The sequence below is a fragment of the Panthera tigris genome, chromosome D1, assembly GCF_018350195.1.
Source record: "Panthera tigris isolate Pti1 chromosome D1, P.tigris_Pti1_mat1.1, whole genome shotgun sequence".
In the NCBI taxonomy this organism is placed as follows: domain Eukaryota; kingdom Metazoa; phylum Chordata; class Mammalia; order Carnivora; family Felidae; genus Panthera; species Panthera tigris.
Genome location: NC_056669.1, coordinates 25,386,697 through 25,649,942, shown reverse-complemented (window position 1 = coordinate 25,649,942; position 263,246 = coordinate 25,386,697). Strand labels below are relative to the sequence as shown.

At 47.0% G+C, this 263,246-nt stretch overlaps 2 protein-coding genes and 2 long non-coding RNA genes across 8 annotated transcripts; 3 read left to right on the top strand and 1 right to left on the bottom strand.

Moving 5' to 3' along the window:
• Positions 1 to 48,519: 48,519 nt before the first annotated feature.
• KCNJ1 (potassium inwardly rectifying channel subfamily J member 1) lies at positions 48,520 to 49,969 on the top strand. Its single transcript, XM_015537719.2, has one exon. It carries the CDS (start codon positions 48,535 to 48,537, stop codon positions 49,651 to 49,653), a length of 1,119 nt encoding a protein of 372 aa, XP_015393205.2. The 5' UTR covers positions 48,520 to 48,534; the 3' UTR covers positions 49,654 to 49,969.
• Positions 49,970 to 73,672: 23,703 nt separating this feature from the next.
• On the bottom strand, positions 73,673 to 195,715 carry FLI1 (Fli-1 proto-oncogene, ETS transcription factor). Of its 2 annotated transcripts, none has more exons than XM_042957787.1 (9): positions 195,398 to 195,715; positions 130,422 to 130,633; positions 119,634 to 119,788; positions 115,118 to 115,321; positions 105,991 to 106,056; positions 81,881 to 81,946; positions 80,151 to 80,210; positions 78,194 to 78,241; positions 73,673 to 76,932 (listed from the first exon to the last, which is right to left on the bottom strand). In XM_042957787.1, the coding sequence occupies exons 1-9, from the start codon at positions 195,413 to 195,415 to the stop codon at positions 76,403 to 76,405; spliced, it is 1,359 nt and encodes a 452-aa protein (XP_042813721.1). In that variant the 5' UTR covers positions 195,416 to 195,715; the 3' UTR covers positions 73,673 to 76,402. The 2 variants fall into 2 exon arrangements, with proteins under 2 accessions (XP_042813721.1, XP_042813720.1); XM_042957786.1 differs by lacking the exon at positions 195,398 to 195,715 and adding an exon at positions 148,597 to 149,071.
• Positions 78,202 to 105,984, top strand: LOC107179670. The gene is made up of 3 exons (XR_006208120.1): positions 78,202 to 80,146; positions 91,963 to 92,091; positions 105,891 to 105,984. It is a non-coding gene; the product is annotated as an uncharacterized LOC107179670 (long non-coding RNA).
• Positions 192,888 to 210,644, top strand: LOC102965882. Of its 4 annotated transcripts, XR_006208118.1 has the most exons (5): positions 192,888 to 194,442; positions 194,803 to 194,963; positions 196,499 to 197,036; positions 206,651 to 206,825; positions 209,308 to 210,643. It is a non-coding gene; the product is annotated as an uncharacterized LOC102965882 (long non-coding RNA). The 4 variants fall into 4 exon arrangements; XR_006208119.1 differs by having other exon boundaries at positions 192,888 to 194,963; positions 196,881 to 197,036; positions 209,308 to 210,644; XR_006208116.1 differs by having other exon boundaries at positions 192,888 to 194,963.
• The last annotated feature ends 52,602 nt before the right edge of the window (positions 210,645 to 263,246 follow it).

The following is a 263,246-nucleotide window of genomic DNA, read 5'->3' as shown; positions in this document are numbered from 1 at the left end:
GGGGAGGCGCCGGCAGGCTTCTCTGAGGACCGTCCATTCAGGGCAGCCCAGCCTATGGGGTTCGGCACCCCTGCTCCAGGCCCTGAGCGTGTCTCCTCTCTGCCGGCAGGCACACTTGATCAAGGGTGTGAGACCGGTGTCCATGAGACTGTAGGCTCTGCTGGGGCAATGACTGTGACTGACTTGTTCTCTGCTGAGTCCCCAGCACCTAGCACGAGTGCTCAATGAATATGTATCAAGTGAACACTTTCAACAACAGGAAAGCCGGTTTATTAAATCACAAGGAGACAATCGGTTGTTAGTGGGACTGGGCGGGGGGGGCGTGCACCAAGTCATTCCTCTCCTGTGAGAGCACAGCAATGTGACAGCGACATGGCACTGGGAGCCATGAGGGCAACCCCCCCGGGGGCTCCTGTTGTGGCATACAGCAGCCAACGTGCACACGTCCCACTACCCAGAGTTAGAGCACGGAGGGTCCCTGCCGGGGTTTACATGCTGGACGCCCCCCTCCTCTCTGTCTGTAGGGGGGTCATTCAGTGTGGCTGCAATTAACCCTCACTGAGTAGGAAATCTCAAAGTCCCCTTGGGGGATTTAGCCTGTCTTCCTGCTCATTCATTACACATTGATCTAATAGTTTAACACTCTGAGAAGACAGTTCTTAATTCCTTAATTTCCTAGCTCTTGGGAGAAGCCTTGACTGTTTAGCCCTGTGGACTGGATGACATCCTTTATACACATTTACCAAGCCTATGAGAGCCTGTGAGCCTATGAGCCTAACTGTTGCTTTTGGATCCAGTGTAAAAAACTATGGGATTTCTTCTGCCAAATGGGGAGAGACTGGCTGACTTTGAGGCAAAACATAGGGTGGTCTGGGAAATGTTGCTCTGTAAATATTCTCACAGCGATGGGACCTTGGGCCAGGGGACAGAAAACCTGGGTCCAGTTCTTGGTCTGGATCTGAAAAATCAGAGATATGGGGGTTCTCGTCCTGACTGGTTTTTGCACATTTAGGTGAGCCTTCACTTTTCCATATGCCCAAGTCTCCCAGAGAGCCCAGGCAACATCTGAGGATAAGAGATACAATTGAAGAATGGCTCTGGGGGCTTGGAAGATGCTGGGTGCGTCTTTCAGTGTCCAAAAATTGATGAGGCAGTACTTGAAAGCACTGAGAATTCAAGGGTGTTATCACTGTTAATTAGAGTACTGCCTCTGTCCACCTTTATCAGCTTCTCTTACCTGCCTTCACTGAGTGGGAGGTGAATCACAATTAAAGTTTTCTTTTTAGAATACGACACACAGGAAATTATCTTTTCTCCTATTTATAGAAATTCGATTTGCATTTATGAGGCTGGTAATGTCTCATAAATATTTCCGGCCACCTAAAATATTAATTAAAAGAGCTCTACTCTGAAGTCCTAGCTAAAACTCTTCTAAGACAAATATTGTAAGTATTTTCACTCATGGCAGAAGAATTCCTCACATATTAGTTGGATATGTTAATGAGTCAACCTAGCAACAACAGACATGTGTCGACTAATGAGTACTAACTTGAAATAGTTAAGAATTCAAAATGGTATGAGAATAGTATCACAGATAATTGTGAAGATGCCACCCAGTTTAAACAGCAAAACACAAGATTGCTGAGATCGTGAACCCACCCTGTATTAGCTCCTCATCCCTCAAGAGAGAATCAATAGCCTGAATTTGGTGTTTTTCTTTCTCATGATTTCTTTATGCTAAGACCACACACACACACACACACACACACACACACACACTTATTCAATCAGTGAATATTGCCCATATATCAGTATTTTTGCACTCATAAACTCTTCTGAGCACATTGATATGTGCTGTGAGAAAAGCTAATAAGTATAATGGCGGCTTTGATCTACGATGTCTCACCATTCAGTTGGGAGGGTCAGCCTCTATGCAGGAAAAGTTAGCAGACAAATTAACAACTTGGGTTCTACTTCATAGGTGCTAATTGGATGGGATGATGGTGTAGAACAGAGGGTAATGCTAACCAAGCTTGGAGAGTCGGAGCTGAGAGCTGACATCTGCCTAAGGACCGAAGGAGCATCTGATGTGAGCCCTGAAGTAAGACTAGGCTTTGAATATGGAGGGGAGTAGGGTTTGTATGAAGAAAGGCACGGGAAGGCAAGGCTTACGTGTGTGTGTGTGTGTGTGTGTGTGTGTGTGTCGGGGACCTGAGGGAGGGACTGGTGTCAGGGGATAGGGCAGGGAAAGTGTGAGGGAGGGTTGATGTCAAGTGACTGTAATGAGCTGAGTGCCTATTACCTCTGAGCTCAGCTAAGCAGTCCACATAAGCAGATGCTTTCATCTTAAGACCCCAGGGGAAGGTAGTATCATCATCATTTCTCCGATGAGGAAACTGAGGCTCAGACAAGTCAAGTGTCCTCTTATGGGCACAGTCATTAATAGTGACTTTCATAACCCAGCTTTGTGAGATTCCAAAATCATATTCTTAACGGTTATGGGTGAATGGTGTCCCCCACCCCACTCCCCAGATTCCTATGTTGGAGCCTGAACCCCGAGTATACCCCCAGGGGTGCTGTATTTAGAGACAATGTTTTCAAGAGATGATTAGGTTAAAATGACGCTGTTGGGATAGACCCTGATCCAGTCTGCCTGGCGTCTTTATAAGAAGAGGAGATTGGGGCATGCAGACACCGGCGGGGGGGTGGGGGGCACGCAGAGAAACGGCCACGTGAGGACGCAGAGAGAAGACAGCTGTCCGCAAGCCAAGGAGAGAGGCCTCAGGAGAAACCAGCCGTGCTGGCCCCGTGATCTTGGACTTCATCCTCCAGACCCGTGAGAAGTAAATCTGCTGCTCAGGCCCCTCAGTGTGTGGTGTTTTGCTAAGGCGGTTCTAGCACACCAACGCACCAGCCATACTGGCTGCAACTGTGCCTCTCGGAAGCGCCTTGTGTCCCAAGCCACGGAGCGTGGACTTGCTTCGGCAGAGGGGAGGTGACCGGTGAAGATTTCTGAGTCGGGGAGAAATAGGGGAAAGTCATTTCTCACGAAGATTTTCCCCGAGGCGTTTGGTACATAACTGATTCGTGTATTCCTTTCAGCGAATGATGACTGAGCACCGATCTTGGGACCTGTGCTGGCGCAGAGGTCGTGTTCGTGCTTTTCACCCCTACAAGCTCCACTGGTCCCACCTGCTGGTGCATAGTAGGCGACGAATCAAGTTTTGTCAAATGAGAAAACGGTTACGGGCTAGGTTCTGGGGATAGGAAAAATGGCAAGACAAACACAGAGTTTGTCTTCAAGGAGCTTACGGTCTGGTGAGGGCACCAGGCCGTATGTAACTAGTTCCGCCAGTGACCAGTCTAGGTGCAGAGAGAGTAAGCAGCGCCACCCAACGGAACTTTTGCGACGAAGGAAACATTCCGTATCTGTGCTTCTATAACACGGCACGTGTGGTCGTTGAACATGTGAAACGTGGCTACTGCGAGTAACAAAATGACTTTTAAATCTGATCTCATTTCTTTTAAATAGGCACTATGGTTGGGGGGGTGGGTGCGGGCTGCCGGATGGCACTGTCTAGGGGTCAGAGGCAGGGTGCACGCTTGGGCTTTGGTGGTCGCAAGAAAGAACCCCACGACCCGTAGGGTGTTCACAGATCAGCGGTAGGAGCCCCACTCCGGGGAGCTTGTACGAACTACTGAACTCCAGCCTCCACCTCAGTCCTGCTCAGAGACCAGCTTCACTCGAACAAAATCCCTAAGTGATGTCTACGCACGCTGGGGTCGGCGAGAGAACACGCGGTAGAAAACACAGCTGAGGCAGACTCAGCAGATCCAGTGCCTGGTAGCATCTGGGGAGCGGGGAGAAGAGAGGGTGGAACTGGATGGCTTGTCGCTGAGCTGTGCCAAGTAGGCTTCCCGGACTCCCCTGGGATCAGGAGAGCACCGTTCCCCTTCCGCTTCCCTCTGCTAAAGCCCTGATCGCGGGGTGCTGGGAGTTCCTTTATCTGTCTTCTTCCTCTACCTACAATCTGCAAGTTTCTTGGGGGTGGGGACCTTGGGGTTTCAAATCCTTCCATTCCCAGTGTCCGGCGTCACGCCTTTTATTCAGCAAATGCTTACTGGATGTATGTGTGGCTCCTGGGAAGGCGCAGGTGGCCCGGAGAAAGAGAGACACAGAGTTTGATTGTAGATGAGGTGCCTGCTAACTTAAGGCTGACAAATCTCCTAAAGAAAATTGTCTGAGAAGAGGAAGGACTGAAGGCCTGAGTTGAGGAAGGAGTCAGGGACCCAAGTGCAGATTTCCGGCTGTCATCTGCAGAGAGGACAAGAAGCCAGAGCTGGGGACTGGGCTCACATCCGGCTTGAGGGAGGAGGAGGGGGAGGATCCAGAGCAGGACAAGATGGCTGGAGGGTAGCTCTGGGGGTGGGGGGGGGGGGTGCTGCACCACGCTGAAAGGATGAGGGGCAGGAAAACATTGCGGTTCGTGTATCAGGTTCATTCATTAATAAAATATTTCTTTAGTGGTGCTTATCTTAGGAAGACTTGTGCTCAAGCACAGCAGAGGGTAAGAAATGTGTACCCACAGTTCCTGCAGACCACGGATCCAGAAGAGTCAAGGGAAACAGAACTAAGGGGGGGAAAAAAACAACATCAATCAGGCTATCGAGGTGTCATTAGTAATTGCAGAATGTATTAAATAGGCCTTTCTTCATGCCTGATTTCCATGCCTATGTCTCTGCTTCCTGAATAGATAAGTATCCCAGCTGTCACTGGAGGATCCCAACTCCAGTTTTCTTTGAATTTCTTTGATTTCTCACATTAGCACCACCTGGCTCTTAGGCTTTCCTAAAACAAGCTTCCCGTTCCTGAATTTCCTCTTATCCATGAGTCCAGGCCCCAGTGCCCGAGAGAGATATTTACCACAATTGGCTGCACAGTTGATTTTATTGAATCAGCATCTGTGCTCCTAGAAGGTGGGGCACTCAACAAGCTAGAAGGTTCTGGATTTTGTCCCCAGCGTTGCGCTTTCAATTATCACACCACCGAAGGCAAATGATTTTTTCATCCAGGTCCATGAAGAAGGATGATATTTGAAGATGAAAGAAGATAAACAATTTAATTTTTTTCCTAATTTTATTGATAAAATCTCATTCTGCTTTATGGAAAACTCCCTGGAAATGCCTGACCAGCGGGGCCCTTCCCAGGCCGGTTTCACAAGTGGCCAATAGCACCATCTAGTGGTTGGAAGAGATTTCTCTCTCTCTCTCTCTCTCTCTCTCTCTCTCTCTCTCTCTCGAACAACTAGGCATTCATTCATTTTCATCTTTAGTTTTGTTTTATTAAAGTAATATGTGCGTATGTTCGAAGCACATGTGCATATGTTCTGGATAGTTAGGAAAACAGCCAGGCCGCCCCCTCCTCCTCCCCCCTCTCCCAACCTGCAGACACTCCTACTTTCATCTCTGTTATTTTTTCCCCTTGGTTTCACCACACATCTCTAAATGACACACTTGTAGTAATACTTCTAGATGCTTCTGTTTTAGAGTCTCTCCAACTTCCCAGAAGTGTTGGATGGAACACTAAGATGGAACTTTGCTCCCATTCCTCCCCCACCTCTACCACGTATGTTCTCCCTTCTCATTTCCCATCTTCCCAGTGGAGTTTTGTCAGAATTTCCATCAGACAGTCCATGTTAATACTCATATGTCTGTAAAATTCTGGTTGGATTGTAGCTGATCTATGCAGTCAGTCAGACTACTTTTTCAATCTCGCACAAGTTTTGGGTTTCCCTGGCATCACTAACTCTTCTTGGTTGGCTCTTATCACCAACCTCGGTGAAAAAATTTCCACCTACGCTTTCAAGCTCTTCTCAAGATGTCCCAAAATAAAAACAATTTTAAAAGATTAAAAAACAAATGTCCAGATACATCAGGTGTCCTGTTGGTTTCATCCCTTGGGGAACTCTCCTCTGGAGTCTTGTGCTCCCTTTGGTCTACATGGGTGGCCCTCTCTGCTGGGGGTGTCTCTTGTCCCTTCCACTCTCTCTTACTGCACCCCATTTCCTGAGTCTCCTGTTTGCTTATTTCTTGGTTCACTCTCTCACTTTGGAGGAAAATATTCTACAGTTCTGTCCTGGGAAAGAGAGCACGTGAGGTACATTTTTTTTTGGAGACTTTGCATATCTGAAATATCTCTATTCTGTTCGATTGACAGCTTGGCCAGGTATGGCATTCTAAATCAGAAATCATTTTCCTTGAGGGGCCCCTGGGTGGTTGCTCAGTCAGTTCAGCATCTGACTCTTAGTTTCAGCTCAGGTTATGATCTCAAGGCTCACGAGTTTGAGCCCCATGTGGAGCCTGCTTAGGATTCTCTCTCTGCCTCTCTCTGTCTCTCTCTGTCTCTCTCTCTCTCTCTCTCTCTCTCTTTTTCTCTCTCTCAAAATAAATAAATAAACTTAAAAAAAAGGAAACCATTTTCCTTCAGAATGTTACAGGGATGTCTTAATTTTCCTTCCATCTTTTGATGATGTTGAGATGTCCAAAGCCAGATTCATTTTTGATCCTTTTATATGTCCTCTTTTTCCTTTCTGAAAATGAGCATGATCTTCTCCTTGCCTGTAGTGTTCTGAAGTGTCCCAATGATGTGACTTGTGGTGGGACTATTTATATCCATTGTCCTGGGCATTAGGCAGACCGGTCCATCATTGCCTTCCATTCTGGGAAATTTTCTTGCAATGCTTCTTTGATGATTTTCTTCTTCTGTTTTCCCCATTCTCTTGTTCTGAAATTTCTGTCACTTAGATATTGGACCTCAGAAACCTCATATTTCCTTATCTTTTCTCTTCCAATTTTATCTCTTTGTGTTTTTTGCTCTGTGTTCGGGAAGATTTCCTCAACTTTGTCTTTTGAACTATCCATTGAGATTTTGGGTTTTGCTATTGTATTTTAATTTCCAAAACCCCCCATTTTTATTCTCTTAAGTTCATTTCTTTTTCTTTTTAAAAAGTTTTTTTTAAACTTTATTTATTTTTGAGAGAGAGAGAGAGAGAGAGAGAGCATGAGCAGGGGAGAGGCAGAGAAAGGGAGGCGGAGAATCTGAAGCACGCTCCAGGCTCTGAGCTGACAGCACAGAGCCGGACGTGGAGCTCGAACTCACGGACAGTAAGATCATGACCTGAGCCAAACCAACTGAGCCACCCAGGTGTCCCTTAAGGTTCATTTCTTGAGGGTAGCATTCTTTCTACTTGAAGCTTTCTTCTTCCTGCCTGGTCCCCACTTCCTCCAAGAGGCTTTTACGTGTCTGTCTGTTTTAGCTCCTTGGATATCGGGTAACCTGCTAAGAGGAAGCTCTGGGGCAGAAGATGGTGTTGACAAACTCTGGCTGGGCCATTTCGTTGCAGGAACCCCTGATAGCAGTTTCTCTTTAGGACGTGATCTGAGTTTTCAGGAGCAACTCTTTCGATCTCCTGTTTGGAGTGTCTGATACTGACTGCTAGCCTCTGAAGTCAGGCTGGGGAAGAGAACTGGAGGCTATCTACTATGCATATGTTTACTTAGTTCTTCTTTTTTTCAGGGTATGATAAGCCCATCCTTAATGGTGCCGTGTGTCCCTCTGTCTAGGGGCCATTTACTTTACCATTTCCGGGAATAAATCTCCAGCCCAGTGCAAGAGAGGGCCAGGAGAAATTTTTGTTTTTGTTTTTGTTTTTGTTTTTGCCTGGGCCTATGCAGGGAGGGGATCTGGAAATCTAACTACTGTCTTTCCTGAACAGCCTCAATGAACCCTCCTTGTGTGAGCTGCTTCATTCATCTCCTACCCCAACTTCTGGAGGTAGACAGTGTTATAGATAGCTAAATCTTTTGGGATTCTAAAGGGTGAATTTGCTGGTTCCTGTTTTTTTTCCTATACAAGCATAGAACACATCTGTTTTCTGGTTTTCAAAAATGTTGTTGTTATTGTCTCTTGTCCAGTCTTCTTACCCTTGAGGGTTAATGCCTTTTCTAAAATTGTTATTTTATTGGGGTTTCAGGGGAGAACAAAAGTAGAAGCATTTCTTTAATTCACCCTCTTTATACTCAAGTCATGCATTCATTTTTAATAATCTATTCTGCAGACATTTGCTGACCCCTTGCTATGCAGAAGGCTCTGTGCCAGTTCTGGATGTGCAGTGATGAATGAGGCTATATTCTCTGCCTACAGAGGGGCCTACCCTCATGGTAACAAATAAATAATAAATAGTTATACAAGCGTATATAGAAAGAGAACACAGCTAATGGTGATGGTTGGGCGTCTCCTGTGAGGTTGAATCTCCATTGAGGAGGACAGATCTCTGCGTTTCCAGAGACCCCAAAAAGTGACAAAGCTTAGAACATCTGTCAAGGTCCTTGCAAATTCAGTCACTTGATTGCAAGCACAGCCATCTCCCAAGGGCACCCATTAAAATCTAGCTTCCTAATGTCTAGACAAAAATGCTAACTTATTAATTCACAGTGAACACCAGAAACTAGAACTCACAGACGGCATGGTCAACGAATTTCTCCCTACAGGGAGAGACCTACATGGGAAGCCATATCATGATTGGAACATTGCTAAGTGCACCTGGAATCCAGTAAAGGGCATTAGTTGTAGGTAGACTGGGTGGTTATTAGTCTTGGCTATTGAACAAGAAGGAAGGTCATAGTCAATGGACTAAGATATTGAAGTCTGCTGCCCTTCCCCTAGAAAATGCCTGATTCACAGTGCACTTGGGGTTGTTATTTTCTTCGCATACATCCATCACTCTTTGTGTGAAGACCCAAAGGTATTAGGCTTTGTCTAGAGTGCGTTCAGACTCTCTCCTCCCTGCATTCCCCCTCTCCCTGCCCACAGATGCTCAGTTCTTCCCCTGACACTCTGGCAATGTTGAGATTTTTATTGGGTCATGGGACATGGTCACTTACTAGATGGTGGGTTTTGGATGAGCTGCCCTAAATCTGTCTGATGGTGGAAACACCTGCTAGGGGATTGGAGAGTCATATGAAGTATCTGTCAAATTCTACAGGGACACAGAAGAAGATCACCCTACTTCCTTTTGTAGTAACATTAGAAAATACTTACTGGGCAGTTTTAAGCTTCCCGTTATCTCAAGAGAACCTGATGATCATTTGCCCCAGTGTCCTTTTGTAAAAGAAGAAACCAAGCCCCAAAGCTGTTAGTGAGAGTGGCTGGGTGGGCTCTTTCTCCTCTGCTGAAGGATTTGCGGGCCAAGATGGGACTACAGCAGTGGGCATTCATAGCCTCTGTCTAATGAGCCAGGGAGGATGGGTGAGGTCAGGAGGAAAAGGGGTGGGGTTGCACAAATAAAGGTGGGAACAAGAATTGCCCATGCTCAAATCATTTGTCTTCCAGGACACCAGGGCTGCTCAGGTAATGAGGACAAGATTGTTAACCTAGCCTCGGGTCATGAGGCCGGGGTCATCACATGCCCTTCTCTGCAGCTACCTTCCTTTGTTTGGATGACCACATAACATAAGGGTCATGAAAGTGTTTTTGGATGAGACAGGTAAAGGGAAGCTACTGTGATGGTTGTGTTATAAAGCAATGCTAAGTCTTTTTCAAGAGGAGAGCTCATTGCTGGGATTCTTTTACCTGAGGGTAGCAACAGCCTTATATCATACTACCTGAGCCTAGGTCAGGCCCTGTTTGTGTTCTTTAATCTCCAAAGAACATCCCAGCCACCCACCACCCCCATTTCCACAGCCCCCGGCAGTCCCTGGGGCCACTGGGGACAGTTGTCCCCATCCTCACATCCCAGCTGGGGAAAGCATAGTGTGGCCTCTGCTGTGCATCGGTGGAGGACTTAGGACTCAAACCAGGATCTCCTACTCCCTGGTTAAATTTGATCTTAGTATTACACATGATAATAATAATAATAATACTAAGTGATGTTTATGTAGCACTTAGCAAGGAACTTGTACACAATATTGTGTAAATAAGGCAATTATAATTTGTCCCTTTTTCAAATGAGGAAGCTGAGACTCAAGGATTATGTAACCACCCCAACGTCATACTGCTATGACGTGGCAAAGGCAGACCTCAAACCCAGACTTCCTGGCTCCAAGTTCAGTGTTTTTCCTACTACCCAAGTTCCCTGAGGCTGTCACCCTGAAATTTGGGGCCCTTATTCTAAAGCACGTTTCCTCCCCTTGAATGAGATCCTCATTACCTACACCCAAGGTCACGGTGGGATCCAAGAAACAGCAGGGGCCTGGCTGGAAGGCCAGTGAAACCCACTCTTTGGGGTCCAAGTTCTGAGATATTCTGGGAGGGCCTGGGGTTTATGGTCCTATAGGCACTATGGGTACTGAAGGCTGAGCGACAGTATTAGTTGTGGGTAAATCTCTGAGCCATGCATTGAGGACAGGGCTGGTCACCAGGGTGGGAAAGGACTGTTCACGTCACATCAGCTAATGTGGTGGAAAGGCAGCAACTTCAAGGTCACAGGACTGGCCCAGGATACTTGTGCTTTGTCATGGCAGAAGTTGGCAATTTCCAGAGCCCGGGTTTGCGCCGGAGTTCAGGAGCTGAGCCTCACAAATATGTGAGCCTGGGAAAAGTACCTGCCCGGTATCTGCACAAGGGGAATTTTCTACCTGCCCACCCCTCCCCCCTTCCCCAGAGCATTCAGTGAGCACAGGGGTGACCAGCTGAAAACATGCAAACTCATTTGTCTTGACTTCTGATTTTATGGGGACACCTGTGAGCAACCGAGAATCTAGAACAAAGTGTCTGAGACATTGGTGTGAGAAACACTGGAAAAGCAAAGGCCGGTGTTGCTGCAACATTGAAGCCCTTCCCTCTACAAATATTTCCGGCATGACTCTGGTCCTCTGTCCTGCCATGTCCCCAACCCAGACCTGCTCCCCAAACAGATGAGTATGAAAGGCAAGGTCATCCACCATCCCTTCCTTCTCTGGTCAGCTGTCTTGGCTTGAATTTCATGCTCTGTGGGGTTCCGGCAAGTCTGTACATGCTCGAGAGAGCGGTGAGGGTATCCTCCAAGAGTCTACTGGATACCACAGGGGCCGTAGCCCTAAGGGAAGAACGTTGGCCGGACTATGTGACAAACTAGTCACTGTTGGTCTTCAGAATAGAGGCATGGCCATGACCACTGTTGGGGGTGGGACACTCAGCGTTGTCCTTAGCTCATAGAATGGTATGGGGGGCCCTGTGTGTCATGGTGGCCCCCAGAAGGAAGGCACGGAGTGCACGGTGGCCCCTAGTAGGAAGACACGGAGTGCATGATGGCCCCTAGTAGGGAGGCATGGAGTGCTCTGTGGATATGACGTCACTGCTGGGGTGCCGAGGCAGCCGAAGAAGGAAAACTACAGATGCCACATACAGCTTGTGCCTGATCTCAAGCACACCGCCTGAAAGTCTTCCAAGAAAGTTTCTTTTGGAGGATGGTAGTGCTTGGCAGGGGAGGAGGCATCCAACGTTATACAAGGTTATACGAGGCAAAGGAAGGACACTCAGGCTTAATCATTCATTTATTCTATGGATGAGCTATCAAGCTCTATAGCTTTGGAGCTTGAGCAATTGTGGAGGATGGAATGAGGACTCCGATCAAGAACAGGTTTCCCGGGAACTTTGTGTCAGCGAGGGAGAGAGCCATGTTCATGGACGAAAGTGGCAAAAAAACAAAAAACAAAGTATTGACCAGGGACAGTAAGAGTTAGGGGAGAAAGATGTGTGCTGACTTGGGGTCTGAGATTCTTCTTGAGAAGTGCAAGGAGAGAGTCTTCTGGAGGCTGCCCTCTGTCTTCTCTCCTTGCTGGGGAGAGAGGTCTGGAAAGCAGGGATACTGAGTCTTCAGAATGCAAAGCAGGATTTCTGTGGAAGCTTCCCCGGGGGCTCTTGAGCGTCTCCTTGCCCTATTCGTATTCATCGCTTCCGTCCACCAGACATCCTCTCTGCACAAGTGCTAAGATGACCTATATCTATTTCGCCTTTCTCAAGGATGCATTTTTATATATTTATTTTTTTATATATGTTGATACATAGTGAGCTGCCCACGTTTTTGTCTTTGTTTTTATTTTGCAGGAGTTCTTGTTTTATATATATAAAAACAACCAAACCCAAATGGTTCAAAAAGAAAAGAAATTTAAGAAAAGGGAAGAGAAGGGGCGCCTGGGTGGCTCAGTCGGTTAAGCGTCCGACTTCGGCTCAGGTCATGATCTCACGGTCCGTGAGTTCGAGCCCCACGTGGGGCTCTGTGCTGACAGCTCAGAGCCTGGAGCCTGTTTCAGATTCTGTGTCTCCCTCTCTCTCTGACCCTCCCCAGTTCATGCTCTGTCTCTCTCTGTCTCAAAAATAAATAAAACATTAAAAAAATAAAGAAATAAAAATAAAAAAAGGGAAGAGGAGACTCTGTATAACCCGGATGTATACTCTCACTCTCAAGCCCAGGGCTCTGCCCCAGGCACTGAGGAGACGACTTCTTGGCTCCTTGAGGCTTACCGAGTTCCTTGCTTAGTTCCTGGAAGCTCAAAGAGCAGGGAGGATATTGGAGAAGGAGCTTTGTGATTTGTTTAATATTTATGCCTCCCCAGCACAGTGGAGTTAGGGTCTTGGATTTGAGTCCCAGTTCCTTCACATATCATCCGTGTGGTCAACTGAAAACAAGCCGTTCAAGGGCAGGCAGTGTGTGTGTGGGGGGATATATGGATTATTTAGCATCTGTAAACAAAACAAAAGTCATCTCCAGCTCAATGTGAATCACCCTATGAGTTCTAATGGGTGCTAATAAGAGCATGATGTCTACAACGAAGGAGACAATGGTCCATCTCACTTGGGTTGGCTGGAGAGCACCTCTGGAGTGCTGGGCTCCCAGGGCCATGTTTTTCAGAAGACTAAGGAGGCTGAAGTGTTTGGGTGGATGTCATTGAGGGGAGAACACGTGGGAAATGTGGGCAAGTCAGAGTCCTTTTCTTTTTCTTTTTTATTTATTTTTATTAAACATTTTTTTAACATTTATTTATTTTTGAGAGAGAGACACACAGAGTGCGAGCTACAGGAAGGGCAGAGAGAGAGAGAGAGAGGGAGACAGAATCTGAAGCAGGCTCTAGGCTCCAAGCTGTCAGCACAGAGCCCAACGTGGGGCTTGGACCCACAAACCATGAGATCATGACCCAAGCCAAAGTCCAACTGAACCACCCAGGTGCCCCACCAGATTCTCTTTCAATGCAGGGGGTTTGTGAATCTGGGAACCTCTTCTTCCATTCCAAGAAGGAAACTGCCTGACAAGATGGGGGCACAACACTTTTCAGGATGCTGGTCTGGTATCTAGCGATCAAAAATATCAGAACAGCCAAGTTCACATAGAAACTGAAGCCTGTCTCAACCCCAGGGCCAACTGCCAACACCAGGATCTTTTTGGGAAGGCCATTCAAGGCCCTATAGGAACTGGTCTTGCTAAGCCTCTGTTTCCTCACATCTAAAATGAGGATTAGAGGGGCACCTGGGTGGCACAGTTGATTTAGTGTCTGACTCTTGATCTCGGCTCAGGTCATGATCTCATAGTTTGTGAGTTCGAGCCCCGAATCAGGCTCTGTGTGGATGGCATGGAGCCTGCTTCGGATTCTCTCTCTTTCTCTCTGCCCCTCCCCTGCTTGTGCGCTCACATGCTCCCTCTCTCTCTCTCTCTCTCTCTCAAAAATAAAATACATAAATTTTAAAAATAAATAAATAAGTAACATGAGGGTTAGAAAAATACATCTCTGCCTCCTTTACAGAGACACAGACGAGAGAGAACAGCAAAACGCCTTACCCACAGGCCAGAAAGATTATTCTCTTTACCTGAGGACCTCACCAGCCTCGCGCACTCCTGTGTTGCTCATGAGTAAAACCTGTAAGAGAGAAGGTCCTCAGGAGAGGAGTGGGCAGCAGAGCAGAGACCCAGGAGCCCTGAGTCCAGCCTTTTTCTGACCAGAGCCCAAATGCTGGCCTGCAGAGGGCAGACACCTGAGGACCCACTCAGTTGAAAGTGCACAGCCTTGGGGAGGTTTCCATTCTCAGGGGCAGGACATCAAGTCCAGTCGCTGTCATTACCCAGTCTACCTAGCAGAAACGGCCTGCAGCCATGTCCTACTTATCTCAAAGGGCCAGGAGAGGGAAATATACTGGTTGCTGTTTAGTACTGATGTAGCACTTGCTTTAGGGGAACTGACTAAAATCTGTTCAGTGTCTGGAGCTTTTCTGAGCGGCAAGAAGGCCTCCAGGCACTGCTGAAGGATGTCTTTTTCTAGAAAGCCTAGCAGAAAGAGGAACCGGCCAAGGCTGCAGGCTTTTGGCACCTTGTCTTTGTTTAAGGGCACTTTCTGACTGGTGTGACTGGCAGGGCTCCATAAATAGCACATTGAGTGTCTTTGTGTGTGAGATTTGGGCTTACCGGATGTGCCCCCACAATGTCTTGGAGGAGGAAAAATTTTATATTTGCCAAAAACGCGCTAAGGGTATCAAAACAGGCAATGATATATGTAAACACAAAATTGTGAGTGAAGCATGACAAAATTCCTCAAGATAGAACATTTAAAACAAAGAAAAACGGCAAGCATCATCTTCTCCAGCGACCCATCACACTGGCATTCCAAGCATCTGTCTCCTCCCTCAAAGCCACGTTGGTCACACAGTTGGAAATGGATACGAGGTCAAAATCCCAAGCACAGCATGCTGTCCTTCCGCCATCTTGTTCCCATCTACCTTTCTCCTGCTTCATCTACCAGCACACCTTTTCTTGAACCAACATTCTTCCCCTGAGTCTTCCACACTCCCCAAGCCTACCTTTGCTCTCCAGCGTCCAAACTATTTCTCCTTCATCCACTCCCCACCTTCGACGACCCCCCCAGTTGAATTCTACCTTTCTGGTAGTACCCAGTCTAAACATCGCCATCATGGTAAAGCTTCCCTAAGTAACCTCTTCTATTTCCTCATGACACTTTTCATGCGTTTATGCCTCATTGTGTTTGTGGCTGTCTTCTCTACAAAAAGTTAAACTCTTGAGAAAAAGGGCCATGTTTTATTCATCTCTATAACTCCCCAAGTACCTGGCACTGTGCCTTTTACTTAGTAAGGTCCTCAACAAGCTTTTAGTGGATTAAATGGAATCACCAAAATCCTCCCTTCATTGAATTCTATTTCTTTTTTTAAAAAAGTCCCTTGACCTGGAATTTCTTACAGAGCAATATGCTTTCATCTTATCTTCAAGGGCAGTAAGTGTTTCAGAGGAAAAGCATTTCATCTCCTGCATATGGCCTTCTTCAAAACCTTTCTGTGGTGAAACCTGTGTAGAAATGCTCTTTTCTTTTTGTCAGCACAATGGGATTTTCTGCTTCTCCTCTGTAGGAAACACATTCAGATTTTACCATTAGACACGGATTCTCAAGAAAATCGAGGCCCAAAGACAAAAGAAGATATTTCATCAAAGGGTCCCTCTGTCCGGTCCCAGTTAGGATCTGGGCAGCCCATCTCACCACCTGTAGGAGGTGGCGGGTAGGAAGATGGTGTGTTAGGACACAGGAAATCTCCTCCCTTACCTACAGGTGGAAGACGGCTTGTGTGTTTGTGGCTCTCCAGCTCAGTCTCCCTGTATTCAACTGCAACAAGTCAATGTGCTTGTTTTTCGCAAAGAGCGTGAGATTTTGGTGACAAAGTCATGTATCAGTAAGTCTCGAGACGGACCCTGCTTGGCTCTTACTGCCTGGCTTTGGGAACACATGGGGCTGCCCAGGGTGTTGTCCCTCTGGCCAAACAAGCCCCCTTCTCTCAGAGCCAGAGTCAAGGAAATGGAAATGTTGTCCACCAGAAAAAAAAAAAAATCGCAATCCTGTGGTCCAAATATTGAGCATTAGCCTTGGAGTAGTATTTCTGAGAAAGGCCCCTGCCCTCAGGCAAACGTTTGGAGGGGTGGTGTGGGAAAGAGGATAACAAAATGTTCACATGCCCGTGACGGTGACCGTAGTAACCCAACATTCATCTTCTTTTCCTTCCACCCAAAAGGGAATATGCTGAGTGCAAATGCCCCTAGTCACTCAGTGTTTGTTATTAGGAGCTGTCTTTTTCGGCTCTTGCAGTGCTGGTAAAAGACATTCATTTAATATTTGCCTCCTTATTTCTAAATAACGAGTTCGTACTGTATCGATTTCCCTTGTTTGACTCTCGTGACTTCCTCATCTGGGAGGTGAGGAGTTAGCCCTCCATCAGCCCTATTTCTCCCTATTTCTCTTCTCTTCATTCTCTCCCTCCAATCACATCAAAAGTCTTATTAGCTCAATACCCAGTGTTGACATCATTACCATCCTCTACATGTTGTTCACAGCTGAGCCAAGTGGCATATTCTTTTTAACCTTTTTAAATGTTTGTTTATTTTATTTTATTTTATTTTGTTTTATTTTATTTTATCTTTTTACTGTTTATTTAGTTTTGAGACAGGGAGAGACAGAGCATGAACAGAGGAGGGTCAGAGAGAGAGGGGGACACAGAATCGGAAGCAGGCTCCAGGCTCTGAGCTGTCAGCACAGAGCCCCAAGCAGGGCTTGAACTCACACGCCGTGAGATCATGACCTGAGCCGAAGTCAGAAGCTCAACCGACTGAGCCACCCAGGCACCCCAAATGTTTGTTTATTTTTGAGCGAGAGAGACAGAGTGTGAGCAGGGGAGGGGCAGACAGAGAGGGAGACACAGAATCCAAAGCAGACTCCAGGCTCTGCACTGTCAGCACAGAGCCTGACACAGGGCTTGAACTCACGAGCCATGAGATCATTATCTGAGCCGAAGTCAGGCACTTAACAGACTGAGCCACCCAAGCACCCCCCAAGTAGCATATTGCAAATATACCTTCTCTTCCTTGTAAATGTTAACACTTTTCTCATTTACCTAGCTCTTCGTGTATCTATTATTCATTCCACCCGAAAATCTCCTTCAGAACCATGAAACCTCTCTTAAGATCCATCGGGTGACACTGTTTTCCCTGAGAGGCAGCCATCGCCCAGGCCTGGCTGTCCTTGCTGCTGGACAGATGTCCTCCAGGGTGGCCCCCCACCTCACCGGACAAGCCTTTCCATATCTCATCCATGCCGGGTGTCTGTGTCTGGGATTTCTCATATCCCTCTCTCAGGGTTTCTGCCCTCTGTTTTGGCAAACGCATCTTCCGGTAACTTCCTAGAGTACAGTCCATGAAAAGTAACATTTGAACCTTTTGTGTCTAAAATGGCCTTTATTCCACCTGCACATGGAGTTACAGCTTAGACTCGGTAGAGAATCGTTTCTCTCCCCTCACAAGTTCAATGGGGAATCACTCCACTGTTTGGTAGGATCCTATGTTGCTACTGGGGATTCGGGTGTCACATTGGTTCAAAATCATTCAAAATCATTTATGTGTAATATCGTTCCCTCTATCGCTGGTGTTTTGAAACGTCCTGAAATAGCCTGCATGTGGGTGTTTAAAATTCCTCAACTCTCATTTTGGTTGACTTCAGGAGGGAGCAAAAAGAAACATTTGCTTCATCTGCCATATTTTCATCTTAAAGTTCTTTTTAATGTCTTTGCCCGATTCTCAAAATGATGAGCTCAGTGCTTTGTGAAGAATATATACAGTGCCAGAAAGGGTACAGTGAGAACTGCTTTTTTATTTCTAATTTTTTTAACGTTTGTTCATTCTTTGGGAAAGAGAGAGACAGAGTGCGAGCAGGGGAGGGGCAGAGAGAGAGGGAGACACAGAATCCGAAGCAGGCTCCAGGCTCTGAGCTGTCAACATGGATCCCCATGCAGGGCTCAAACTCGAGAACCGTGAGATCAGGACCTGAGCCACAGTTGGATGTTTAACTGACTGAGTCACCCAGGTGTCCCTAGAACTTCTTTTTCTTTTTTTTAATATTGAGGTACAGTGGACATACAATGCTATATTAGTTTCAGGCGTATAACAAGATCCGCTTTTTCACTAACTAGAGCAGAGGCAGGACAATGACCCAAACTTCTCCGTTCCCTCGCAGGGGAAACTGTGTCCATCTGAGGTGTCCCTCACCTTAGGGAGGTAATGGTTGGGAGGAGCCTAGGCCTTAAAGGTAGGCCTGAATTTGCTTGTCCCCTCCCTCAACCCCCAAGCTTGGGTACATATGGAATGAGTACCCAGAGACCGGTGTCCTCACCACTCCATTGGTCGGCTGTGTAAAATAACACCTATCCCAAAGGTCGTTAGCATGATTCGGGCCGGTGTGGGCAAAGCCCTTGACACAGACCGCCAGCTTAGCCCACGTCAGGTTCCCCCTTTCCTCTGTTCGGACCAGGAAGAGCTCGCCTCACTCAGCAGTGTTCCTGCGATTTGCTCCTCTCGCCTTGAATCTCCACGCATGCCCGCTCTCGGGGCCCAGAACATGGCTCCAGCTTTCCCTGATGTCTGCTTCTTGTCTCTCAAACTTTTCGTCATGTGCCACCATTTCTGGTGCGAATGGGACGCCCTGCCTTTTCCTAAATCAGACAGGGGCCTCTAAAGACCTGTCCTTTATTCCAACCGCTCCTAGAGTATTAGTCATGAGTAGAATACTTTCTTTTCACAGTCGGTGGGCTCGAGCCCCGCGTGGGGCTCTGTGCTAATGGCTCAGTGCCTGGTGCCTGCTTCGGATTCTGCAACTCCCTGTCTCTCTCTGCCCCTCCCTTGCTTGCGTTCTGTCTCTCTTTCTTTCTCTCTGTCTCTCTCAAAAATAAATTTTAAAAAACATTTGAAAATTTTTTTCAAAAAGAAAAGAAAAAAAACCGCACTATCCACTCGGGGCCTCCAGCTCGGGTGCAGAGTTTGGGGGGAGGCTCCAGGCGGCTGGAGGGGTAAATGCCGGCGAACAGCAGCAGGGTTAGCAGAGCAGACCGGACAGAGCCAGGGGACAAGTCCAGAGTGCAGGACCCCTGAGGACTTTGTGACTGCAGGGGGAGAAGCAGCAGACTGGGAAGCAAGGGCGGCGTTTCTTCATGAAGCCTGCGGGGAGCAGGACAGGCTGAGGAAACGATTCGCTTTGCTTCTATGAAGAGGCCGCGTTCCATCAGGTCCAACATCTTCACTGGCACCTTATAAGCAAGATTCCTGGAAACGGAAGAACGCAGCAGCCCTTTCCTCTCTGTCACTTAGCAACGGCCTCTTTCTCCTTTCCAGCGGGTCCCAAGGGGTCTTTTTGAGGGGGTGGGGGTGGGGGGGACGGATGGAGGTAAGATAATTACCTGGTGTGCATAATAATAAGACATTCGGGCTTCATTGTGCAGGGAGTGCTTGCCTTGCAAATGAATAAGACACTTAAGAAACCATTTATTTTCCTGATTTGGGTTTGTGCTGTGTTGTGTTGTGTGCACGTATGTGTATCTCCAGTTGTCTGGTGGCTGCATGGGAGAGTGAAAGGCCTACCCACAACTCCCACTCAATCTCAGAACTCAGCCTCCGCCTCCGCTCTGCAAATTGGATGGGAAAAGCCCTTTCCTTAAGCGTCCTGTGCCTCTCCAGTGTCCCTGAGTGTCACAGCTCTCTGGGAGCTCCCAACCTAGCTGAATAGCAGGGCCCAGCCCAGGGCCTTGGAGGAGAGACACCAGGATGGGATTAACGGTGTAAAGATTTTATTTGGGGAAACATCCAGGTGAGGGAAAATAGGAAGGGGGCCAGGCAAGCCGTCGGATAAAATTCAAGGTTGACTCTGAGTGAAGGAGAGAGGGAGGCAAGACTGAAGCATCCTAACCAACCCTGGGGGAAGGTACCACATGGTCATACAGTTCTCCAGAGGAGAGGAGCCCTCTCTCAGAGGAGTCCCCCCACCCCCACAGTGGCCTTCCCGTGTGGTGCTTGTGCTCAGTAATTTGGACCTGGACAGTCCCTCTCCCTGTCCTTGGACATCTGCAGGGCGCTTTTTCCTGGTTCCCACACCCAGACTTGGGGGAAGTGCACTGTTCAGAGGTGGGCAAGGGGGCAAACTGGGTGCAGGAAGGTTATCCTACTGGTGGAGTTGGGATACCTGCTTCGGCAGGCAGAGGACCACACAGCTGGAGATTGAGAAAGGAGGTACTTTTGGAGAAGGGGTGAACCCAAGGACAGAGGAGCAAGGGTGGAAATTGGTGTGTTCACAAGAGACCTTCTGTGAAGGAGAAAAGTCATACTTAGCACGAGCTTTGAATCTCTCTTCTTGTCCCTTTTCCTGTGCTGTTCCACAGACTAGGTCTCTTAACGATCAAACTTCACATGGGAAATACTATTATAAGCTGTTTACTGACACCTGCTATATTCTCTTTCTTTTACTGAGATAACTGATTATTCTTACAAATGTTTGAAAAGAACATTTCCTTTTTCCATGTAATCATGCATTCATTTCCATTTTATCCTCCCTGTGAAAATCGTGATCTATTAACTCTCCTGTGTAATTGAATGGCGTCAGAATCGCTGACACGTGGCCTCGAAACTATGGTGCCACTCTCCAGTTTCTGCCATTCTTTCAATCGCTGAGACAAATAAAGTCCGAAACCTCGTAACGTCTAGCGTGGTATTGATTGAAGAAGGGTGCAGACAGTAAAGGGATGTGTGACCTGCCCATATCCTTGCCTCCACCCCCCCAACTCCTCCATGAAAACAATGACCGCTTATTAAGGAGACTGTTTTTTGATGCTCCAGGGAGTGACCCACAGTGAAATGAGTGACAGTCCATGGAGGACACACATGACAAGGAGGAACACTAAGAGAGCATCGCAAGGGGGGCAAGACAAGATCTTGTCTCCCTTAGGATGGTCTAGAGGGAGGCGGGGCCTATGGGGTGGGGGTGGGAAGGAGATAAGAAGGGTGATGCTTGGGGCATGTTGACTTCCATGAGTGTCGATGCCAAGTGCATTACATACATTATCTCACTCCCCACCATGGACTTCAGAGGATAAGAACCTAGGAATTTGCTCTCAGGTAACGTAGTTGGTAAAGCAGGGGGTTGCTCCCACCTAGCCAGTTCTGTAAAGTCCCTGCTACAAAGCTCTACATTGTGTTGGAACCAGGGAGACAGATGAATGGTCAAGGGAAGGTCAGGGCAGCTTGACCTTCTGTGGTCACTGAGTGAGCCATTGAGCAGGAAAGCTTTGGAGGGGCTCCCTGGGGACCCCAAACACCCACACCTGGGGGCACTTACCCTATGTGCACATGTGTGCAACCTCATGAATTTGACTTGGAAATCTGTCAGCATCAGAGAATTGACCTTGTGGTTCCAAGTCATGGCTCCATAAACAAATCTTTCTTAATTAGCCCTGGCAGCTCAACACCTCTGGTGTGTCTAGCCCATTTCACTGCCACGCCTACTCTTGTTGGATCCAGTTCTAAAGTAAACTATGTTCTTTGAGAGCTCTTGCATACACATGAGTTGGCAGCCGGTCTGAGCTGACCCATAGACTCGTAAAAACCAACAGGACCTCAGCACCCTCGTCTGGGATAACCAAACTCTTGGGCCAAAGGTGCAAAGTCTTGCCCACATCAAGGATCTGGCTGCTTTCTTGGGGACCAAGAGATTGGGTTTTTGTTTCTACGCTTACTCTGGCAATCCATGAGGTAAGGGGGAGAAATGCCACACCGCCTCTGTAGAAAAGAAAAGTTAATTCTGGTGGAAATTTAACCCTCTTTTCCGTACCTCAAGTCTAGACAGACCACCTACCACTCCGGGGGATTAGAAGTGTGGTTTTAACTTGCTCACTTGATGCTCTCTATCTCCTGTCACATATGGATTACAAACTGTGAGCTTCATCCTGCTGCCTCTTGGCCATTTCTCAGCCCAGAGCTGGAGCACAGCAAGAGCCTCTGGTCCCACCATGCCTGGTTCCATGGTCTTCCCCTCTTGGTAGTAGAGATATGTTCAGGGATTTGGTCCCTGATGGCATCCTTTCCATTGCTGCAAGAACTTGCATAATAGTAGGACCTCTCTTAGTGCTTCTCCATCATGAAGACGGAGGATAAAGGTGCTAATGAGGTCTATTATGGAAAAGATGCAATGCTTACCTGGGTCAGATGTGTTGGTAAGACATTTTGCTTCCCTTGTCCCAAATGCCTTTTCTTCCTTTGATGAAATGTTGCCAGATTAAGAGTGAATGCATTCGGATTTCTCAACATTTATTCAATTCCCTACATTTCTGCTGTGACAAGTGCTTTGTAGCAGTGAATGGCAAATGTTTCCCTATGCTCTGCTTTGTAGAAACCCCAGAGTGACCAGGCACGGAGCCCCCTTCTCCAAACATCTCTGTCGTATAGATTATGCATAGTTGCTCAGAAGAAGTTTGTCTTTTGCAACAGACAAGACTTTGGGGAAAAGTTTTTCTTTTTCTTTAGTTGGGCATACAAAATAGAGCAAAACATGGTGATTGTGATCAGGGGGCCATTTCAGACAAAAATGTATCCAGGTCTGCCAGTGGGTGCCCTTTAGTCATGAGCTTGGCTTGCCGTGTCTCACTCTATGCTGTTTTGTGACAATGTATTCTCACTCAGTCAGCTTCAGTTTCTTCAAAGCAGGGTGAGGTAGGGGCATCTGAGAAGGTGTGAGCCATTGGAAAAACATTATGTATATATATATATGTGTATATATATATATATATATATATATACACACACACACACACACATACACACACACATATATATAATGTATACACACATATATATGTATATATACACACACACACACATATATATCATATATACATATTTGTAACTTAAAGGCATAAAGATTGATTTTCTTCTGTGTAAGGAGGCACCCCAAGTCAGTTTAGGGGCAGGGCTAAATTTGCAAGAAGTGCGGTAAGTGGATTACTTGTGAATGGTTCTTGGAACTTGGGTGACTTTCAGTTTTCTCTGGTTTTTAAAAATTCAATATTTAAAATACTGTAATTGCCAAGAATGCTTTGCTCTACAGAGCCGAAATTCAGAATTTCTCATGCATGTCACTTTCCTGTTGTCAGCAATTCATTTTTCTATGCTAGGTTACAAATCTACCCTCGACCTGTTCACAGCTCAGTGATTTTCCAAAGATTTCGACTTCGACTCTCATGCTTTACCTTTTACCTGCCCCATGACTCCTGTGGATTTAGTGTTTCCTAATTCCTTCTCGTCAAGTTTTCACTGGGATCGCTTCTATATCTCAGCAGCTTGACCTTGAGTGTGACCCAAACTTCACCTCTCTCACTTCTACCATTTAAGATGCTAATAATGACTATTGCTTTTCTTCTCTTGAATAGTGTCCTCATTAATATTATTATTATACATATAGGTTTCTTTCCCTCATTTGCCTTTCAACAAGCTTATAATGAGCGCTCATGATGTTGTGGGAACTGTGCTTGGTCCTGGGAAGTTACTGAATAGCTCTGGTTCTCACGGCACTTACAGTTTAGGGGGTACATACACGGAAACAGGTGATTACCCTCTAGCAGGATACATACGATGATGAATAAGTCCTGCTACACGCAGTGTAGTCGTGATTTAATTGTTACATACATAGGAAGGACATCCTACTGTGCCTGAAAAAGACTTCATGGAAGCATGATCCTCAACTCCTTGGGTAAACAGGATGGAGCCTGCTGGGGGCAGGGGGAAAAGCATTCCAGAACAAGGAAATAGCACTTACAAAAATATGAAGGCATGAGAGATGGCGGCATATACAAGGAATATGAAGCTGGTGTGGCTGGGGATGGGTGGTAGGGGGAGGGTGAGGAAAGATGTCAAGTGTCAAGTCACTATGGAATGAATTTATTGGCACAGAAATCAAAGTTTGCCCAATAATCAATTGAAGATAGTTGAGAATAGTAATTAGTTTTAAAGACATCTATTTAATGCCTTCTTTTTTCTCCACACTAGCTGAGTGTTTTCAGAGGGGGAAGTGATGGTCAGCTTGATAAGACGCTTGAGGCAAAGAAAGCCCAAAGTGGCCATCTACCTTCATCTCAAGGCCAATAAAATCACTCTGATTTTACAGGTTGAGAAAAGAACCTACTGGACTGTGGAATGTGATGACTTAGTCTAAGTCAAAATGTAAGATGAAAGGACATAGACCTTCCCAGTCTGCTCTGTCTTTTGGAATCTATAAGATTCATGAATGCTATTAGCTCTGCTCTAGATAGCAAAAAAGTGGCTGGCTTGATTATGTAGTTCATAATCTTCATGAACAAGCAGGGAGTATATGGAAACTGGAAAAACAAAGCAGAATAAAACCAAACCAACAAAACTCCTTCAAAAAAGAATGAAAGAAAAAAAGAAAGAAAGAAGGAGAGCAAGAGAGGGAGAAAGAAAGAAAGAAAGAAAGAAAGAAAGAAAGAAAGAAAAAGGACGAAGGAAAAATTAGTGTGAAGACATATAAGAGGTAGACCCCTAGACAAGTCAACGATAAACAGAAAACAACCTTAAGGTCAAAGGGCTCATAGGAGTCAGTTCTTGGTTCCAGATGGAATGATCCTAAGCCCTCCTTGCTGAATTTACTATGAAGGATGTTCAGAGCAAGTGTCACTGTCTTTGCTGTTGCCTTGTCAGAATCTGTGAGCAAATAGAGAACATTGCCCTCACACGTGAAACTCCCTGGTTCTGTTTGAAAATAACAGAAAAAAAAACAAGAATAATACAGAGTCTGGGCAACTTCAAGACTACTAAGAATCCAAGTCGTTTCTCCTGGAAACTCTTATTAAGGGCTCTAGCTGTTAATAGAAAATTCAACCTAATAACATCACAGTAAAACACCAGAACATTGGAACTAACTTTAAACAATAATTCTAAAGGTTCATCAAGTCCATTTCACCCATTATGCAAAACAAGAAACTATGGTCTAGAGTAGTGCAGTGACTTTCTCAAAATCCCCCAAAAATACCAATCTGAATGTATCCAGTGTCGCTTTCGGTCAGTAACTTCCTCACTCAAAGAAGCCTGTTGTTATTTTCCCAAATTGGTTCCCCAGGATGCAACAGTCTGCCTCAGTGTGCACATATCTGTCCCACATTACATTACATTCTGTAGTTATCAAGCCTTGTAAATTCTGCATTCTAGTTAGATGTATGTAAATTCTGCATTCTAAGGTTCTTCTTGAATACTCTGTGAAACGCAAGCCAGAAATTTCCATTTATTTACAATTTCCCAATCTCCACCACCCTCCCTCACTTCCAATTGCACAAACACCAATGTTTCTTTGCCTGAGTTCAAGAATTGTATTTAGCAGGGTGGATCAATGTGGCACCATATCCCCAGGGAGCAGATTTAGATATGCAACACCATTGGTAGCAACAGGTTAATATTGTCTTTGCATTTAGAACAACCAAAGCTCTCTCAGGTGACTACCCCTAGGGGAAGACTCATGGTTCACTGCCTTTGATTAAATTCTTGGGAGCTTTCTGGCTCTATCCAGATCTGCCATTTGTCCTTGAGGAGCACGACAGTGTCTGGAAACTATGAATAACTGTTGCTACCTTCTCACAGGAAAAGACTCCCTGAAATCTGGCCCCTTGGCGATCAAGTCCGATGATGTTATGTTCAGAGAGATAAGAGTAATCCCAGTCTTGTGCTGGACGGCTCATTCGACCATTTCAAGGATCAAGGTATTCTGCTGGTTAGGGAGCTAAGCCACTGATGAATTATGCATACAGTGTGGAGAGCTTGACTTGGATTCAGAGATAAGTCACAGGAATGGCCAGAAAGTCACCTCAGAAGGAAGCTTTCTCTATTGGGCTTTTCTAAAGTGTGAAGACCCAGTCCCTACCCTGCAGAACTTTCGGTCTCACTGGAAGGACAGGTGTGAGTGACAGGCAGAAATGAGGCACATTCTAACTGGTGGGACTCTCTTACCGAGTCTGTTTCTAGGGTGGCCTGAGAGAGGTGGAGTGGTTGAGGAGACAAGGCTTGTCTCCTCTCCCAGCCACTCCATCCCCCCAGATGGGGGGAAGAAGAGGAGACCTGAGAGGCCCTAACTAAGAATGCATACCTGGACTATGTCCAAGAATCCCTTCAGGGTCTGGGGATCTTCATGTTCCCTTGCATTGTCTTCAGGCATTGTGTGTGAGACTCAAGGCTTCCTTCTTCAGCCAAGGCAAATGCTCGCCTCTGTTAAGACTCGGACGAGAGGAAGTCCACCGAAGAAAGAGGCTGGCTGAGAAATAGAGAAACATGTGCACAGGATTTGGCTTTTATTCACCTTTTCATACATGTGTTCCTTTGGCTGGGTGTTTCCAGCCTGTGGTGGTATTTGCAGTTTTGGATTTCTACAGACAAAGACGCTTAAGTGTCTAGTGGCAGTGTAGGGAGGGGTGTGGTGCAGGGGGGGATGTGGGCCCAGTCCTGGCTGGCGCCTGGAACAATGTGAGTGGACAGATCCAGGACTCAGGGCAGGAAGCAGCCCCATTCCTCCCAAGGAGTCTGCCCATCGTGGCCTGGAAGTAAAGATGGGAAATGGGTCATCTTTTGAAAAGTTTGGCCAGGGGTGGTGGGCTAACATTGCTTTCCAGTGTAGGAGGGGGCTGGTTTTCTCATGCCTACTGAAGACAAGATGACGGTGGATTCAAACCTCAGCCTCAGGATTTGAGTAGATATCAAGGAGAAGCTTGGGCTGTAGCGGTGTTGAGAGTTGGGGAGAGATCTCAGAGGGAACTAGAATCCATATGTCTGTTTGGGAAGTGGTTCAGGGGCTCCTCACCAATATGCTCTTGGAAGTCTCTTTCCATCCCCAGGTCCCAGAAAGGGGTGGAACATGAGCTCCTGACTCTTGTCTTATGTCCTTGTACCACAGAAGTGTACCCTCAATGACCCCGCTCTGTCTAGTGGCTTAGAGAAGCAGATATGTGTTTCTAATGACACACAGTTTAGGTGTGTCCCAGGGACAGCCACCTCTGGCTACCTGTCCCATTCAGGCTTTCTTCAGGCTCCCTGGGCCTCCAGGATAAATGGGCCTGTAGCTTCCTTCCTGCCTGAGGTCCCAAATACCCCAGAGGTGCCATAAACCCCGGGCAGCCAATAGATCAAGGTTTTCTTCACCTCCTCTGTGCCCTGCCTACTCTTGGCCCTGCTGCTCCAGGCTCTGGTGTCCTCACTCCTGAATGTTGGCTGTTCTGTTCTAAGTGATCCAGCCCCTCTAGAGGTGCCATTCTAACCACCCTGCCCCCACCCAGTCCCCTCCATCCCTCCTCAGTTACCAGCGAGTGCTGCCGCAGGAAGCAGACCTCTTCGGTCCCCTCAGCTGGCCACTTCACTATAGCAAAGTCTGGCGGAAGCTGGCCTGCAGTGGATGTGTCTTTGCCTGCTTAGCCATGCGGGCAAGGCGGGGCACGGGGACTCTAACAGCCAGACCACAAAGGCTAATTTCCAGATGCAGATACAGTAAAAACAGACTAGTTGTTGATTAGTGACCAGAAGCTGAGCCATTCTAGACCCTGTCCGTGGCTGGGGATGGAGAGGAGATACAACACCCAACAGAAAGAGGCTGGCTTCATCCCTGCGCTGATGACTCTCCTTGCCCTGGAGTCACTAAAAGTAATCCCATTGTTCACAGTGCAGTTTTGCTTTTCAAAGTATTCTAGGCAAGGCCAGCAATGTGGTCCCCATGTCTCAGGGAAATTACTGCACCGGGGCACAGGTTGTGAGCGACCGGTCACATGAGTTGGTCAGGGGAGAGCTGGGTCACATGGTCTCCACGGATCTCCCTTGGCATCACACCTGGGTTTCAGAGCCTCTCACTTTCTGGAGCAGCTCCAGACTGGTTTCTTCTTTCCACTCTCCTTGCATCATGCTAGCTCCTGGCCCTGCAGCGAGAACCTCCACGCTGTGGGTCTCCGGGCCCCTTGATCAAGCTGATGTGAACTACAAGGACCTACCCCTGCAGTGGCAGCGGGCTACTTTTCAATATTCCAATTGATGATACTGCCACTTTTCTTCCGATAGAATCTTCTGGAATCCCTGACATAGTAATAGCAGAAAGACTTCCTGAGTTCTTCAGTGCTTCTCTTCCTGCAAATCACATCCATATTTTAAAATGCGTTCATTTCCACACTTATTCACTCCATGCCACTACACCTATGGATTGTCAGGCACTTATCTGAGGCAGATAGTTATTGCTTCTATTTTAAATTGTCAACATAGGTAAGATTCTTCATTGGAAAACTGCTATAGCATCATATTACCCTTTCAGTCAAAAAGTCCTTCCTTATGTCTAACCGAATGAACTCCCTATTGCTACAATTCCAACTCACTTTTGTATCACCCATCTGGATTTTCCCAAACTCTACATCATTTTATCTGTATGATGCCCTTGGAGGTAGCTATTACTATTACTATTATTTGACAGATGGGAAAACTGAAGCTTGATCTGTGCCCATCCTAGGGTGGAGGCAGACCTCCTTTCAGAACTCTCCTGACATTCTAGAACTCTCCGAGCAATGCCCTGGGAAGGAGTCAGCAGGTGCTGCTGCAGGGAGTGAGGGAGGGTGACTCTGAGCTTACCCTTGGCCCCAGTGAGTACCTTCCCTCTCTCATCTTGGCGTTGCTACCCTCACCATCTTTGGTGGCCCATGCCCTCCCGATTACCAATACTTGTCAAGGTTACCTGCAGGTACTGTGACTTTCTTAACCCTCATGATGATCTATATTATTGTGTTTATTTGGTTTCTTTTTTATTTTATTATTTGTTCAGCTCTCTCCATCCCCCTGAATTTCGATCTTTTTCATACTCTATCCCAAGTGCCTAGCACAGAGCCTAGTAAGTGATAGACTCTCAATAAATATTTTTTGACGGAGAGATAACAAGGAAGAATAAGAAAAGGAAGAACAAGCAAGAAGGACAGAAAGAAGGGAAACAACTGAGAGCCTGACTTTTCCCCTCTGCCTTTCTGCCTTTCCTCCCTTACCATGGACATTGGAATTCATCCATTAAATGGGCCAAATCTTATGGGACTTGTGGTAGAAGGATCTAGAAGACTTGGGCTCTCATCCCAGCTCTGCCTCCTATGAAACCTCCCTATGCCTCAGCTCCTCTCCTGTAAAACAGAATAATTATATCTACCTCACGGGGCCATGGTGAGGATAAAATAAAATAAAATTTTGCATTTCTGCAAAACCAGTTTCTGGCACATGGTAGATAGTCAGCAAAAGTTGTTCCCTTTCCCCTACAGTAACTTCAACCTTTTGACCTCAATCCTGCAAAGTAAAATCAAACCCTGCAGCATGCCTCCAACCACATAGGAGAGGCTATCTTCCCAGCTGGTATGAGGATCTTATAGAGAATACACCGCCAGCCTTCTGTCTGTGCCAAAAAAGTCACATTGGAACGGATGCATTTTAATGAGCTGCTTCTGGTAATTAAACCCAAGGGACATATATACCAGCTGAAACTACAGTAGGCTGAATTCTAACTTTCTAGCTCTGTGAACTTGGATTAATAACTCGGCTTCTCTGATCTTTGGTTTTCCCCTCTACACACTTGGAATAATAATGATGGTGGAACTATTAAGTGTGAGCATGGAGAGGGCCTGGAATGTAGTAAGGCCATAAAGAAAATTTGTTTATTTATTTATTTATTTATTTATTTATTTATTTATTTATTTATTGTTTTTAGATAGAGAGAGAATGAGAGAGAGAGTGCACAAGCTGTAGAAGGGGAGAGAGAGAGAGAGAGAGAGAGAGAGAGAATCTCAAGTAGGCTCTACGCCCAGCGTAGAGCCCACCGTAGGACTCCATCTCACAACCCTGAGATCATGACCTGAGCCGAAATCAGGAGTCGGTTGCTTAACTGACTTAGCCACCCAGGCACCCCTAGTAAGGTCTGTAAATGTTAGTTTATGTTGATCCACGGGTTAGAAGAAAAGCTACCCTCAAGACTAAACTAGATGCAAGAAAACTTCAAGGAACATTAATTAATTGCCAGTTACTTTTATACATCTTGTCTCTTTTCATCTCTGAATAACATGAAAAGATACAGCCCCTTCCCATTCTCTTTCATTCATCAGTTCATTCATTCCACAAACACTAGCTGTAGCCAGAGAGATAACGGGTCGTTCTAATAGTGAAACATGGTGGTGTGTAGTTGACTTATTTAATGCTATTCTGGATATCTTTCCTTTCAGGGCTCAGCCCTAGATTGCACAATTCCTGAAGGAGAGGGGCTTTTCTCTGGGTGCTTCTGCTTGGCCAGTAGAGTACCTCCTGTCCTTTCTTCCAGCTGCCCTTGCCTGCTAATGGGAGCCATCATCCCAGGGCCTCACTGCAGGCTTGCACCCCGATGGCTCTTTCTATTTCAGCCACATTTTCTTCAGCTTCTCTGAGCCTTTGCACATGGTTCAGCTGCTTTTTCACTCTTAAAACCTCCAAACCCAAGACCAAGTAAATCGATGCTAAAAACGGGCAGTTTTTTTTTATCCCATAAATGAGTTCTCAAAAACGCATGCATTTCTTATACACATTTCCAAGCACAGTATTGAGTTCATAATACATGAGATATATGTGCCACTACGCATTGTAGAAAACCTAAGCTTAACTTTAAGATGAGAGAACAAAAGCCCACAAATGCATGCAATGCTTGTGAACATTCGAGATCTCCCTGCTACTTATCGGCGTAGGCGTTTATGAATTTACCACGTGTCATTTTCATGCCATCGCTGGATGTTTATTTGGTCATTAGTTGGGTGAGAAAATAAAAAATGTGTTCAGCTGTAACTTGGAGGAAAATAACTTCTCTTTCCCTCTCTCTCTCACATGCACAGCCCAGTGGGTGCCTTGGATATTAAGTGGTGAACAGGTCAGAGCAAGTCCTCACACTGTTCTTTCAGCCAGGGGAAGACACAGGCTTTCACTCACTTAAGAAATATTTCTTTTAATTTATTATTTATTTAAAAATTAAAAAAAAATATTTGTTTATTTTTGAGAGAGAGAGGGAGACAGAGCATGAGCAGGGGAGGGGCAGAGAGAGAGGGAGACACAGAATCTAAAGGAGGCTCCAGGCTCTGAGCTGTCAGTACACAGCCTGATGCAGAGCTCAAACTCACGAACCGTGAGATCATGACCTGAGCTGAAGTCAGATGCTTAACCAACTGAGCCACCCAGGTGCCCCTCAAGAAATGGTCCTTGTGTTCCCACTATGGATCTAGGTGCTGGGGATTCAGAGGAGAACGAGGCAGGCTGCTCTCTGGGAGTGAATGTTCTAGCAGAGGCGAGATAGGAGGTAAACATGTAGGAAAGAGGGAAACAAACAAGATGCCATCTGTAGTGACAAGATGGGAAGAAGTGAAAGCGGAATGGGGTGGCAATGATATGAAGGGGTGCTGGGGAGAATGGCAGAGTCTGGGTCATATAGAGCCTTGAGGTCATAAGGACGAGAGGAAGGCGAGAGAGGCTTTAGCAGGGTGGTAACTTGATCTGATTTACACCATTAACACCTCACTCTGATGGTGGGGAATGTATCATGGGGAAGAGGGAGAGATAGCACAGAGATCCTATAGCCCCCTCAAGAACTTATGTGGTTTGGACAACAGGGTTGGGATGAAGAAGACAGACAGGTTCTGAACATGGTTTGTCAAAAGAGCAGACGAGGCTGGCTGATGAATCGTGCTGGCGCAGGGATGACAGAAAGGGAAAGGATCAAGACTGAATCAAGGCTTTGCTTGAAGTAGTGGGTGGTTGTACCATTGACAGAGCTGAGGAAGTCCCCGATTAAGAAACATAAATGTAACGTAGGTTGTATTAGGTGCTAAGAAGGAAAAGAGGAGGGTGCTAGGAAAATGTTTTTGGAGAATTCTCAACCCAAGATGACTGTCCCCAGGTATGATGTCCTGGTACGTGGTTGGGGGAAGGTGCACTTTTCACCCCCAGCCCAATGGTCATGGGCAATGAACCTCTGCTAAGAGCTTCTAGAGAAAGGATTGTGCCAGGCGCATCACCAAGGCCCATGCTGCAGCTTCTGCTATATCTGGAAATCTGGTAATGCTAACCTCAGAGGGGATTCAATTGGTTTGGCACAATTACATCTCCGTGGTCTAATCCAATTTCATCAATTTATGGCCAGTTTTTTTTCTTCTGTTCCTCAGCCTTTTCTCTCCTTTGTTAATTTTCCCCTAGAAGCCAGCCAGACAGACAATGTCTCCTCCTTCTGGGTCTCAGGTATGCAAAAATACGCCGTATCAGTCCTCTTTAAAGCATCCCAGAGCCCCTGTCACCCCCTCCTAGAGGTTCTGGTGGGAGGCCCTTTTAGATGAGCCAGTGGAGACAGAGACGTGGGAGGCAGAAGAGTTACCCGAGGCCTGGCATCTCCCCCCAGGCAAGACTGCATGGCCTTCCCAGCATTTCCTGTACAGTTCATACAGACACTTCCGAGCTGGTCCTGGAGCCAGCCGCCTGCTCAGATCCAGACTGGGAATTAAAATTATCCCCCAAATGCCAACTCAACCTTTGGCTGCCTCTTCACCAGGAGTCCTCGGCCCTCCATGCAAAGGGACCCAACATTATGAAGTTTTTAATGTACTGGACCCTCTGCTGGGTGTCCTGACACTGATTCCTGCCTCAGCGTTGGGAAACTGGTATTCCTAGTTCCATTTTTTAATGGTGAACACTTGGGTTCTGAGAAGCAAATTAATTTATTCTTGCTGACAAGTGGAAGGAGTGGAGTCCAGGACAAGGCCTACACCCCCCTTATGGCCCGCCCCTTCACAACCTTCAGGATGCCTGTTGGACCCCATCTTTGCTTTGCCCACCCCACCCGCTGGACTTTTGGGATGATGTTCTCAGTCTTAGTGCTGCCCATGGCTCTGACCTCATACCCTCTGGGTGCCCGGCAGCGATCATTGCGGTCAGTGCTAAGCCCTGGAGTCAATCTCTTTGTCATTCCTAGTGGTCTTCCTCTTGTCTCCTCCATCTTGACCGGCTCAGCACAGGGGAGACTTGGCGACATGGGTCAGGGAAGGACGAAAATAATGGTGGCAATACCCATCACTGAAAATGGGGACAGCTATTGGGAGTCTGGTGGGCATATGGATGGACAAGAACCAGAAAACAGTGGCTTTGGCTGGAGGGTATACCATTCAGCAGAGTCATAAGACCGACACATCAAAAAGAGAAAAAGACACAGAGAGAGAAGGAAAACAAGCAAACATAAACAACTCACGATGAACTCTAAGATCTTTACTGTTCCTCAACTCTTCTTAGTGACTTTTCTTTCTTTTTTGTTTTCCAGGTTTAATGAATTACGTGGGGACACCGGCCATATAAAAACACAGGCAGGCACTCAGTCTTGGACCAGTCAACCACGGAGTTGGAATTCAGGTCTGACCCAGGACCACGGGTTCCAAGGCGAGAGACTCTGGGGCACCTGCACGAACTCTCCAGGTAGACTGGCCTTGTTGCTTTTCACAGGAATCAGTGCTCATAATAGGACAGGGGCTATATTTCAGTCCCCCACCCCCAACCTCATGTATTTATGATACTTGGTAAGATCAGCTTTGGTCCTGATATTGTATCATCAAACAGCTCATTATGGTCTATATTAATCCAGGTGAGGATTTTTTTTATTTTAAGGCAGGCAACTGAAAATAGAAACAGGGTGGACTGATACATTCTTTCTTGCTCTTTTTTTTTAAGTTTATGTATTTATTTTGAGAGAGAGAAAGGGGGAGGGAGGGGCAGAGAGAGAGAGAGAGAGAGAGACTGGGAAAGAGAGAATCCCAAGCAGGCTCCATGCTGTCAGCATGGGGCATGATGCAGGGCTCAAACACACATGAGATCATGACCTGAGCCAAAATCAAGAGTCAGACACTAAAGACACTTACCCAACCCAGGCGCCTCTCTTGGTCTTGACAGTGGTGCTTGTTCAAGAAGGGTACAAGGGAAACCCAGCCCTGCCTTTGAGAAAGGGGTCGACCTTTGGGAACACACAGTGGGTAGTTTTTTGTCATTCCCCTGAGAGGCTGTGAGTCCGGGCTCCACACGGCTCTGCCCTCAGCAGTCACCCACAGAAGCAGCGAGGACACCGCCCCCCCGACCCTGAGCCAGTCATGCTCCATATCCCCTTCTTCTCTCTCTTTGGTGTGTGGGGGAGTAGGGGGAAGGAATGATATGGAGGGACTTGGGGGCAAGGAGGGGCTTTAAATGGTCGCATGGGATTCTGGCTTGTCTGTGAGGTAGTACTGAGTTTCCAGAGAGGTCATTGTAAATGAGACTTGAGTTATTAATGTTGCTGGCTCCAGGAATCAAAAAAAAGGGGAGGGGGGCAAGAGGACAAGCAAGTGATGAGGAGCATGTGAGCATGGGGGTTTGCAATGAGGCCGGGTGGTGTTAGCACAGAGTGAGGTCAAGGCCACCTCTGGGCATCCCTTCAGATAGCCTGGGAGTCCATGGACCTGCCTGCTTTGGGGAACCATAGATCTGGCTCCCCATCACACGAATTTAGCCTGAACTCCAGGCCTGGGATACATGAGGAGCAAGTGGGCAGAGCTGAGATGGCCCTTCACCCCGGATCTGCCAGGTCAGGGTCATACCGTGTGCGGTTCTCAGTCCTGGGAAGCCCAGGTGAGGATGGGCGAGCCGGAGGCACCCACGCTCTGCCTCAACCACTCCACCCATCACCACCTGGCCAGGGTGGGGAAGAAAAATTTCTCCCCCAGATAAGGGGAGAAGAGACATCTCTCCATATTCTAGTAGAGATTCTATGTTAGGAGCGAGGGGAAGCAGGAAAATCTCCCTGTACTTCCAGGCTCTTGTGACCAAGAAAATCATTTTGATGGTAGGGCCTCCAAAATCACAGCGACGACCTGTTGCAGGAGGGAGGTGCCACCTCCAGCCCAAGCCCCAGAAAAGGCCCTGGGGTAGCGCTTCTGGATACAATCCACCCACTTCAAGTATGCCATGGTGGTTGGCTTAGTATGTTCACCAAGCTGTGCAACTCTCACCATGTCAATGTTAGAGCATTGTCATCCCCACAGAAAGAAAGTCCATAGTCAATGTTGGAACATCGTCATCCCCACAGAAAGTCCATACCCGTTGGCAGCCATTCCTCTCCACCTGCTACCCTGCAACTCCCAATCCGACTTTCTCTCTCCACGGATTTGCCAACTATAGACATTTGTACAAGCACAGTGCTTTCAAGATTCTTCCTTGTTGTAGCATGCATTAGTACTTCCCTCCTTTTTTATGGCCGAACAATATTTCATTGGATGGCTGTGCCCTGTTTCTCTTATTGATTCATCGGTTGAGTGACACCTGGGTTGTCTCCACTTTCTGGCTACTGTGACGAACGCTGGTATAAACATTCGTGTGCAAGTTTTCATGGATGCGGTGTATTTTCCCTTTAATCCCCATGACAACAAATGGGCATCATATTCCTGATTTAGTAGGAAAAGCCGCAGCTCAGAGGTGAAGCGACAACTTTGGAGACAGAGAAGCTTCTTTCGATTTGGTCTGATCATGACAGGAGGACAAGTAAGAGGAAATAAGGTGGGGCTCCACCTTGCCTTTCCAGGTCATTATACACACCATTGAGTAAAAAGAAATGGCAGGAATGAGAGAAAGTGCGTCAGCAGGTCCGCTGTGGGCTCCACTGGCCTTCTTTTGGGAGGCGGGTCTCGATGAGAGCCTCACGCTTGCCCTGCCCTGGCGCGGTTCTAAGGTCTGGGAAACGTCCCCCCTTTCCCAATCGCCTCCTTGTTTCGGTGGCAGACAAGAGGAGCAGTCAAGAGTGGCTCAAAACAACTGCTGGGGTAGCGCGTTAGGCTTGTGAGGACTCAGGTGGGACGTCTGTGCAGCAGTGCCCATTTTGAGAAGGTTCCTGAGGTGAGCTCTGCCCGGTCCCGGGAAGAGCCCCAAAGAGAAGAACTCAGCATGGGCCCAGGGGTGGCTCTATGGCATGGAACAAAAGGGTCACAGAGGCTGCTGGCTCTGCTTGTCTCTGCCCCCAGGGCTTTCCCAGAAAGTACTTGGACCTGGGAGTGTGGGTGACGTGCCGCCCCATTAATGTAGCTCCGATGGCTAGTTGGAACCCAAGCCAAAGCTGGTAATCATTGACCCTCAGAGGCTCCCTGGGGCACAGCACTAGAATCAACAGGAACACTGGCTCTCCAGCTAATCCCCTGCTCTGTGGTTTATCCTGGAGGCTTGCCCTTCTCATCACCTTTCTAGGACGCATGATGTTCTTGTAGCCTGGACCCTGGTGTAGAGAAGCCCAGCATTAAAGGCGTTGCAGATAATGACGCGACTGGGTCTGTCAATCTGCCGGCTGTAACTTGAAAGGAAATTAGTGTTGAGATGCTAGCACTGCGGGTGTGAACAGCTTGATCCCTTTCCATAGCCCAGTGTCGTCCAAGCCCTTTCCAGCCATTTGCAAGATTGATACGAATGGCCCCATTTCTTTGATGAGGAAATCGACACACCGAGAGGCTAGGCAGTAAGTACCCAGGGTTCGAGCTAGTAAGTGACCGACACCAGATCCAAACCCCACATACTGACTTCTTAAATCCTTCCTGGGAGTCACTTGATGCAGCTCTGATAGGGAAACAAACATAAGCTAGAATGTGAGACCAGAAGGCATCCAAAGTTCCCTCCAAACTCAAGAACCTGGTATTCTTTTTTTTTTTTTTAAGTTTTTTTTTTTCAATGTTTGTTTATTTTTGAGAGAGAGAGACAGAGCACGAGCAGGGGAACAGCAGAGAGAGAGGGGGAGACAGGATCCGAAGCAAGCTCCAGGCTTCGAGCTGTCAGCACAGAACCCGATGCAGGGTTTGAACTCACAAACCGCAAGATTGTTACCTAAGCCGAAGTCGGACACTTAACGGACTGAACCACCCAGGCGCCCCCAAGAACATGGTGTTTTGTCTCTTGTCTTTTGCATGTCTATCAGAGCTGGGTTATACCAACATGATACCCCTTACCTTGGGGACAGAGTCATGAATTCTAGTCCCCAAGTGCCATTACTCAGGTATTAGTTGAATTAGTCCCCTAATTTTAAATTGCCATTTGGAATTCTATAGGTTTTCTTAAAAATGAAGTGCACTTTCTTGCTGCAGATGCTCAGGAAAATATGTTCAGAGCCTACAGACCACACGGAATTTATTCGTTTCTGGGCTGGAAAGACAGTTGATGTAATTAAACCGCAGGGAACTAAAAGGGTCAGATTAATGAGAGAATTCCCACACTAATAACAGTGTGGGATGAAAAGATGAAATTTAAGAATTATTTCATTCTGGATGTGTCTAGTTTGCAGAAAAACAAACTCCTCCCAACACATCCCTTTACAAGATAAACATGTGAGAGGGTGATTATTTTATTTGCCAAAATCATTCTTCACTTTATAAATTATTCCGTGAAGGATTCCTTTAAATATCTAATATCCTAATGCATATGTGATACGACTTACTGTTTATAAGCGATTTCTGTTCTCGTACCATCTTCCGAGAACACCATAGAATTGGTTCCAGGATAAGACTACCTGTCAAGACATGGACAGAGACATTTGCCCTGTCATGGAGTTCTTTTGAATCGTAATGAGGCTAAAAAGGCCATGAGACTAGAAAGGTCTTTGGATTGTTGTGTGAATTCAGTTTTCTGTCACAGGTTCACTAGAAACTGGATTCAACAGGTAATGTAGCAGCACTCAAGAGGTCCGGCCTGCGTGCACAGGAGGGGTCTTAGAACCGATTCATCTGCCCATTCCTTTGTGGCGAAGTCCCATCTGTTCCAGGGAGAGACGGACCCAGGAGTCTCTAGGGATCTGTCCTCTCTCTCCAGACGATAACCATATTTGCTGTGTTTCACTAGGTGTCTTCCCTACTGTGATTCCGCCCCAATCCAGCGTGCGTCCCGATAGAGGCAGGTCGGCATATTCCACACCCAAACCCGGGCCAGCTCTGTTGGCCACGGCAGGTTTCAGTTATACGGGAAGCTTTGAAAATCGTCTCCTTGCACCTCTTCACACAGAGGCAGGTGGCATGGACTTCTCTGTGAACAAGCCAGCGAACCACCCAGGCTAGAAGAAACCAGATAAGGGTTTGGTTATGAGGAGTGTGAGGCCACAAGGCCGGATCATCTGCCCTGTCTTGGTGCTGTGGAGACGGAGTCCTGCCATTAGAGAGCGGCGTTAGGCTCTATTCCCCTCCCCACATCCCCTTCTGGAAAGTAAGCACTTTGAGCCATTCACACCTCACTGTATTGATTTATCTCCTTGGCAAATACTTACTGAGCATCTACTGTAGGCTGGCACTGAGCCAGGAGGCACTGGGGATATAGCAGGAGAGGAGATGGAGGGGGTCACTGCCTCCAAAGCAGCATAAAAGTAAACACGTAGGTTAAAATGACTATAAATACTACCCCCAAAAGTCAAGAGTGCAATCGACTATCGCAAGGGGGAGGGAACCTGATTTAAATGGGGAGGGGCTTGGCCAGGGACTCTTCCCTCTTTGAGAGACGGACATTTATGTTTCTTTCTGAAACCAGGTAGTCAGTCTGGGGTTTGGAGGAGGGAGAGCAGAGAGCCAGGTGCTCCCAGCAGGGGAAACAGCACATGAGGCCAGATCGGAAAGGTGAAGTGACTTGCCCCCATTTCTGTAGTTGGTGTGAGGCAGAGCCGGCTGCCCAATGTCTCCTTCTGTGTCTGTATCCCCGGCTGTTGCCTAGGCGTGCCCATGGCACTCAGTGAGTGTCGTTGAACTGACCGACTCCGAGGCCAGGGTGCCTGGCCCTCCTGCTCGAGCAGTGAGGACCCAAGGTTCGACTCACGATCACTGGCAGATTCTCCTCTTCCAGTGGGGAGGAAGCTCCCTAGCCTCCCTCACTAGCCATCACTCCCAACGAACCTCTGACCATGGAAGATGAAATGGCCGCACCCTGTGGAGATCCAGAAATATCTCCAGGCGGAAGATGGCATTGCCATAACTTCAGGCCACCGCCTACAATTAGCTCAAGCTAGGACAATCTAGAGATTAGGACAATCTCTAGAAGCTTCCAAAGAAAGCACGATGCTCGACAACACATCTTCAGCAGCTTCCACGGTTGTGTCCTAATCACTTTGGCATCATGACCTTTCTGAACTCCTTCTGGCGTTATGAGGTCCTTCTGGTGACATTGGGGTGCGTGGCCTTCTCCCCCAACATGCACTATCAGATCCAGTCCAGTTGAGCCTGGAGCCTCTCCATGGGGGCCCCCATGGCGTCACACATACTCTGCCTCCCTCAACTTTTCTGGTGCTTTGGCCCATGCTCTTTCTTGTCCCTGGAAACCTGTCCCCAGTCCGCCAACCCAAACCTTCAGGTTTTGTGTCTTCCAAAAAGGTTTTGTCTCTTGCTGGTTCTTACCTTCTATGTGCTTTCTGCATTAGGCAAGGAAACATGTGGAAAATCACCATGCCTGGTGCAAAGTAAGTAGGTGCCGAATAAATGCGTGCCTTCCCTCTGCCTTGTTCGGTAACTATTTTGAGTATGCCACTGGGCTTAAAAGCAAGGGCTTCTCAATCAGGCAGAGCTACGTTCTTCTAATCTTTGCTCTTTGGGCTTTTTGCTTTGTGACTTTGAGGAAGCTTGCTTAACTTCTCTGAACCTCAGTTCCCCATCTCGTAGGGTTATGATGAGAATCAAATAGTAACATGTACGTAAAAGATTTCACTCTTGTGCCGGCGCCGACATTGTAGGCTTTCTGGGCCCCACAGTTTCACGGCTCCAACGGGGCACCATCTGCATCATGCTCTAGAGGGCGCTGTTCACACAGAATGCAGGAGAGGCGGTCAACAGGATCCTAAAGCCCTCCATGATGTCTTAATAGCCATTTCCCACTCCCTCTCGGGAGACTTTTCTCAGCCCTAGTCTTTCTCTTCATTCAGTTTGAGCTGTGCAGCTTCGTTTTCACCTTGACTTCCTCTGTTAGCTGTGGCTCAGTCCCCTCATACCCGATGCCTTCTTGGTAAAGAGCTGAAATCTATGAAGTTTAGAAGAGAAGAATTCTTAGAAAAACCTCCGGCACAGAAACCAAGTAGATCCACCTGTGTGGCTGTGAGTTTCTCTTATCTTCTAGTGCTTTCTCACTCTGCTGTCGCCACTCCTCGCAGCCCCCAGGGGTGCGTTGCTCTCTCTTCAAAACTGTGAGCCAGCCAGAGATGAAGTGCCTCCTTTTGGTCCTTCTCTGCAGAGCTGAGACATGCTGACATTTCCTAAATACCTGAAGTTGCAATGACAAAGAACAACAAGGAAGCAGTATTGAAAGTACACACAGAATAAGCGTCTAGGTTCCAAAGCATAGGTTTCCGACTCCAAGGCAAATGCACGCCGTCACCAGAGACTGGTAAGACCCGCAGACGTCTTGCTTGCGTCCAGCTTCACTAGCTCCCGGGCTGACTGGATTAGTGGGAACATCACACCTCTTGACACTTGCTGCTAGGACCCAATCCAGATGCCATGAAAAAATACAAGTTTTTGCCGTGAGAGTGTAAGGATCTTAGGACGACCAATTGTCGGGGTGAATACGATAACTAGATAGAATTTAAAAGCTGCACCTGAAACTTTTAACTCCTTTTAGTGACTTTGGGTATTTCAATTTGGTTATTTCCTTGATTCTGCACATCCGGATACAAAAGCAAACAAATGTGTAAAGTGACCATATGGCTTGTAAAATGGCCTATGACTTCTTAGCTATACCTTTTCTTCTGTGTGCTTTTCTGTCCTTTGGTGGTGTCAGTGCCTTCCAGCCGAAGAGTGCCAGGAACATCCCTGTAGTTGAACAAGCTGGTTTTTTGCGACTAGTGACAACACAGACCATGAATTGTGGGAAGCCTCGTGGAGTGCTAGAAAATACTTAAATAAGGGGCACCTGCATGGCTCAGTCGATTAAGCGTCTGACTTCGGCTCAGGTCATGATCTAACAGTTTGTGAGTTCAGGCCCCACGTCGAGCTCACTGCTCTCAGTGCAGAGCCTGCTTTGGACCCTCTGTCCCCTTCTCTCTCTGCCCTCCCCCACCTCGCACATGCTCTTTCTCTCTCTCTCTCTCTCTCTCTCTCTCAAAAATAAACATTAAAAAATTAAAAAAAGAAGAAGAAGAAAATACTTAAATAAGATATAGGCTAGTTTAAGCAATTTGGGGAAGATTTAAAGAAGTAACACTTTGCTCTGGGTTAGATGCCAGGAACTCAGAGTAATGTTATGGTTGAATATGTCAGTAAATCTTATCATCTAGAAGCGGGGGGTGGGGGGGAAGACGGGTGTGCAGCCCAAGTTGTTATTGGTGAAGAAGCAGTGATCACTTTTATTAGCCAGGACTAGGGGGATTGGGGTCATTTTTGTGGTTTGGACAATGTTCAGACATGATTACGGAGTCGCCCTGTGTGATGCTGATGTTTTGAGAAACTGTTTGCGTTCACCCGAACACAGAGCCCTCACTGGGAGAGCCAGGACCCAGCTCCCAGAAGCCAGGGCTGCTCTTCTCCTTTGCAGTGGGCATATGTGCACGTATTCAGTAGTACGATCAAGTCCTAGTCAAGGTCTGTGGTGGGAGAAGGACAGCGCCACCCCCGGTACCACTCTTGGGGGTATCTGGGTAGGCTTGTTAAGAATAATTATCATTCCTTCTATTCTCTTTCCACCTCTGCAAGGTAAGGCTTCTGCCCTGGTTATAGACAAATCCTTTATTCATTCATTCATTCATTTAATTTTAGAGAGAGAAAGAGAGAGTGCAAACAAGGAAGAGGGGCAGAGAGGGAGAGAGAGAGAGAGAGAGAGAGAGAGAGAGAGAGAGAACCCCAAGCTGGCTGCACACTCAGTGCAGAGCTTGATGTGGGGCTCGAGCCCACATCATGACCCTGCAATCATGACCTGAGCCCAAATCAAGAGTCAGACGCTCAACCAAATGAGCCACCTAGGCACCTCAGACAAATCCTTTATAAAAGCATGTTCGCTATTCCCAGGTTTTCGGTTCCACGTGGGAAGATGGGCTCTGGAGCCAGTACAGTTCATAGGCATTGATGCATTGGCCGAACCTTTGTCTCTTTCCTGGAAGCCTTTGCCTTCCCCTGACTGCTGTCTCTAATATAGCCCATTTTAACTCCACACAGTGTAGACTTCACGTGGCCTGGGTCAGTGACACCTCGTTAAACTGTTACACACATTTACATTTGTAGACTAATAGTAACAGTTCTTACTATTTATTGCCTAACCGCTGCATTCTGGAAACTTTGGAACTCTATGTATGGATGACATTTAAAACGCACTGCAACCTTTGAAAGTATATTTTAGCAGCCATTTCAGAAGTGAGGAAACTGAGGCTCAGAAAGACTAAGTGGCTTTCTCAGGTCACCTGGTCATTAAGTGGCAGAGCTGGGATTCAGTCCATGTCTGTGTGTACCCAAGCTGGAGTTCCTTCCACCTGCCACGCTGCCTTTGGTTATCACCTGTGCCGGGAACATCCTGGACCAGGTTCTCCCATCCTTTCTTGGTTCCCATGCCTGGCACACCTCTGCAGTTATTCAGATAATGCTACTGGACCAGCTGGCTCCAGAAATGTCTACAGAACACGGTGTCCTTTATGAGATCACCGATACCCTCAGATCTTGTGGTCCCCTGGCTCTTGTTCCCACAATCTTTTCGTTGGAAGGAGCCAGGCACCCAGGAAGGCCTGTGCTGCATTCTCACCCTGGACACAAGCAGACTTACGGCTTCACGGTGGGCAGGGTCTGGGAGGACCTTTACCCCAAAGGAAAGGTGAGGTGTTCCTGAAGAGCACTCCTTAAAAAAAAAAAAAATATTGATTTATTTTGATAGAGACAGAGACAGAGAGACAGAGAGATCACAAGCAGGGGAGGGGCAGAGAGAGAGAGGGAGAGAGAAAGAGAGAGAGAGAGACAGAGAATCCCAAGCAGGCTCCACGCTCTCAGCACAGAGCTCGACGGGAGGCTGAATCTCAGGAACCATGAGATCATGACCTGAACTGAAATCAAAAGTGGGACGCTTAATCGACAGAGCTACCCAGGCGCCCGCTGAAGTGCATTCCTGAGTCCAGCCTGGAATGTTGAGGTTCAGGTATCCTTCTACATGCCATGAGGCCAGGAAGATTGGTTTGTACCAGCGTGCCAAGGTCTATTTGAGAAGAGCCCACGTTGACCCCAAGTGAGCTGCCTGATGGTGCTAAAGACAGACATCAGCAGTAACCCTTCCTGGAATTATGGAACGAAAGGGAAACCACCCTCTGTCTCCAATAGGTTCTGCATAGGAAAGGGGTAGTCCGGGAGCCAGATGATTCAGTCAGGGCCCTGAGTGTTTGCAGACCCAGCTGGGTGGCTATCCTACAATAGCTTGAGATCACTTTCATAGAAAACAGGAAGTTCTCTGTAGTAGCGGTTAAGTGCAACATACCTTAGCAAAGGTGTGTGGAAGAGTGTTTAGGTTTGATGTCCAACCTGTTGGGTCTCCTCTTTGGTGGCTGCTTTAAACCCCTGTCCTCAGCCCTTTCAGAGCAGCAAACATGCCACACTGCGATTATTCAATCAATCTGTGAGCAACTTGAGGGCAGGGACTGTTGTCATTAACTCTTCTGTTTCCTAGCAGAGCACCTGATACATAGCACACGTTCAATAAATGGAGCGTTTGCTTGATTATGTTAACGAAGGAGGCTGCGACTTTGTCCCATAATCCCACTCCGCACCTTGCTCTCCTAGGTCCTCAGCAATGTTTGTTGATTCAGTTGACTCTTGGCTTAAACAAAGCAGTAAATTCTCATGGACACTTGAATTTCTCCTCCACTGCCGTTGCAAAGGAACTACAGAAAATCATTTGACTTCCGCTCTCAGGACCCATAACTCATAAGTTCTACCTCTAACATAAAACCTCGCTTCTCAGAAACGTTCCTCGGTGGGATTAAGGCAGTGAGAGGTTTGATGAAAAGGCAGACTAGAGTAAATGTTTTATCATTTCTCTTTAGGAATGATGACCTTTGTGATTCAAGTAGGAGGCAGTGAAAGCAAAGTTTTGCTCTCCCCCCTCTGATATTGTGGCTGCCAAAACGCATGGGGGCGGGGGCGGGGGTGAGGGGAGACAAGGAGGTGGTGTGAAAAGTCCCCTAGGAAGCTCCAGGTCCTTACTGGCTTGTTCTCAGGTGGATCCCTCCAAAAGAACGGCTTCTGTATCCATTCTTGGAACGTCACTAAGGAGCGCACACCGTGGGTACCTTGCTTAAGGTGACCGGAGTTTTGGTTGGTGTGGGTACCGCATGCAAATGGATTGGGCACTTTTATGGACAAAAAAGAGATCCGGGAGGAAAAGATGTTTATTTCCAGGAATTTGAAGGGCTCTTAAACAGAAGAGACTTCAGACTTATTTGGTGTTATGGTGAGTTGTCACTGAAGCGGAACTAGACCAGTGGTCTTCGTAACGGTTAGCCATCCCAGGTTACAATGAAAATATCTCTTGTGGCGCTCTGCCAGTGAGTGTGTGGACCCTTGCTTGCCTTTCCCGGCAAGCATCTTTCCATCCCTCCACTCTCTCTTTCTTCTGTTGCTTCTTCCAGGGTCACACACAATTACAGTGCAGTTGGTTAGTACTACGCCCACAGGTACGTCTCCTCTAAAACATCCCAGAGGGGGACCCATATAGCCAACCCACTGGTTTTATGCGTGGGTTGATGAATTTCTTTATCACTGCTCAACAAATACTTACAGTTCCTACCACATGCAAGTCTAACACCATGCTCAGGCCTTGACCAGGAGAGCACGTCTCTGCCTCTCAGATAAAAAGCTGCCCAGAGCATTCCCACGGTTTCTCATCATGGCGTCTCCCACCCCCCCCCCCCCCCGCTTGACTGGAAGCTTCTTCACAGTGACAAAGACTGCCCGTTTGGTAAACGATTGTGTGCGTCTCTAATGTCCAGCACAGAGCCTGGCATAGCAACACAACATTGTTGAATGATGATAGATAAATACATTAATGTATGCAAAAAGGCAATGAGTCTTCTGTCAGTTGAAGGATTTTGCAGAGGCTGACTACCCATCCAATAGAGATCTTTTAGAAAAGATGTTCCTCTTGGGCACATACGCACCACCCCACCCCACATCGTAACTGCTGACTTACTGAGCTCACTTCCTCATTTGCCTGTGAGCACCTCGAGAATGGGAACAGAGTCCTATTTGTTTTTGAAACCCTACACAGTAAACATAGCCCCAACGTTTGGAAAGTGTACAAAAAGTGTATTTTCTGAGAATGGACTCTTTACAGAACAAGCATACTGGAGCCCTGAAGGGAAAAAAAATGACAATAATATAATTCACCTGCCCTACCAGGCCACTAAGAGTACCTTGGTAAATATTAGCCAATGCACAGCCCTTTGCTTGCTGTTAAGATTTACTGATTTCGACAGAAAGTAACTTAAAAACTGTACATGTTATACAACCCAGACACCAGGGCCGGTCTCTAACCACCCAATAGTATGACAAATACATATTGGCTCTGTCTGTGGTTAGGTTAAATGCCGTTGTCTAAGCAAAGTAGGCTATGTGCTGAGTATAATGGGTCTGCCATGTGAATGATGGGTTTGGTCAAGGGGTGGATTTGTCCTGTATTCTTACATTCTCCGGGTATAATTCTTCTCACTCTTTGAATAAATAAACCAAAAGCATTGGCTCACTTAGTACATGTAAAAAGTACGTTCAGTAAATGCCAGATTTTATGAAATAAGTCCAACAATAAAGGCCGCTTTTAAATCTGTTTCTTACCTGACAGGGCCTATTGTATAGAGAGATTATCATGGTGTCTTCCTGGTGTCTCTTACTTTCATCTTACAAATATGTACTGATCTAAGTCTACATATTCACGTGTATCTTTGCAAACACTTGGAAATCTCAGTATCTCAGTGTGTTTCAGAGAATAGGCTGAGAGATTGACGATAACTAATTCTTTCTGGTGGAAAGCTAATAGGCATGACCTATGAGAAACAGTAAGAGAGCTATATGGAGCGTGGCAAAGGAGAGGAGGAAAATGCTGGAACTCAATCCATGCCTGCTGCCCAGAGACCTTAGCTGGGGGTTTGTCATGTCTTAGCATGACGGTATTCAAGCCATGTGAGGTCTGAAAAAAAAAAATACATACCCAGCTTGGGGCTTAGTCTGAGAACAACCAATTGCCTTGGTTTAAACCACACAACCTCACTATCAAATTAAGCGTTTTCAAGCTAATACAAATTAGCATCAGTCCACTGACCAATGCCTGAAATAAATTAGGCTGAGTCTAAAAGAAATCAGCCTGCATACAGAGGGCAACTCTCAAGGCCACTTCCTTGCTTTCCCCAGGCATGGAAGCTCCAGTTTGGAATATGCTTAGGATGCTGGTAAGTGCAGATGGTCTGGGGGAAAGCTTTATAAGCTGACATTTTTGTTTGAGCTCTTTAAAAAGCCAGGAAGAGATTTTATTAGCCATGCAGGCATGGAAATCCAAACGGATCCAAGAGATAAATCAGAGGGCACTTGCTCCCTTTACGGAAATGTTCTTTATCAAAATGAAACGAACTTGAGACTGGAACAGAACAGTCGTGAGGAAGAAAAACTCAGAAGTTGCATTTTTGGAGCCATCTCTGGAAATGCAATGCCTGATGGAGAGAATGTGGATTCACTTGATAAATGTTGGCTTGGGAATTTAGCATTTTAGGTGCCATCCACTCTATGAAGAGCTTTTAAAACAGCGCGAGCTTCCATGAACCCAGGAAAGGGAGAAGTCCCCAGTGACTGTAAGCCAGGTTAAACTATGTGTGTGCAGAGAAAGGAGAGAGACTGGGGAAGGGGTAGACTCTTCTTCTTCAGTGTGCCTCACCTGGGACCAACCCTAAGAGTCTTTGGGGACTTGAGGTCAATGAGGGTTGGGTGGGATGTCGGCAGGGCCCTCTGAGTGTGTGCACTGCTGTTTGCTCTCCTGGTAGCATTTTCTTTTTTTATACCTTTAGAACTTGTCCTCAAAATTTCAAATCACCACAGCTGTGGTTTTCTCTTCACTACTTCTACCTGGTGTTGGCTTCTTGTGTTTTCACCTGCTTTAAGGCTGTGAGCAAAACACTGTGGGATAGGACTTTTGTTTAAAATTTATCACTAAGTTGGTTTCGCTTCCCAGTTTGTATGAATAAACACATTTTTGAAGGGGGTTTTGAAATCTATTTTAGAAACATATTTGCATTTAATTAAAAATACCACGAAGACATTGCTAACCATGGTGGGCACACCTTGGGATGGGGGAGGGCACACCTAGGGGAGAGGGAGTCTAGTGTTGATGACCATGGGTTTCATCACTGTAGGCTGTTTAGGGGAAAATCCCTTCACTTTTTTTGCTGTAAACTGAAAGTCACAATAATGTCATCAACAAGAAACCATTGATCAGATAGTATTTTGAAGAGCTTAACCCATTCACTGAATTATTCCATTTATGTTTATTGAATAACTAGTAAGTGCCCATAGACTGTGCTGGCAGCTGGAAGAGAGGAGTGAATAAAGCATGATTCTAGCTTTATGGAGTATTATTGAAATCAGAGCTCCCTTCAGCTTAGGAGCAGGGAAGGAAGTATGAGATATTGAGGTGACCGTCATACTATCCTTTTAGGAATCTTGGCATACCGTGGAGAGAGACAGGAAACAGGTTTATAGCTCTATTGAGAAAACTTCTGAGATCATATGATAGGACTTGACCAAACCATATTGAGGAGCCCTGTTCTAAATATTCTCAAGCATTAAAGGGGGAAAAAAAAAGGAAGTTGACCAATATTTGTCTTAAAATGTTTGAGGCGTATCTGGCTTTAGAATATAAAAGGTAATAACTGAGATGCAGCCTGGTAGAGTCTCCTCTGGGCTGGAAGCAGGGAACCTTACGTTTTATGTTTTCAGTTGTCACCCTGCCACCGGTTAGTACAAGGCTTTGGATAGGTCCTTAAAATTTTCTGGATCTCAGTTCCTTCATTGGACAAATGAGAAAATTTAATTGGGTCAGGATTTCTTTTGATAGTGAGTAATAATAACAGTATATAAGATGCTTTAGGTAGTATATTGGTGAGCCTTTTTTATAGTTATTTGTTATCGTATATTACCAAAAATGTAAATAGTGCTTCCAGCGCCTGCTTTCACAGATATTTTTGCTTAGCATAAGGCTAAGTTTATTAAAGGAGAAAGAGTGTTGATTTAAAGAATGATATCAAATAAATCATAGTACAGGACATAACTGGTTATCACAAACATTTTTCAGTTTGTGTGCCACTGACTAAGGGCAGGAAACATTTGAATACATGCCCTTTTAAGTTCCTTCCACTTCTATCTCTGTGTAATTATTTTTCTTCTTCATATTTAAGTACTATGGTGTCCTAGTGGAAAGTTTTTACCGAAAATAGTGTTGTGGTATCCAGAATAAACTGTTAGTTTTCCTAACTTGATCAGTAATTGAGATCCTTTTGAATGGTCTTTCATATATAGTTAGCTCTTTATGTGAGTCACCTAGTCCACTGCTGCTATAAACATAATTTTGTTTTGCTTTGTTTTGTTTTGTTTTTGATGTGTTTCAGATCAGAGTGCTGACAGAAAGAATGTTCAAACATCTTCGGAAATGGTTCGTCACTCACTTCTTTGGGCATTCTCGACAAAGAGCGAGGCTGGTCTCCAAAGATGGAAGGTGCAACATCGAGTTTGGCAACGTCGAGGCACAGTCGAGGTTCATATTCTTTGTGGACATCTGGACGACTGTGCTTGACCTCAAATGGAGATACAAAATGACCATCTTCATTACAGCCTTCTTGGGGAGTTGGTTCCTCTTTGGTCTTCTGTGGTATGCGGTAGCCTACATTCACAAAGATCTCCCTGAGTTCCATCCTTCTGTCAACCACACCCCCTGTGTGGAGAACATTAATGGCTTGACCTCAGCTTTTCTGTTTTCTCTGGAAACACAAGTGACCATTGGATATGGATTCAGGTGTGTGACAGAACAATGTGGCACTGCCATTTTTCTCCTTATCTTCCAGTCTATACTTGGAGTCATCATCAATTCTTTCATGTGTGGTGCCATTTTAGCCAAGATCTCCAGACCCAAAAAACGTGCCAAGACCATTACATTCAGCAAGAATGCGGTGATCAGTAAGCGGGGTGGGAAGCTCTGCCTCCTAATCCGAGTGGCTAATCTTAGGAAGAGCCTCCTTATTGGGAGTCACATATATGGAAAGCTTCTGAAGACCACCGTCACTCCTGAAGGAGAGACCATTATTCTGGACCAGATCAACATCAATTTTGTAGTTGACGCAGGGAACGAAAATTTATTCTTCATCTCCCCACTGACAATTTACCATGTCATTGATCCAAACAGCCCCTTCTTCCACATGGCAGCAGAAACCCTTCCCCAGCAAGACTTTGAATTAGTGGTGTTTTTAGATGGCACAGTGGAATCAACTAGTGCTACCTGCCAAGTCCGGACATCCTACGTCCCAGAAGAGGTGCTCTGGGGCTACCGCTTTGCTCCCATAGTATCCAAGACAAAGGAAGGGAAATACCGAGTGGATTTCCATAACTTTAGCAAGACAGTGGAAGTGGAGACCCCTCACTGTGCCATGTGCCTTTATAATGAGAAAGATACTAGAGCCAGGATGAAGAGAGGCTATGACAATCCCAACTTCGTCTTATCAGAAGTCAATGAAACAGATGACACCAAAATGTGACAGTGGCTTTTCAACAGGAGTAATGGAAAGTCTTGAAGATACCCGGTGACTAGAAGTATGACGAAGTGATCAAAAATTTGAGGGTATGAAATTAAGACAAGAGCCTTCAACGTCTACCAGCACCATGCCCCTGAACTCCATAGCCATGATCTTGCAAGACACATAGCTCTACAAGGCACCTGCATTAGAACATGCAATATATTTCTAGAAAACTGCAATATGGAAGCCATAGGAATTCACTTGGAATCTTGAATATGATTATTTGAAATCATGCAATGTTGATAGAAACGGACAAAATCATCGACAGTTTCATGGACAGGACAAAAAAGATCTTAAAATTCTCTTTGAAGAAGTTATGAGCTGTAGATAGGATCAGAATTCTTATTTAGATTCTACCGATAAAAAATAAGCCACCTTTAACATTGGCTTTTGTCAAAGAAAAAAAAAGTCTCCTGAGGATGGAGAGAATGAACTAATCGAAGATGGCAAGAAAAGACTGATATTCAAAGAACAACTGAGGCTCTGAGCTTCTCCAGCCCTGGTTGTTGGAGCTTTGGTCCTAGTCTGGGTCATGCTGTGTTTACTGAAGATCAAGGGGAGGCTGAGTCCACGGACTCTCCATCTCTATGTATCCAACGTGGGGAGGAGCGCTGAGCTCCATCTACTTTCTGGCCCTGCCAGACACTGCAGCCCAAGTTCGGTTTGGGCCCAAACGATCTCATGTGGTACGTTTAGACAGAGGCTAAATCACCACTCTAGAATCTCAATGAACACCTTCCTGCAAGGAAGAATGCTTGATTTGAAAATGGTGATGTTATTTCTTCCAGTTTGTGTTAGGTGGGGTAAGGGGCTATGAATTGGGGTAAAAGAGTATTTCCTGATCTTCCAAGAAGGCAGTGAAGAGTTTGAAGGAGTAGCGTCAGGGTAGAAGGGACAGTACCGCCAATGCTTCTGAGAAAAAGAAAAAAGTATCTTGTGTTCTTCTGCCTCGAGTTTGTACTGAAATGCTGTTTCTAAAGGAGACGGGTGGGATGGGCTGTGACCCCACAGTGAGGAAAACACGAGGTCTCCCTTCCTCAAAGGGACCAACTGAACATAAAGACGGATCTGTAGAGAAAGATTTTACCGTGAATGTCTCTTTCAGGGCTCCTCCTGCATTATTGTGAATATATTCTGGAAGGAATGGTACTTAAAGCTGCTTAGGAATCAAAACGTTCCCAGTGTGTTGATTGATCTATTAAATCTCCGAAACTGTGCGCGTGCTTTCCAAAAGTGTCAGTTACGGTGCATGAACTGTAACAGACCAACAGGTGACAGCCCTCTTGCTGAGGGTGGACTTTCTCCTGGGAGATGTGGGAGGGGTGGGGGAAGATGGCAAACAGGACCATATGTTGTCTCGACGCCAGCTCACCTCCGGGGGGAAGTGACCTTGGCTACAGACGTGCCTCTTCCTGTGCGGCTCCATCGAATCACTCCAATGTGTCTTGGCACATGAAGCGGCAGCTGTGGCAGTTTTCACCAAGGATGGTTCTGTTTTCCGGGCCCAGGGATGAGTTTGATCAGATTCACACACACACTTTGGTCCCTCTGACCAAGAGCAGTAAGAAGTCTGATAGGCTAAGAGCTGTGCACTTTGTCAGTGGCCGTAACACCGGAACAACTAGCCTACACGGGAGATTACTCTGTGCCTGGAGGTATGCTGGCACTGCAATTTGATCTATTGACAAAGCTAAAGGAAATGAGGGAGCTAGAATTCTCTGCTGGCCACTGTCGTGAGGTTGTATGACTCCGTAGTCCCTTTATTAACCTGGGAGGGTCAGAACACATTCCTTCCTGTCGGTTCTGCTCCGTTAGCAGCATGCTTGGGGATTGCCGGAAGTGAAATGATCTTATGCAATCTATTCCTTTAGACTGCTGAAGAGCTGAACAACTGGAATCTTTGTGACTGGTGTCTCTTTCTGGGTTATTCGGGGGAATCCGTGCTTTCAAATATTCCTTTATTAGGATTAAGGCATTCTCCTATCTGGAGTCCCTTTCCACCTTTTTTTTTTTTTAATGTTTATTTATTTTTGAGAGACAGAGAGCGGGGGAGGGGCAGAGAGAGAGGGAGGAAGAAGATCCGAAGCAGGCCCTGCACTGACAGCACAGAGCCTGATGTGGGACTCGAACCGATGAACCATGAGATCACGACCTGAGCCAAAGTTGGACGCTTAACTGACTGAGTCACCTAGGCACCCCAGAGTCTCTTTCTTCATGCAAATCCCCCATGAACCTCTAGCAATCATTAATATACTTACATCCAGGAAAGCCCTGGGGAAATGAGGGCCCACAGGTATCTTTTAATAATCTTGAGGGGTGGCTGGAACCCCAAAACAGCATAAAACCCCTGGATGTTTAAAAAGAGGGGGAGGCCAAGGGTATAGGAGCTCAGTGAGTAAAGAAAACATATGGGAAATACAAGGTTCCAGAAGGCTAATTTGCCTATGGGTTAATGCCAGTGCTAAAGGCAGGCTTTTTACTCCAGTGAAGTAACATGGTTCCCAGCAGGACCTGACCATGTTAGTATTGCTTTTGTTCTAGGTGTGCCATGTTCTATTTACCGAATTATCAATCCATTCTAAAAGCAATTCGTCGCTGTGTATTCCTTTCAAGAAAAACTGCGTCTGTGATGCTGTACCATATTCAAAGTTTTCCTGGTACTCACTTCCCTTGAAGTGCCTCATTTAGCTCTGTTGCTATGGGGGTTTTGGTTTGGAGAGTCTCAACTTGGCTTCATCTTCCAGGGCTTAGGTGGACTCAATATTGCCAATATTCAGAGTTAAGGTTTGGGAGATGGTCTAAAAATGTATTCCACAAGAGAGAAAGCGAAGAAGGAAGAGATGGGCTGTAAGCAGCCAAATCTAAGAAGTGAGAGGATTAGAGTGTCTGTTTCCACAGTTTATGGGTGGGTGACAGGACAGCAAAGAACTTTCCCGGTGCGCTGTGCAGACAGTTGAGGAGGTGCCTTCCCTGGAGATTTTTCACAAAATGGGACATGGGTCCTCAACCGGGTGGTCCGGTGAGTAGCATGGGGGATCTTTCCCCGTCCAGAACACACGTGAAAACCGCTGATGCAAAGGATGCAAATGAGCCCCTGACCCCGCCCCTGGGCCGTTGTTGTCTGCCATTACAGGAAGTGCATGTCAATCAAAGCTTGACAGGGGAGATAGAGCATTTTATTTTGGAGCCAGAAGTTTGAGAACAATGACTGGAATTTCCTCTTTCTGTCCAGCAAGGGCTGTTTGTCACTGGGGAGATAAAAGTCCAGGGGTAGGGAATAAAGGTTATCGGGAACAGCGCAACACAGAGCCGCGTGGGGGGGCGCCGCGGGAGGAGGGGTTATGGAGGAAATCTATTTCAATGCCTGTCATTGAGTTTCCATTAAAAGAACATTCAGTTAGGAATTCAAAAATAATTTAATCTCCCCAGCCAGATGCACCCAGCTGGACTCCTTGGAGCCGAGCCCTGCAGACGGGGAGATTTGTACAGGGGCTGCAGGGACTAGAGTTGCATCTCGAACCAATACATCCTTGACTGCCCTGGCTGTTGTAGAAGATGTAGGTGGCTTTCAGACTACTGAGAAACCCAAGACCTGGGCTATAGCAGAAGAAACTTGCCGTAGGGGCTACTTCCTGAGTTCCTTGTATGTTTCAGGTTCTGTTTTAAACATCTCATATACATTACCTTATTTAATTTCCCCAATGACTCTATGATTCTATTTTTGCATTTATTTTTCACTTGAGGCAGCTCAGGTAAGGAACTCGTCCAGAGTTACTAGCTGGTAAATGGCAGGGCTGGAATTCAAACCCTGAGCTGTCTTGAAAGCCCATGTGTTGAAAATCGTTCAAATCTGCATCCTAACACAGCCCACCTCTGAGGGGACTCACCAGGGCCATCAGACATTCACGTTGAACCCAAGGAGACTTGACACATATCCCTGGTCCTGTCTTACACTTTGGGAGAAACCCCTCATAGTTTAGCACAGAGTGGAGCCTCTGGCTAGTGCTTAATAAACACCTCTGGACTTACATGTTCTAGGAAGAGGTAGTGTTTAACCAGGGCCTCTGGATAATCTGCTAGGTTAGCATCTGGAAATATCCTGGGTACCCTGAAGATTTGCCTCGCCTGTTGGTGCAAACTATCTTTAGGCCTCCTGGGTATTGGATAGACTACGAGTTGGGGGAATTTAGGTAGAATCCTGGGGCCTGGGACTCCATTTCAACACAACAGCTGCTCGCGGGGGGCCTACTGTGGGCCAGGCACTGAGGATGCAAGAATGAGGAAGGAAGGGTGGTTTCTGCCACTGCTGTAACTGAGGGGCTCAAAGCAGCCTGGTGGGCGTGAGCTAAATTGGAAAACTGCTGATTGTGGAGAAAGTAATTCCCTCCACTTATGCAACATACATATAATAGTTTCCATAATGTGATATTGACATGACTGTTAACAATAAGACTACTGACTACCGTTCTAAAATGATTAAAACAGTTCTTGGGGGCACCTGGGTTGTGGCTCAATTGGTTAAGCAGCCGACTCTTGATTTCTGCTCATGGTCGTGAGATGGAGCCCCATGTCAGGCTCCCCCCTGGGCATGGAACCTGCTTGGGATTCTCTCTCTCTCTCTCTCTCTCTCTCTCTCCCTCCCTCCCTCCGTCCCCCTCCCTTGCTCGCACTCTCTCTTTCTCAAAAACAAAACAAAAAAACCCAAAACAAAACAAAACACCACAATTCTCTGTAATATGTCCTTCTAGGGATGTGGAATCAACAAATGGTTTTAAAGTTACTTGAAGTAGTTCTTTTCTCTGTGGTTACGTACCCACTTGAAATAGAGTTAGGTCCAATGGTTTCAGTTTATTTCCAATTATGAGAGCTTGTTTATTGTTTTCCTTTTTGATATAACCGTTTTCTTGGATTAATTATGCAAAAAAAATTTTATATGGTTTCAAAAAATCATAGGGCAGGGTATAGAAAACTCATTTCTATTCTCGTGTCGTCTCTGTTCCCTTCCTCTTAGAGAAAGGTAATGGTTCTTAATAGTTTTATCATGCTATTGTGTCACTTTGAAAAACATGAGCAATACATTGGGGAGATATATTGATACCCCCCCATTCTTACACAAAGGCAGCATTGTAGAAACACTGTCCCCCAGTGTTTCGTCCACTTAACAATATATCCCGCAGATGACCATGTTACGATAATTGCTGATGATACCCCACTTTCCTTCTCTGGCTTTTGCAGAAGTTGCTGGAATCTTGCTCCGGAGGCTCCTGCCCTGCTCCTGTGGGCCTGAGAGATTGTGGATGTGGCTGTTTTACATTCCTAAAAGCCTGCCTCCCTTTGCTGAAAGCCTGCAAGGCTTACCCTGCCTGTGAGCCTGGGCTCCCAGAACCAGGGTTCTTAGCAGGAGATAATCTGCCTGGGACCAGCAGCTCTTTAGGGATCAAAACTCTCTGGAATTTTGGTTGGTTGGAAAGTCAGAACAGGTGCCCTCAAGGAAAACACCCTCATTGCTGTACACGGTCTGGGATGTCTGCTAAGGGAGCGGGGGGATTCAATTCCCAGGGCATTCTGGGTAATCTCTTTTGATTAGGATCCAGGGACTCTTTGGAGGCTGGGGGTCCAGAAAGCCACCATTGTATGCAAAATTTCATGCACAAGTACTAAAATTAAAACAATTAGATGAATCAAATAAATAAAATGCTCGTTTGAAGCACGAAAAAAGTCCCGAGGGAGGTAGAGGTAGGGGTAGGCTTCTTGGGGATGGCACCTGACTGGGCTTAATGCATGGGAGAGGTTTGAAATAGGGAGAGGGGAGGGGCAGAGAGGTGGACAACCAGGTGGGAGGGTTAGTCCTAGGCTAACAGAAGAACAGGATGTACATTTGCATGGGGCTTCTGGGAGGTGATGGGTGGTTTATGTGGCCACAGCATGGGTGTGCAGAGCGGAGGGAAGTAGCACTCTATGGTCAAGAGTCCGAGGTTTGGTGTCAGCCCTGGGTTTGAATCCTGGCTCCATCAGTCAACCACAGTCTCTGAGGGGCAAAGACATGATTAAATGAGTATTTTAGAAATATAGCTCCAGTGTTGGTGTGTAGGATGGATTGGAGAATAAACTGGAGGTGGAAACTAGCTGTCAAGGGAGGGAAGGAAGGTGCCAGCATTCCCACTGTTCAGGAGGATAAACATGCTCAGAGACCATGTGACTTGCCCAGATCACCTAGCTACATACATACAGATAGGAAAGCAGGGGCTAGACCCCAGAGCTTCTATAATCTAGTTTGGTGTTCTTCCCTGGGCTGCCCACAGCCTTCATGCCCAGGGATTACTGGTCCTGAAAGAAAGCTCACAAGGAAGGTGGCAACCGAGGTCAGGGGATTGCTCACCAGGACAATAGGGCTGGGAGTCTGTGTCTGGGGAACAGAGAAGGCACCACATACTTGAACCGTTTCCTTGGGCGTACACAGAGGCCACCTGCACATACCTTTGCACCTGGCATCCAAGGAGCCCAGGAAGAAGGTGAAAGGCTTGTTTCCACCGTCACAGAAGTGACTTCATCTAACCCGATGAAGTGAAAAGTAAGCGATTCACTAATTAGTGGGCTCTTGGATCGCCAGCAAAGTTGGTTTCGGCTGAACCAAGAGTGACATTAGAGACCATAATTATCTCGATGGCTCTCTCGGTGCCCCACATCACAACTTGAATCTGTGACCACCTCTTAAGGATATACCCTGATGAAAGCACGAAAGAAAAAGAAAAAAAAAACATAGATAATAAAGAAAGAGATTTTGAAGGCAGGAAATACAATGTGAAGTTCAGTGGCTTTGAAGGCAGATCTGCCCAAGCTTCGCTCTCCCATTTACTGGCCATTCTTATCTAAAACTAGTTCTTAACCTTTCTGAACTACTTTTTTTCCCCAGTTGTAAATAACAGTAGTCAATACCTATGTTAAAGAGCTACTGGAAGGACGATCGTATGAAATACTATGTAACGAAATAATAGGTGAAGCGCCTAGCACAGTGGCTACCATAGGCTCCCACGGGATGGTAGTTTGAGTGATGCTAAGGTGATGGTTCCGTTGATGATGGGCAAAGACAAGGAAAGGCAGAGCCTGACCACAGTGGTTCGTCCCACCCTGTGCCTTCACCCTGTGCCTGAGTCTCATCATTGCCTACTCCCTAGATTCCACCCTTTGCTTTTTGTTCCCAGCCTCAAACTTAACCTGAGGCAAGGTAGCTCACCTTCCTCCCATCACTGCTTCTGCTTCCACCTGCAGATGCACAGAACCTTACACACTTAACAATGAACAGGACCTACGATCCTGTTCCTGATCCTACCCTGTTAGTCTACAGGTGGAGAAACCAAGAGCTCCAGAAGGAAATGACTTGTCCAATGTGTCTTAATGGCCCTTGGAAAGCATCAGTTGCTTCTCATATCCCACCGCTTGACTAGGAGAGTAGAAACGGGTGATATTATTGAACTAACTAGAGAGGAAGGCTAAAGGGAGGGGACGCTGAGACAGTGGTCTGTCATAAGGGAGCCTGCACTTTTCGTTAGTGCAGTGTGCCTCTGGCCAGGAGGTGGCGCCACATACCTCCAGATCACAAAGTGAATGCCGGCCCCAGAGAAAAGTTGGCCTCTGGCTGTTAAGTGGTGCAGAGGCAAGCCGTGGCATACCCCAAGGGAGCTCTTTAATAGGCACTATGTTTAGAATATTTAAGAGAAATATTCTGGGTCATCCAGTCATTGCTGGGCTGACAACATGTCCGTGAAAGATTTTGAGAAATGAAATTGCGAAGTCTAGGACTCTAGAGAGGTTAGGGTGGCGGAAGAGAAAGTTATCATTTATTACGAGTCCACTAGAGCTGAGGTCCTTTGACATTTTCTCCACAATGAGCTGAATTAATATCATTATCTCCCATCTTACAGATGAGAAGAGAGGGGCTTGCCCGAGGTCTGTATGTGGCTACTGAGGGCAGAGCTGGTATGTAGGTGTGTATTACACATTTATATTAATTTCCCCATATAACCCTCACCACAGCCGGGGAGGCAGGAACAGCCCAGCTATACAAGCGCAGGTCATGCTGTGTGCAAATTCCTGGGCCCTTCCCCAGCTCCTCTCTCCTGGAGGCCTGGGTTCCAATCCTGACTCTTCCCAGTGGCTTTTTAATGACTCTGGCAAGCGACTTAACCTCTGAGTTCTAGCTTTCTCATCTGTAAGATGAGGGCAATAAGCAGGAAAAGTTGAGGAGAAGATCAATTGGGAAACTGTAGGAGAACACACAGTCTTCATTAGAAAGCAAGATTCTAATTTACAGTTATTTTCACTGCAGATGTCTAATAGCTTAATTCACATAAAGACGTACACAAGGCTAGGTGTCACCAGATTATTTGTAGTGATGAAAAACCTAAGTGTACCACAATAGGGAAGTGGGTTAAAAGCAGTGTGGACCCAGCTAGAGTGTAATACCATGTTACTTTCAACACATATGTGGGCACTCAGCAAGGTCCTGGACATGTGCAGGAGAATAAAATGCACAAGGAGCACCATGGAGCTCATATTCTAGGGGCAGCTGATGGGAGACACAGTTGTCAAAGGGGAGATAGGGCACGAGGGGTCCTAACCTAGTCTGGGGCACCTGTGAGAGCCTGCTTGAAGAACAGACATCAAGGTGAAGCCTGAGGCATCAGGGAGAGCTAGCCCAATGTTGGGGGGCAGAAGGTATGGATCAAGAGAGGGGAGTGCTCCTGGAACACATCCAAAGTGCAGGATGTGAGAGCACAGTGCCTTACAAATCACATTTAAAATACACGTGATGATTGTAGACAATGTTGCCCCAATGCAAAGTGAAAGAAATGTGGACCGAAAATTATACACACTACAGTTTTTTAAAATTTAAATCTGGAATATTTTTAAAAACATACAATTTTGTTGCATATGTATATGTGCATATACATATTTATACATATGTGTATATACACATGAAGACTTAGAAGTAACCATAAATTCACTTCATTCATTCATTCATTCATTCATCAAATGTGTTTGGAGGGCTGGTAGTCCTGAGATTGCTAAGTACAGAAGGGATACAAGTATGAAGAAGGTGGTCAAGAGCCCACTGTCACAGGCTTACTTTCCAATGGAGGGAGATGGGAAAAAAACAAATACATGATCCGTAAGACAGGCTACAAAGAACATTAAAAAGAGTCCAGATGGAGATGACTGGGTGGGTGGGGGGAGGGGCTACTTTAGGTAAAGTCATGAGGGAAGTCCTCTCTGAGGAGATAACACTGAAAACCGACCCAGGGGATGGAGTTGGCTATGCAAAGATACAGGAGAAGAATATGCTAGGCCAGTGGTCCTCATGGACATCATCTGGGGGGCTCCAAAGAACACTGATGTTTGCCACCCCCACCTCCAGATTCCAATTTAATCCCATAGGGACACAACCTGGGCATTAGGATTCTTCAAGCTTCATGGGGATTTTTACCAGGTTTCCTGGAGACACTGATAAACCGTGAGCCTGAAAACTACCGGTCTAGATAGAAACATGTGGAGGTGATTCACAGTCACTATCTCATCATGTGTGGATGGTAACACGATGGTTATGTTTATTGTCATTTTTTTAATAGTCTCTATTTTGCAGATTTTCTTTTATAGCCATGCATTTTTTTTACAGTAATTTTAAGTAGAAGATAACTCAGAGAGAATACATTATAGGGTCGAGGGGTCTAGATAAGATAAAGGTCCAGGCCCCGCCTAGACCTAGGACATTTGAATTCTAACTGCTGCTGAATGAACAGCAGTGTGATCTTGGGCAAATTATTTTACCTCTCTGGGCCTCAGGTTTTTCTTCTCTCTACAATGAACTCTATAATTCCATGATTCTGTAAATTGGAGCTCTCAGTAAGCAAGAGCCAGCAGAGGCCTGAATAATTAGAAACATGACTCTATGTGTGGGGATGTCTCTAAATAAGGGCCATCTCTAAACTTCCAGAGTTCTAGAGGATCCGATCAGATGCTTCTTTTGTTTTCATTTTTTTTTTAATGTAGTTTTCGTGTGAACTTAATATCTGTGGTTTTCTTATGCCGCCCCTGAATGAAACACGAAAAGAGGAACCATAGCCTTCTCTTTGTCCTCTTTGTCCCAGCATGACCAACCACTCTGCTGGCCTCCCTGTCCCCATCCTGCCACAGTGTCTCTGAGGCCCTGCATAGAATCGTTCAGGGCCAGCTGGCAAAAATGCCTTCTATTTGGCCTCTGAAATTTGCCAGGACTCTGCCCACATTTCCCAGAATTGTTCCCTTGCCTCTTTCGCTTTCCCCTCAAAGAACACAAACCCCAGGAGTTGGGCACTCAGGTTATTTTCTCCAACCGGACCACATTCTTAAGGACTCCATTGCAAAGTGAAGAGGAAGGAAAGACAGACTGCAAGTGTTTGTTTCTTTTCTGCTTCCTGATTTCGTTTGGGCTGTGGTCAAAGCCATTAGTGTGAGGGGCTCACCCGTGGGCTCTGCGGTCACCATTTCTGCTTACTAAGAGGACAGGGAGGTATGGTGTGGTGCAGTGGGCAGAGTCCTTGAATCTAGCCTCCTCTCCTGCTTCTGCCCCCAAAGACCTATCACTTCATTGCTGTGTCTCTCAGGAGGGTCCCAGTTACAAGAGCCAGTTGTGAGTCTCTCTTCCCAGATCCGAGTTCAGACTCTTCCCATCGGTAGCTTGAAATTGGCTACCGTGCAAGCATTTGTACCCTGGAAATCAGCAAAGGCTGCAAATCAGGACCCTACCCCCGTCGAGAGCAAGTTGTCAAGCATTCACCAGCACACCACTGAGGGTATGTGCCAGGCCACGCTGTGTCCACAATCCTCTGAGAGCATTTGTTGTAAGTGCAGGATCCCTGGGCTCCACTGCTGACTCTGGAGATAGAATCTTTAGGCGCCTGAGGTGATTCCAAAGACCTGCACACTGGAGCTGGCTTTCTAATGAGTGGTGGAATCAACAAATTACACATCCTTAGAGATTGTTGTTGGTTCTTGAAAAAATTCTGCTTCTGGATGCCACACGATGTATTTTCAGGCTCCGAGCAGTCATCACATCATCCACCACTAAGCCGTCTTTTTCTTGCAAATCTGGGGACAGCTTTGCTCATGACTGAGCCTGCTGATGTATTTCTACCTTGATAAGGTAATTCCTGCTCCCAGGTCTTACCTCAACCTGATCCTACGATGGGAGGTCCCTGTAATTAGCTGGCCCTCACTAGCCATGGCTTCGGGTAGCCAGTGTTTCTTTTCAGAAGTGACTTCTCAGGGGAAAGCTGAAGAGCACAAGGCATAATGAGGCACCTACCGATGTCTCTCCATGCCCTGAGTTCCCTTCTGGAATGGAAAGTCACGCTAACTCCACAGGGGCTGGCCTGTGGCGTACTGCTTTATGCCACGTTGGACTTAATGGCAGCTCTTGCTATGATCTGGGGAAGGAAGGAAATTGGTGCCAAAGAGGGACAGAGGCAGGGATGTTTTAAGTGTCTTGAAATTCTACTTGACAACACTTAGTACACTGCCGGCCGAGAGACCACGGCAAAGCAGCCACCAGGAATGTCTTCTGGAAGCAAGAGAACGCTGGGTTAGGGAGGAACCTGTTACCTGCAGGGAGAAGCACCAGGTCTGTAATGCGGGGACTTCAGAGCTGTGGGATTCCTTTCCGATCCCTCTCCTGCCTCAGTTGGCCAGCCGGGCCCTAGGTTCTCCTGCTGTCTGATCTTGACAGGAATGGCTTACTGTATCTATCTCTGATTTCCTTCCCGTCTCTCTACTTTCTGACCCCAGCTTTTCTATCTGCCTTCCAGAATCCCTCTGAGTTAGGCCCTTCCTGCTTCCTAGGCTCCGGTGTCTTTTTCCGCCTCCAGCCCTCCACCCTTGACGTTGGACAACCGCCTCTGGCCGCCGGGTGCGGGTGGAAGGCTCCCCAGAGCCTCTTCAAGACGTGGTAATGGCCCCGCGCTCTCGGTCTCCCTAAACTGATGGAGAGGCCAGACCCTCCCCACTTCTCTCCGGTGAATGGCCGCTGTCTCCTGAGAAGCTGGGTTGGGGATCTGGGGAGGCAAGAGAAGATTCCTCAGACCTGGGGAAGGGGGTGGGAACGCACGCCCGCTGGGGCGCCCGAGAGGCTGTCCGCGCTCACCCAGGGCAGGAGGCAGGGACCCAGTCTGCAGATAGAACGAGAGAGAGGGGACCTCACTAGGGATCAAAGTTCAGGCTTCCTCCTGAACTGACCCCCAATCTCACCCCGAATTACTGTCGTCTTCTCCAGAAAGTGACTCTCTCGCCAGGTCACGTGGGCCCCGGCCTGGGGAGGGGAGCCTGGCAGCCCCCCCCCCCCACCGCTGCTGCGCACCACCTCTCCCTCCTCCGCTCCCGCCCCGGCTCCGCCCCGCCCGTCCCCCGCAGCGCGCCCCCCCACCCCGGTCCCCCACCCCCGGCTGCGCCCTCCCCGGGTGCGGGCGGCCGGCGTACCGCGGGGCTGAGCCCGAGCCGGCTCCGGCTGTCTGCGCGCCGCGCTCCAAGGCAGCGGGGTGAATGGACGGCATCCAGCCCGGCCGGCAACTTGAAAATAAAAATAAAACAGAGAGAAAAGAAATAAATAATAAGGAGCGCGCCAGAAAGCCAAAGAAAATACGATCGCCAGGCCCGAGCGGGCTGCGAGCCTGCAGCCGGCCCTCGGCCGCGGGCCTCTGGCACTGGAGGCGGCGGGGCCTTTGTGCTCCCCCGGCCACCCCCTGCGCGTTTCTGTCCTAATTGAAGAAACACAATCCCCGGGCTGCGCAGCGACGCGCCCAGCGGCCGCCGGAGGCCAGAAGGGGCCGCTGGCTGCTGGCGCGGCCGCCAGAACGCCCCCGCCCCGCAACAGGGACCGGCTTGTTCTTTGTGCCGGCAAATATTTATTTTGGTTCAAGTGGACGCCTTTCCACAAAGACCACCTGGTTGTAATCAATAACACCTATTTTCAGATAATCTGCCGCTCTCTAGGCAGAGCCCACGGCACTCACCCAAACAGAGACCTTTTCAAAGGACATTTTAAATGGACTGGATTCAGAGGGCTGGAGGAGGGACCCGGGCTGGGGGGGGGGGGGTGAAGGGCGGAGGGGAGGGGAGCCCGCGGACCTGGGTGGTCAGGCCGGAGCTGGGCCCCGGCGCTGCCAGGTGGCCCTCTCCCCTGGGACCCTGATGGGGGTGGGGAGAGCTTCCAGGAATGTTTCTCCAAACAAATGAAAACCTTTCTCTGGTGGGCCAAACGTTGCTGTAGACGTAGACTTCTAGAAACTCTGACAGTAGCTTCCTCTTCCATCCCGAAGAGCATCTATTTGTCAGATCAGGACTTGGGCTGGAAGCAGCACCAAGGGCACTCGGGCTGGCCAGCCTCCGAGGAGCACCTTGCTTGTAGAGTGAGCATCAAACTAAGAGCGTCTCACAGGACAACGGTTCGTGCAAGAATGTGTGCTGATCACCTCCCTGGGGCTGGCTGGCATGTGCGAGGTGTGGATGCAGCCTGGAAGGAGGTGGATAAAAGCCTGCCTTCATGGAACTTACATTCCACTGGGGAGAGACAGACGGTAAACCCGTAAGTAGGTAGCATACTCAGAGAGAGAGGTGTATTACAGGAACAAAGAGATATGTGAAGACGCTTTGAAAACTGTAGATTGCTTTGTGTTTCAGTTCAGAGGTGGAAACATCTCTCTGGGCTGCTTTGTCTCCTCCGTGGCAGGTGTCAAGGAGGTGAGTCCATACAGGTGGAAAACCCCAAAAGAGTCGGCAGGTGCTGCTGGCCCCATGACATTTCAGGTGGAAACGCAGGCCTGGGTTCAAGACCACCTACTAACCTAATTTCAGAGCCTCAGAATCCTTCATCTCGGATGGGGCTCAGTAACACCCACCTCGATGGGTTGCTGTAAGGATTAGATGAAAACTGATAGCCTGCTTCACTCCATGTTACTTCCTTCCTCCCCAAAATGCCATGTTTTAGTCAAGTGATGCAGTATCCTGGTGTAAAACGCCATTTTTAGACTTTTCATAAGATGATTTCAGATTTCTAGGTGAAGCATGGAAACCAAATAAGTCCTAGAAGCTGAAACTGGGGATTGCTTTCACGGGAGGTGCTGGGCTGGGTCCTTCTGCGCTCAGTGTCGTCTTGACTCTGGCAGTAGGATTGGCCCGGCCAGTTGGTCTGGGTGCCTGCCGAGCCCACAGCCTGACTCAGGGAAGAGCCAGGCTTGCTCTGCAACATGGGACTCTCCTGGCCACCACTGTTGGGCCCTGACCCAAGGACAGCTAAGCCATGAGCTCCAAGTAAACCTTGAGGTGCTCAGAGTGAGGTGACTAGTTAGCTTAGCAAGTAAATAACTCAGCAGGCCTCCTCTCAAATATTTCAATGGGAATATGGAGAGATCGAGGCATGACATAGTGGACGGCCACAAGGGAAGATGTGAAGCAGGTCTCTTAGTCATGGGAACTTAGGAGCACGTTCTCTTGAACTCCCTAGGCTCTAGCAGCTTTCTTGTTCCAGCTCCATGAGGCTGTCTGTCCATTTTTGCCAGATGTCCGTCTTCCTCATTGCCATGGGTGTTTTAGAGTAAATTCCCAGTACTTGAGGAAACCAGAGTGAGTGCCTGCCCCTTACAACTCAAAGGCCCACCTTTTATTAGGCCTGTCTAAATAATGTAAGGCTATTCTCTAACCATAAGCAGCCAGGGTGGGGAGAGGCATATAATGGGCACAATATAAAACCGTTCAGAAGAGTTGTCCTTTATCAGTTAGTAAGGGCCTCCCTGCTGTCAGAGGATCTGCTGTAAAATCTCAAGAAATAACTTCTCATATCCCAGCACTGTTTTCTCTGTCCTCAGAGATGGTCAGGAAGAGGGGACAAGACTGATTTACTTAGTCCTTTGTGCTGGTGGGGCCTGGCTGGGGCTGAATTTATGTCACTGCTCTTCATCAAGAATGTGGCTTTCTCCTTCTGATGAGATGTCCCTCAGCATTGATTCTTAGCTCGGAGCTTGCTGAGAGATTAAACTTGGGCTCAGACAACCCGGTGGGGGTCGATGGCCCAGGAAAGATTATGATAAGGCAGGGGTGAGGGACAGGAAGAAGGGTGGTGTGCTGGAATTTAGGATAATTGAATTTGCTGTGCAGCCAGCAGTTATGACCTGGGTCATCCGCTGGATCTTGGGTCGTAAATCCACTAAGACCAGGAAATTCCAGGGTTAGGCCAATCTTTCCATTTTTTCTCAGAGACTAAGATGGTTGAGGATTTAGAGAGGAATGGTTTTCACCTTCTAAAGAAGCTGTGACTCTGAGCAAACTAATATTTTTGCATTACGATACTTAAACGTGTATTTCGGAAATCAAGTATCAGTCCCTCTGTCTTTTTGTCAAGTTTCTCCCAGGAAAACCAGCAGGACCTCCTATTTATGGACAATTGTCTATCTGCTCTGATTACCCAAAGTGCTGGAGGTGGAGTGGGCTCCCTCCAGGGGCCTACTGCTTGTGAATTATGAGACCCTGTTTTGACTCCAATTTTCTCTCCATTGCCTTTCGGGCATTTGCTAAGGCAAAGCTGTGGGACCATTTGTAATTAACCCACAACAAACTGAACAGCTGATCTCCTGGAATCTAGATATTTCTTGCAAAGTAAGACTTGACCTAAGGCACACTGTATGCAAGTAATTTTTATGGTGTCTCCAGAATTTTCTGAAAATGCTACAAATACTCCAGGATATTCCTCTTGGAGTGAACCAAATTTCCCATAGGTGAGCTGCTTGAATCCTCTGGGCGAATGCAGGTGTCCTAAGAATGAAGGGCAGCTTAGGGGATGACTGTGTCTTTGGCCACACAGGTTATTGTGGGGATGGAAATCCTTACTTTCCTCTGCTACCCTCTCTTCACTTCCATCTGACCGAAATCTTCAAGGGTTGGCTTTGAGCACAACCACCAAGTCTAGGATTTGTTGCTGGATTGAAGCCACTTGGAAATTTGGATCAATGGGAGTTTTGTGTCTTGGATTCTGATAAGATGATCACTGAGGTTTGTTAAATATTCAGCATGGAAAGAAGACTGAGAACCATCTTTGGCAGGTTTTAGCTACAATCCAAATTCAGTTTGCTTTTCAGAATCAGTGGCAAGTTCCTATTTCTTCCCTATAGACTACGTCCCTTGGGAGAGACAGCTTGAATTCTTCACATAATGGTCTCAGGTGGATATCTTACGTGTATTGGTTTCCAAGTAGTCAAATATTCTATTATGATTTTTTTTAAGACAAAACTTTGAGTTATTCAGAAAAAAACTAGGTAAGTGGAGGTTCCTAAAAAAGACAAGGACCGAGCAAAGGAAAGGGAAGTTGTCAGGAAAAGCTGGGGTATCTGGAAAGTATTGCTAAAGTATGGGTGGTACTTGATTAAATATTTCTGAAAGCCAAAGCCTAGAGGCAGTACAAGAATCATTGGGAAAGAAATACTGCATATTCTGGGGAAACCAATCAGTACCAAACACTGGCTTGGTAAAAATTGCCAGCAAATTATAATAGTGCTCTGGTCTTATACTTTAACTGTATCTCTCACATGTTTATTTTCTCTGTGTGTCTCTGGAGTTAACCATAAAGACTGGGGACAGACACCTTACCCTGCCTCTCAGACCTGCTGGGCAGCTGGACCCAGGACATGTTCTGCCCAGCAGGTGCAGTTTGACAAACAACAGGCATGTATCAGACCCTTCCATAAAGCCACGCACTTGCTAGGTCCTAGGAATTAAAAAGAAAACATTGGACACAGCTCCTGCCTTTCATGTCCTTATAGTCTAATGGAGGACACAGGCCTTCAAATACAAATAGATCTGGATCTTAGCACCGATTGATAATCAAAAGTAATTAAAAAGTTGATGCCATTCTTAACCCCAGCCTCCCTCAAAAAACACTTGTGGCATATCCAAGAGTATTGTTTTTCCACACTGGCCGGACATATCCTTCCCCATCTCCTTCCACTCTCTCCCCTGGATACCCAGCTCAAGATTACTTGTTTCATTTGGGAGTACCTGGGTGGCTCAGTTGGTTAAGTGTCCGACTTCCGCTCAGGTCATGATCTCACAGTTTGTGGGTTCGAACCCTGTGTTGGGCTCTGTGCTGAGAGCTCAGAGCCTGGATCCTGCTACAGATTCTGGGTCTCCCTCTCTCTCTGCCCCTCCTCTGCTTGTGCTCTGTCTCTGTCTGTCTCTCAAAAATGAATAAATGTTAAAAAAAATTTTTTTAAAGATTGTTTTATTTTATGCCCATCCCCAACCAGCTCCTAGCTCCTTGGTCTCTCTGGTTAACTCCTATATCTTTCTTTCCTTTCTCTTGTTGTACTCTAGATTCTTCATCTCAAAAGGTGTAGGGGTGTGTGTGTGTGTGTGTGTGTGTGTGTGAGAGAGAGAGAGAGAGAGTACAGAGACAAGCAGAAACCACATTAGTGAGATTTGTAGTCCCTTGTCCTCACCCATGGCCCAAACATACATACGTTCAGCAAGATTTGTGCAGTTTTAAATGTATATTTCCAGATCTTCCCTTTATCTGCTTCTCTTCTTTTCACCTTTCCCTTTCCCTTCTTTCCCGTTCTTTTCTTTTCTGTCCTAAAGTATTTATTCTTGAAGCCATACAGGGAACAGAATGAGGAAAGTATCAGAGTGCAGTGTTATCAGGGCCTGCCCTGGGGGACAAGGGCTCTCGTGTGGAGTGTCCCGGAGTGCAGTGCTAGTGTCCAGGTGGAGTAAAGACAGTACCCATGGGGGACAAGGGTGCGGCCTGTCATGAGTCAGGGCTTGAGCAGATGGAGGAGGGTGTCCCTGCAGAGGGGTGGCCTGGCTTGGGGTGTCAGAGCTTGGACAGGATGAGGAGGACATCATATGGAAGCATGGCCTGGTATGGGGTAAGGAGGGAGCCCATGTAGTGAGGTGGCCAGGGTGGGAACTGAGAGCCAGAGCAGAGAAAGGAATGTCACAGGGGGGTGGGGGTGCAGCAGAGATAGGAGACTGGTTGCATGCAGGAGGACTGATAAGTAAGTGCCTAAATTATGCTAAATGGAAGCCATGTTTCTCACTGTCAAATAAGGGAATTACAATACGGAAAGGGGAAGACTAGGGTGAACCCTGTGGTGTTAGATTGGAAATGGACGCATCTGAGTAAATGTCAGGTTTTCAATATAGATGGAGAGATAAAGAAATAACTATGGACATCAATGTCTAATCATATCTGATGGTTAATTTTAAGTGTCAGCTTGACTGGGCTAAGCGTTGCCCAGATAGCTGGCAACACATTATTTCTGGGTGTGTCTGCGAGGGTGTTTCCGGGAGAGATTGGCATTTGAAACTGCAGACCAAGTAAAGATCTCCCTCACCAGTGTGGGTGGGTGTCATTCAATCTGTTAAAGGCCAATCGGTTGGGTAGAGCAAAAAGGGGGAGGAAGGGTAAATTCTCTTTCTCTGCTTGAGCCAAGGCATCCACCTTCTTCTGCCCTCAGACACTGGCACACCTGGTTCTCAGGTTTTTGGAGTCAGACTGGGATTTTCACCATTGCCCCGACCCCTCACCCCATTCTCTGACCTTTGGATTCGCTTGGATTGAATTACATCACTGGCTTTCCAGGTTCCTCGGCTTGCAGATAGCACGTTGTGGGACACTTCGTCCTGAGGATTGCATGAACTAACTCTTATAATAAATCCCTTCTTATCTCTCTCTCTCTCTATGCATCCTATTGATTCTGTTTCTCTGGAGAATCCTAACACAGCATATGTATACATGTAGATATCTCTGTGCGTGCGCGCGCGCGCGCGCGCGCGCGCGCGCGCGCGCGCGTGTGTGTGTGTGTGTGTGTGTGTGTGTGATGTATGTGTGTGTATGTACATATGCTACCTAACTCTGTCCCCTGGAAAGGCATGGGAGCAGTGACCCTGCAATAGCAGTGAGCACACCTAGTACCCAGATTTTGGGCTCTAAATATCATTTTCCATTAAAAAGAACCAGCGATCCTTGGAGAAACAACTGATTTGGGGGCTAGGCTAGGGAGCCCCAAATACATTGTTGGAAAAACAAAGAAGTGCTCAAAGATTGGTGGGAACTATCAAAGAGCACAGATGCCAACTTTAATGGCGTCCCACTGGGGCAAGATCATCATCAGATTAAACAATGATAAGAACACATATCTAGTGGATAGAATTAGAAACCATGAGTCTCTAGAGACATAAATAAATGAATACATTGAAATTTGAAGGTGAATGAGATATTTACATGATTTCAAAGTACCTACCCACAAAACACAATACTTGTTGATTACACAGGGGAAAAGTACAGTGGACAAGCTTGGAAGACACTACCTTTTTTTTTTTTTAATTTTTTTTAATGTTTATTTATTTTTGAGACAGAGAGAGACAGAGTGTGAACAAGGGAGGGGCAGAGAGAGAGGGAGACACAGAATCTGAAACAGGCTCCAGGCTCCAAGCTGTCAGCACAGAGCCTGACGCGGGGCTCAAACCCACAGACCGTGAGATCATGACCTGAGCCGAAGTCAGACGCTTAACCGACCAAGCCACCCAGGCACCCCAGGAAGACACTACCTTAATCAAATCACCAAAACGAACTTGATCAATAAAGGGATAAGTTGAAAGTGTGTGCCATCCATAAAGTGCATGGAGAAGGTAGCATCCCTCTGTGATACTGCTGTTGTAGATGCCTAGCCTAACTCTAATAATGAGGAGATACCAGACAGCTCCAAATGGAAGGCCATTCTGCAAAATAACTGGCCTGTAATATTCGACATTGTCAAAGTTCTAAAAGTCAAGGAAAGGCTCGGGAATGCTGCAGACTAAAGATGTGGGACAATAGGGCCCCTGGATGGATCAGTAGGGCCCCAGGGTTATGAGATCAAGCCCCTCATCATGCTCCTTGCTCAGTGGAGAGACTGCCTAAGATTCTCTCCTTCTGCCCCTCTCCCCTGTCTCTACTCTCTTCCCTCTCTCTTAAAAAAATTAAAAAAAAATTAAAGATATGGGACAACTAAATGCAATTGGGATTATGAACAGAATTCTTTTGCTACAAAAGGCAATAGTAGGACAATTAGCAAAGAGTGAATGGTGCCCAAATCTGTCCATATTTATTCTCCTCTTGAATACATCCCTTGTGCAGTTTCCAACGGCCAACCTTTCTGAAGGTATAAAATGTGCTTCTAGTTCTTACAGTGACTGTTCCTAAATAAAGGTGCTACTATCTGAAGGAAAAAGAAATCTATGTTAATTTTCTGATTTTCACAATCGCACTGGGTTACGTAGGAGAACGTTGTTTGTAAGAAATACACTCTGCAGCATCTGGGTGTGATGGAGCCATCAGGCTGGCAACTTATTCTCAAGTGCTTCAAAAAAAAATGTTCATTGTAAATTCAACTTTTCTGTAAGTTTGTGACTGTTTCAAGCTTTTAGAATTTTTTAAATTAAAATAGTATATTCATGATATACAAAGGAATTGGAGAGTGTGATTCGACTCTTATTTTCTGATATCTGAGAACGATAGACAGCTACTTGCCAAGACAATACCTCGCGTTTCCATAATTCTTTTCAACATGCGGAACGTTTGCTGTACGGTTATGACGATAATCTTCATTTTACAGATGGGAAAATCAGGCTCAGATGTAGTATGTCATAATTAGGATAGTGGAAACGACCGGCTTCATATCCAGGTCTCTCTGACGCCATCCCTGTTTTTTTAATCTTTTATTTTTTATTAGAGAGAAAGAGAGAGAGTACGAGAGGGGCAGAAGAAGAGGGAATGAGAGAGAGAGAGAGAGAGAGAGAGAGACAGAGAATCCCAAGCAGGCTACATGCTCAGTGCAGAGCCCAACTGAGGGCTCAATCCCATGACCCTGGGATCATGAGCTGAGCCCAAATCAAGAGCCAGATGCTCAACCGACTGAGCCGCCCGGGTGCCCCTCCCTGTCCTGTATGTATTCTCTTAGCGTATGGTCTGCAAACAATCTGGAGCCAAGCTTACTAGGCATAAAATCCTAGCTCCCAGCCTCTACCTCTTAGCCGATTTAAAAACCCAACCCAGCATTTCTGACAAAGGGCATTTTTCGCATTCTTTCATAACAGTCTCATTTTATTTGCAGCTTCCTGCAGCTGGCAGCATGCTCTACAGACTTCAGGTATAGGCAGAGCCAGCGAAGGGCAGACGCCCAAGTCGGGCACTGGCGAGGGCTGGGGATGGGGAAGACACAATGGCTCTCTGGAAAATCCAGTTTACTCCCACTTTTCATTCATTTGGAAAATGCCTTTTTGACCGCAAAACAAAATCTACCCTGCACTCAACTCTCCGAACAAAGTGCTCACCGGTTACTGAGGATTTAATAGAAGTTCTCGGAAGATGAGAACTAGATGAGCCTAGCACATACCAGCAGATAGCAGTGATTTTAGATATACTTCCTGTACAGTATTTAATAAAGGGTTTTCCACATGTGTCATCTCGTACCTCACAGGAACTCTTCACGGAGACATTACTCAGTTCCTCGGTTCAGAGGTGCAGCTGCGTCGCCTTGGAAAGGTCAGAATTTGAACCCAGGACCTCTGGCATTACATCCTTGCTCATTTATCTACCTAAATTGCCTCTCTCCTCCCACTAAGAAAATACATGAGGTAACTAACTCAGTTAAAATCCAAAAGGTTAGTTTAGCAATTGTAGGTAAGTGAGTGGTCTCACTGGAAACTTTTTCTGTTTCCCCTTAGAGCTTTTAAGCAAAGTGTAAATTGACTATGTGCTTAGGAATTTACCAGCTCAGACAGACTGAAACAATTAGGAGGCCAAGTGAGAGTGAGAGAGGGAGACAGACCCCAGGCACGTGAGCCGACATTCCTTTCAAAAGCTTCCCTCCATATCCTTTTGCAATTGGCTGAAGCCCTAGAGGTTTGACTGGCTAAACCACTTCCTCTCAGAAGTGTCCGTCAACCCCCAGGGGAGCCTGGGATTTGTAGTCCTGACGTCTGCTGACCTTTCATAATCCTTCAGCTGGACTCCCCGGCTGAAGGAGTACAGTGTCAATTTCAGTAGCTTTCTATATGATGAAGTATCCAGTGTGCTTTTTGCAAGACACAAAGCTCATCCTGGATAAGAGTTGAAGCCCCTGTTTACTTACCAGAGCCGAGTCCCCTGGTACCCCTCATTCTAGTTCTTTATTACCTCCCTTCTCTCCCCCATTCACTGCCTCCTCCTGAGGGCATGCTGGACACAAGCCCAGCATCGCAGCTGATGTAGAGGAACCTCCAGGAGGAAGATCCCCAGCTAGGTGTGGGATCAGGGCTGGATAGCAGAAGAACCATGCCAAAGGGTTGCTGCCCCAAATGGTACCTTCTCGATAGGTTTTAAGGTAATATATTTACGTGATGGTTGTTGACTCGATAGGTATTTGAGGAAGTGGACTGTGACACCAAGTCCACAGACAACCTACAGAAAACACTTCATTTTATTTTATTTTTCTTTGCTTTCTATTCCCTCCCCAAACATTGCCTTGGCTTGGCAGCACCTTGGCTTAGGATACACAGATCTTCCTTTCCACCCTGGTGTTCTGGAACCTCCGGATCTCTTTTGGTCTAACCTATACCCTATCTGAGGGCCCACATTTTAGCATTACCTATGGACTAAATAAACACAGTCAACTGCATGCAGATATTACTGGTGAAATTTTAAAAATGGTCATCTTAGGTGTTATTAAATCTTTAGTGGTCATTGACCACTAAAAATGTAGCAAAACAACAGATGTCGAATTTATATCTTCCTTTGTGTGGGAGTCAACAATACATTTCGACAGTAGAAAAAAATGACCTCCTGTTCAAAAGAGTGTTGACTGGCATGCCAAACCTTGGGAAAGAATAATTTCCATTAGAACCACTCACGGGCTTACCACGCTTCTATATGCCTGGCTTGCACTGTTTATTAGACTGAACGAACTTCATGACATAGTTACAGATAGTTGAGTGGGGAAAATACTGAACAAGCAGCCAGGATGGCAAAGAGACTATATGTCCTTTGCCACTGGTCAGGTCAGCTGGATGCTCTTGAGAAAGCTAGTAAACCCTAAATCTGGGCATTACAGGGGACTGAATGCCAGCCTTCACACCACACAGATGATTGTAAGGAGAAAACGGTTCCCTGGTCCCATCAGGGAGGCACCGACTCCCTAAATGTGGGAGCATTGTGGGGAGCAAATTCAAGAGGCAAGGTTTGGCCAAAGTTCTGAGACTTTGTAGAGGTGATGGACATAGGCCAGTGTTTGAATAGGGCATATAAAGAAAATCTCTTAAAAAGGTGAACGCCTGATGGTCTAAGCATCCCGTTTTCCCCAGAGCAGCAAGAAATGCTTGCCTCTATTTTCCCTAATGATTACTTTGCAAAACTGATGGAAAATTGCTTGGCTGAGGTGGAGATTTGCAAAAGAATCCAGCTAAACTGTTCTTTTTTTTCTTAACTTTTATTATTTATTTTTGAGAGAGAGGAGGAAAGAGAGAGAGAGAGAGAGAGGGAGACAGAGCGTGAGCGGGGAGGGGCAGAGAGTGAGGGAGACACAGAATCTGAAGCAGGCTCCAGGCTCCATGCTGTCAGCACAGAGCCCGACTCAGGGCTCGAACTCTCAAACCATGAGATCATGACCTGAGCCGAAGTTGGATGCTTAATCGACTGAGCCACCCAGGAGACCCAAGCTCGACTATTCTTAAACATACCTGGCCTTTATCATTTCTCTTTCTATGCTTGGATCACTAACACCAAGTTTTTATTTTCTCCTTTCTTAGAAGTCACTAGAAAACCCATACATACATACTCATTCCTCTAACAACTACCTTTCTTGTTGAGTGTTGACAGAAAGAGATATGCAATACAAAGAAAATAGGAAGAAAACATTAGAATTTCAGTTTTAATTTATTTTTATATTGCTCTTGAAAAATTTCCTGTTTTGTCTTTGTTTTGTAATATAAATAATAATAATGTGACGGTGTGTATGATTCATAAATCAATGTTCATATATTGAGAATATTTGCTTAACATTTTTTTTTGTACTGGTAGAGTGCAATTAAAAAAAAATTGGAAAGAAAACTTGGAGACCAACGTTCTGGGACACATCTCCTTTCATTTAGGTAGACACGTTGTCTAGAAGGTACTCAGTGTTAGCCAGGGAAGATTGCATAGATACCGATGAGTCTCATTTCCCATACCGTCAAGGATTTTCCAGGCCTCATTTGTTTTCGTTCTAAAATAGAAGAAATGAAAACTAGCTGCCTAACACTGAAGCAATTTGAAGCAAGTTTCTTCCTTGAAAAGAAAAAAGACCCTAACAATATGCTCGGGTCATAAGACCCTGTCATGGGACCGGAGGAAGCTGGGCCATCTTATTTGTTAGACTATCAGGAGGATGGCCACTTGGGTTTGAGGCGCTCAGTAGAGGCAACAGACTGAAGTTAGCTTCATTCTGGTTCTTGGACACAGATCATCCGTGGCCATGGCTTTCATCTTCTAAATCCCTTTTAGGCTGGAGAAAGATTTAAACGACATTTAAAAAATTTTCCGCAAACGTCATCAATAATGTGAAGGTTAATTTAACTATCGACTTGACTGGGGCCACTGGGTGCCCAGGTTAAACATTATTTCTGGGTTTCTATGTGCAAGTGTTTCTGGCTGAGATTAGGCTTTCTATCTGTGGACTCAGTGAAGTAGATGGCTTTGCCCAATGCTGGAGGACTTCATCCCATCCACTGAGGGTGGAATAGAGCAAAAGGCACAGGAAGGAGGAATTCACTCCTTTGTGTCCTGCCCGCCTGCCTGCCTGAGGTGGGACATTTTCCCTGCCCGTGGACTGGGATTTATGCCATTGCCTTCCCTGATTCTTAGGCCTTCAGACTCAGATTAGAGCACATGGCTGGCTTCCCTGCGTCTCCAGCTTGCACAGCAGATCATCGGACCTGTTGGCCTTCATAATTTTGTGAGCCAGGTCCTCATAGTAAATCTCCACAAATACCATATATTGTATCAGCCCTGTGCCTCTGAAGAACCTTAATACAAACAACAATAAAAAACCACATCGATTTTGTGCTTTCTGCTGCACACATGAAAAAGTCTTTCGGGTGCAAGAGGTCCACAGAAAAGTTACCCTGGGCAAACCCTTTGACCTAATGAGGGGTAAATAAGAAACCAGTGTCCTTAGTTCTGAGAGAAGAAGGCACAATTTATTTAGTCAAATTATTTTACAACATAGTCTTCATTGACAGTTGTCAGCTTAACACTTAATATAGTCTTAAAAAAGTCAATGATTACTTGCAAAATTATATATATTTTAATATCTAAAAAATATATTGCATATATAAGGCAGGAACATCCCTTGTATCCACAAGGGAAAGTTTGTTGTTTTCCAAGTTGTGATTATTGCATTATGGCTATTTACACACATCGCCAAAGCATTAAAGATTTAAATGGATTGCTTTAACCTGCTTGTGCGCACGTGTTAAAGACGGCACAGTGCTTCTCTTCCTAGTAAAGTCAGTGACTTAAACGTCCTGGTTGCTTTTTAGCAATAGTCACATTATGCTTTTTTCAAACCAGCTATAAAAACGTACAAACAGCCCAAATGTACAGATTGACAAAAGATGTACAAATTACATTTAAAAAAATAACAACGACTGATTTGATAGTAAAATTGTATTTGTGACCGAGGTCAACTCGTTTATTTATTCTTTTTACTTTTTTAATTATTTATTTTTAATACTGTGAGATATAGGAAAATAACTCTGCATAATTTATACAGTAAGTTGCCTTCTGATTGGTTGACCCTGGACTGGTGGTCTGACAAACGCACAGCGCTTGCGAATCTGTTTGTGTCTAGAAATCCCTAAGACTTTTCAAAGTTCTGGGACCCACTGTCATTACTTTAAAAAACTATTTAATTCTCTGTCTTTCAGGAATGTCTGCATTTGCATTAACATTTCTTAGATCATATCTTGAGTATTTCTAGAGAGGATGGTCGGCCTAGTGCATGTCGACCACTGGGAGAAATTTTGCAATGCCCATGGCTTCTTAAATACGACACACATGTTCTTTCTTTTAAATTCCAGTTGGGTGAAAACTTCACTGGCCTTCACAACCAATGTTCCAGTTGCCATCCACTGAATTAGGTCCTGCTAATATACGGTTATAAGCTTCCTGCCTCTAGTTTCACTTAGTCTCAAACCAGAGCGTAACTGGTTAAGTCCATGATTCTTTATCATACTGAACCCTACAAGGTCCATGATGAGACCCGTGTATTGATAAGAAACTGCTTTGGTCATAAAAATACAAAGAGAAGGTACAGTTTCTTTCCTAGAACCATGATACAACCATTCCAGTAATCTAAATATTCAACTCAGAAGATGGTAGGAGATTGAGAATCCAAACTGGTGTACTGGCCCAGAAAATGATCCATCTTTGTGTTCAAGGTAGAGGAAGCAAAAGTTACCAACATTTAAAAAAAAAAAAAAAGGATTGTCTTTTTAAAGAACAAAGGTTCTATCCAACAAGAAAGAACATCCAGTTTTGTTTTCCCTTCAAGGCCACATATGTCCTTTGGAGTCCAAAGTATCGCAGGAGGTGTGAGGAACGGGGGCTTCGGGTAGAAGGCCACCGATGATTAAGCTTCTAGTAGTAGCTGCCTAAGTGTGAGGGCACGTGGGTGTTAGGATGGCGGGGGACATTGGGGTTGGGGTAAATGCCACCCGTGGGGGAGGTCCAGTATTGGGACGCTGCTCCAAAGAAGCTGGAGGAAGTGACAGGCATGGAGGATGGGTGGGGAGGGACAAAGTTCACCTTCTGTTGATGGGCGTGGTAGGAAGGCATATAGGAGATATCAGAAGGGTACTTGTACATGGACGACTCGGTCGGATGCGGCTGCAGAGCCTGGGCGATGCCGTGGAAGTCAAATTTGTAGGCATACCTTTTGCCATGCACTTTGGTCATAATGTTTTTATCATAGTAGTATCTGAGGGCCCGGCTCAGCTTGTCATAATTCATGTTGGGCTTGCTTTTCCGCTCCCCCCAGCGCCTGGCCACCTCATCGGGGTCCGTCATTTTGAATTCCCCGTTGGTCCCCTCCCAGGTGATACAGCTGGCGTTGGCACTGTCGGAGAGTAGCTCGAGGAGGAATTGCCACAGCTGGATCTGCCCGCTTCCTGCAGGCAGTGAGGCGGACGGGAGAAAACAGAGGATCTCAGCCTGGGAAAGCCAGAAGCTCAAGTCCCTAAATGCAAGGATCCTCTCGCCCTTCATAAGAAACCCTTAATTTCCTTTTACATGCAGAATCTACTGATTCCGGCAGCCCCTGTTTTCATTGTTGACTTGCTTTTCTGTTTGTCACTGAGGCTGCCTTCATAAGCAAGATTAGACCTTAAGATAGTGTGCCCCAAGGCACACTGGGAAAACTCCCTGTGGGTAATGAGGTGCTGGCTTCCTTAGAACTAGCTGTATGATTTGGGGCAAGCCACAAAAAAATCTGGGGCAAGATTTTTGAATCTCTTCTTCTCATCTTTGTCTACTGGATGAAGTCCCCCCAAGTATTCCTGTCAGCGTGAAAGGGAGTCGGGGCCAGGAAACCACTGCCAGAGTCACAGGCAGAAGGTGAGGCCCAGGCGTCAGGCTGAAGGGACCTGGAATGTTCCTCAGCAGAGCCCTAGTGCTTGGCTCCCAGGTCCAAGTCTTACAAAGAAGAGCTGGGGCAGAGAGAAAACTAAGGCGAGAGGGAGCTGGGTGGCTCCTGCCTCCTATCCCAAAACAGGAAGGGCCAGGCACTAAAGAATGGGCCTGCAGACACTGGTGACAGGAGTGCCCCGGGATGGGAAGGTGCAGGCTTTATTACTGTAAAGTTGCCAGTTAGCTCACATACTTGGTGATCTTGGTTTGGAACTCATTTGAGAGCTATTCTTAATAACAAACTCTTAAAATACATTGTCAGAGTCATTTTATCTACAACTTTTCAGGGACACCCCTCTTTCATAAGGCTGGATAACTGTAACACTTTCTGAAGTCAAGAATAACACGTCTTTGGAACATCTATTTACTTGTGACTTCCGGGAGGACCATAACTGAGAACTCACTGGAATTGCTCGTCTTTCTTCCCCACCCTGCCTTCTTTCCCTACAAAAATTTCTACCTGTGCCATTTATTACTAATCTCAACCTCCATGCATATATGCAGTGCTAATATATTTGTTTTTCCGAAGTAGCCTCAGCTAACGGACATAACTAATGACAACCTAATAACAACACCCAACCTCTCACTTGTACCCTAGAGAAGCAGATGTTGACCATTTCAAGGGAAGGAGTGCAAGTAACTTCCTACTCAGGTGTCTGAACGTAGGACAGAGGTCTCTGTATGACCTCACAAAGCTATGGAACTTTCTGGAAAGAAAAACCTTCCAGGCCAAAGTAAACTCACCGGGGTTGGCTAGGCGACTGCTGGTCGGGCCCAGGATCTGATATGGATCTGAGGAAGCAAAAAAGGAAATTAGCTTCACTGTTATTAAAAATATAAAAACAACAGCATTAATAATAAGAATACCCCTGGGGTTTATACTTTTATTTTGGTATCATAGAAAAAACTGATTTCAGAAAACTTTACTACTTTTATATGCAGGCCTCAAAGATCTGGGGCATAGTTATAGTTTTCATCCCCATAATTACAGAAACATAGGATACCAGCAGCATCTTTTTTTTTTTTTTAATTTTCATATTTGGTGTCTAACATTTGTCATTACCGGCAGCAGAATCGTGAAACCATATGGAAAGAAGCTGGCTAATACTCAGTCCTAATGAATAAGGTAAAGGATGGCTCGTTAAATGGGTTTAAAGAAAGGTCTAATGATTCTTAGTCTTTTAAGAGCTCTCTACACACGTCTGTTTTTGTGATGTAGCATTAAAAACACGTGCCTGGAAATCATGCAGCCCAGATTCTAGCCCCAGCTATGTTGCCGACTAACTGATTCACTGGACAGTCTCCGGGTATTGGTTTTCTCATGTGCAAAATGAAAGCATTGTGCTACTTGACTCCTTAGTTCCCTTCTAGTACCAGATTTGACAAGACTGGCCAGAGTTTGTATTTGAGCTATAAAATGATTATTCTTTATATCTCAGTGTATGTAAAACTTCCGTGATTATTTCATTCTATAAAGAACCTTTGTGATTCTGGTTCTGTGAGGTTGGTCTTCCTTTTTTTCAAGGGAGAAAATAGTATAGAGCTGGATCATAACTTGGCCAAGCTGTCAAATGTTTGGTACAATTTTGCTATTTTTGCAAATTGTAACTGCAATTTTAAGAAAATCAACATGACCTTTAGGTTTCTGCTTACAATCATGAATTAACTTGAAGAGTCTTCAAAGCTACCTCGTCTACCTTCTTGCATCCACATATATGTGTCGTAGGTACACAATATGACAACGAAAATATTTTTGGCAGGTAATGTCTAATTTTGTTATTGTTGAGAATTCCTTAGATCCACTGTGTCAAATCCTGTTTGGTTTGTATTTCAGAGTCAGCAGGCTCTTTCTTAACCTTCCTGATGAAATGTAGGTTAATTCTCTATTGCTCTGCCTTTGGTAGAGATGGGAAACAATATTTATCTGTCCCAAAGCAAGTGACTTGTCCAGAACTTACTCTCAGCTGTGTCACACAGAGAAGACACAGAGGTTTGGGAGTGGACACAACAGCTGTCTTCAGATATAGGAAGGCCCTTCCTACAGAACAGGGGGAAGGCTTTCCAGAGAGCAAACTAGAAGGCTTGATGGCAGTTAGAAGGAGGGCGACTTTGGCTCAAATAGTGGAAAGGAGCCTACCGAAACAGTGAACTCGTTACTTATATAAATATTCAAGTAGAGGTGAGGTCATCAAAAGACAAATGTAATAGAAGGATGTTATAGACCTAGTTTCATTCCAAGAGTCTCCCAAGTCCTTGGTTTTAGAAGTTCCCCTGCCTAATTTGTTAAGCTGACCCATTACGGGATGGGGTCATTTCAGAAGACAAGTTGTGTGAAACCTCAAAGGTTTGGACAGCATCTTGGGAGTCTGAGGCTACAGCTCTAGTTGTCTCATAAACCAGCTGGGTGGTTTTTGGCAAATTACTTGACCTCTCTGGGCCTCAGTTTCTTTATTTTACAACATGAGGCGTTGGATCTTTTAATCTTTACATTTGTTCTATTTCCCATAGTCAATGCGTGTTTACCTGTTCTAGGGCCTGGTACTTGTAATTCACAGAGCGATTACAGGGAGTCAAATACAGACCCTCTCGGAAAGAGACCGAAGACACACACTGTCTATTGTCTCAGCCCTCCTCAGTTGACCACACAGAAACAATGGTTGGATAAGGAGCAAAGGAGAGATTACCGATCACGGACAGGTACCTGGTTGGGGCCTTTGTTCAGTATTCTTACTCATTGCTTGTGCTCCTGCAAGTGGGGGGCCTGCGGCAGGGAAAGAAATATGGTAAGTGGGGTCACTCTCTGTGAGGGAAGAGGAACATCTTGTTAAATGCCCTCCACGAGGAACACGAATGTGCTTTGTCATTCATTTGTTCATCCTCTCACTCTCTACTCACTCATTCATTTTAGTTTATAAATATTTATCTGGAATCTACTGGTGCTGGCAGTATTCTTGGGGCTAGAGATTCAGCAATGAACCAGCAGTTCTGGTGGAACTTACCATTTTAATGGAGAGACAATGATAAACAACAAAAAACATACAGCACAGCATGTCTAATGGTGTTGCCACTGTGAACTGCATTTTTAAAGACGAAACTTAGAGGTCCTTAATGGGACAGTGACGTATGCGCGAGCGTCACACGCGCGTCGTGCTTCCGTGTTTCGTGAGCTCCCCTCACGGAACCTCTCACATACAGCCTTTCCACTGCCGCCATAGCTTCTCCATCTGAGCTGCTTCTTGCACGGCTTCTGGCTTACTCTGTCTCTTTCCTCACTACTCCCCTTCTTCCCACTGGTCCATCATATGATATTTAGCTGGCTCAATCTTCTGAAACCATTTCACTCCACCACTGAGATGCCTTGGTGAGTCTTCACCGACTAAAGAATGAAGGTCTACCGTCATACTACCCTTTGTGCCCCTTCCTTACCTTTCCAGAACGCTTCCCTTTGTGCATCCTAAACTCTAGGAACCTGGAGTCCTCACTGACTCCCAGACACGTCAACCTTGCCATCTTTCCCTGGCCCCCATCTCTCCGAGGAGGGTCTGTCTTCCCCATCTCTGCAGGTCCAAATCCTGCCCCTCTTTTGAGAGCCAACTCAAGTGGTTCCAGGCCCACAGTCCTTCCCTGATATCACCCAGATGGAAAGAACTGTGTGTGTGTGTAACCCCTCTCCCCAGCCTGACAGATTGGCCTGGGTCTGGTTCATCTTTGTGGACCCAAGAGTGCCAAGTCTTGGGCCGAGAATAAACAAACAATGAATTGTTTGAAAGGACAATTGCATTGAAAGGAATCCTGGTTATTGCTTGGACATCAGCTGGTCATCCTAACCCCTTCCTGAAAGAAGTCTCTTCACCACTGATTCCTATGCTTGACCCTTCGCTTCCTACAGGTAGCAAGGTGGACCCCTTCTGGTTAGGAGTTTATAGTCATTTTTTATCCCTACTCCCTTAATGGGAGATTTTTTGGGTCAGACTTGAGCACAGATTGATGTGTCAGAGCCCTGCCATCTCCTCCTAAGACAACCCTCCACCTCAGCCACTCATGACACCAGCACAGGGATATTGGTACGATTAAGTTCCAACACTCAGAGGAGGAAAGTCACGAAGGGCCATTATGACGTAAGTGACTGGGTCCAAATCCAGGGACCTTGCATTCATACAGAACCCAGTCCTGAGAAGGCTTCGCACTTCAAAAATTCTGAAACCAAATGCAATGCAACAAAACAGAAGGGTCTGAATGAAAATCCCATACCGTCTTTCAAGGAGCAGATATCACCAGCAGGCCTTAAATTGGCAGTTCATTTGGATGTCCTCCCCCAAAGCAGGACAACAAATGTTCACCCTGTCCTGCTCTATCTCATGGTCCTGTTCTCCACCCCCCTGTTTGTAGAAAAAATGTTTTCCTCCAAATAGTAGTGTGACATTTACTTACTTTTGTTGAGGCCAGAATTCATGTTATTGCCCCATCCTCCTCTCCTGACTGAGTCGTAAGAAGGGTCTGATGAAAAACAACAGGGAGAGGTATGTCAGCATCTCCTGCTTTGCAGAAAGGTGCCACGAGGATTCTCTTTTAGCGATCAGGAGAAATTCAATTTAATCAGCAATGCCTTCGTCAGCCTAAGTTCCGGAAGTGTACTCCTCCTCGGGGTATGGGTGGGAAGGAACATGAATACTGACTGAAAGCTGAAGGAACAGGAAAAATCCTGAATGTGAAGTCAGAGGATTGGTTCCAGTTCTGTCCCTGCCGCCACTTGTTGTGGGACCTTGAATGAATCATTAGGCTTCCCCAAGCTTCAACCTTCTCTAACATGGACAGACAGGAACATGTACACGATTTATCTACCTTAAGGAATTAGGGTAATGTTGGGAACTGCAGCTCTGTGTTCCCCCTCCCCCACCGGCCCCCATATTCACATGTGGATATCTCATCCCCTATGTGATGTGGTGACACTAGGAGGTGCAGGTTTGGGGGGTAATTGGGTCATGAGGCTGGAGCGCTCAGGAGTGGGGTCAGTGCCCTTATAAGAAGAGGCCGTAGAGCTGGCTTGTTTTCTTCTGGCTACGTGAGGATGAGAGAAGTCAATGGTCTCTAATCCAGAAGAAAACTCTCACCAGAACCCCGCCCTGCTGGCACCTTAATCTCGCACTTGAGCCTCTAGACACATGGTAAATAAATACCTATGATTTATAAGCCACTCAGTCTACGGGACTCGTTGCAGTGGCCTGAACGGAGGCAGGTGATAATCAAACGAGACAACGTATGTGAGGTAGCCTATAAATCTTTGTACACATATAAATTAATACAAGTTGAGAAAGAAAAAACTTGTCTACAGTTGTATAACAAGGTCCTTTAAGCAGCTCTGAAGAGATGGGCCGTGTCCAATGCCCTCCACAAGGGCCCATGGTGCTCCTAAAGGTTGATTCCAGCTCCTGACATCAGCACGCTGATGCCAGTGGCGATGGCTCAGGGGTGTCAGCACATTACAGACTCTCCATGCTTTTCCAACAGTAGTGGAGAAGCCTGGGCCCGATGACCACAGAGAAGGGGAGGAGGCCAGAGGTGTGGCTGAAAAGGGGGCAGGACCAAGAAATGAGGACATGGAGAAATGCTTCCCGCCTGGAAGGGCCTAAAGCCTTGCTCCCAGGTTGCCCTGGGGAGCATTCCATTGAGCCGGAACCTTTTGTGGTCCTCACCACTTTCCCCAAAGAGTCCACAGGCCTCCATAACCATGTTCAGACCTTGCATAACTAACTGGCTGGAAGCTTCTTCTCTTCCTTTCTCAATGAGGGGATCCCCATTGCGATACTGAACAGCAGAAGACCTTAAGGATTCAGAATTATGACTTTCAAAGTCTTTCCATGAACAACAACAAAAAACCCCATAAAAGCCACCCGAACAAATGAAGCAAAACCTCATCAAACAACAGCCTGGCAGGGGTGAGACCCAAACCATCCTCCTCCACCCCTTCGGAGCCTCTTGAACAAATTAAAATAAGAACCGAGAAGATGGATGGGGTCAGTCGACTGCTTGTTCTCATCGGTCGTGGCTAAGAAGAACCAAAAGACAAGGACCGGTTTCTTGTGGCAAAACCCACGTGTGGATGCACATTCTGCCTGGCTCTGGCAGAGCCAGCCCAGTTTTTAAATTCCCGTCTGTAGCAGCTGGCATGAAAAGCAAAACAGAAAGTGAGAAAGACGGGGATGGGGATAAAGGACAGAGAAGGGGACAAAAGAGAGACAAAGCTCAACCTGCCGAAGTCGTCTGTTTTTATTTTTATTTGGCAGCCCCCCCACCCCCGCCACCCCACAATTCCTCCTGAGAACGGATTCTTCCTCTTGCCTAAAAACAAAACAAAGCAAAACCAAACCAAAACCCCAACTTGTTTACAAGCCTGGAATGAGGTGGGGGCGCTCATGAGCGTTTTCTGGGACATCTTGCAGGTGTCCACAGAGCGTGTGCAGTGCCGGGAGAAGCAGAAGGAAAGGCGAGATTCTTCAAGATTTCTCTTTGGGGGTGGGGGCGGGGGCGGGGGGGCGGAGAGCAAATGCTGGTCAGGCCTCCAGCAACTTACAGCTGACTCTGGAACAACACTTGGACTGCACAGGTCCACTTATACATGGATCGTTTCCAGTATCGTACTATACACGTATTCTCTCTTTCTTGTGGTTTCCTTAATATTTTCTTTTCTCTAGCCTACTTTATTGTAAGAATACAGCATATAATAGACATAACGTACAAACCATGTGTTAAGCGACTGTTTCATGCGAATGGTAAGGCTTCTGGTCAACAGTAGACTATTCGCAGTTAAGCTTTTGAACAGTTGGAAGTTAGACACTGGTTTCGGACAGTGTGGAGCCCTCGCGTTGTTCAAGGGACAGTCGTAACTGGGAGTCTGTCCTGCATTGTATTCCGTGCGTGGCCAGAGCCTGGATGTGAAGTAATATGGAACAAGTTCCCCATCCCTGCGTATTGAAATAGGAGGAGACGAGTAAGATTGTGGGGAAATACAGGCCACGTGTCAAAGGAGTGGTGGCGATATTAGGGTCCACTGGAGGTTAAGGAGGGAGAGGTGAGTGTAACTGGGGCCGTCTGACTTGAGTGAGACCTCTCTGGGGAGAAGAGAGGGAGCAATCACCATGTTCAAGGCTGTGGTGACAGCAGCCAGCCAAGTGAGATTGTGGGTGTGTGGCACCACCATGAAAAAGGGTGTGGTGGAGAATGGAGCCTGTGGGGAGGTGTGGGATGGATGGGAGCACCTGGGGAAGGAGGCGATTCTCATAGGAACAGAACAGAAAGTGGGATCGAAAGTGACAAGTTCATGCAAAAAGAAAAAAAAAATCAGTAAGTTCCAGGAACTGGTGTGTGTCATCCACAGTTCTGACTCGACTTATGATTTACTGCACTGATAAGATCTCTGTCTCAAAGTTTACTTATTGTTTTCTTCGTCAATCATTATTCTACTGAAGGCTTCCACCCTATCTGAAAGCTATGTTATATCCATTCCGAAGACCCGATTATGGCCACAGCTATAATTACCATCGACTTATCAACTTTGCCTCCTGTTCTTTTACGGCACCTCCAGGAACACAGCAAGCACACAAAGGTTACAGAATGCATGGGTGAGTTCCCGCTAACCACCCGAGGGTGGGTGATGGCTGGATTCTTCTCTAACTCCAAGTGCCCAATCCCGGTGTGAAGCCGATGCTTTATCAGAAAAGTGTTTGGTAACCCCATCTTTCCTGCAATGCCTCAGGGGCTGTGGAGGGCTGCTGTGGGGTGCAATTCTCCCACTGCCCCACCGCAGGGGGAAAGCCTGGCTGCAAAGACTTTCGAAGACCTAACCAACCCCGGAAAGGAAGTGACAGAAACAGAGAGGCCGCCAGCAATCAGCCTGTGCATTTAACAGAGCAATAAATAGCAAGAGGCATCAGCCATCAGCTGGTGTCTTTAGCCAATGATCTCAACTGTCCCAGAGCAGAGTGTGAAATCAGGGCAACACGGACCACGAGGCCCCTCCCTTTTGCTTTTTCATTCCTATCTCCTGGCCTGGAAAGTCCTCCCACTGGCACCTGCGTCCACAAAGGACCCCCTGGGCCCGTTTACTGAGGAGTTTCACAAATGTACTCTTTGGGCACAGGGGTTCGTGGGGACAGCTGCTACATGTAACATTTAAATGAAAACCAGTGTTTTTGGAGTAAGTCCTATTGTAAAGACAAAGCATGATGCTGGAGAAGACCCAGGCCCTGAACCAAGGTCCGGCACTCTGCCTTAGAGTGCTGAAGAACCAGGCGGCCTTGCGGATTAAATGAGATATCCAGGTAAACGCTTAGCACAGTGAGAGGGTGGAGACAGCCTTGGTACATGTTGGCAAGTAATATCATTATCGGCATCATTAGCATACGCCTAAAAAATGTTTAGCCCCAGAGACATGTTCTCTAGCCCTATCCGATACCCATTAACTTCTCCCCTCCCCCACCCCCTTACGCGGTTCTTATTTTTTCCACTTATCGCCTAATTTAATCACTCACTCATATTTGTGGTTTCTGGTCTGCATCTCCTACCCGAACGTCAGGCCCACAGGGGTGGCAATCTTTCTTCTGTTCCCTGATGTAACCGAGCACCTAGACCAGCGTCCCGCACAGAACAAGTGCACAGTAATTCTTTGAATGAATGAATAAATAAGGCCAATATTTTGTCCTTGCCAAAGATACGAGCTTCCTCTTACTGTTTGCTATTTCACTAGCTGAAGAGAATTCAAGGCCCCTACGCTGACTTTCCTTAGGTGGTTCGAGTCTGGGAGACGAAGCGTATAGGCACGTGAGCCCTGTGTGCCCTCGGGGCATAAAGGACAACAGTGCGTGTACTACAAGGCATAGGCCGAAACCTTGTCCCCACAGGGAAGTCAAGGAGCAGACACCATACATCTACATGCCTGCATTTTATTTTACGTAGTTTTAAACAATGTTGTTGAAATGAGGGTTTGTGTGTTGTTTTGTTTTGGTTTTTTTCTCCTAAAAGTCACACAAGGGAAAACCTAGCAGTGTGGTCAGCTCTAGCTCCAGACACACAAACAGAAATATGTCTGTAACCGAAATGGAAAAGCCTGGACTGGGGAGTTAACCCAGCGACTCACATTTCTATGCAAACACCAACCCTTCCTGGGCCCGATGCCTGGCTGTGTCAGAGCCCCGGACCCCTGCGGCCGGCCAGCTCAGGGAAAATTCTCTCGTGGGGTGTTCCGGGTCCACATAGCAGCTTGAGTGGGCACCAAGCCCCGCCTCCACCCCACAGCTCCCAGATGTGTGTGCTGTCTGCGTTCTGAGAACCGTCTTCTTTTCTTTTCTTTTTTTTCTTAACGTATTTTCTATTATTTATTTATTTTTGAGAGAGAGAGAACCAGTCGGGGAGGGGTAGGGAGAGACAGGGACAGAGGGCCCGAAGTGGGCTCTTTGCTGACAGCAGACAGCCCAACGTGGGGCTTGAACTCACTAACCATGAGATCCTGCCCTGAGCCAAGGTCAGATGCTTAACCAACTGAGCCAGCCAAGGGCCCCTGAGAACTGTCTTCTGAAAAGACATGCTAAGGTAGCAGCAGAGGGCCCAGCGTTCAAAAATGTGAACATTCGGGACCAGCAGACCGGTGGACGATCTTCTAACAGGTGGCAGATGGCCTTATCAGCAGAAAAATCACCCAGACTCTGGCAAACTCACTCTCTGGCTTTATAGAATACTAAGATGGCAAATCTCATTGTGATTCCTTTTCAGAGAAGTCACCCAAAGGGCTCCAGCTGGAGCCCATGGTTTCAGGCAGCCCTAAAATCAATTTCTGCCAAAGCAGAGAGGGACCAGAAGCTTGTTCTGGAGACTCTGGGCGTTACTGGGCATTGTCGATAATTCAGCCTCACGTATATAATGGCCTGAACAGTATCTCCATTATGTGATACTCAGTGTGGCTGAATCTGACACTAAATGGCCTCTCAGAATTCAGGAGAGCCTCCCGGAATAGAGAAATATGAGCATGGAGATTTTTGTTTTTTTTCTGAAAAGTCCCTGTTGGAAGGGGAAAGCTTTTTCTGGACATGACCTTCTCATAGACATCCCAGTGTTAACTCCGTTTCTGTGTGAAGCTTTTAAACGGGTCCTAGAAATCTGGCCAACTGACTCAGGAAAGAAAGTTTCTTTCTGCTCTGACGCCCACGGTTGGCTGTCTGAAGGCCTAACGGACCAGGGAACACGCAGCCCTCCACTTTGTCATGACCTCACCCGGAGGCCCACGATGCAGTGACACCAGCACACAAGGGCCTCTCTCTTTATCCCTCACGACACGAGGCCACGCTCTCAGTTACTTGATGGAAAGAGATGAATTTTCCCTGAAACTTCTCTTCGGATTTCTGGTTTTGCCGCTGAAGCATCTGGCAGCACTCAGCCCTGTTTATCCGTGGAGAGCCCAGCTTCTGAATGTAGACCTTTCAGCTGAAGAATGGACAAGGCTGTTCACGCTTAGAGCAGAGGCTTCTCTCAGTCAGATCCATACTTCCTTTCTTGAAAGAGTGAGGATGCCAGAGGAGACCCAGAGCCCTGAACTCCCCAGGAAAAAGCCAAGCCTGCTCAGAAGAAGATACATCCCCTAGACGCTCCCAGGGAAGAACCATGTGGGAGGGTGGGGGGCTACCTTCTTTGTTGTTGGGAGAAGTCTGGGCCAGACGATCCTCCAAAGCCCCTTCTCCCTGTGAGGTCCTGGGCTCTTCTGACGGGCCCAGTCTCTGAGAAGCAGGCCCTACTGACCAATGACCCGACTCAGGCTGCTTTCTTCCCGGCTCTCCTTTGTGTTGCCTTTGACGCTGCCCCCTACTGGTGAAAGCCTGCTCTGCTTCCTGAACCTTCCCAACCCCCACCTCAGAACCGGCTTCTCGTCTGCCACTGTCTCCATGATAATGCCTACCAGCGACCCTGCCAGATGTCTGACCTTCTGGCCTGGCTCTCCCACTTCAAACACAGTGAGCGGCAACTAGCACCTGAGCAGTGGCTGTTTATGCAGGACACAGGAAGTCCCTGTGAAGGTGTCCTTTTCCTGTGGTAAGCCTTGGGGCTTCTCCAGGGCTTATGACACAATGTTTAGAAGCAGTTGGCCTCCGGGGACGCCTGGGTGGCTCAGCCAGTTAAGCGTCCAACTTCGGCTCAGGTCATGATCTCACGGCTCGTGGGCTTGAGCCCCACGTTGGGCTCTGTGCTGACAGCTCAGAGCCTGGAGCCTGTTTTGGATTCTCTCTCTCTCTCTCTCTCTGCCCATGCCCCACTCATGCTCTATCTCTCTCTGTCTCTCAAAAATAAATAAATGTAAAAAAATTTTTTTTTATTAACAAAAAAAAGAAGCAGCAGTTGGCTCTAGGTTCGGATCCTCACTCTGCCATTGTACTCTGCTGGGTGATTCTGGTCAAAAGGTTACTCTGCTTTTTTGAACCTCAGGTCCTTCTTTTCTCAAAAAGATGAGGAACACGTGCTTTATAGGATTGCTCTGAGGAAACAAACATTTGATGAACAGCAACTTAAAAATATACACCATATACTTGTAACTGAGTCAATCTTCCTTGCACCACTAAAATGTTTATCTGGAGAGTGGAGGTTAAAAAGTTCATCAAGGAAGGCCTTGGAAAGGAAGAGAAACCATAAAGGAGAAGAAATAGTTCCATTCCTGTGCTCCTGAATCAGGGATCCCCAAATTGGAATCAAGTGTGGCTCTCTCTCTCTCTCTCTCTGTTTTTTAATGTTTATTTTTCAGAGACAGAGAGAGAGGGAGGAGCAGAGAATCCAAAGTGCGCTCCTGCTGACAGCAGAGAACCCAATGCAAGGCTCAAACTCACCCACTGTGAGATCATGTCCTGAGCTGGAAGTCGGACGCTTAACCGACTGAGCCACCCAGGCGCCCCAAGTGTGGGCTCTCTTTTGAAACAAGAAATGCTTTAGCCTGGACCGTTGTGTGAGAGACACCTCCCTAGAAGATGGCGAGGGGCAGTGGCTATGGGCTGCCTGCTGGTACAGTAGGCTTAGGTGTTAAGAGTCTAGCACAACCCAATGGCTAGCAACTCTAGGTCCCCGCCTGGCCGGCCTCGATGCTCAGAGCTGCGTCCTCACCTCACTTCAACCCGTTCTATAGGAGCAGCCTCGCCTTCACCTCAGTGGCATCTTATGTTCCAAAGAGCAACAGAAGATCTTGGCTTCCACTGAGACCTCAGGAGGAGGGAAATATCTAGGGAAGGCTTTCCTCAAACTTGGAACTCACAGAAAAAAAAACATCCTGGATCAGATTTCCTCTGCTCAAGGATCTTGTCCTGGAATCCAAACAGCCCCTCAGCCTCAGAACCAGCCCCACTGCGTGGAGCATAATGGAGGTACTGTTTAAGATATTATATGTGCGAAGGGAAAAAAGGACATATGAGAAAAATGCCTGAAAAAAAATGGATGGTTTTTAAATACGAAAAGTTTGGAAAGGCGAGTGGCGCATTCGCCAGGCGCGGCCTTGCCATAGTCACGTGACTCTCCCTGCTGAGCCTGGACCCTTCCTTCACTTTGTTTCTCCCATGGGCTCTGTGTCTGAATGACACAGGAGTCTAAATGACGTATTTATTTTGATAAGGCCTCAAAGTGGGATTTTTGGGGCCAGCCTTATGTGGAAAAGCAATCCGCACTGACTAGATTAATTGGGTGTTTGCCCACATTCCCCTCCACATTGGGTCATGTAGACACAACTGAAGTGCAAGGCTTTTGGTCAAACCTGCCTCAGGTTTTAAAAGGCTTCCAAGTAGGAAAAAGAAACGCTAACAGTTCACTTAGGTAACAGGGCTTGAGGAGAAATGCGAGGTAGTCTGTGTTGGGCCCCCTCGGCCCTGCTGAGGACCCAGGTCTGAAGGACCTGCGCTGACATTTTCATGGAGTGGTGGTCCTCACTCGCTCTGGCCATAAAGGGTACCAGCCTGTGTCTGCTCGACAAGTCAGTTTGGGCATCATTTTCTTTTCAAGGCTCTCTGGTGAGAGTCTGATGTTCATTGTTCTTCCTTGTTCTGTCTTCTTGTGAATTCTTCGTATCCCCCTTTGCCTGGCGATAATCATTTGGAAGAGAGGGACTGTGTCTTCCTTGCCTTCGTTTCCCTCGCCCGCTCCAAGATTCCTCCCCTCCCCAATACTAGCTTATTGGACTTCATCGATATCTCCTATCCCACAACCCATTCGTTCATTCAGCCAAATTTTATTGAGAGTCTGCTACTCTGTGAGACACTGCTCTACGTGCTGAGAATACAGTGACGGCTCGATGCACATCCCTGCTCTGTGGAGCTTACATTCAAAACCAACAGCAAACTACATCGTATAGGAGAAGGTGGTGAGTGCTCTGTGGAGCTTACATTCAAAACCAACAGCAAACTACATCGTATAGGAGAAGGTGGTGAGTGCTGTGGAGAAAAGGAAAACACTGAGAGAGAAATAGACAGCCCAGCGGTGGGGAGGGCCTCGCCGAAAATACGTAATTGGAGCGAAGCCTTGAGCTGTCTAATGTCGTGAAAATAGAGCTCTCCCCAGCACCATCATGTTCTCAGGAAGAGCGACCAGACGGGCCTATGTTGATCTGAAAGCCCTCCTGGAAAGTCAATGCCCTTTTACTAGTTCTTTGGTCAGTGAGAATTATTCTGTGTTGGAAGACAGCGAAATTAGTGAAAAAAAAACCTGACAGTGTTCTTTTGACATTTGGGTGAGGGCAGTAAAAGGTGAGAGTCTAGTCCAGGAAAGAGTTCACCAACTTCTGCATATGTAGAATCAGGGTAATTGGTAATGCTAGGGTCTCAGCCTCACGTGGACTTAGGATTGCCATTCAGATCCAGAAACTTAAAATCCCAACACTACGATTTGCCTTTTGACCTGTATCCGAAATGGTTCTCTGGGGCCAGTGTAGGACAAGTGGACAGGTCAGTTCATCGTGAAGGAATACTCCATCTTTGTGGCCTGGCAGGTAAGCATGAAATGCTCTCATCCCTGAGTCCTGTATCCACACAACGAAAACACGGTAGTTAAAGAAGAAGAACCATCACTTCTTGGTAGGTGGAATGCGATCTCACTTATATAATAGAATCAGAGGCTTCTTTTCAGACTGGAAGAGACCTCAGACATTATCTAAACCAGACATGCAAATTAGCACAGGCCTGGAGGCCCAAAGCCTGAGAGAAAGCATATGTGGCCGTATAAGAATTTTAATAGAAATTGAAAGTATGACTCATAGCATAAAAACTGCCATCCTCTAAACTCCCCTAGGATATTGGGCAGGACTGATAATTATTCTGCCGGCAGGCCAAAGACTTTCTAAGCTCACAGATTTTTCAAAATTATAGCAAGAATGATTTTCATCTCTTTGGACAAGTAGTACCTAAATCTTATCAAGCATAAGGTCGTTTGTGGTATTAGTAAGTGCACCTAAAGATTTTCATTAGAAGGAATTCAATAACTTCTCTTTAATCTGTTCCAAGCAGGGAAACAGCTCACTGCAATTAGAACTCTGGGTTGGGGTTCAGAACTCCGTCATTTGCTTCCCATCTCTGCTGGTGACCAGCTGCAAGGGACTTAATCTCTCTGAATCTCAGTTAACCTATCTGTAAAAGGTAGGTACCGGGGGGGGGGGGCGATGATTCTTCTAAATTTAAGAGTTTGGAAACCAAAGGGCCCTTTTAAACCCCACTGGGTTCTACTGAGGAGAAATGAGATCATGTATGTGAAAATGCTTTATATACTCCAAAGTGTCCTATAGAATTATAGCCACTATCCTGTTCTGCTATCCTGTTCCAGAGTTTAATTCATTGGAGATAGGGAGTTAATCTTTCTGTGTCAACCAAAGATAATTTCTTTTGGTTCTCTCTTTAGTGAAGCATAAGAATTGAGTAAATATTGAATTAGATTGTCAAAGACTAGATTTTTCGTCTCCAGTGAATCCATCAACTGGGTCCATCCATCTGTCAATGATATTTACCAAACATCCTGGAAAAAAGGACGTAGGACCAAACTCACAATTCAACACTACGAGGTGATCTTGTAATTAGGTAATTAGGTTCATAGTTTGTGAGTGTGGTCAGGGTTTGAGAGGAGATTGTTGTCTTGGGGAGTAAGGAAGAAATAACTTTGAAGAAGGTGGGACTTGAAATGGGCTTTGAAAGGTGTGTTGAATTTTAATAGACAAAGTAATAATACCACTTAACTACCACTTCCTCTTTAGAGTATGCCTGACACAAGAATCTGAGCTTTATCAAGGAGGCATGTTTAAACTTTTTATTGACCCTCCCATGTGAGAGCTTACAAATCCCCGAGATGAGAGAGGAAAAGCCCACACAAGTCCCAGTTAGTGTTTCTAGCTGTACTCTTTCTTCCTCAAAGACTTGATCTTTCCCCCAAAGGCTCTTTCATGAGAAATAAGTTCTTTATTTTCTTATATAGGAGCTTCTCTAAACTGAGTAAGTTGTTAACATCTATACAAAGAACTTGGGAAAAGCTTTTATATTAAAATAACAAACGATGCTATCAATGTCTTGGCTTTTCACTAGAAGATGCCCCAAACCCCTACACCTCTATCTGGCAGGAAAGAAGCTGCTCTCTCTCTCTCTCTCTCTCTCTCTCTCTGGAGAGAGAGAGAAGATGGAATTTGTCTTATAAGCATGAGACTAAGCAAGCTTCCTTCAAAGACTTTACAATAACTACTTCCTCCAAACAATCTCCCTGTATAATTTCTGTATCAGTATATTTTGCAAAACAAGTGCATTTGGAATATTTTGTTTCGAGGTGGCCACCAGTAGGTCCTCTGGAGCCCTTCTGGACTTCCTATTTTCTTTCCAAAGTACTTTGGGAACTCACTACTCAAAATAGCCACAGGGGTCACTTCTAGTTTCTATTATTAACCAAGACCACATGGTAATAGAAATGGAGTTACATCAACCAAGGCCAATTTCACTTTGAGTCGTAGCTCTGTTATCTGGAATGGGATGAAATGTCTGAGTCAAAGTGAAACTTGGTAGACATGAGAGGCCTAAAATAGCAAGAGTCAAGAGTCTGGAGATGAATTGGAGATTCAGAACTTGAATGGCCCACTTAGTCAGTGTGAGATCCTACCGAGAAACTGGCATTAACTGGGGTGGGAGCTGCACCCCACTGGGCACTGCCATGGGAGGTCCCTCCCCAGTGGCAGGGGAGGAGTTGTTGTCTGCCTGAGGGATTGGAAGGGTGCTCTTGAGGTCAAGTGGCCTCCAAATACTTTCCCACAGCCTTGCACCTTTCCTCTTTCCCCCTCCTAGGTTTACTTAAAGCCATTTTCTCTTCTTAAAATGCAGCAGAGCTCATCCCTTCATTGTCATCAGTCATTAATGTTACTGGGCAAGTTGGTGCTGATTGGGTTCTTGATTTCTCCAGGGAGCATCTAAGAGCAGCTTCAATAAACATATAGACAAAAGACATGCCCAAGGAGGGCAGGAAGGCCAACATGGGAGTTTGAAAGCAGCAAGGACCAGGACTAGGGGCCTGAGTGCCTTTGGGCACAGGGACAGGAAAAGGCCAAAACTGTGGTGGCAGAAAGGGTGCTGATACAGAGCAAGGAAGGCACACTTCTTTTCCCTTAAGTATTCAAATAAAGCTCTGGCTCCCCATGGTGGGGTGATGTCAGGGGACAAGATTTCGGAAGCAATGGAAAGCACTTATTCTAAGAACACAAATCTCTCAGCTCTGACTTCATCCCGGGCCCCTTCACCCAGCACAGGTACACAGGAATTGAGAAGCGTGTGTGGGGTGGGGTGGCTAGAGGGTCCTGGCACATGTCTTCAAAATGCTCACAGGCATTCTGGTATCTTTCTTTCTCCTCCTTGAGAACCATGGGTCAATGAAGCTTATAGAGGCAAGGGATTGCTTACTGGCTGTGATTTGAGGGACGTTTCACAAATAGATTTATTAGACTGATATCTATTCACCCTCATTCTAAAAATTACGACTGTGGGGTGCCTACGTGGCTCAGGTGGTTAAGTGTCCAACTCTTAATATTGGCTCAAGTCGTGATCTCGGTCGTGGGATGGAGCCCTGCCATTGGGCTCCACACTGAGCATGCAGCCTGCTTAAGACTCCCTCTCCCCCGCCCCCTTCCTCTCAAAATAAATAAACACCAAAAAAATTAAGATTAAGTTTGTTGCCATCCTTATTGATTGACCTAGTATTCCATAATATATCATTTCCTTGTCTAGATCTCTTCTCTTTTGCCTTTATTCTTTTAAATGTAATATTGAATACAAAAGAACGTGTAATGTCATGGAAATCGTAAAGCATATTAATGAAAAGCACATCTGTGAAACCACCTAACTTGCTTCTTGAAATGCAGACACTGAGTCAGGTTCCTGATTTTTTGGACCACAGCAGGAATCCCTTAAGCTAATCATGTCACCTTAGTAGCTAGGTGACATCAGCTGTCTGGAAGAAATTGGCCTTTCCATGGGGTGGTGTATGGAATAGGAAGAGGCAACTGTGAGGCCTTGGAACTGCCCTGTGGGCAAGAGGCTGCAGTAACAGACCCAGTTCTCATACTAGCTTTGTGATTTGGGGTTAACTTCTCTGTGCCCCAGTTTTCTCATATGTGAAATGGGAATAATAATAGTACCAACTAAATGAGGTTGTTATGAAGTGCAAACGTGAAGTGAATAGAATGTTCTTGGCATGTGTAACCACTAAGTGAGTGTTAGCTGTTATCATTATAGGGGAAGGTGATAAAAGGAAAGGAAGGAAAGGAGAGGAAGGTTGAAGTCAGTAGGAGTTACATTTTTCCTGCGATGCTACTTTCCTTGGCTTGGTTCTCCTTTGCCTTTTTTTGCAATGGAACACACAGCCGGAGGACCCAGATGTGAAGGGCCTCCAAGGGAAGCTTAAGCTGATCAAAACTGGGCCACAAGGGTGAAGAAGAACCATCATCTTGTGACTAGAATCTGTTCTCGGCAAACTCTTCCCTTTCCTCCTGGATGGGACTGATCATAGCTTCCGAAGAATCACCTTGGGGGTCAAGTGAAGGGGAGATTGGAGGCAAGGTAGAAAGGAAAGGCAAGTTCCATACCACCTCTACATCATATGAAGTCCAAATATCACTCTCAAATTGGGAAACAGCACGAAGAGTTAGTTGTATAGTAAACTCTTGGGAGTCGTTTAAGGCATTTTGCCTATAATTTTCATCCATCGATTCAGTGGCCTTGTCTAAGACAAAGTCCCCATCTCCAAGATGCTTCAAGTCTTATAAGACAAAAGACTACTATGACAGAATTCATTGAATGCTAAACTGGGGAAACAGTGGCTACAAGCAAAGCTCTCTGGGAACAGATGGATGATCATATTGAGGAGATATCATCTGACTTGCACCTTAAGGTGTGAGGCACATTTCTTCTCCATCAAATATTCAACTACAACATTGGCTCTCCATGGTGGGGGTGTTTTGGGGGTGGGGGGGTAGATTTCAGAATGTGGCTTTCTAAGACATAGATTGGGGTGTGGGGCGGGGGGAGACAGAGGAGAAAGGGTATGTGCCATTGGGCAAAGCTGTCCCATTCCTGAACCCTGAAAACACCTAGACTGTTCCGGGACATGTGCCTGTGGATCCTGCCTCGCTCAACCTGGACAGCCTTCAAATACACACACACACACACACACACACACACACACTCACACGGAAAAGCTGGTTTTGCCTCACAATTCCACCATGTTGTGGTGGCAAAGTCAATTGATCTGAGTAACTGAGGAAGCCAAGACTGAGAAGTTCCCACCTGGCACTTTAGGCAGTCACCATAGTTGTGTGTGTGTCTGCCCCATACAACCCTGGAATTCTCTTCCTGCAGTGAAGAGAAACCTCTGAATTCTCTTCCTGCAGTGTGATGTATGGTGGTCTATTTCTTTAAAACAGGCAGTCAGTCAATCCAACATAGATACTGAGGGGAATGATCATAGCAAGAGATCTTTTCTTGGATATATTTTTTTAAAAATCCTCAAAGGAATAAAATGTATACAATTTGAATATTCCTGAGACAGATAAGCTCCTTCAAATAAGGGAACTCCTTCCTTAACTAGAACTAAAGGGGAAAAAAAAAAGAAATGTCCCAACAAAATTCCTCTATACCTTCCTCTAACACTGCAATGGTACAATACTGAAAGTCGTTTGCCTCATTATTCTGGAACAAATTTACACTTGTCTTAGGAAACAGGCTAAGTGTTTCCAATAATTTAGAGAAAGCATGTCCTAGTCGCTGTGTGGAAGCCACACATGTGTGATAACAGTGCACACAGCACACCCATGGAAAAAAATAACAGTGCTTTTACTTAAGAGAAAGGAAGGATAATGGTTACTTAGAAAGTGTCCCAGACAAGCTGTCAAATTGAATTCAGAGAGCTGGAGTCTGACTCCGGGACAGGGCTGGCTGGCTAAATTCCCTTGGGATTGGGGTTTCCTGCCTGCTACAGTTTGGAGACAACGACTCTTTGTTTCCAGCTCTCTCTCTTTCTCTCTCTCTTTCAATCTCTCTCTGGTGAACACACACACACACACACACACACACACACACACACACACAAACATGTAGCTCTCCAAAGAGGGTCAGATCGCAAGCAGACAAAACATTAACTCTGGAATTTCAAAGAAAAACAGTTTAAAAAAAAGTAAAATGGAGAGAGCAAGCTACTGTCTATTCTATAATCATAAATCCTGACTTTGGACCACAGAAACAGCACTCTCTCTCTCTCTCTTTCTCTCTCTCTCTCTCTCTCTCACACACACACACACACACACACACACACACACACACATTCAGCAATCATCCCTGCTTTGCTAAAAATGGATTAGGGGTGTTTCACCATAAAGGAAAAACATATAATGACAAAGTTCTTAACAGGCCCTCCTGTGAGGCCTCAATACCCTTAAATTCTAAGTGCATGTTAACCATCTAACCTGCTCCATTAGAGAGGTTATTTACTCCCTAAAAATAACAGGAGCTCACCTCACAGTGGTACACATGTTCCAGAGCAATCCCCCACGTGCTGCCCTGTCCGAGGCGTGCCCACGCCCAACCCCACACTCACCCTCCCCTCCTGCAGAGACACTACACTCAGGAGGCTGCCCGAAGCCCACTCTCCCCCAAATGCTGTACTCAGAGACGCATCACCCTCATGCACTACGCGACACGCACAGTGCACAGCTTTAGGAATACGTATTCTGAGCTCATCTCTGTGTCTTTTCCCATCAAAACGAAACTTCTCAAGGCATCTTTTAACTTGTGGAAAATTTCAGAGGCGTAGAAACGCAGAGACAGAAGTCGACGGAAGCGTAGAGGGCCCTTTATCCTGCTTTAACAAGCAAGGACTCAGGGCCAGTGTCCTTTTAGCTCTCCTCCCACCCACTCCTCCTCCCCAGCCCCCATTATTTTGAAACAGATTCCTGGCTCTGGGTTCCTTTGCTGAGCTTCCTGTCCCACAGGGAGACGCCCAAGGGGACTTGGTCTCTCAGCTTCACGTGAGCCACCCAGAGTCCATGCAGGGCCCCCTACCTCAAGCCCATGTCACCCATGAGCCTTGTTGGGAGGCCTTGCTGCTCCCACGGGGCATGCTCATACACCCCCAGAGAAGCTCCCCTGGTCCCCTTCCCCAAATCGAGCCTGAACACATATGGCGCCTCCACACTGCGGCCCCCACACATACATGGCAGGCCCAGACCCACTGATTGGTGTTGGGGTCGACCACCTTCCCCTGGTTTCCACAGCCATTTCCAAGACTTCCAGGGGTGTCCCATCTTTAACTGCGACCTCGAAAATTAAATCATCTAAAGGACACCCCAGAGAGGATGTAATGCAGGGGGAATGGCAAGATCTGGTGATACATCACCCATACTCCACCACACACTATTTAATTGCTTACTGGCGTAATCTACAGATCTCTGATTCCAAGCCCCTTGATGGCAGGTGCTGGTTGGCACACCATGTTTCTGGGGCTCCACCCAGTGTCCCAAACACAGTAGGTTCTTAATAAATGAAGAGGTGACGGAATAAGGTGGAGAAGGACGCGAATCACAGAATTTTGGTCCCTTTCTGACCAAGGTACCGAGTGACTTTAAGCTCTGCCACTTGCCTTCACTCCCCGTGTGGTCTCAGCCGGGCCCACGTCACCTCTGGCCTCACATCTCTTTGGGATGTGCATTTAATGATTCTTTCATCTCTCCATGAGTCTCAGAGAACTTCTTGTACGTAGCATGTGTTTTTCTAACTGATTATATGCAATTTCATTTTACTCCTTATGAGTTCCACGTGCATCTCCCCAAGAAGACCTTACGCACTGCCGGTGTCTCACCCGTGGTATTGCCACGCCAGGTGATATGCTAAGGTACCCTTCTCAGCCTTCGGCACAGTGTCAGCAAATGGGAACCCCTCAAAAATATTCTAACTATTTTGCAATAATGCCAACTATTATTACAATTCATGGAGCAAACATGGAGCACTTATTGGAAAGTCAGATACCACACTAATAAGTGATTTATGAGTACTGTATCAGCCCTCGAGGGGTACTAAAATTGTCCTCATGTTATACATTAGGAAACTGACACAGAAAAAGTAAGTGACTTGTCCAGGATCATACAGTCTGTGTACAGTTTTTTCTTTTTTTAAACTTATTCATTTATTTTGAGAGAGAGAGAGAGAGAGAGAGAGAGCATGAGCTGGGGAGGAGCAGAGACCGAGAGAGAGAAAAAGAGAATCCCAAGCAGATTCTAAGCTGTCAGCACGGAGCCTGATGCGGGGCTTGAACTCATGAACTGTGAGATCATGACCCGAGCCAAAGTCAGATGCTCAACTGACTAAGTCACCCAGGCACCCTGAGGTTTTTTTATATAATTTTTTAAATGTTTATTTTTGAGAGAGAGACAGAGTGAGACAGAGTGAGAGCAGGGGAGGAGGCAGAGAAAGAGGCAGACAAAGAGTCCAAAGCAGGCTCCAGGCTCCGAGCTGTCAGCACAAAGCCTGACGCGGGGCTTGAACTCATGGACCACGAGATCATGACCCGAGCTGAAGTCAGACGCTTAACCAGCTGAGTCACCCAGGTGCCCCAAGTCACCCCTAGTTTTTAATTAAGATGCTACAATGCCGAAGTAAGAGAGGAATATCTACCTTAGGTAAATTCAGAGCATGAATTAAATAATTTAGTTAATTCAAATTATCATTACATGCTTGAATTAAATATGTTGAGATGATGATATGAGAAACAACCTGGAGGGAGGAAAGAAGCCAGAGGCTTACGTTTGAGCCCTGCTGTACCCTAAGACCTGGATGACTTCAAATGAACCCCGTAATCTCTGTGCCTAGTTTTCATTACCTACAGAATGAAATAATAATAATAATAATACCAGCCCTGCTGTCTCATGGTGATGGCATGAGGTGCAAATGAGATAATGGATGTGCAAATGCTTGGCAAACAATAAAGGGCTGCAAAAAAGGGGCTGTTGCTATGTGCACAGGCCCCTGCCATCTGGAAATCTCCTTGAGGGAAGCCGGGCTCTTGTTAGCACGATCTTCAGTGCCAGCTAGGCATTTCTCTCCAAAAGATGCGGAAAGGTAGTTTCTCCCCCCCTCTTTCCCATACTTGGAGTGTAAGCAGACAGACTTTTTATCCATCAGCCAAGGCAACTGCTAGCGATGGCTATTCCACAGGCTGACAATCTACCCGCAGTGGAGAAGTGGTTTTGCATTTAGCAGCCGGTTCTGAAAGCCTTCCCAGGCTGGGGCAAGAAGCTCAGTGCTACATGGGCCCTTGGCAGGTTTATGAGTTCCAGGAGTTAATAAACAAGGAGCTCAATATCCTCTGACTTTTGGAGAGGCAGAGGTATTTAAATAGATCCAGCATGAGGAGCTAAGGAAATGAGGGTTTAGCCATGCAAAGCAGCCCTGGACCAGAGGGGTGCGCTGATGACTGCATTTTAATTTTCCAGCTGAGAGCACTGGGGGTCCCTAAGGTTTACCCAGAAAACAAGGTGGAGCTCTGACCTGCACCCCCAAACACACTCCCACCTCCACATGGAAGGCAGAGAGAACAGGTTTGGAGTTAGTGGTCCCGGCTCCAGGTTGCGGATGTACCTGGTAAGGCCACTTAACTTCCAGAACCCCAGTGTCCTCCCTATAAAATCAAGGTACCGATACCATATGTATTATTTAGATACATACGGTGAGGGCTTATAAGAGGAATTTCTGAGATGTGAAGTGAGGTGCTAATGTAAATTTGTTAAAATCAGTGATAACGATCACATCATCAATGACAATGATGAAGAGAATGAATCCTGATCACGTGGTCCCTTCACTCAACCCACACCTTCATCAGTCAACCTGTAGGTCCCAGGCTTCCTTCACGAGAGGCCAGGAAAGGTCAAGATCAACCCCCGCAGTGCATCTCCAGGAAAACCCTGGTCAGGGGAGGCTCTGAGCTGGTCTCCTTCTCCTCTTTCTGGTTTGTGTCTGCACTGTAGCATAGGCTTCCCAATTTGGGCTGCAGCTTATGAGAGTAAACTGGAGAGCTTTAAAAAATTCCCAATGTGCATGTGTCACTCCTAGATATTCTGAAGTAGAATTGGTCATGTCTGGGGCCTGGGCATCAACATTTTAATCATTTTTTTCATTTAAATTTTTCATTTTTTTTTATTGTGCCAAAACATCCATCGCAGAATTTACTGTTCTATTTTTCAGTGTACATTTCAGGGGCATCAAGTACGTTCGTGTTGTGTAACTTTCACCGTTGGAACTTTTTCATCATTCCAAACTGAAACTCTGTACCCATTCAACGACAGCTCCCCATTCCCCCCTCCTCCTGGTCCCAGGAACCATCATTCTATGTTCCTTCTCTATGGATTTGCCTACTCAAGGTGCCTCGTAGGAGTGGAGTCGTACAATATCCGCTCTCGGGCACCAGTGTTTTTCAAAAGCTCTCTCAGTGATTCTCTGTGCAGTTCAGACTAGAACAGTCAGGGGTTGGGTATGACTTCATCTTTGGGAAAAGAGAACAGTACAGGGGCATGGAAGGAGATGACACTGGGGAAAACTGTGGCCACAGGGGAAAATAATGGGCAAAGTTTCAGATCTCTGCTGTGACAACATATAGGCCAGATACTGTCTGCATGGAAATCGGGCCAGAAGGGAAAAGCTGTATTTGCCAGGGAGACCATCTGAAGCAGGGAAACCTTGACTCCTACAACCGGGGTTGAGTCTTTGCTGTGCTGTTGACCAGCTGTGTGCTCCTTCAGCAAACCACTTAAAGTTGCTGAACCTCGCTTTCTCTCTCCCCAAAACGGAGAGAGTCTTAACTACCTCTCAGGATGTTTCCAGGTCAGAAGCGGAGGCAAAGCAAGAGGGTGTCTAAGGTATTACAAAACCTTATATAGACGACGGTTGTGGCTGCTATCGTAAATGGGTAACAATTGCTTCTGTCCTAATTTATTTTTTTAAAGTGCATTAGCCTTGATAAGTAAAGTCAAGCGAGCACAACTGTTTTAACTGGGTCCAATCTGCGAGTATAGAATACGTTGGGTAAAGCGGCTTAGAGACTGCTATAAATTAATTTTAAAAATCAAGCCTTATTTCCTGGGCACAAATGACCCTCCGAGGGTGCAATCATTTGCAAGAGACAAGCTGGAAGGGTGATTATGCCATTTTAAAGAAAAAGGCACTCTCATTTGATAAGTGAATGGAAGAAGCACAATAGACATCATCTCTTCAACTTCTTTCCTTTGTGTGTGATGCCAGCACCTGCCCTTTGTGAGGCACAACACACACACGCACGCACGCACGCACGCACACACAGCTCTGTTGCTCTAGAAGAACTCTGGGCTTGTTTGGGGCTGTGTGTGTGTCTTATTCCAACAACGTGGAGTCAAGGTGGCTCGGTGTTTTCTCTTGAGTTTTCCATTTAATGTTTTCAGTAATCAAGACAGCTATTAGAGAAAAAGCAGGAGAGGAAGAGAGAGAGGGAGAGAGAGAGGGAAAGAGGTGGGGAGGAGAGTGAAAAGGAAGGAGAGAGAAGCCTGATTAGCTTTGTCTTGCTAATGCACTTTGTTTTGTGGATGATGGGCCTTTCAGACAGATTCAGACCACCTCACAAGGGGGGAGGCAACACAGAAGCAAGACAGCTCAAGTGGAAAGCTTTACTGGGGACAAAAGATGCACCTGCAAAGCACAGACTTAATGGTCTCTAGAGGCCAGGGCCGATGTTGGGAGATAAATGCCCCGGCACCACCTGAATGAGGTCCTGGCAGCGTGCGTTTGCCTGGATACTACAGTTAATTCATTTCAGAAGAGGGGTTGTTGCCCAGCAAGAGCGAGCTACTCCTGCAATAAGCCTGAATAAGCCCAGTGGCACTGCAAATGCTCGGCCGCCCTGTACACAAAGGAGCCAAGGGAAGGAAATGCAGTATGGTAGGTAAAGGAGAGGGCTGAAAGCTAAGACCCCTGGAGGAGTAATGAGCTGCAGCTCATCAATGCAGCTCAATTCAGACTTGCTTCTAAACGAAAGTCTTTATTTTAAGCCCATTATCAGATATTCTCTCATTGGCTCGGCCCCAGTCTCACTGGTTGCCAGCAGGGTTTAGCCTGAACAACTGAAGGAACTTTGAAGGATCTCCTTCTTTTCCTTTCCTCCCCTTCCCTTTCTCTCTCTCTCCCTTCAGTCCTTCTTTTTCGCTTACCCCCTTCTTTCCAAGAGCTGGATCCTTATCCTCAAATGAAATTTTAACTCAATAAATAAACCAGATCAAAACAGTGTGGCCCTGATGAAGGCGGAGCCCTCACCTGCGGTTCTAGAACATCCCTTTAGAAGCCCAGAGCTCAAGAGTCAAACCCCTACTGACTTAGTTCAGTCCTTTTATTTGACAGGAAACGAAGATGCGGGGCATGAAGTGATCTCCCCAGACCAAGCCAAGGGTGCCCTGACCTCGAATTTAATATGTTTGTCACTATAATATATTTTCTCTATTAAGACATGTGCAACATGATGTTAACTAGGTCAGCAAGTAAAATGTGGCTTGGACTGCAGAATGAGTCAATATGACTTTAGCTTTCATGGCAAAATCCAAAAAAATGTGATTTGGAAAGGAAAACAGTAGCATGGACCCAGCGTGGGGTAGGAGGCGGGGGAGAGGAAATAAATGAAACCACAAAAGTTTAAAAGCAGATTCACCATGTTGTATATTCCTTTCACTAAATTCTCTGGTTATCATCTGATTATAAATTGTTAACAGGAAACACAAAGTTCTATGTGATCAAAGGTGTGACCATGGCCAAAACACCCATGCTTTTTGGGTCTGCTTCCTCCATAACTCACGAGGATTCTGAATCAATGTTCCTTAAGGCTTTTCTGTTAGAAGAGCTTCATGTTTCTCTGAAATCTTATGCTGAGCTATACTACATGCAACCTACATGGAAAATTTCTGCCTTCATTCATTCAATTTTACACCAGATGTACATTATATATATATATATATATATATATATATATATATATGTAATATTATATATATTTATATGATTTACTGTCATTATATATGTACAATATATATATTGTGCATTATTATATATATTACATACATATAATATATATATGTATGATTTATTGTCAAATTGCTTTCCATACAACACCCAGTGCTCATCCCAACAAACTGAGGGTTGATGGGGGGTGGGGAGAGGGCAAAGTGAGTGATGGGCATACAGCAGATGTACAAAAGTGGCAAAGTAGAAAGTCAAGGAAGGGAGTGTGTTCATCAGACTCCTATTCGCTCTTTAAGCCGCCACTCAAAATTCTCCTCCTCCGTGGATTTTCTTTTTTTTTTTCTTTTTGCCTTGGGCCGATTTTTTTCACTTACATTTTTTCTCCCTTAAACTAGGTACCATGAATCATTCACTTGTTTAAATGCCTAGAATCTAGGGGAGCCTGGGTGGCTCAGTCGGTTAAGCATCCGACTTCGCTCAGGTCATGATCTCACCATCCATGAGTTCGAGCCCCGCGTCGGGCTCTGTGCTGACAGCTCAGAGCCTGGAGCCTGCTTCAGATTCTGTGTCTCCCTCTCTGTCTGACCCTCCCCCGTTCATGCTCTGTCTCTCTCTGTCTCAAAAATAAATAAACATTAAAAATAAATAAATAAATAAATAAATAAATAAATAAATAAAATAAATGCCTAGAATCTAACACAGTATCTGGAACAACACATCCTCACAATGTTTCGTAAATAAGATGTGGAGAGGTGCTATTGCAATCAAATCCTCACTGGTAAATACCATTTGTTGAGGTTGTTCCTGTCTCTCTCAATTAAACCAAACCCACTAGACCAAATCCCCACATCACCACTTTAAAAATAAATTGGCGTTGCTAAAATTTGTTAGGAAAAAAAAGAGACCCTTAAAATGTGGCTTTGCAAGAATCCTTAAAAATCTTCATTTCATTATCTTCAACAGAAAAAAGCCCCCAACTTCCAGCTTTGAAAGGGTGCAGTCCTCTAAGAGCAACAGCTTTTATTTCATGGAGTAACAATGTCAAGTCCTATCTTTGATATCATTACAAGATATTTAAAAACCTTGCTGTATTTTTTAAAATGTTTTTATTTTTATTCCTGAGAGAGAGAGTGTGTGTGTGTGTGAGCAGGGGAGAGGGGCAGAAGGGGAGAGAGAGAGCCTCAAGCTCAAGCAGGCTCAAGCAGGCTTCATGCTCAGTGTGGAGCCCAATGCAGGATTCGATCCCATGACCCCAGGATCATGACCTGACCTGAAACAAGAGTCCGACGCTCAACAACTGAGCCAACCAGGTGCCCCAAAACCTTGCTGCATTTTTGCAGTTAGTGCAAGCGGGATATGCTTTGGCTTCTTTCCTTGTATGCTAGAAAAATCTGAGCAGAACAAAAGATTTGGTGCTTGAAAATTAACAAAGGGAAACCTCAATAAAATGGAGTTGGGGGGCCAGAGAGACCTAGTGGGGGGAGGGGGGCAGTACAACTCACATGTCAATTACAGGAAGAATGGTCAATTACAGACTTCAACAGATGTGTCAATGACCTACCACAACAGATGAATCTCAACACGAAAGAATCATCAGTTACAGGTTCCAACAGGGAAAGATGTACATAATATCTCCTATAAGAAATCAGCTACCCCCTGCACCTCAGCCAATGAGAAGCTGTCATCACCCCCGAACTCTTACTTGTCTCCAGTGGACTTACATTCACAACTCCTCCCAACTTCCTCCATGTTCTCCATAAAATAATGTTCCTCTCTCCTTTGTTTGTTGGGCTGACCTATGCTTTCGCCATAGCTTGTTTATCCTGAATTGCTATTCTCTGCCCTTCCCACATAAACCAGTTTTTGCTCATAAAATAACCACCGATCTTGTTTTTAAGGTTAAGAGTGCACCGATTTGGAGTTCCCCACGCCAATCTTAACAGCATGGAACCGTGCCGTTCCTGGGACTGAAGAAAATGCATGAGAGAACAGACTCACCTTCTTTGACACTCAGTCGTGAGGATTGGTCTGTGTGGGAGGTCGTGTTATAGGCCAACAGTGAACCTGTAAGGCAAAGCAAAAGTGCGTTATAACAAGGGTAGATCAGGAGTAGAAGATGGGAGGAGAAGGGAGTCAGGAGGGGAATAGATCCGGGTAGGTAAGAGAGACAGATGGCTCCTTGAGAGAAAGAGTTCATGGAATCCATCCTGCCTCCTGCGGGGAATGTGTTTGATTCCTGGAGCTCCGGCCAGAGCTTGTTAGGACAGAATACCCGTGAGTGGGACATGCACAGCCCTCCCCAGCAGCCATATTTACGGTTCTGAAGCTCCTGGGTGTCCACACCCCATCATGGCAGGAGCACAGGACTAAGACTCTCCCTGTGCGGCCATACGGAAGTCTAGACTTTGATTTCTGCAGCAGCAAAACGAAGGGGTTAAACTACAGGAGGAGTTGGCAAGCTTTTTCTATAAAGACCAGATAGTAAATATTTTAGGCTTTGTGGGCTAACTGCAGTCTCTGCTGTACATTCTTCTTTGTTTTTGTTTTGTTTTGTCTTGTTTTGTTTTGTCCATGGGCCAGAGTTGGACCGATCTGGCCTGCAGTTTGCAGTTTTGCCACACCCTGGAGAAGCGGCTATACAGTTCCTGCGTGCTATGGTATCCGGTGGGTTTACAGACAGGTCATTTTACTGGCGGGTGAGATGCTTGGGTATCGGTCACTGAGAATGGAGGGGAGTGTTGGCGGTTGGGAAGGGGTCAGGATGGCAGGAGGGCCGGTAGTAACCCTCGCCTTCCTTTGCAAATGTCTGAGAGAACACAGCTGATCGTGGGGCACAATACATTCAATTTCCAGAGTGCTGCTACCCCATCTCCTAAGATGAACCCTTAACACGTAACTACTCATACCGGGCACTGCCCTAGGAATTTCACAGGGGTGACAGTTCTTTTCTGTTGCACGTAAAAACTCCCCCTTTCCCCTAAAATGGGGCTCGTTCCTTAGTTTCAAAAGAACCCAAGAGTTTCGTTTTGTGAACTGTAGGCATGTTTGCAATTCTCCTCGAGAGTCTCCTGGGGAAACTCGCAAGTGCCCTCAAGACCAGGGCTGGGATGTGCTTTTGCAGAGGACAGGATAAGCCTGCCATAGATGTTGGAGGCTGGGGAAGTCTTTGCAAATTTTCCCTTCCCTCTGCAGACGGGCGGCTGACTTGGGTGCCAGGGCTTAGGACAGGGGATGGGCTGGCAGACGCTCCTATTTTTAGCCTCCAGTCATGGCGGGGTTGCAGGAGCACAGCCGCTGCCTCACCCAGCTGTGGGCGTTTGGTTGTGCGCCTCGGAGAAAATGTGTGCCCTTCCAGGCCAGACGACGAGGGAGAGAATTTTACGGGAATCACCCAGCTGCCCAGCACCTATGACTTGTGGCTTGGGCGACCGTTCCTTCTAGCTCTGAAACCATTCCAAGAGAAAAAGAGGGGCGGGGTGGAGGCGGTTCTGAGACCACAATATGCCAAAGCGTGGATGTGTGCAGACCATTTTAGAAAGGAAACAGTCACGTGCGTATAATATCCCAAGAACCAGAGGCATTTGGTTAGTCCATTCTGAAAAACATCAAGGATCAGGTGAGGCTGTGACAACCTCATTTCAATACAGTTGTTATGCAGACAAGAGTTGAAAGTTAGACCTGCCTCTTAACCCTTAGCTCAGTAGCCTCCCTCAATTTACCCAATCTCTCTAAGCCACAGAGAAAATGGTGTCGGAAATGGGCTGGGGTGCCTGGGTGACTCAGTCGGTTAAGCGTCTGACTCTTGATTTCAGCTCGGGTTATGATCTCACAGTTTGTGGATTCGCACCCCGCGTCGGGGTCTGAGCTGATGGTGTGAAGCCTGCTTGGGATTCTCTCTCTCCCTCTCTCTCTCTCTTTCTCTCTCTCTGCCTGTGCTCTTGCTCTCTCTCTCTTTCCATAAATAAATAAACTTAAAAAAAAAAAAAAAGCTTTAAAGGGCACCTGGGTGGTTCAGTCAGTTAAGTGTCCTACTTTGGCCCAGGTCATGATCTCATGGTTCATGGGTTCAAGTTCCGCGTCAGGCTCCGTGCTGACAGCTCAGAGCCTGGAGCCTGTTTCTGATTCTATGTCTCCCTCTCTCTCTGGTCCTCCCCCGCCTACGCCCTGTCTGTCTCTCTCTCAAATGTAAATAAACATTAACAAAAAGCTTTAAAAACAATAAAATGGGCTAATAACAACATCTACTTAGCACAGTTGTTGCGACAATTGGATAGAATAATACCTGTAAAGTGCTCAAAAAAGACCTTGGTTCATAGTAAGTGTTCAGCAAATGCTAGCTGGTTATCATTACTATTTTTATACCCCTTCTCCCACAGACACCACAATGACATACAATGACCCCTTTATAAAAGAGCTTGCTGAGCATTTGTCTTGTCTTCTGGACCTGGAGTTGCGGACGGGTTCTGCTGCAATAAGAAATAATCCTCCATGACTGGAAGGAGGTTAAGAAATAGAACCGAGCGTTCCAAGGGAATAGAAAAAAAAGTCTCAGGAGTAAGACCAAGAATGTCTGCCTTTCTGTCCCCGACATTCTCTCCCTCAGGCTGAAACCTCACGGCTGGAGCAAATAAAGAAAAATGATGGTCTCAGAGGAGCAAACTGCCTGAGTCATTAGTGCAGATTTAGCTGAGAGCACGAAGCTTAGATAAACCACATTTATTAAATTTTCCCCTTGGTGAAAGTTCTTCTTTGGGCACATATGAATTCCACAGGAAACTCCCAGAAAGCCAAGAGAAAGGGTCGTTTGACCTCTGCAAAGCTTGCATGAAATACATATTTCATGGTAACCTAGGAAAAGGATTTTGCCCTGAAGACCGTTCCTGGTTCAAGTTTCACTCCTGGAAGGAGGGGCTGGTTGGGGGGCATCTGGCCTCCCTCCCAAGGGACTGACATCCTTTCTCTTCTCCGATTTTTACTTGACAAGTTCTTCAGGCTACAGGGGGTGGCACAGCACACCCTTTTCTTATGGGAATTTGTTCTGATACAAGAAGGTCTTTCCTGGAGCCTCGTCTCTTGCTCTGTTGCTTTGGATTTTTTTTTTCTCCTGCTTTGAGGCTCCATCTGTGTAGAGCTAAGGTGAGCTCCTAATCTTTCCTGACACCGTCCTGTCGTCCTGTTGGAGTAAACAGGCTATGATAGGAGGAGGGAAGGCAACTCTCCTGAAAGCAGTATGCACCGGACACTTTATATCTGTTCTCTCCTTTTATCCCTAACAGCCAGGCAAAGCCAGTGTCACGTTCTTCTCCTTTTACAGATCAGCACTGGGAGAAGTCAAGTCATTTTCTCAGGGTCACACAGCCACAAAGCCCAGGAAGCCAGGATTCCCATTCTGGTTTATCTGCAAAACCTGTTCTCAGTCCAGAAGACCCTGCAGCCTTCAGGCTAAATCTAAGAAACAGACAAAACTCACCTATGGCGTCGGGAATCAAGACAGTGGTTACCTTGCTAGGGAGGAGTGGGGGACAGAGAGAGGGCACAAGGGGACTTCTGGTCTACTCCTTGACCTGGGGGGTGATTATACAAGTGAGTGGAGAGGTGTCTGGGTGGCTCAGCCAGTTAAGCTTCTGGTTCTTGGTTTTGGCTCAGGTCCTGATCTCACGGTTCGTGAGTTTGAGCCCCGCATCAGGCTCTGCACTGACAGTGTGGAGCCTGCTTGGGATTCTCTCTCTCCCTCTCTCTGCCTCCACCCCACTGGTGCTGTCTCTATTGCTCTCAAAATAAATAAATAAACTTAAAAACAACAACAACAAAAACCAAGCGAGTGGATTCCCTTTGTGCCAGTTTCTTGAGTTGTGCATTTATGAATTTTACTCGACTCTGCACCCTTCAGTTAGAACGTTTATTTATTTGCTTAATGTACGGACACAGGCATATAAGTATATCCGCTAATCCGGGTCCCCGGAAAGCATGAAGTGACTGCTGCCGAGAATGGACTGGCCTTTCCAAAGTGAAAGCATAAGGGAAAAATAATTTCCCCTTTTTGAGTCCATCCGTCACTGGATATCATATTAGGGATCTGCAAAACGATGGAAATGAGCAGAGTGAAGCTTTGCAGGTGTGAGGTAGAGGCCCAACAATGGGTCTTTCTTTGGTTCTACGTTCCCCCAACGTAACTTGCTCTTCATCGGGGACACCTGGAGCCGGGGAGACAACCGTCCTCCTTCCGGTGCCAAAGCCTTTGTCTCCTGCCTATTGAATGTGGGTTTCCCTTTCTCTGGGCTGCATCAATGGCTCTGGCTGAAGTGTAGGGGTGGGGCGGGAGGAGGGAGCGGAGAAATACTGCTCCATGTTCTCAACAACAGGCCTGGCTGGACGACTGAGTCCAGGGCAATCTGGTCTTTTGTTCTGCCCGAATCCTGTTCTCTTTTACTGGTCAGATCCCGGCCTGGAAGGGATAATGCTTCACCAGCTTAATTGCCCGGACCCATCACCTTTGCCCAACCATCTGAGGCTGCCGGTGGGAAGGCCGCGGAACGCAAAATGTGTTTTCCATTAAGTTTAAATTAAAAATCGGACTCAAGATAGATACCTTTTCTGCAGCCTCCCTGCCGCACGATATATCATTCTCTTGCGCCACCGCGATTTCAAAACATGGTCTCTCGGCACTTTCTCACAGGTCAGGCTCCGAAACACATACAGATCTCCACTTTTTGTAAAATGACAAAGGACTCCTTTCCCTTCTTCGGCCTCTGGCCACCCCAAGCCCAGAACCTTCGGGGCTCCCAGAAAGCCCAAACTCCCCCCAGTGGCCCTGAGTCTGAACTGCCAGCCTGGAGGGCTCTCACTTCCTCTGAGGTCCGTCCCCAGCGCGCCTTGTGACGGCCCAATCTCATTTCCCGCAGCCCTTGGCCTGTAAATACGGCCTCTGCCAACGGGGTGTGCCCGACAGAGATACTGGTGGGGCCTCCTGGCGGGTCCAGGGTGTGGGGCGGCACCGGGAAGAAAGAAGGACAGGGTTAGCGTGGTGATAGGTTTGGCTTTAATCTGCCTCATTCCAGGAGGCCACAGGGAAGTTTCGGAAAGCATTTATCTCTTGGCGCAAATGAAAACAGAAAATGCTGTGGGGAAAGTGGCCTGGCCGGCAACATGGAAGCGTCAGGGGCACGAGGCTAATTCTAAGGTAGAGAAGGGAGGTTAGCTTCCTGTCTCTCTCTCTTGGGCCATCTCACATCAGAGCAGGAAGCTGCGGGCCGATGGCGGACTGAGACCTAGGAGGCCTGGGGCTTAGCTCCCAGGCTGCTCTCCACTGGCGTCCGCCTTTGAACCAATTTCTGAAGCCCTCCAGACCTCAGTTGCTTCGGCTTTAAAATGGGGGTTATAAACAATTGTCCACGTGGTGTCCACAAGGGGGCATCCTGTCCCTGTACAGTGAACGACACCTGGGGAGATGCACACCTGAGCCCCGGTGTCCCCGGGGGACTCCAGAATCGTCCCAGGTACTGTGGGCATCCGTCCCAGCCCCCCGCCCTCACCGGCCCCCTCCCATGTCCAGTGCGGGTGATGTTACAGAGCGCGGGTGTAGGGGACGGCCACTCTGCCTGGGACAGCTGAAAAGCTGAAGTACAGAGACCAAGCACTTCCAAGCAGTCCAGATGAATCCGGGCATGCCAGGCCACCAGACGGGGCATAGAGGCACTCAGGACACCACTGTTTCTTCTCCACCCCGGGGAAAATACATTTTAACATTGAAGTGTGGTGTCTGACATTTAAAGGTATAGCTCCCCTCCCAGACAACCAGAGCAAATGCTCCTGCACCTTTATGAAAGTGTGAATTTGGTGCTAGAGCTTCTTACCCCACACGGTTTCCTTGTTTTCTGTGCAAGTCCAGAAAGATCAGATACGTTGGAGGGATCCAACGAATGTGGCGTCTTCTGTGTCGAGGAGCTCAGCTACTTGCGCCCCACCTCTTGCCAGAGTGGGGGATGTTTGAGCCCCGGCCCCCTCCTCAACAACAGGACAGAGGACAAAGCACCAGGAATTAGCACCCCTCTCCCCTGCCTCCACTCAGCTGCCCCAACCTCTGTCCCCAAAATACCGGCTTCCCTGCCTGAGCACAAAACATCCGCTGGAAGTAAGTCTGGAAAAACAATAAAGTGTTTGAAGGCATGTTGGTCGGCACGCGGAGGGTTCCCTGCAATCCTGCGCGCAGACAGTCACCAGGCACATACCTCCCGCAGGGGTCTTAGCTGGCCAGACACCGCCCAACACAGAGCGTCCCCGAGGCCAGAATCCGAAGGGAGACACCAGTTGAAGAGAAACATGAATCAAATTTTTTTTCCCATGATGGTGCATCATTTTACGCTTAGGTTCCTCAAAAGGCCCTTGGACTATTACCATACTATGCTCTGGCAGGTTTTATTTTCTTTTTTTGAGCCTTCATACAGCATTTTAATTTTTGCTTCTGCAGGCAGACATGGTTTTTCTATCATGGCACCGGGCACTTCATATTTAGCTGTTGCGCTCAGCGTCGTATCACATAGGCACCTTGTTCCATCTCCTCTCCACCCTGGAAATTTCCTCCGCTCATAAACAACTTTCTGGAAACTTCGTATTTTTATTGCTTTGGGGGCATATCTTCCTCAACGTCTACAAATATTCTTGAAAAGAAAGAAGGAAAGAAGCAGCGAGGCACTCTTTTTCTTGCCCTCGTACTTGTGGCCCCCAAAAGACCAATGCTTCGGCCCTCATGCTTCACAACCTGCTCACTCCTCTGCCCCTTAGTGTCTGTGCTCCTCTATCATGGTTACCAGGGGCGACCTTAGCCAATGCCTGAGCCGTTGGGGCAGGTGTTGGTCTTGCTTCAGGGTCTGTGGCTTGGGTTCTTTGGTGGCAGGAAACCCTAATGGGGACTTTGGTTGTTTATGGACCTGCCAGAAAGCAGGCCTGAATGGTTTCACATGGCATGAAAGGGAGTTCCCCACGTCAAGTCAGAATGCACTTGAACATTTCCCCAAGAAAAGCATCTGCCACGGAACCCCAAATTATTGGTCCCTTAAAGTGATCGGACGTACTGTCCATGTTGCTGCTGTCTCTCTCTTCTCCCACAAAGAAAGTACAGGGGCCAATGATTCCTGACCCTCCACCATATGATGCCCAAAGAAGCGGAAAGGTAGGCTCCAACAGCATCCTTGCTTTGCTGATCCACGCTTCTCGTGCCCACCTTACGCTGCTCACTTCCAACCTCTTCCCTGCCTGGCTAGCATCGATGCGGGGCTCTGTGCAAAGAAACTTTTAAAAAAAAAAAATTCCATAAACATTTAAAGGCTGAGAAATACAGATCATTAGAAAATGCTAATTCTCCAAAGCTCAGGAAAACTGGGTAGAGACTCGCCCCCTTTTTTTGAGCTTGTTGTTTCTTGGGCTGACCTCACGTTGCAGCAAGACTCAGACATGAGGTAACTGCTCTGGTGTTAACATACGCTGCATCATCCACACTCTCTTGCTGGTTACCAGACGCCTCGGAGAGGTGACCAGAGTGCCCGGAGGCACCAGTGGAAACTTCCAAAGGCATTTAAAAAATTTTTTAATTTTATAGCCAGTGTGTGTTGCTTCCACCCCATGTAGCATGCTGCTGTAGAATGAGACAGAAGAGTACAGAGATGGTGAGCTGAAGCCGCATTGAATGATGGGGAGACAACAAAGAAATAACCAACCAACCCAGAGCCCAGGAGACCAGGAAACGCAGCCCGCAGGCACTGTCCAAAGACCTCAGCTTGGAAGGGGCTTTAAAATCATCAAGTTCCTTCATTCCAAAGCTTAACTCCTACAAGATTCCAGGCAGCTCTGGCTATTTTTTTTTTTTCTTAATGTTTTTTATTTACTTTTGAGTCAGAGAGAGACAGAGCATGAGCAGGGAAGGGACAGAGAGAAAGAGAGACACAGAATGGGAAGCAGGCTCCAGGCTCTGAGCCATCAGCACAGACCCCGATGCAGGGCTCGAACTCACAGACCGTGAGATCATGACCTAAGCCGAAGTCGGACGCTCAACCGACTGAGCCACCCAGGCGCCCCCAGGCAGCTCTGGCTATTGACGGCAAACACTGAATCCCAAGGTTGCCTGTCTATCCCTGCTCAGGGCTGACTGTTAAAAAACTCCCTCGTAGAAAGAACCCCCATCAGTCTTCCTGCAGCGTCACCTCCCTGATCTCTGTGCCACCTTTTCTGGCCACAGACAAATCCTTCAGTACTTGGGGTCACTGATATACCTACCACCACGCTTGGATTTCCAGTGAAGCGTTAGGGCTGAGGCTATTAGCATGCCTGAAAGAATTGTTCCTATCTCTGTGCATATTTAATAGTAAATGAAATGCACATGGAAATGATGGGATCTTGGTGCCTGAGAACTCTGATACCGGATAAATCTTTTGAACGACTACACAGTTTCTTTCATAAAATCGCCTTTTCCAAAGCTCTTTTTTCCTTCTCGCTGTGCCAGAAGAACATGTCCAAGAGACCCTCACGCACATGGAAGGTCGGCTGCTCCCCCTGTTTGGCTAGGAAGGGTGCGTAGTGAGCAGCCTGCAAAGGTGGGGTTCGGGTGGGCTAGAATGACACCAAAGAGAAGAGGAAGCTAATGTGTACATTTTCAACACCTTAAATCCTAAACCCATGAATCTAGAGTTTACCGGAGGAACTTTGAATCTTTGCACACGAAAATACCAGCCAGGGTGTCCATCTATTTATAATTCCAGGGCAAAGTAGTTTCTGGAAAGGGGTTCTCCTGGCAACTACACTCTGGCAGGCCCCACTGGGTCACAGCTCCCTGCTTTTTTCTCCAGTTCTTATTCCGCTTCCCTTGACACTACGGGACTGGGTCAGCCCCCTTTCAGGGTCTGTAGGAGCCCATGAGACCTTGGCAACTTCACAGGCCTTGACGTGTGAGGCTCCGGTAGCATCTGCCCAACATAAACTGACTGTGGGGGGAACCAGTTTCCTTTTCCTGGATTAGCTCCATGGGAAATCGGTCTTCATTTTGACAAGGCCGTTCAGAGTCTTCTCCCAGCCCTGGGGACTCGGCCACACCCTCCGAGGGGCTCCGCTGCCCAGAAACAGACAGGACACTTACTTTCCCTGAGGTAACTGAGGTGTGACAACAGCACTTCCGTGTTGTAGAGGGAGGTGGCTCGGAGGAAGTCCTCCTTGTTCATTTTACACAGTTCCTTGCCATCCATGTTCTGGAAAAAGGATGTGTCGATCTCCATCAAGCCATACTCCTTTATCGCCCACTCCAGCCACTGCCGCACGTGCTCCTGAGTCCACAGCGTGGGGTCTGCAGAGGAAAGGGCTCATTAGCAAGGGCAGGGCCGGCCAGGACTCCCCTGCCTTCATGAAGGCTGCGTATACCCTCTCTCTCCCCATCCCTCCTTCTCCTTGTCCTCCTCCTTCCCCCGTTCCCCCCTTCTCGCTCCCCCCACTCTCTCCCTCAGTGGGAAAGTGGGTTCCCTCCCAGATGGTCCTCCTAGAACTCCCATCTGGCTCCTCCACATCTGGCACTGCCTGAACCACTTAGCACTCCGGGGAGGTTCTTAGATGTCTCCCTAGGCATCGTGACAGAACATTCCCTTTAAAGTATTTGGAGGGCCATTAAAACCTTTGCTGGAGAAATGGTGGCATCCAAATGAAAGTAAACACAGTTCCACGGACCCAGGGACCAAAGTCCTCTGGAAAGGGAAACCATCTGTATCTTAAGAACATTAACGATTGCACGGGAAGAACACCGATCTCTCCGATGGCTACAGAAGGGAACACATATGTGTACAGTTTTACTGCAATTCCATCTGTAGAGTTGGAAAACCCAGCGCTGTGAGCCTTTAACATAAATCCAACCTGGGTTTTCTCCTTGTGGAGACAGCTGGGTTGAAATTTCTACCAGATCATCCCCCAAACTTTTTTTATGATATTTAAGTCCCCAGAGATGAGGGAAACGCACTGGAGAGAGAAAACCTTTCAGCCCTTCAGCCTTTGAGTGAACAAAAATAATGTGATGATGGAGGTCCTCTCCACCCAGGGGCCTCACAGTTCCTTTCTGGCTAGGTGTGTGGAGGATGGGTGTGGGTATGCTTTGAGGGCTGGCGATGAGTTCCAGCAAATTCCACAGCAGGTAGAGCGCTTGTATCTTATCACAGACTGGAAGCCATCTCTTTCCTTGGCAACCGATTATCAGCAGATCCAACAGACACCTTAAATATGCCCATCAGAAAAAAATGCCCATCACAGAAGAAAACTGCATGGCTCTCGGCCACATGAGATATCTGCCCATGTGAAACATTAGGCGGGAAACCACATAATTAAGCAACAAATTTCATGGTGGTAGTTGAAGGAATCATGGCTGGAGGGGAATAGTGTGAACTTGGAGAAATTCGGAAGGCTGCCTGGACAAGGGGAGGAGGCTTGGCCTTGTAGGCAAGCTGTCAGCCCCCAGCTTCTACTGGGCCTGCTTCCTTAGCATATTTCCCAGGAAAGGATATCTGTGCACCTTCCCAGCCCTTCACCCTCTCATTCAGAGTCTGTGAAGGTTCTGGGCAAATATGGGAACCAGGTTTGAAGGATTAGGAGTGGCCGTGGGGAAGGGAGCCAAGTTCTGTGGCCTCCCTCTCACGGAATACGAATTCCCCAGCACTTTTACTCAGAGCTTCTGCTGATCACCCTTGTTTGCCATGGGTTCTCCCTTTCTCCTTGGTTTTTCCATGTGAGTATCTAGGTGGCAGGGGCTGAGTCTGCTCTGCGAAGGGCCCAGCCTCGGCCCACGGGCCGGAGTGGTTGCTGTACCGGCGCTGGAGGTACAAGAGATGGCAAAAGAGGAGAGAAGAGACTTTGGAGTTCAGGTCACAGACTGCTGCCCAACAACCAGTACCCGGTAACTGGCCTGGATCTGGGGGGCCTACCGTGTGCCAGCTGCCTCACACGGCCCGTGGCTCATGCATCTAGAAAATCCAGCAAAATGGCTTTTGTCTTCATTTTACAGATTGCAAGAAGAGTTTGGAAAGGTTAAGTCCCCAGCTCAAACTTGAGCCTTCCCAGGACTTCACTTGGTGGAGGGGGTGGGTCCTCCTGACCCAAAGCCCCTCCTCTTGCCTTCCCACCTGTGAGTTGTTCTGCCAAATAGCAGAGCTCCTCCTAACGCTTCATTGTACAAGTCTATATGCATCTCTCTCCCTCCGTCCCTCTCTCTCTCTCCCTCTCAACAATTTCTTGGTTTGTTGACCTCTTTTACTCTCCAGAAACAACTAGGCATGGGCCACTGGGAAATGGAAATATTCTGTACCATTTCAGAATTCTAAAGGAAAACGGCACAGGTGGGCAATGGATTACGCAGCATTTTTATTTCATCTGATCTCCTTTGCTTCATCCTGACTCCTCACTTTTAGTGTTTGAGGCCTCAAATTCGATTTTACACCATGTATTTAATTTATTTTAATATTTCCACTCTTGCTTTGGGCTCTATCACAATATTATTTCTCTCCCTTTACAGCACAATGAATTCTAAAGCTTCCACTCTGGATCACGCTAAACTCTTCCAAATGTATTTCCTGGATGATTTAGTCCTAGTTTCTTCCCATCTGAACCTGAAACTGGTGATTAACCAGAGCCCTCGTTTATACTTGTCTCAAAATCTCCACCATAAATTCAATCAGTTGTTTCACAAATGTTTTATTGCCTTGATTTGTGGACTTGCCCAAATGCAACTTTCCCTCATGTCCAGGCGGCTGGCCTGGAGGAAGCCAGAATGTCTGATGATAATGTTGAAAGATCTCACCAGAGGGAAAGTAATGAAGTAAATCCATAGCCAGCGAATTCATTGCAAGAAAGGCTTTGAAAACCCTTTGATAAGAATTCACACTATTTTCACCATTACTGCTATCATTATTATTACCTTGGTCCACTGAAGACTGACATTTTGATATTCCTTTTGGAAGTATTTCAACACCAACTCAGAGTGAAAGGGTCAACCAAGCAGCCTGTCTGTTTGCCCCTCTCTCCTCCCAAAAGTGACTACAAAAATGAGATGGCATCCATATTTGGTTCAGAGACAATCTCTGATGCCCTGACTCTACAGAGCCCAAGAGTGCCTTCCCACGCTGGCCACTGTTTGGCAAAACAGGGCAGTCTGATGCCAGATGTGCAAAGGCCCGGCGAAGCTTGGCTTTGCTTAGGGGAGAGCAGTGAGATCCCCACCCTGTCTGCATTATCGTTCCTTCATTGTCTGCTTCTTTTGATGAGAAGGGAGGAACACGGTTTTCTTGGACCTTACAAATGCACCTGAGCTAAACATTCCTGGTGTCTGAGGGAGGGAGAGAGGGAGGGGATCAAACGTTAAATGATATAAGTAGTATAATGTAGAGAAAGCAGTTAAATGCGCCCGGCATCTGGAAAGTGCTCAGAAAATAGGAACTACTCTCCCTCCTCCTGTGTGAAGCCGCGTGCTTGTGGAAAAGGGAAACTCAAAAAAATCCTTTATGAATAGTTTTCAGGTCCTGCAGGGCACAGAAAAATTCCTATTTTCCCAGCTCCTCCTGCCTCCCTGGGTCCCACACTTCCCACCCTCTGCCACCTTGAGTTTCGCCCGGCGCGCAGGGATGCTACGCGGCCATAGTCTTACGAGATGATGAGACACGGCGTCCCATGGAAAATAAATACAAAAGGGCGTAGGAAGGAGAGGCTCATTACAAAACCATGCCTTCTAGGCCAACAAGCAAATTCCTTTGCACTACCTCAAAGAGATATCTAATCCTTTGCCCTCAGACACCACGGCACTTACACTTTTGCAAATGGAAGGGGTTGTGCCTTTTTGGTCATGTTATTTTGGTAAGATTAGTTTTAATCCCTGCCCTGTAATTCACTCTGCTTAAGATTTGGACGTTCTCGCTCCTTCTACCTGGCACCGACTCTACCCGCTGCAGTTTTCAAACCCCCTTTCTGACCAGGCTGCTGAGCTAGCTGGTCTAGCTGAGGCAGAGCATCCGGCCAATGGACGGAAGGCTTGAACAATGATTTTATTTTCTACAACCAAACAGCACCAATACCTAGGAAAAATAGGCTATTTTTACATAATGACACAACTTGCTGCACACGTTAAGGCGCTCCATTTGTTAAATATAGTTATTTCTATTTTGAAACGAAGAGAGCTGGCTGTAATTTTGGAAAGGTGGAAGCTTGCAGATGCCAGGAAGTACTGCCTGATGGACATGACAGACCTCTGCAGCCACTCTTCTCCTTAAAGGCAAGGGCTGGCCCGTCCAGGAGTTTCTGGGACTCCTTCTGGTTTCAGACGGCCTTGCCTCTGCCCTCTTGGCAGTCCTCATCCTGTGGTACCGTGTCCTGAGGTCGAGTCTATGACGTGACCTGTTTGAGGGTGGGCTCCCGGCACCTGCCCTTCAGGGTGCTGGTGACACTTGGGACACTATCTTGAAGGACAGTGGGAAGGAAGGTGAGGAAGGTAGCTCTCCTAAGTCAGCACTTCCATAGCGAATAGGGTATCAGGTAAAGCTTCAGATGCCCAACCGGGACAAGCCCGCCCTCCCACTACTAGCCCAGAAAAGTGAGGGCACGGATGCCAGCCGGCAGCCTGGTTCCCAAAGTACCTGCGGGGACGATGACCCTCCTCTCGTTGGTGGTCATGTTGGGAGGAGGGGGGCCGTTCTTCTCGTCCATGTAGCTGTTGTAGTTCATGGCGTTGGACTCGCTTCCACCAACTAGCTTGCTGCATTTGCTAACACTGCAGTCCACTGGAGACTCCCTGAGGCGAGAGGACACAAAGCCCAGAGGAAGTCATCACTCCGGCTGCCATCAGCACAGCGTGGGCAGACAATCATGGCGCCATTTCCCAGCCCCACTTGGTGCAACGCTGCTGCTGCCTTATTTCTATCCTCCACGCCACCACCAGGGTTTTCAAATCCCAGCCCAATCCTATAATTACGGCACTTAAAAACTTTTGGCAGCTCCCTACTGGCCTCAGACTAGAGTCTGGACTTCTCAGGACCGCATCACAGCCCTCCCAATCTGACGGCAGCTGACATTTTTAGCCTTGTTGCCAGGCAACCTGTGCTCCAACAGCACTTGCCCTGGCCTTGGCCCCCAGGTAGGCCTCCGCCTCCCACCCCCACCCCGGCACTCTGTTTCTGCCATGGTTCTAGCTCTGGTCACGCTGGGTGATTGTTAGCTTAGCGGGTCCTCTTCCCCCGCTGGATTGGGAGTTTCCTGAGAGATTGACAGGACTTCCTCCTTTAAACCTCAACGTCTTATGTAGTGCCTTCTATAGGAGACGAGTGATCAATGTTTGCTGAGTGAAGTATTTCTACTGCACATATATGATTTTGATGCATTTCTTGTACCCGGTTCTATTTTAACTTCCCAATACCCATCCAATGGTTCATATCTCCTCTTTATGGTTAAGGAAACTGAGAGGTGAGGTGACTGGCCCAGGGTCACACAGCTAGTGTGACCTGAGCAGGACTCAGGTCTTCGGTGTTAAGCTTTCCCATCAAAACACCCATACGGGCGCGCCTGGCTGGTTCAGTTGGTAGAGCATGTGATTCTTGATCTCTGGGTCCTGAGTCTGAACCCCACGTTGAGCATAGAGTTTACTTTATTTTTTCATTTTTTTAATGCTTATTTTCAGAGAGAGAAAGAGTGCGAGGAAGGGAGGGGCGTAGGGAGAGGGAGAGAGAGAATCCCAAGCAGGCTTCATTCTGTCAGGAACAGAGCCTGACGTGGGGCTTGATCCCCTGACCCTGGGATCATGACCTGAGCCAAAATCAAGAGTTGGATGCTCAACCAACTGAGCCACTCAAGCACCCCTATTTTTTCAAATTAATTTATTTATTTTGAGAGACAGAGACAGAGAGAGAGAGAGCACAAGTGGGGGTGGGGGGGCAGAGAGAGAAGGAAAGAGAGAATCCCAAGAAGGCTCTGTGCTGTCAGCACAGAGCCCGACATGGGGCTTGATCCCATTAACCATGCGATCATGACCTGAGCTGAAAGAGTTGGTTGCTTAACCGACTAAGCCATGCAGGCACTCTACAGAGCTTACTTTAACACACACACACACACACACACACACACACACACACACGGGCTGGTTGCTTCATGAAGAAGGAATAGAATCCAAGAACTTTAACCTGATAGAAAGGCTGTGGCCTTTGTGGCCTTTTGCAGCCCTGGGTGCCACGCTCACGGAAGAACCAGAAGGAAGTGCAAAAGGCAAAAGTCATCCAACTCCGTCTTGATGTACGGAGCCCAGTTAGCACCTGGTGTGTTGCAACATGGGTGCAGGGAGCCTGCTCCCTGGCGCCAGCTCAGCGATGAGCAGCCGTCTGGAGATCTAAGCCGACACTCCACTTGTGGCCACCCTGTGCCCAGGAGCGGGCCAGCAGAACGCTCCACATACCCCGCCAGCCCAGCATCGCGGCCCCTCCCAGGGTGCCTGGGGGAAGTGCGGTCCTGCCCTGCCCTAGCTTCCCTTCAGCCCCTCCGGCAGCAGCAGGACCAAAGGAGACAACTGGAAGGCCCTGGAGAGGCTGCAGCCGTGGTTGCACAGCACAGGAAGCATCGGACCTGGGAGACAGCCAGTTCTCTCAAGAGCTCCAAACCAGGCCTTCAGACCAAGGAGTTCAGATAAGGTTCAGATTACAGCTGCCCAACCTTGGGCCACAGAATGACTCCAGGCTTCCCAGGGGCCTGGCCGCTGCCCTCCTCACTCTGCTTTGGGCAGGGACCAACCATCATGAGGACTGAAGGAGCCAGGTCGTGCCAGATAGGGCCCCGCCCATCCCGCGGCCGGTGGCGGCACCTCCAGAGGCCTGGAGAGCAGTCCCTAACACAGAGGAAGGGAGTAACGGCCCGGGGTTGGGGGGCGGGGGGAAGGGAGGGGGCAGGGGTGGGGGCTGGGGGCCCAGGCAGGGCAGAGGGGCCAGAGCATATCCAATAAAAGACAATTAAATGAATTTGTCTCTTAATCTGAAAGGAAAAAAATATTGAAGATCACTTATCATAGCTGGGAGATAAATGCTCCACTGAGATATTAGAAGTCAGACGGTAATTTTTTCCTGATGTCTTACAGAGGGGAACATGGGCTGAAAATGAAAATAAGATGTATAACTTACACATGTTAGAATTTAAGGTTTTACTATTCGCCTACTGTTTTTCCAGGCAGAGAACCAAGAACCAGCCGTCAGAGCCCCAGATTGTTGAAGGTTTAATGTCCCCATGGCAGTCTGCGGAGAGGCAGTAGCACATCAGGGCTTTTCACCAGTTTGGCCCTTTGGCTTCTGCTGTTGAAGGACTTGGCCCGTCCGGAAGCAGTCCCAGAAAGACCCTGGTCCTGTGTCTGAGCGGAGCTCTGGCCAAGCTCGCCGGGTCCCCCACCCTCCTCATGGCTAACCACAGGAAGGCGCGTGCGCGCACTCACACACACGAGCCCACGAGTACACGCGTGCACACACACACAGACACGTGCACATCCCCAAAACACATGCACACGCACGCCGCCGCGGCCTGGCGGCCTTTCCCAACATACTTGTCCACTGTGAAACAACCCAAGTGCAGTGGGAGTTTGCAGGATTAAGTTGGCCTTCAACCAAGGGAGCGACGTTTTCATTGGCTGGGAACCCCGTGGCAGAGGGTGGGGTGGCCAGAGCACGCGCTTCCTCTGCCGGATGCTTGAGTGAAAGGGCCGTGGGCAGGGGTGAGAGAACTTTCGGGGAGGAGGGCAACATCCAACTGGGGGCGGGCATGACGGAAGAGTGGGTGCTCTTCCATAGGCCGTGCCCCCCATCGGCAATATCAGGGAGACAAGATTCAAAAACTGATTTCCCCTGTCAGCTGGGCCGCTGGTGATTTCTGAGCTAAAAACTGACCTCTTGCCATGCAGGGGTGAAAAGTCAGAGCCACAGAAATTGCCAAAGCGGAGCAACACTTTATGCCATAGCCACCGATGGCAGGGCCGGGCCTTGGCACCAGGAATAGAGAAAAATAAATGCGAAAAGAGGAAACATTTGGTAAAAGGCACCTGGTGAAAAGAGGAGCCATGAGCCCTAAGATGAGCACCTGCCGGGAAGGCGGGTGCCCAGGTCACAGGATCGGCCGGCTCCCAGAAGAGGACATCAGAAGCATGGCCAGGACCAGGGTTCTCTTGCTGGGGTGACCACTGGGGGCCGAACAGTAGATGGAACCTCCATGTAAGTTCTCCTAGTTCTGCTTCCTCCTCGCTCCTTCCCCCCGCCCCTCTGGATGCACCTACTCCCTGGCAATACAAGGCAAGCTGTCTGGCCGCCCACTCGTGGGTGCTTCTCCTCTGGAATGAGGCCCTGTCCTCAGTCCCAGACCCCTCCGCTAGGGGGGCCCTCAGAGAAGCTTGGCATCACCCTGGACCACTACACTTGACCAGGCCAGCCCTCCTCTGAGTGCCCAGGGGGAAAAGGAAGGAGAGCCATGCCTTTAACCTCTGGCCTGCCACGCTGCCCTCCATTCTCAAGCTCTTGGGCGCTGAGTCTCCACCAGATAGCACACGCCTTACATGCGGCCATCGGGCTTGACAGCTACTGCCAAGGGTGGGTACTGGCGAAGCCCAGCCTACAGGCTGCTCTCGGTGAGGCAGCTGGCGCCTGTAAAGAGGCCCAGTGAAAACAAGAGGGAGGGGGAGGGGCGCACGGATGGAGGGGAAGAGATCTGGCCACTCAGCTTGCCTGCACGGCTGCTGATTTGTATTGAGAACTGCACTTACAGCTGACGTGGGGTTGGGGCCCGCAGACAGCTGATAGCACTAGGACAGGTGACGAGGGGGCCTGGGGTGGCCACTACAGAGCAGGAGGAGGTGCTGGCTCAAAGAGCATAACTCAGAGCATCTCCCTCTCAGGATGGCAGAAAGCCATGGCAGGGGAGGCCGCAGCAAAGGTGACATGGACCCTGCAAACTTGTCCTCTCTTTTCCCCTTGGGACATAAGCTCTTGACTCTTCCCGTTCTATTTTTGTGGGTTCAGTGAACACTGCTTTAAAAATACTGCCAGTGGGTTCCCAAAGTGCCTTGCAGGTGTTAAGCAATTTAAAACAAGGTGAGAAATCTTGGGTGTTTGGGTAAAAGAAGATTTCAAAGACTTCTCCTGAAGACAACCCCTTTAGACTATGGCAGATGTCTTCTATGTTTGCAAGTGACATATTGGATAAAGGGTTAGTATCCAAAATCTGTAAAGAACTTATCAAACTCAACACCCAAAAAACAAACAATCCAGTGAAGAAATGGGCAAAAGACATGAATAGACAACTTTCCAAAGAAGACATCCACGTGGCTAACAGACACATGAAAAGATGCTCCACATCACCCATCATCAGGGAAACACAAATCAAAACCACAACGAGATACTACCTCACACCTGTCAGAGTGGCTAAAATGAACAACTCAGGCACCAACAGATGCTGGTGAGGATGCGGAGAACGAGGAACCCTCTGGCACTGTTGGTGGGAATGCAAGCTGGTGCAACCACTCTGGAAAACTGCAAGGAGGTTCCTCAAAAAATTGAAAATAGAGCTACCCTACGACCCAACAACTGCACTGCTAGCTATTTATCCAAGGGATACAGGTGCGCTATTTCAAAGGGGCACATGCACCCCCATGTTTATAGCAGCACTATCGACAATAGCCAAAGTGTGGAAAGAGCCCAAATGTCCATACACTGATAAATGGACAAAGAAGATGTGGTATCTATCTATCTATCTATCTATCTATCTATCTACAGCAGAATATTACTCGGCGATCAAAACGAATGAAATCTTGCCATTTGCAACAGTGTGGATGGAGCTAGAGTGTATTATGCTAAGTGAAATAAGTCAGTCAGAGAAAGACAAATATCACATGGCTTTACTCATATGTGGAATTTAAGATACAAAACAGAGGAACATATGGGAAGGGAAGCAAAAATAATATAAAAACAGGGAGACAAACCGTAAGAGACTCTTAAATACACGGAACAAACTGAGGGTTGCTGGAGGGGTGTTGGGTGAGGGAAAGGACTGAAAGGGCAAGGGGCACTGAGAAGGACACTTGTTGGGATGAGCACTGGGTGTTATATGTGAGTGAGGAATCACTAAATTCTTTTCCTGAAACCATTATTACACCAGATGTTAACTAACTTGGATTCAAACTTTTTGAAATAAATAAATAATTTTAAAAAATATATCTATATACAGCAAAACAAAACAAAACACAGACATCTTCTCTACCTTCCCATTCAACCCAGAGCAACTCAGAGTGCACCCCGTGGATCCACAAGTCTGTGGCCCAGGCTGGCTGTCCATGGATCCTCTGTATTCACACAGTTCCTGCGAAGTCTCAAAGGCCACCCAAACCACACAGTTGCGTTAGGACCTATCACGTGTGTCTCCCATGTGATGTTAATGCTGTGCAACAATTAAGCAAATCTGCGTTGTCTTTAGGATTTCTGTAGGATCCGTGCACAGGCGTGTGCCTATGACTTGTTTTTAAAAAGAAATACGCAGTGGGTTAAGAGCAAACTTCAAGAAGAGAAAAAAAAGTCATCCATAATATAGCCATCACCCTAACCCCATAGCTAGTTTCATCTCCATACAGGATAGGTGCTCACAGCTTCTCCGGAACCCCGAGGACAGCTTCCCACCCAGGTTATGTGTGACATTTCCATACTGCAGGGTTCAGAACTTCAGGAAGCACCTTAGGAAGGTGTTTTGCAGTCACAGAGGCAGAAGTTAACAGGGTGTGTGAGGCCGATCTTCCTGTAGGTGGAATGTGAAGTCTCTACGTGTCTCCTAAGAGCATCCAGATCCTCCTGGCCAGTCCCATAGGGGATGTCAGGGTAGACTAACACCGACTCAGATTCTGTGTTCCAGGCACATGAGCCAAGCAGGTCCTTGCATTTCTCCTCCATAAAATACTATTCTCTCCTTCACGGGCTGTTTTCCCCAATCCCTCTGGGTGAAGCAGGATGCGGCTGACAGTTATTTGCAGACCACAGCTTGGGGTCAAGTTGCTGAAGCCTACACAGAACCTATATGGGCCATGCTGTTTCAAGAACAACTCACTCTAGCAGATTCAGCCACAACAGGAAGATGTGGAGAAAGAGAGCCAACCTCCCACAACACGGGCAAGCTAGGCTTTCTCTGAGCAACCCAGACCTCAATCTCTCCACTTGATTCCGAGCCAAATGACTTAATGCTGGGATGAAAAGCAAGAAAGGCATTATAGCTTTAGGTACAGAGAACACCTCCTCCAAAGACACAAATACCTATGGGTATTCCAATAAGCATGAAGTAACTTGGAAAACCCAAGTTATCAGAGACTATGGAGGGAATCGTGGGATGGTCCAAAGCATTCTAACTCAGCGCTGTCCAGTTGAAGTAGAGTGTGAGCCACACACATAAATTTCCATTTTCCAGTAGTCGCATTTTTAAAATAAAAAAAAACAGGTGTAATGAATTTAAAAATATATGAAAATATATTAGTATATGAACTCACTACAACCAAAAGATTATCATTTCAACATCATCAGTATAAAAAATAATTAATGAGCTATTTTACTTTATCCCCCCCCCCGCCCCCACTAAGTCTGTGAAATCTGGTGTGCATTTTAGATCTCGAGCACATGTCAGTTTTGGATTAGCCACACTTCAAGGGCTCAGAAGCAGCGTGCGGCTAGTGGCTACTGCCTTGGACACCACAAATCTGGTCCATGAGCCAAGAGACCCCAAATGGGGTCAACACACAGGGTTGAGGATGAGAGATTTAAATCGCCTGGCATCTATCTCATCGTGTCATTTCTTCTTTGCATGATCAAATAGTAGAATCTATCCTCAGCAAAGACGTTTTTCTGAAAACCCCTGCTCCCTGCTGCCCACCAGGCCAGCTTACATGTGGGCTCCTGGAGAATATTTACGAGGTGCTGGCAATGGCCGTCCCTAGCCTGCGTGGCTCCGAGAGCCCACGGTATCTTCTTTGTTCCCCCAGGGTGAGTGAGACTCCATCCATCTTTCTGAACCTACTCTATCACCTGCGGACGGTCGGGGTCAGGACAGGCAAATCAAAAGCAGGGGCTGCTTTGTGCGACCAGAGCCACGTAAATACCACGTCTGTTCTTTAGAGGTGTTCACACAGCTCTCCTCCAGCTGGCTTCTGGTGTGACTGCAGCCAGGGATGGCTGACAAGTGGGTCCTGAAACTCGATTTCCTTGCCCCAGATTAATAGGTCGGAATGCCCTGCGGGGGAGTGAGAGGTCAGCTCGACAGTGTGGCCTCCCCCTGAGCACAGATGCAGGCTCTAGCCGAGGCAAAGTGGGCAGACCTTGGTTTCTGTCCTGGCTTGTACACCATGACCCATATGGCTTTGAAGAAGTATCTTCACCATTGAGTCTCGTCAGCCACGCATTCACTCACTCATTCATTTAACAACTCTTTCTGGAGCACGGATCAGGTGACAGGCATTGCTCAGTAAACAAAACGAGGCCCTGCCTGCATTTTAGTGAGGGATGTGATACGAGTCAGGAAGAGCTAAGAAGACCTAAGAAGGCAAAGAGTGACAGGTGCTGTCTTAGAGCAGGCGGTGAGGGAGGTCTGCTGAAAGGTGACATTCAGGCACAGAGACCTGAAACAAGTGGGAGAGAGAGTCCTATGACTTGATGGAGTAGGAATGCTCCAGAAAGAAGGAATACAGGCATGAGACTCTGGGGCAAGAGAGTGCTTGGGGTCCAGAGTCTTGTGTGGCTGGTGCGGAAGGAAGGAGGGAGACAGGAAGGAGAAAATGAGTTTCATAGAAATGGGGGCCAGGTAGAAGACTTTGGGTTTTGTCACAAGGCAGTAAAGGATTTTGAGCAAGAGAGTTAAGTATTCTGAAAGGATGGGGTGTCTGGATGGCTCAGTTGGTTAAGTGACCGGCATCTACCCAGGTCATGATCTCATGTTCGTGGGTTCGACAGCAGAGAGCCTGCTTCAGATCCTCTGTCTACCACCCCCCCCCCCCACCGTCTCAAAAATGAATAAACATTAAAAAAATAAATATTCTGAAAGGGTTAGTCTGAAGAACAGACTTTAGGAAAGCAAGCAGAAGCGAGGACAACAGGGGGCAACTGAGGCAGCCTAGAAGGACAGGTGCTGCCTGTCTGGGTTGGGGCGGGGCAACAGAGGTGAGCAGTGGTTGGGATTCAGGCTACAACAGACCAAAGACTCTCCAAGGGTGGAATCTGGATTTTCAATAAGCATCAGGAAGGTCCTGTGGTTGGGCCAGTTTGGGAAGTATTGCTGAATCGCCTTCCTTGCTGCCAGGCTGAGTTCCGGCAGAAATTGGACCAGGAGCCCAAAGGCACAATGTACAGGGAGGGAGGGAGCAGAGAGGTGGCCCACAGGCCAGGAATCAGAAAAGCCCAGCTCTGGTGCCAGATTTGCCTCCTCTAAGTCCTCAGACAAGGCGTCTACCACTCCCCGCCCCCAAAAGCCCAATTTGCCTTCAAATGTCAAAATGTAATGGCGACATCTACCTCACGGGATCATGGTGGGAAGCAAACCATAAGATAATATGGAAAAATATTTAACAAACGATACCCTCCGTCCACTATGAGGGGCTCACTATCCTTATTATCTGTGTGGAGAGATGCTCATGTGAGGGACTCCTGGCTCAGAACCTCCGGGCCTTCCTAGAAGGCTAGACTCTGGGAAGGCGGCTGTGATTCCGGTGACTGGTTCTGGTTACTGGGATTGGAATGTGGAAGGGCTGGGGGTTCCCACAGGCGAGTCGGAGACCAGGGATTGTCTGGGGGAGGTCTCCTTCCCAGCTGCACACTCGCCCCCTTCTCTCTCCTTCTGTAGACTTGTTTCCTTACCGACCTCATCCGCTTCTAGTGAAAACTCTCTAGAGATGATGCCCAAACCTACATTCCAGCCCCCAAATATTATCTGAGCTTTAGTTTCCAAGGCCTAGTAGACATTTTTTAGCTGGATGTTCTACTGATTGCTCCCAGGAATCTCAGAGGGAACACTGACATCTCTTCCCAAAGCATTTCCTTTCCTATGTCCCCTGGATAACATCACCATCCTTCCTACAATCATCCAAGCTCCAGTCATTTTTTGTTCTTTCCTCTCATATACCCTCCAACCCCCAGAGACTTCAATGTTTGTCCATCTGAACCCTGCTAATTATCCCTTTGACGTGTTCCTTCATGCATGTACTTCTTTTTATTTCCCTAATTATTAAAGTCGCTCAAATTCAGAACTTTGTAATCTCTTACCTGAGATATTTCACTACCTTCTTATCTTTCTGAGGCTCCCTTCCCCACCGCTGTATACAAAGACCCTCAGTTCTGTAAATGAAGCTCTGAAGACAGCAAATGTCAAGTCTACGCTTAAAGTCAGTGTCTGCATACAGAATAAATTCCATATTTTCTTAGCCTGCCATTCAGGGCCCTTCATTAATTTTCATTTTTATCCCCTTGTGCTATAGGCCCATTGACTTGCCCGATAGTTCATGAATGAGACTAATATTTTCTCTCTTTTTTGCTCATGAGGATCACTATCACTGTGGAGCACTTTCTGAGTCCCAAGCACTGTCTTGGGTCCTTCCTCCACAGCATCAGACTTAACCATCGGGACAAGCCTATGAAGAAGCAGATCCTCTAGTCCTGTTCTAGGAAAGAGGCAGCTGGTGATCAGACAGCTAGATAGCTTGTTCAAGGGCAGAGCCGGGAATGAAGTCTGGGCTACCTGTCCTCCCGGCATGCCCTTCCTTGACCCTCTGATTCTTCTCTCCTTGGGCTCTCTTCCCTGCATTTCCACAAGAACAGTCTTACTGCCCTGGGCACCACCAAGTTCAACTACACTTTCCAAGTGTGATGTGTCCTCCCTTGCTCAGTGAGACCATAGATGGGCTCACCTCTGTCGTCACTTCTGGACTTTTCCCGTAAGGGCGGTTTGGTCACCTTTGCTCTAGTAAGACCCACCCAGAGGGGTCACGTTTCTTCAACAGGTCAGGGAGGGTAGGTTCTCACTAGGGCTTCCCCAAGAGGGGCTCTACCTGGGCCTGACACACAATAGGTGTTCCAGAAGTATCGGCAGAGGGCCGTTGAGTCTGACTCTGACCTGGCTGTTGAGGGCTGTACTAAGACTTAGAGAGCCAGGTGGGCTCAGAAGCCAGTAGGGCTTCCTGGCCCTACTCTACTCCCAGCCCTCAGTTTTATAGCCTTCTCTTGTCTCAGCTTTCTAGGGACTGACTCAGGCTCCCTGGCCCAGCACCAGCAGCCACTTCGGTCAGATCCGCTTGACTCAGACACCTGGGGAGCAAGCATGCCTCAAGCCTCCACCAGCCCCTCACCTGGCAGCTGGCCGCACCTACCCCTGGAGCTGCACAGGCCTGGTGGGCTTACCTGGATCCATTCATGTGGTCATACTCCCGCTTGACATTGACCCTCACCGGCTGATTAATCCATTCCTGCTGCGGCGGGAGGGGGTTGATTTTGTGGGGCTGGCCATAGTCAGGACTCCCTGAGGCGGTCATGTCGGCCTTGGGGAGATGGGCCGCCGCTCCGTAGGCAGAGTCGAAGAGGGACTGGTCGTCGCTCACCACCGACAGAGCCTCCTGGAGGGTCAGAGAAGGAGACGGAAAGCCCAGTGTCAGTTCATCCAGGGTTACTCTTCACCTCCTCTCCCTCTGAGCTGGCAGGGTGGCCCAGGGCTGCCCCAGGCGGTTGCCCAGGTCGCTGATTGACTCACACTCTGGGGGGCTGTTTATTCCTACGCAAACTCCACGGGTTCTCTGAAGGTTATCCCGGGTGAGGAGGGAGTTTGGGCAGTGGAGTGGGGAAGGAGGAGCCATAGGAGCACGTCCACTGTTGTGTCTGCAGAAAGGTGGGCGGGGAGCCAGAGGCCAAGAGGGGTGGTCACACAGCGTGCACGTGCAACGTTCCCGTGGCACTTGAATGCCGAGCTCTGTTGGCCATAAGCAGAGAGGCCTCTGACCAGCTGTGTGGAGCTGTCAGGCTGGAGGGGGATATGAAAGTGAGCATTTACTTTATAGGTGAGGCCACTGAGACCCACCCAGAGAGGTTAACTATCCAGCCCAAGGTCACACAGGGGAAGGGTGGGGCCCAGGGCTGTGGCTGCATCTAATTTCAGTTTCCTTATCTGTAAACAGGAATAAGAATAGCTTTTTCAGAGCTGATAGGTGGGTTAAGTGAGAAAAATCGTGGTACATACAGGTGTCTGGCTTGTAAGAAACAAGCAGCAGTTTCCGCAGGGGTTCCCCAGGGTGTGCTGGTGTATCTTACAGATATCCATGATTCAACTGGGAGGCTGCCTGCCTCTTGGGGACAGCGCTCTGTCATGCTTTCTTGCCTGACTCCTAGAGAGGATAGCTTCCTGTCTTAATCTGATGATTCAGTTTGCCCAGGAATGAGGGCAGAATTTCAGCTCTGTGGATGGGGGCAGTCGAGGAGAGGCCCTCTGCAAGACCCTCAGTCTTCCCGCTCATACCGTCCCATTGCCCGGAGGAAGTCTGGCTTGTGGATGCCTGAATTGCGAAAGAAAGCCTTGCACTTTGCAGAGGTCGCCTACCAGCCAAAGCACCACCATAGGATTCTCCCACTATTCCAACTCACATCACATCACGGACCGGGGTGTGAAAATCACTGTATCGCATAATCACACCAAAGTAAGGGGACCGCTTTGCAGAAAAGAAGGACACAATCTAGAGGGCAGGATTATTTTACAATGTGTATAATCTACAATTACACAATCTATAATTATGAAGAGGAGATGGAATAATATATGACAAATATCTAGAACAGCTTCTGGCAGGGCGCCTGGGAGGCTCAGTCGGTTAAGTGTCTGACTTTGGCTCAGGTCATGATCTCACAGTTCATGAGTTCGAGCCCCGCTTTGGGCTCTGTGCTGACAGCTGGGAGCCTGGAGACTGCTTCGGATTCTGTGTCTCCCTTTCTCTGTCCTTCCCCAGCTCACACTCTGTCTCTGTCTCTCAGAAAATAAATACACATTTAAAAAAAGAGAACAGTATCTGGCATATAGTGACCCCCAATAAATGTTAGCTCTCATGATTACTGGTGTTCAAGTAAAGATTCTCTCAAACTACTTGTTATGGGGTCAATCATTCCCTTAAATTCACATGTTGAAGCCCTAACTCCAATACCTCAGAACCAGACTGTATTTGGAGCAAGGGCCTCTAAATGGGCCTGATTCCGTTAAAATAAGACCTTTAGGATGGGCTCAATCCAGTCTGACTGGTGTCTTTAGAGTAGAATTGTTGGACACCCAGAGTCCCCCATGTGGAGAGGCAGCAAGCCATCTGCAAGCCAAGGAGAGAGCCCTCAGAACCCACCAGCACCCTGATCTTGAACTTCCAGCCTCCAGAACTGTGAAAAAACAAATTGCTGTTGCTTTAGCCACCCAATGTGTGGTGTTTTGTTACAGCAGCCCCAATAGCCACCTTTACGTAAGCCCTCCCTACACTTGTCAAATTACAGGCTGTTCCACCAGCTAAAGTCACTGAAGTCACTGCTTCTCCCGGGGCCATTCTCAACCCCAGCAGGACAGCCACATTTCAAAGAAAAAGGCTCTTCTGTGGCTGTTTCCTGCTGGGATCAGGGAAGAATTACTGGAACACACTCCAGGAAGTCTGCTTCTGCACCAGAAGGCTTTGGATAGTGTAGATACGGCCAGAGATGGCAGTTTCAAAGCTGAGCTACCTACACAATATTGAAAGGCTCCCGTCCCCCAAATAAGTGGGTGTTCCTTGATTCAGACCTAAAATACGCTGGGATCCTTGCTCGTTTTCCAACTAGTGCCCTTGTGTCGGGCTCAGAGAAAAGCTGTGCTGCCTGGAACCACTGTCTTATGGTTATTATATCCATTCTCCATGTCAGTTAGGGATCAGACCTGCCTTTGTATCCCACACCAGTTTTCAGTTGTCATCCAGGCCCACAGTGTTACGGTTCCAAGTTGAAAGGTGTGACACTGTAATCTTCCAGATAGTTCAGCATGAGTCCCTGAAATTCCTAGGGTTCTATACTAGGAGCAGAGATGACATTACCACCACCTAGGACCCATAAATGTGCTTTTGGTGACAAAGGTGGAGAACACTCACCAGTTCTGCTAGAAAAAGAGACTACGTTTAAGGAATCATGTTAATCGTACCACAGGGTATTGTCTTCTACTGTGGAGAGCGGCTTTATGCTCCGTCATGCACAAATCTTGGAGTTTCCAATTACAGAATTTCTCATCTCCCATCTTCTAGGGGAGAAGAAATTCAAGGAAGGAGGCCTAGGAGGCAGGACTGGGGATAGTGATGCTCTGGGGAAGCATGAAAGATCTCTTTCATCATTAGCCCCAAAGATGGTGGGCCAGGAAGCAAGAGAAAGTAGGGTTTCAAGTCCAAGGGGGCCACGCAAGGTGTCAAAACCAAGGTTCGAAGCAAAGATTGCAACAGAAAACAGATAAGACAAGTTGGGGGTTCTGTTGGCAGACCGTGGAGAGACTTCTTAAGGAAATGAGAATACAGACTTACAGGACAAAGTGTAGGTGTAGTAAAGGGCACAAAACCTGTCCGAACTCATTTTGAAAAGTAGCTCACAATCAATGGAAACTCCAGTCAAGTGGCAACATCACAGGACAAGAGATCCCTGATCTCCTCCAGAACAACTATCGCTCCTCCTGTCTGACTTGTCTACCTCCAGGCACGTGTGCCTTCCCAACGCCTGTCTTCGTCGGGCTCTTTCCACTATGACTACACACACTTGTATTCTCTGCCCTCATTCAGCCCACTTTGCGCACGGAGCTCCCTTGAAAGTCACAAATACATCCTGCCACAATCCCTGCTCCGATACCTCCCAGAGCTCACTCCATGTTGACCATAGCAAATCTACTGTCATCTGCTTGTTTTCCCACAGCTCAGCTTGGCCCCAGATGTCCACCCTTACATTTCATGACTTCCCTCTCCCGCGACTCCTGCCCAGCGCTAACTGTTTCCACTGCTCCACTCAGCGGGCCCCACTCACATAACACTTCAAAGGTCCTTGGGCCGTGAGTACCCTTTCTTTGTACTTTCCACCTGCGCACATATCCGACGCTTCTCATTTTCTAAGGCAAACAAGATCTTCCTCACCCGTGAAATGTTCCCTGATAATGCCCTGTGACTCGTTTGAGCTTATGAAAGCCCAGTGAGAATACTGCGTGGGTAGGCGCATACACCCACACACGTACTCTCTCTCTCTGTCTCGCTGCCTCTTCCTCTCTCTCCCTCTCTGTTTTCTATTTCCAGTCATTGATAAGCAAAGGGCTTTTTTTATTCTTAGAACAGTATGGAGAAAAGAATTAGTGGTTGGGGGAGGCTGGGAAAAAGGAGTAAATGAAGGAAAACAGCTCCCTGTCTGGCCTGCTGGACTGAATTAAGAAGTCTACTAAGGGCAGGAGACCAGAGATGAGGGCCATTAAGTGGGAATAATAGATTTAGGCAGACTAGACCCCAAACAAGCTGATTTGAGATCCTGGTGGAAAATGAAAGCTGGGGAGGAGAACATTCTCACCATCTCTGAAAGGAACTAGCACCCTTTTGGCCATTCAAGGCTGGAGCTTTAGGAGCATCCCAAGACCACATCCCTTCTGACTGTATGATGGCGAACCTTCTCTGAGGTGCTCTAGTGGCAGTGGGCACAGGGAGGGGGGACAGGCATAGAGGAAAAGGCAAAAACGGAACATGGCACTGGGCAACTGACTTGTGGCCAACAGACTTGTGTTAGGAACTCATGTCACGGTAAATGATATGGGTGTAGTGACGAAGGTGCCACTTTTACCACGTGAGGAGCTATGGAGCTGGCAGATACAGCTTTTCACATGAGCCTCTCTTGCTATCTTATGCATGTCTTATAAAGCTGTTTACTTTTACTTCAACCCCTAAAACTTTGAAAAGTTTATACATAAAACTCCTACTTATACTTAAAACTCTTCACAGGAAGGACTCGTTGGTCTTCATGAGCTTTTCACTGATGAATTGTTGATGAGAATTTCATTTGGGGATGATAGACTGAATTTAGAAAGAACTTCAGCATGAAAATTCACAAGCTATTCTCAGTGATGAAGTTCCTTCAGTTTTTAATGACCTCACTGTTTCTGTTGACTTTGGACAGGACACGGAAGACAAGTTATTCTTGTAAAGACTGTTGCGTCCAGGTTGCTTTAGAGCATGCTACATAAAAATTGACTTCAACGTGAAGAAGACAGAAAGCGTGGGATCCCTAACCCCTTGTGGTATTCAGTTCTATGGTTAATCCTCGGCTTAGTAATTAGATTCTGAAAAGCATCTTTCCTTTGCTAGAAAGACTAGGCCTGTAACTCAGGGTGCTCTGGGCCCTCAGTCACTGAGTCTTAGACCCAGAGGGAAGCACACAGTCCCTTGACTCCTACCACTTTAGTACCCTACTTGACCCATTTGCTGGAAAGCCCAGACAAGGGCAACTTGGAATGGCAGCTTGAGTTCAGAGCTAAGTGGATGGCCACATTTGTCCATAGAAATGCTGACCAAGCTGTACTAACCTTCCTTCCCATGATCCCCTGCTGGCCCAGGGAGCCAGCAGAGGTATATGGCCAACGGGGCACTTGTCTTGATACGGGACTCTCCTTACCCAATTTGGGTGAGATGCCATTAGCACAACACTTATAATATTTCCTGCATTCTCATTATTGAAGATAGATCACAGCAGTCAATTATCATAACACATATTAAGCGCAAAACACTGTTTGTACGAGTAATCTGATTTAATCCTCTTAGCAATACTTAGCAATACTATGAGGGATGTGCTATTATTACCTCTATTTTTTCAGATGAGAAAATGGCTAATTCAGAGAAGTGAAATAACTTGCTCAAGTCACACAGCAAGTGAGTATGATCTGGGATTCAAATTCAGGTTTGCTGCCTGGGCACCTCCCAGGGAGACTATAAAGCACTTTGAGGGTACCTCTTGAGTTTATTGAGCACAATCTTTAAAGTTGGAGAGATATGACCTCGAATCTGAGCTCGAACAGCTGCTCACTTGCACACCACCTATTGTAGTTTATTTATACTCTATGAACTTCATTTCTGTATCCGTAGAATGGGGGATAATAACAGTACCTCACCTGCTTGATTCTGAATGAAGGTAACACGAGATAATGTAAGTGAATTTCCCAAATAGAGTGTCTAAAATTCTTAGGACATAATAAGTACTCAAATCTAAAAGAAGCCCAATGCTGAGAGATGGCACTGGGACCCTGGTGTTGGAGTTGTGATGGAGGTGGTGGGGGCAGATAAAGCCAGAGATCTACCTCCTTCTCTCCTGTGTGGGTTACTTAGAAGTAATGGAAGTTGCCTAAGACTCAAAATTAGCAGGTTCAGAGATAATAGTTAGATTTTGAAATGCAAATTCCATGGGTTTCTGAACACACAGCCTACTTAGCTAATGTGTTTCCACTCTTCTTTTTCAGACTTCTAGGTGACACAGACAAGATTCTGTTAAATAGCCATTAGGGGTGCCTGGGTGGCTCAGTTGGTTAAGTGGCTGCCTTCAGCTCAGGTCATGATCTCACAGTTCGTGGGTTTGAGCCCCACATTGGGCTCTGTGCTGACAGCTCAGAGCCTGAAGCCTGCTTCAGATTCTGTGTCTCCCTCTCTCTCTCTCTGCCCCTCCCTCACTCATGCTCTGTGTCTCTATCTCAAAAAAAAAAAAAAAAAATTAAAAAAATTAAAACAAAATAGCCATACAAGTGAGGAGAAGAGCCATTTACTGCTGAGATAATCAAAATAGTAGGTGGCTACTCGTATTGCCATTCATACGTCGTATACGCAATAAACATCAGAAAAATGCCAGTAGGTCTGTGAGTTCACTAAAAACAACAACAACAAAAAAACCTTTACTTTGGAATTTGTCATATGTATTTTCTTTTCTTTCTTTCTTTCTTTCTTTCTTTCTTTCTTTCTTTCTTTCTTTCTTTCTTTCTTTTAAATACTAGCAGATGTATTTTCCCAAAATTTATTTTCCTTAGATTAAGGCAAATGTTATTTCCCATGTGCCTGTCAGTTGGGTGATAGGGGACTGTGGTCAGAGCGTTGCCACATGATGGCCTGGCTGATATCGATGATGAGCAAACAATTGCATCTCTGAAAAAGCTTTGCTGAAGCAGAGTTGGAAAAGCCCCTAGCGTATCCAAAAAGAAAAAAAGGTTTAAGATGGGTCCAGAGAATCTCCCCATTCTTTTTTTTTTTTTTTTTTAGGTTTATTTATTTTGAGAGAAAGCTTGAGCAGGGGAAGGGCTGAGAGACAGGGAGAGAGAGGATCCCAAGCAGGCTCTGTGCGGTAGTGCAGAGCCTGACTCGGGGCTCAAATCCCTAGCTATGAGAGCATGACCTGAGCTGAAACCAAGAGTTGGGCACTTACCCGACTGAGCCACCCAGGCGCCCCAGATCTCCATTTTACTCAGGAATACGTGAAAGAAATTTTTGCTGTGGTCCCTCCCGTCCACAGGAAGAATGCACCCATCATCCATAGTTATGAGTCAAATGGAGTCAGAGGAGGAAAGTCCCTGATGCCACCGTGGAGGGAGACCCTTTCCCTTGCTCACCCTTACAGTTAGGCTGAGTTTTTATGCTAGCCCAGGGGAATGACCTAAGACATGGGGTCCCAAGAAGCACGAATTCTACATTGTTTCCTCTCCCCTTATTTTCCCTCTCTCCTGTCCTGAACCCCTAAAGGACAGACTTCTGTGGCTGATGAGCTTTTCTCTAGGAGGGTGAAAGGATGTCAAAAGCAGTCACGCCAAGGTCCCTGATGCTGCCCTCCTCGGCGGGTCCATTTGACTCGCAGACCAGGCCTCCGGAAAGCTGATCTCTGGGTCACTGCAGGGAGCACACAAGCTTTGGCTTTTTGTTACATTCTTTGCATAAAGACATGAAGTCCCCCGCTCTTGCCAGCCAGGGAGCATACACAATTCAGACAAGACCAAAATCCTCTGTCTTCATGGCTCTCGGAAATCAGCAGGCTCTGCTGCAGTGAGAGCATCCAGCTCCGGGCGGGGACCTCATCACAGCCACACTGAAATACCACGAGGAGGGGGTAGCGGCTATCAGTTCGTTTTCAAGCCTTTTGCTTCACTCTCTTCTCTACCTACTGGCCTGGCACCCACTTCTTGTTCATTATGTTGGTCCCACAGATGGACAAAGAGAAAAGAAGGCAAATTTTAAGACAAGTTGGATAAGGAGGAAGGGGGCACCAAATATTAAGCAGAAGCCCCTCTCACAGGGTGTAGAGTGGGAGCTGCCTGTGTTCATCTGCCAGGTTGTCTTTTCCCAAAAGGGCCATAACGATATTTCCAGTCTTTGCCACTCCCCATCAGAATGCAGGCTCTACTTCCCTCCCCACCCTACCCCTTGATCCCAGATGGGACTTCATGACTGCTTCAACAAACGGAAGGTGGCAGAAGTGACCTTGCTGGACTTCCAAGGCTAGGTGATAAAAGGCATTATGACTTCCACCTGCTTCTTGTTCTCTCTTGGGTCTCTAGTCCTTGGAAACCAGCCACCATGCTGCAAGGAAGCCCAAACCAGCCCAAGCCGAGAAACTACAATCATGGAGAGGCCCACAGTGAGAGGAAACAAGACCACCAGCCACCAGCCGGCAGCAACCTCCAGACTTGGGAGGGATGAGCCTTCAGATGAAGGTTTGCTCATGAGCATAATAGTTGTTTTATGCCACTAAGTTTTGGTATAGTTTCTTAGGTAGCCATAGTAACTGGAACATTTTCTATCGTGTTCATCACCAACAAGGAAACCCATATCCAGAGGAGGCAGAAGGTGATTGTCTAAGTATCCTTTTCACCACGGTTACTGACACTGGCTTCAGGAATCAGAACCAGGACTAAACAAATGGGGTAACTGAGGCACAGAGCATAACCTCTCTAGGTTCACACAGTGAGGGAGGGTCAATCTCAGCCTGAGGGCGTAACTCCTCTGATAACCACCTATCAGAATTACCCTTAACTAGCAACGAGAAAACAACAAACAAACAAAAGGCAAACAAGGGTGACTTTTTTAAAGTAGAAAGAGGGGCGCCTGGGTGGCTCAGCTGGGTTAAGCGTCCGACTTTGGCCTAGGTCATGATCTCACAGTTCTCTTGAGTTCGAGCCCCGCATGGGGCTCTGTGCTGGCAGCTCAGAGCCCGGAGCCTGCTTCGGATTCTGTGTCTCCCTCTCTCTCTGCCCCTCCTCTGCCCAGGCTCTGTCTCTGTCTCTCTCAAAAATAAATAAACATGAAAAAAAATTTAAATACATAAATTAGAAAGAATAAATAGAACATGCACTATTTCATATTGTGACGCTTACAAGGAACTCCTACAATCATTACCTCCTTTAGCTTTTTAAGATGTTTGTTAAGATCGTGATACTATTAAAAAGGAAATTGAGGCTTAAAGAGGTTCATACTTGCTTCACGTCCCTCAACTAGTGAATTGCCCAGCTGGTGGCCTGACTGCAGAACTTACACTCTTCCCCTAAACTAGTTCCAGCCCGTGAACTATAATCCTAGGCTGTGCCAGAGAGCCAAACCTGCCATGGAAACCCAGAGTGCTTCGCTGATTTCTAAAGTATTTTATTGAACTCTGTCCCCCCCTGCTCCCCTTCACTCAATCCACCCACCCACCCCCAACTTAAATCTTCACTCGCTGGGGAGGGGGCTCTGCAGTGGGCGACCCAGGGAGAGGCAGCCAGCCAAGTTCCTAGAAAATGGAATTAGAATCCTTTGCAGATGAAAGTACTTTATTTAATGGAGTTTAATAAATTAAGGGAATGAGCCTAAATGGGTTCAGAGAAGAGGGTCTCTGTGTTCTGTAAAGGTATGCCATGTAACAGAATCCAGAGCTGTGGCCTTGTGTTAATCACGATCCCCATTAGGTGCTTCTCCAGGTCTCCCATGGGTATCTACCTTTGCCTGTTGACTTTGAGTTTTTACAGTCACTGTTTTGACCATAACCACATTTAAAGGGCATCTCTAAACATCAAAGTTAAATTCTCCTCCCACAGAGAATGATTTTACTGCTGAAAAGAAAAAAGTGCTGAATATGGAAACTAACAGGAAGGGGATAGAAGGTTAGTCTGAACCCCAAGACAGGAACGTTTTATAGAATGCTTTACTTTCTGTTTCTTTACAATGGGTCTGACCTCTCTTCAACCTGCTTTTTCTCGATGACAAAGGTGACAGCAAAAGGGTCAGCGAAGATCTGTTATGTAGAGTTCGTTACATCTGACCATCCAGGAGTCAAGCTCCTCTCCCATAATAGGGACTGACTTGACCCCTGAAGTGGATCCCATGGTGCCACAGGGGCAGAACCGAACAGGGATGGGAAGCTGAGGCTCACTAAGGTTGGGAAGCTTAAATGTTCACTTCTGTGAAATGGAGCCTATGTTCTCCTGCCAGTTCAGAAGGGCTGACGGGGGTAAATAAAGCCCTCGCTGGTGCAACTGGGGATGATGGACAGAGCTTTCAACCCCAGATGCCATGGGGAGAGGCGGGTAGGGAAGGCGGAAGTCCTGGAAGGTGACCCAGCTGGACCAGTCTACCAGGTAGACTCCTGGTAGACCAGTAGTTCCCTATGTACTTTTTTTTTTTTTTTTTTTTTTCTTATTGCTGCACATCACTTACATTGGGACAGTATTCTGTCTGACTTCACAGGGGAGGCTGTTCCAGTCATCAAAAATACTGGAATATTTCCATACCAGTGGCTCCACTCCCTTCTCTGTCTGGGGACCACTAAAGGGTCAATGACTCCAAGACGAAGGATTGGTGCCCTAGTGCCCGTGACATACAGGTGGTTATATATCTGGATGTTTCCCCGGATCTGGAGGGTGGTTTTCTGACTACAGAGGTGTTGGCGAGTGAGGACCATTGAAGATCCAGATGGGGCAGGGAGCATGTCTGCTTCAGGAGGGGTCCAAAGGCAAAGGGTGGAGGAAACAAACCACTTTGGCTCTGTCTTCACCCTGTAGGGTGTTGTTTTACAAATGTGTTCTCATAAAAGGCACCGGTTACAGGTTGGGTCAAAGCAGAGCGTTACTGGCTGTGTGAATTTGAGCAAACTACCCAAGCTCTTTGTTCCTGGAAAATTTTAACTGTCTTCTATCAAATGTTTAAGGCTCTCTGACGATGGTGAACGACCTCACTGCCCTGACCACAGAGAGCTGAGGGCTTGGAAGAAACGTCCTCTGTGGGGAGAGGCTGCAACGTTTCCTCACAAAGTCTGCGTTTCACCCAGTGCAGGGGCTAATAGAATAGCCTCGGAGCCAGGATAAAGTTCCTGACCTTTCTTACTGCTTGAGAGTGGGAGCACTAAGAATTGTCCTTGGAATCTTGTCCTTATGGGTCTGGCTTGGTAGCTGGACCAAGAGGATCTCAATCTGGTCTGTGGGGACCAGACAAGACGCTGAGTGACAAAGGGAAGGGGGCAGTGAGGCGATTCAGATATGAAAGGATGGGCTCCCCGAAGGGGCAGACAGCTGTCCACCAGGGGGTGGAAATGACACTTTCTACAATGTTCGTAAGTGCCAGGGAGAGGAGGAAGTAGATGGCAGGTGCCCTTGGGTGCTTCTTTGACTTCTGGGGTCATGGGAACTTTCCCATCCTTTTTCTCAAAGACCAGCTCTGCTGCTGGAGGTGCCCTGAGGAGAGGAACCCCAATCGGTCTTATTTTTTGTTTCCATTCCCAGTTGCTTGCTCCATTCGGAACACCCAGTCAGTGTGCAATAACCTTTTTTAGTGGATACAATCCTTGGAGCTGGTAGGAGACAAAGAGACTCCCGGCCCCTGCCAGCACCTTTACCACCACTTAGACTTCCCATTCTATCTCTTGGCTATGAGCAATTTCGATTAAGCCCTGGACCCCAGGCTTGTCCAGTTTTTGGTTTTGAAACAGCCACACCCAGTGTTGATGTCTTGTTCAAATTTAAACACAAAGCCACTGACCGATCCTTCTCAACAACCACTTGAGGGCCCTATTCCTAGAAGCTATGATCTTATCTGACAATTGCCTCGTGTGACAGTTTCCATGGCAACTGGTGCCCTCATAATCACAGGAAAACCACAAGGAAACATGCACCCGGGGGTGGGGGTGGGGGTGGGGGTGGGGGTGGGGCTTTGCTCTCTTCCTTCCAGCTTATACCTGAGGAGCACCCTGGACGGGGGAGACGAACGCAAAACCAGCCTCAAGAACCGGAGGGTCCAGTCCTGTGCACACCAGTTGGGAAATGTCTGCCAGCCTCAGCTGGCACTTGCCAGGGAGAATGCCATTTCCCCGCGATGGACAGCTAGCTGTCGCACAGGGGACTCCACTTTATTTCATTTCCTCACGAGGCACTGGGAACAGAGGAGCCCCTGAATCCATCTCGTAGCTCTTAATGGCTGTCTCCTTTCCCTGATTCACGCTTGAGGAGTCACGCTTGGCGACCTCACGCCCATCGAGTCCTGAGTGTGCAATACTTCCAACTCTCACATCTGGATGAACCATGCTATCCCAGGTGCTTAGTCCTCTTGTGGCCCCACGGCATATGGTTACCATATTGTTGCAGTGACGTGTGGCAAAAGCCCTGAGGATGGAGATAATGGAAGGAGGTGGTGCCTAAGGAGGTCCTTTCCTGGGCTGGCTCGGCAGCCCTGACCTGCCTCTGCCTAGCTTGTGTGCTTTATTTTATCCTGTTCCCTCTGGGCACCCTATGCTCACGTTTCTGTCTTCTTCACTATTCCTGCATCCTGCCCCCATTTCTTCTCTCCCTCTCTTGCTCCTTCTGTTGCATTTTAATGTGCTGCTAACATATTTTTAATGTTTATTTAGTTTTGAGAAAGAGAGACAGAGCACAAGCAGGGGAGGGGTAGATAGAAAGGGAGACACAGAATCTGAAGCAGGCTCCAGGCTCTGAGCTGTCAGCACAGAGCCCGACGCGGGGCTCGAACCCTCAAACCGTGAGATCACAACCTGAGCCAAAGTCGGACACTCTACCGACTGAGCCACCCAGGCACCCCTCCCTCTTTTTTTTAATGTTTGTCTATTTTTGAGAGAGAGACACACACACACACAGAGTGTGAGCAGGGCAGGAGCAGAGAGAGAGGGAGACACAGAATCCCATGCAAGCTCCAGGCTCCGAGCCGTCAGCACAGAGCCCGACGTGGGGCTCGAACTCACAAACCATGAGATCGTGACCTGAGTCAAAGTTGGAAGCTTCACCGAATGAGCCACCCGGGTGCTCCTTAATGTTCTATTTTTAATAGATTCTCCTCTTGTTGTATAAGACCCAGCACTCTGAACCTTTAGACACCTATTCAATATACATTTCTTGACTGCTGTTTTGGTGTCTGCAAATACCTATGTGAAAACCAGCTGGCTTTTTCCGTCACTCGAACCAGCTATCCCTGCACGGCACTGCCTTTCCTCTTCAACCCTGCCTCCTCAGGTCTCATTTACCCACCAGACTTTTATGGAGGACCCACTGGGGGTCAGGCATTCGGCTAGGCACAGGGGATACAAAGATAAATGAGACCCCAAACTCGCACACTTGCCCTTAAGGAGCTCAAATCTGGGCAGAAGACTGATCCACACATCGATACTTATGTAGGGGTGGGACGAGAGGGCAGTGAGTGAGCTCAGGGAAGGCTTCCTGGAGGAGGTAGAGCCTGAGATGGGTGAAGGGGACCTTCCAGGACACCTCAAGTGCCACCACCTCCAAGAAGTTTCCCTGCCTCCCGCAGCCCCCCACTGTCCCCTCCACCACTGAGTCATCACTTTATTCTAGACGGCTTTGTCACATTGCTTTTATTTTCATTTCGCTTGTGCCATAGAGGGTAGTTTTTCATAGGTTCACATTCTGTCTCTCTAACCAGACTGTGGCTTTCCATAGGCCTTATTAACCCTTAACTAAGTGCCTCGATTCCCTCATCCCAACAATGGGCACAATGACAGGACCCACTTCAAGTGGAGTGGGTTAGCATATGTAAAGGGGTCCCCACTGGGTCTCTGCTCTGAGAAGGGAGTGGAGCCAGACTGACCGGATCTGGACTCGACACTCACCACTTGTTAGTTCTGTGACCTGAGGCAAATTCTTTAATCTCTCCGTGCCACAGTTCCCTTTTCGGTAAACTAGGAATGATAATAATTGTATTCTAAACTCATGCCTGTCACATAGTAAGCACCCTCTGAGCTTAATCTTCTTAGTATGATTCACAGATTCTAATGTAAGAAAAGCACATCATTTCCCTGGGCCTGTTTCTCGCGACATTAGACCGACTGAACTAGATGATCCACAAGACCCTCTCCAGTTCGGTGTAGGATGGATCCTCCAGCCCCATTTGCCTGGGACCGTCCCAGTCTATGCCGATTGTTCCAGAAAATGTTACATAATACCTCCCTTCACTCTCAAAATTATTCCCGTTCGGATGATCCATCGGATGGCCAGCCTATCTATGAGCAAGCTAAGAGATCTCAGTGTATCGTAGCTTCATGGGACCACTGCCCTCCCTTCCAGGGAGGAGGTAAGGGGAACCGAGGACAGCCTGGTCTATGCACAAAAAGCCAAGCATCCGCTCCTCTTGGAGCTCAGGCTGCATCCCCGGGACACAGCTGGTCTTTAGGCTGGCAGCCGCCCTCAAGGCAGTCGCCCACTGGGTTGGCCTTCATCCTTGCTTGACTTGAGTGCCAAACCTAGGCAGTCTGGCACCGGGCCTCCTGTCTCTCGGCATCCATCTATAGGAAAAGCAGATATTTTGTGAACAAGTCCCGCCATGGCCTTCCAATGAAAACATCTCAGTGGGATTACATGGAGATATTTTCTTTGTCAATCTCAGTAAAGCTATTTGCACAGAAAGCCCAGCTGAAGCCCACTGACAGTTCCTGGGGACTTGGGACTGATTTAGTTACTCTATAAAGGGTACTTAGTGTTCTACTCTTGGACGCTTCTGAAGGTACCGGCCTTGCCCAGTAGGAGCCTGTCTGTCTCTCTCAAGGGCATGTGTCATGGTGGCAGTCAGGCTTAATCCTTGATGTCTCAGAAACTTAAAGGAAATGGGAAACTAGCCCGCCAGGTGGGGATGCCCTGAGGAGATGTCCAAAAACCTCATCAGCTCCTTTTTCCTTCTCGGTTCCCTTAACTCCAGGCTCCATTGTCAAAGGCTGTCAAGTTCTTATACTGCCGCTTCCGCTTAGTTTTCTGCGTGGTTGAGATCTCCCACATTCATTACGGGCTCGGTGATTTCCATAAGGAGGCCAAAATCAATGATGTCAACCTTCCCAATCCTGCCCTTCTAGGGAAACTGGGAGCAACATGTCCCTGGGGGAACCTCATAGGCACCTTGCTCCTTCTAATCCTGACCCAAAGAAAGTTTCAAGTCTAACAACCTGAATGACTTTTCAAACGTGTTAAGGATTCTGGAAAAGAACGAGAACGTGCTCTATAAACTCAGTCTTGCAATCAAATCAGAATTAAGAAACAAAATGTGACGGGGCGCCTGGGTGGCTCAGTTGGTTAAGCGCTAAGGTCATGATCTCATGGTTAGTGAGTTTGAGCCCCGTGTCAGGTTTGCTGTCGTCAGTGTAGAGCCCGCTTCAGACCCTCCGTCTCCCACTCTCTTTGCCCCTCCCCTGCTCATTCTCTTTCTCTCTCTCTCCCAAAATAAATAAATAAACTTAAAAAAAATGTGGGGTGCCTGGGTGGCTCAGACGGTTGAGCGTCCAACTTCAGCTCAGGTCACGATCTTGTTTGTGAGCTCGAGCCCCGCATCGGGCTCTGTGCCGACAGCTCAGAGCCTGGAGCCTGCTTTGGATTTTGCGTCTCCCTCTCTCTCGGCCCGTCCCCTGCTCGTGCTCTGTGTGTGTCTCTCAAAGATAAATAAACATTAAAAAAAATTTTTAAGAAGCAAAATGTTTATGTAAGCGTATTATTTTTTTGTCTTTATTTTTTTAGAGAGGCAGAGCGCAAGCAGGGGAGAAGGGCAAAGAGAGGGAAAGAGAGATTTGTAAGCAGGCTCGTGCCAAGAACAGTGCCCGACGTGGGGCTCAATCTCACGAGAGTGAGATCATGACCTGAGCCAAAATCAAGAGTTGGGTGCTCAACTTACTGAGCCACCCAGGTGCCCCAATATATTATTCTTCTACATAGAAAGACATGGAACTTGTAAATTTATCTTTTAGACCAACACTGTCCAATAGAAATTTCTGTGATAGGAAATATTTTAAAATCTGTACTGTGCAACAGAGAAGTCACCAGACCTGTGTGGCTATGGAGCATTTGGAAGGTGGCTAGTGCGACGGAGGAACTGAATTTTAAAATCTTAGTGAATTGTAGTTAATGTAAATTGAAACAGCCACGTGTTACTAGTGGTGACTACTGTGGCCAGCAGAGGTTGTAGATACCTGTGCTTGGTGGCCAGACTAGGGGCTACTCAAAACATGCAAAAGTCACGTTGGCTATTTCCTTAACGCGTCCGTCCTCTCTCTTTAGGGGAGCGTGAACATATTTGACGCAAAAAAAAGCATTCATTCGTGGATGCATTCGTTCATTTAACAAGTATTTATTGGGCATGTGCTATGTACCAGGCTCTGTAATAAAATTCAGGACCATGTCAATGGAAAAATGGCATCACAGAATGTTAATAGCATTATTGCTACTAGAGAATTAGGACATTTGTAGAAACTTCCCCCTACCCCTGATCTGACCCTAGCTTTTCAGGGAAGCAAATATCAGACAAGCACGCAGATGCCTTTGTAAATGAGAGGGTGGCCCCTGGACGGTAAGTAGCAAGGAGCAGCTCCAAATCTGCCGTGTAATCACAGCCTGTGCCTCGGGGCGGGGCTGGAGATGGGGGGGGGGGGAGGGTGTAGTGAGAGAGGGAGAAGGGGAGAGAAGATCCTGAACTTAATACGGCAGGAATTACGGTCTGCTGTGAGGATTAAAGTAAATAAGAACGAGGCTCCTAAAAGAATTTTGGAAAGTGTAAGGTACCCGCCCTGTCACTTTACCACAGCTCATGTAACAATGGACCATGTCTTCTGCCACGTGTAGCATCCCAGAAAGCAATAAAGCAGCTGAGCCACTGCCTCCCGAGAAGGTGGCAGGACGTGAAGTACTGAGAGATGGCCCGACCAACTGTCAAGGCAGGGGGATTTCAGAGAAGGAGGCAAGCAGTGAACTGAGCAGGAATGTGGCCGAGGGGCAGGGCGTTAACACTTCATCGACTATCAACAAATGTACTGCAGGGACTTTCCTGGTCATAAATAGCCAGCTAGGACCTCAACATTTCATCTCATCCTCTGAAGAGCATATAGCAGAGAGAAGGGGGCATAGACTTGCCGCCACCACCCTCAAAGGCTGTTCCCAAGAGATTTGGAAGGGCACCGGTCTCCATTTAGTAAAATGGAGTTGTGGCTCGCTCTGCAGGGTCCTCTAACGAGATACCTAGATCTCCAGTGATCTGGAAAAAGCAGCGGTAAGGTGCCCCTGTATCCTGACTGGCTGGAAGGCAAACTCTGCTTCTCCTCGGAGACCCAGAGCCCACGTCTGAGTGGGCCGGTGATTTTACGTTCAACCGGAGCTTGCAGACTGTGCGCTCCTGGCCTTGTAACACATCCCTGGTGCTTCTCGAAGGTCCAGCCCTTGGGAGAGCAGCACTCAACTAGCACAGCTTGGGGGCTCTGGTGTGCCAATGCTGCCTGGTAGCCCTTCCCTTTTTCCCTTTAGGTTAACAACAACATTTGCATGAAAACAGGATCTCTGCTGCTGCACATTCTCTCCCTCCCTTCCTTTCTGGTCACCCTGTCCCCGTCTCTCCCAGGCTGTGGCTCAAACATCGTCTAAGCCATGACCCACCAACGCAGCCCCATCTGACCATTACGATGCTCCACGTGACCATGACCTCACCCCTCTGAAGGGAGGATTGTATAATACTAATTCACTCCACGTCTCTACTGTCCACATTTGATGGTTGAGAAAGACTTGCTCTAAAACATCACTCTTGTAACCCAAAGGGCTTCCCACACTGTAGTTTTACAGGGGGTTTCCCCTTCTCTCCCAGCAGATCAGTCCTCATAATTATTTTAATATAGGCTTATGGGAAAAAAATTGTGTTCTCTAGGCACACAGAAAATTATGGGGCAAGGAGGAGAGGAGGGGATCCAGGCAAGGAGAGATCAGAGCGGCCATATTTACCAGGTATTGTTCTTTGACAACCCAACATTGTTCTAAGATTTCTCTGACTTGTTTCCAAGACTCTCAATGGAATAATTCTATAAGCACCAAATGTAAACTCCAAAGGGAAAAGTGAAGAGATGGAAAACTGTTGTTAAATACCCTTATTTGTTGTGATAACAGATGTACTCTTTCAGTAAATCCTTCAGATCCTATGTGGGTCCCTCGAAAGCTTTATAGAGAACACCCGTCGGTTTAGAGACAGCCCGATCACTCTCCCTTCGTGTGCATGCGTTCACCCATTCCCAAATATTTATTTCAATACACAGCTTCTCTTCCAACTCCCACCTTGGGTCTGAGGATTTCTTGGGGGATTACTCTCTGCACTCGTGGAGCACAGCCATGCATAGACGTCGATAGCAAGGAGGCGTCTATTTCCTTCTACTATCGGGGCAAGTGAATCAAGGCCCATGTGTCTCTCACACACGGGGACAAGAGGCCCAGCTGGAGGGTCTGGCCAGACCTGATGCAGCTCAGACGTGGCCCTTTGCTCCTGCAGCAAGAGGAAAATCCTGTCAAAATGGCTTAACGATCTTCTAATATTTCCATGCAATTAAGGCCACATCTGTCTCCCAGGCCCCCACACTCCTTTGCTAGTGCACAGACATGAACCAAACAGTCTGTCTTGTCGATCTGGAAGGTAACAAAGAGCTCCATTCATAACTGTAGGCACTTTCGCCATGTTTTTTTTTTCAAAGTAAAATAGAGTTTTCACTTTGAGAATAACCTGTGTGGCAAGCAAGCGAAGGATTTTTCCCCCCTAATAAATCAAATTCAACAGCCTAATAAAATGCTGGCTCCCCCATTCCCCCCCACCCCCTCCCCCCTCCCACTGTCCCACTCCCTGCCAACAATCCCTCTGAATACAGACTAATGGGCGCACCCAAAGATGGTAGGGGGTGGTGAGCTGGGAGCAGGAAGGGAATTCAAACACCTTTTGAAGGTGTGATGGGTTTGTCTGGCAGATGAAGTCCTGAGATGGGTGGGAGCAGGTAAATACATAACCTTCCTTCCCCTCCCCCACCTCACCTACTTGCTCAGCCTTTCTGGGCTGGTTTCAAAACACTCCTTTTCTGCTGCTGCTCCCTTTACCCCACTACCCATCCCCGGGCATTGGGTAAACCCTCTGCTTCCTTCTTTTGCATGTGGAGGAACAAGACAACCACGTTCCTAGGGATGGAGCAAGTTGGACCACACCTGCTGCTGAGCCCTGCAGGAGCTTGCTTCTCCTCAGAACAAGGCTGAGAGATCTCCCCGGTCTTTGAAGCCTCCAGAGAGTGAGTTTGCAGGAGATAAGTGCTGATAAACATCGAGTTTGGTGCTTATCTGCAGCAAACACAATCTTTTGAGGTTCTCTCTGCACTCACAGGCCATAGAGACTCTAATCAGAAAACAGAAGGGAAAATGCAAAACCAAGCAGTATTTGCTGCTGCTTTTTCTTCTTCTTTTTTGTTTTGTTTTGTTTCGACCTACACACTGGAAAGCCCAACACAGATACTATAATAGAGGGGACTCCAGAGTACAAATGCAGCCCTGGGTCTTTGCTTTGTTCCATTTTTCTGTTGTTCAGACATCAGTGGAGGAGATATTTTCAGACCTGGACATAAGAGGATGAGCCAAAGATTTATAACAATGGCAACTGCCTGTAGTATTTTCTTTTCTAAAATGCTTTCATGTGCATTATGTTATCGGGCCCTCCTGACAACACTCTAATGGTTGACAAGGCCCAATGGTTGACAAGTAAAGAAACTGAGCCTGAGCTAGGTGATATGACTTGTCCCATGTCACAGAGCTTGAAGTGGGGGTTCCAGGAGTCCAAGTCAGATTTTTTTCCTATTCATTGTAGCCCACACAGAGGCTCAGCAGATAGAAGAACACTCAGAAATGGAAATGGTCTTGAATCTGGGCATCTCACCTAGAAGCATTTGGAAAGCTTGGGTGGCAGGGGATGAGCGCTGAGCTTTAAAACACTTGACTAATGCAAGAAAGGCAGAGACGTGGCTGTCTCATATTTCAGTGCATTGTTTATACCTGATTTCTTAGTATGGGATATTCGCAAGAAACACATGTAAAAGAAATAGTGTAGAGTAGAAAGCGCACCGGAACAGAAACATGGGATCCAGAGCTCTGCTCTCTCCACTACTGACCAGCCATGGGCTCTTGAGCAAGGATTACTTCTCCGATTTTCCATTTCCCCTTCCATAAAATGAAGGAGTGGGAGAGATGGTATGTAAGGCAGAAGGGCAAAGGAAGCATGGAGAGTGTTTGCTCCCCATGAGCACATTCTCTAAAAATTGCACAACCACAATGACAATATTATGGTAAAACACTGATGTTCCTTGTTAAGACTAAGATGGAAAGCTCAAGGGTAGAACCTGGCTACACTTATCTCTCCCAGCTCCAATGTCCTATGGTGCTGATGGGAGAGAGTCTGTAGCTCAGGGAACTACTGTTGGCTATTTATGTCCCTACAGATCGCAAGCTATTTCCACACACGTTTTTATCAAGCAATTCTTCTCCTATTGCCAAAGCCTCCACATTATGTACATCATATTGACGATTTGCAGTTGGATAGAAAGTAAACCCTCCACAAAAGCCTCGCCAGTAACATCACAGCTAAAGTAATTCGAAACTCAGCCTAAAAGATAGTTTCCTGAGGGAAAAGGTGATGCATCATCTGCATGATCTATCCCAGGAACCTCAATAAACCCTCAATGGCCACATTTAGGATGCGAGTAAGACTGAGGGGAGGGGTGTACGGTGAGGTAAGGAGGTTCTTACTTCATTGCTATTTGAACTTTTTAAAGGAATATATTATATGTATTATCTCTTTCATTAAAAATTAATTTTAGGGGCGCCTGGGTGGCTCAGTCCGTTGAGCATCCGACTTCGGCTCAGGTCATGATCTCATGGTTCGTGAATTTGAGCCCTGCGTCAGGCTCTGTGCTGATAGCTCGGAGCCTGGAGCCTGCTTCAGATTCTGTGTCCCCCTCTCTCTCTGCCCCACCCCTGCTTGTGCTCTGTCTCTCTGTCTTTCAAAAATGAATAAACATAAAATTTTTTTCAAAAAATTAATTTTAAACGATGGGTTAAAAAAAATAACATCTTGTTCATGGCAGAGTTCATGGTTCAGAGACCGGGGCCTGGCCAAAATTCCTACCAAGGGTTCACTCAAGCTGTAGAACTCACTGACGTTGGCGAGGCACCATGTTGCAGATGGCCAGTGCTCAGGTGTGGTGGAGGCCATCTAGAGAGACGTGAAACCAGCCTCACTGGTATCTATTGGATGAGTCTCACTCAGAAATGCCTTGCTTTGTGCTGTGTATTCTGGTTTTTGGGCTTTGTTTTTGTTTTTGTGTTTCAGCTCCCAGTTAGCATGGTCCTGAAGATAACGCTCCGAGGTAGGTCAAAGAGTTTATAGCCTCATTTGACAGATGAGGGGAGAGAGCTGTGCTGGTCCCCAGGTCTCATTCTTTCTGTCTGTTGTATATCAGGTGGCCTTTCTCCTGCTTCCATGGAGGGTCCACACCATCATCACTACATAGTGATGTAGTGGTTGGATTCAACAAATTCAGTTTGAAAGGGTCTTGTCCATTTAAGAGTTAAATCTACTGGAGAAATAGGACTCTTGAGCTCAGAAAGATTACCCATACTCTTTTTATATAGACGTATAGACCCTTCTGAAAATGTTTGCTTGAGCATGGGGAAGAAGCCTCAGCGTTATCGTCCGGTTAGTACCATCCTTTGGAATGCAAACTGGGGTCTGTTCCTTGTTTGGGGTGCTGAGTCAAGCTCTACTCCCCAATGGCAAGACATCATAGTCTTTTTCATGGTCTCCCACACACACCTGCACACGCACAAATACCCACAAATTAGAATGCGTTTTGAAAACTACTAAATATTGCCCTATAAATACTTAACTCATGCAAATAATGTTATAGCAGAAAGTATGCATATAGACAACATGGTAGCTATCTGTCTTTTCTAGAGTCAGAAAAATATCCATTCTTTCTAGTCTTCTTTCGATCGTACATACAGTATTCGATGAGCACTCGCTTTGGAAAGCCAGTGAACAACACAGTTTAGAGGTGTACCATTAGCCATACGCTCTGTGTTTGGATGTTTCAGCTACACTGGAGATTTTTATCTGTACCTGGCATGTCTTGGGTGTGTCCGAAATGGGTGTATCTCACCAAACCTCTCCAGGTTCCCACATTCTCAAGGTTGCTCAAGTGACAAAAGGATTCAAGATATCAAGCCAACAATGAGAATTTCAAGCATGACAAGAGTGCCATAGGCACCCATCTTGAAGATTTCAGAAGCCAGAGTGCTAATGCCACCATCAAAAGCTGTAGCTTATCAACTCATGTTACGCCCTTTGTGGGAAGTTTCCTGAGTCTGAGATTCCTGACTGTAAGAATTCTTATCAGGTCTTCTTTTTCTAACAGTTGCTAACTGACAGCCTTGCACGTATTACATGAATGTGTGCAGCTCATCATAATGGAAAGAAAGAACAATGTACTTACCCCGGGAGGGAGTGGGGGTTGGGGACCTGAGGAGTGGTTGCCTGTTAAGCTCTAGCAGCTTGCATTTCCTGTTTAGTGGGGTTGGGCAAAGGGTTTAAATAGTAAGGTCTCACTGCTAAACCAAATAGACAGCCTCCTTGGTCATGCCCAAGGAACTGAGATTTGGCCCCTGGATACCAGATGGGGGTGGAAGTATTAGGGAACTTCAGGATCAACTGCTCCCCATTTCCAGTTGCTTGCTTTTTTTTTTTTAATGTTTATTTATTTATTTTGGAGGGGGTGGGAGGGGCAGAGAGAGAGGGAGACAGAGGATCCCAAGCAGGCTCCTCGCTTTGGGAATCGAACCCAGGGACCATGAGATCATGACCTGAGTCGAAATCAAGAGTCAGATGCTTAACTGACTGAGTCACCCAAGGGCCCCCTGGCTTATTCCATTGTCCTTTGTCCTATTCCTTCCAAGGTCCTCTCTGTAAAGTCAGGTTAAACAATTTCTCAGACCAGCACATGAGACCCTTAAAGGAAAAAAAATTAAACATCTTATTCTTAATACGACTTTCTGTTTGCAGGAATCATAAATTTCTAAGGGGACCTGGCATGTAAGGGTGGGGAAGGCTGAGAAAGGCCGATGAAATTCATAAGCAGTTCACTATTTATTCTTCCAATACAGCCAAATTCAGACTCCTGGTTCATTCAACTACCTAGTAAATCACAATCACATGGGTGTTACAGTGTGACCTTTTATTTGCCTATCTTGTCTACAGACCTAATAATACTACTGATTGTCATTATGATAATTTTTGACTATCAAACTGATCTGTGAAGGAATTATACCAACTACACATCCACAAAATTCTCCTAAATTAGAGGTCAGCTCTCTGAAAATGAAAACCAAATGCTATCTTAGGAAGTACTTTATTTTCTGGGATTTCTCCAAATCTCAGAAATAAATTCATCTTAAATCCTTCAATACAAATGATAGCCATTATTAATTACCTTTAAGTTATTATGGAGGAATTTAAGCATAGAGCAAGGGGCCAGAACAAAGACTTGGGCTAGTTTAATTCCTGTACTCAGCTCATTCTCTGTCTCTGTCTGTCTGTCTGTCTCTCTTTTTTTTTTTTTTTTTGAATGTTTATTTTATTTTGAGAGAGCAAGGGAGGGGCAGAGACAGAGGAATAGAGAATCCCAAGCAGGCTCCATCTGTCAGCACAGAGCCTCATCTCAGGAACCATGAGATCATGACCTGAACTGAAATCAAGAGTTGGCTGCTTAACGGACTGAGCCACTGAGGAGCCCCTGTCTCTGTCTTTTTAATGGAAATGGCAGAAGATGCATCTTCTACACTTATTTCCCTCCATACTGTGATTCTAGCAATAATAATAACTGGGATTTTTAGACTATTTTATAGTTCAAGACATTTATCTTAATAGGAGCCTTCCCACACCTATGATCTTATTTAATACCATAATTCATGGGGAAGTAGGTAGTATTATTCCCCTTCCCCATTTTGTGGATAAAGAAAGGAAGGTTCTGCAAGGGTAAGACCTCATTCCTGGTCACAAAGCTGCTAAGTACAAGAACACGAGCCCAGCACCCCAGATGCCAGAAACCCAGGCTTTCCATGGGGCTACGCTTTCTCTAATGCATTCGTTGCCCCAAAACACACCGGCAGTGAGTACGTTTAATTGTTTATAGTGACACCATTTTTCTTTGCTTTGTGATCCTGCCGCCTTCGTGAGACTATAGGTGAGCATTAAGGTGAGATTTTTATCTGTTAGTCACCGTTTTAATGCGCAGTGGGCTCATCCGAGGCCCAGGGACACTTGCTGATTGACGGCACGCACTGGACACGAGGCTGCTGGCTTTGACATTTTAAAACTGCACACTTCCTTCAGTGACACAGCAGGCCCAAGCAACAGGCCTCACTGCCATTTCGGCAAAACTAGGAAGTGAAACTGGCCACCGAGAGCAAATGACCACCAGCCAGAGCATTAGTGCAAACCCAGCAAAACGCACCAAGAGTCAGACCTCGTGGGTGAGAAGGACAAACGCCTTTCATGTGCAGCTATCTTTGGAGAGATGTCACTCGTTCCTTCCTCTCATCCTCGTTTCAGTGACAATCATCCCCAACTTTTGAACAGGTTAAATCGTGCACCTTTATATGGGTTCTTACACAACACTCACCCCTAGACCTGCCGTTTGTGAAAATCCCAGTCTCTGCACATGCACAAGTATGGCCCTGTCTCTAAATTTTCGGGCCAAAGAATGTTCTGAGAAGGACAAGGCAGGGTTGTTTTAATGTGAAGGAGAACGTTAGTTTTGCTCACATTCTCCTCTTTCTACAGCCTCCTTCTCACGTCCTGTGTCTCCTCGAACCTGGTCAGATCTCCACCAGATGGCATTAGAATTTTTTTTTGGTGTGTGACTGCAAAGGTGTTTTCTGTCTGCAGCGTGGAGCCTGGAGCTCTGGGAGGCTGCTGAGGCTTAGGCAATAGTAATCTGAACCCTTGCATCTCAACAGCAAGCTCCGGTCACGGTCATATGCTCAGGCTCCCCCCTCCCCCTCCCACCCGCCACCCTCCCATTATGCTGATCACAACCCAGATAGGCGGAGCTTGTGGGAGCCAACGCCTCTGAAAAGCACCGGTCCCCCCAGGCTTTTTCATTCTCCTGGGCCCAGGACAAGAGGGAAAGAAAATAAGACACAAACTTCTTTGCATATGAATGCATTAAGATGTGTCTTTCTGGGTACCTTTGTTCCATCTGAAAGGACGGGAGGCGGCCAAAGAGAAGCGGCTAATTAGACAAAGACAGATGGGCACATCAGAAAACATTCTGCTGGATCCTGTATTTGCACAGCGTCAGGAATTCTCAGCCTTCTACCACACATGATGTTCCTGCCCACCAAGTCCAAAAGGACAAATGTGGTCTTTGTAGCTTGACGTGAGACACTCCACAGATTGTAGACTAAGGTCGGATTTGTGGTCTGTTACTCACTTTGCTTCTAATTATTATTGCTGTTGTTGTTGTATATACATGCGTGTATATATATACATATATATACACGTACATATGTACGTGTATATATATACATATATACATACATATGTACGTGTATATATACACATATACGTATCTATATACACATATGTGTGTATATATGTGTATATAGATACGTATATGTGTATACATATTATTATATATATTATTATATATAATTAAATTATTATATATAATTATATATATATATATATATATATATAAACAATAACTTAGCTCTGTTCAGAAAGCTTGTCCTGGAAATGAATAGAGCTGCTGACGTGTTCCTCAGGGTACTAGCCTGGTTAGTTTCTCTGGAAGCCTGGCTCCTGAACTTGGTGTATTTTATTTTAAAATTTTTAAAAGTAAAATTTTTAAAAATCAAAGCTTCCTGAGACCATTCTAGATCTAGTGAATTAGGATCTCAGGAGCCAAGCCCAGGAGCCAGTACTCTTTACAGTCCCCAAGTGAGTCTTAGGCAGACACAAATCTCCGAACCCATGTTAGGTGCTCAGTGAACAAACTGTTCCAGCATCGCATTTGTTTGGAAAGTGCTGCAGAAGACACTGCTCCTCTCCTTTCCTTAAAGGTTCATGAGCTATATTAGCACATGCAACGTTCTGATCAATCCTGAGGCAAAGAGGCTTTTGTATGTTTCTAGAACCCAGAGTTTGCCACGCTATTTAAAAAAAAAATTATTTTTATTTTTATTTTTAGAGAGAGAGAAGAGAGAGTGCACAAGCAGGGAGGGAGCAAAGAGAGAGGGAGAGAGAGAAGCTTAAGCAGGCTCCATGCTCAGCACAGAGCCCCTTGTGCTAATTATTATTAGCAGGACCCTGGGATCATGACCTGAGCCAAAATCAAGAGTCAGATGTTCAACCAACTGAGCCACCCAGGCGCCCTACCACACTATTTTGAACACAGGATCCTGTTGCGTAAAACCCCTTTGAACATCCCTCAGCCACGTTTTGGAAGCAATGAAATGCCCTAATGGTATCTTCACCACAGGTCACTAGAGGACCCTACCTCCCTATAGGTCTCACTTTCTTTTCCTTTCCTGCCGTAAACCACTCAAACTATCTCAAGAGGGAGGCACGCTCAAGACAGACAGCAATTATTTATTTATTTATTTATTTATTTATTTAGGGAACTAGCTGCTTCTTAGAATCATAACCCGCTTTGGGTAGGTGTTGGAAGCAAGGTTGCATAGTCCTTCCTCCCATCTTTATTACTTATGTGGAAATATTATCTCTTCGGGGGGGGGGGGGCTTTCCTTGAGAGGTCCCATCTCAACGATATCCAGCCTTAAGTTCTTTTTCAGGACACTCTACCTTTTTCCTCTTCCTTCATACCACATTTCTACTCACATGTTCATTTGTGCAGAAGTGTGATTGACGTCTCTCCCGCCACTAGACTAAAAGTCTACGAGGGCAGGGTGTCTGGTCTCCTTCATTTACCTGCACAGCTAGGACTTAGCACAACGCCTGGCAGACAGTAAGCACTCAATCAAAACTTGCTGCCTGAGTGAATTACAGACTTTTTAATCCAGCGACTGGCACAGGACATGTGGGTCCAAGTGATGTAGACTCACAGTGGTTCTGTCTACACATCAGGGTTTCCTGAAAAGCTTATGAACAGTGCAAGGTTGTGCCCCACAGTCTCCTAAAGGAGTAGGAGGGTGTGACAGAATACCACGCTGACCACTGGCTGGGTGGGTGGAGAAAGGGGGTGGGGGGCGCTGCGAGCTTTATTCTGGTCTCTTATGACTTACTCTAGGTTTTAGGACAAGTCTCTGCATGTTTTGGTGCCTTAATTCACTGTTTCGTAAAGCGGGTGTCCCGTTTGCCACTCCAAAATTACACTGTGAGATGTCTGCTTGAGCATTTTGAAATCCTAAAATGAGAGGTGATTCTGCAGTTCAAATCATGGTTACTATTTCCAGCGCTGTGGGTTTCTAGCACGTGGCTGCGACCCTGGGGTCCTGCCAAGTGATTTTTAACACAACTTCGCTCAGAAAGTGTTTTACTGATGCTGTCCCTTTAACAGCAAGAGGGCCGCTCCTTTGCTAACTAACCACCCTTTTGTACTTGACCTCTTCTGTTGCGGTGCACAAGTTCCACAAGCAGACCGTCCTGGTGGGACCTGCCTGCTGGCTCTTTGGTGTTTTTCTCACCGACATCTATCTGCAGCTTGGCAACCTGAACCCAGAGAAGACAACAGCACACCTCAGAGACACCACAAGGTCAAGTGTCAGGGGCTTCTTCCCCTTGGGCAGTCCCCCAGCAGTGCTGGGCTAATCCAGCCCAGGTTGTCAGCAGCACAGGAAGCAGAGGGCATGGCTAATGTACATGTCACCGTGTGGCTTATGGTCACAGCCTCACCCTACCTTCGAGCCTGCACAAGCTTCAAGAGCAGCAGGAAACGGCCAAGGGTATATATATAGCCACACTGTGTTTATCCCAGGGTGCTGTTTTGCACAGATTATTATGAACTTCTTCACTGGGACAGGACATGGCATCTGCCTTTTCCGCAGGGCCTCCTGAGGTGCTTGTAAAAGTAATCAATCCACCTGAGAAGGAAGAGGGACATTACGCCTTTTTGGTTTCTTCATTTTCAAGGTGAACAGACCAGTGCGTTTTCTTTTCCAAAGGATTTCCGGATCCATTCAGCCAAGGCTCAGAAAGGATGGGAAACAGCCATGGAAAAATGCGGGATTTTTGTGAGCCTCTAAATACCACTCATCTGGGAAAATCATTCATTCCATAGATTGAGTTTCCCCTGAAACTCATTAATTAAACTTTGCTCCCTATCCCCTCTCCCCGACCCTTAAGTTCTCCTGGCAAATAAGTAAGTCCATCCCTTGATAGTGTAGCCTTCACACAGCCCTTGCTCTAGCTCCCTGGAATCCTACTAGGGCAGAGCCAACAGAAAAGCTGTGGGTACCCAGGCTTGAGGGGCCCCGGCACCGCAGAACACTTTTGTTCTTAAACAGGAGCAGTTGGAAGGAAAGGAAAAAGGGCCCTCGTTCTAGCTCCTCCCTCAGAGCAGAGTTATTCTTCATGGCTTTGGATGTGACTTCTTTGGAATTCATCGAACTCTAGACTAAAACGCATATTCTCGGGCTGGGCTGCAGCTTTCGGCTGCTCTGATTGGCCCTGTGCCACCTGCTGAATAAACACGGGGATGAGCATTAGGAACAGTGAGCTGTTGAAATACTGGTCCCACAAAGGGTGGGGGGGTAAATGCTTTGGTCGAAGGTGCACGCTTGGGTGACTCTGAGCAAATCAGGAAACTGCTCTGAGGTTCAGGTTTTCATCTGTAAAATGGGGATAAGGAGGTTGTGAAGATTCAGTGAGAGAATCCGAGTAAAGCTTTCAGCACAGCACCCACATAACTGACTCTATATAATACGGGGCAGTCCTAGCTGAGGTAGTAAGAATATGAAATCAAGGTGGGACTGTAGATCAGGCAAACTCCTGGGGAGTATAGACCCTGATTTCAAGATTTTCCACTCTTTGTGCTAACTCAGTTGACTGCCTCATTCAACATGATTAATATACTCTCTATCTGGGACTTGAACTGCTCAGAGGGCAGCTGGCTCACTATCATTCCTCAGAGCAACCTCTAACACAGTGCCACTTCACAAATGTGGTCTTGGTTCTTCCTATGCTGAAAAGACGTGAAACTTACACGATGCATTGTGAAAAAAATAGGCATCCCCTTAGCGCAAACATTCTGGAGGACAGTTTAAACGTTTTCCCAACCTCACAGACCCGCCAGCCAATGCCTGGGACGTGTGCCTCCAGGCTGGCTCAGCAGGACCCAGCCCAAGAAGCAGAGGCGAATGCTTCTGGTTTCTGTCCTTCCAAAAAAGGGGGTAGGTATTTGAGTCTGTTTTTGTGTGCTTTCTACTTGGTGCACGGAGGCCAAAGGCAGTGAAAAAAGGGACCTATGTTGTGCTGAGCCCAGTACTCGTTCAGGAGTCCTTAGTGGATGCAGAGTGCCCAGGGAAACCCTCATATAGCTCCAGCCCGATCCTTTTCTTTCCCACCTCTTTAACCGTACTGAATCTCAAACCATTGTTGAGACTCATTATTGAAAGTTGAGCACACAGTGGCAGGGGCCAAAGCCTGCGGCTGTGTGCGCCCAAGATTAAGACTTTTATCTGATCTTTGACAATTTGCAGAGGAAATCCTGTTCCAAGACTCAGAGCCCTGAGTGAAAGGTTGCCAGCAAGTTCTTCCCTCCCACCTGTGAGATAAATCAGGACACCTGAAATGTGAACACGGTCTCAGTGTTTATAAATGTAATAATCTCACTTCCTGTGACTCCATTAATCCCCCCTCCTGCCTTTTTTTCTTTTAAACACGGCATAACAAAGTCTCTTGGCAGAGGCTGGCTGGGTGTCCTTAGCGTCCTCATGTATACAGGGTCACAAAGCAGAGGTGGCTAGCAGGGGACAGATGCTCCCCGCTGATGAGACCAAACAGCCCAATGTGAGGAAAACAGGATTCCCTCCTCTTTAGGAAGAGCTGGTGTAAACTGGGGAGCAAAACAAGATATTCCCTATAACTGAAGGAGGGGATCCCCAAGACAGAATTTGCTTGGGGCGGGGGCAGGGGGGGGTCTGTCCTGATTCTGTTCCTTTTCCCACCACTCCTCCTATTAGTTGCTTTACTGCCAAGCAGGAACGGATCTGCTGATCGGCTGGCCCCCAGGTCCCCCCTGAACTGTGCTAGGTGTCTGGGGGGGGGCAGTACGCAAGAAAGGAAAGTCATGGAACTTGCCCGAAGGACCTCATGCTCACAGGGACTGCAGGAATTATGAACGTGATGATGTGAGAAAACAATGTAAGAGCATCAGGCTACAGGAGAACCACCCAGAAGCAGGCAAGAAAGGGAAGTCTGGTTCTAGGTACGACACAGCTGAGGGGTCTGACCCCAGTACCCTCACCTGGGCAGCAAGGGGGCTCACAGACAATTCCTGAGATCTTTCTGGATCCGGCATTCCCTGATTCTGTGACAGCCCCTGCCAGAAAATTCATTAAGGATGAAGCCAGACCCTGCGGCCACCTAAACTGGAAACTGGAAGCTCACTGCCTCGTTCGTTTCCTTGTGTTCACAGGGGCAGACCATGGCCACCGCACTTGCGGGGAAGAGCGAGTCTGCCGCACCACTGGCTCACAGGCACTTGAGGCTGTCCCCTTCGGATTCCTCTCCCTGCTGGGCTACTCTGCCCGAGGCCCAGTGGACAGAGCCCCTTTTTTGTTTTGTTCTGTTTCAGCCTGTGAGGAAAACGAACTTGCTAGTCAGTATGGAACTGTCCTGAGGGGAAGTGGGGGCTGGGAGGGAACCTTTACTTCTGCCCAAGGCAGGACAGAGAAGAGAGAGGGGATGCCTCTCCTCCTCCCTCAAGCGCTGCACCCTCCTACCTAACGAACAAGCAGGTGTGGAGGTCGGGAGCCCAGCCTGCTCTGACGTGGCCACGGCCAGCCCTTGCGATGCCGGCCGCCGGGTAGAGGTTGGCGAGAGCTCACCTCACACATCTGTCCCCAGTGGCACATCCAGTGACCTCAGAGAGGGATCTAGAAGTCCACCACGGCGGGAGGATTTCCATCATGGAAACGGGTGCACAGACCTGGAGAGCTGGTTTTTAAACACCTATTAGCCCACGTGGTGGGATGTACCTGCTTCTCAAGCAGACGACCGCTCCCATAGACCTTGAGTGGGCACTGACTCAAGTCTTGAGTGCCTTCATCGCACTGAAAGGCTGAACCAGGGCCTGGCCACTGCGGTTGGCACCCAGGCCTCCTGATTCCCTACAGATTCTTTCCCCTGGAGAAAGGGAAAGCAGTTTTCTGTGGCAGCTTTTCTAATCCATCAGCTACCAATTCTACACCAACAGTCACTACTGCTTGAGGAGCTGCTAGTTTCCCGGCACAAAACCGGGTACTTTGTGTAAGTTTTCGCATCCCATTTCACCCCCAGCGTGGCCTTATGAAGTAATTTCCTCCATCTCATAGTTCAGGAAGGTGAAGCTTGGGAGGTTACCCAGCTTACTGGTGGCAGAGCTAAGATTTGAACTCAGAGCTGCCTGACTCCAAACCGTGCTCCTGCCAAAGTCTTCCCGTTACACAACACGCCAACTGGAAGTGAACAGTGGTATTCCTCCTCCTTGAAAATATATCCAAATGATATCACTTCTAGGTAGGGCCTCAAGTATGGCACAGCTCCCAGGGCCACCATGCAATCAATATTACCCTTCCCAAAGACAAACCACCCTCCCCCACAGGACACACTTCCTCTTCCCCCTCCTCTACCCCAGCCGTTGTCCCTCCCCTCCTTCAACCTCTACTCAGAACTTACTTCCTCCTTGAAGCTTTCTCTTATTAACCCCACCCAGTTTTGATCACTTCACCAACTTTGCTTCTCCTCCAATGCTTAGACTCAAATTCACAGGACATTCCTTTTGCCTTATTTTTACAGCTGGAGGCCATTGGGTCTTCTTCATCGAGCTGTACCTCGCCCCTCTCTTTTGTGCTCATCCCATGGTGCCTGGCAGTGAGTGCTGTCCCCAGGGGCCTCTTGGGGTGGGCCTCTTTTGTCTGTGTCTGTGGGCCTAGGGGTGGCCTGCTCTCCCCATCCACGCAGCAGGGTGCAAGGACATTTTCTCAATGATCTGGCCAAATGACTCAAGTGCCATGTTTGCTCTGGCCGAAGATGGTATTAGTGTGGAGCTACGGCAAGAAGTCAGGAGAAAGAGGCCCGGCCAGATTCATGTCAACTCTGGGAATTCTTCTTTCCAGACCTCACGCTCAATGAAACTTCTGAGGACTTTCTTTGTCTTGGGCCAGACGAGGACTTGATGCTCTCTCTAAGAGGGTCTTAGGATTTCTCCTCATGTCCTTTCTACTCCCCACTCCCTTAGATGGACTTATTTGTTGAAATTAACAATAGAGCAGGAGTTTGGGGCTGGGTTTGGGGAGGTATCTCTCTGTTTGATCAGTGGGGTCTGAAGGGTGTGAATACATAGGTGAGTACGAGTGGGTGTTAGCTGGGGAGAACGGGGCTGAGACAGGAGCTGGGACACAGTTACACATGTGACTATGTGCTTCAAAAGTCCTTGAGTAGACCTAGAGTAGAGGCTGGATCTTGAGTCTTCTGCGGGAAGATACCAGAAGTAACAGCTGGTCTGATTTGCATTTGGGAAGCCAGACTGTTTCAGACAGCTCAGCTGATGCAGGGAGCCATTCCTCTGAGGGTTTTCCTGGCCAGCTAGGACTCCTCCCTCTTCCCAAACTCCTCTCCTGCCTTGTCCCCTACTCCCCCCTGCCCTGAACGCATATCATTCCTCCCCCCTATAAAGACCCTGCTGCTGTTTCACACTCCATGCTTCTGTCCTCCTGACACGTTAACAGGCCTCCCTCCCGCATGGCCTACCGCTTTTAGACTGGCACACACAGTTTTCACAAGAAGGGTTTTTGTGGTTTGGGTTTTTTTTTTTCCTTCATAAGTTTGCAGCTGCTAGTTTTGAAACCACCAGCCCTGGGGCAACTCAGTCAAACAGAGAGCAAGAGAGAAAGAAAAGGAGAGAAAATAAAAGGAGGGGATGAAAGATGTCTGTAAATCGTGTATTACATGCAAAAGGTCTGTGTGGTGGCCACATCCTTGCTTTGACTTCTCTGCCAGGCTTCTGTGAGTGAAGGGCTCTGGGACACCTTTGGGTGGGTTTGATGCAGGGTGCTCCTTCCCCCAGAAAGGGCTGGGGCCTGTGCTCACAGGTGAGATGTGAGGGGCTGACATTTTTGGCCGTGATCTGAAAGGGGACCTGGCCAGTTTCCGAGGCACTGCTCAAAGACGTGCACAGGTGTGGACATACAACCTGTGCTTGCTGGGGACAGGGGAGAGGTGGGTGGGAGGAGATAGGGGGAAACCCTGATGAAATTCCTGAGTATTCTGTAAGGATCGAGTTCAGGCTCACCTAGGGTGTTACTTTACATTTGAAAAATAAGTATAGTTGGCCCTGAAACAACGTGGGGGCTCGGGGGCGTGGAACCCTGTACGGTTGAAAACCCACCTCCAGTTTTTGGGTCCCCCAAAACTTAACTACCAACGGCTACTCTTTTTTTTTTTTAATTTTTTTCATGTTTATTTATTTTTGAGAGAGAGAGAGAGAGAGACAGAGTGTGAGCAGGGGAGGGGCAGAGAGAGAAGGAGACACAGAATCCGAAGCAGGCTCCAGGCTCTGAGCTGTCAGCACAGAGCCCAATGCGGGGCTCCAACTCATGAACCGCGAGATCATGACCTGAGCCGGAGTCGGACGCTCAATAGACTGAGCCACCCAGGCGCCCCCCAACAGCTACTCTTGGCCGGAAGCCTTGCCAATAACATGAACAGACGATTAGCACCATGTTTTGTACATTATATACATTCTATACTGTATTCTTACAATAAAGTAAGCCAGAGCAAAGAAAACATTATTAAGCAAATCATAAGGAAGAGAGAATATGTTTATACCGCCCTGCTGTAAACAATTCGAGTATAAGTGGGCCCGCACGGTTCAAGCCTGTGTCGTTCAAGCGTCAACTGTATTTAGCTGAACAGAGACTTGAGGCAACACGAGGAGCCAGAAATAAATGAATCCAGAAAACACTTCACATTCGGGTCTCCCCTTGCCCCTCCTACATTCACTGTATTTGTGGCAGCTAATTATAGTTTTTATCTAAACCAACAGAAAACCTAGAGTCACAGCCCAGAGTCATACCCCTGGCCAGAGCATGGAGGCCTGTCAAGACGGTGAGCTGGCAAGCTTATTCTGGGGGGATTTTGCATGTTTTTTATATGCTGGCATCCCGACTTAAACCCCATAACTCTCTGTGGACCCTGATGAAAACACTTCTCCTGGGGGTTGGAGGGAGAATCATGGTCCTATTACCAAGTTGATGAGAAACGGCTGGTCCTCCAAATCAGGCCTGCTTTGACCTGAATGGGCAGAGACAAAGCCGGGCTGTTGAGAATCTCTGCTTCCACAACCTTTGGTTTGTGCCTCTCCTACAACAACGAACCTATTCTAAATTCATATCATAATTATTTGTGGTCATGTTTCTCCTCACCCTCTCTCTCCACTTGCCCCTCACCAAATTTATGGGGGGAGGGGGGAAGGGAAGTCTCTTGAGGGCTTGGGATATGTTCTTTTTAGAATTGAATGGAATATTGGTTGCCATACTGTCTTATGAAAATGTGTACTGATTTTCCTGTCACCTGCAACATAAAATCTGATTCTCTACAGCCTGGCATTAAAGTGTTTTAAGAGTCACTTCGAGTCAATTCTGACTAGTTTCCAGCTTCCCTCAACTTTTGTGGCACTCTTACTAACATGGCACGCTCTTTCCCAAGTTCATGTTTCCGTTCGTGCCGCTTCCCTCTCCCTGGAATACCCTGTCAGGTACATTCCGAGTCATTGTAGAAATCAGCTCCACTGTTACCTGCACCCTGGGGAGCCATCCCCAACCCTCTTAGCTCTTTCCAGCAGTTAGTTGTTCCTTCAGTTGGTCTCCTGTGACACTTTGTACATGTTGCAAAAGCACTTCCTGGTCTTTAGCCTCTGAGTGTCCGTATATGCCTGCTTCCCCCAGGGGACGCTGACTTTAACAAAGGCAGGGACCATGTCTCAAGCATCATGGCATTCTCAATGCTGCACACTGCCTAGAAGTAGTAGGTGCTCAGTACATGTGTGATCATTAAATTAATGAAAGACGGAATGGATTCCATTCATCCATCCCTTGGAATCCCCAGTGGACTCTTCCTCTACCTGTCCTCCTTCTTTTCTTCTCCGCCACACGTAGCCACCTCCTGACGCTCAGGCCATATATGGCGCTAGGAATTCAACTCTTTTATTTCCATTTCTGCAATTTCTAGATCCTTGTGCACAAGCTTCGTAAAATTATGCATAGCCACTGCTGCTCGTCATGCTCCTGGGCCTCCAACATTTGGAAAGATACTGATTCAGGAGGCCCTTTATTACCCAAAGATATAGATACCCATGAAGACGAGCCTTCCTGGATCACAACGTACCTCATCCATGAAGCCTTCCCACACCAGTCCAAACCCCCAACGATTTTCCTTTCCTTCTGATTTTTTTTTTTTTTTTTTTTTTGGCTTACCTCCCTTATGCTGCCTGATTCCCTCACTTTCTCCTCAGTTCTCTTTAATTACTCCACTGTTGTTCTGGACTCGTATGCAGTTGTCATGGATATTCTTTTCTCCCCATTCTCTGGAGACTCCCCCACGGTTCCCATCACTCGATACATGATCAGAATACAAAATGAATGACTGTGGTAGATGTCCCTACCACATCTGCATACTGTATCACTCTCCAGACAGGGTATCCCCAAGAGAACTTGACCTCCTTTGACTAGCTGCTGGATGCAGCGATATTAATTAGCCACATCTCAATGAGCATAATTTCTGTTATGGAATAAATCCCCAATAATTTGCACATTTTTGAACCACAGAGTTGCACTTTACGGTGGAAGCCATACCACTCAGTTTCTCAGTTCAAGTATTGATAAAAATTGCAGAACTCTTCCCAGTAGAGAGAGCTGTGTCCCCTGGAGCCTGAGCAGCCATATCCCTGCAGAGCTCGCTTATACCCCAGGGCCACAGACGAGAAAGTGAATGCTTACTGTGAAGGCCAACTGTAGCCAAGTAGGCCAGGTGGGGTTTTTGATGTCTACAATCACCCAGTTGGTGCCTCCAGCCCGTTTTGCCCCTTGTCTGAACATCCTCCTCCTGTACTCCAGTGGGGCCTTCCCCTCTCTGGGTTGGGCCTCTCTGCAAGGCATCCCTTGATAAATTCTCTTCTGCCTTCTCTCCCTCCCCTCCCCCACACCCTGTCAAAACTTGCCCGGTTTGCTACCTTCACAGGACCTTGCTCAGCTAAGCTCATGTAGTAAATGCAATCACTCAAGTCATGTCAACCAGTAACTTTTGCATTTTGACGTGAGCTTCCCGGAGGCTCAAAGAAACGAGCTCCTGGTGACCATTTCAGGCAGATGGGATACTGGTGATGGAGTCCAAGGCTAGCCATGGACACGGGAAATCTTCCTCCCACCCTCTCCCTGCTCCAGGATGACCAGGAAGTCTCTGACTCCAAGGCTAGTCAGGGGGGTTTTAGACTAGAAGGGTAGGATAGGAGGTCCCCCACAATAAATCCCTGGCCTGGGTCACCTGGCTTAGAATTCAGGGTTTGAAAAGTCATTCAATCCCTTCATTCTTAAAGCTGACCTTCTAGGGAGTCTGGAGCTGGCAAGTTTCAGATTCATTTGCGTCAACATGTTGTTTGGTTAATGCAGCTGAGCATCTAAGCCCATTTTCTTAGAAACAGGAAATCCCAGTGTGCCAAGAGTAAACAGATCCCAGCCCCCAAAGGTTCGAGTTCATTTAGGAACTCCCTGACCACAAGGGTCTGTGGAGCTGTATGCTTGAGCCAGGCTTGCTCTCCTGCCCATAATGGATCTTGCACAAAGAAATCGGTCTCTCTTCAGCTCAGCACCTAGAAGAGCTGTGAGCTGAGCCAGGCTCAAGAGAGGCTGGGGGTAGGTTAAGGACAGGATCCTAACGTCAGACAGCATGGAAAAGTATCGAGGGTCTTTTGTAACTCAGGGGGTGTTTCCCCTGAGACCCCCACCACAGACTCTTTGATTCCAGTGGTTTGCTTATAATTCTTTGTATCTTCCACAGCAGCAGGGAATCTTGTCTGTTTTATTCTCCATCCCACCACTACCACAACACGGTGTCTGGAACAGGAGGCACTAAGTGCATAGCTAGGGGGATGAACGAACAATTAACTAAGTGGCACCATGAGAGTCAAGGCCTTCGTGAAGAAGCTTGCCCGTGCCGGCTTCACAAGGCATCATGCAGGGGTCAGCCGCCATGGTCCTGAGGGGCTCAGAGAGAATTCTCGTGGGCAAACTTGTCAGCACTCAACCGGGAAGGACTGATTCTACCAAAGCGGCCGGGAGGTTCCAGCTTCTCAAGGTGAGTTGAGCAAGCTCAGATAAGTGGAGGCTGGAGGAGAAGAAAATCAGTTGGCTGGCTGGAGGGGGAAGGGCAGAGGGCTGGCCAGGGGGGCTCCCTCCCACGGCAGAGATCCCGCTCCCTCGCCAGACAAAGAGCCCTCAGACGGCTACCACCCCAACCTCTGCCACACACGGAGAAGGAGAAGGCGAAAGGGCCCGGCCTCTTGCTGACAGCCAGCCCTGCTGACCCCGTTTGCTGTGAGGGGGCAGATGAGTGGCAGACGGCCGCCTCAGAGGCTGGAGTTGCTGAGCAGTGACAACAGAAGAAAAGAGGCAGCTCTTATTCTATTCTTAGTAGTTGCTTTCCACGTATGTGTAAGTCAAACATCCTATGCAAAAAGAGGCCTCGGGGCAGCAGGAAATTCGGAGTTGTGGGTGTCTTTGTGCTATCACATCAGGTCCTGGGTTTGCCCGTAATCCGGTCTCCGCGGGGCTTCCGTGGGGCGAGGCCAGGGAGGTGAGCTGAGGCGGGCCCCGCCTCCCCAGCCTCTGGCTTTATGACTCAAGGGGGACTCGGTGACTTTTCTTAACATCCCTTTTTCAGCATTTCATGTGGGTTTCTTTCTAAAGGCTAGAAAGAATACTTTATTGAAATCAAAAAGAAGTAAGTCTAGCCCTGTTAAACAATGCCATCCCAGGTCCAGAAACTGGGGAGAAGCAAAACAACATATACTGAAAGCCCAGCACTTAACCTTCATTTAATGATTTACTGTGCATCCATTAGAAGTGGTGATGGTGGCTCAGTCGGTTAAGCGCCAGCTTCAACCCAGGTCATGATCTCGAGGTTCGTGAGTTCGAGCCCCTCGTGGGTCTCTGTGCTGGCAGCTCAGAGCCTGGAGCCTGCTTCGGATTCTGTGTCTCCCTCTCTCTCTACCCCTCTCCAGCTCATGCTCTGTCTCTGTCTCTCTCTCTCTCTCCCTCTCTCAAAAATAAATGAACATTAAAAAAAAATTTTTTTTTAAGTAATACTGTAGAATAGTATTTAATGATACAGGGAACATCTACAATTTAGTAAGAAGAGACTAAAAGGAGATTGCAAAACAATAGTGTACATATGCAGAAAACAGGTTTACAAGGATGCAGTGAGAGCTTCTCAGGGCCATGGCCATTCTGGCTCCCGCAATGGCCCACTTTCCCTTTTAAAAGCCTACTATACTTATCTACTCAATAAACTCTTTCTCCCCATTCTGATCTTGGGTCTCCAATTCTTTGGTGCATCTGGGGCAAGAACTGAGCCACCTGGTAACAATATGATTCTGGTTATATAAAAAGAAGGCATATATGTCTAGATATTTGCACTAAAGAGACTATAAGGAAACACACCGACATGTTAACCGGTTATTTTCCGCACAGTGGGACTCCGGGTGCTTTTGTAGTTTTCTTTCATGATGTTTCCACAGTTTCCAAAGTTTATCCAAAGCTGATGTATTACTTTGGAAATCACTATTTAAAAAAAAAATTCTTCAAAAAGACATAATGCGTTTGGGGCGCCTAGGTACCTCCGTCGGTGAAACGTCCGACTTCGGCTCAGGTCATGATCTCACAGTTCTTGTGAGTTCAAGCCCCGTGTCGGGCTCTGTGCCTGGAGCCTGGAGCCTGTTTTGGATTCTGTGTCTCCCTCTCTCTACCCCTCCCCCCCTCATGCTCTGTCTCTCAAAAATAAATAAGCATTTAAAACATTAAAAAACAGACACGATGCATTTGATGAGCAAAAGAAAAACTTAAGCTACAACACAGAAAAGGAAAAGAAGGAGCAGCCTGTGTAGCGTCTGAGGGAGGTGTGCTGAGGGAGCCATTTTTCTCAGCGCTGGGTGGATTGTGATGGACCTTACCATCCTGTCCCTGACTCTCTGTCTCCCCTCCTTTCTCATCCCTACGCAGCTCTCTTCCTTCTGACCGATGACCGCGCAGGGCTCCAACAGCCCCTTGCTGCCCTGTGGCACCTGTCTGCCGGGCATGACTTTCGGCTTGTTTGAGGAGAGCAAGAAAAGCCAGGGCGGCACAAGCAGACGTGATGAACACACCTCCGCTTCCCAAGGCCAATGTGAGTCTCACTTGTGGCTGGAGAGCAACTGAGACCTCTCCAGGTCCAGGGAACTCATGCTTTGTGCACCCAGAGCCCTCGCTGCCTTGGTGCAAAGCCCCACTGGAGAGTTAATTAGCAAGATGTCAGCAACTCCCAAATGCCACACCTGTCAGATACTGGCTCCCTCGGGTCCCCAGGAGAACGTGCTCAAGCTGTAAGTAAGTAATATATACAGACGCATATGCTTTGTATCTATGTACACAGAGATGCACGTATACACGCAGGCGTACATATATGCACGTATCAGACACACACATATGAGAAAAGAGGGGACAGATCGAATGCGCGCGCACACACCCCAGTTTGTCCTCACGGCATTATGAAATGGTACATTTTCTTCATCTAACTGATGAGGAAACTGAGAGCCTAAGAGGTTAAGTCACAGGGCCAGAAGTGGCAGAGCTAAGAATCTGAACCCAGTCCTGCATGTCTCCAGAGCTCTTAACCAGAGTCCCGCTTTCCCTCTAGTGTCGCCTTCCCGGCAGGCTGCTGTGGTTGTGGTACGTCCTAACGCCCCATAATTACTGGGTTCGACCCGGCCTCCAGAACAACCGTGACAAAATTTGTGGAAATGTTCACAACAGCTCTCGACTTCCAGGTTCTGAGATCAGAAACGGAAGTTTCAAAATATCGAAAGTTCGTTTATGTTGAACACACTGCTTAGGCTAAAAGCAGGAAGTCCGAGAAAGCCTGATCTCATGAGATTTTCAGCCCAATTTGGATCCACATCTGCACTTCTGGATTTTCCACTGAGTCCAACCACCCTCAGCTGCTCTGAGCTTCTGCCATTTCACCGACCCTCCACCTCCCGCACGGGGCATCGATAAGTAATAAAATCTGCTGCAGTTCACGAAGACGTATCCGGTGATTGGCCGGTTGCAAGGTGGTGAGCTGGGATAGTCAGGAGCGAGGAACAATTGAAGTCTGAAAAGCATGTATGTTGCTTTTTGTAAAGTTACAAAAAAAAAATAATAAAGCAAAACACACAAAAGCTCGAAACAATAAGTCATCCAAATAATGGCCTCTGTTCTTCTCTTGCAGGTGCAGGAAACAAGTGGAAAGGAATCTGGCCACCTACTCCTTCCCTGCAGACCTGGCCTCCCCATTGGTCAGATTCCAGCGAGGCTGGAAGAAGAAGGGCAGGTGGTGGTGTTCAGAAATGTGCTTTGCATCACCAGCGTTGGGGGAACCTCAGAAGGTTGGGGAGAATCGCCTCTGTACCCCGAATCTCGTGGGGAGCGAGTCCCGCGTGTCGTGGATGCGAAATCTGTGACTAGGAGAAGTGAAGTGATTTGCTCAGCATCACACATCTGGTCGACAGCAGGAGCTGGGATGAGAACTCCAGTCTACGACATCCGGGTCCCCTTTTTCCGGTTAAGATGGCTGTCCTGCCTGCCTTTCAGCACTCAAATGAGTTAATAGATGTCCTAGAGTTTGTGTGTGTGTGTTTTTAAAAATTTTTTAAAGTTTTTGTTTATTTATTTTGAGAGAGAGAGAGAGAGAGAGAGAGCACAAGCAGGGGAGGGACAGAAACAGAGGGAGGGAGAGAGAGAGAGGATCCCAAACCAGCTGCACGCCGTTCACCCGGAACCCGATGCAGGGTGCGAAGCCACAAGCCATGAGATCATGACTTGAGTCAAAATCAAGAGTCAGACGCTTAACGACTGAGCCACCCAGGCACCCCTAGATGTCTTAGAGTGAATGTTTTCTGGGGATGCCATTATGGATGAGGCTTCCCTGTTCAGAGGCTCCCAGGAACAACCCGTTCCCACCATCCCTGGCACCACCTTAGATACCCCTGTGGGAACATCTGAGGGCTTTGGGATAACAAGAATCCCCGGTGCTTTGTGATGCGGACTCCTCTACTCATGGACTGGCCCACATTCCTTTGAAGCACGACTTTAACTCAGCCACATCCGACTGAAACAATCCAGGAGAGGTGACGGACTGCATCTTAGGGCCACCTCCTCCCCAGCTCAGGCACACAGGGGTCACTGCCTTGCCTTGTAAACCTGCACAAACGGGGTGCAAAGCAGATGCAGCACGACGCATTCAGCAGCCGTGTGGCCTTGAGTAAATGACCTAACATCTCTGGGCCTCAGTTCCCTCATCACAAGATGGGAGTTGCGATATATATACCTCACAGGTTGGTGGGGGAACTAAAGGGAACACACGTGGATGCAGGCTCCTCCCTCCCTTCCCTGCAGTCCAACACCGTCCTTTTGGGATAAACCCCAAGCCTGCATGTCTTGGAAGCAGCACCTCTGGGCCCCAGAAGAACTGCCAGAAGCTGGAAGAAGGCTTCAGATTGGCAGCATATAGGCTTTCAGAGGAGTTTCTTACACTTAGCAATCATCGCACACACACCGCCTGACAGCAAGACCTTCATGAGCCTGCTTTTCTCTTAGAGAGTGAATTTCCTGGGCATTTCCTCTCTACTGACACAGGCCCTGTGCTGTCTCCTCTGCCCCATCACAGGTGCACGGGCTTCGCTGGGCACCCTGGTTCCTGGTGTGCTTGGAGCAGGGGTGAAGAGGGTAATCTCCCCCACCGCTTGAAGTTACAGCGGGAGGAAACAGGGCCTTTCATGTGGCAGGGTCGGGCATTCTCCCTGGAGCGGGTACGTTCCCCGGAAGCCAAGCCGGTGGGCAGAGGCCCAGGCCGCTGCTGCTTCCTCCCCACCTTGGAAAATTACACAGAGTGCCACTTTGCCCACTGGCTGCCGGGCAGATGCCCCGCTGCTGGCTGAAACTATTCTACCTCCTTAGGATGAAAAACAACAATGTGCCATGCCCACAGTGACCAGCGTGCCCTTTCCTCTTCCTCCTCCCGGCCCTGGAAAAAGTACAGGATCTGTAAACAAGTCATTAGATTCGAGATCCTGCCCAATTTAGACTCTTTGTCTCAGTGTTCTCCAGAGTAAACTCATGGTCACACCCACCCAAACCAAGCAAAGCCCAGAAGGAATGCAGGGCCCTGTGGCCAGGCTAACCACAGCTGACCCCACGATGCCCAGGGCTCGGTGCACTCCCGGGGCTGGGAGGGGCCCGCAGCAAGCCCTATGAGCTCAGGTTCCAGTGGGGAGAAGAGCAGTGCCCTCGGACCGGCCAACAGCTAAGATCCCGGTCTCTGGGTTCAATTCCCCAAAGCAGTTTTAATTTTGCAAATGTCTCCCCAAACTATCAAAAATCCCAAATCCACCACCTCCTTTGAAGTCTGGCAAGAAAACCCCCAAGATCAGCTTCTCTTTTATTCCTGTACTTCCCGTACAGGCAGGCTTCTAGAAAACAGAGGTTGGAGAAAATGAAAGTCAATGCCAAATACTAACCAGACAGAGGACTTTTCCCCACGCCCCCCCCCCCCCCCCCCCTCAGCTCTGGCATTATGGGCTGGGGAGCTGGGCCCCTCTCCTGCTGCTGAAGATCTGTTTATTTTGCACTCCATAAAGGGAAACCAGGCCCTTTTCTGACATTTTGGCTCGGAGGGGGTGGGGAGAAAAAGAGGTCCAGAATTTAAACTCAAAACCAGATCAGCTTCTCTAAATCTCCTGGTGCTTTTTCTGTGATGCTTCAATGGGCCACATTGTACGAATCAGGCTTTTAACTCTCCCAGCCCGTGATGCCGACATCTCTAACCCCTGCGAAATGCCATAAACTGCAATGACCCCTTCTTGACTTCCCACCACGCCAGTGCGCCCCAGATGAAATTAGGGACAGACGGCGCTCACAGGCAGCCTGTATTGCCAGCCTCACTGGCCTGCCTCTGCTGCCCGCCAGCAGGGAAATCTGCTGTGCCTGAAACCAGGTTCTCCTGAGCTGGACGGTGGCTTCCTTTAAACAATGAAACAGGGAATTTCCTTTGTCCTGGAAATGTTCCGCTTGTCATCCACGTTATCCTTATCAGCAGACCACAATGCAGCGAGGAGAGGCCCCAGTGTGCTCAGGACCCGGGGGGTATCATTGCAAAATGTTTTCTTCGCTTTTTCCTCTGCCTTGAATTCAAAGCATGACCTCTACCAGCGGAATTCAATCAGGTCAGCTCCCAGATTCCCCAGTGGGGAAATAAAAGTAGCACAGGCAAAGTCTATTGTTTCCATCCCAAGAAGGTAGAGATGTCGTTTTCTCTCTTTAGCATCCCAGTAGATGAGGTGGGATGGGGGCGAGGGGAGGTAATAAGAGGGCGCTTAAAAATTGTTTAAGATCTCAGTAATAAAACATAGCCTAGATCCTGCACTGCCCCTGCACTGCCATAAGGATTTCCCCAAACGTGCCTGGCATCTGTGCTTCAGTCCTTTGCCGCGGCGCTGGCCAGTTGAAATGCAATTCATTTTCTATTTGGACAAGTTTGAAACTAGATTCCCGCCCCCCGGCCCCCACCCCCCCTTTAAACAACAGGAGAGCAATACAGTTAGGAAAAGGGGTGGAGGCATGTGGAAACACCAGAAGGCCAAAGGAATTGCAAAAATAAACTTCTGCTAATGTTAACACTCTTGTATTCCAGGGAAGGCATAATTAATTGTATATGCTTAGTCACTTAGCAACCCCGAACTCTTATTCTGAAAAGCTGAAAATATTTCACATATGTAGTGAGTAAAGTCTTTGGGATCAGACAGACCCTTCTAGCTGCATAGCTTTTGGCAAGTCGCTTGAGTTTTCTATGCCTCCACCCCTTCTCATGGGTAAAGTGTGTCTAATAATAGATGTATTCCATGGGCTGCAGTGGGAATGAAGTGCTAAAATGCATTTAAATTGCTCAGGACAGTGTCTGGCTCATCAGTAACTACTCAATAAATGTTATTATTATTATCATCATCATCATTACAGATGCCTCCTGCAAAGTTGTTTTAAAGTAAAGGGCCCAGTAATTCCAGAAAAGATCTTGAAAGCCAATCCCAGCTCTGAGCCTCTCTAAAGTCTTCGATCACAGAGCTTTCTCCGAAAAGGAAACACCAGGTAAGGAAAGCCCACCTCCTCAAGGAGGTGTTTACTTGTTGCTGTTGTTTTATTTATTTAATCTTGCAAAATGCTTTCAAGGCCATCTTTATTACAACATGGCTTTGAGGTAAATTTATCACTGGCAGGATCTCCCCCTTCGGCAGTGAGAAAACGAAGGCCTGGGGAGACCTGGCCCTTGCTTAAGGACCCACAGCCCTTCATAGCAAAGCCAGTGAGCATGGCTTCCAGGGCTCTGTCTGCCAAAGAGCGGCCTCGCCTTGCCGGTGAGGAGTCACGCCAAGCTGAGACCAAGTTGATTCCGCCAACTGGAATTCTCCAAGGTGGAAGTCAACCTCCCAGAATCCTCTTACCCTTGAAATTTCTGGATGCATGGTATATTATAAGCATATCAACCACTACCTGTATATTCTATGCACTCAGTTAAATACTGGTATGGTAATGTCTCCAAAGGTCATTGTCCTCTTACCATTTTCTTTATTACACTCTACTTGCCTTGACTGCAGAAGAGAGAAGCTAAGAAAACGGCTCATGGACGCACAGATAAGGCCTGGAGGGACCTTGGATAGAGTGACGGAGCTTGTGATGCTGAACTTAGCCGTGCCACGGCGAGGCTGGGGAGGAAAGCAGCCATTTCATTCACCCGCTAATTCGGCCAAGACTGATTGAGGGCTTACTTCTCTTTTAGGCTTACTCCTCCTTATCATTCAAGGGTCACCCTCAATGTCACTTCCTTAGGGAAACCTTTGACCTCTGAGACTAGGCCAGGTCCCCAGGTTATGCTCCCCTGAAGCACCCTGCACTTCCGTTTTCACAGAGCTCTTTGCTCTGAAAGCAAACGGCTCAGTATTTGTTTTCCCTCCATCACTATAATGTGATGGGGCAGGAGCCTCGCCTGTCTTTATTTACTACCATATCGCAGCGCCTAACATAGAGAAGGCGCTCGCTAAGTACATGAACCTGTGCCAGGTGCTGAGGTCTCCAGGAAAAACTGGCAGAAAGTCTGCCCTCAAGGAGTTTATGCAAACATTAAAAACCCATGCTTAATGCAGTATGACAGGAGTAACTACAAATTGCGACGGCCACACAATTGTATTCTACACACACTTCCTCACTTCGTTCCAGACAAAATCTAAAAAGAACAAACGTGGAAGTTGTCAACCCAAAGGGACGTTTTTCTGAAAATGCACGAGGCACAGAAATATGGAGCTAGTTATGGAGCCTATATGTAATTGGGATGAGACTATGAGAGACTCTAACTGGTCATTCACTGGGGCCTGTGGATTGATCTGTATTTTAATTCATCCTTTCTGGAGGGCAGGCAAGTGTAGAAGCAGACCACACTGGTTCATCACTCCTAAAACCATCCCGTAGCACTAGGCTTCAGGAAACTTTGCCTTGTTTTCTCTGCGGCATCGATCCATCCTGGTTTTAAGCAATTCGACTCAAAAATGCATGCCACAGATTCAGTGATGGGCATAGGACTGACCTTCACAGTGATGTCAAACTGAACACTTTCTTTTTTTTTTTTTTTAAGTTTATTTATTTATCTTTGAGAGAGAAAGCGTGAGCAAAGGAGGAGCAGAAAGAGAGGGAGAGAGAGAATCCCAAGCAGCCGCCACACTCTCAGCACAGAGCCTGATGTAGGGCTCCAACTCGCAAGTGAGAGTTGAGCCATGAGATCACCACCTGAGCTAAAATCAAGAGTCGGACGCTGAACCCACGGAGCCACACAGGTGCCCCAACCTGAAGACTTTCTAAGTAAAAGCCACCACAGGTCCACTCATTGTGTGTCTCCTGGAGAAAGACTAGGGTGTTTATTCCTCTTGCTAATTTCTGAAGCCACATCAGGTATAGCATGTTCTATGTTCCTATTATCCATGGGTGAGGGCCACAAAGGAAAGAGAGAACTTGCCTCCTGTCTCAGAGATGTCAGGCTTTTGGATCTTGGTAACCGATAGTACCACAGAACAGTACAAACCAAGGGAAAACTCATTGGAGGGAAATTGGGGTTCAAAGAAGCCACTCTAGCTAGTTCTTTTTTAAAATAAGTTGGCTTGTTAATATTTATACTTAAGGAGAAATCTTCCTACAACAAATTATAGGGATCTGGGAACTAGAAAAGCCAACCACCTATTAATAGGATGGAGTCCTACATAATAGAAAATCATATATTCACAGCAGCACAAAGCATTAGAACTGAAAACGACCTTAAAATTAATTTAGCACAATGCTGGTATTTTATAAACTCAAATCACCATGTAGTACAGGATTCTCTTTTTTTCTGAGGTCATTTTTCAATGAAAAGATATATAGAAAAAGCCCATACCTTTTTTGGCCAGTCCAATATACATTTACTCACAATTTGTGAATATCCCCATGATCAATTCCAAGTGCTTCCACTTTATTGAAAGGAAAAGAAAGCATTATATTCTTACAGGTCAGCATAGAATTGGTGAAGAAGCCGGGAAACTACAGAGTAAACTTACTTCCAGCTCCAGGCCAACCCTGGTAGTACCTGGATAACGCTGGACATTTACTTTTCGTTTGGTTTAATGTCAGTCCTAAGAGGAAGTGGAAGTGTTAGTCTCCATTTGGACAACACACAGCTGACTCAATAAAAAACAATCCAGGTAAATATATCCTCTGACTAAATTCAGATTTTAAGATGCTTTTGATGTGAATGATATAGACTTGTATTATCTGATAGGGAGTCACTAGCCATATATGGCTATCTAAATTTAGATGAACGAAAGTCAAGTGACATGAAATGAAAAATTTAGTCCCTCTTTCGCCAGCCACGTTGCGAGTGCTCAGTGGCCACTTGAATTTGCGAGGCTAGTGGCTACCATATTGGGCAGTGCAGAACACAGCATTCCCACCTTTACAGGAAACCCTACTGGATGATTCTAAGACGTGTCTCTACATCTGCCACTCTCCTTTGCCTTTGAGATAAGGCTAAGGAAGTTGAGAACTACTAATGACGTTTCCCAAATCCCTCACCCTAAAAATTGTGCAAGAGCCATATCTGTCATAAAGCTTCCTACACATCAATACTCTCGAAAGAGAGATATCTGAACCTTCCACAGCCCAAGAAAAAGTTGCTCTCTTCTACCCAAATCAAATCGAAAACCAGACATTCAGAGTTACTTGGAAAAGATGAGATTTTAGCTCGTTCCAAATGTGTAAATGTTTAGGCAAGACATAGGACGTAGTTAAGATGGCGGGAGGATGAGTTTGCCCAGAACCTTCATATGATCCAACCTCACAGAGATAGACCCACTGTTAAATGAAGTGAGTTTCCTGCAAGGTGGCATTGATTTCCATTGTGTGAGATGCTCTTCATAACTTGAAATACATATTCAGGATGCTGTACCATCTCTTTACCTTCACTGTGTGGTTTTTATCTAAAAAACAGACTCATCCTTCAACAGAGCATCAAGATCTTGGTGGTCACTTGTCTTCCGGGGCAAAGAAATAGGACTGATTTTAGCTAAACTGCAGTTTCGGAAGAACTCTAGATCACTCTCTGAACAACTCAATGTCCAGCCCCATGGACTGTGAAATCCCCATTCTGTTGGCTAGGAATACAACTCTAGTACATTATTCAACATGTTTGGAAAAAAGATTTAAGGAGAAGCGCTGAATCCTCAATCCTAAATGTCTGGATGAGCACTTTAAAATGAACTGTCAATTTCATGTTCCTTTCTTTATGTCAGTATTTAGCGGCTTTAGTGTGGGTAAAATATTGGCAAATGTTTTCCCTCTCACTTCTGCTCACATAATAGTATTTGGTTGCATGGCATAGCCTGGAAGACAGAGATACAACCTCTCCTGCAGCAGTGATGACGCATGATGAGAAGAAAGACTAAGCTTGCTTTGTCTAGTCTCACGTGGGAAAAAGGCCATGATTATTCCCGACTTTGACACTGACAGAGGACCGTCTTTGAGAAAAATTACTTCTTTCATTCTGCTGTTCTTTCACTCCCATTTAAATCAGTTAAACCTATGATGCTTCAGACAGACCAACACAACCCAAACAAATTCACAGCCATTGCTCAGGGGAGTTCAGATCTCCAGTTCCTCCTAGACTGGAAAACGCTGCTTTCTGGAATGGAATGGTAAAGCAGAGCTTAGAGAAGGACTGAAATATTAGCTCCGCTCTGAATGAACCAAGTTCAGATCTGGCCCTATATTGCCTTCACTCATGACTGCAGGGACACTGAGACAAGAACAGAGGTGGTGGCACAGGTGAATCAGTCAGGAGAGCCAGTGGGGCGTCTGGCCAGCTGGGGTGGGGGGGATTTTAAAACTGTTCCCAAGGGAAGGTTGTAAAAGCTATGTGTGTCATATTCCAGGAGGACTCTTCAAAAGCAGAGACAAACCTAAACAAAAAACAAACCTGAGCATTGGTTGGACAGGAGAATTTTATTTCTCTGGTATTTTCAGTTTGACACACTCTCTTTATCAGCAGCACAAGCCTGGAATTCCTGAGGCTGCACTCATATCCTGAATTCAGTTTTTACGTAAAACCTCCATTGATTGGGGATGGGAGTTTCAGGAGTATAACAATGGCCGGATACGAGGGAGGGAAAGGAGGAGTATGTGATGTTTGGTCTATACTGATGCATTCATAGGGGCGAGTGTCTTTATGGGCAATGAGATATGAATAAGTAGCCAATTGACAAAATTAACCAAATGCAAGTAAGTCTTTGGAATCATTAAAACCAGAAAAAGCAACCAAACCCCTGGCTTCAATTGAAGAAACATTTTTATTATCTGTTATGTACAAACATTGACTCGGATGGGAAGAAAAACTAAAGTAGTAATAATTAGCATTTACCTAGCACTTTACAGGTACAAAGTGCTTTTCCTTCTGTACTTCTTTGAGTCTTACAATCGGTCAGTAAAGCAGCTGGAAAACTTCATATACCTTATTATTATTATCATCATTACTCTTCCTATTTTACAGATAGGAAAGGAGAAGATTAGAGAAGTTACTATGTGGCCCAAGATCACACAACTAATAAGTTGGTTTAAATCGAGATTTTGATACTTCAAAATGGCCTACTTACTTACATGGCTCCCATGAAACCATCTGCCACTCTCATAATGATTTTCAAACCCCTCCAGCATCTCACTGCCAGCCTTCACAAGATTTTTGGGTTCCCCTTCTTAGGCAAGAAGGACCACACAGCACACAGCATTCCCACATTACATTGTGTGAGCACAAAGTGACATTTCATAACTCAGGCCAACTGAATATTGCTAACCAGCTCCAAAGAATAATGACAGAAGGGTGATTCCTTAGTAAAAAGTTCAAACAAGGCTCAACAACAAAAATGTTGCATGATTTACAATTGACAGTAAGAAGAACCATGTAATGAGCCACTCAATAGTCAAACTGTAGCAATTCATTAAAGCCTTGCTCCAAAAAATTCAAAGCAACTCATCACTCCACATTTCTTACCAAATCCGTAGGAGAAGAGGGTTCCTGCTAGTAGTTTTAATCCTTTTGGGTGGATGGAGAAGCTGAGGTTTAGAAAGGGAGAGTAACTGGCCCAATGTCGTCCAGTCAGCCTAAGGCCAAACCAGGAGCAGAACTGAAATTACCCAACCCCTTAGCATTTTAGAGGGACTGATACGTAGATAGGATAAAGGGCCTCTTCTCGGGGAGCACAGATCTGCTTTGGAAGAGTCTTCCGCTAATGTGCAGAGGTGTACCTGGATAGGCTCATCATTAAACCTTTTTAATGTCTATGAGGCAGGGTGGAGGATGAGGTTTGCTCTAATTGCAAACCACTAACTCCCTCTGATCCCAAGGGAGTTGAAAGCAACATTAGCATCTGGAAAATGCCAATCCACCTGTTCCTCCTCCCATGAAACTGACCATTCAACTGACAGCGTGTTGGTGGCGTCGACCGGCTACATTAAGGACTCCTATGTTTCATGTGACATTCCCTTGAGCCTTCTAGAAGACCCGAGGTCAGAGCCACCCCTCCCTTGCAGTAGTGGGCATACCTAGTTGCCCAGCTTCATTGATAGTCCTTATTTTTCCATAGGAGTTCACCTGCACCGAGGCATCTGTCTCTCTCTTTACCCTAGTAAATGTGCACGTTTTCTGCACGATACTTAAATGTTCTCTCCTGTTTCCAATTATTTTTAACAATTAAGCATGCAAATGTCTGAGGAACATTTATTAAAATTCTGTGGGCTTTTAGGAGGGAAAAAAAGATGAACCAGCATGAAACTGAATCATCAAAGAACTCTTACAAAACCAGCATTTTGAGCCTTTAATTGGAAGTGAATCAGAAACAGGCGTGTGAAATTTCCCATGAAATACACACAGGGTTTTAAAAATCAACGGGGGGGGCAGGGGCGGGGGAAAGGTGCTCTGGGCAGAGAAAGTGATGGGAAGAAATGGTTAATTACGATAAACTCCAACCCAGCCCCACTACCTGGTCATGGCTTGTCTATAAGCTTTTCTGGGGCCAAATTTGGGGAAGGATGTGAAGATGACCCTGGTACTCCTTTACCACACTACAGACCCAGTAAGTATACAGAGATCCGCCAATCTCCAGAAAGAAGGGCTTAGAGGCCCTTGCGTCCAGAGCAGCAAATCCACAGGCCTGCGTACCTTCACTAAGTCACCCTGGGAAAATTCTCCACATGCCAGTTTCCTGAAATGACATTTCCAAAAAAGTAGTCTGCTCTTACTCCCTCCCCTTTCTAGAACAGTGCAGAAAGTACAGGCGCCCCTCAAGTTCTTGCCCCAAGAGAAGTCCTATGCTGCACCAAAGACCCTATTCGAACGGGATTACTTGTGCCCTTTGGCCCAATATACTCTTATTGAGGAGAATTCCAAGGCCCTTAGAAGAATCTCTACAGACAGGATTATCAGGGCTGGAAGAGCTGCAGGAGTTAACTCATGGATCTATGTTCTAGGATTCCTGATTGGTCACAAACCTGGTACAGGGCTAGGGGCAGAGTACGTGCCAGGAACAGAAAGGTCTGAGGCTCATACATGTACACGTGCAGTCCCTGCCTTTCCATCTGGAGTTGCCAAAGCAGGGTATGTGGGGCTTAGTACCCCAGTAATCCCTGACCCCACTCTCACACATTCTCCTCACGCCATATAGTTTCTGAGTTATTTTCCTCTTTGAAATACCCTTTCAATCTATTTTCATCTAGAGATGATGCATTGAGGATTGGGTTGGGAGAAATCAGTATGAATTAACAATGATGAATTAGCCCTGTCATCTTAGAAATAAGTTGCTTGCCTGGGGAGCCACATTTCAGTTTCAGTTTGTTTTCCATTTCAAATCAGTGATCTTTGAGGCGCCTGGGTGGCTCAGTTGGTTAAGCATCCGACTTTGGCTCAGGTCATGATCTCATGGTCCGTGGGTTTGAGCCCCGCATCCGGCTCTGTGCTGACAGCTCAGAGCTTGGAGCCTGCTTCGGATTCTGTGTTTCCCTGTCTCTCTGCCCTCCCCCACCATTCTCTCTCTCTCTCTCTCTCCCAAAAACATTAAAAAAATTAAAAACAAACCCAAATCAGTGATCTTTGTAGACAAAAAAATGACTTTAGTAACATTTGGTGGCTGCATGATTGCTTAGATGCCTAGCTGGTTTCTGTGCAAAGTGCCACCTTCAATTCCCTGGGAGTATTGTACAGTTGTAAGGAAATAAGATAGATGAACAAAGAAAGCATGAATTCATTAGGTCTTGATAACTTTGCTCCCGGAAACACCTTTATGGCAAAGGTGTTGTTTGGGCGCATGAATACCCGAGTCCTGCTTCGAGTCTTTTTTGCCTGGTTCTCACCTTTAGACACATCATGTCTTGAAGCCTCAGTTATCTTTCCTGTGCAATGGCCTCTTAGGTTCTAAGAGTTTCGGGGAGTATAGTGTAAGTTGACAACTTGTGATATTTGCACTAGGCCATACGACAGAGGAAACAGCTAGCTCCCTTGGTAGTTCCCTATTACTCTGGATTGTGCCTCAGGGTCTTTCAGAAATAATGTGCACAGCAGGTGGCAAGGCCGAGTGGTAAGGAGTGACATGACATACTCCGGGCAAGAGAGGAAAGCAACAGCTTCATCCCAATTTCTGGAATTTCTTCTTCCACTGACGTCAATGACCCTTTGGAGATACTTCAAAGCTTCTTTGCTTAGATACATGTTTCTAGAGTTAGAGTTTCAAACATAGCTAGAATGAAATCGCTAATAAGAGGGTTTCTTTGCTGTTATGCCGAATTAGGTTAACAAAAGAGTAAACCTTAAACACAGAGGTGTTCCATGTGACTCTTGAAGCTGTGTACACGAGTATGGGGTTGGGGGGTGCTCGTGTAGTGTTAGTGAGGAGAACGGGTTCAGTTTCCCTCCTGGAATGGAATCCAACTACAACTAGGAGGACTTCAAGTGGCTCATGGACCCCTGATAATTGCACGTGAGGTCCATCACACTGCCGTACAGAATGCTGCGAAAAACTTGCAAAGACAGGTCCTCGGCCCGACGCATTGAGAATGAAAATTTTAAAAGAATAGGTTCTTCAGTGTGAAATTATGTTTGGTCCCAAGTATCCTTGGAGCTATGGTTTTCTTTGTTCTGCCAGAGGAAAAAGGAAATACATCAGGAAGCTGGGCTAGTCCACAGGAAGTCTCACTTGGGCTGATAAAAGGAACTGATGTGAGGTGGCTGTGGATGCAGTTATAAGTCAATCAGCCTTGAAATAACAAGAAATGCTATTCAGGAGAAACTGGAGCTGAAGTTAGCCTTTCTCGATGGTTTCCTTTTAACCTTGCAAAACATTCCCTCTTTGTGTTTTGCAGAAGCCCCAGATCTGTGTGTGTGTGTGTGTTTCCAAGTGCGTGTAGTTTGTGTGTGTATATCAGTGAAAGAGAATGAGAAGAGAGCAAGAGTTAGAACAGGAGAGAAAAGGAGAGGAGAAAAGGTAAGGAAGGAAAAGGAGAAGCATTGTAAGTCAAAGAATACGCTATTTTCTACTGAGCTACAAAACTTGGTCTTTTTTATCATCTCGTGGGCTCGTTAAAGCAAAACAGAACCTGGAGGTTTCACGGTCGCTGGCCTGTTGTCCAGTACACCTGCTAGAAAGACTGGGCAGGGACTCTTACCTAGGAAAAATACAGGGCTTAGGCTTCTGGAATAAAGGGTGGTAGAGAATTGAGATATGCCATGAATCTGACAAGTGCGGACTAAGGGTGGGGTCACTTAGACTGAAGGGCATTGCCAAAAAGCAACAAAACTTACATGGTCTTCAATAGGTGGGTTCGATCTGGAGCCTGACCTTCATGGATGTATGTGTCAATCTGGCAACGTATCACAGTGGCTGAGCTCTATGAGCTCGGTAGGCAAACAGGATTAGGTTCAAATCATTGCTTTTCCACTGTCTACCGTTATGACTTTGGGTAAGTTACTCTACCTCTCCGAAACGGAAACAATACATACATCATCGGGTTGGTATAAGGATCAAAAGTGAGCATCTCTATAGAGGTTAAAACAGACATTGGCACATAGTAAGAGCTAGAGAAATAGCTCATATTTTTTTTTTCTTATGACTCTGATTTCTCCCCCTTCCTCTTCATTGCTATCCCCTCTCAGATGGAAGGTGAGTGAGCCCCTTGCTCTTAAGTAAGAAGTAGGGAAAGACAGGCCTTGGCTAGGGCCATTGGGGGTTCATGTAAAATAGTGGGTGATACAGTTTCAAACTGAATTGGGGCCTCTCGGGGTTGACTGTGTTTTTGCCCATAGCATAGCACCACTTCCTGTTTCAAGAAGAAGAAAAAAAGCCTTCCAGAAAACTCATTAAGAGGCTCAAAATTCTTCTTGGACATCAAATAAGTCCTCAAAAATATCGTTTTCTTAAGGGTTAAGTGTAAATGAATCAAAACCAGACGAATTCAATTTCCCTTCAATTAAACAGGATTTTTTTAAAAGTCCAGGGGAAAGGCGCTTGGGGCCAAATGTGTTTTGGGTTTTAAATGAGACCAAATTTTGGGAAAGAGTGTAAGACCCCATAGCGGAGTTAGGCCCTATTCTTAGTTTGCATTAGTGCAAAGGGATTAGCACAGCTCCAGTGTCACTTGGTAATAAAAACAACCAGCTCACAGAAATTCACAAAGCACCTCCGAGAGCCCCAGCCTTCAACTGGCCTCAAAGATCACTCTAGAATTCAGTCCCGAGATGGCAGAGAAGAGCCACATGGGCTCCAATAGAACTTCTATGAGAGGCTCACTCATCCACACCCCCAAATAAGCAATGTTTTTGAAGCCTGTCAGGGATCAGAGTTTTATGAGCGTGGGAGCTCAAAGGAAAATTCGAAATTATACCCTCATTGGATACTCGAGAAAACATTTAACATGAGAAAATGTGCATGAATTTGGAAGGACTGAAGTGACTTGCCTAAGATCCTATCACTCATTTGTGGCAGAGCCAGGGCCAGAATTCAGGTCTCTGGATCCCAGGCTGGATGATTTTAACTCTGTATTCACTACAGAGTGGGACCTAAAAGTCTCTGAAATCAGCACATTTGGGTTAGAATGCTGGTGTCTGGCCCATTTTTTGACATGTCTGTTTCTAAAGTCCCTCTTTATTTTTTACATCCTTTTACAAAATTTTTTAAAAAGTAATATATACTAGTGATTAAAAAAAAATCACAGACTACCTAAGTTTATAGTGTGAAAAATAAGTCTATTTCTCCCTGCCAAGAGGCAACCATTGTTAATTGCCTCTTGCATATTCTTCCAGAAATTGTCTATGCATAACCATGCCTACGGGCGCATTTTCTATTTATTTGTGTATTTACGTATATATTTATACAAAAATGGGACCACAGGTTTTGTAACTTGCTTTTTTCCATGTGAAGGTATACCTTGGGGGAACCTTCTAAATCAGTGTGTCTGGACAATTGATTTTATTCCATGTAACACTTGCACGGTGTTTTCTTATATACATCCTCCATAGCGTTTTTAACAAGTTCCTTGTTGATGGATACTCAGATTCTTTCCAACTTTTGCTATTACAATGGTACAGAAAACTTCACGTACATATATCTTTCCTATCTGAGTGGACATGTCCATAAGCTAAATTTTTAGAAACTGGAATTGTTGTCAAACTTCTGTAAATATTTAACATCTCGATCGATGCTTCCAATCCATGTGCCATCCAGAATGTACCAAGCTAGATTCCCCCCATGAGATAAGGAGTGACATTTCCCCCTTACCCTTTCTTTTCTTTTTTTCTTTGAGAGAGAGAGAAAGAGAGAGAGGGAGGGAGAGAATCTTAAGCACGCTTCACACCCAGTGCATGGCCCACGTCGGGCTTCATCCCGCAACCCTGAGATTGTGACCTGAGCGGAAATCAAGTGTCAGATGCTTAACCCCCTGAGCCACCCAGGTGCCCTTACCCTTACACTTTCTAACACAAGGCATTATTTTTTAAAAAAAAATTTTTTGGAGGGGCGCCTGGGTGGCTCAGTCGGTTAAGCGTCCAACTTCAGCTCAGGTCACAATCTCGCGGTCCGTGAGTCCGAGCCCCGCGTCGGGCTCTGGGCTGACGGCTCAGAGCCTGGAGCCTGCTTCAGATTCTGTGTCTCCCTCTCTCTCTGCCCCTCCCCAGCTCATGCTCTGTCTCTCTCTGTCTCAAAAATAAATAAACGTTAAAAAAATAATAATAATAAAAAAAATTTTTTTTTAACGTTTATTCATTTTTGAGACAGAGAGAGACAGAGCATGAGCTGGGGAGGGGCAGAGAGAGAGGGAGACACAGAATCTGAAGCAGGCTCCAGGCTCTGAGCTGTCAGACGCGGGGCTCGGACTCACGGACCGCGAGATCATGACCTGAGCCAAGTCAGATGCCCAACCGACTGAGCCACCCACGTGCCCCAACATGAGGCATTATTAAGCTGTTTTAATCTTTGTTACACTGCACTCATAGGTGATAAATATTGGAATTTCATGATTTTCATTTGGATATGTTTATGCACATGCTTGAAATTCTTTTCATATGCCTATTGGCCATTTCTATTTCTTGTTCTAGCATTGTCTATCATAGCAATTTTGCCTACTTTACTGCCAACTTGTCTGTCTTTTTCTTATTACCTTGTAAAAAATCTTGTATACTAGGACATTTGCCTTTTTTTTATATCTGAGGGATATTCTTCAGTTTCTCATTTATCTTTGCCCTTGATTTATGGTATTTTTCTCTGTGTTAAAGAACTACAGCTGAGAAAGGGAGAAAAAGGTGTCGTCTCCCTGGCCGAGGCCCTGGTTTTCCAAAAAAGGTCCGTACAACAGACTAGTATCACCAAGAGCAAAGAGACAATGGAAATTATAAGCTGGATGTTACCACTGGGAAAATGTGCCTAAATTTCTTTATAGTAAAAAGCCACAAATAAGATTCCCCCAATGAATATTGCTGATCTTGGAATCTCTAATAGTCAGAGCTTAGAATCTGGAAGCAGACAAAGCTCTATCCTCTAGAAGTCTGGAAGGAATACTGTAAGCATTGTGTTCTTGTTCTTTTACATGGAGCTCTGTTGAGCACTGTGCCCGGCTATATTATTCACTTTTGGGTTGAATGAATAAATGAAGGACTATGAATTAAGTGATAAATGCCGAAAGGTGAAATGACTCTTCAGGCATAAGAACTGAGATCTAAATATATGCGTTTATATCGATTGTAACAGCATTAACATAAAGACAACTCACAAGCTGAGTAATTTTATAATAATAACTGTTCGCATTTCTGCCACATGAACAACAGTGCAAGCTCATTCATTCTCAGATCTCTTCACACCTAAAATCAATGAATACCCATATACGCAGACCCAACAACTCTGCTACTGGAATGTTAGATTCCAGTAGACATGTGAAACCCACACGTGTCTAGAAATGCAAGGTTAGAGCTCCCATGGCACCTGTAATTCTGGCCTCTTGCATGTGTGCACTGAGATGTGACACATGGTCTTTCATTACCTTGGACACATAGCACTGTCTGAGTAAATGGGCTCTGCTGTTGGGAAAACATTTCAGTTTTCCAGTCTACATTCTCCAGGAGGTAACTTGAAAACTTTACACACTCTGGGGTTTTGATCATGAACTGCATGGCAGGTACACTGTTCCCCAAAGGTGGGAACCATCTTAAATATGTCGGCATTTTTGGTTCATTTTTGTAGGCATAAACAAATCGGAAGGTGTTGTAAAGTGGAACTGAATGACGTGAAAATGCATCTGAACATTTAATCTCTGATCCTGCTTGGAATGATGGCGCTAACCGAGTTTCTGGTTTGCTTGGGTGAAATTTCAGTATTCCTAAATGAGGTGGATAGGCATAACCAAATTCTGAAAGTATGTCAGACCTGTCTGAATTTCCATCGAAATTTGATTTGAGTCTCAGGGAAACAACCTTTCCTTTTGTCTCTTCACAATTACTATCTGCTGACTCATTCTCAAAAGGAACTACAGTTGTACCCCAGGATAGATGGCCCAGTCGAAAAGATGGCTTGTGGTGAAATCTCTAGAACACTGAGAAAGAAGACACACTGACATGAGTGAAGAGGAAAATCACATTTTTATGAGATCTGGCGAAATAGAGTTTCTTTTCCCTTTCCTGACGCCATGTTTAATCAACAGGTATCTTAAAAGACGGCTGATAGCATGGTTCGAGTCTATCGCTGGCTTTCTAACCCTGTTAGTCACTTTTTGCGTCCTCTGACAAGTGATGGAGCCACTTCTTTCTCCATTTCCCAAGGAGTAGGATGAGGACAGGAAGGGTTCCATTCCTAAGAGATTTGTACTTGGTCATCCCTCTCTTCAAAATTGTGTGACTCCTCCTTTCTACACCTAAATTCTTTGTTATGACATTGAAGGTCCTCCGTAATCAATTCCATCCAATCTTTTCACTTCTACCTTTGCCTTCATTTGCACCCGGCCCACCCACCCACCCCATCACCAAAGTATTCTGACTTCTAAGAAAGCCCCTGAACCATTTCTTCTTGTGCAAGTCCTACCGATCTTTCAAAGCCAAGGTCCAGGTCCACCTATGCCAAGAGGCAAGGTGTATATAGGAAAAGCAGGTATTCTGGAATCAGAAACCCTGGGCTTGAAACCCAACTCTGTCATCTATTAGCCGTCACCTTAAATAACTTACCTAACTTTCCTGAACTTTAATTTCTCCCATACAAAATGGAGACATGGTGGTATTATCTCCCAAAGGGCTATCAGAAGGATTAAAGGCAAGTGTTTATGCAAAAAGTGTTTGTGCTTTGTAAATAGAAGGGACCGTACACATGACTATTGGTGTTGGGTCTTTCTGTGCCTGTCCAGTGGAAATGGCTCTTTCCTTCCTTGAGGCTACCATAACACTTACTGCATTTCTCTGTGTACACTCACATCCCATCCTCCTGCTCAGTCTCCAGCCCAGCAGCCTTTTTGCCACTAGCATTATATCTTGACAACACTTAGTTACCCTGCATTATAGTCATGCAAAAGGCCTTGCTGATTTGCATGCTTACTGACTTGCATTAATATGACTGGCATCAGTTTATGACGCCAGCAAGGCAAAGGTTACAGAGTCTCATAAAACCAGCCAGCTTCACACAGAAAAGGTTATTCCATAGATTGTCTAATTCTGTCAAACTTCCAAGATATTGGCTCCAAGAGTGACAATATGGGGATAGAAAAATCCCACCCATTGCCTCTGGGAAACATCTCCAAGTACACAGGCTACTGATGTTGGGTCTATGAGGTCAGTGGAAGAATCACAGTGACGTCACTTAGTAATGCCCCCCCCACCGATGAACTGATACATGAATGGAGTGAGCACTATAGATATAAATCATTAAAGCAACAGAAAATGAAGCAGAGTATAGCAAGGAAAAGACACCTGCAAAGATCTGAGGTTACTAGAAAAACTGTTATTCTGGTTGATGATTTTATGAGATTGTGTGTGCGCGCACGCACGTGTGTGTGTGTGTGTGTGTGTGTGTGTGTGTACACAGTAGCCAATGTCCTTTGGCCTTCTCAATTTGTCACAAAACAACAAGCCAAAGATAGAAAGACTGTTTTAACTACAGGCTAAAAAAAGAAAGTCATGTTATTCAAAACAAAACAAAAACAGGATTCTAGACCTACATATTGTAGTTAATTGTCTAAAATGAATGAAAATAGTAGATTTTCAATTGGTCTGTACCCTGAAAACCTGTCTACCAAGCTATAGATAGAAAAAGACTTCTTTCAGAGAAGACGAGGATGGCCTGAGTATTGACTTACAATTTGAGGATATGCTTTTGAAGTTTGAGGTAGGATAAAGGCCTCAGTCCATTAGAAATCCTGCCCGGCGATTCATCATCATAAAAATTTTCCCAACATTTTTGCCCCCCCAGGCAACTCAGTACTAGCATTAGATGACTGTTATACATTTCTAGAAGATAGACTTGGTTTAAATTAACTGCTTTTTAAAAACCAATGCCCAGTTAACTGGTTGACCCCAAACAGAAGCAGACGTCGAAATCTGGAATCTTATTTAATGTGGTTGTTTTCCAAGACCTACCTACTACACAGTCTGAAAGATGAGCCAGTAAGGCATATTGTAATGCATCTGAATATATTTAACTTAAATAGTCAAATATTCAATTATTCAAAGAATTGAAATAGGAATTCATCCCACCTGCCTCCAGTCTATAGAAGGGCCCATTGGCTATTTAAGCAAAATGCTGTACTTTTTGTTGTCCCCTGGTAATGGAGACCTTGTTTGTCTATAGGAAAAGAAGGATTTCTTTTGAAAAACAGCAGTTTAAAAATCCTATCTGAAAATCTGGACTTTTTAAAAAAATACGGACATACTTCAAGATGGTAGTGATACATTATTCATTAAATAACAGAAATGTCTTTAGTTCAAAGTGCTACATACGTCATGATTTTTTTTTTAAAGACTTCTCTCTCTGTGTTTCTCTGTCTACTTCTCTCACATACCCACTGCCTTCGGGATTCTATAATTCATGATAATGTAATGAAAGCAAATGAAATCTTCGTGGTGTCATGGAAAGAACACTAGCTGGAGGGTTAGGCTCCCTGAATTCTCATCTTGACTCTGTCAGGAGTTAGCTGTGTGATCTTAGATAATTCATTAAATAACTCTGGGCCTCAGTTTCCCCACCCATAGAATGCGCACGTGGAGCTCAGTAATCTGTAAAGTTCTAAAGTTGCAAACCTGTAAACTTGAATTCGAATGGCAGCAGAAGCGCAAGGAAGATTTTTGTAGGAATTATTCACAAGCAAAACAGGGGTCACCATTTGGTAATTACCTGAGGCAAACAATTCGATGTGGTCATGGGGACAGATAAACTGACAAAGTCTATCTGGCCTGGAGTCCTCATGAATCCAGGCGATAGGAAGGTTAAAAGATGGGGGGCGGGGGGGGGGAGAGGGAGGCAGTTCACTCTTCAAAACAAAGGCAAGACCCCTTTCTGAGGGCAGAAGTAAAGTCTTTGTTCCCAAGTGCTCCTCACTCTGCTGGTTCCTCCTCCGCTACCATCCTGAAGTTTCCCGACTGGATAAGCACTGTCCTGTCAGCGATGACCCATCCTCCTGGCCCCATCTGCCACATTGGTCTCTGTGCTGTTTTTCAGAGCCCAGCGCTGACCTCAACCTATCTTTCCCATTTTGCTCTCCCAGCATTAGGGGTTGTATGGTGCTGCATTTTCCTGAGGTAAAGGATGAAAACTGAAAGTGTCTCTGCTCGATTGTGGCTTTATCGAAGCATCCTCTCCGACCATCCTGGCTGATACGACCACATCACTTTCTATCCCCTAACCTGCTTCATTGTTCTTCAGAAGGGGTATCACTCCTGGACATAGAATTATTTATTTATGCGTCTGCCACCTCCGTAGAGTATTCATGCCAGCAGGGTTTTGATACCTGTTTTATCCTCAACACAGAAAGCAGACCCTTGGAGCATAAAAGATGCGTGATTAATATTATAGTAATATTAATATTATGTTGAACTAATAAAATATGTCTTATGGTAAATCCAGAGCTCTGATCTAATGCTCTGACCAATCGATCCCCACAAGCCCTATCCCCAAGGAGAAATTCAACTCATGTACATTCAGCTAAGGTACTAAGCTTTCTTTAATCCTTACTCTGATTTCTGGCAAGGGAGCACCTTGGCCCCATTTTGTAGATGAGGAAACTGACATTCAAGGAACCGAGATGCCTCACTGTAGGGCCCACAGGAACCGAGTAACAATTGAGAATGGACTCAAGTTTTTTGACTTGGAGTCTGCTGTGCATTTCTCTGTCTCATTCACCATGTCTGCATCCTCAGGGGTCGTTTCCCCATCTTTAATTGGGACCGTGGGCATTGAATCAAGCTTTCCTGGATGGAAGAATGAGATTCAACTGAAGACTGCAAAAAACCAAGAGGCGGGTTTTGAAACCAGGTCATCTCTTGAGCAGCAACCCGTATCACGTGATTTTCAACACTGATAATATCACTGTGGGGAGCAGGGGTGGGGTAGGTGTTGTTTAATATCGCGGGTTAACTTGTGTGTGGCAGAAGAAGTGCGGAATGGATCCTGAAAATTTTAGTATTCCTAACGTGATGCTCAGAGCCTTCCCAGGAGACATTCTTGGAGAGGAGAAGGGAACATGACACAGAAGGACTTGTAACAAGGGCAGCGAGATTAAGATTTTGAAAACACTGAGTTGTGTAAATTATGCACAGAATAAAAACCCTCTGCAAAGAAATCCAGACTCCCCTGGCATCCTGGAGCAAATACCTCCTTAGTGCTGAGACCCAGAGGTATTTTAAAAGATAGACATGCCTTATAGTTGAGGAAGAAATATGCAGGTGCATAAAAATCACATTGCGGAATTACTCGAAGATGATTTGTCAAGGTCACTCAAAGTGGGAACCCACATTCTAGGTTTCTGTCTACAGACCTCAATCTGTATAAAACTAGATTTCGTGAACATGCAGGTACATGTCCTTATGGGAGCATATAATGTGATACATTAGGAAGAGAGGATTCGAAAGTTACTACTGTAGAGCTAGTTTAGTCCCACTGTTTCATTTGTACAAAGATTTTGAACTTCACATGGGTCTAATGGACCGTGCACTCTCACACGGAGACCAGAAATCCACGGGCCTCCCCTTGTCCACTGTCCCCTGCAAAGACAGTGCTGGAATCATCTCCGGAACAGGGTCTGGGGAACATCAAGGTCCAAAGGTCACACAGGAACAGGAAACTGGCTTTCACACACTTTCAATACCAAAGTATACACCAGCAAGTCAATTCTGCAGACTTTGGGTGACCAAAGATAACTCTGAAAGTCGCTGCTCTGTGGGGGCGTCTGCATAGCCGGGTCACCTGGACAGGAGACAAGGGTGCTCCTGAGGAGGGTTTGGAGGGGCTCCCAGGCTCCCACCACCCACATGAAAAAGAAGACCTTTATTTCCATCCTTGGCATGAAGCACCAGGGTCCTTAAGCCTGCTCTCACTGCCTGCCACGCCAGTCCCTGTGTGTGTATCTAAAGAGGTTAGCACATCTCGGGTACACAGACCACAGCTTCCTCCATTTGCTCAGGGCCTTAGAGGTCCGAGTATCATGGAGATATTGCTTCACTTCTCCTTAGGGTGTCCACATCAAGACCCTGGAGCCATCTTACCAACCTTCCGGATCAGAGGGAGTGCTTCTGGGTAAGGGGTAAGTGTCCTGATGAGGGGGGCAGGTTTCTAGAGCAGAGCATCCTTTTACCAAACCTGGGACACACAGACACTTGCAAGCACACGCCCGCAGGCAGAGGAGCAGGCGCAAATGACCAGTGGCCACCTCCACCCTCGCTATAGGGACACTCCTCACCCCCACGCACTTTAAATTGGAAGAATCCAGACTCACAGAGGCTCCCCTTAACCCAGTACAACCAGTTATCACCTCTCCAGATTTTCAAGTTCCTTCTGTTGGTGCCTTTTACCTAAGTCAGCATGTTTCAAACTTTCAGAAAAGAAAAGGAAAAAAAAAAAAACCTTAGAAAATAAAAACCACTACTCCACCCAAATGATAAAAATCTCTTCAATTCTCCAAGCACAACATCTTAGTCTCCTCTTAACTCAGCACTGAGCGAGAAGTTGATTCCTTTGGGTTCTGGGGAATGGCGGGCTCTGCCAGTCCCCACCTCACCAGCGTAATAGTTTTTCCAGACTGACTCCTGCTTGGTGTTGCGGGACAGCCTGGAAGCCGACTCCTGGTCCCATTCATTGCTCTCGGTCCTCTAAGGTCAGTCACTTGAGGGGGTGTCCCTCCTCCCTGCTCCTGGCCCCACTTCTCGCTTCCAGAAGGAGCAGGCAATCAACACTTCTGAAGTCTGACTCGAAACCCAGACCCTCGGCCACCCCTCTGGGCTGCATTTTGCAACTCAGACCCAGGCGCGAGGTGTGTGGGGTGACGCGAGGGGGGGGTGTGGGGGGTGGATTTGGCAGGGCGGTCGCCGTGGCCGTGGGCTCAGCGCCGGCCACCGAAGGAGAAGGGGCTGTGCAGGGCGCGGGACCCTCTTTGGGAAACCGTGGAGCGCGCCCTGCCCCCGGAGTCGGCGCACGCCGGGGCGCGGAGAGCCGGGGCCGGGGGCTGGGGCTGGGGGGGCGGCGCGGAGCGGGGCCGCAGAGAGACCCCCCTGCCGGCTGAGCGCCGAGGCCCGCCCGTCAGTCCCGGGGAGCCGGCAGCTCCCGAGCGCCGAGAGCCGGCAACGCAAATACCAAGAGGAAGGGAAACCAGCCCGCGCTGACATGTAAACAGGGGATTCCATCTGGAGGAGCCCGCTCAGACAGACCCCCAGACACACTCACTTGCACCCCGATCCGCCTGCAACCCATCCACTTGCCCGCCCCAGGGCCCTCCAGGCGGGGACCAGAGCTGGTGGCGGCTGCATCTCCCGCCCCCGTCGCCTTCGGCCTCGGGTAAGAAGAAGCCGGCCGCCGGGCCAGTGCCCGGCGCCTGGGCCAAGACGCCCAGCTTGCCCGGGGGTGGGGAGAGTGATGGACGCGGGGGTCCCCGGCCCCTGCCTTGGATCTGCTCCCGGGGTCCCCAGGTTTCACGCGGACCTCCGTCCGCAGCCCGGCCCGCAGCACGTACGAGCGGGCCGGACACGGCTTCGGGACAAGGGGTGCGGGGGGGGGGGGGGGAGATCGCTGTCGGTCGTGAACCCGGAGGGTCGCGCCCGCGAGTGAGACTCGCCACCGGAGCGCGGGAGGAGACGGCGCGAAGCCGGGGCACGGAAGGAAGGGAGAGTGGCCACGTCTTCCGGGACCCCGGCGCCCAGCGCCAAGCCTGCCCGCTGCTTCGCCGCCCCGGCCGGCCCCGCCGCTCCCGCGCCCACTGCCCAGTCGCTTACCTTAATAGTCCCGTCCATTTGGCCAAGTCTGCAGCCGAGCCCCCCAATATTCCACACATTGACCCGGTTACAGCCTGACCTCGCAGCCCCTTCGGATTAGCCCGGCGCGGCCTCCCTGGCGCCCTGGGCCCTCCCTGCGTGCCCCCCACGAGCGCCCTGCCCTCGCTCCCCTGTGCACGTTTGTTGTTGTAGCGGAGCGAAAAAGAGACAGTTAACCGGATGAAACTTTTTTTTCAGCTAATTTTGGGAAGTGACTTCACTTTGCGAATCGGGGAGGAAGTCCTATCTCTCTCTCTCTCTCTCTCTCTCTCTCTCTCTCTCTCTCTGTCTCGCGCTCTCCTCTCTCTTCTCTCCCCTCTGCTCTCTCCCTCGTCTTCCCTCCCCCCACACCCCCTCTTCCTCCCCTCTGCTGGTCCTGCTTTTCGCATCACACACACTATATAAATATACCCGGAGATGCCCAGATACATTCGTGCGCAGCGCACACAGGATACTTGCTCCTGGGAGATAAGAGAGAGCTGGGAACAATGCCGGGGTCCACGCCCGGCGCCCGCGCCCTGATTCCCGCAGTCTGCACCCCCACCCCCAACACCTTCTCCCAAAGTCCAAAACCAAACGCCTTTGGCCTCCTTCCTTTTCCCGGGGCCGTTGGCCGAAGGTGGCCCTCTTGACTCATTCCCTTTCCGTTTCTTCCCACAGATAGGTTCATTAATGCTTTTTCCAGCCGGAGTAAACTTATGGGGGGGGGGGGTTAAGTTTACTCGGGCTGGGGATAACCTGGAGCCTACTGCCCGGGAAGATCCGGACTCAGACCGAAGGAAACCAACCATTAAAAAAATGCATCCAATGGGAATTTTTCCACTCGGGCCCTCGGCTGCCGAGTCGCGGCAGACTCCGGGAGCTATTTCACCGGCCGACGCGGACTCTGGGCGGTTTCGGAAGGACCCCACCATCGGGGGCGAGGACTAGGCTCCCAGTGCATTGTTAGCAGAAGGGCGCCCTCCGGGCGGCGCGCCTCGGCCCTTTGCTCCTGGAGAGCTCCCGGCGCCCGCCCAGGGCCAGGACCGGCAGCACTATAGGCCACTTCTCCGCGCCTTCTAGGGTCCAACCCCTTGCACTTTACCTGGACCAGATGGCCCAAGTCCCAGCGTTCGGCCAGAGCCGCCTATGCAATGCTACTCCAAGCCCCAAGAAACCTACGCTACCGCGGGACGTTCCCTCCATACTGGTCAACAGGTCTGCAGAGCGCAGCACTCAAGATCGCGGCACCGTCATCCCCACCCAGCCGTGAGGCCAGCCGACTTTTGGCCCGCCTTGTCGGCCCCCGCCACCCGGAGACCTCCCCCGTCTTTCTGCAGTGCCGCCGAACCCTCCCGTTGGGGCAGCCTCAGGAGTCCGGCGCGCAGCGAGGAGACATCCCCCCACCCCACTCCTCCCCCAGGCGCTCTCGGCCTGACTCCCTTCTCCCCAACCTCCCAAACAGGTTACCTTGTCCACGCTCTCCAGACCACGCTTTGGACTTTTTCACTTTTATTTAAGAGTCCACCCGGGGAAGGAGGAAAAAAAAATCCAGAGGAGATCCGAGTCAATTGGAAAGAAAAAAAAAAAATTCAAAAGGGTGTCCACAGCGGCGAAAAAGGTGACTTATTAATTCTTTATTTCTTCTGGAGCAATTGAGCCAGAAAGCTAGCTCGCCTCCCTCCCTCCCTCCCCCCACCCCCTCTCGAAATTAGTCTCATCAATTCAGCTCCAATTTTGGGTTCGAATACAGACGCGGGTCTGAACGTGACCAGACCTGGAGTGGCGGGTGCAGCCTGCCAGCAATTGAGACTCGGTGTGCGTATGGGGGAGTGGGGTGGGGGTGGGGTGGGGGTGGGATGGGGGCCGGGCCGACCCCCCCACCTCCTGTCTGCTTCTCAATCCAGGGGTCTGCTCCGGGGCTCCCCTGGGACCGCCACATCTGGTTACCGCTAGCGGGGTCAGTCCCCCCCCCCCCTTTGCCTGGGGCCACCAGTTCTGGAGTTCAATTAAAAGAAATCAGGCTTAACCCTTTCCTCCCCTAGGCCGACCGCCTGCCCTCTCACTCTTCCCTTCAGCTTTTCCACATGCTTTCCAGAGAGGAAAGAGGTTAAAGGGAAAGGAAGAATGAATTACATCCTTTCAAACCCCAAATTGTTTCCTTTTCAGCCCAGACTCTGTCGACCTTCAAAGACAACAGGGCTTTCAGGAGGGTGCGGGGAGACCACTTCCCACCCGAACCTGGCCAAAAACCCGGCACCCCCAGCCACATCGGCCCTCTTTCGGGCAGAAGGGATTCCAACTGCACCACCCGGAGGCCCCCTTCCGGGTCCTGGGCAAACACTGAGGTTGCTAATGGCCACCCCACTGGAGCCGCTGTTCCCCCTTCCTGACGCACTCCTCCAAGTGCTTGAGAAGGCTCCTCTATGGCAAAAATGTTGTCTAGGTCTCTCTTCCCAACTTCTATTGAGCAAAGATCCTATTACCTTCACTGCACTGATCAGTACAGTTACCCCAGTAAGCCTAGCACCCCCAATTCCTTGCAGCAGCAGCTGTCTCTCCCATTGGGAGTTGCTCAATATGCAACTAGATTAAACTGAGGACTTGCCCTCCTGTTTTCACCGTGGAGCTCAATAGCACTTTCTGTTTCTCCCTGAAAACCAAAGCTATGGCAATTTCGTAATTTTGAAGATGGGGGGGGGGGAGAGGGAGAGTGGAGGCTGGCGTTGGCATAACGGTCACCCCTTTGTGACTTACTGACTGGCACCCCTGCCATGACTTTTGCTCGTTCTGAGCCCCCCCCCCCCAGGAGGAGCTCCTGTCCATTCACAAGGTCCTCCACCCAGAAAGGAGAATCCCCCTCCCCCCCCAACTGGGAACAACAGCTCTCTGAGGCATTCCAGACTCCCTCCATCCCACACTGACATGCTGGTGGGCAAGTGTGCCCCACTTATGTAACTCTGGGTTTGCCGCTCAGCTCCTGCTGCTGCTTCTATTTTCAATCCTGAAGGGGGGAAAAGCCCTAACCAAACACAACAGTAAACAAGTCTGCCCTGTTTCATGTGGTTACCACCAGACATCTGGAAAGATGGTTTGATCCTGGCAGCTCACATTGTTTTCACGAGCAGCCAAAGAGAATATTTCGAATGTTTGCATTGAGACAAATTGATAGAGAGCCTGTGGTGAAGCCGGCTACAAATGAAATCTGTCTTTGAGTTGGGGAGGGGAAACCCCTCCCCTTCTCCCCTCTCTCCCTCCCCTTCTGTCCTCTCTCCCGCCCCTTCTCTCTCCCCTTCCTCCCTTCCTCTCTCCTCTCTCCCCCTTCTCCTAGCATAGCCAGGGACTGGTTACCCCAGCCCACACACTTGCACACACCCTCTTTCCTGGCTCACCAGAGACTGTCCTGCCGGCCTTTCCCAGACTGGGCAGGGCTGGTGACCCGCGGCCAGTGCCTGCTACCAGCCGTGCCCATTCCACCAGCCCAGACCCACGTTCAAGTCAGGGAGCCCTCACACAAAGCCAAGGAAGCAGGGCCAGCATTTAAAACAAAAGCTACCAGGTCTGGGGGTGGGGGGGGGGACCAACAAAACAACTCACCACACATGTCTAAGCCTAGGGTCACGGGCAGAAAGCACGAACACGGAGGCGAGTATTTAGGAAATATTTGGGTTTTGAGCTTTTTCCCTGGAACTTCGGGGCTATGACTTGCCTCGCACCATCCGCACTTGACAGTATTTTCAAACATGCGGAAGTCCTGCTTCCCGCGGGAGGGGAGCGGCTGGGCGAAACGTGTCTTGGCTCTCTCAATGTCAGCCCTTTTGACCGGGTCAAGCCTTTCCAGACGCGACTTCCTGGGCTTCTTTGGTCCCAAGCCCAGGTTGGGGGTGGGAGGACGCGACAGTCGGAGCCGGGTCCCCAGGGTGCCTCCGGACCCGGGTCACTTGAAACCCCGAAAGATGCCAGGCCTGGCACAGCTTGTCGGGCGGATCCTTTCCCCTGCGTCCTCCCTCCTCCCCCGCCCCTCGGGTCCAGCGCGGCCTCGGCGGGTATTCGAGCTGGCAAAGGGGGGGGGGGAAGGGGGGAGGGGGGAGAAGCGGGGGCGCGGGGGAGGGACGGGCGAGCGAGCGCCAAAACTCCAGACTGCACAACTGCAGCTTCAAGTGTCTGGCCCCTCGCTCGAGGCCATAATTAATTTGAGATTTATTTTTATTGGAGAACTCGAGTCTCGTCTGACCTTAGCCAAACAAGGCAGCTCGAGCCGCCCCTGGATGCGCTTGAATGCCGGGGAATATTTCTGCAGGAAGGCTCTGCAGGCGCGCCTGCTTTGAATTTGTTTCTCAGACTTCATCTACTCACAGATTGAAGGAAGATTTAGAGCCTCTGCTCGCCCTGCCCGCTCCCCACGCTCGTTCTTGCCTTAGCGCCAAGCGGGTTCAAAACGCTACGTGGGAGGCCGCGGCGGCGGCGGGAGGGCCGGGGGGCCGGCTGGCCCGGCTGGGGGAGGGTCTCTGCGCCCAGAGCCCGAGGCGCTCGGGGCCGGGTCCCCAGACCACGCGGCGTCGACTAGGAAATCCCAAGGGAGTCCGAGGCCGACCAGAGAGCGCAGGCTGACAAGAGGTGGAGACCAGCCAGGTGCCGGGACTCTCACCCAGCAGCGGCGCCTAGACTGGGGCTTGGGGTGGGGGCGGAGGGGGGGTGGAGAGGGGAAGGGAGAATTTCATCCCCTCCGATCTCCGTCCTTCCTGCCTCCCGGCCGCCCCACACGGCATTTATTCTAAGTACAGACCTGTGTCCTTGCAGCCCCTCTGCAGGACCTGTTGGCCAGATGCTGCCCCTGGGCCGTGTGGTGCTGAACATTCTGGAGCTCTAAGCCTCCTTTGGTCTGGTGCGTGGTGTGCATGCTGGTGTCTCCTCCAGCATGCAGCAGGGGCTGAACCAGCAGGGTAGGTGGTGAGGGAGTGAGTGTAAGGAGTAGGGCAGATTCGCTAAGGGGGGAAGTGGAAGACCCTGACCGTCTCGTGGGACAGGCGAGGGACCTTCCGAGTTGTGCCCTCGCACTGGGATCGACTGCGATTTGCATAGCACGGGGCCAGGATTCCTCTTGGGTCTCCTGCCTGCTCCACCCCGTAGCTGCAAGTTGGGAAGTCCAGGTTGAAAGCCTCGCTGGGGGGGCCAGGCTCCTAGGGTTTGAATTCTGGCTCCACACTTACCAGCTCTGTAGGTTTGAGCAAGCTCCTTAACCTCTTTGTGCCTCAGTGCCTTCATCTGTACAGTGGTGTTATAATAGGACCTACCCCTGGCGGTCAGCACAGTTCTGTCCTTAGCACCACCCCTTACAAGCTGCGCTCCGTTAACCTCTCAATACCTCGGTTTCTCATCTGCAAAATGGATTACCTCCTGGGGTTGGTATTAATATTAAAGGAGTTAGTATAAATGCAATGCTTAGAACAGGACCTGGCAAATGTAAGGGGTACCTTAATGGTACCACCATTATTCACTTACTGCGTGTTATGGCCTTAAAGAGTCACTCGTGTTCCTTCGCTCCCTGCCCCTTGCTCTTTCCAGCCTCATCCCCACTCTAAGGGCTGTCCTGCGCATAACCCCCTGAGCACTCTGGGGGGGTTCTCAGAGCCCAGATCGCTGCCGGGTGGACAGGGTGCCCTTGACTGCTGCGCCCGGCTCGGCTTCAGGCCCTGGGCCTGGGTGCCTGGGCTCTCAGTGTTTGTCAACAACCTCGGAGCCGGGTGCCTGACGCGCAATGGCAGGGGCTTGGCAGCCTGGGACTGTTTGTGCCCCTCTGGCAAATGGTCGATGTAGGGAGGCCGCGGAACAGACCCAAGATTGTCCCTGCCACGCAGACCTTTCGCCGCCGTCAATGCACCCCTTTGTGCAACAATACAAACTTTGTGGCTGCTGAAAAATCCATTTTTCCCCCTTGAAAAGAGCTCCTGCGGCGAGCGGCTCCTTTGGCTGCCCACAGCTCCTGGACTGCATCCTCTCTCCCTGCTCCCCACTCCAGACCGCTCCGCTCTCCTGAGCCGGTTTGCTTTCTCTCTGACTCCGGGCCCGGGTCAGTCTCCTGGGCTCCCACTTGCCCCTCTAGGCTTTGTCATCCCTGAGGTTTTGGATCCCCGAGTGTGTGCAGACCGGGGTGGAGGAGTGGCTGGGGGCGGGGGGGGGGGGGGGGGGAGGGCACTAGCTGTCTTTGGGGCCGGGCTGGAAGTGAGAACTCCCTAAGCTTCTGGAACTGGGCGTGGCGGGGGTGGGAGGGGTCACAGCCTGCCTAACCTCTCCGGAAAACTGGACTTAACGAACCCCAGCGCGCTTTAAAGCCTCCCGGTGTACGGTGTACGCCCTGCCTCTTCCTGGGGGCCATCGGTCCAGCCATCTATTCATTGATTGTCGATACATGGAGTCACTTATTTTTCATTCATTCATCATAGATTAAACACCTCTTCCCCGCCAAGGCTCCGGGACCCGGCCTCCTTCAAGTGACTATAAAACTCCTTTAGATCTTGGGAAGGGGTGGGAGTCGGGACACGAGTACCTCGTGTCAACAAATTTCCCTTTAGAGAAATGGGAGGAGGGCTGGACGCTAAAGTGGCTCTCCCCCAGGGTCGAGCCCCATGGAGGTGGCCACGGGCCGGCAGACTGACCCACACTGCGGTGGCATTCCCGGATGCCGGAGGGAGCTCAGCTTGGGCAAGCAGGTGGGGGTGGGGACCTCAGGGGCGGAGTTTCAGGGAGAAGGGGGCGGGGCCGGGACCCGAGGGGTAGGTTTTCAGAACCGCGGTGGGCCCTTCCTCCTCCGACCTGGGACTCCGACTCGGGCTGGCCCCGGCTCTCGGGGCTGCTACCCGGAAGGAAGGAGGTCGCGCCTGGGTCCCAACCCCGGGCACCCTCAGCCCCGCCCCGCTGGCGCATTTTCATTTAAACGTGCAACCCAGATGTCCTGGCCTCGGTTTGTTTACATTCTTGGGAACTGTTGTGAGTGGGAAAAAAGTTCTATATTCTGTCAAATGTAGCAGTCTGCTCTTTGGAGGGCGGGTGGGGCCAAGAGAGGTGGGCTTCAGGACCGACGGGGTGTCGAGCCGGTGGGAGAAGCGCGTCGCGTTCACACAGCCGCGTACACACGCCCAGAGGCTCATGTGCACGCTCCCCAGTACACGCAGACCCTTACTTTGAAACCTGTTGTGCGCCAGCGGCGCGGGCGCAGGACCCACTGGGATCCGATGCTGGCTCGCAGGTCCGCCGACTGGCGTCTCGGCTTTCCCTGCCCAACCTCATCGCGCTCACCCACTTCCAGTCTCCGATCAGTGCCTACCGAGAGCGTTCCTCCCCAGCCAAGGATTCCCGAGGGTCTGTGCCACCCTCGGGTGGTCGGGAGCGCCCCAGGCTCCAGATCCACCCGCTGAACCCTCCACCCCTTTTCCCGGGGAAAGCGGGGAGCGACCACAGGCCCGCCGGTGGCAGAGGGGCTGGGGGTCATTACCTGTTTAAAGACGCTGTCATGTCTTACCTTGACGTAAGACGACGTGTCGGGGACTGTCTGAAACATCCTCCGTTGGTGAGGAAGGGTCAGGAAGGCCCAAGAACCAACCTGGGTGGGAGAAACCTCAGTCACCCGAGAGTACAGCATGGGTGAGACGGTGGTGGGTGAGGGGGCAGGTGGTTGGGGAAGGAGGCTGGATGGCTCTGATCGCCCAGACCAGAAAGGGAGGATCCCCGTGGTCAGGTACTGGGAGCCAGTTCTGCGTCTCCGCCTCCCGACTTCAGGCTAAGGGATGGCGAAGGTTGAGAGCCGGCTCAAGACGGCCTGTGGCTTTTCCTTGCAGTCCTGTAACCCTCCTCTATCCACAGATGAGACCACCCACCCCCACTCTGACCCCGGGCCTGGGTACTTTCACACCTAGGGACACAGGGGTCCCTCTGAGCGGGAAGAGAGAACCCTGCCCTGGTAGGGGTAGGTCTCCCCACGAATGCAGCCCAAAGCCCCAGGGAGCAGATATTTACAGAACTGCCAAGCTTGGGCCCTCAGGGCACAGATCTTCAGCCTGCCTCCCCAACCACCTCAGAACTCCACCAGTGGCCAGCTGCCCCCCTTCTTCCCTGCTAGTGGACCACTTGGGGAGGACGACTGGCTGAAGGTCCTAGAGATCTAGGGAGGCCCTTTCCCCAGCCCCGGCTCCTTAAAAGAGTTTTGAAGGCAGAGACCAAGATAGTGAATGACGCAGCCGCATTTCTAGTGGCGGGGGAGATGGTGTGTGAAGTCTGAATATTTGGGCTAGCGGGTGCAAAAACCACCCTAGATGCCAGGTGCCTCTGGGTGAGTCTCTCCCTGCCTTGCCAAGTCTGGCCCTCTTGCCTTCCTTCTCTTAAACCATCTTTAACGTGGCAGCCTGCAGCTTCTCCGGCAGCCAATGTGTTTCTGATAAAGCACTTTTCTCCCCACTAACAGATTCCAGCTTTTGGCTCCTGAAGCCACAACACACACACACACACACACACACACACACACACACACGAGTTCAGGGACCAGGTACGTTCCTTTGGGCTCCTAAATACCTCTTTCCTGCCTCTGTCTTCTCCCCGGGAGTGTCCCCGATTTTGTTTGCAACTTGGAGTGAAATTTGCAAGAAAAGTGGGGGGGGGGCTGGGAAGGAGAGAAAAGAAAGCCCCACTCCAGAGAATGAGAGAAAGAAAGAGTCCCAGAAAGCATCCCATTTCCCTACTGCAGCTGGAGCAGGGAGAGGCGCCACCACCCTAAGTCCCCTCAGAGATACCCCCTACACGAACACTCACCTTAGACACCCTCGTCTGTTTGGCCAGCGGCAGCCGAACTCCTGAAACTCCAGGATGTCTGAGCTCTGAGTGCTAATTCTCTGCTACCAGAGCCCCCGAGATCCTTGGTGGTGCCAGAATTAAACCTGCAGGCTGCCCGGAGTCAAGCTACACCTTTCTTTGCAGTGTATCCAGACCGCCAGCCTGGGTCCCAGCAGGAGCTGGGGGGCCCGCAGGATCCGCTGGGCTCCTCTGTCTGTGCGCCCTGCCTCTTTCCTCTCTGCCGCCTCTCTCTGGCTCTCTTCGTCCCACTCCCCCTTCCTCTCTCTTTTCCCGTCTTTTAATTTGATTTCCGTTTTCTTATCAATATTTCAACTGCTGTCTGATGAATTGTTCTAATAGACAGCCACCCGTGTGTGCCCCTAGCTGCTTTTCCAGAAACCTCCCGGTGTTGCTAGGAAATGTCAAGGAACACTAGAAACCACACACATATCGCAGACGTAAAGCCAAGAGGAGACGTGGGGACCCAGGCCTCCTTTCATTTGATTATTTACTTTTTAAATGATCGCTATGCAAATAATTATTCCTAGGACTTACATAGTATGAATGAGGTCCTCTTTGATTTTTCAAGCCCTGAAGTTTGGCTTACTTAAAGGTTACCTTTCCCTTTATGTGGACCTCCCCTGAATACATCTTTTTCTGATCCACATTTTCCAGGCAGCATCTATAAGAGCAAGGTGATTTGCAAATGTCAGGGAAACAACCCTATTATGGAGTTTTAATTTCAAAACCACAACATTTAACAACACCCTCTCTAAGAAGGCATTTCAGGGTCCTCGAATTTGTGTTGTGTTTTTCTTTTCTTTCTTTCTTTTTTTTTTTTTTAAATTTTGGAATGTTGCTCATTTCTTCACTCTAAGACGTGGCCTTGAATGGGGCTCCGATTGCCGAGTCTGTGCTCACATTCACTCTCTTTTAGTTGCCCAATCCAGGGCCATTCTCCACAAAACAGCCCGGCCTCGGCCTCGAGAGGAGTTGCCAGTGTTGCTCCCTCCCTGGAGGGTGGTTTTCACACCCTGGAGCTGCTTCTGAGTCTCCAGTAACCAGGAGCTTCAGCACCAGCTCCCCCCCCCCCCCCAGAACGCTTGGCAAAGACCAGAGCAGATGAACTTGGGAGGGAGAAGCAGGAGGGGTGGTGACAGGTAAAGGTAGAGAGTGTGTCAGTTTGTAAGAGCAAAACCACAGCTTTGTGTACCTCCGAGAATTAGCCTCAGTTGCTCAAGCTTTGTTCTTTCTCTGGTGCCTAGACCCCTGACTGTTTTGGTTCTGGACACTGAGAGAATTAATTCAGTACCTGTTCCCTTTTCTCTGCCTCCCCACTCCCTACCCCTCAACTGGCTCTGGAAATTTCTGACCAAGAGCAATTGCTAGGATTCCATTTCTGGAGAAAGCACACTTATCACCCAGATCTCCCCATGTGGGGGGTATGAAGACTGGCGGCAGGGTTATTCATTATTTCCTTCTCAACAATATCCCGATTTTTCTCTCCGTCCTTCCCCCAAAGCTCAACATATTGAAACATTTTGCCGCTTACTAGGAGCAGCCAGGAGAGCTATGAGGTGAAAGGCCAGCCTGGGACCGTGACTGGGGCTGCCTGGGCTGGGGGCTGATGGCCAGGCTGCCCCCTCCCAGCACATTCCTGACCATTGCTTAGGAAAACAAGACAGGCTTGCGGAGGGGAGGGGACTGAAGTACAAGAACCAGTGCCCCCAGAATTTTGTTCCTGGGATTCTTGGAGAGATCCTCTTGCCTCCCAAAGGGAGCAAACACTATTCCAAGCAACCACAAATAAAACAGAAGGTGCTCCTGCATCCTGTACCGATGTCGTGCATTTTAAACAGAGGTTCTTTTCAGGCAAGTTGGAAATTTGAAAATGAGGGCTTCAGCTATATTAGAGGAGGTGAGCACTAAACAAATTGTCTAATTAATACCTCACCATCCAGATTAAGTTTCTCCAGCCTTGGTCTTTTGTCATTTTCTTTTCACCTCCCTAGTCTCCTTTCTTTTCTTGGAGGGGACTTGTAAGAGATCACTTGAGTACTTTCTCCAGATTTCACAGTTGTTATCACAGATTTTAAATTCTTCCTTCTTTATGTGTCACAGGTGCTATCACGTCCTTATTTGTAGACCTATATATCTGAGGTTTGCCTCTCTTCACTGGATTGTAAACTTCCTGAAGGCAAGCATTGAGTTTGTTTTGTTCATTGCAGGATACCAGTGTCCACTGAAATCGACAGGCAGAGAAGTGGGGCAATTACTTAACCACATGTCTTCTTTCTGAACAATAAGGGGGGGGGGAAGGAAACATACAAAACAAAACCATCCTGTTGTTATTAAGGGCAAACTGACAGGGACAGTTCCCTTGAGTATACTAATTCATTTTCTGCTTTGCAGGGTTGCATGAAATCAGTGCTCATGTGTTGGCTTCCTTTTTACATACATGGTTTAACCAGGAATCCTGAGATCATCCCTCTGCCCAAGTACCATGGGTATGGTCAGCTGATGGGGGTGTCCTCCCCTAGTTTGGTACCCAACTCTTCAGGTTGTGTGTGTGGACACACACACTCAGGTATGTGTCCTATTTCTTCCTCTTCCTATAATTTTAAGAGCCAGAATGAGCATTCACTCCAAGGATCATGCATATAATAAAATCTTGGTGGTCCTGGGAAAAAAAGATGAGCTGATCTGGATTCCCTTCCAACTGGGGTTTCAGAGCTGGACATAGACCTGGAAGCCTGCCATGTTTGTGTACGTGAGGGGGTAGGGTGGGTTAAGGATGCCGAATGGGAGAAGTGCCTGCAGCCCCAACCACCCGTCTGGGAATAGGGAGGTGGGGTACGATTAGAACCCTGGCTATCTCATCCTCTGGGAAGATACAGCCAACTCCCTTTGTCACCTGGAGCCTTCAATTTGACAGAAGAAAATTGCTGAAATTGGTAACAGCTGCCATAAGGAGGAGCCTAAGAGAGGAGAGAATGAAGGGAAAGGGGCAGGAAGACTCATTAAAGCCAGCTTATCCCTCTAACTGCTTCCAAAGGGAAAGGGTTGTGGGGGGGGGGTGGTTTGCTCCATAGTTATTGCTGCCTCACCAGCTCATACCAGGCTGCTTCCTTGGGTCATAGAGTTGTAATCCAGAGCCTGGTCATTAGCAAGTGACCCTGGTACAGAGTTTAGGAGGGTGGGAGATTGGAATCCAAGAAACGCTCCCAGCAGGGGAAGGGGGGGCACTTTATCTGGGTGGTGCCACCATGGGTTCTATGACAATTAGGACTCAGCTTCCTTATTTGGCTAATGAGAGAGCTACCATTAGATCATCATGAGATGCCTTCCGATTAGAGTATGCCGTAATTCTGTGAGAGTGTTTAACCTGGGAAAGGATGTGAATCAAAGGCAAATTAATGGTCTAGGGTTAGACAGAAACTTTGGGTTCCAGTTTTAGCTCTGCTCCTGATGAGTAGTGTTATGAACTGAATTGTGTCCCCCCTGAAATTTATACTCAAAAGCCCTTACCACCAGTAATTCAGACTGTGAATGCATTTGGAGATAGAGCCTCTAAAGAGGTAAATAAGGTAAAATGGATGGACCCTAACCCGATAGGACTGGGGTCCTTATAAAGAGATTGGTACACAGAAATGTGGAACACAGAAGAAAGACCATGTGTGGGCACAGTGAGAAAGCCACCAATGGCAAACCGAGGAGAGAAACTTCAGGAGAGAACACACCTGCTGGCACCTTGATCTTGGACTTCCAATCTCCAGAACAGTGAGGAAATAGATTTCTGTTGTTTAAGGCACTAATACTTTGGTATTTTATTATGGCAGCCCTAGAGAACTAGGTATTTTGCCATGATTTGGTTTTTCCAAGCAAGTAAAAGAATTGACAGGGTTGCCACACTTTACTCAACTCTTCTGGAACCCATTGTGATGATAAATATCTATTTATTGCATATCCACAATGTTTCTGGCCATGTGTAGCCTTGTGTGTAAAGCAATATTCTGGTCTTTGTGGTTCTTTCCACCTCCCCTCCCCACCCCCCAAAATGGCTTAAACCTCATTGAGTTTCAATGTCCTCTATATTTTCTATTCCTTTCGCTCTTAATGACGGGAAGGAAGGAAGTTGCTTCCTGCTCCTCTAGCAAGCAATTTCAGATTTTAAAGGGTAGCCAACGAGATGTCACGCTCCTTATCTCTCATTATTTGTGTCCTCTTATAGCCCTTGCCAGGCTGCAAACCTAGACTGAGCTCCTGGAAATTACAAGGAGAAAGAAGTGGGAAATCTGCTCAGGGAGATAAGTCCAGGAAATGGAGGCAGTGAGTAGAACGGGGTCCCCTAAGAAGAGCTGGCCGACGGGGGCACTTTGGATTTTGAGATGTGTGTGAGCTGGTCAGGCCTTTGATTCCTATCATATACCAACACACACACGCACACATACACGCTGCCATTCACACGTACTCTCAGTGTAAAAGGGGATTTTGGAATGGGGGAACATGGGGTGCAAAACAAAGAGCATTCAGAGCAAGGACGGAGAACCAATGGATTGAGAGATCAGTGATCCGAATGGGTGCAAGAGGAAAGACTTCTCCCAGGCTGACAGATTCATCCCTCACCTCTAGCTGCAGATTAGACATATATAAAGCTTCCCAGGACTGCAGATGAAGAGATGAGGTCACTGGAGAATGGATGAGACCAAGCATTAAAGCAAAGAGGAGCCCTAAGACCAAAGACTTTTATATACATTATATTCTTTCCCTCTGGTCCCTTAGCAAGTTTCTCTCCTCCTTAAGTTATCTCTTCATGAATGTCAATTAGTTAATTTGATTTTATTAGCTAACCCTGAGCCCTGCTCTAGCTTAAATTTTTATAATTCTAAAGAGCTTATTCCTAGTCTCATCTATGGTTATACGTATTTTGTAGGTTATTGGGAGACATTCTTTCTCCTGTTCCTGTTGAAAAAACTGTGGTATTCATCCTTCATAATAACTCTAGTAAGGTTTCCGTGTGGCTTCAGTGTCTTCTGATTGAATGGAATAATTCATTCATTCCTTTTCAGGGGAAGGGTCATGAGAAGGACCTGAGTGATATCACTGAGAAGGCAAAGGTTTGCAAGGACTGTATTATCTTTGCTCTGTCGACTTGGACTTAACCCTAAAAAAAGAGGAAAGAGAACAGAATTAATGAAAGCTTCAAGTTCGGGGTCATGTGTAGAAGGAGTCACTACCACAGTTTAAGGAGAATGAATCGGTGACTTTAAAGGCTTCCAGGCATAATTGGATGGAGTGGGACAGTCAGTGTGTCCTCTGCAACTCTGAAGTGGACGATGATTGTCTTAGCTGAAAACGAAACAAACCCTTTGGGACGCTGTTGAGAAAAATGCCAAAGAAGAAAAAGTGTGCCCACTCTGGCCACCGAAGACACTAGAGCAATGCTGTCTGAAATACAGATGCCATTTTCATTCTTCTCTTCTTGCCTTCAGAACCCCAATTTACAGAAGAAAAAAGAAAAAAAAAAACCTTAGACAAAAGTCAAGAAGGGCCAATACTAGTTACTTTTGGCACAAAGGTCTTGCGGTATGTTTTTTAATGGAGGGGGTGGGAGTGGGGTGAGGTGTGGGAGGTATTTGAGTGAGGAGAGAGATCAATAATATCTCTGATACTAATGTCTAAGGATAATCGTTTGAGAATTGAGATGCTTTTGACCAAGTACTTCCAACCTCTAGACGGAAAAGACGCTGTGTAAATACTTGTCTGATCAAATACTGGTCTGATGTGTCATTATTGTTTTTTTCAGTGACCCTCAACTTTGATAGATGGGGACAGTGGGGTCCTGGAGAGAGCATGGTCACTTAGCGTTACTTCGATGCACGTCACAGCCGAACACAAAACAATGTCCCCCACTTAACACAATAAACACTGGGGACTCACTGCCTTGTGAGTTCCTCTGAGGGAACCTGCTTTCCCTAGATAAGAGATCAAAAGTAGAGGGTATATTTTCATTTTCTGGGTGTCTGTCTTTAAATCAGGCTTAGTGAAGCAAGGTGTCTCCTAGATTTTTGGTTGAGGGCAAGGGGACACAGGTTTTTTCCAAATCTTATGTTCTCTTTTTAAAAGGTCAGATTTGTGAGTGACACAGGGATGAACTGAGCAACTGTGAAATTCTCATTGCTTCAGAGTGACTGGGTATTGTGGAAATGGAAAGAATAGGAAATTATATTTCACACTCTATGAAGCCTTCTTGCTGCTGCTTCTGGTGATGGTTTTGGTTCCATCTTATAAAAATGGACTAGAATGGGAGGGGCAGGATAAAGCGGATCTTGAAGAAGATCCTACTGCCTCAAAGGTGGGTTGGCCTGTGTGGGTACCAGAGCACATGCGACTTCAAATTGAGCTAGTTCTGCATGTCCTGTATTAACTCAGCTAGCCACTCAGCTAGCTAGCTGTTTTGTTCTTTTGAGATCCCTATATCCTTTTCATTCTGCTAAACGCTTTATATAAGCTCACTGGCAGTAAGAAATTAGAGCCAGGGAAGAGGGTTCCCGCTGAAAATTTTATGGATCAGCTGAGACAAGGGTCAAATGGCTACCAGGACTTCAGCTACTAGCTTGGGAAACCAGTTATTCCAATTTTTTTTTAACTGAACCCCTAGATGATTCTCTTCAAGTTCACTCACGGTAGAACTTTAGCAAGTTTTCTGAAATGGTTTCCCTGTAAGGGCTGACAAGGGGGGATGGTCAAATTTTCCAGCTGGGGAGGCTTTTCGATTTGGAACCAAACTGAATTTTGGCTTGCATCTCTAGAAAAGAAACTGGTCATGGCTGTGGGGCCCAGAACCCCGAGAGATGATAAGCATTTGCAATCTTGAGCGCTTATCTTCTCCTGTATCTGGCCTTCTTGCATTTATAAAGTAAATCGGGAAATCTCACTACAACAGGCTTTCCTGTGAGGAGGCTGGCATTTCCTGCCTGCCCCACTGGGGACAGGAATGGAGGGAACACACTGCTGATGTTCAGGTTTTCCCATTTCAGCCCTGCAGCTGCTGCGGGGGTTGGGGTGGGGGGTGGGGGGGGGGAAGAGGGCACCCACCCAGAGATCAGCAATGGTGTGAATTCGAGCTAAGGAGGTCATTGTTTTCCTGATACACTTTTCATACAGCTTTCTTACACATAAAAGAAAAGAAACACCCATTGTTACTTATTTGAACACACACACACATGCCCAGGTACATATTCTGCATATGTGTGTTGCACGGATACCCAGCTGTCTTGCTTTGATGAAATTCTTACTTCTGACAAACTGCCATTAAATTGGTTATCTTAAAATATAACCATTTGCATTTTGTTGCACCAGGGAAATATTCATGTAAATTCCATGGTTTGACATCTTAAGGGGCACCTGGGTGGCTCAGTCCGTTAAATGCTCGACTTCAGCTCGGGTCATGATCTGGCAGTCCGTGAGTTCAAGCCCCGTGTTGGGCTTTGTGCTGACAGCTCAGAGCCTGGAGCCTGCTTCAGATTCTGTGCCTCCCTCTCTCTCTACCCTTCCCCCACTCATGCTCTGTCTCTCTCTCTCTCTCTGTCTCTCATAAATGAATACATGTTAGAAAAATTTTTTTTAAGTTTGTAAACAAATAATGCTTTTGTAAAGAGAAGTACCTCTCCTCATTTCTTGCACTTATCTTTAGGGTAAATTTTATTCCGTTTCTGATATATGTGCTATTGAAAAGATCACATGTATTAATAAAAAATTTCACCTATTGCTTCTATCAAAGATGTGAATGTATGTAGAAAATCTGATCTTGTTCTATTATAGTATTTATATCACAAATTTTACATAGCACTTACAGTCATGTGTGATTGGACAAACCCTAGAGAAATTCACACTCAATTTCTGAGATGAAGAAACAGAATCTGAAATAGAAATTACTTCTTTTTTCATGGCAACATTTAAATATGTTATTTCATTAAGCAACATGATTATTGTTAGCACCATCTTTTACATGGTGAAATTGAATCATACATTAGAAACCTGAATCTCTTAGAATCATTAATATATTCCTTAAGTAATGTGTTTTAGACATTATCTATAATTATGTAAGTAATTTATCAAACTTTGCAGGGGGAGTCACAGGGCCTGGCTAGAACTCAAGTCTTTTCACTTCTTTTTTTTTTTTAAGTTTATTTTTTATTTATTTTGAGAGAAGAGAGAGAGAGAGAGAGAGAGAGAGAGAGACAGAGAGAATACCAAGCAGGCTCCATGTTGTCAGCACAGAGCTGGGTGTGGGGCTCGAGCTCATGAACTGGGACATCATGACCTGAGCTGAAATCAAGAGTCTGACGCTTTAACCAACTGAGCCACTCAATTGCCCCAACTGAGGTCTTTTCACTTGTACTCTTCTATTGCCTTGTTGAATTTCTATGAACATGGTACATGAAATTGACAAACTTTCCATCTCCTTTAAGTGGTGGTGGGGTTGCTCAACATCAGTGACAATTCACTGATTTCAGAACTCCCTTCTCTCTTCTTCCATGGTTAGAACACCTAGTGTTGCTTTCTGTTTCCTTTCCCTTTATCCCAGGAGGAAGGGTTGCAAAGATAAGAAAGATAGCTCATATATACTCTTCACCTACTTTTTCTCATGTTCCCGTATTACATAACCATGGTGCCATTCATTATCAAAGCTTAGCATTTGTTCAGTACTATTAAATAAACTTCAAACTATTCAGATTTCATCAGTTTTCCTGCAGTGTTCTTATTCTGTTCGTGGGTCCAGTCCAGGACCCCATGTTGTACTTTATTGTCAAGTGTCCTTAACCTCCTTATATCTGTAGTAGTTCTTTGGTCTTTCCTTCTGTTGCATGACTTTGACACTTTTGAAGAGCATTGGTGAGGTATTATGTAGAATGCCTCTAATCTGGGTTTGTCTGAAGTCTTACTATGATTAGATAGAGTTATGTATTTTGGGGAAGAATACATAGGAAGAATGAGCCTTTTATAGCACATCATCCTGGAGGGTCCATGACATTGATGTCTTATTACTGGTGATGTTGACCTTGAACACTTGGTCAAAGTGGTATTGGCCAGGGTACTCCACTACAAAGTTACATATTTTTTCCCTTCACAATTAACAAGAATTAGGAGGGAGATACTTTGTCATTAACAAGTATTTGGTGGTGGGGGGGGTGGGGAGGCGAGGGAATACTTGGAGTACCATGCAAATATCCTGTTTTTCCTTACCCTTTTGCTCACTAATTTTAGCATCCATTGGTGGATTTTATCTTAAGCAATAATTACTGTGGTGTTCTAATGATGACTTCACTCATTCCTTCTACATTTATTAATTGGAATTCTTTTTAAAAAAAGAATTGTCCCTTCTCCTTTCTCTCTCCATTTCTTTTCATTTCCTTCCTCCATCCCTTCCTTCCTTCCTTCCTTCCTTCCTTCCTTCCTTCCTTCCTTCCTCCTTTCATCAGTATGAACTTATGGATATTTGTTTTATTATTTGGATTGCCATCTATCACTACAATTTATTTTGTTGCTCCAATTTCAGATTGCTTCACTTGGGCCATTGGGAGCTCTTTCTGAATTTTTTCCTTTAGCATCTCCTTATTTTCTGGCACCACGCAGTGCTTCAGGATTATCTTATATTTTCCCTGCCCCAGGCCTTCAATCATTTGCTTCTCCAAGGATCCCTGGTTCCTTGGATTGAGAATGGTATTTAGAAACCAAGATTAGAGGTTTAGTTGTGCTACTTGCTAGTAGGGGTTACAGCCGTAGTCCCTCTCAGCAGACAGAACAAGGAAATATGTCCTAAATATACACACATATCTAGATTCCTTTCTGTATCTCTCTAGTCTGCTAGTGCTGCCATAATGGAATGCCACAGAAGGAGTGGCTTCAATACAGAAATTTATTTCTCACAGTTCTGGAGGCTGGAAGTGCAGGATTAAGGTGTTGACTGAGTTGGTTTCTTCTGAGGCTTCTCTCCTTGACTTGCAGCTGTCCAAGTCTTTCTCTATCTTCCTATAAGGACATCAGTCATCTTGGATTAGGGCCTCATCCTTAAGATTCATTTAACTTCACTTATGTCCTCAAAGGCCTTTCTCCAAATATAGTCACATTGTGGGTTAGGACTTCAGTCTATGAATTATTTGGTCCATAGCAATCTGTATATATATTTTAAAATGAGCTAATGCTGATACCGCCAGCTCAGTGCTATACGGCTCATTTTGGAATTTCCTCTTTGCTTATGTGTAATTTCTGTCTGCAGCAGTGAGGAATCTGGCACTTACTATCTACAATATATTTATTTATTTGTTCAACCGTAGCATACCTATGAAGCCCTTCCAGAATGGCTAATCCATGCCCTTGGGAGAAACAGATTCACCCAACTAAAGTGTAGCAGTTTGGTTCTTTTTATATATGGTCCTTTTTATGTTTAGCTTTACAGTGTTTGGTCAACACACTGTTTCCCAAAGTTACTAGGTCCCCTTTCTTACTCAACCTTTTGGTGTGGTTATGTCAACCACTTACAATGCAGTTGGGTTCAGCTGTCATGGAATGAATTCCATCTGGGGTTCTCCTAAAATTGGGGGTGAGTTTTTCAATTTCCATACAGTAAAACTCACTGTTCTGTATCGCATCAGTGCAGAACTATACTACTGTTCCACCACCCCCCAAATTCTTTTGTGCAGCCCTTTCTCCCACCCCCAATCCCTGACAAGCACTGGGATTTGCTTTTCATCCCCAGAGTTTTGCCTGTTTCATAATATGAACTCATACAATATGTAAACTTTGGGTCTAGCTTCTTTCACTTGCAAAGTATATTTAAGATTTATTTATGTTGGTGTATGAATTAGTAATGCATACCTCTTCACTGCTGAGTAGTATTCCATTGTTGCGTAGTACTCGCTGAATGGATGTACCACATTTTAGTGATCCATTCACCCACTGAAGGACATCTACGCCATTTCCAGTTGGGGTGAATATAAATAAAGCTATAAGTACTTGTATACAGGTTTTTGGTTGTATGTAAGTTTTCAATTTGCTTGGGCAAATATCTAGGAGTGGGATTTCTGGCTTTATGCTAAATGAACTTCTAACTTTATAAGAAACTGCCAAACTGTCTTTCCAAGTGGTTGTGCCATTTTGTATTCCTTTTTTTTGTTTTTTAACGTTTATTTATTTTTGAGACAGAGAGAGACAGAGCATGAACGGGGGAGGGTTAAAGAGAGAGGGAGACACAGAATCTGAAACAGGCCCCAGGCTCTGAGCAGTCAGCACAGAGCTCGACGCGGGGCTCGAACTCACATACCGTGAGATCGTGACCTGAGCCGAAGTCGGATGCTTAACCGACTGAGCCACCCAGGCGCCCCAACCCATTTTGTATTCCTATCAGTAGGTTTTAGAGCTCCGTTTGCTTTTAATACTTCTGAGCATTTGGATGTAATTTGCACTTCCCTAATGACTAACCATTCTGAATAACTTTTCATGTGTGTGCTTGCATCTAAACATCTTCCTTGGTGAAGTGTGTTTTCATGTCTTTTGTCCAGGATTTTATTGCTAGTTCTTGTTGAGTTTTGAGAGTTCTTCATATACTCTGGAAACACAGCTGTTATCACATTTATGTTTGCAAATATTCTCATTCATTCTGTGGCTTGTCTTGTGATTCTCTTAACAATGTCTTTCTAGGGGCAGCTGGGTGGCTCAGTAGGTTAAGCGTCCGACTTCAGCTCAGGTCATGATCTCATGGTTCGTGGGTTCGAGCCCCACATTGGGCTCTGTGCTGACAGCTTGGAGCCCGGAGCCTGCTTCGGATTCTGCGTCTGCATCTCTCTCTGACCCTCCCAGTTCACGCTTTGTCTCTCTCTCAAAAATAAATAAATGTTAAAAAAAAAAAAAAAGTCTTTCTCTGAGCAAGTTTTAAATTTTGATAAAGTCTAGTTTATATTTTTTCTTGTATGAATCTTGTTTCGGTTGTCATATCTAAAAAAATTCTTTGCCATACCTAAAGTCATGCAAATATTTTCCTGTGTTTTCTGCTAGAAGTTGGATAGCTTTAAATTTTATGTTTCAGCCTATTAATGTATTTTGAATTAATTTTTATATAAGTTGTAAGATATTTGTAGTGGTTCACTATTTAATTACTTAATATGTTCCATACAGACTTCTGAAAGTTCAGCACTATTTGTTGAAAGGACTATCTTTTCTTGATTGAATTGCCTTGGTACTTGTTCCAAAAATCAAGTGACTGTATTTGTGTGGGTGTATTCGTGAGTATTCCGTTCCATTCCACTGATCTATATGTTACCTTTTGCCAATACCACATTGCTTTGATTATGGTAGCTTTGTAGTGAGTCTTGCAATCATAGTGTGTATGGATGTCATGAATCCTGTGACTTTATTCTTTTGCAGGATTGTTTTGGCTATTCTAGTACCTTTGTCTTTCCATATAAATTTTAGAATCATCTTGATATCTCAACAGGACTGCTGGGGTTGTGTTTGGGATTGTGATGAACCTATAGTAAAACCAAGGGAACTGACACTTAACAATATGAAGAAACATAAAATGTGAGTGCATCTTCTAAAGAATTTATATATGTAACACTGGTGTTTATTGTTGCATCTGAACTTATTGTACGAACTTTTGCTCAACTTCGTCACTGGTGCCTAAAATGAGCCACAAATATCAATATTTAACCTTACATAAATGGTTCAGTGCAGGGACATGAAATGTAAACATATATTTACCCTTGATTATTAAGGGATAAAGGGTAATGATTCTCCAGAATGAGGTGTGAATCATAATGCAATGCTTTACATACACAATGACTTATTTGTGCCTATATTTTGATTATATTTACAATTAAAAAGAATTGTTTCCTTTTTTATCTATAGGAGAACTCCTGAAAAAATATGTAGAAATTTGAGTATATATTAAGGGCTCGGAAAATTGATTGACTGACAGAGCTATCAAGACTAAATTCACAACTACGTGTTCTATTAAATGTCCACCACGAGCAGTACTATGAAGGAATGTAGTATGGTGGGTAAGATCCAGCTTTGGGTCAAATAGACCTATGTTTGTGTAATGGCCCCTCATTAACAAAGGGTTCTAACAGGTCAAAAAATTTCAAATAAAGAATAAACTATTTCATGTATTAAAGTACTTAGCCCAATGTCTGGAACTTGATGCTCGATAAGTATTAGCTATATGAATAAACAGCTTTTTATCCTAGATGTTTCAAATATTTGTTATTGTCATTGATGAAATTTGGTTATACCAAACTCTAAAGAATTCAGTAGCTACAGTTGCTAAAGTGCATCTATTCTGAAATGTAGTCACATCCCCAGAAAAACTCTTAATTAGAAAAGAAAATCAAGGAATTGTTTCCATTGAAATCAGTCTACATATAAGGGAGATATTCAAAAATTGTTTTTCAGAAAAACCAAAAGTATAAGTGACTGAATGCTGACTGATTTTTGAACAGAGCTAGGAAGCTTGATAATTGAATTGCATTCAATTGACTAATTATTAAAGTCAGAAAGCTCTCTTTATTTATTGTCACACACACACACCCACCCACACATTGTGGTAGGTTGAAAAGCTAAATGTGTTTGGCTTTAGGAATTCATCCAGCTGAATTTATAAACAATTCTGTTTATAAAGTAGGACTGTGTCCTACTTTTAGATCCATAATCTGTCAGATTTGTGGAAACTGAGGACAAAAGGAAAGCGGTTTTCAGTGAATTTTCCCACTTGGTTAAGGAGCAAGGATAGGAACACACCATCTGATTCTCAGCCCAGAGTATTGTGCACAACTTGACCCTACGGAGTCAGTTTTTTTCAGGAAGTTCAGGACAGCTCCTCAAAAGCGACTAGGCAACACCAACTCGTGGGGACCCAGACACAGGTTCACAGGGAGTTCATGAAAGGCAATGGGCCACCTGAGCCCTAGAGGATTTGTTCAGGTGCACCCTGGCTGGGGGCTCTGGGACCTGGAAGAGCTTGAAACACCCTGGGCTCTCCATGGTGGGTAAGTTTGAGGCTCTCTTCTCGGATTCCATTTCCTGCCTCTAACGGCCACAGCTTGATCGTTGAGACTTAGCCACCCGTGACTGTTGAGGGAAATAGAGGGAAAATTGAGCTGCTGCTTGCGTCTCCTCTTCTGGCACCAGGGGCAGGGCCCGAGATAACTGAACCCCAGCCAGAGCTCGCCCTTCACTGTCACCCTGTGTGTGAAAACCATTCCGTGAGGATCTGGGACAGAGATTCTGAGAACCTTGCAGGAGAGATCCTTCTATGCTTATTTTTATTTTTATTTTTCCTTTGAGCTTAGAGATGAGCAACTCTGTAATGGAGAAAGACGAAAGTAATGCATAATAAAAGGGCACTCTTTTTTTTTAATGTTTATTTTTGAGAGACAGAGACAGAGACAGAGCGTGAGTGGGGGAGGGACAGAGAGAGAGGGAAGCACAGAATCAGAAGCGGGCTCCAGGCTCCAAGCTGTCTGCACAGAGCCCAATGCGGGGTTCGAACGCACAAACTGTGAGATCATGACCTGAGCCGAAGTCAGATGCCTAACCGACTGAGCCACCCAGGTGCCCCAAGCGTTCTCCTTAATTCTAGAGAGGGGGCCGGGGAGTGGATATTGAGAAACGGAAATCGGGAGTGATGGAATTTGGAATCTTTGCCCGGAGAGGTGTCAAGGGTTTGTTCTGTGTAGACATTCGTCTCTGGTCTCCATTCCCTGGCAACTTCTGCCAGTCTCCCCCGCGCTGGACCTCTGTTTTCCTAGTCTTTTAAGTGGGGATACTATCCACTCAAGAGGGATAAAAATGGTGGCCAAGGTCCTAAAATACACGTCCCAGGCCCATGTGCAAAGAACCATGCCTTAAAACCTGATTCTAAAAATTCACTGATAGCTAAAAATATCCTGTTGACACAGGCCTGTCGGCACCCTCTGATTTTTCATTTTACGTGCACAAATTTATGTTTTTCCATTTTCGTTGGCTGGGGTTCTGTTATTTGAAGGTAAGGTGTGGGAAGTCCTTCAGAGGTTCAATGGGAGACAGGGAATCGGATATAGTTTTTCTCTCTGGAAGAAACTTTCATCGAGATTAAAAAAAAAAAATGTTTAGGCTCCGCTTTGCTACTGTAACCTCTCGTCTTCTGCCAAATGGCAATACAACAAAGAAAGCCTCCTTTTCAAGTCTCTGGTTAATAAAACAACACAACGCAAGACAAATAAACAGAAACAGAAGGCTGGAGCTCGCATAACTCAGGGAGCACATGTGTGGAGCGAGGAGGAGCGCTTTGCTCCGAAGACCGGGGAATGTCTCCGCTGGACCGCCACACCTCAGTCCCGGCCGCACGTCCCATGTCCCCAGAAAGAAAGAGCTGGCCTGGAAGCACCTCATGAGCAAGCGGCTTTTCTTGTTCTGTTGCTCTTTTGCAGTCCTGCCCCTGTGCCCCCCAGGTTAGGGTTTTCTGCTCATGGAGATTTGAGTTGGGGGCTGGGGTTCTGGACGTTGCTGTTACAGACATGCTGCTGGAAAGGTTCTCCATTTGGTGCTGGGAAGTGTGGGTGTGACTGGTCGCGAGTCGTTTGGGGGTGTTTCGGGAGAAATTAACAGGCAGCTGACTTATTTTCACTATCAGATCAGCCTTCTCAGACTTCTGTTCTTTTCGTTTAGTGCTATGGTGTCTTAGGGCTCACCTGGGAGCGCGGAGGGCTTGGGACCTCGTGATGGGATGGAGGGGTGGCTGGATGCTGGAGAAGGGCTGGTGTCCCTTCCCACCCCAGGGTGGGTTCCGAGTGGGGAGCTGGGCATTGCTCGGGAAGAACTGGCATTGGAGCATTGGCATTGGAGCTGGGCATTGCTAAGGAACCCTCTGGTTGCATACTCTTCTTTTCTTCTTCGACCTGTAAAAATGCTCCCTCACCTCTGGCTTCCCCTGGCTTCCCTCCCTCCGTCTTCTGCCAGGACACACAGAGCAGTGACTTACACCTCAGGATTGAACATAAGCCCCAAGCCCATGAGGAAAACATTTCCTAGTAGTCGTGTTTCCTAGGCATGTGGGGGAGGGTTTCCAGTTCTTCATCTCTGTTCTCAGGGGACGTCTTCAGGCCAGTGTGAGCCAGTATCTGTGAATCAGCTGCTGCTCAGATCTGGAAACAAAGAGCAAACCCAACACTTGAAGAACTGCTCAGGATTTATGATGTTTCAGAGGAGAAACTGTTCATAAAAAAGCTGACGAGCCAACTTCTCTGCAACGTGTTAAATAACAAACTAAGGGTGTAGCGCTGCTTTTCGTTACTCGGAGCAAATGAAATGACAGGAAAGACTGTGGAGCAGTTGGTGGGATGTCTGGGACTTTGGAATGAAACCACACGGGGATTTTCATCTTTCTGAGGATTTCATGCAGTTCGCTTCTCTTCATTTAGACCCGCTGCCTCTCCTGTTTTGGATAGAAGTGTCTCTTCAGGAGGTTTTCTGGAATGTAAGAATCCTCCAGTTCTCTCAAATGCTCCTTAAATCTTGCTTCTTTGTTGAGGGCTTTATTAGACTCATCTAGAACTCTTTTTGGATGATCACCACAGAGAAAGTAGAAGCGGGACAATTTCCTCATTAGGAAATTGTAAGTCGTAAACACCATAGTGGGTTTGATGACTGCCTACCTGTCTTCCCTTCTTTCCTGAGCCAATGTTGGCACAATGCATACCCCTTCACGCACTGCCCAAGTTTCTCAGGGATGCCTCGGGTACCCTCACCTCCAGGGAGGGGCTCAGATTCATCTGCATACATCAGGGCGATTTTGTCCTGAACACACTTAGATCAACAGTGACCACGGGACCTTGTGTGGCCCGAGGCAAAGATGGCAGAGGCTTCCGGCAATGCTCTTTCTCGCTTTTAAGAGGAACAGTAAATAGCCACTTTTCCTCCCTCCGCCTCAGTTTCTTCCAATGGCCGTGTTATTGCCACAAGGGAAGCTGCCCTGAGGACAGAGTTGATACCCAGAGGAAGGCAGCTCGAGAACATCTCAGGGAAATGCAGCCAGAGTCCTGATTGCGTGTTCTTGGAATCTGCCTAAACTCTGGATGTCCAGTTATATGAGCAAATAAGAGCCATCTGGGTCAGCTGAAATCATCCTGTCCTAGGGTTTCAACTCTTGGCATGGTGTAGAGCTATCTGTTGGAAGAGAACTCAGGTAGGAATCCAAGGATCTAGCTGAGTGTCTCGGGGAACCACGTACTAGTGATGTGTCCCGGAGCAAGTCTGGTCGACCTTCGGCACTTGATTTCTTTGTTAAAGGGATGTAATGATCACTGCATCTATATGTCATAGGGCTGAGTAAGAATCAGATAAGTCAGCTTCCAAATGTGTAAAATGCTGTTATTAGCATCATTTGCTGGTTCAGTTCATTATTCTATTATGATGAAAATAATAGTGGCTAACTCTATTAAGAGATTATTAAAGGGGTGCCTGGGTGGCTCAGTCAGTTGAACAATCAACTTCAGCTCAGGTCATGATCTCATAGTTTGTGAGTTTGAGCCTCGCATCGGGCTCTGTGCTGACAGCTCAGAGCCAGCTTCTGATCCTCTGTCTCCCTCTCTCTCTGCCCCTCCCCTACCCATGCGCACGCACGCACTCTCTCTGTCTCAAAAATAAATAAACATTAAACAAAATAGAGATTCTTAAATGTCGGGCCCTGTGCTAATTGCTTTAATGACTTAGCTAATTTAATCTATATTGCAATCTTATAAAATACGTTATTATTTCCCCATTTTGCAGATGAATAAAAGGAATTAGAGATATTAATGTTTCTTCCCAATATTATACATCTATTAAATGGGGGAGCTTATATATATATAATTATTCAAGCAACATCCGTGACATAGCAATTGCCACCAGCCCCAAATCCTATATAAGACTTGTTCCCATTTTCAATGTTTTCCCACGCATACTATCATTATCTAGCTTCCTTTTATTTCTCCCTAAGTCCTTCAGCTTATAAGACTCTCCCTTTCATAATTAACCACTGAATGTACTTATTCCACTCAGCAAAGAAATGGAGTTGGTTTACACGAGACTTCTAAAGGTTTGTGTGTGTGTGTGTGTGTGTGTGTGTGTGTGCGTGTGTGTGTGTGTTGTAAGAATAGTGTGTTGGGAGCCACCTGGGTGGCTCAGTCGGTTACATGTCTGACTTCACCTCAGGTCATGATCTTGCGGTTTGTGAGTTCGAGCCCCTCGTCAGGCTCTGTGCTGACAGCTCAGAGCCTGGAGCCTGCTTCAGATTCTGTGTCTCCCTCTCTCTCTGCCCCTACTCCACTCTCTCTTTCAAAAATAAATAAATATTAAAAAAAAGAATAGTGCTTTGGGATATCCATAATAGTAATGAGTGCTTTAAATATTTTGAGACTATTAAAATCAATGCACTTATTGGGATAACGTCTGAGATAGTGGCTTGCCAGTCACAGATTGTAGCTAGAAGTGGGTATTGCTGATGTCTGGCACTGGAATATTGAAGGTAGGTACAGATTCTATCTTTAATACCTTACTGTCTAAACCAATAGTTTTCCAAAGGGGACATTGTACCCCTCCCCCCCCCCAAGGGATTGTCACAACTAGGAAGCAGTGGTGTCCTATTGGCCTCTAGTGGGTATAGTCCTAAGTATCCTCCAGTGCACAGGACAGTCCCCACAACAAAGAAGTATCCAATTCTAAATGAGAATCTTGCCAAGGTTGAGAGATCTGGGTCCAGACTACCCAAGGACCAGTGGTGATGTCTCCTTTCTATACCGTTCTTGCTCGGCTAGGAGTCAGGCAACCCAGCCTGTTCTAAAGGTTCTGGAATGTTCACAAATTGACACCCACACTGAGGCGCAGCGAAGCCTTGGAGTTTGGCTGGGACGTCCTTCTACTGGAGGAGCCAGTAGAAGCCAGTAGAAGCAAGGTTTCTTGCAAGAAACTGGTGACAGAAGACTCTCCCCTGCAAGAGTTGAGATGAACTGATAAACGTCTCGAACAGTGTGCGAGGGTCTTCAGGCACTTCATTTCTACTGGGACCTAGTGTGGTGAACTGACGCGCTGCCTGACTGTCTCTATGCACTCTTTCCGTTCTCTTCTACCTATCCCCCGAGATTTACTTCTATTGTCTCAGCCCCTGCCACGTTCTAATCTTGACCTCAGCACATTCGCTCCTCTACTGCCAACCCAGGTTACCATGATCATGTCTCCTTGGGCTGGAGGGGGTGATCATTTTCCTCTCCTTCTACTTTTCTCTCGCGTCTTTGCTCTGGCAAAGACGCCTATTACACTCACGACCTTCTTTTTGATTCACAGGCGCTTAGAACTTGGAAAAGAGTAGAATATTACAATTGCTTTTCTTTCAGCCCCCTTGCTGTAGAAGTCAGACTTTTGCTTATGGCCATGTGGATGCCTCTAACAACGAGGAGACAGTTGGGGCACACAACAAAGAAAGAAAAAAAATCAAAACGATGAACATGTCAAGATCTTACTTCACTACATCAGAGATTTCATAAGTTTCCCCCACCCCCCTTCCCCTACACTTTGGAGTTTAGGAAGGAGGTGGTGTTGGTAGAGGATAGTTTTATGGGTTTAGCCAGATGTTAGGGACATCTGGTGACTAGATGTTTGTTTTCGAAGCATTTCTGAATGTTACGCTCAGAGGCTGCGAATCGGGAATAGAATAGGGTCTTCTCTGGCCACTCTAAAAGGCAGCACTTGCTTTGAGAGTAGAGATTAGGGACAAAAGTAGGAGAGGTGGGCTTGGCCTGGCAGAAGGTAGCTTATTCCTCTCTGTGCCTCCATGTCTGTGTTTGGAGACAGGACTCTACGGTTCCCTGATATAATAACCATGATTCTAGTTATAATTTATGGAGCACTTACTATATGACAGGCACTGTACTAGACGCTTTGCTTATGTTTTCTTATTTGCATTCAGTTTTCATATGCTAGAATCTGTGAGGCACTATAGGGGTGGCTCTTAACTCTTTCGAATCTACATTTTTTTAATCTATATTTTGGGGGTGGATATCATTCTTTAGACTTAAACATACAGTTCTCACATTTAGAGATTGTAGTGTTCCCAAACCCAGTATAATATTTGTTTGGTTGGTTGTTTTCCACATGGTTTTCGTGGATTGTCTCAATTTATCCACATCTGTTGTAGTCCGGTCTTGCCGGGTTAATGGTATTATTACTTGTGATGGTGAAAGTCTTCAGGTGAAAGGAACTTTCCCATCCTAAGTCAAAACATGGGACCTTTGTTTCATAAGCTCCAGGCTCCAACTAGGTAAATCAATTGATATTTTGAAAAAGGACCAGGTTTTCTGGAGCAAATATCTCTTGGACTCAAGTCTTTGTATTTGGTGTGTAAATTCATACTTTAAAAAGAAAATGCTTCCATGAGAGTATACTGGGTGTGCATATTGGATGGAAGAAGATTGTGAACAGGATTCTACCTCTTCCCAAACCCTATGACCAACCCTATGGGGCAAGTGTCCCAAGGAACTGTAGGTGGCTCCTAATGGAACATTCTCTAGCATTGGACAGACATTGTTAGTGGCAGTAGGGAGAAGGTTCTGAGGTAAATAGGAAGCAAGCAAAATTGGATGGCAAATGTGGAGATAAACAAAAATCTAGAGTCTTTCTTTTTTTGTTAATGTTTATTTCTGAGAGAGAGAGAGGCAGACAGAGGGTGAGTGGGGGAGGGACAGAGAGAGAGGGAGACACAGAATCCGAAGCAGGCTCCAGGTTCTGAGCTGTCAGCACAGAGCCTGACGCGGGGCTCGAACTCACAGACCCCGCGATTGTGACCTGAAGTCAGATGCTCAACCGACTGAGCCACCCAGGCGCCCCCAAAATCTAGAGTCTTTCAAAGAAAAGAATAGGGAGTCGAACATTAGCAGAAGGAAAAATTTCAAAGCCCAGGAGGTAGGAAAAGATCTTGACTTGGGGGCCAGAGACCAGTGGCTTAGCTAGGGTCTAGGAAAATCTCAGAGATGCAGATCCAGAATAAAACACATGTCAGTGGTTCCGTTTGGGCTGGCCTTCTAGATACCACTCACCTATCCCAACTGCTATAGCGGGGCAGTCCTAGCACAAGATTCAGTGCAGAATCTGATACGATCAGTGATAAAAGGCTGGGGAATTGGTGGTACCAAGGAGGAAGCCTGTGTCCTGAGGGCTCTCCTGACCTCTGTGCTCCAAGAGGATATCTCCGTTATTTGAAGACTAGAGACTTATCACAGCTTAGAGGATTTGCAAGGGATTTGACTGCTGGATTGGTGTGGGCAGGCTTACTATGCTCAGATGGGCACCGCTGGACCATAATGTCTTGTTTTCATAAACTGGGGGAAAGGATTTGATTTGTCAGGAGAGTGGGATGAAGAGGAATAAGACATACGGTGGAAGACTGGAAGTTTCTCTGTTCAGTGACATGAATGTATCTCTTAAGATTAGGAAACAGATCTTAAGAAAAAAAAACAAAACTGGCATAGGTAGTTTTGAAAAAGTATCTAAAGCAACTCTGAAGACCAAAAAGGCCACAAGTAATTCACATTTTGCTTCTCCTGCTTTTCTAAGACCCTTGCTTTCAGTGTTGGACAGCCAGAAATATACTGTATTTTGACTGTAAATTGACTGTAAACCAGGGCCCTCTTCTTTCATTATCCTATAAAGAGGAAAGCTTTTTTCAAATTTGGAAATCTTAAAAATAAAGAGAATAGTTTGTGAATGGATCCTCGCAATAAACAAAGAAAACAGAAAGATTCCCTTTTATGATATCAAATTTCACATACAGTTTAAATATTCTTACCACTTGGAACCAACCAAATACTTTCAGCTCTATAAAGTTTCCATTATTTCATTTAACCAGAGAAATCTGCCAGCTAATATTTTACTAAGCCTGAAAATATTTTAACTGGCCCTCTCCATATCTATCAAGTTCAAAGGGATGGTATAATTTTTGTATCAATTCTCCATAAAGTTTAGTCCCAGAAATGTGGATTATAGTTTCAATATTTATTAAAATTTTTTGTCTATTGGCTGACTTATTTTAGGCCCATGGGCATGTGCTTTTATTACATGGTAGGCTTAAAAATTCATACGCTCGGGTCTAGATGACTCTAGCATTTTGCTGTTCATGAAGATCATTTAAGATGAAAGGCATTAAAATAAGGTAGACTTTAGATATCTAAGCATCTGTTTAATTCAGCCCTTCTCCTCTATTACTTATTTCTGGTGCTGGGCATCAAAGAAAAAAATAAAAAGTCGGCACTGTTCTCTTAAAAATACGTCAAGGCCCCCAACTCTTTAACAACACAGGAAATGTCAAATATTATATGGATATAAATAACTCAGTAAAACAGGGTTACAGGAACATCTGGCTTTGCACAGTTCCACGCACTCGGCTGGCGCAAAGATATTTCAGTAATACTATCCAGTCGTTGGGTTGTGTGACACCGTGGGGGCACAGAAGGGAATTTGAGTGTCGAGTGAAAAATGTGCTTGTAAAAGGGTCTGAGTTGTTATCTGTCTAATCCGTCCTAATCTGTTCAGTCATTTGCTCTGGGGGCTCTTAAGAGGGAATAGTGACCCCCTCTGGAAGCCGGTCTCTTAGACAGATACCCCCAGAGCCCCTGGGTTAGGGATGGAGGGCAGAAGGTTAACGATCCTCGGGACACAGGCTGCCCTGAAGATAACTGGAGAGATCATTTTTTAAAAGGGACATCTTAATTTTCGGAGGAACATGCAGCTCTATTTCAGTTCTAACCTTGTGGAAACAATCTGAAGGGGAAAATAGTGACAACATCTCCTTTGTTCCTGCCAGCTTTGCCTTGTGCCCTGTTCAGCTCCACTGTTCAGTTTCCCTCCTCTCTTTACTGCATCACGTTCTCCACCAAAGGCTCTCCTTTTATTTTTAAGATCTGACTTCGTTGGATGTTGGGCAGACTACCATTTGGGGAAGGCAGTTTGTGCAATCCAGACTATTTGGTGTTTGTTTCACTTATACGCACTTAGAAGAGAAAGCAAAACCCCCAGACAGATCCACACACACCAACAGTTTCACACAAAGGCACGTAAGGGTTACGGTTTTCCTCGATGTCTAGACTACAGGGTTCAGCATCGTCAAGAGTAGGAAAGAACAACGTTATCCACATCAGAGGGAGGCAAGGCCAGGTATAAATTATAGGTCCACATCTTAGATCCCTTTAGGCTCATTCCCAAGTACATTTTGCATGTATTTATTCTGCAAATATTGACTAATGACCACGTGCCAAGCACTGTGGTAGGTACAAACTCAAGGCCCTTCCTTGTCTTCAAGGAGCTTAGAGTCTACGTGGAAATAAATAGTAACAGTAGACTAGATTGGACCACAGTGCAATATGTTCTGAAATACAGTGAACCACCAAAAGAAAATAAATTGCAGGTAAAGACAACTTGCTTAAACATCTCCTATGAAACTTGTGAATATTTAGTTACATTGATATCTTTCTATCCTTTCGAGAACTTTCTGGAAATCACTGATCCTTCACTAAAATCAAGTCTAGTGGTGGAGGCACAGGCAGCTAAATGGCAATGCTGTCCAGCACGAGAACAGGAAGCGGAGAGGAAGCTGCTTTCTCTCTGAAACACGTGGGGCAATTGTACGGAGTTGAAAGAAATCGCTTTTTGTGGAGTATGGTGGGTAAGGGTGCATGCTAACCTGGTTCTTGCAGTAGTTTCCGGAGACCCCCAAAATGCTACCCTTAAGGCATAGCTTCTTGTGTTCTTTCTCAAATGGCCTTCTTCCATTCATTCACGAACCAGTGAATTCAACCACCGTCTATTTATAGAGCACCTTCTAGGAACGAAGATGTGCAGGAGAACACAATTCCTAGCTTTCAAGGAGCCCTATCACATAGAGGAAATCCATGTAAATACACAGCTACAGCACAGTATGAGCGTTAAGGATCTGTGCCAGACTGTAGAGGGAGATAAAGATCAGGTTAGAGCGCAAGACCCCAAGCGGATGGGTTGGAAATCACCTGATGGGCCAGAGTAATTCTCTCACTGAGTATTCAGATGACGGATGGCAATTTCACTCAAAACCATCCTGATTGGGCCACATAATTTATTTACATTAGTTGGATAATTTCTCAGTTCCCTTTTGCTATGGTCTTCGTCGACTTGACTTGTAAAGGAATGACCAGTGAGTCAGCCGAATTACAGACTCTGCCTAGGCCACTCGTCCAGTTCTCCAGAACCTTCAGAGGGTGCTGGGGTGTATTCGCTGGGGGAGGGGGTGGGGTGGGGAGGGGGGAGGTCCCAGCCCCCACACATGCAGCCCAGCCCTAGATGAACACTGTTGAGTGTCACTTACCAACCTGCTCTTCTGCCACTTTCTTAACACCCACTTTCTCCTTTCTCTTCCCATTCTGTTCCAGGGATCTGATGGAACAAACTGCCCTCAGACACCACTGAGATCGTGACACAGGCCAGTGCACTTCAGGAAATTCAAACTGACAGGAGCCCCTGCCTTCTGCTGTTGCAAAAGTGGCTGGCTGTAGCAAGACGCCAGCTCAGAGCCACGGGCTGGCTGCAGCTAAAAGTTCTTGACCCTCCCTCCGGAGAAGGGAGTGCCTGGGGGGCTGAAAGCTTTGGCGGGGTTGAGATAAACACTCAGGTTAAGGCATTTTTCATCTGTTTAACCAGATCTCATTATATTGTCAAACAAGACTGCAGCGCTCACAAGAAACAGCTATGGTATTCTTGTTGAGAGGTGGGACGAGAAGGAAGAATTTATTTTTTCCACTAAGGTTAATTCCTCCGATGCTGGGAGGCCAGGCAAAGTTTTTACTGGGATGGAAATGAAGGCTGAAGAGGTGAGCTCTTGGAGTCGTTGAAGGGAAGCCTGATGGCACTTCATATGGCCCTGTCTTGCCAGTGGGGAAGAAAGAGAACGTTAGTAATAATCTTGCCTACATCCTAGGCAGAGAACTTCCCCTTTTTCAGGGCACCTACATAAGTCATCCCTAATTGCATATTCCCTTGCTGTGTCGACTCTCCTTCGTTGACTCCAGGAAAATGCCACCTTGCCTTTTTTTTCCTTTTTTAAAATAACTTCTCTTACCTTTTCCAGGTTGAGTTAAATGTAACCATTGCTTGGTCCTGATGATGCTCAAGTTAACTACATGACCATGCTACCCAGCCATGAGTCCAGATTGTACAGACCTAGTGATGATCCATGTGAAAATACTTACAGTTAGTCCTAAAACATGGTCTCACTGAAACAGACCATCTGCATTTTAGAAAATCCAAAGCAAATGTCTGGTAAGCGAATTCTTTCATTAGCTGCTAATTTCAATCATAATCCTGTTTTATATATATATATATATATATATATATGTATTTTTCCTATTTCATATTTGAAGAGCACATTCATTCTTACAGCTCATTTGTGTTCTAATCATACAACTGTACAACACAGCTTTAACATTCTTAAAGCTGTTAGTTCTTTATTTAGTTACTAGTTACCCGTTGGTGAAGATGATCTCCCTGTACTCCTCTCCCACTTTTGCAGCAGTGATTTTAAGCCTTTTCTGCTCTCCCTGTGCTTCTAGTCCCTCCACGTCCCCTCCTGCTCTAATCTTGGGTCTTACTTTACTGAGAAAATGGAAGCTGTCAGCTGGCATTGCCTTTAGCTGCCTGCCGCTGAACCTGCATTCTCTATCTGTCTCCATGTTACCCTTCTTCCTTCCTATGAGGGGTCTCTTAGGATCTATTCGGTAACTATTTTACAGAGCAGGAAACATACAGAATGACCTGGAGAACTGTCCACTATCTTACAGGAAGTAAAAGGTGGTAGCAGAATTTGAACTCAGGTCCCCTGACTTTTGGTCCTCGTGCCCTTCCCCCCTCCTTCCATTTTTAAATAGACTTTATTTATTTAGTTATTTAGTTAGTTTAGTTTATTCATTACTTATTTTGAGAGAGTGAGTGGAGGAGGAGCAGAGAGAGAGAGAGAGAGAGAGGGAGAGAGAGAATCGTAAGCAGGCTCCATACTGTCAGCACAGAGCCCAATGTGGGGCTCGAACTCATGAACCATGAGATCATGACCTGAGCTGAAGATGGGCACCTAACCGACTGAGCCACCCTGGTGCCCCCCCCCCTTTTTTTAAAGCACAGTTTTAGGTTCACACTACAATTGAGAGGAAAGTACAAAAATTCCCATATACCCCATGCTCCCACAATTAATGACATCACTTATCAGAATGATACTTTTTTTCTACCAAAGATGAACCTTTGTTAACACATCGTAATTACTCAAAGTCTATAATTTACCTGAGGATACATTCTTCATATTGTATATTCATTGGGTTGGGACAAATGTATAATGTATCATTATAACATTATATAGAGTATTTTCATTGCCCTAAAGATCCTCTGTGTTCTGTCTAATTCATCTCCCCACTTCTGCTTCCTGACAACCACTGAACTTTCATGGTCTCCATAGTTTTGTCTTTTTAAGACTGTCATATATTTGAGGGACGCCTGGGTGGCTCAGTCAGTTGAGCGTCCGACTTTGGCTCAGGTCATGATCTCGCAGTTTGTGAGTTCGAGCCCCACCTCGGGCTCTGTGCTGACAGCTCGGAGCCTGGAGCCTGCTTCGGATTCTGTGTCTCCCTCTCTCTCTGCCTCTCCCCTGCTCATGCTCTGTCTCTCTGTCTCTGTCAAAAATAAGTAAACATTAAAAAAAAATTTTTTTTTAAAGAATATCATATAGTTGCAATCATGGTGTGTAGACTTCTCAGATTGGATTCTTTCACTTAGAAATATGCATTTAAGTTTTCTCCATGTCTTTTTTGTGGCTTATAGTCATTTCTTTGGAGCATGGAATGGTAATCCATCATCTGTCTGTAGCGCAATTCATCCATTCACCTACTGACGGGTATCTTCATTGCTTCCCAAAACATCCCCTTGGTTGCTGCTCTAAACATCTGAGCAGGTTGTTTTCAACTCCTTTGGGTAAACACCAAAGAGCACAATCGCTGGACTGCATGGTAAGTGTATATTTGGTTTTGTAAGAAACTGCCCAGCTGTCTTCCAAAGTGACTGTACCATTTTGCATTCCCATTAGCAATTAATGAGAGTTCCTGTTTCCTCACATCCTTGTCAGCATTTGGTTTTGTCGGTGTTTTGGATTTTGGCCATTCTAATAGGTCTGCTGTGGTATAATTTTTTTTTTTAATTTGCATTTCCCTGATGACTTAAGAAATAGAGCATCTCTTCCTATGTTTATTTGTCATCTGTACGTCTTCCTTGCTGAGTTGTCTGTTAAGATGACCCACTTTTAAAAGTTTTCTCATTTTGAGTTTTAAGAATTACTTGTGTGTGTGTGTGTGTGTGTGTGTGTGTAGATAGATAGTTAGATAGATAGATAACAGTCCTTTATCAGACGTGTCTTTTGCAAATGTTTTCTCCCAATATGAGGCTTGTCTTCACATTCTCTTGATTCTGTCTTTCACATAACAGAAGATTTTAATTTTAGTGAAGCCCAGCTTATCAATGCTTTCCTTCATGCATTGTGCCCTTGTGTTGTACCTAAAAAGTCATCACCATACCCAAGATCATCTAGGTTTTTTCCTGTGTTATCCTCTAGAAGTTCATAGTTTTACATCTAAGTCTATGATCCATTGTGAATTAAGTTTGGTGAGGGGTGCAAAGTCTGTGTCTAGACCCCCTGTTTTTGCATGTGGATGTCCCTCGTTCTAGCACCACTATTGAAAAAGCTGTTTCTGTTCCATTGTATTCCCTTTGTGACTTTGCCAAGGTTGAATTTGCTATACTTATGTGGGTCTATTTCTGGGCTCTCTATTCTGTCCCACTGATAATTTATCTGTTCTTTTCCCAATACCACACTGTTTCAATTACCACAGCTTTATAGTAAGTCTTGAAATTGGTAGTGTCAGTCCTCCAACTTTGTCCTTCTCCTTCCATATTGTGTTGGCCATTCTGGGTCTTTTGACTCTCCATAGAAACCTTAGAATCAGGTTGTTGATATCCATAAAATAACCTGCTGAGCTTTTGATTGAGATCACGTTGAATCCATAGACCAAGTTGGGAAGGGTTGACACCTTGACAATATTGAGTCTTCCTATCCATGGATCTTTCTCCATTTATTTTGTTCTTTGGCTTTATTCATCAGAGCTTGGAGTTTTCCTCATTTATACCTAAGTGTTTTCATGTGTTGGGTGCTAGTGTAAATGATATTGTGTTTCTAATTTAAGTCCTACTTGTTTGTTGTTGGTATATAGGAAAGCAATTGACTTTTGTATATTGATCTTGTCTTCTGCAATCTTGCTATAATCTCGTAATAGTTCCAGGAGTTTTTCCTTGATTTTTTTGGGTGTTCCTCATAGATAATCATACCATCTGGGAAGAAAAATAATTGTATATCTTGCTTCCCAATCTGCATACCTTTTCCTTTCTTATTGTATTGGTATTGTAACCAGTATGATGTTGCAAAGAAGTGGTGAGAGGGAACATCCTTGTCTTGTACTAATGCCCTTTTCACCATATTGTAGTGCCTTTTAATTTCTCTCTCTCTCTCTCTCTCTCTCTATATATATATATATATATATAATCTTTATATATATATAACATTTATATATATAAATTCAAAGTTTATTTATTTATTTTGAGAGAGAGAGAGAGAGAGAGAGAAGCAGAGAGGGAGAGAGAATCCCAAGCTCTGACAGCATGGAGTCTGACTTGAGGCTGGATCCCACAATCTCGAATGCTTAACTGACTGAGCCATGAAGGTGCCCCATAATCTTTTAAATTAGGGGGGGTGGCTCCTGGATGGCTCAGTCAGTTAAAGATCCGACTTTGGCTCAGGTCATGATCTCATAGTTCATGGGTCCAAGCCCCGCAATGAGCTCTGTGTTGACAGCTCAGAGCCTAGAGCATGCTTCGGACTCTGTGTCTCCCTCTCTCTCTGCCCCTCCCCTACCCACTCCCTGTCTCTCTCTGTCTCAAAAATGAATAAATACTAAAATTTTTTAAAATAAATAGATTAGGTAAGCAAGCATTTTATTTTAAAATGTTTATAGCAGATGTGTCTGTCAAGCATCCATTCTGCCCTTGTTCATTTCCAATGGCCCTGAATTTGTTTGGTGATCTATATGGTTCTAAGGAATTTGACCGCAGCTCCAGCTCTAGCTTTTGAGAAATGGACCAGCAGCATCCCCTAAGCCACAGTAACTGGTTTATAAATAGGCCTGTGTCCTAGCTGGTCTAATCTGAGTGGCACACAGATGGTTTTATTTGCCTTCTGCATGGTATAGTGTAAAGATGGAAAGCCTGGAGCCGCTGCAACCATTTTGCTGTTATGAGGGAGGTCAATTTGGGGGTGAAACTAAACACTAAACACAGAAATAGACCAAATACAAAATATTTGCAGGAAATGAAGCCAGGGCCCTGTTTAACCATAACCAAACATTCTGTTACGTTATCCATAAAATCCTGTCATTTCTAAGCCACTCTGAGTTTAGTTTTCTGTCACCTGTCACAGAAAGCATAAATGACTGATACATTTTTGTCTGATTAATATATTTTTCTTATAAACAACTCAGAAAATTCTGAAAAATATAAAGAAGAAAATAAAAATCATCAATAATTCTACTACCCAGAAAAATTATTGCTAACATTTTGGGGATGCTTTTGCAGTTTTTATTGAGGAGAAATTAAACATAAATATTATATACTAAAACTTTATCTCTTGATTTTATTTCCTGAACATTGTATTATATGAAAATTTACATTGCCCTATGTAATCATCACAAAAATTTTTTTTTTAAATGGCAGTGTGTTTCAACCACTTATGTATATAGATATTTTTTTCAAAGCTGCTGAAATGAAACTTAGTGTTTGGGCTTATTTTTGTGTATTCTTTTGTAATATCTTGCAATTTCACTTTCTATTACTTGTGTTATATAAGATAGATATATCTTCATTAAACGATCATTTACTGAGCACTTACTACAAGCTGGTGGTAGGTTGTGGGGCAAATGCATAAAAACCAACCCCAGTCCCTGCCCTCAGGGGCCTCATAGTCTGGTGCGGAAGGCAGGCATTTAGGTTTGACTATGTGTCAAACCACAGAGATAAATTCATTATTACACAATGAGGCTTCTGTTAAAGGGGAGGGAATCTTCGATGTTAGAATGGTGTGAAGTGAAGTGTGCCATGCAGAAATCGTGTTTGAGTGGATTAGGCAAAGAGAGCTGGATTGAGGGAGGGGGATGGGTAGGGGAGACTCTTCTCTGCAGAAGAATGGGTAAAGGCCACAGATCAGGAGGTAGCTATGCACATTTGAGGAAGTGGAAGGTCACCATGGTTGTAATCCAGGGAGGACAGAGCAGAGGGGAGAGGCTGAGAAGAGATGGTGGGGGTGAGGTTGAAGGGGGGAGGAGAAGTTGATAGGAAGGCAAGGACCAGACCGGGAAGAACCCTCTCTTTTCTCTTCATTTTTTCCCCCTTTTATCCTGACTGAGATAAATGGGAGACATCAAAGGGTTTTGGCAAGGAGCTGATAGCATTGATCTTTGGCCTGCAAAGCTTATTATGACAGGGTAGGTGGGAGGATACCAGGTGACAAGCTCCACCATCTAGAGAGATATGGCCATTGGTTTGGGCAGGTGGTGGAAGAGGTGGAGGAGAAACTATGAGTAGGAGACGCTGATCCCTATGGAGGGGGCCTGGTGACAGGTGGATGTGGTGAGTGGAGGACACACTCGGCTTGTGGGTTCATGGGAATAGATGGAGGGGTGCATTGAGAGAGAGGGTCATGAGTATAGATAGTATCCTCCAGGAGAGACTGAGGCGAAGCAGCTCATGTGGCATGGGCTGGGCAGCCTATAGCTCACAGGAGAGGTCTGGGCTGGACAGACACATTGTACATCATCAAAGACAAGACGGAAATTGCAGTCTTGGGTGTGGAAGAGATTGTCCTTCACGAAGGAGGATGCAAGTGAGATTCCCATTCACAAAATGGTCCAGGGTCCGTCTTCAGGAACACCACGGTTTTTTTTTTCTTTTCTCTGAAGTATAGTTGATATACACTATCGGATTAGTTTGTATTAGTTTCAGGAGTACAATGTAGTGATTCACCATTTCTACACACCGCAAAGTTACAGCCAAGATAAGTGTAGTTACTATCTGTCACCATCTGAAGTTATTACAATGTCATCGATTATGCTGCTATATTACTTTTCATCCCAGTGACTTACTGATTTTCTAACTGGGAGTTTATAACTCTTATTCTCCTTCTATTTTATCCACCCCCATCCCTCCCCCTCCAGCAAACACCAGTTTGTTCTCTGTATTTTTGAGTCTGTTTCTGTTTTGGTTTTTGTTTGTTTGTTTGGTTGGTTGTTTTTGTTTTTAGATGTTACATGGGGCCCCTGGGTGGCTCAGTCGGCTAAGCGTCCGACTTCAGCTCAGGTCATGGTCTCACTGCTCGTGAATTTGAGCCCCGCATCGGGCTCTGTGCTGACAGCTCAGAACCTGGAACTTGCTTCCAATTCTGTGTCTCCCTCTCTCTCTGCCCCTCTCCCACTCATGCTCTCTTTCTCTCAAAAATGAATAAATGTTAAAAAAAAAAGATCTGTTTTTAGATTACACATGTAAGTAAACTCATATGGTATTTGTTTTTCTCTGCCTGACTTAGTTTACTTAGCATAATGCCCTCTCGGTCCATCCATATTGTCACAAAAGGCAAGATCTCATGCTTTTTTTATGGCTGAATAATATTCGTGTGTGTGTGTGTGTGTGTGTGTGTGTACACGCACGTGTGTGTACTTTGTCCACTCATCTATCAACAGGCACTTGGGTTGCTCAAGGGCAGATGACTGGGTGGGAAGGATAAATCCCCAAGAAGCAGCAGAGAAGTCCAAGAATAAAGTGAAGAGTGCAGCATCTTGTCGTCTATAGTAAGAGAGTGCGTCGAGAAACACAGAGTCATAACAAACATCTAGATCTGCAGAGAGGTCTGCACGGATGAGCACTGATACATGCCCTTGGATTTTGTAGCATTTGGGCTTTTAGTGACTCTAGCAAGTCCTATTTCGGGGATATGATGGGGGCAGAAGCCCAGTTGTGGTATGAGGAGAGGTTGGGAGAAAAAGGAATGGAAACAGATCTTATGAAAAACTATTAGGAATTTTTCTGGGAAGGGGAGCAGAGAGTTAGGGCTAATGTGGTTCTCAACTTGTCTGTCCACAAGAATTATGTGAAGTGCTTTAGAAAATCCCAGTGCCAAGGTGACCCACTAGACCTAGAATCACTAGAAGTTGGACCCAAGCACCGGGACAGTTTATAAAACTCCCAGATGACTCCAATGCACAACCCAAACTGACAATTACCAGGTTAGAAGGAGATATGAGGTTGAAATTATATACAAATACATTTTAAGGACTGCAGAGTCTTGAATGTGCTTAATTGTTGATAGGAGGGGTCTAGGTGGGAGGGAAGAGTAGGCACAGTTGTTTGTGTAATCCTGAGCTGCAGGAGAAAGAAACCCATAGAAGCAGTGGAATGCATTATGCTTTTAACTGCACCATGGGTTACCTTGACGTGTAGAAACATATTTTAATCTGCATTTCTATAATTATCCAAAGTCAAGAGTAAAGTTGCTTTTTAAAGCATTTCCTTTTTAAAAAAATTTTTTTCTAATGTTTTATTTATTCTTGAGAGAGAGAGAGAGAGAGCATGAGTGGGGAAGGAGCAGAGCAAGAGAGGGACACAGAATCCAAAGCAGGCTCCAGGCTCTGAGCTGTCAGCACAGAGCCCGACATGGGGCTCGAACCCACAAGCTGCAAGATCATGACCTGAGCCGAAGTCAGACGCTCAGCTGACTGAGTCACCCAGGCGCCCTTAAAGCATTTCCTATAGAAAAGAATGCAGCTAAGCATTTTCCACATACCTTTTTTCCTTTTCCTGAGCTTTTCATCCAGATGATGGTTGCAAAATAATTATTTTTGACACACTGTATTTTCCTTTTAAAATTCACTTCTGACATTTGCATTTAATTTTGTCACCATGGTTTAAGCCAACTGTTTAGATTTAACTCTGGATGTAATTTATTTAAATGCTGCCTACTGCTATGACGTCCCTATGACATCCCCACTCCTGTCTGAAATTCCTCCCTCATTTGGTATGTGTGTTCAAAAAGGTATAGAGCATGATGTTTTCTGAATTCTTGAGTAACTGAAAATATTTTCTTCTTACCTTCACAAGTAAAAGACAACAACCATGAGCATAGAATTCTTATATTTCAATATTCTCCATAAACACTCGGCCAATATTATTTTCTGTTCCACGATAGGTAACTTGGTTTCCTACCTGTATACTTGCAAGGTGTGTTCCTGATATCTTATGTTCACAATAAATTTCCAGAAGGTGGCTCTTTGTTGTTGATCTAGCTTGGGACATGGTGAACACTTGTGGTTTTGAGGACATTTTTTTCCTCAAAAAAGTGTTCTTTAGTTCTGATTCTGATTATTACTCTGGTTTGAGCAGTTTTGGTTTATTCCTCGGGAACACTGTCAGCCTTAGACGCAATCTTCGTTCTTTGTCCTTCATGTCTCTTATTTTTTCTGTTTTCATTTGACCATTTTCCTTTGCATTTGGGAAGAAGTTTTCAAGTGTATTCTCCAGTTACCAACTGTGTCCTTCTGCAATTTCCATTCTCTTTTTTGCTGCCTTCAATGTACTGGGACTCTATTTTGCATTAGCTTGTTATCTTCCATAATTGTACTCCTCTCCTCTTTACCTTTTTGCATTCTTTTAAAAATCATAGCCCATCTCACCTTAGGCATTCTGTTACTATGTCAAAGAGACCGTATCTTCTGGCATTCTTTCCGAGCTGTCATTTTAGAGGTCTGCTATTTTCCAGAGTCTTTAAGATGATGCAATGTGTCTCTTGTTCTGTGACTTGTTTTTCCCAGTAAAACCCCTGGCTAACCAACAAGTTTGCAAATATTCCGTATGCAGATTGCCTGTGTATGCCCTCTGTACCCTTAGGCATGTGGTCAATTCCCTGTTTCTTTCAACCGGTCTGTTTGTCAGGCTGATATAGACTCAGGCTGTGGCGGAATTCCCAGTGTCTGCTCGTTCCCCACCCCACTGGCTTAACTGGCACGAGAGAGTATCTTCTCCTGCCTGCAGTTTACCCTTCTCTGTCACACTGAGCATAGGGCTGCATGAACCCCCGTAAGCTCCAGCATTCGTGGCAATGGGAACTCACCCTGCTTCTGTCACTCTACGTTCATTCCCTCCCTGTCCTTTTCTTCTCACGCTCAGGCCTTGCAAGAGGCAATGGTTCTGCTGCAGAACTGTGTCTGCAGTCCCTGCTTCTAGTCCCTGCACCCAGGTTCTGTCCAGTTTTATCCCCAGATTTGCAGCCTCTGGTGGTGGAAGCAAGTCCTGATCTGGGGAAGGGGCGCACTTGCGGACGGAAGTGCCTGAACCACAGAGGGGCAGCTGACTGGCTTCCCTGCTGATGCTGATCTTGTAGCCCTGAAGCAAAGCAGAGAGATGAGCAGATGAGCCTTGCTTCCCACCCCACCGGCCGCTTTCCTCCATCAAGTTCTATAGGATCTGTAGCCCATGGGTCTTCTCAGATTCTACCAATGTCTGAAATGTTGGCATCGTGAGTTGTTCTCCTTTTCTATCTTAGTCAGAACATTAAATGGGAGGCCAGCGGAGTTTTCAATGAAGCACTTAAATTGAGGCCAGATGCCATTTTGTGCTTCTCTTTTAAAATTTGAGCGGTGGCACCACAAAAATAAATCTCAACCGAGTAAGATGAAAGCTTTGGGCAAAGGCGAGGAAATGGTGGGAGCCAGCCCGGTCATGTGCAGCAGGTGGCTTGTGGATGGGTGACCCTCCACACGGATCAGCTTTTCTTTTGCTGCCCTCTGAAGGACTTAACCATTCCAGACTCTCTTGCACCTCTCAGACTATGTAGATCTCTCCTCTCTTGGGGATTCTGAGATGTCGTACATCTCCTTAAACGGTTCCATCCTTTGTAATAGGGTGTTTAAAGTGTGCTTAGACATGAGTGCAGCTGAAGCTAACTGCACGGGAAGAAGTTAGAGGGGAGGATGCTGGCAGACCGAGACCCTTGGGGGTGCCTCAACAAGACAGATGGGTGCCCACTAGACACTGCATAGACTCAGCTGGTCCCCTGATAGAAACACCTATGGATCAACAGAAGGGAGCTGCCCGGAGGGCTCTCTGAAGTAGTTGCCAGAAGCACGTAGTGTATTTGGAAGTCAGAGTCCATTCCATTCATTTAGTAGGAGCCAACATTTACTGAGAACCTACCATGATTCAGGTACTGAAATAGGTATTGGGGAAACACTAGCGAACATGATGTATGCTCTACCCTTAAGCAGCTTGCAGTTTATTGGTGGGGGGGAGAGACAAGTGGCCAGGAAACCCTATGTGTTAAGACCTGAAATCGAGGTAACTCTATGGTACTATGAGAGAGCAAAGGAGGGGACAATTTAATCTCAGCAGATCAAGGAAGAATTCCTAAAGGAAGCAATGCACAAACTCTAGAAAGAAAAAGGACATAAAGAAAAGAGTCCATATTTTAAAAAGCTCTAGTATAGAAGGATACATTCCTAGGTTCAAAAAGACCTACGTCTGCAAGATCAAAGCAGACACCAAGATCCACTCACGTTCATGTTTATAAAAGGTACACATGTGGTGAGCAGCGAACAGCACACGTTCCGGAGCCAGACCATTTGTGGTTGAAGTCTGGCTCCATCACGTAGGAGCTGTTTGAATTTAGGCCATCTGCTTAATCGCTGGGCCTCAGCTTTCTCATCTGTAAAATGGAAATAACAGGAATACTTACCTCAAAATGTGGTTGTGGGCATTAAACGAGTTAACACATGAAAGTTGTTGAGATCAGTGCCCAGCATTGAACATTAGGTGCTGGTAGGCACATTCTTACCAAATTATGGAGCCTCGGGGGTGCCTGGGTGGCTCAGTTTGGTGAAGCGTCCGACTTCGGCTCAGGTCATGATCTCGCGGTCCATGGGTTCGAGCCCCGCGTTGGGCTGTGTGCTGACAGCTCAGAGCCTGGAGCCTGCTTCGGATTCTGTGTCTCTGTCTCTCTTCCCCTCCCCTGCTCGCTCTCTCTCTCTCTCAAAAATAAACGTTAAAAAAAATTTTTTTTTAATTACAGGGCCTCAGAGTAAAAGGGAAAATCTTTTGGACTTCCAGATGAAAAGAACACGATATGTTAAGAGTAACATCTGACTTCTTATCTGCACCCATGGACCTTAGGAGATGGTCAAAAACCCAATAACTAGCAAATCTACACCGAAACAAAAGGGATTGATAGTGGCCATGTACAATAAATGCTGAATAATGATTTTGAAAATAACAGTATGGATCATACAGACTGTAAGGGACATTCTAATAATGTCCTAGAGCTAAATATCTTTAAGAAAATGAGCTGGTGAAATGGGGAAGGAAAAACCTCATAAAGATCACTTTTGGGGGAAAGAGGACTAAGGAGAAGTAAAATGTTTGCAATATCTCATATTGAGACTTGGAGAGAGGTAGGGAGAAAGACAGTCCTGGCAATAGAAAGAGTTGGTATTTTGACAGATGCAAAAATAAAGAATCATGTACCATGGGGCACCTGGGTGGCTCAGTTGGTTAAGCGTCCAACTTCAGCTCCGGTCATGATCTCACAGATTGTGAGTTCAAGCCCCATGTCAGGCTCTGTGCTGACAGCTCAGAGCCTGGAGCCTGCTTTGGATTCTGTGTCTCCTTCTCTCTCTCTCTCTCTCTCTCTCTCTCTCTCTCTCTCAAAATTAAATAAATGTTAAATTTTTTTTTTTTAAAAAGAAGAATTATGTACCAGATTAAGGGCACTTGGAAAAGAAAAATAACCATTGATTTTCCCCTTTTAACATTCACTTTAATTTAGGGTTTTGATAAGCTACATTCACAATGTTTGCACTTTGAGTACAATTGTCTTTTGAGTTAGTACTGTCAATAGGACATAAATTATTTGAAAATTCTGATTATAAGAGTATAATTAATGATTGGAGCAAAATGTAGACACGAGCAATACAGTTTATGGAGGAAGTATGGAACAATTTATTATTTACACTTGCCTTTATTTTCATCTCACTCAAACATTGTTTTTCCGTTATATCAATCAGGCCTTCAAAATAATTACTAAATTCAGACATCTTTGATATTTTTCTAACTTTCAGTATTGCAAAGACCATAGCTTTGCACATTAAAAAAAAAACAAAAACAAAAACAAAAACAAAAAAAACCCAACTGTGGTCATTGTAAAGGTTTATCTACCAGGCCAGGAGGATAGAATATATATATTTACCAGTATGTTAGCTTGAGTTAAACTTTTAAATATTTAAACATGTATTATGTTTGGCCTGCATTTGTACACTTGACCTGGACCCTGCAAATGTTCAGGGATGGACCCATTGCTCAGAGTGTAGCTACCACTGTGCCTTTAGTATCCTGTCAGAGAGAACCTGCTTAAGTGAGCATTATATAATTGAAAAGCTATTAGTAATTCCCATACGAAGGGATTATAATGTATACTTACATTCCTGAAGACAGAGTTCAGCACTAGGTTGGAAAGAAGCGAAACCTTTAAACAGTGGAGGGGGGCGGGAATCTGAATTAACGAGGGATCTCCGTGGCACTTTCCGGCCACGGAGCCTTTGTGCTAGTTAGTACATTGCACAACGTGCTCTTTCCAGTGTTCGAGGGGCTCGCTGATGAATGTTCTGGAGCAGCCCTGACCCTGCTTAGCGTGAGATGTTCCTGTGAAGTTCCTTAAGGACACCATGGTCTGCTCATCTTTCTACTTCCAGATCTGGAATAGTTGAGACCAAGTAAGTGTTTGTTGAATTGGAAGTTTCCAGGAGTTCTGGAAGCCAGACTGCCTTGGGTCCAGAGCCTCCTTGTGGCATAAAGTTCCTGGTGGTCCCTGGGTAGAAACTCCATTTCTTTGGGTCTCAGTTCTGTTGTCTGGAGAATATTAGCACATACCTCAGAGGGTGATGGTAAAGATGAAATGAATGTATACATTCAAAGGACACAGATCAGCGGGAACTAGAGAAACAGTCGCTGTTATTATTAAGCAGGGTTAATAAATGGTTCAATTCAACACATATCAGTCGAATATCTGTCTTCCACCAGGGTGACGGAGGGCACACACAGGTCTGTCATGGGCCAGGCATTGTGCTTGGTGGTGAATATCAGCCTAAACGGGACCCAGTCTCTGCCTTTTTTGGGGGTTCATATAGTAAGAGATTCAGATAATCTTTTATCACGTGGTCCTGGAAACTCCACGCGGGAGGTCTCGGGCAGGTGGAAATTATTTCCTAAAAAAGTGGGGTCAAAACTGATAGAAACTCTTTACGCTTCTTGGGGAACGTGAGGAATCAAGATCCATTCAGGTTGTAATGGCATTTGATTTTGTTTGCTTGAAATGTGAGGTATTTAAGGAAAAGCAGTTGCAGGTTTGGGGATGAGCACTCATGACCGGGGGCAGTGGTTGCACAGACCACAGCCTTGCGGTCCCCATCCGTGGTCTCTGTTTTAAGGCTCACTTGGGTGTCCTGTGTGTCTTAGCTTTTGCATCCAAACGAGCACCATCTCTGGGGTTCCAGAGTGTTGCTTTATCTTCTGAAACATTTCTTCCTCTTCTAGACACTTCTTCACAAGCTTCCTGTTGCCATCAGAACTGACACATCCTGCAGAGGCTTCCGGCTCATGGATCAAGCGTGTGCAACAGGGGAGTCAAGTTGCATTGAGTGCTTCCCAGAGGAGTTCTTTCTTCCTCCCTTTTTCTTCCCTTGCTGGCTTCCTTCTTGTCCCTTATCTCTGCACCCTTCCCCACTTGCCCCAAATCCTCAGACTTCCTCTGTAGATGCCAAGTGATGATTTCAGAGACTGTGAGTCCAAGGGCTTCTATTTGGGCAGGACCCTTATGGGTCTCCTTCAGCTCTGGATAAAGCAGGTATTCTGACCCACTCATACAGGCAGGATAAATCCGTAGGTAATTAAAGAGCTCCCAAATCTCCCTTCTGTCCTATGAATACTTCCCATGGGGGAGAGGGATCTCCATTTCATAACCCTCACTCCCTGAGGTCAGGGCAATGAAGACTGCTGGAGTTCCAAATGCTAAATGAGAGGAGATAAACATCACTCACTGATACCGCAGTATGCATTAGCCTCTCGGCTACCCCTGCCTCCCAGGGGTTCTACAGGTAGGAGACCCCAAACATGTGACTTTTACAGGAGCTAAGGAACCTGGAGAGTGGGGAATATTACCTGAAGGACAGAAATGTATGCCACGGTAGAGAGTCTCTGTTGACATGGGCTTAGAGCATCTGAAAATGAAGGCAAACCGGTTTCCTCTCTCCCTGCTTCCTTCCTTCCTCCCTCCCTCCCTCCCTCCCTTCCTTCCTTCCTTCCCTCCTTCCTTCCTTCCCTCCTTCCTTCTTTCCTTCCTTCCTTTCCTCACTCTCCCCTCTCTCTATTTCTCTTTCCCTCCCTCCCTTTCTCTTTCTTCCTTTCTTTCTTTCTCTCTTTCTTCCTTCCTTCCTTCTTTCTTTCTCCTCCCAATCTCTTGATCTTTCCGTTCATTCATCTATCCCTTTAACAAGAATTCTGAGGGCTTCTCACAGCCAGGCTATGTTACTTCCACATTCTGGGGATTCCGGGATGAATATTGCCCACGAGGAGCTCAGTGCAGACGGAAGGCCAGAGCAAGCAATAATCAAACTGTAACACTAAGAAGCACTATTAGAGCTGAGGACACCTCACGCCCTTTCTGCTGAGGTCAGAGACATTTTCGCAGGACGTGTGAGCAGGAACCGGAAGGTGAATATAGATTTTCCAGGGGGGCTGGGTTAGGGAGGGACTCTGGCCAAAGCTGGTATGAGAGCCCGAACTTGTCCAGGAGGGGGCAGCTCCCTTTGTGCGGGGGGGGGGGGGGGGGGGTAGCATGAGAGACTGGTGGAGGGCGAGGCGTGAGAACGGACCGTGCTGGGACCGTGAGGAGCCCAGTCACTGTCTGGGATGGTGGAGCTATTGAGGGCTTAAGGCAGAAAGCACGGGATGGAGCTCCCAGTAAACATCTGTACGCTGGGACGGTCTGATTGACAGCACTCATGGCTTTCTTATAAAATACGTGTTTTAAAGTTTAAGGATGAAGAAATGGAAAGGAGGATGTTAAACCAAGAATGTTGAGGTGAAGAAGCACTCCGAGGGTGCTGTGAATTTCCCTCCAAGCTGGGTATTTCGAGAGGACAGAAATCCTGCTGAGGACCTGTCATTCCCCCCTGCGAACATGGCAATCAAACCAAGTGAAGCTATGACAAATGGGGAACACGTAGTCAACACAATAATTAAGACCCCAATCCAGTAACTCAGGTTTCATTTTTCTTGGGTTTTCCTGCTTGGCTTTGACAATGTCTGAATGAAGTCTAATTCGCCAGAGTCTGCTTTGCCATCGGCCGCCAGTACCAATCTTAGTTTCCTTGAGATCCAATCTTTTGTAGGAAAGGAAAGAAAAGGAAGTCTAAATATTCTGCCAGTGGCCAGAGCTGGGGAAGGGACACTGCAGAGGGCACAGAAATTCATCTGTGGGGGGCTGTCCTTATCTGTTCCATTTTCCTTAAGGCACCATAGAGGTTTCATCAGAGATCCCGGAGGGTCTTCTGTGGGGCCACTGGAAGCGTGTGCAAATGTGGCCCAAGGATGTCATTCTCCAGAATTAGCCTGCCGGCAGGCTCGGCCTCCCGTGGGTCCTCCGCAAGGCCTCCTGAAAGCTGGAGGTAATGGGAAAATAATCCAGTGGGGAAGGGAGGGGAAGAAGCACACGTATGACTTTTGGCACGTCCAGAGTGAGATTCCCAAGCCGCCTGTGGCGGTCTCAGATGGGCAGGAAGGCCAAGGTTCTCTCGGGTTCTCTGGTTGTTCCTGCTACGATGTGTTGTTTATTTACTTTTGCATTTCAGTGGCTTCTGATTCATGGCAGCAGGTGGGGAGAAAGGGAAAGGAAGGGACAGCAGCTTCCGTGGAGCCTGGGAGTCTCTCCCGAGTGACAGCTTTCTCACGTGGTTGCACGGAGGGCTCGCGCGTTGCAGGCACAGCGAGCGGCCACCAGGGGGCGGGCTGTCAGGGTCACAGGCGAGCTGCCGCTCTCTGTGGTCGGCGTCCCGCACAGGATGGCTGCGGGGCTGCCCCAGGTTTGCCTCGCCAAACCGAAACTTCGAGAAACCAAGGGCTCTGGACGTATTACAATGTCTGGCTCTTGAGAGGTGCTCTGTAAATTCTAGAGCCCAAGCTGACGGTGGCTCAGGCTTTTACAGCCCCCTCATTTACAGACGGTGAAAACAGCGTGACTGTATCATGCGTGTTCAGAAGTCACCTCCTGGCAGAAGCAGGACGTGTTTGTACCACGCTGATTCGGTTTACTTGTTTACTTATGTTTCGAGTTTGTTCTGTTGTCTTTATGCCTGTTTCTAAAATAGAGCCAGCCGCTGGTAGTCTGCGGGTTCAAGACTGGGCAGCATGCATATTCCTTTTGCACTTTGGGGGCACGGCCGGGCTGAGGCGGGTCGTTTTTGAGGGCAGTGGGCAGCGGCAACCTGAACTTGCACATGACCACCGAGAGTAAGTGTTCCTTGTGTTTTGTGCCCTGGGCACCTGGCCTGCCTAGCCCCCAGCCCTGGTCCCTCAGCACGGCTCCCAACGAGGCGATAGCTGGTCAGGAACAGATTCTAGAAGGTAGAGCGTGCACAAAATGGGAGGGCATGACCTGCGAGACTGACAGAGGCAGCCTGAAACGCCGTTTTGCTTCCCCAAGGTCAGGTTTAATTCTGTCTTGGATCTCAGATCAGCTTTGGCTCCAAACAAATTTGGACCAAAGCTCAGGTATTTGAGATCAGTTACACCCTGTCACACTGCTTCCTCCTAGGGCACTGGGTCACCCCAAGGGCACCCCTTCTTGCCCCGCTCCCCGTTGCCCATTTTTTCTCTCTTGTCCCATCAGTTCCCTGCTCCCCGAGCTCCCCTGTCCCTCCACTCTCCTCCCCGCCCCTTGCCATTGTAGCCACTGGAGCCCTCCATCTGGCTTCCCATTATCCTTTACCATTTTTTAGCTACATTTTGTTTTTAAGTATAATTTTACGACTCAACCTCGTGGTCTCCTCACTCAGCTAGAAGTCAGAGATTCTCATCAGCTCTTTTACTTGCTTTTAATCACCTCCTTCTTCCATGACCCCCACTCCGGGTTCAAACCTCACATCTTCTCCCTCATCGTCTCAAGCTACCTGTAAATATTTCACTCCCCGGTGCTCACAGTGGCTCTTACTCCCATTTCGCAGGGGAATGAAAGGGAAGCCTCTCAGGAGTGACCATTCCTCTATGGCCACTGGCTACTTCTCTATACCTTTCTGCACCTGTACTTCCTTCCTTCCCCTGGGCTCCGAGCAGAGGGGCAAAGTCATTCAGCTCTGCCCTCGCCCCTTGTCCACCTGTCTGCTTCTGAGTCTCCCAGGTCAGACTTCCTCTTCCGGTGTCTTGACCTCTTCCCGCTGCTCACTCTCCTCCCAAGCTTAGAAACGTTCGAAATTCCTTCCCATCCTTGAATCCCCCCTCTCTTGACCACACTCTCGCCCCCAACTCCCACCAAATTTCTCTTTCTCCTTCCGTGCACCCTTCCCCAGAGCAATTTTCACTGGCTGTCTCCATTCCCTCACCTGACATTCACTCCCTGACCCCATCCAAAATGTGTCTGGCCCCAACTGATGCCAGCCTAGCCAAGAGCAGCGACGGGAAAATTATTTCCTAAGCTGTGAGCTGGGGTTCAGCAAGGGCATCCGTTAGGAAATGGTGAAGTTCAGATTCGGACTTGGGTTTCATTTGTTAAGTATCTATGCTTTTCCCACAAGTCGACGCTGACGGGGAGGGGCTGGCAGCAGGTGCCTTAGATCCCTTGCAGGGTTTCATCTAAAAGGCAGGCTTGGGGGTGGGTGGCTGGTGGCTGTGAGCACCATAGAAGTTAGGGAAAGTGGTGTTCTTGTTATTGGAACTCGTGCTCACCCCTCTCTTCAGTACTCACTCCCCACCGCCCTCACTAAAGCACGCACTCACCCTAGAGACCCACACGCGTCACGTTCACTATTATCTCGCATGCTTAGCAGAACACATTGTGTGCACCCCAAATTCTTTGCTGAGTGAGTGGAAGACGAGGTGGAAAAAGAGGGCAATGCCAACAGTATTTCCTGGGTCTTCAAGTGGGGAGAAAGTGCCCTCCTGACTGTCAGCCCTTTGGAAGAAGACCATTCTTGGGCACTGTGTCGGGGACTCCTGGGGCCGGTGACTGGGCGAGGGAGAGAGGCAGTGACCTGTGCCCAGGCCTGGGGTGCAGCCCAGCTCTGCTAGCCCCCGACCCTGATCTGGAAAATGGGACGATCACAGGGTCCACCTCAGGGGGTTGCTGGAGACTATAGGGTGTAAGCCACATGCCTTAATGTGGCTGCTGTTGCTGCTGTTTGGGTGACAATGGTGACGGTGGGTATGAAGGTGATGACGAAGATGTAATTCTGCTGTCAACACAGTGCACTCAGTAAACAATGATTGAGCACCTACTGCATACGATGAAGTGTCCCGGCAGGGCAGCACAGGGATAAACAAGGCAGCCCCCTGCCCTTGAGAGGGAGGAGCCCGGACTTCTTTAAACCTGGGGGTCACCCTAAAGCTCCCAGACTCTGTGGCTTTAGGAGGATGGCCCTTCTTAACGGGCGGACACTCCTGGCCTTGCAAGAGCCTTTGAGGAGAGACACCTCCAGGATCTCAGGGGTCTCTCAGGGAGCCCCATTTCCTGCTCTTTTCCAGAAAGAGAACTGTCAGCAGCTTTTGACTCTGTCTTCCAGGGGCAGCCAGGGTTATGAGAAAGCCACGGGGTGGGGCTCCAGGGAAGGATCACATTACCTGACTTGGAGCCCCTGCTTGGTAACGGGAGCTTAAGAGGCCATCACTTTCCACTGCCGACCTTGGGGGGAGGGCAGACGTTTGAGGGGCTCTCGGACGAAGCCCCAGGCTTTGGGATAGTCCCTGCTCTTGGGTTCAATCCAGAAGCTCCAGGGGCTTGAGGGTGTGGTGCTGCTTTCTAGATCAACAGAGCAATCCTTTCATTTACTCCCTGTTGCCAAATGGACTTTTGACTTCTTCTCTGTACCCAGGACCCCCAGGCGGCAGGAGGTGAAGCCCAGAACCCAGGGCAGCCCCAGCTGTCTGCCTCGAAGAGCCACCGACAACCAGGCTCTGCTCGAGCAGGCATTCAGGCTTCTGATTTCCGATCAATTATTCTGTTTGGGTCTTGCAGGGATCCTTGTTTTTATGGGCATTTAAAAAAAATTACAGAGATGCTAAAGGTCTGGGCCATTTGGGACACAAGTCATTTCTTTCCTGACCTCTCCCATCACGAGGGGCACCCAGTGGCTAAGTTGATGTGATTTATCTTTCTTAAAACATTCAGGTACTCTAAAGGTGAATTTGGGAATGCTTCTCTTTTTTCTATTTGTTTTTTTCATCTCTTTACCTCTGCTTCATTGCAAACTTCCTCTAAGTTGGATTCTAGTTGCCTCAAAAGTTTCATGGAGGCTTTTTTGTTGCAGTGGTTATGTGCTTGAAGTTAGGAATTGGTATACGGGCCTCCACTGCCAGCCCTACTGGTGATAAATGCGTCATACTGTCCTCAGGAAAGAGGTGATAAAGGACATTTAAACAGAAAAACTGAGGCTAACTCAGGGAAGATATCTTTGGCTCCCTGGGAGGCCACTGTCCCGTCACTTTGTCCCGGTGTCGTTCCAAACTCGGGCCAGGTGCGCATCCTGGAGGAATCCCAGGTTTCCTTTCTAAATCTGTAGCGTCCACTAAAATCCGAAAAAGCCATGCATTGCTTTTAGGACAAACTGCAAACCCTCAGTGGGGCACACAGGATCCTTCCCCACCCCCTCAGCCTGCCTTTCCAGCTTTGGCTTTATCCCATTCCCCACTTCCCCCGGCATGCCCCAGCCCCGGAAAAGCCCCAGGACCCACTGGGGTCTCTGAGAAAGTTCTGTGTATTCCTCTGAAAGGGGCATCGCTGCCCTGCTATGCCCTCTGGTAGGGACCCTCCGGCCTCATTAGAGTCATACATGCCAGGTCCCTCCTTCAGCAGTGGGCTCTGATTGTCTTCTGGAAAGGGACAGCAATGTGCCCATCTCTGTCCCCCCAGCTCTCAGCACAGCGCCTGGCTCCCAGCACGGGAGCCAGGAAGAGCTGCCTGGATGGCATGAGGGGCCCAGCGTGTGACAGTGAGGGGAAGTGTGGTGCTCTGACTCCCCAGGTGGGTTTGGACATCTGTTTGCCTGCGGCTCCTGGAAGGTCTCGGTGGCTCGAGCCTTGCACCAGTAGCTTTTGAGCAGAAGGGGTCTCTCTAATCGCAGAACACAGGTTCCCCAGGCCGCAGCCAAAGGAAGCTGCCCAGAGGGGCATCTTCCAGTGAGGGACAGAAGCCAGACTTCCTTGAAACTCTGGCCTGTGCTTGTTAGTTGCTACTTTGGGAGGAAGTCAGCACCTCTCCCTTCTCCAAAGAACCGCCCCTAAATTTGGCCTCCTTCTGGAAGGCAGCTTTCAAGACCTCCTCCCCTTAGAAGACAGCTTCTTTCTTCTTCCCTCTTACCCCCTAAATTCACCTGTCCTTTTCCTTAGAAATGCAGACAAGGAGTTTCTTTTCATAATAATGTGTGTGTGTGTGTGTGTGTGTGTGTGTGTGACAACATATAATTGGGAAGTCCTCCCTGAACTGAATTTTGCTATTGTCACAAGTTAAAAACAATAGAGAGACTAAGAATTTAAAGTAAGAGTTAACTGAATGATTTTATGTATATGTAATTTATTTTCTGATGTGGTGTGCCCGTTGCCCCAATACTAGGTACTGGCTTCTCTACCCATTAATTTGACGCCTCATTTTCCTACTCGCCCACAATGAGATATGGCCTCGCATCTGTCAGGATGCTGTTCTAAAAACAACAGAAGGCAACAAGCACTGGTGAGGATGTGGAGAAACTGGAACCCTTGCGCATTGTCAGTAGGAATGAAAACTGGTGCAAACTGTGGAAAGCAATATGGAGGCGCCTCAAAAAATTAGAAATAGAGGGGCTCCTGGGTGGCTCGGTCAGTTAAGCGTCTGACTTCAGCTCAGGTCATGATCTCACAGTTTGTGAGTCTGAGCCCCACATCGGGCTCTGTGCTGACAGCTCGGAGCCCGGAGACTGCTTCGGATTCTGTGTCTCCTTCTCTCTCTCTCTGCCTCTCCCCTTCTCATGCTCTGTCTCTTTCTCAAAAATCAAAAGAAGTTAAAAAAATAAAAATAGAGCTACCCTATGATCCCTCAATCCTGCTTCTGGGCATGTATCCGCAAGACTTGATATCAGGATCTTGAAGAGATATCTGCACTCCTGGGTTCACTTCAGCACAGTTCACAGTAGCCAAGATCTGGAAACAACCTAAATGTCCACTGACGGATGAGTGGACAAAGACGTGGCTTATACGTAGAGACGACAGAATATTACTCAGCCTCTAAAAAGAAGCCAATTCTACCACATGTGACAACACGGGTGAATCTGGAGGACATTACACGAAGTGAAACAAGGCAGTCACACAAAAGTTGATAAAAGTTGATAAAAGCATCCTGTTCGTTATCTCTCTCTCCCTCTCTTTTTTTTTTAATTTTTTTTTTAACGTTTATTTATTTTTGAGACAGAGAGAGACAGAGCGTGAATGGGGGAGGGTCAGAGAGAGAGGGAGACACAGAATCCGAAACAGGCTCCAGGCTCTGAGCAGTCAGCACAGAGCCCAACGCGGGGCTCGAACTCACCAACCGTGAGATCATGACCTGAGCCGAAGTCGGACGCTCAACCGACTGAGCCACCCAGGCGCCCCTCTCCCTCTCTTTTTAAGGTCATTTATTTATTTTGAGAGAGAGACAGAGCACATGAGCAGGGGAGGGGTAGAGAGCGAGGCAGAGAGAGAATCCTAAGCAGGCTCCACGCGGTCAGCACAGAGACTGAGGTGAGGCTCGAACCCGTGCACCTTGAGATCATGACCCGAGCTGAAGTCAAGAGCCAGGCGCTTAACGGACTGAGCCACCCAGGTGCCCCCCTCTTCATTATCTCTTTTAATCAATTCCCTGCATGTATGGTTATTTTTATTGGGAGGCCTACAGTCCATGATATTCTACATTTCTCTCAATAGCTAACAGAAATGGCTGAATTGTCTTTGGGCCAGAATGGTGCTCACTGACACGACTCGTGTTCTTAAAGATCACCAACCACTTCTATTCATGGATGAGGAAATGTCCCGACGGGTGAAGTGACCGGTTTATCTGGTAGATTCTCCCGGACTCTTAGGTTAACATAAAATATGCACTCAAAAATGCCTGGAAAACATTTCCACAGACCTATTCTCCATGTGAGGAAATCGAGGCACAGAGAAGCCACAATGTTTTGCCTACGGTCATGCATCTGCAAGTGGTTGACCGAGGACGGGAACCTGATTATGGCTACTGTTTCTTGAGCATTTATTTTGTGCCGGGCTCGGAGTTAAACAGTTGCCATTTTCTTCTCAGTGCTCATGGGCCCAGCCCGGAGAGTGTGGGAGGCAGAGCAGGGTGTGACGAGCCTAGGCTCCACGTTACACCATGAAGTTTCAAATCTGGTTCCGACGATCACCAGCAGTGAAGGTTGGTAACTCCCTCTGGGTCTCGGTTTTCTCATCTGTGTAACATGGACATCAGCACCTAAGTCATGGGGTTTTGTTTCACCTTATCCTCTTTTACTGCACCCCTCCCTGTTGGCCTGCAGGGGGCGCCATTGAGCTGTATTCGCCACGTTCCAGGCCGCAGAAACCGCACAATTTGAAATCACATACCATGAAAAGAAAAAGAAAAGACTCAAACGCTGAGATCCAAACTGCGAAGACTTTGGTCTTTATGAGAAAACAGCTCTTGAAAAACAAAATTTCTCCCTTGCAGGAATGAGAGGATTTCTCAGAAGTCAAGTCTCTTGTAATGTGTGTCATGTCTTTTCTTTCCTCCATGTACTTAAAAAAAAAAACAACTATATAGCTATGTCAAAACACACACACACACACAGAGGCACACACTCACACACATATGCGCACACACACACACCCCGCACACACACACACACACACACAACTCTGGAGACAGTATCAATGTCAGACTCTGCAGCCTTAACCTTGTCAGGAAAGGTGTTTTCTAGCCCGACCGTCCATCCACAGAATAAAACAAATGTTTGCCTCTGGTTAATGCTAACAGGAATCTAACATGTCCGAAGAGAATGGAAACCCTGGAAAATAATTGGGACCAATTTTTCCTTTGCTTATTTGCCAAATGTGAGGTTCCAAGCTGGGTGGTTTCTCTGAAAGCTTCCAACAGGAAGGCCTGAGTGCCCGCTGTTTGGAACACGGGCTGTGCTCACCTGGGGCATTGCTACATCCACTTCCCTGCTCCCTGGCCTGACCCCGGTGCCCGCCTCTGTCGGCCTCCTTGTGGTCACGGCCTGGGCTCTTGGCAATTGTCAAAGGCCCCGTGATTACCCTTTTCTCCCATAAACAGTGTGCACTCGTGTGATTTCTGTTTCTCTCAAGTGTAAGCCAAGTGTGGAAGAGAGCTCAATGAAAACCCTCCCAATCCCATCTCTTCTGGAGGCCATCTTCTGACCATCTCTAAATGGAGGCACCTTCAAGGGCATTAGCCCATTTCATTACCAACAATCTCTTGTGATGGTCTATGTTTTACAGGGGGGTACAGAGGAGGAACAGAGCTTCAACGTCACACAGCTACTAATGGGGCTTTGTGGAGGTTCTGGCTCTTTTGATTGGGTCCTGGGTCTTTCAATAACCACATCCTCACTTCTGCTGAGTTGCGGCCAGGGTGAAGATCAAGTCCATTCAGCTTCATCGGCTGTCTCCCCTCCCCGTCTGCAGGACTTCCCTGGGGAGTGTGATAAGATCACCTTTTGCTCTGTCTCCCCCTGCCCCTCACTCTCCGAAGGTCGAAGGTCGTCTTTATCAAAAACGTCTTCACTTCTGGCCTGACCATCAGGGCCAATCTGGTGGCATCTGAGATATACTCAGATCCCCCCGGGTGTCCCCCATTCTGGTCCTGGCTTTCCTGGCTGCGTGGGCACCATCATCTCCTGGTCTGAATCTTCTGCTGTGTAAAATGCAAACACCCCCATAAGGGATGGCTAATTTAGTCCCCAGTGTCTTACTGTGATCTAGTTTACAGCTCCTTTTTTTGGCTGAAAAAGAACTAGGAGTGGGAGCAGAAACAGGACGGTCAGCAAAAAAAGAAGGGAGGAGGTGCTGCCTTTCAGGGCTGCCCCTGAAAAGACACCACCCTCCGTAAACGGAAGTGGGTTGAGATAGAGGATGTCACTGCTTGTTTCAAAACGCTGGTCCCACCTGATGGGCATTGAAGAGGGCACCTGTTGGGATGAGCACTGGGTGTTGTATGGAAACCAATTTGACAATAAATTATATTTAATATATAAAAAAAACCCCACCGGTCCCACCCTCCACACCTACCCAAGTAGGCAGATCTTCACAGCCTAAGGCGGCGACCAGAGATGAATATTAATTGTACGCCCCCCACACACTTTGATGGCATCTGCAAGGTCTAATAGCGTGTGCTCTTTTCTGCCCCACAGTGTGGGTGATCACCGACGCACCCCAGTAGTGCTATTCTGGGACCAGCCTCCACTCCACAAACACCCCGTTCTGGTCTCAGAAGGGCCAGTCACAGAAATGTTTCCTTAAACAGGACTTTAAAGAAAACATATATATATATATATATATACGTGTATATATATATATATACATATATATACGTATATATATATATGTATATATATATATATACATAACCCTTTAATTTATAAAAAGCGAGTCAAGTTCATCTATTTTTTTTTTTAATAGACGGAGCTATAGTTAATAGTTTACAGGCTTTGACTTGGGTTGTCCTCTTTCCTGGGTTGATGAAATGCTCCTGCTCTGCACCTTTAAGAGATTACACACCTCGCTGGGAACCTGTCATTCCTTTGAACGCTCAGCTGAAGGGTTGCTCCTCAAATGCAATCATTAGGACTTGAATCCTGGAGAATCTTTAAGCAGCAAATACCCATCCGCTAGTAACCCCAGGTCGGAAAGCACACCCCTCTGAGAGCCACGGAGCTGTGATCATGTGCGACACATCTGAGCAATGTCCGGGGTCACTGGGCAACCCCAAACACACACAGCCCGGCCAGAAGTGGCCTGGTGCATTTTGCTCCCCAGGCGGGAGGCAGCTGGGTTGTAACTTACTGCACACAGGTCGCTCCCCGTGACTCGGAGTGCAGATGACGCGTTACAGTGTCCAGCGGTGCTCTTTCCTCACCACTGTCCCCATTTCTTCCCTGAGTGTTCAGCCAGGGTGGTCCTGATAAGAGCTCTGTCACCAACAGAGAGTTCTTTAACTTAACAGCCTGCGTGCAGTGGGGGCTCCTGAGCTCACTGGGGGTGAGGGGGCACAGGAGGGAGTGAATCGGCCCCAGAATGTTCTGGGATCAGCCTCCCCTTCATTCTTCTTCTCTTTCTCTCCCCTGCCTTTCCTTTCCACTGTTTCCCAGGTGGGTGACTTTCCTTGTTAATCCCCTTCCTCCATAGGTGATAAAGCCCCCCCCCCCCTTCCAGCATTTTCAATCAGGATGAAGGAGTACAGGCATACTCCTTCTGGTGGTCATTCTTTGCAGGGCACCAGCAAAGATTGTCACTCAATTAGCAAGAAGAGTGGAAATTGCTTTTGATTTCTGGGAGGGACCTGGTGCTGAGCCTCCACTGAGTCCCAGGGTATCTCCAGATCCCAGTCGGTCTCACTGTGGCACCAGGCGCACCGGTTGGGTGGGGGAGGCAGACTGCGGACGTGGGGGCGGGGGCGGCGGCGGGGGGGCGGTGGTTGGCAAACCCACGTGCTTCATTCCTGGATTTTTTCTGTCGCATCTGCTGGATTAGAGCCTTGGCAACCAACCCTACCCGCTTAACAACAATTCACGGCATCTAATTGCTCTTTCCTTTTCATTTTATTTAGTAACTGGGTTCAGCCCAGGAAACTCTGGCTTCCAATCCTTGAGTGTTTTGACTCAGGGACCGTAAACCGTCTGATTTCTTGGACAAACACAATCTTGAGGAATTTTTCTCTTCGCACAATGGCCAGGCTAGGTGAATGTCATACCATGCTTCTCCATTCAGGCCTTGGAAGGTTTTTTTTTTTTTTTTTTTTTTTTTGTTGTTGTTGTTTTCCCCCTTCCTACAGACGTCAATCTACTTAAAATAAATACTCCCTTTGGTTTTGGGGGCCCTTTCCTTTGGATTACTCACCTTTATCTCTGGGATTACAAAGCAGCTGGGAAGCAGAGATAGGGTTTATAGTGACTTTCACACAGAGCAGAAAAATAGGCCATGCCAAGCAACCCAACTCACGTTTTAGATTTTGGTGACCCTGAAATTCACCTTTGGCTTTGAAGATTATACTCCTTTGCCCTATGGGGCCATCTACCTGTTGCTTTCCTATTTGGGGTGGCTGCTCTCTTCCTGGTTCAGCTTCCCCCACCCTGCACCCCCACCCCCAGCCACCATATGCAACCACCGGAGTCATCTTTCTGAAGCAAATCTGGTCACATCTCCCCCATTCCCCTTGTGGAAACCCCAGAGGACTCAGATAAAATCCCACTACTCAGTCAGGCAAACTGAGTTCCATGGTGCAGGCTGGTAGGAGGTGAGGGCTGTTGCTTTGGCACGTGTGATTCCTTCTGCCTCAAATGCCTTTTCCCTTCCTTGTTGGATTCTTCTGTGTCCATAGAGACCCATTTCCATTTTTGCTATGTGAAGCTGTCCTACGTAGAAGGTCTCCCCTGCCCTTCGTCCATCCATATAGCTGCCACCTGACTCTTGTCATTATCACTTCCAATCAAATATACCACTAGCCACTTAGTTCTTCCTTTTCTTTTCATCCTTCTTGCCTTCCTTTTCCTCTTCATCTCTTTCTCTTCTTTTTTTATTTTTTTTCAATGTTTATTTTGGGGAGAGACAGGGCGCCTGGGGAGGGGCAGAGAGAGGGGGGACAGAGGATCTGAAGCGGGCTCAGTGCTGACCGCAGTGAGCCCGACATGGGGCTCGAACTCACAAACCATGAGATCATGACCTGAGCTGAAGTCGGACGCTCTACCGACTGAGTCACCCAGGCACCCTCTCTTCTTTTATTTTTTAAATAGCTAATAATATTATTTTTGAAATCTCTACTTGTATGATAGCTGGCATTCCACCAAAAACAAAAGGTTCCCATGCTAATTTTTGTCTTATCAAATATTCACACTGCGTGGATTCTGACCAGGCACCTTATGTTTGCCGTCTCACTTAGATAGCACACTACCCTGGGAGTTCAACGTGATCTGTTCATTTTCACACAAGATAGACTGAGGCTCAGGGAGTTTAAATTGCTTTTTCAAGGTCACACTGCCGGCAAATGGTATTATTCATACTCAGGCCTCTCTGACCTGGAAACTGGCCCTTTTTGTACTGCCCCTTAGCAACTACACAGTGACTGGGTATGTGCACGCGGGACCAGAGGGCCGGGGCCCCGAGTTTAGTTCTCCCGGATGCTTCCTATGAGCTCCTGGCTTTTCTGCACCCCCTCGTCCGCGTGTGAGGTGGAAACAGATATGCTGAATGCAATCCTCCGGAAAGTTGCTAAGGGCAACAGGTTCATAATAAATCGCCCGCACTTAGCAGGCATTCCAAAAAGGTAAATGAGGACTTTAACACACTTCTCCACTCTTATTTCCTATCCCTTCCTGAATTTACTGTGTTTTCCTGGCCAGAGAAATTTTTCCCTGGGAAGAGTCAGCTGCCATGATTCTGGGCTGCTGGAGAAAAACAGGGGTGTTGTATCTTTAAACTGAGGTCAGAGGTGGGTCTGGTTGATTTCGGCATAAAAATGCTTAGAGACTCTGAATGACCAGGTTAACGTTGAGTGTAGGGCAAAAATGGGAGGCTGCAGGGGAGTGGGGAGGCGGGGGGCGTGGGGCGTGCTGTGGGCTGGAGCAGGAAGAGACCCAGGCAGGGGGCCGCTGAGCGAATACCCGAGGTGCAGGCTCTGATGATGTGTGCATTCTTGGTGCTCCTCGGCACAGCCATAGATTCCTTCCAGTACTCACTCGTTTAAACACCATTTATCAAACGCTTTACTATGTTTCAAGGGTGAGATGGACGGAAGACAAGCGAACAAACAAACAACGTGTCCGGTGGGGATAGTTGCTGTTACTCAGGGTGGAAGCAGGTGTGGCGGGGCCCGTGTGCTAACTCGGATGGAGCGAACAAAGAAAGTCTCACTGGGCAGGGCGCTTGCCTGATCCACGGAGAGATCCAGGCCCACCCACCCAGGGCTGTCCATGGTCGTGGTGACTTCACGCCATTGCTGCCATAGGGCACGCGCTCTCCCAGCTAGGTTCTACTTACGGGCGGCTTTGGAGGGGCAACTTGAAACCGGGTCCTGCCGGGAAAATCCAGAGTGGGCTGCTGCCGATAGTGTGCCGGTAGTGTGCACTTGGGTCCCACGGCACCTGCTCAACAGCCTGTGCACCTTGAGGCTTTTTCCGGGGAGTAAGCAAGGAATACACAGCAAGAAGGCCAGCCCCCAGCAGCGGCGGCTGACACTGGTCTCTCGCTCTCAGTTTCTCTCCGTGCCGCTTGCTTTGTTCCGCACTGAGCAAAGGCGGCTGACGCTGGCCGGCCTGTGAGCTCGCTAAGTGCCCCTGCCCGCCCTGTTCAGGCCCCCAGAGCCCAGCCCCCCCGAGCTGGCATCGTCCCCTCTCCTAAGCACAGAGCCCGCCTGGTTTTGAAAACTTCTTGCCCACGGAGTAATTCTATCTTGCTATATCTGCCCCAGTTATGCTGAAGTCAGGAGAGCGCTGTTTTGTCAAAGCTGCCTGGTGCCCAGCACATGTCTCTGAGCTTCCTACCCACCTCTTTTCTTCAAAAACAGGAAATCACCTCAGGCCAGTGTAAAGCAGCCCCCACACCCAGGGGTTTGGATTTCATTCGTGCTCAGAAAGTCGGTTTAAGACTTGGCAAGTTGTGCCTCTCCAGGGCCCAGCCATTTTCCCCTCCGTCCTCCTGCCATCTTCTAGATTTCTCTCACTGCCCTCGGCTTCACCTGGGGATTCAGACCCTTGTTTCTTCCCTGGAAGAAGGACAGTGGTGGGTGCAGGGCGCGTGTGCGTGCACAAGTGGGAGGGAGAGAGGCAGAGAGAGAGACACACACAGAATCCAAAGCAGGCTCCAGGCTCTGAGCTGTCAGCACAGGGTCCCATGCGGGGCTTGAACTCACGAACTGTGAGATCATGACCTTCGCGGAAGTTAGATGCTTAACCGACAGTCACCCAGGCGCCCCCTTGCTCCCCTTTCTGTATCTGAATTCCTTTCTGTGAAAATAAGAGGCCCATAGTCCTGAGAGATGGGGTGAGGAATGAATGAATGTGTTCCCTTGCTCTGTCACCAGTGACATATCCCTGCCACTGCTTTATTTGATTATCAGCGACAGAAAAATGTAATAACATTGAAAAGAATCCAACGACGAAGTGGGTTGTTGGAGGGGGGCTGGGTAGAGAGGAATTTCAGCCAAGACCCAACAAATCCAAGAACAGGATGTTGTGGGAGGGATTCGTGCTGGGTCATCTTCGATGGATGCCACCAGAGTCTTGCTTCCTGTGCCTCAGGCTCCTCTGCAAAGTGTCCTGGCGAGCAGACTCTCTTCTCCCAGCTCTTTGCTGCCACCTCGTCTGCCCCAAGACCGCCTCTGGGACTCCAGGTGTGTGCCTTCTTGGAAACACAGGTGGCAAGGTCTCTGGACCCCTCCAGGCTTGGAAATGCTTGGTGGCCGGGAGGAGAATGACCCAGGTCTCTTTGTGAGAGAAGTTGAGAAAGTTTACAGCTTTGTCTCGGGACATTTGCTAAGCCATGTTTTAAGAGAAATCACGTCCGATGCAACAGGAACCCACCGCCGAGCAGTGAGATGCATAGGTTCTCAGGCTCTGCGACCCTATGGGAAATTGCCCTATAGGGCCCCACAGCCTGGGAAAATGGCCTGGAGGTTTTATCAAGTGACTAATATCCTACAGGGATCGTTTGGGTCCCAGGACTTGTATCGGGGTCAGCAGCCCAGCCCCCCTTTGAGCAACACCCCTGGGAACATTCATGTCCATCTGGAAGAAGCTCATCTCTGAGTCCGATTGAGGACTTGGTTCTTTCCCACCTCTCACCCGGCCACGTGATTGACACCTCCTCTCACATTTTCTGTTGGGAAATCCCAAAGCATTTAAAAGGCAAGCAGTGATACTCAAGCTGTGGCCAAAGGTATATGTGTGTTGGGTTGGGGGGACGGGAGGGCTGCAAGAAAAGGAGAGAGAGAGAATGAAAGAAACACACACACACACACACACACACACACACACACACACACACAGAAGAATGTAGAAGGGAAATGGCCAGGAAGAAGCAGTGTCTCCAAGGCCTAATACTATGCCATTATAATTAATAGTTCTGTCATATTTGACACGATATGACAACATTAGAGATGTCTGGATTATAGAGCTGGGTGAAACAGTGTCAAAGGAACAAAAATTTCTTTCTCCCTCATTTGGGGGACATCGTCCAGCAGAGGATGTCGTATGTTCAGATGTGTAATGTGTCCCTGACCCGGGCCTCGTTCCTCATTATATAGCCAAACGTGGCATCTGTTTGGTCACGTTATCCAGGGGGAGAAGGATCCCCAAATCCTTAATCACCGTGAGCTGCTGAAACCCCACTTAATTTCACACCACCAGCCCGAATCCCTGGCAAGTGGTTACATTTACAAGATTTCATCGTTCTTCTTTTGTGGAAATGACAGCTAAAGCTTGGAGCTGGAAGAGGTCCAAGGAGGCAGAGTTGGGGATATGGAGATTCCTGAGATTTGGATAACACTTAAATGATTTGAAATCCTGACTTGTTGGCCGTATGGCTCTATTAAAGCCCTCTGAGATTCAGCCTCTCCCTGCGGGCGATGTCAGAGTGCCTCCGAGGATCTCATATGGTTATTGTTCAACAGAGAGCCGCCCTTTTTATCATCTGGTGAAATTGTCTAGTTTTGTCCGGTGAGACTAGGACCCGGACTGGCACTTGGCACAGGGGAGGGACTCTGTAAATACTTGCTGAGTAGAATCGACAAGCTACACGGGGCCTCAAAACCCAAGTCTGTGGATTCAGATTCAGGGCTCTTTAGAATCGATTTCACCCCATTCCTTTTTTTGAATGGGCTTCTTCTCTGCTTTCAACCACACAGACAGCAGAGGCTTCCTCATGGTCCTTCTTAACGGAATGGGTTCTGCTGAGGACATGATGTGGACGCGGTGAGTCTAGCTCAAGCTGCTTCTCTGGGACCAGAGACTAAGAGGCTGAGCTGGGAGTTCTGTCCAGAAGAGGAACTGGCAGGTTATGCTCTCTCCACGACAGGCCTGGCTGGAAGCTGATAAGTGATCTTCAGAGATGTCGAGGGAGCTCTGTTTCTGCTTCCTTGCAAAACCATGACTCAGGAATATTGCTCACATCCTCAGGATGGCACGGGGCTAAAAATAAGCCATGATGGAAAAGACCCCAGTGAGAAGCGGTGGGGAGGGGGGTGGTGAGAACTTGAGAGAGCCGAGAGCAGGAGGGCAGGGAGACAGGAGATAGGAGAAAGGTGCCAGTGGAACGGGAGGACGGAGAGCAAGGGGGGGGGAAGAGCAGAAAGAGGGGAGGGGAATGTCTGTTGGATGAGAGACGAGCCTTGGTACAGGACGGAGGAGACAGAGGAAGGAGGGTCCCAGAGAGAAGATGTGTCATTGCATACACGGGCTGCAAGCATGAACTTAACATTAGGCATGGCAAAACAATCTGGAGGCTGGGCTCAAGGTCACCAGCTGCTCTCCTTGTCCCTAACTGAGAGCATCCCCAGGCTCTCTCTTTCTGAGAAATGTCATAAATGTCTTCAGTTATCAGTTCTATGCTGGGACCCCAAATCTTCATCTCTGACTCTAATCTCTCACCCGAGGTGGGTCAGTATCTTCAACTGCCCATGGCACTGAGTTTCCAACGTAATTCTGAGGAGCCCTAACAATCTGAGGGGCGGGAGGTGGGGCGTGGAGGGGCCAGAGCCCCCAGAATGCCTACTTTAAAAAAATTTTGTTTATTTATTTGTTTTTTGAGAGAGTGAGCGAGAAAGAGAGAGAGAGAGAGAAAGAGAGCAAGCCAGGGAGGGGCAGAGAGGGAGAGGGAGAAAGAAATCCCAAGCAGGCTGCATGCTGTCAGTGCAGAGCCAGAACTCAGAACCGTGGGGCTTGAACTCAGAACCATGAGATCGTGACCTGAGCTGACACTGAGAGCCAGACACGTAGCCAACTGAGCCAGCCAGGCGTTGCCCAGCATGCACGCCTCGTTTGAAACTAGCCCATCTCATCTCCCTTTCAATCTACTGTATGTATTAGGTTCCTCCTAAGGTTTGGCCAGCTGCTTAAAATAAACTTGGCAACCACTGACTTTTAGGTTGAAACCGTCTTTGCTACAATTTAAAATGTCCCCGATGAAACGCGCCCGTCCCCCCACCATCTGTTCTGTGTCTTCCCCTTCTCTCCTCACCTTTGCCTACGACAACCATCATCCCAGGTAGTCAGATTCCAGATCGGGGGGTACGCTGAGGAGCGTAATTCCCACCGCCACGCAAGATCCCATCTGCTGCCTTGGAAATGCCTCTGAGATCTGGCACTTTCTCGTCCCGTCTGCTTTGGAACCCTTGGTCCCAGCATCCAAGGGCCCAGATCGCTGTGGCACCGAACCCGCTATTCTCCCCTCCCCTTCTGTGCTGCCCACCCCTTTCTGACAAAACTTCTCTTTCCATCTTCGTTCGTTTGCTGCTCGCTTTTCAGAACCCCTCAGTGCTCCCAGGGCCTCTCATGGAAAAATCTTCCACCCGGAATTCAGCAGGATCTCTCGGCCTGCAGCTTGGCCAGTTGGAGTCATCGCTCAGACTCTCCTCTCTGATGCGAGGTGCCCACCTCCTTCATCTCTGCTCTCCCCCCCTCCCACCCCTGGAACCCTCCCCACTCTTTGTCGACTCTCCCAGTGTTGCCTCCCTTTTGACTTTCCTCAAGGCAACCTTCTCCACCTTCTTCTCTAAGACTCCCAAATCGACTTGGAGGTAGAAACCAGGGTACAGGACCCAAGGAGTCTACCTCCCAAACACACAGCAGAAGTTGTCCGTCTTTTCATTTTGCGTCGAGCCCAGGGTCAGCCTAGAGAGGCCATCCCTGCCCTACCGCGTTTTCTTCCGTTCCTTGCAACAGAAAACTAGTCTCTGGCTGAAATTCTCCAGGCCCCCATGGGAGGAGTATCCACGGCAGAGCTCTGTATCCAGCCCCAGCCAGACCCTCCTGCCCTCGCCCCACCGCCCCCAGCCCTGGCCCAGATGGGAGGCCGGCAGACAAGCAAACACAAAGGACAAGGCTCTGCCGATCCCGCCTGTCTCAGCGCTGCGCCAATTTAAAACAATTTTTTTAATGTTTATTTGTTTTTGGAAGAGAAAGACAGTCAGAGTGCAAGCAGGGGAGGGGCAGAGAGAGAGGGAGACGCAGAATCCAAAGCAGGCTCCAGGCCCTGAGCTGTCAGCACAGAGCCCGACGCGGGGCTCCAACTCACGAACCGCACGCAAGATTGTGACCTGAGCCTAAGT

Bases quoted from the DNA above. Each gene is read 5' to 3' on its own strand.
- KCNJ1 (XM_015537719.2), top strand. From the start codon at position 48,535: ATGTTCAAACATCTTCGGAAATGGTTCGTCACTCACTTCTTTGGGCAT.
- FLI1 (XM_042957786.1), bottom strand. From the start codon at position 148,656: ATGCATGGCTGTGCTCCACGAGTGCAGAGAGTAATCCCCCAAGAAATC. The intron at 130,634-148,596 runs GTGGGAGTTGGA...CTGACCCTCCAG, and splicing joins AAGAAATCCTCAGACCCAAG to GAGGCTCTGTCGGTGGTGAG. The intron at 80,211-81,880 runs GTAAGTAAATGT...TCCCTGCCGCAG, and splicing joins GAATTCTGGCCTCAACAAAA to GCCCCCCACTTGCAGGAGCA.